This window comes from Mus caroli, unplaced genomic scaffold (genome assembly GCF_978045245.1).
Source record: "Mus caroli unplaced genomic scaffold, Mus_caroli_1 scaffold_18, whole genome shotgun sequence".
NCBI classification, from domain to species: Eukaryota; Metazoa; Chordata; class Mammalia; order Rodentia; family Muridae; genus Mus; species Mus caroli.
Genome location: NW_028227273.1, coordinates 56,894,315 through 57,182,672, shown reverse-complemented (window position 1 = coordinate 57,182,672; position 288,358 = coordinate 56,894,315). Strand labels below are relative to the sequence as shown.

At 43.3% G+C, this 288,358-nt stretch overlaps 8 protein-coding genes, 2 long non-coding RNA genes, 1 other non-coding gene and 3 pseudogenes across 28 annotated transcripts; 6 read left to right on the top strand and 8 right to left on the bottom strand.

The window, feature by feature from the left end:
- Positions 1-10,384: 10,384 nt before the first annotated feature.
- LOC110288607 (class I histocompatibility antigen, Gogo-A*0101 alpha chain-like) lies at positions 10,385-13,931 on the bottom strand. 4 transcript variants are annotated; one of them, XM_085833171.1, is made up of 6 exons: positions 13,785-13,931; positions 13,297-13,563; positions 12,890-13,036; positions 11,906-12,190; positions 11,690-11,800; positions 10,396-10,934 (listed from the first exon to the last, which is right to left on the bottom strand). In XM_085833171.1, exons 1-6 carry the CDS (start codon positions 13,855-13,857, stop codon positions 10,930-10,932), a joined length of 888 nt encoding a protein of 295 aa, XP_085689297.1. In that variant the 5' UTR covers positions 13,858-13,931; the 3' UTR covers positions 10,396-10,929. The 4 variants fall into 4 exon arrangements, with proteins under 4 accessions (XP_085689298.1, XP_085689297.1, XP_085689296.1 ...); XM_085833170.1 differs by having other exon boundaries at positions 10,402-10,934; positions 12,761-13,036; XM_085833172.1 differs by lacking the exon at positions 13,297-13,563 and having other exon boundaries at positions 10,385-10,934; positions 12,761-13,036; positions 13,785-13,904.
- An 89,127-nt stretch (positions 13,932-103,058) lies between these two features.
- LOC110287950 (armadillo repeat-containing X-linked protein 5-like) lies at positions 103,059-104,834 on the bottom strand (annotated as a pseudogene).
- Positions 104,835-108,850: 4,016 nt separating this feature from the next.
- Positions 108,851-112,155, bottom strand: LOC110287949 (xyloside xylosyltransferase 1 pseudogene; annotated as a pseudogene).
- A 9,503-nt stretch (positions 112,156-121,658) lies between these two features.
- LOC110288817 (patr class I histocompatibility antigen, A-2 alpha chain-like) lies at positions 121,659-125,085 on the top strand. 4 transcript variants are annotated; one of them, XM_021155063.2, is made up of 6 exons: positions 121,659-121,818; positions 122,059-122,328; positions 122,567-122,842; positions 123,416-123,691; positions 123,818-123,920; positions 124,695-125,085. In XM_021155063.2, the coding sequence occupies exons 1-5, from the start codon at positions 121,749-121,751 to the stop codon at positions 123,916-123,918; spliced, it is 993 nt and encodes a 330-aa protein (XP_021010722.1). In that variant the 5' UTR covers positions 121,659-121,748; the 3' UTR covers positions 123,919-123,920; positions 124,695-125,085. The 4 variants fall into 4 exon arrangements, with proteins under 4 accessions (XP_021010722.1, XP_085689293.1, XP_085689295.1 ...); XM_085833167.1 differs by having other exon boundaries at positions 123,416-123,698; XM_085833169.1 differs by lacking the exon at positions 124,695-125,085 and adding an exon at positions 124,134-124,688.
- A 2,364-nt stretch (positions 125,086-127,449) lies between these two features.
- LOC147000419 (uncharacterized) lies at positions 127,450-164,246 on the bottom strand. Of its 3 annotated transcripts, XR_015045965.1 has the most exons (4): positions 164,076-164,246; positions 163,317-163,614; positions 135,147-135,208; positions 127,450-128,726 (listed from the first exon to the last, which is right to left on the bottom strand). It is a non-coding gene; the product is annotated as an uncharacterized LOC147000419 (long non-coding RNA). The 3 variants fall into 3 exon arrangements; XR_015045963.1 differs by lacking the exon at positions 135,147-135,208; XR_015045964.1 differs by lacking the exon at positions 135,147-135,208 and having other exon boundaries at positions 163,317-163,536.
- LOC147000420 (uncharacterized) lies at positions 151,864-160,190 on the bottom strand. The gene is made up of 3 exons (XR_015045969.1): positions 160,032-160,190; positions 159,296-159,374; positions 151,864-152,351 (listed from the first exon to the last, which is right to left on the bottom strand). It is a non-coding gene; the product is annotated as an uncharacterized LOC147000420 (long non-coding RNA).
- On the top strand, positions 163,060-165,429 carry LOC110283730 (class I histocompatibility antigen, Gogo-A*0201 alpha chain-like). Of its 2 annotated transcripts, none has more exons than XM_021149185.2 (5): positions 163,060-163,129; positions 163,369-163,638; positions 163,870-164,145; positions 164,692-164,967; positions 165,091-165,429. In XM_021149185.2, exons 1-5 carry the CDS (start codon positions 163,060-163,062, stop codon positions 165,186-165,188), a joined length of 990 nt encoding a protein of 329 aa, XP_021004844.1. In that variant the 3' UTR covers positions 165,189-165,429. The 2 variants fall into 2 exon arrangements, with proteins under 2 accessions (XP_021004844.1, XP_029327092.1); XM_029471232.2 differs by having other exon boundaries at positions 163,060-163,133; positions 163,499-163,638.
- A 22,846-nt stretch (positions 165,430-188,275) lies between these two features.
- Positions 188,276-210,906, top strand: Trim26 (tripartite motif containing 26). 5 transcript variants are annotated; one of them, XM_021149165.2, is made up of 10 exons: positions 188,276-188,424; positions 188,657-188,732; positions 202,092-202,564; positions 202,663-202,758; positions 203,945-204,175; positions 205,758-205,775; positions 207,711-207,733; positions 208,165-208,280; positions 208,497-208,529; positions 208,908-210,906. In XM_021149165.2, exons 3-10 carry the CDS (start codon positions 202,127-202,129, stop codon positions 209,588-209,590), a joined length of 1,638 nt encoding a protein of 545 aa, XP_021004824.1. In that variant the 5' UTR covers positions 188,276-188,424; positions 188,657-188,732; positions 202,092-202,126; the 3' UTR covers positions 209,591-210,906. The 5 variants fall into 5 exon arrangements, with proteins under 5 accessions (XP_021004824.1, XP_021004823.1, XP_085689286.1 ...); XM_021149164.2 differs by having other exon boundaries at positions 188,289-188,424; positions 188,625-188,732; XM_085833160.1 differs by having other exon boundaries at positions 188,289-188,424; positions 188,625-188,745.
- Positions 193,882-194,011, bottom strand: LOC115029779 (small nucleolar RNA SNORA51). Its single transcript, XR_003835345.1, has one exon. It is a non-coding gene; the product is annotated as a small nucleolar RNA SNORA51 (small nucleolar RNA).
- Positions 210,907-212,255: 1,349 nt separating the features above from the next.
- Positions 212,256-219,026, bottom strand: LOC147000418 (E3 ubiquitin-protein ligase TRIM15-like). 3 transcript variants are annotated; one of them, XM_021149174.2, is made up of 7 exons: positions 218,391-219,026; positions 217,964-218,059; positions 216,558-216,788; positions 215,849-215,871; positions 214,340-214,455; positions 213,887-213,919; positions 212,256-213,145 (listed from the first exon to the last, which is right to left on the bottom strand). In XM_021149174.2, the coding sequence occupies exons 1-7, from the start codon at positions 218,754-218,756 to the stop codon at positions 213,138-213,140; spliced, it is 873 nt and encodes a 290-aa protein (XP_021004833.1). In that variant the 5' UTR covers positions 218,757-219,026; the 3' UTR covers positions 212,256-213,137. The 3 variants fall into 3 exon arrangements, with proteins under 3 accessions (XP_021004833.1, XP_085689308.1, XP_021004832.2); XM_085833182.1 differs by having other exon boundaries at positions 218,340-218,418; XM_021149173.3 differs by lacking the exons at positions 212,256-213,145; positions 213,887-213,919 and having other exon boundaries at positions 214,260-214,455.
- Positions 219,027-221,317: 2,291 nt separating this feature from the next.
- Positions 221,318-231,451, top strand: Trim10 (tripartite motif containing 10). The gene is made up of 7 exons (XM_021149175.2): positions 221,318-222,028; positions 223,426-223,521; positions 224,106-224,336; positions 225,074-225,096; positions 225,951-226,066; positions 229,100-229,132; positions 230,499-231,451. Exons 1-7 carry the CDS (start codon positions 221,600-221,602, stop codon positions 231,038-231,040), a joined length of 1,470 nt encoding a protein of 489 aa, XP_021004834.1. The 5' UTR covers positions 221,318-221,599; the 3' UTR covers positions 231,041-231,451.
- Positions 231,320-232,161, top strand: LOC110312227 (phosphatidylethanolamine-binding protein 1-like; annotated as a pseudogene).
- A 3,899-nt stretch (positions 232,162-236,060) lies between these two features.
- Trim40 (tripartite motif containing 40) lies at positions 236,061-242,798 on the bottom strand. Of its 3 annotated transcripts, none has more exons than XM_021149189.2 (5): positions 242,460-242,798; positions 237,625-237,720; positions 236,780-236,995; positions 236,307-236,329; positions 236,061-236,127 (listed from the first exon to the last, which is right to left on the bottom strand). In XM_021149189.2, exons 1-5 carry the CDS (start codon positions 242,796-242,798, stop codon positions 236,061-236,063), a joined length of 741 nt encoding a protein of 246 aa, XP_021004848.1. The 3 variants fall into 3 exon arrangements, with proteins under 3 accessions (XP_021004848.1, XP_021004850.1, XP_085689310.1); XM_021149191.2 differs by having other exon boundaries at positions 236,882-236,995; XM_085833184.1 differs by lacking the exon at positions 236,061-236,127 and having other exon boundaries at positions 236,231-236,329.
- Positions 242,799-251,463: 8,665 nt separating this feature from the next.
- Trim31 (tripartite motif containing 31) lies at positions 251,464-263,233 on the top strand. Its single transcript, XM_021149168.2, has 8 exons — positions 251,464-251,877; positions 253,066-253,161; positions 254,875-255,105; positions 258,793-258,815; positions 259,283-259,398; positions 260,850-260,924; positions 261,370-261,411; positions 262,707-263,233. The coding sequence occupies exons 1-8, from the start codon at positions 251,464-251,466 to the stop codon at positions 263,231-263,233; spliced, it is 1,524 nt and encodes a 507-aa protein (XP_021004827.1).
- Positions 263,234-288,358: the final 25,125 nt, after the last annotated feature.

Below are 288,358 nucleotides of genomic sequence, written 5' to 3'. Positions count from 1 at the left end.
GTTGTCTTCTTTTAGTTTTGTTAAAGGATTACTTTCTTGCTTTTTCTAGGGTGTAGTTTCCATCTTTGTGTTGGTGTTTTCCCTTTATTATCCTTTGAAGGGCTGGATTTGTGGAAAGATATTGTGTGAATTTGGTTTTGTCATGGAATACTTTTGTTTCTCCAGCTATAGTAATTGAGAGTTTGTCTGGGTATAGTACCCTTGGCTAGCATTTGTGTTCTCTTAGTGTCTGTGTAACATCTGCCCAGGATCCTCTGGCTTTCATAGTCTCTGGTGAGAAGTCTGATGTTATTCTAATAGGCCTGCCTTTATATGTTACTTAACCTTTTTTCCTTACTGCTTTTAATATTCTGTCTTTATTTAGTGCATTTGTTGTTCTGATTATTATGTGTCAGGAGGAATTTCTGTTCTGGTCCAGTCTATTTGGAGTTCTGTAGGCTTCTTGCATGTCCATGGGCATCTCTTTCTTTAAGTATGGGAAGTTTTCTTCTATAATTTTGTTGAAGATATTTGCTGGCCCTTTAAGTTGAAAATCTTCATTCTCATCTACTCCTATTATCCTTAGGTTTGGTTTTCTCATTGTGTCCTGGATTTCCTGGATGTTTTGAGTTAGGATCTTTTTGCATTTTGTATTTTCTTTGATTGTCGTGCCGATGTTCTCTATGGAGTCTTCTGCACCTGAGATTCTCTCTTCTATCTCTTGTATTCTGTTGCTGATGCTCACTTCTATGGTTCCTGATTTCTTTCGTAGGGTTTCTATCTCCAGAGTTGTCTCCCTTTGGGTTTCTACTTCCATTTTTAGATCTTGGATTGTTTTGTTGAATTCCATCACCTGTTTGGTTTGTGTTTTCCTGTAATTCTTTAAGGGATTTTTGTGTTTCTTCTCCCTGTTTAGCAGTGTTTGCCTGTAGTTCTTTAAGGACTTCTACCTGTTTAGCAGTGTTCTCCTGTAATCCATTGAGGGATTTTTGTGTTTCCTCTTTAAAGGCTTCTACTTGTTTAGCAGTATTCTACTATAATTCCTTGAGGGATTTTTGTGCTTCCTCTTTAAGGGCTTCTACCTCTTTAGAACTGTTCTCCTGTATTTCTTTAAGTGAATTATTAATGCCCTTCTTTAAATCTTCTACCACCATCATGAAATATGATTTTAAATCTGCATCTTGCTTTTCAGGTGTGCTGGGGTATCCAGGACTCATTGTGGTGGACGTACTGGGTTCTGATGATACCCAGTGTTTTTGGTTTCTATCAGTAAGATTCTTACATTTGCCTTTCGCCATCTGGAAATCTCTGGTGTTAATGATCCATCTGTCTCTGGTTGGAGCTTGATCGTCCTGTGATTCTGTTAGCCTCTGTCAGCACACCTGGGAGTCCAACTCTCACCTGAGTTCCAGTGGTCAGAGCACTCTCTGCAGGCAAGCTCTCCTCTTGCAGGGCAGGTGTCCAGAAGTCTGGAGCTCTGATATACCTCCTGAGTTCTGGGGTCAGAACCCTCCCTGTAGGCCGACTCTCCTCTGACAAGGAATATACTCAGGCATCTGGGTCTCAGCTCTGCCTCATGGCTGAGGATGAAGGCCAGAGGGGACCCTGACCAAGAAGCTCTGTTGCTTCTATCACCCATGTACTCTCAGGTTATAATGAGGTCCTGGATGTGCTAGGGGACCTGTGGTGTGGAGAGTCCTCTGGTACCCTAGATGCCCTCGGCTGGGTTCACACAGAAGATGGCTGGGCTGGCCCCTACCTGAATGGATCCCAGCCTCTGGTCAGGCGGGGTTCCTTTGTTGCTGTTTCTGCTGGCACAAGACCCTCTGTGATTCTTTGGAGCTGATGTTGCATTCCATTCACCCGTGATCCCAAGGTGATCTTGAGGTTCTGAGGTGTGGAGAGCACTCTGGAGCCCTTAGTGGCCTCTGCTGGGCTCAGAAGGAAGATGATGGGGGGAAGGGGTGGCGAGGGGGGGTGGCCCCGACCAGAATGGATCCCATTGTCTGCTTTTCACTGAACATTCCTGTTTAATTGTCTTTTTGTGTTGATAGATCCAATCTTATTACTAAGGTTAAATACCTGGATTTTACCCTAAAACTTCAGATGACATTTCTACCATGGAGATGTGTTGACTGGACAAGGTCCAGAGCCTTGTGGTGACAGTTAAAGACACAACCCTGTTTTTGGAAGAAAATCAGGACAACTTGAGCAAAAAGATACTAAACTCAAGTGCAGGACTGGAACCAAGTCAGATATCCTGTAGATCCAGGAAACAAAGACAGATGAAGCACACATGCTAACTTCCTGAGAATGGAGTACTACATGATTCTCAGTGAATTTTTCTAGACTGCAGAAGGGGAAACAGCCTGCAAATTCAGTAGTAGCTTTCTGAAGGGAGGAGTGATCTATGGGCCTCTCTAAGTATATTAGGAAGTAAAGTATGAAATTTAAAAACCACAAGAACAATAACAAAAAAGGTCACAGTTTAAAAAGTGGAGATTATTTTGTCTACTGGGTGCCCAACTTGTGAGAGAAAACAGAGACCTATTTAAGACAGACAGAACCAGGATATTGATATAATTCCTACAGAAAAAATTATTTGGGGGAGGCTGGAAGGTTGTCAGATGGTCCAGTTCTACAAAGCACTGACTGCTCTTCCAGGGGACCTGGGTTGAATTCTTAGCTCCTTTACAGCTACACACAGCCATCTAACTCCAAATACACATGATATGAAAACATTTTGTGATATCCACAACAACCAGGCAAAACATGGAACATAGATATACATGCAAAAAAACATGTTTTACACGTGAAAAAAACTGAAAAATATATTCATTAAATGGTGAGGAACAGAAGGGGGCAAGAGATACAAATGCTAAAACACCCACAGCAAGACAGATTATGGAAAAAGCTCTGCCCTCAAAACTCAACCAGATCAGTGGTCAGAAAATCCAATTTTCAAATACCCTCCTGAACTTGTGGATTGTTATGTACCTATTGAAACTCACCATCCCAGCTCAGCCTATAGTGGCAGAGCATATTCATGATCTCTACTGTTTCCTACAATCTATATGTCTTACACATACCCCACCACTGATTATTAACAGGGCTGCAGGAGGCCAGCCTCAGAGGAAAGGGAATAGAAATAGCATAGCTGGTAGGACCCTTCCCTCCCTGAGCACCTGTGAAAGGCACTAAGTTGGATAGTGAACAGGGCAAACAACTCTGTACCTGGATGATGCAGGAAGCCAGGCATGAACAGCCATAATGGCAATCCTGCAAGGTATCATAGGGTGGGCCAAGGAGAGGCTTTCCTTCCTGTGGTGGTGCTGCAGAGTCTTTGCAGCTACAGAATGAAGTTCTTTCTCTGAAGACCTTCACTCACTTGCCAGAGTCTGAGTCAGGAGCCACAAGGCTTCCAGCAGCAAAAAAAAAAAAAAAAAAAAAAAAAAAAAAAAAAAAAAAGAAAAGAAAAAGAAAAAGAAAAAAGAAAAAAAGAAAAAAGAAAGGCCCTTGGTCTTGGGAAGATTCTAGGCCCCAGTATAGGGGATTGCCAGGGCCAGAAAGTACGAGTGGGGAGAGTATAGGGGATTTTCGAAGGGTATAGCATTTGAAATGTAAATGAAGAAAACATATAATAAAAATATAAATCTTAAAAAAAAAAGATGTCTATAGGTAACAAAGTCTACATCCTAAATGATAGTGCAGGTTTAGTTCAGTAAGGTTCTTATTCTCTATACAAGTCAGATCTTAAGAATAAGGCTGAATGCCTTCTCTAAAAATTCACAGTAGAATGTACCAATACTTAAAGGGTCATGGCACAAGTCCTGCTTCCCACTCCAAAATATGCTCTGGTCCCTGATATCCTGAGTACAGTATCTAGGGGGAAAGTTGCTTACCCTGATGCCTCTACCTGTCCTGTTGGCAACATCCTACTGAGTCCTAGACCAGATTCCAATTTGGCTAGCAGTATCAATAAAGGGAAAGAAAGCAAAAGCCTATGTCTCTCAGTGGAGTGTCCTGCTCTAGTTCCCAATCTGGGATTTTATTTCCTCACTGTTATGTCCTGGATGTTAGTGGTGTGCTAAGACCTCCTCACTAAGCCTTTGTTTCCTGGTGATCATAGATGGCAGATTACTGTAGAGGAACCCAGAACTTTAGGATGAAGCTGTCTGTTCTGTCATGTCTAGAGAAGGTCAAGTGTAGTAGTGGCAGGAGATGAGAAAGACAATGTACTACTGACACATCTCTGATGAGCTCCAACTCAAAAATCTTCCTAGAGTCTCTGTAACCCTATTACACCAGGCTGACACGTTAAATAATCTCATGCCTCAGACAAACAGCACATGCATTCATGGGGGCCTTTCAAAAATATCAACTGCCCACATTATGGTCACTCTATTAGGGTTTTAAAGTTGTGAACAGACACCATGACCAAGGAAACTCCTATCAAGGACAACATTTTATTAGGACTGTCTTACATGTTCAGAGGTTCAATACACTATTAAAAAGGTGGGAGCATGGCAGCTGATTCCAAAACCTGTACAGTGGCTTCAATATGCTTGTCTCAGGGAGTTGTACAAACATCAAGGTTTGGCCTTGTCATAGTTGTGAGGTACTTGTTGGAGGAAGAATGTCACTGTTGAATGGGACATTCCTCCTAGCTATATAAGGGCCACCAGTCATTCAAGCTTGCTTTCAAATCCAGATGTAGAATTCATAGCTCCTCTAGCACCATGACTGCCTAGACACTGCTATGCTTCCTGCCATGGTTATAATGGACTGAATCTCTAAACGTGTAAGCCAAGCACAAGGAAAGATTGTGCGATTAAGATCTATCTTGATTGCTTTGCCCCATCTACTGCGAGAATGAAGACCTTTTTCAGCAAGCAGACTGTTGACATTGCAGAAAATGTTGACATCACTCAGGAGGATCACACAGTCATTGTGAAGGGCCACAGGGGAATGCTACGGGGGAAATTCAATCACATCATGTAGAACTGAGCTTTCTTGGAAAGAAAATAAAAGTCTCTGGGTTGACAAATGGTGTGGTAACAGATAGGAACTGGCCACTATCAGAACCATCTGCAGTCACGTTCAGAACATGATCAAGGGTGGTATACTGGGCTTCTGTTACAAGATGAGGTCTGTGTATGCTCATGTCCCGATCAATGTCGTTATTCAGGAGAACGGGTCTTTGTTTAAAATCTGAAATTTCTTGGATAAAATATACATACACAGGTTTCATATAAGGACCAATCTTGCTTGTTCTGTCTCTCAATCCCAGAAGAATGAAATAATTCTTGAAGAAACAATATTGAACTCGTTTCAAATTCAGCCACTCATATTCAGCAAACCACAACAGTTAAAAAAAAATGATGATACCAGGAAGTTTTTGGATGGCATCTATGTGTCTGAGAAGGGAGCCTTGCAACAGGCTGATATTCTTATTTTGTGTTTGTATCACAGTAAGCCCAGATTTTAAGCTCTACTGAAAACAGAACAAACAAAAAAGACTATTTATGTTCATTAAAAAACTAATAGTGATATATTATTTTAAAATATCATAAAGGTAGTATATTTGGAGTTATTTGACAGTTACATTGAAAAAAAGGTATGTATTTTCAGTATTGCTGTAGACAAAAATCTTCATAAGACTGTTCAATTGATTGTTGTTTTATATCAAACAACTTTTATAATACTCATTTTTATTGTTATAATATTTTATAAATTTTTAAAAATATGATAAAAAAACAAAAGGTATTGCAGTTTTTGAAGGGGAGACTCTCCGGGAGGAGTTGGGTGCAAAAGGGAAAGAAGAATGGGATGTAAGTCTATTTTCTCAAATATGTTTTTAAATGTTAACAAATTTAGATAAATTGAAATTAATATATCTTTTCTCATCACAATGCAATAAAACTTAAAACAAAGGAAAAAATCTCTCTTGATCATGGTTTCTTTTCACAACAATGGAAAATCTCCTAAAGTGGCCCAGGGGTCAGATGTTGTTCATATTTCATATTTTTGCCAGAGGCTTGGTTCTGTGGTAAAAGTTTATAGAGGGTCTGGGACTTGTTCATTGAATGTCTCCAGGACAGCACTGCACTGAATGTCACAATACACAATTGAGGAAGTTGATCTATATTTAATCAACAACCAGTTGCTTTTCGTAATACAAATTTGATCGGGGGGTGGAGAGGGTATGGGCTGCTTCACAGTTTTAATCCTCACTGGGTAACTGATAGTCTGTCAGGTGTAAAAATTGTTCCAGACCCTGGAATCCAGCAAAGAAATGCATGCAAAATTCATGACTCTGTGTTGGACGGATGGCCAAACTTTGAAAAGAGCAGTGAACCTGAGTTCATTTCCATGCATCATCAAAGGGCCACACACAACTGCCTTTTAGACAACCTGCAAGGGAGTAGATTGCTGTCCTCTGGCATCTCCAATTGATTGGCATGTACTACAGACTCACAAACATACACAGAAATAAAAACTAGAACTAACCATAAAACAAGTTCCCTTCTCTAAAACAAGTTTCGTGTAGTTGTGAAGTTGCCATACATGGCCAAATGTTGTTTCGTCTAGTCTACTTTGCTTTGGTTGTGACAAAAAAACAAAAACAAACAAAACAAACAAACAAAAAAACAAACTAGGACCAAAACTAATTGAGAAAGAAAGTGTTTATTTCATCTGAGAAGTCCCAGGTCACATTTCAATACTGAGTTAGGCATTCATGGGCAGAACAAGGAGACAGGAGCACCTCATGGAGGACTGCAGTTACTGGGTTGCTCTCCTGTTTTCATATATAATGCAATAGAACAATGCCCAACAGTGAGCTGGGCCCTTACATATTACCTAGAGGAAAACTGTTGAAGGTAGTTTCTCCATCGAGTGTTCTTTTCCCTGTATAAAGGAAACTTGTGTCAAATTGACAAAACCAAAACATCAACCAGGACAAGGTCTGAATAAGAATGTCCTGTACAGGCTCAGCTGTTTGTTCACTTCATTCTCAACTGCTGGAGCTTTTTGGGAAAGTATGAAACTCCCTGATTGGGTGCCTAGCTGAAGAATCCTTCATGTCTTGTCAATCTTATCTCTGAAATCACAACACATATTGAAGCCATGCTAAGACACCTAATAAAGAGTCACCTGACCTGTCCCTCACCCATACTCTAGATGAACCTGCACCTACCACTTGCATCTCTGAAATGAACACTGTCCCCTCTCACCCTACAATGACTGTTCTTTTTTTTTTTTTTTTTTTCTGGTACTACACAACTCATACTAACCAAAGTTGGTTTGCAGTTTCAGTCTGTTTGTAGTTCTCTGAGTATTTCTACATGGTACCAGTTCCTACTTTTATAGAATAGACTGCAGGAACTACCAGTTAGATTTGTTGATAACTGAAGAGCCCAGTTCCAATTGGGGAATAGGGAGAGTTCAATTGAGTTAAAGCAGAAATTAAGATTTACCTATAACGTACCTTAACCACTCTGAACCCTGGGTCCTCTGTAAGGCTCTTTCCCTCCTGAAATCATGACTCATGATTATGGTTCTGGATCAAGGACAAGGATCAGGAGAGTTCAGGATCAATGCATTCCTCTTTTGCTTAGGAGTACAGACTAAGTCATGACTTGTATCACTTCACTTTATAACCTTCATGAGCATTAGGGAATTGGAGTCTCTAGGAATTGCCAATTGGAATGAGAGACATTTTTGCTGCCTTACTATGGATCTGCTCCAGTCTCCCCAGCTGTGGGTGCAGGAGGTCCTTGCTACCTCTCCACATTCTCTGAATTCTCTTGAATGATAGACACACATGCAGCCTTCTATTTTAATATGTCTTAAACAGCTCAATGGGCCAGACCCAAACTTCCACACTGTTAATGCCTACACTCTGATGGTCCCGAATTATACTTACTATTATCTGTACTCTATCTTTGCTACCTCAGACCCAGGCCTATAACCCTCCCAGGCCCTAATTCCCGACTTTTCCATGTTGGCAGTCTCTGTGTATCTACCCTACTCTTTTCAGGGTGGGACCTTCTCCTTCTAGATATGGTACCTTCCTCCTCCAACTGCATTCTTCTCTAGGAATCCTACTAGTACCACCTCTCTCCCTGCCCAGCCATTGGCCACCAGCCACTCTATTTACCAATCACAGGCAACAGGAGGCATAGATCTTCAGTGTCTTGCATGTAGGCATGAGGATTCCAGTGTAATTTTGGAAACCGAAATAACATAATGCAAGCATTAGACCAAATCCACAATACATGCTGAGATGAGTAATGTAAGGATTAATTCCTGAAATCTAGGAACTCTAGAGTCTGCCTCCTCATTCTAACCTAAAACTTGGAACCAGTATCCAAGGAGTATTGTGCAGGGACAAGGTGCTTAACCCTGATCCATGTCCTATTGGCTTGAGTCACAATATTCTCCTGAGTCCAACCTCAGCAACCAACATGTCAGCAATTCTAGATCTTTTTATTCTAAATATGTCTAGATATGGCTATTACAGTTTCTATGTATCCCCAAGGTAAACTGCCTTCTGCCCCTATATTCATCCATACTAACTGTTGAGAACAGAAAATTAAGATCTATATTTTCTTGAAAATGGTATATAATAATTTCAAACTGAATCACAATAAGTCATAAAGAGACATGGATAGTTGTTCTAATTAGTAGGGGCTTGCATTGTTTGTGGGTATATTTGTACCGCCCCCCCCCATGATTTCCTTTTTTTTTTTAATTTTATTAATTCTTTTTTTTTTTACAATCCAGATTTAATCCCCCTCCAAGTTCACTCTCTAACTGTTCCACATTCCATACATACTCCTTTATCTCAATGAGAATGTCCACAACCTCCAAGTCCCCACCCCACAAGACCTCTCCATTCCCCAAGGCCAATAATCTCTTGAGGGTTAGGTGCATCTCCTCTGACTGAGCCCTAAAGTGGCAATCATATGCTGCATATATGTTGAGGGCCTAACCTTGAGCTGGATTCCATGTTGAGCCTGTCACTGGACCTCATATTCCTCAGGCTCTCCTCCATTTTTGTGCCTGCAGTTCTTTCTGACAGTTCTAAGAGTACTGGTCAGAGTTTTTGACTGTGGGATGGCAACCACCTCTCTCACTTGATGTCCTGTCTCAGCTGGAAGGGGGCTCTACAAGTTCCCTCTCCCCACCAATGTAGGGCATTTCATCTAAAGTATCTCCCTTCGAGCCCTGAGAGTTTCTCACCTCCCAGGTCTCTACTACATTCTAGAGGTCCACCCACCTCCTACCTCCTGAGGTTACCCCTTTCCATTCCTTCTGCTGGTTTTCAGGGCTTCAGTTCTTTTCCCCCACCCAATATCTGATCACGTTCCACTCTTCCCCTCACTATTCCCTCCCACTTCCAGGTATCTTCCTCCCTTCACCCTCCTGTGATTTCTTTCTTCTCCCTCCCACGTGGTATATGATTTTCATCTGACCAGAGATTACTCAAAGACCTGTATTTGTTTCTAATAGCACACTTTGGATCACAAGCACATAGGTAGAGTCAGGCCATAGCCCTGAGTGACTTTCTGTTAATTCTCCCATGTTCAGGACCAATCTGTCCATTCACTGAATTTGAATTTCATCCTGTGGTTCACATTCCTTTCTGAAGGGCATGAGGTCAAAAGGGCATTCCAGAGGTCATGCCTGGATATCTTGTTATGGAAATAACACATGAAGTGTCAATATGAGGACAGTGACAACAGAGGCCTGATCATAATCAAGGAGGTACTTTGGTCCTCTATGTGTGGGACACAAGGTTAGGTTAGCATGGAAATCTGAAGGAGAATCAGGATAGAGAAGGGAGCTATATAGGCTGAGCCCTTAGGTTTCTTTCTCATGGCATTATTTACATTAAACTTTCTTTCCTTAAGAAATGCAAAGATTAATTCTGATTTCTTTGAACTGATATTAGAGCAATGTCCAACTTATAACACTTAGTTTATAATTTATTTTAAAACAGGTCCTCAGTATATAGCTCAGGTTGATCTTGAACTTGCAAACATCATGTTGGCAAGTCGAGTTTTGTGCATTTGTCAGACATGTTATACTACCCAAGGCTGTCAGAAACCAGGCGTTACCTTTCACATCTGTGACAGAATAGCACAGAGATCAGCTGTGTGACTTGACAGAAAAACTTTCTAATATTGTCACTGACAGTTCACAACAGAAGACAATGACACCAAGCTTATACACAAAACTGAGAACAAGTATAATTCATCTTGAAACCATAATCCAAATTTCTCCTGGTTTAGCACCAGACTGAGTCATTCTAAGGCTGAGTGTCCATGGGAGAGAACATCACAGACCCTGGACGAGGCTGAAAAATTCCTGAGACCTTTGAATCACATGACCCAGAGGAACAGGTGCACTAGAAGATTGGTATTAGGAGATAGAAAAATTATTCAGGAGGAAAGGGACAATGTGAAAGCCCAGGTGGAACCAGCAGCAAGGGTAAACAGCCCAGGGCTCCCTTGACTCCACAATGCAACCAATGCCATATAGGCAAGGGATTTAACACAGCAAACAAATTTTATAAGCATCTGAGATTTATTTTTCCATAAAGTTTTACTCATTTTTAGGACATCAATCGGTCATACAATCTGCCAAGAAGTTGCACAAGCAAAAGCAAATAATTAAGTAAAGACAGAAGCATGGAATGCTATATTGGGAAAAGTGAAATTCCAATCAGGGATGGAGGTTTCCCAGCCCTGCCTGGGTGGGAATATGAGAGATGACTGGGGAATACACACAGTCAGAGTCAAGATAAGGCTTTTTTCTGCTGATGAACTTCTTACAGTGTGCTCAGAGTAGACAGACACATAGTCACAGGCAGGTGTGGAAAGAGAAGGCACCATGGGAGGAGAAGCCAGAAACAGTGTTTAATAGCTCTGTACCACATCTGTCTTAACCTGTAGGTAAAAAGAATAAGGAAGAAACACAGATATGTATCATTAAATGGTGACATAGACAACAGCTCCTCACTCACTCAATTGACCCCAATTCCAGGAGTCCCTACCCCTCAGGATTCTACGCTCTGTCCCTCTTTCTGGTGCATACCAGGACCTTTAGGGTGTTACTATTTAATGCTGTAACCAAAAACTGTGCATCAAAGGGATTTCACCTCCTTGTGGCAATATGTTTCCCATAGATGAGTCACAACACATATTATTGGCTAGACTGAATATAGCTGTTTCCTGTTTAAACTGGAAGCATGATCTCATATTAGAGGCCATGGAGGCAGCAGGATGAAGATGGCCTAGGGGGGGTCTCCTGGTCTTTATCTCAGATAAGTGTTCAGAACTGTGTCTCCAGATTGAGATAATCAAGATGGAAACCTATCTATGAAGTGTGATATCTAGTACCATGGAAGATTATGCTAAATAGGGAATGTCCCTCTGACATCTTAGACCTGGGAATTAGTTCTCTCCCATGAAGGGAATGGTGGGCTCAGGAGGCTATGGGAAGGAAAATTAATAATAATAATTATTATTATTATTCTCTTTATTATTTTCTTTATGCTTCACAGAGAAGGTACTCTCAGCACATCTACCCTTTATGAACTGAAGTTATGTGAATGAAATATGCTGTCATGTTTAAGGGCTTCCCACAGCTTGGGCTTGTTATTTCCATTGATACATGAATTAAGACCATGACCCTTTCTTACCTCTAGTCCTTCTCTTCCATATAAGAAAAGTCATCACTGATCCCATAAGGAGAGCTCCAAGAACCAGAGCAATAATCATAGGCATGAAGGGGATGGTGGGCTCAGGAGGCTCTGGGATGGAAATGAGTGAAAGGAGAGTGACAGTCTGAGTTCCAAATCTCTGTCTTTGTCATTCTGGACTCCTACTCCCTTTCAATGGTCTCTGTGCTCACTCACCATGCTTAGCCCATCTGATGGTGATGGGCTCAGATAGCCCCTCATGATTTACATGGCATGTGTATCTATGCTCTTCTCCAGAAGAGACCACCACAGCTGCCCACTTCTGGAAAGTTCCATTACCAGAAGGCCTGGTCTCTATCACCTCCATGTCCTGGGTCTGGTTGCTTCCATCCCTCTGCCAGGTTAAAGTGATTTCAGATGGGTAAAAGTTGAAGGCCCAGCACCTCAAGGTGATTTTCCTATCTGGTCTGATCTTATGGGTCATGTGTATTTTAGGGGCGTCTGAGGGAAACAATTGGAAATTTAAGGCATTTGTCATTCTTCCTAGACATTCATCAATGCTCGTGTATCTTTCTGTGAATGGACAGGAGAGTTAGCTTGAAGAAGAGGTGCCAACCCCACAGAGCAGTGTAAATTCAGGATATGGATGGGATAATCTATTCCTGGGAAAGTTTCAGAATCACCATCAGCCAGGACAGAACAGGAAATGCTGTATCTCCTACTAGGGTTATTGACTCCAGGTTCTGTGGGGATGGAGATGAAAGACTGAGAAAGACTGTGGTCCATCCTCAGAGGGAAAGACACTGTGCATGGACCATGAATGGATTTGAGTGCTGCCCTGGTAAACAAGTGGAAGGCACTGCTGATTAATTCACAGACTGAACTGTGCTGGGAGAAGCCTTAGGCCTCTGGAGAGTTTCTCTGTCTGGTTGAATGCAGAAAACCAGAAGCCTCTTATCCCTTTGATGCAAGACTGGGTTAGTGTTCCAGCTGCTTTCTGCTGAGGAAGAAAGCATCATCAGGGGAAAGGAGCTACAATCTCAGAGCAGATGGGGCAGTTTCTGTCCTTACCTGTTCTCAGCAAACTCTTCTTCCCAAAGGTCAGGAATCGAAGGAGTAAGTTCACACATGTAATCTGCAGGAAAGGCTTCACCTGGTTTACATAGTTTGTTTTCTCCCACATTTCCTTAAGCATCTCACCTGCCTTGCCAACTCCCCTCCATGTCCTCAGATCCTCATTCAGTGTGATGTAATCATGGAGATTGAATGCTAATTCAAAGAAGCCATGACTTAAGTACCGTCTGTGCATGACTTGGCAGCCATAAGTCTTCTGGATTGTGTGATATCCTGAAAAAGGCCTCAGTCTCAGTCAATTGTACAAGGAAGGTACTTGGTGTGAAACTTCAGTGTATTTCCACAGCCCATGTGACTTTTCTTAGTGGATTTGAACTTGGATTTGAACTACAGGGAAACCCAGGTCATTGACTGAGCTGTCTGCAGCCTAGTAACCATGGGTCACATTTTTGGGTATAAAGCATGGATGCAGCACATAGGGGCAAACCCATGAGCAGTCTGATGTTTGGAATCTCTGCATGGATTTTACTCACCAATGATGCTATAATTGTAGATATGTAGCACATTCCTCATTATTTCTTTCAAGATATGTTGTTCTTTCACAACATCATCTGTTGTCTTTGCCCAAAACGCTCCAGTCTCATACATCCATGGTTCCCGGCTCTCCACCCCCAGATTCTCTCTTATACTGTTGAATCCCATGATCTGTGTATCATCCACATAGCCGAGAAAGATTAACTGTGGCTCCAGAGGTCCAGGCCATGACAGGAGGGTATATACATATCTCAGAGTGTGTGAACCTAGGGGCAGTGGGTCTTTAAATCTCCACACTCCACCTAGGAGCCAATGCCAGTCCACAGGCCTATTCCCAAGGAAGGTAGGGAGCAAGGGGCAGGATGCAAAATGGAGAAGGGAACAGAAATTCTGGCTGGGTTAGGGAAGAGTTATGCTTTCCAGTTACTGCACCCCCAGAAATGAAGTCCCCATGTTTGGTCCTTTTCCCTCAAATTCCCACACTCACCATTTGGATGCTTCGTGATGGCTAAGGTGACCATGAGCAGCAGGAGGAGAGGCTGGGATTCAAAGTTCTTCATCTTCTTGGTGAGTGCAGTCTGAGCTTCTGTTAGTAAGTATTCATTTTATAATCTTGATAAGGAGGAGGCTGATTGGCTTCTCTAGAAATCCCAATGGTAGTGATAAACTGTGTTTGCTTTGAGGCATGGAAAGATGAACTCTTGTAAGAGCAGTCCCTAGGGCTCTGATTCACCAGCTCAGATCTAGCTCTGGGGTGTGGGATCATAAGTGCAGTGTGTGGTAAGACAAGTTGTTTACCTTGATGCTTGAACTCCTGGCCATGATCACAATGCTGTTCTGAGTCAATATGATAGGCCAGAGACTCAGTAAGACTCAACAATTTCAGTGTTAGGATTTCTACAATGACTGATAAAGAGAATGCTCCTCAGAGTGAATCATGATTGTGTGGATTATGTCAACCAATCTTCATCACATTTAAACCTCTAATTTTGTGACATTTGCTTCATCAAACATTAAGAAAGTACATAAGAAGAGAATGTTTGCAAAAAGTAACAACTATTTTCCAAAATACAATAATGAGTTGAATACAACTTCTGCCTATTTTTATTCTCACAGTTCCCATTAGATATTCTTGGGATTTTTAAAAATATGTTTATTCAATTTACATCCTGATGCTGTCCCCCAGATACCCTCACAGAGTTCCTACTGTATCCCCCACCACTTCTCCTTTGACATGGTGGCGGCCCCTCCAAAGTTTACCTCGCCCTGGCACATCAAGGCTTTGCAGTGCTTGGTACATCTTCTTCCACTGAGGCCACAAAAGGTATTCCAATTAAGGTAATGTATTCCACACACAGATAACACTTTAGGGACAGCCCTTGTTCAACTTGTTGGGGGCACCACATGAAGATGGAGTTCCATATCTGCAATATATGTATATGTTCAGCATGTTTGGGGATGTGATTGGGAGGAAATAGATCAGAGATGAAGGAATGCCTAGGTCCAAAACAATTTGCTCATTTGTTAGTGATTCAGTCTCTTAGATCCCCTGATGTCTAGGTTAGTTGACACTGTTGGACATCTTCTGGAGTTCCTGTCCCCTTCAGAGACCTCAATTCCTAACTCAACACTTCCATAAGATTCCCCAAACTCCATCCAATGTTTGGCTGTGGGTCTGTGTCTGCATCTCCTTCAGTCAGCTTCTGGATGGAGCCCCTCAGAGGACAGTTATGCTAGGATCTTGCCTTTAACTATAAAAGCATCAAAACAGTGTCATTGATTGGAACTTGTTCATGGGATCTGTCTCAAGTTAGAGCAGTTATTGGTTGGACATTCCTTCATCTATGATCTATCCCTGGTCTCCAAATTTCTTATACACAGGATAAATTGTAGGTCAAAAATATTGTGGGAGGTTTAGTGTCCCTATTGCTACAATAGTGTACCTTCCTGGTTGCAATGAGTTCATGGTCTCTAAATGTTTAATATCCTGTCTGCTGGGAGTCTCAGATAATCAATGGATGTTCATTGATTCCAAGGATCATTTCACAACCCAAGCATCTGAGATATCCTCAAGGCACCCTCCCAATCATATGCCCAAACATGCTGCACATTTTCATTCATTCTCCTGGCCCTCTGGCTTTCTCCCCTGTTTCTCCCCAAAGCTGATGTAGAAACCTGCCCTTCCCCTCACTGTCTGCTCCACCACTGCATTCCCTCCCTCCATTTGCCTGATAAGATTATTTTATTCCCCCTTTCTAGATGACATTCAAGCATCCTTGGTTGAGCCTTCTGTCCTAGGTTCTATAATTCTCCGTAATGTATGTTGTATTTTCTATACTTTATGACTAATATACACTCCTCCTTTGGGGTCAGGGTTTCCCTCATCAGGATGTGTTCTCAAGTTCCATCCATGTGTCTGCAAAATTCATGATCTCTTTCTTTTAATGGCTGAAGAGTATTACATTGCTTGGATGTACCACATATTATTAATCCATTCTTGAGATGAGTGATATCTATGTTTTTCCTAGATTCTGGCTATTATGAATAAAGTTGCTGTGAACATAGTTGAGTAAGTGTCCCTTTAGTATACTAGGATATTTTGGGGTATAGGTCCACTACTGGTATAACAGGGTCTTCTGGTAGAATTATTCATGTTTTTTCTGAAAACCACTACATTGTTTTCCAAAGTAGTTGTAGAAGTTTTGATACCCAAGAGAAATGGAGGAATGTTCCCCTTGCTCCACCTCCTTAGCAGCCTCTGCTGTCATTTCACTGTTTGATCTTAAACATTCTAATGTGTGTAAGATGGAATAACAAGGCCATTTTGATATGCATATCCCTGATGATCAAGCACAGTTAACATTTCTTTAAGTTCTTCTCAGCCATTCTAGATTCCTTTGATGAGAATTCTGTTTATGAGCCCCATTTTTAATTTGGTTATCTGATTTGTTGGTTTCTAACTTCTTGAGTTCGTTGAAATTTTGGATATTAACATGCTGTCAGATGTATGGATGGTGAAGATACTTTCCCAATCTGTAGCCTGTGGTTTTTCCTATTGACAGTGTCCTTTACTTTGCAGAACATTTTCTGTTTCAGGGGGTCCCATTAATCACTTGTTCATTTTACAGCCTGAGCCATTACTATTTTGTTCCAGAACTTCTCTCCAGTATTATTGAGTTCAAGACTCTTCCCTAATTTCTTGTCTACTAGATTTGGTTTATCTGATTTTACTGGATTCCTACAGCTTAAAATCTTCTCAATGCAATTTTTAATAATAAATGCTAAACCTCCCTTCTAGGCCACTACACACCAAAGGCAGTGGGAAAGAAAGGTTGGTATCATTACACAGGGAGAGTGGACCTATTTAGAATTTGTTCTTTGGAGCAAATCTCATCTGCATTGTCAGGAAATCAGCCATTCTATTCACAAAATAAGCAGCAGCAGTTTGATCCACTGGCAAGCAACTTCACAAATATACTAGCAGTCTAGTTCAGAAGTGTCAGGATAGCAAACATGAATCAAAAGGGATGTTACCACAAAGCAAAAAGAACTAGGCCTAAGCAAATTCAGCAGGCATCATCAGGAAGGACCAGGACCTAAAGGGATGCCAGGGGAAGTTCTTGGCCTTGTCTCTCTCAAGGATGCAGAGATCAGGGAAGACAGGAGACCCAGAAGCATTTCAAAGCAAGCTATTCAAGCAAGCTTAACCCTACATAACTGCCCTTGAGTCCTATTTATACTCGATCCACCAATCATATATCCTCCATGGGTCTTCCCCTTGCATGTGCCATGTCTCAGAAAACATACTGCCCCAGTGAGTGAGTCTGTCATAGAAAAATTCCACATAAGTCTTTATCAGCTGAAATTACTCTCTCAGTGGAAGCAGCAACAAGTATTCAGGGTACACCTAGTTTTTTGGTGGCATTTCTCTCGATGGACTCACAGCAAACCGATATCATCTACATAATGTAAGGCCAAAATTAAATGCTTGTCATAATCACAGAATCCTTCATCATGAGTTCTTTCACATATTTGCTTAGCAGAACTTCCTTACACTATAATCTCCTTTAGCAAAGCACTCCTTAACATGTCTACCAGGCAAGATACCATCCAACACAACTGCCTTTCAAAAGAGAGCAGAAGTTCCAATTCAGAGTCCTAGTATCTACACGACTGCTTACACCTGTCTGTGAATTGAGGCCCTGGAGACCCCATTCTAGATTCTAAATGAGTGGAATGGGAATATATTAGTTAAGCATATTACAAATGAGTGCAGTACGGGCATAGAGATAAGAACCAGAAGCTGTGAATGTCTGTGGATGCGGGGCCTCTATTTTGACATAATACTTGGTTTAATGACTTTCTTTTTATACAGTTTCCTAGGATACCATAGTCCCTGAGGAGAGGAGTCCAGAGCTGCTGATGTGCCTGAATGTTGGGAGGTTAGCAGAAGATGCATTCCTTCTCAATGTCCAATAAACTATTCTAAATTTTTGCCATTAATTATTTTAAATACAAGTGGAGTCCATAGTAGAGGTTAATACTGCTCAAAAAGGTGTTTCTTACTCTTTTAATTAGAAAAAAATGTACACTGTCTGTATAGTTCCACAATTCATATATTGGAAGAGAACAGGGCCCATACATGCATACACACAGCCCAGCAAAAGGCAAAGAAATACAGTTAGCTAAAGACCATCATAATAGATGTCAGATCCTATCTCAATACCATAAAAATCACATAGCAATTGTGCCGCAGACTATCCCCTTTATGGGTCTCCTATCTGCGTGGAACGGGTCTCTGGTTACAGGTGGACAAGGAATTGGCGAATGACAAACAGAAGCGACACGCGAGATTGTGTAGAATCTGAATGTAATTTGTCAAATCGAGCATCAAACTTTTTATACAGATGAAAATAGGGAAGTTGGGTGACACACCAGCAAGGTTCAAAGAGGTTACTGGATTCTTACACAAAACAGAGGAATGCAAACACGGAAGGACTGGCAGGAACCAACTGGCATAAAATTCAATGTTTAACAACTGGGATCAAAAACAGCTCCACCTAAGGTCCAGGGTCTTAGAAGCCAGGGTCAAGGGCTTCGTGCCCTTGCCATAGTTCCCATTCTAGTCTATTGTATAGTACATCTTCCCCCTAGGCCATTGGAAATACTTGTGTATGGGTGTAACTCAACAATCTATAGTTCTAAGTATCAACTCTGGTTCCTTCTTAGATCACAAACTTCCTTCTTCCTAGATAATGGTAAATTCCTGTGTAGGGCAGTGACTTAGCTATACATGCCCAAGGTTGGATCAAGGACTGCCTAGAATCTAACTTAGCTATATGTCAAAAAATCAATCCTTAGGAGCACTTGTAATAAAGCAATATTAAGGGAAAGCACACAGATCCGTTTACCAACTAAAGCAAGGACATTGGAGCATTCTTTATACAGGATGCCACGATTCCAGGAGACTAAGTTTCTGTGAACTTTTCACCTCGGGACAGCACCCAGGTTTTCGGGGCCTGTAGCGCTTGTCACTACTGGAGTGGATGTAGCACAATTAAACACTTCTGACCTGACTCTGTAACTTGCTAAATTCCTGCCATCTCTTATAGTCATTAGGAAAATCAGAAGTTTGAAAATCAGAGACCCATGGTGTTCGGAGTACACACACTCACAGTCTCCAGAGAATATACTGGGGGAAACTAGGTAACAGCTATCAGAAAAGGCAAGTGATATTCAGGAATCTCCAGTTTATAAGTAATTAAAATTTAAAAAGAACCAGAAGAGGGAAGCAGGGCCCCCCAATATCTTTGTTTCAACCTAAACACATGTCAGAATATGAATCATGAACCTGGAGAGACAGAGGGAGTCTCTGAAATGGTTTTGGCTTCTCTTCCAAATATGGTCACACTTAATAAAGGCATTCTTTTCTGCTGTTTTCTCTACTTTTCTATTTAATTGTCTTTTGTTTTGGCCGATACTAACTTATTACAGCTGTCAGAAAGCAAGCTTTGACCCTAAACGTTCTGATGTCAATAACATCATGAAGATGGGTGTGGTCACAGTCCGTGGTTTTTATGGAAATTAAAGACACAAGCCTCTTCCTGTCAGAAATTAGAGACAACCTAATGAGAAAGGCAGCATGCTCATACTCAATAATGAAGACTTGTCTCATTCCATGGAAGTACAGAAAACAAAACAGACTAGGCAGGGGTGCCTACTTCCTGAGGGTAGAGTACACCATTACACAGAGGGATGATAGTCCACAATAATGTATGAGGGAAAAGACTCTGCAAGTTCAGTAATGGCTGTCTGAAGCAAAGAGTGTTCTATGGAGAACTCAAAAATATTAGCAAACTAAAGTAGAAAATTTTACAAGCCAAAACAAAACAAAAAAAATTCCCCATTTCATAAATAGGGATTGGGGGTCTATAAAGTACTCTCCCTGTGAGATGAAGTTACCAGAGGCCTGTTTAAGATCTAGAACGCCAAATTTTGGAAACCTTTTTTACAGGAAGAATTGGAGTGGGGTTAGGGATTGGTGGCTGGGCAGATGAACCAGTGATAATGAGAACTGACTCCTCTTCTAGGACACCTGGGTTCAGTTGCTGGCATCTGCATAGAGAGAGGCAACCATCTGACTCTAGTCATAGGGAATCTGAAGACCTTTCCTGATCTCCACAGACACCAGGCTGTTGAGGTTTTTGTCAGTTACTGTCTATTATAATGGTATTTTCTGGCTCATAAGACATGGAGCCTTCATGTAGGACCTGGAGTCCTACCACAAAGTTAATTCTTATTATTAAATAACGATGACAACAGCCAATAACTAGGCAGAAGAGACCAATGGGGGTTGAGGATTTGATAGCTTTTCAGAGAGGACCATGAGGAGAAAGGAGAGGAGCAAAGTCAGTGTGGTAGAAGAAGAACATGCAGGAGGGAAAATGTGAGTTGCCATGAGCTAAGAGCCAGGAGACCATGGCCCAGAGGGCAACCCAGTTGGGTTAAGAGCAGCCCACATGGAACATAGTAAATAGTAAATGATAACTTGGGGTTATGAATAGGAAAGAAGATTCTAACAGCATGGAGGATAGGTAGCTGCCCAGCTATTATGTTGCATAAGGTATATTTTAAAATATAAAAGGTGAGTGTGTCTTTTATCCAGAAACATAAATGGTCAAAAGCAAGAAGAAGCCCTGGGCCAGAATTCTCAAGACTTAATGCTACACAAAGCACAATCAGGGTGTATGGATATATGTGCAGGACAAACAACTATACATTATAATAAAAGCGAAAAATTAGTTAAAAAGGGAGAAGTGGTGGGAAAAAAAGATACTAATGTTGAGCACAGCCATAGCAGGAGAGATAATAGAAAATGATTTCCCTCAGACTCAACCACATCAGTAGCCAAAGCTATTTTTCTAAACCTCCTGCTGAGCTGTTCCAGTGATGTCTACCTAGTGACATCCATCATACTCTGCTCAGCCTGTAGTAGAAAAGCAAGTCCAAATATCAATGGTTTCCCACAATCTGTAGGTCTTACATATAGCCTACAACAGAGTAAGAACCAGGGCTACAGGAGGCCAGCCTCATAGGAAAGGGAATGGAAATAGCACAACTGGTAGTAGCTTGAAGCCAAACACAATGGGATTCTTCTCACTTCTTGGGACCTGAAAGTGTTCACAAGGCTGGTGGTAAGCAGGGCACAGAGCTCTGGACATTAATGGTGCAGGAAAGCCAGGAAGGAGCAGATAGAATACAGAGTCTGGAGGGTCTGGAAATCTAGGTCTATGCTAGGTTTCCTTTCATGTGGTGGTGCTATACAGAGTCTGTGCAGCTTCATAAGGAGGTTCTTTTTCTGAAGACCTATATTCAATTGGGAGTATATGAGTGAAGGCCAGGAATGCTGCCAGCAGCAAGAGGATGGCCAGGAGAGACAAGTTCTTCCTAAAGGATGGTATAAATTTAGTACAGAATGGTTCTTATTCACTACACAAATGTGAGCTTCTGTATGAGGCTGGCAGGGTTCTCTGAGAATTCCTGTGGGATGGCCTGAGACCTAGAGGCTCATAGAAGGATTAAGTACTAGGAGAGAAATCTTCAGAGCCCTGCTTGCTTACTGCAAAGGCAGATCTGGTCCCTGGTATCCTGGCAGCAGAGTCTAGGAACAAGTTTCTTACCCTAATGCCTATACGTGTCCTGCTGGCATTATTCTGAATTCTAGACCAAATACCAATCTAGATAACAGAATCAATTAAGGAAAGGAAGGGAAAGGAAAGAAAAGACCAACATCATTAACTGAGGTGTCAACTTTGGTTCCTCGTCTGGGGCTTTACTTCTGCACCCTATTATCATTGACTTTAAGTGGTATGTTGAAGACACCCATGTGAACCTGTGTGCCAGAGGCTTTCCAGGGAGCTCTCTGGACAGGCCTGGTGGGAGTTTCTGGTGAAGGGAAGAGAGTGTAGCCAGGAAGAGGAAGTCATTTCTGCTGCTTCAGCTGCTGCACTTGCCTCCACCTGTCTCTCTGCCATTCCTTCCTGGTAATTCAGTTACTCTGAGCTTCCCTACACTGGGTTGGGTCAGGCTGGGCCAAGGAGAGGCCAACTAGCCAGTGAGGAGTGGAGCAGAGCTTCAGGTGGCGTTTCAGGGGAGCAGACCTCTTCCCAAGTGTTACAGCTCTTAGAACAGAAGCTCTTAGATGATTGAGTAGTTCTTGCACACCTTTACTCCTTCTGGATAGGGTTTTTATATACAGTTTTGAGGTGGGTCAGGGATTGACAACAGGTACTTCTCATTGGCTTGGTCTGAGAGCTTAGGGGAAACCTTATTTGCATGTGGGGGAGATTGGCGCTGCTCCTATTTGACTAATGGCCACACACCTATCTGTAGGGGGTAGGCTGTGGGAGGCTTTAGCTGTGACAGAAGCCAGGGTTCCAGGAGGCATGGCCAAACTCATACAGTCTAATGAAGACTGAAGTTACCACTCAGTAGGTCTCTGGGATTCAAGGTTTGTGCTCTACTGGGGACCAGGCTCTATGTGCACAATTCACTGCCTCACACACATGCACCAAGCCTTGGCTTCCTGCCATCAGAAATCACAGAAACTTTAAGGATCAAGAGATAAAGTAATTGATATTGAAAGACCCCCGGAGGGCAGACACTCACTCAAGCCTCGGGACAGCCGCGCACCCAAGAAGACACTGAGACCGAACTTAAGATGTAGAGAGTAAGATTTAATAAAGCAACAACAAGAAAGCACATAAAAAGCACATAAACCAGAGCTCTGGGGTCGAAACTCATACACCCAGCATGGTGTAGAGGAGAATCGACCCCGGCCCAAGTTTTTCTCAGGCTTTTATAGGAAACAGCCAAGGGGGGAGCAGGGCAGGGAAAGTACAAGTTTACGTCACCAAGGGGTTTTGCCAAGAGTTTTTCCAAGGGGCTTTCCATAACCTAGGGGTCGTGTCCTATATTTTGGCAATGTATTCTGAGGTTTGTTCAAACTCTTATCTCAAGAATGTTCCTGGCACAGTCTTCAGTTGGGAGGGGTTGGACTGGGTTTGTTCCAGGAGACCCTTATCTAAAAAATGTTCTTGGAACAGTTTTCATTTGGGAGGGGGTTGGGTTCTGGGGTGAAGAGTTCAGGAATGTACTCTGGGGTGAGAAGTTCAGGAGTGTTCTGGGAACAATCTCCAGATGGGAGGGGTAAGAGGACTTTGAGTTGAAGAGTTCAGGAAGAGTTCAGTAATTTTCCTCTTTCATTCCCCCCTTCTTCTAGTGAGTAGCTCTAATCTTAGAGCGAGTTTTCGGCCTCTTGGAGGACCCGATATTGTTGCCTTAGTACCATAACCTGTACTGCATTTATTCTTTCTCTAATAAAAGCTACTAACTTATTGAGAATGCAGGGGCCAAAAGTGAGCAAAAGCATAAGTGTAATTAAGGGTCCTGCTATGGTGGAGAGGAGGGTGGTGAGCCAAGGGGACTTATTAAACCAGCTTTCGAACCATCCTTGTTGGCTTTCTCTTTCTCTTTTACGTATATCTAGGCGTTCTCTAAGTTTGGCCATAGAATCTTTGATTACTCCTGAATGATCAACATAGAAACAACATTCTTCTTTCAGGGCAGCACAGAGTCCTCCTTCTTTAAGGAATAATAAGTCTAATCCTCTCCTGTTTTGCAGCACTACTTCAGACAGGTAAGTCAAAGATTCTTCTAAGTTGGTTATAGACTGTTCTATAGTTCTAAGATCAATATCCATAGCTGTACGTAATTCTTCATAGTATTGGGGGGTCTTAATTAAGGCAGCGGTCCCTGTACCTACTCCTGCTGCTACTCCTAATCCTAAAAGTACTGCCAAAGTTAAGGTAACGGGTTCTCTTTTCCAGCGGACCCGGTGATCAAATTTGTCTAAAAAGGAGCTATCATCATGATACAGGAGTCTAGGAATAAGTTGAACTAAAATGCAGAAATCTTTGGAGCTATTAAAAACAGACACAGATACACAAGGAGTGAGACCGGTATTGCAAGCCCATACTGTGTCTATGGGGGGCACTAGATACTGACCACTTTTGTTAGGCTGGATGTTCTGGGTCTGATTACAGAGGTGCCGTTTATCCTGAGGCGCCTGGCCTAAACAAAGCCCACTCCCTGAAACTGCTGCCAGAGTCAGCTTTCTGTTTTCTCCCCAAAGGCATTGAGAATGGTCTGAAGTAGTATTATAAGTCCTAATCTGAGCAATTCCTTCATAATAAGGGGGCCTAGAGGCATAGCATAACCAACATGATTGAGTCATATTAGGATTAGTCCTATTTAAAACTAAAAAAGCTCCTTGGACTAGACTGACCAGACGGCTCTCTGTGTCTAGGGGCGGTGGGGAAACTAAGGTTGGCTTTATGAGGGAAGTATTAGTCCCTAGGGAGGGTTCCACTGTGTTGAGCCGTGGAGTTGGTGGAGCTGGTACGGCCGGGACTTGTGGGGGAGCCGGTGCGACTGGGGGGCCCTGTTCTGTAAGGACTTTGTTGGGCCCTATGGGGGTTACCGCCAGGTCTCTCACTGTCAGTCTGATCGTAAAAATGAACCCAGGGTCTCTTGGTGTAATATATACTCGCCAACCCCACCTATTCCCTTTTAGCCAACTCAACCGATTTTGTTTCCCTTTTTCGGTGAATTTTATAAGTAGTGGGTTGCAGTATTTGCCTTTGCATGGTCCTGGGGGGCTGTTTTTAAAAGCGCACCCACTCTCTGGATATTTATAGGGGTTTCTTTCTCCTTGGTTTGGCTTGTCATAACCACTACCTCGTTTTACCGTGATTAAGTCCCAGTCAGAGGAAGGCTTCCAGTAGGCATCCCCTGTCGTTTCACATGTCCATTTACCACAAAAGTAATCTGATGCCCCTCCACATTCCTGTTGAAGCCTTCCGCTCAGACCCTGACCTGGGCAAACATAAAATTGTGCAGCTCTAAGATTAGCTCGGTAGAACTGCCCCGAACATCCCATCATGTTCCCTATCCCATTCGGAACACACCGCTGTTCAGGGGGTGGGTTAACAAGATCAGTATGATCGGGGATGTCCCAATTGGGAGATCCTGCTGCTAACCTACAGATGTCAGGTGTGAGATCAGGCCACCAAGTCCAATGGGGAAGGACTGCAGTGATTGCCCATACAATGTTTCCCTCCTCATTAAGCACTTCCCAAGACTGTTGAATTGGGGCATGAGGGTTGTGGTTCCCTAGGCTTAGGGTGGCACCCGCGACACAAGCGAAGTTTAAGAGGATTGTCAGTAGTTGCCACCGTCCAGTTGTCTTCATGGTTGCCTCTTTCCTGGCTAGGAGCCTTCTTGACGTGGGAGGCGTGGATCCAGGCGGCGATTCCGTCTACCTTTACTGCCGTGGGAGTTGTTAACAGTACCAGATATGGTCCTTTCCACCGAGGCTCAAGAGTGCCGGTGCGATGTCGTCTGACAAGGACCGAATCTCCAACCTGGAACCCGTGGGGCACTGCCGTAGTCCCCGGTGCATAAGCTTCTTTGATCTGGTCCCAGATCTGTGTTCTGACAACTTCCAAGGCCTTTAAATGGGTAAACAGAGTAGAGGGTGAGGAAGAGTCAACACAGGGATCCAATATCCCACTAGACTCAGTCAAGGGGGGCGGTCCCCCATGTAGAATTTCATAAGGAGTAAGACCGAAACGTCCAGGTGTGTTTCGGACTCTGAGAAGTGCAAAGGGAAGGAGGGTCACCCAGTCTTTACCGCCGGTCTCAATAGCTAATTTAGTTAGGGTCTCTTTTAGAGTCCTATTCATTCTTTCTACCTGTCCTGAGCTTTGGGGTCTATAAGCACAATGTAACTTCAAATCAGTCCCCAATTGTGAGGCCAATCCCTGACTTACCTGGGCAACAAATGCGGGCCCCGTTGTCTGAGCCAATTACCTTGGGGATCCCAAACCTGGGTAGGATTTCTTCAAGGATCTTCTTGGTCACCACCTGAGCGGTTTCAGACTTAGTGGGAAAAGCCTCTACCCATCCAGAGAAAGTGTCTATAAACACCAGCAGGTACTTGTTGCCATACATTCCTGGTTTAATTTCAGTGAAGTCCACTTCCCAGTAAACTCCGGGGCGATCTCCTCGTTGTCTCTTTCCTTGTTCTTTGTAGGGTCGGGCAGCATTGGTGAGAGCACAAGCCTGACAGGAGTCAATCACTTGTTGTACTACCGAGTTAAGTTTCAAAATATAATAATCTGAACCCTTGATCAGCTGTAGGAGTTTATCAGATCCCAGATGAGTCAGTTGATGTAATTTTTGGACATAGTCTCTTCCTTCTTTTGTAGGTAAAATAATACGCCCATCTACAGTCCACGCTAGCCCCCTAAAATTGAATTCCTGCGCCTGTTTGCGACAAACCATAGAATCTAATAGTCTAAAATCTTCATCAGAGTAAGTATAATTAGGACTGGTTGCCGGTGAGGGCTCTGGCAGGGGCCTGCCTCTTTCTACCATGATTGTTACCCTCTGAGCTGCCTGCTTTGCTGCTTCATCAGCCATCTGGTTTCCTCGGGCCACAGGATCCTGTCCTTTTTGGTGGCCCGGACAATGGATAATAGCCACTTTCTTTGGCATATGTATAGCCTCTAGGAGGGCCAGAATTTCTTCTTTGTTTTTAATGTCTTTACCTGCCGAGGTAAGTAGCCCCCTCTGTTGGTAGATAGCCCCATGGATATGGGCTGTAGCGAAAGCATAGCGGCTGTCAGTGTAAATGTTGCTCGCCTTACCTTCAGCCAACCGCAGAGCTTGGGTTAGCGCCAGGAGTTCAGCCTTCTGAGCCGAAGTTCCTTCTGGAAGACCACTCGCCCAAATTACCTGTTTTCCATCTACCACTGCCGCTCCTGCTTTCCTTTTTCCCTCCACCACAAAGCTGCTACCATCTGTGTACCAGGCAGGCACACCTGGCCAAGGCTGATCAGTCAGATCCCTCCTCGTTCCAGTTTCTTCAGCCAAGACATCAGCACATTGATGTACAGGAGTGGAGTCATCCGCCAAGGGGAGGAGGGTGGCAGGATTGAGGATGGCAGGTGGAGCAAAAGTTACTCGATCATTTAGCAGCAAACTCTGGTAATGGGTCATCCGGGCATTAGTCATCCATCGATCAGGGGGCTGTCGTACAATACTTTCCAAAGCATGGGGGGCACTTATAGTCACATGCTGACCCAGAGTAAGCTTGTCAGTGTCTTTAACAAGCAGGGCTACTGCAGCAATGGCTTTCAGGCAGGAGGGACAACTGCTGGCGACTGGGTCAAGCTTTTTAGATAGGTAGGCCACTGGCCGCTTCCAGGGCCCCAGAGTCTGAGTCAAAACCCCGCGGGCTACTCCAGCCCGCTCATCAACATATAAGGTAAAAGGCTCAGTCAAATCTGGCAAGGCCAGAGCGGGGGCTGCAAGCAGGGCTGCCTTTATGCTGTCAAAGGCTTTTTGGTGTTCCTCAGTCCAGGTGAATGGGACTTTTTCTTTAGTAAGTGGATATAGAGGGGCCGCCAGTGTTGCGAACCCCGGTATCCAGAGTCTGCAAAAGCCCGCCGTCCCCAGAAACTCACGTACTTGGCGCGGGGTGGTAGGGGTTGGGATCAGCATCAGTCTTTTTTCTGGCCTCAGTGAGCCACCGCTTTCCGTCTCGGAGGGTGTATCCTAGGTAGGTCACCTCGGTACGACATAGCTGAGCTTTCTTGGCCGATACCTGGTACCCCAACTCACCCAGTTCATTCAGGAGCTTCTTGGTTCCTTCAAGGCACAGTTCCTGGGTTGAGGCTGCCACCAGTAAGTCATCTACATACTGTAAGAGAGAAATCTGAGGGTTTTTCGCTCTAAAAGGCGCAAGGTCACGGTGGAGTGCTTCATCAAAAAGAGTAGGAGAGTTCTTGAATCCTTGAGGCAACCTCGTCCAGGTTAGCTGGCCCGTGTGTCCTCCTTCTGGGTCCCTCCACTCAAAAGCAAACAGTGGCTGGCTATTAGGGTGTAATCGAAGGCAGAAAAAGGCATCTTCTAAGTCTAGAACTGTGTACCAAGTCCGCTCTGGCGGGAGGGAACTTAGTAGGTTGTAAGGATTTGGAACGGTAGGGTGAATGTCCTGCACCCTCTTGTTAACTTCTCTCAAATCTTGCACTGGTCGATAATCATTAGTCCCAGGCTTTCGTACTGGCAGGAGAGGTGTGTTCTAAGGGGATTGGCAAGGCACTAGAATTCCTTGCTCTATCAGTCTCTGAATATGTGGCCGGATGCCTTCTTTAGCTTCCTTACTCATAGGGTATTGTCTGACCGAGACGGGGGAGGCATCGGCTTTTAACTCTACCACGACCGGTGGTACCTGTTTAGCTAATCCCATTCCTGCTTGCTCAGCCCAGACTCCGGAAAAAGCAGATAGCCATTCAGGGTCTGGCAATTGTTTGGGACCCTGCTCATGGAGGCGATACTCTTCTTCTAAATTTAAAACTAAACACGCTATAGGGGTCTCTCCCCAGATGACTTCTGGTCCCTTTGAGGTGAACTGAACTTGAGCTTTAAGTTTGGTCAATAAGTCTCGTCCCAGAAGGGGCACAGGGCACTCAGGAATCACAAGAAAAGAGTGAGTTACTTGATTTTTTCCTATTTCTAACACTCTCTTAGTAGTCCAGGGGTAAAATTTACTGCCAGTAGCTCCTATTACCATAGTCTTCTTACTTCCTAATTGTCCTAACGGTTTAGTCAAGACTGAATGTTCTGCTCCTGTGTCTATTAAAAAATTGACAGGAGTCCCCTCCACAGAAAGTGTTACCCTAGGCTCAGGGAGGGGGTCCGAGCCCCGACTCCCCTAGTCTTCCTTCATAGTCAACACCTTCTTTTCTCTTGGCTTCCTTTTGGGGCAATTTCTGGCCCAATGTCCTTTTTCTTTACAGTATGCACACTGGTCTCTTTCAAGTGGAAGTTTCTGTTCTCCTGGAGGTCTTCTTGCCCTGTTGCCCAGGTACCCTAACTGTTCTTTTTCTGCCCTTTTTGCACCTACCACTATGGCCAAAATTTTAGTCAAGTTTTTCTCTTGGCAGCGATCACGCCGATTTTCTCTCGCTTCGAGCTCTCTCTTTTCTCTCTCTTGCTTTTCTTCCTCTGTCTCCCTCTTGTGATACACTCTCTCAGCTTCTCTCACTAAATCCTGTAAGGTATAATCTTGGAGCCCCTCTAGTCTCTGTAACCTTTTCTTGATATCAGAGGCAGACTGACCAATGAAAGCCATAGCCACGGCTGCTTTTTGACCCTCTGAAGAGGGATCAAACGGTGTATATCTCCTGTAAGCCTCCATTAGTCGTTCTAAGAAAACAGAGGGCGGCTCCACTGGACCCTGAAGGACCTCTCTTACCTTGGCCAAATTAGTAGGTCGCCGTGCGGCCCCTTTGAGCCCCGCCACTAGAGTCCGGCGGTAGACCGTGAGACGTTCCCTACCTTCTGCAGTGTTGTAGTCCCAATTAGGACTAGTCAAGGGGAAGGTTTCATTTATAAGATTGGGGAGATTAGTGGGGGGTCCCATCTTGTCCCAGGACATTCTTCCTGGCTTCCAGCAGGATCCTTTCTCTCTCCTCCGTGGTGAAGAGGACCTGCAAAAGCTGCTGACAATCATCCCAAGTGGGTTGATGGGAGAACATAAGTGATTCAAGGAGCCCAATAAGCCCAGAGGGGTTTTCTGAGAAAGGAGAGTGGTTAGTTTTCCAATTATATAAATCAGAAAAGAGGAAAAAGGCCAGTACTGCAAAGGAATGAGATCATTAGGTCCTGGCGCTGGCCCTCCCACATGTGCTCTAAGTGGCAAGGCGACTGTTGAATCCGGCCCCCCTTCCTCCCCAGGGCTTCGGCCTCGGCGGCTCCTAGTCCCCCCCGCCGGTCCTTGAGCCTCTCTCGCTATTGGTCCCTGTGGCGGGGCGGCCGCAGGCGGCTGCTGGGGCAGGGGGTAAGGGGGAGGTTGGGAGTCCATCCAGAGGAGGTCGTCAACTTCTGGATAAATCTTGGGGGGTGCTGAGGGACTGGATTTTTCGGCTACATCGGACTGGACAACCGCGACCGTCAGTTTCGAAGGATTTGGAATCCAAGGCTTGACCCATGGAGGTGGGAACTGAACAAGATTCTGCCAGGTCACAATGTAGGGGATCTGATCAGGGTGACCTCCTTCTTCCTGGAAAACAATTTGCCTGACGGCGGCGATTAGTGACAAGTCAAAAGCACCCTCTGGTGGCCAGCCCACTCCAAATGTCGGCCACTCGGAGGTGCAGAAGGTCTGCCAAGGACCTTTTCTAACCTCCACCGACTGGTTGTGAGCTCTGACCCTCACCTCTCTCCAATGCTCCAGGGTTAGAGACAGGGGAGAGGAGGCAGATTGTCCCATTTCTAGAATAATAGCAGACACAACAAGAGCAGACACGAGACTGAGACAAAAAAGAAACCAAAAACAGTGGCGACTTCGCATCGCCCACAGGCAACTTACAGAATCAGATGGCCTCTCCAAGGCCGGCCGATTTAGACCTTCCACCAAAGTGATGGTCTCTTGGCCTTCAGAGGGGTCCACCAGGCGTCCCCGGTCCTCCCCTTGTCTTCCTGGGGCGTCCCCCAGGGTGAGCGGACGGTGGACACCGGACACGTCTATCCCTATCCACCCCGCGCTCTCTCCCGGAGCACGGTCTCAGGTGCTCGTACTGAGCACAGAGCGTCGCGCAAAACCGAAACTGCGATCGCACCAGATACAGATTCAGATGGCCTCTCAAAGGCCTACAGATCGAGACCCTCCTGGCCTCCAGAAACAGAACACAGACACCAGACCAAGACAGAACAGAAAATCTTACCTCTGAGTGGGTCCAGGACCTCTGGGTGGTCGCGCTGTTTCCCGGCCAATGCACCAAATGAAAGACCCCCGGAGGGCAGACACTCACTCAAGCCTCGGGACAGCCGCGCACCCAAGAAGACACTGAGACCGAACTTAAGATGTAGAGAGTAAGATTTAATAAAGCAACAACAAGAAAGCACATAAAAAGCACATAAACCAGAGCTCTGGGGTCGAAACTCATACACCCAGCATGGTGTAGAGGAGAATCGACCCCGGCCCAAGTTTTTCTCAGGCTTTTATAGGAAACAGCCAAGGGGGGAGCAGGGCAGGGAAAGTACAAGTTTACGTCACCAAGGGGTTTTGCCAAGAGTTTTTCCAAGGGGCTTTCCATAACCTAGGGGTCGTGTCCTATATTTTGGCAATGTATTCTGAGGTTTGTTCAAACTCTTATCTCAAGAATGTTCCTGGCACAGTCTTCAGTTGGGAGGGGTTGGACTGGGTTTGTTCCAGGAGACCCTTATCTAAAAAATGTTCTTGGAACAGTTTTCATTTGGGAGGGGGTTGGGTTCTGGGGTGAAGAGTTCAGGAAGAGTTCAGTAATTTTCCTCTTTCATTATCGAGACATTCCCCCACCTGGGGATCCTTCCCATATGAAACCACCAACTCAGACACTATTGTGGAAGTCAACAAGTGCTTGCTGACAGGAGCCTGATATAGCTGTCTCCTGAAAGGCTCTGCCAGTGCCTGACATATACAGAGGTGGATGTTCACAGCCATCCTTTGAATGGAGCACAGGGTCCCAAATGAAGAAGCTAGAGAAACTACCCAAGGGGCTGAAGGCAAATATGGTCCCTGGTTTCTGGCAGCAGTGCCTAGGGACAAGGTGCTTGCTCTGATGCCTATACCTGTCTTGTTGACATTCTTCTGAATCGTAGACCAGATACTGATCTGGCTGACAGAATCAATGAAGTAAAGAAAGGGAAAGGGGAAAAAAAAGACCAATATCTCTCACTGAAGTGTCAACTCTGGTTTCTCATCTGGGGTATTGCCACGCACTCTGGTCAAGTCAGCTTAACAGGCCGAGAGGCCTGGAAGCCACTCACGAGGCAGAGAGTTTCACGGAAACTCACCTCCTGGAGTCTGGCATCCTCTCTAACCCATACGTTAATATTCCATTCTCATGTTAGTCTGGTGTATGGATCCACGTGCTCTCTTTTAGTATTATCTTATTATAAGTGCCTTTTAAGATTGAATTCTGACATAGCTAAGCCTTCGCCAGTGTTCCAATGTCCTAGAAAGTCCTTGAGCTGACCATGGGCTTGGAATTCAGGAAGAATGTTGCCTATTCAGTGACATTCAGAATTGCCTCTGGTATTACACTATCACTTTGAATAAAAGCTAAGTCACTGCCCTACACAGGAATTTACCATCATCTAGGAAGAAGGAAGTTTGAGATCTAAGGAGGAACCAGACTAGATACTTAGAACTATAGATAGCTGAGTTACACCCGTACACACATATTTACAATGGCCTAGGGAGAAGGTGGACTATACAATAGACTAAAATAGAAACTATGGCAAGGGCACGAAGCCCTTGACCCTGGCTTCTAAGATTAAGTGAATCTTAGGTGGAGTTCCTTTTGATCCCAGTTGTTAACAATGAATTCTATCCCAGGTGGTTCCTGTTAGACCTTCTGTGTTTGTATTCCTCTGTTTTGTGTAAGAATCCAGTAACCGATCCGGCTGGATCAGCGCCGGGGTAGCAGGAGCGCAGGGTTGCCTGACACCCGCCAGCTACCCACGACCCCCGCTGCAGGATTTTGGGACTGCTGGTGAGTGGAACACAGCTTCTGCTCCAATCCAATTGCGCGGGACCTGAGACTGCATTAGTTAGGGAAGCAGAAACTGGCCTGAGTAGGGCCACAGGCCTCACCCGGCCGGATCAGCGCCAGGGTAGCGGGAGCGCAGGGTTGCCTGACACCCGCCAGCTACCCACGACCCCCGCCGCAGGATTTTGGGACTGCTGGTGAGTGGAACACAGCTTCTGCTCCAGTCCAATCACGCGGGACCTGAGACTGCTCTGGTTAGGGAGAGAGAAATCCGGCCTACATAGGGCCACAACCCTCTTCCGGTCAGAAAAGCACCGGGGCAGCTGGGGCACAGGGTCGGCTGACACTCACCAGCTACCCACAACACCCACCACAGGATCTTAAGACTTCTGGAGAGTGGAACACAGCTTCTGCTCCAATCCAATTGCACGCGGGACCAGAGACTGCATTAGTTAGGGAAGCAGAAAAACGGCCTGAGTAGGACCACAGGCCTCTTCCGGCTGGACCAGCACCGGGGTACCGTCAGCTACCCACGACCCCCGCCGCAGGATTTAGAGACTGCTGGTGAGTGGAACACAGCTTCTGCTCCAATCTTTAAATAGTGACAACGATAACAACTAACCCCAGAGATTACCAGATGGCGAAAGGTAAACGTAATAATCTTACTAACAGAAACCAAGACCACTCACCATCATCAGAACCCAGCACCCCCACTTCACCCAGTCCAGGGCACCCCAACACACCGGAAAAGCTAGACACGGATTTAAAAGCATATCTCCTGATGATGATAGAGGACTTCAAGAAGGACTTTAATAACACACTTAAAGAAATGGAGGAGAACACTGCTAAAAAGGCAGAAGACAATAAAGAGGAAGCACAAAAATCCCTTAAAGAATTTCAGGAGAACACTGCTAAAGAGTTACAAATCCTTAAAGAAAAACATGATAACATAATCAAACAGGTAGAAGTCCTTACATAAAAACAGGAAAACACATCCAAACAGATGATGGAAATGAACAAAACCATACTAGACCTAAAAAGGGAAGTAGACACAATAAAGAAAACCCAAAATGAGGCAACACTGGAGATAGAAACCCTAGGAAAGAAATCTGGAACCATAGATACGAGCATCAGCAACAGAATACAAGAGATGGAAGAGAGAATCTCAGGTGCAGAAGATTCCATAGAGAACATCAGCACAACAATCAAGGAAAATGTAAAATGCAAAAAGATCCTAACTCAAAACATCCAAGAAATACAGGACATAATGAGAAGACCAAACCTACGGATAATAGGAGTGGATGAGAATGAAGATTTTCAACTCAAAGGACCAGCAAACATCTTCAACAAAATTATAGAAGAAAACTTCCCAAATCTAAAGAAAGAGATGCCCATGAACATACAAGAAGCCTACAGAACTCCAAATAGACTGGACCAGAAAAGAAATACCTCCCGACACATAATAATCAGAGCAACAAATGCTCTAAATAAAGATAGAATACTAAAAGCAGTAAGAGAAAAAGGCCAAGTAACATATAAAGGCAAGCCTATCAGAATTACACCAGACTTTTCACCAGAGACTATGAAAGCCAGAAGATCCTGGACAGATGTTATACAGACACTAAAAGAACACAAATTCCAGCCCAGGCTACTATACCCAGCCAAACTCTCAATTAACATAGATGGAGAAACCAAAGTATTCCACGACAAAACCAAATTCACACATTATCTCTCCACGAATCCAGAATTCAAAGGATAATAGCAGAAAAAAACCAATACAAGGACAGGAACCACGCCCTAGAAACAACAAGAAGGTAATCCCTCAACAAACCTAAAAGAAGACAGCCACAAGAACAAAATGCCAACTTTAACATCAAAAATAACAGGAAACACCAATTACTTTTCCTTAATATCTCTTAATATCAATGGACTCAACTCCCCGATAAAAAGACATAGACTAACAAACTGGCTACACAAACAAGACCCAACATTTTGCTGCTTACAGGAAACTCATCTCAGAGAAAAGGATAGACACTACCTCAGAATGAAAGGCTGGAAAACAATTTTCCAAGCAAATGGCATGAAGAAACAAGCTGGAGTAGCCATTCTAATATCTGATAAGATTGACTTCCAACCCAAAGTCATTAAAAAAGACAGGGAGGGACACTTCATACTCATCAAAGGTAAAATCCTCCAAGAGAAACTATCAATCCTGAATATCTATGCTCCAAATACAAAGGCAGCCACATTCATTAAAGAAACTTTAGTAAAGCTCAAAGCACACATTGCACCTCATACAATAATAGTGGGAGACTTCAACACACCACTTTCACCAATGGACAGATCATGGAAACAGAAACTAAACAGGGACACAGTGAAACTAAGAGAAATTATGAATCAAATGGATCTGGCAGATATCTACAGAACATTCTATCCTAAAACAAAAGGATATACCTTCTTCTCAGCACCTCATGGTACCTTCTCCAAAATTGACCACATAATTGGTCACAAAACAGGCCTCAACAGATATAAAAATATTGAAATTGTCCCATGCATCCTATCAGATCACCATGGACTAAGACTGATCTTCAATAACAAAATAAATAATAGAAAGCCAACCTTCACGTGGAAACTGAACAACACTCTTCTCAATGATACCTTGGTCAAGGAAGGAATAAAGAAAGAAATTAAGGACTTTTTAGAGTTCAATGAAAATGAAGCCACAACATACCCAAACTTATGGGACGCAATGAAAGCATTTTTAAGAGGAAAACTCATAGCTCTGAGTGCCTCCAAAAGGAAACTAGAGAGAGCACACATTAGCAGCTTGACAACACACCTAAAAGCACTAGAACAAAAGGAAGCAAATTCACCCAAGAGGAGTAGACGGCAGGAAATAATCAAACTCAGGGGTGAAATCAACCAAGTGGAAACAAGAAAAACTATTCAAAGAATCAACCAATCAAGGAGCTGGTTCTTTGAGAAAATCAACAAGATAGATAAACCCTTAGCCAGACTCACTAGAGGGCACAGGGAAAGCATCCTAATTAACAAAATCAGAAATGAAAAAGGAGACATAACAACAGATCCTGAAGACATCCAAAACACCATCAGATCCTTCTACCAAAGGCTATACTCAACAAAACTGGAGAACCTGGATGAAATGGAGAAGTTCCTAGACAGATACCAGGTACCAAAGTTGAATCAAGATCAGGTTAATGATCTAAACAGCCCTATATCCCCCAAAGAAATAGAAGCAGTCATTAATAGTCTCCCAACTAAAAAAAGCCCAGGACCAGATGGGTTTAGTGCAGAGTTCTATCAGACCTTCAAAGAAGATCTAATCCCAGTTCTTCACAAACTATTCCACAAAATAGAAACAGAAGGTACTCTACCCAACTCATTCTATGAAGCCACAATTACTCTGATACCTAAACCACAAAAAGACCCAACAAAGATAGAAAACTTCAGACCAATATCCCTTATGAATATTGATGCAAAAATCCTAAATAAAGTTCTTGCTAACCGAATCCAAGAACACATCAAAACAATCATCCATCCTGACCAAGTAGGTTTCATCCCAGGGATGCAGGGATGGTTCAATATACGGAAATCCATCAACGTAATCCAGTATATAAACAAACTCAAAGACAAAAACCACATGGTCATCTCCTTAGATGCGGAAAAAGCATTTGACAAGATCCAACACCCATTCATGATAAAAGTCTTGGAAAGATCAGGAATTCAAGGCCCATACCTAAACATGATAAAAGCAATCTACAGCAAACCAGTAGCCAACATCAAAGTAAATGGTCAGAAGCTTGAAGCAATCCCTCTAAAATCAGGGACTAGACAAGGCTGTCCACTTTCTCCATACCTATTCAACATTGTACTTGAAGTCCTAGCCAGAGCAATTCGACAACAAAAGGAGATCAAAGGGATAAAAATTGGAAAAGATGAAGTCAAAATATCACTCTTTGCAGATGATATGATAGTATATATAAGTGACCCTAAAAATTCCACCAGAGAACTCCTAAGCCTGATAAACAGCTTCGGTGAAGTAGCTGGATATAAAATTAACTCAAACAAATCAATGGCCTTTCTCTACACAAAGAATAAACAGGCTGAGAAAGAAATTAGGGAAACAACACCCTTCTCATTAGTCACAAATAATATAAAATATCTTGGCGTGACTCTAACTAAGGAAGTGAAAGATCTGTATAATAAAAACTTCAAGTCTCTGAAGAAAGAAATTATAGAAGATCTCAGAAGATGGAAAGATCTCCCATGCTCATGGATTGGCAGGATCAACATTGTAAAAATGGCTATCTTGCCAAAAGCAATCTACAGATTCAATGCAATCCCCATCAAAATTCCAAATCAATTCTTCAACGAATTAGAAAGTGCAATCTGCAAATTCATCTGGAATAACAAAAAACCTAGGATAGCAAAAACTCTCCTCAAGGATAAAAGAACCTCTGGTGGAATCACCATGCCGGACCTAAAGCTCTACTACAGAGCAATTGTGATAAAAACTGCATGGTACTGGTATAGTGACAGACAAATAGACCAATGGAATAGAATTGAAGACCCAGAAATGAACCCACACACCTATGGTCACTTGATCTTTGACAAGGGAGCTAAAAACATCCAGTGGAAGAAAGACAGCATTTTCAACAACTGGTGCTGGCACAACTGGTTGTTAACATGTAGAAGAATGCGAGTCGATCCATTCCTATCTCCTTGTACTAAGGTCAAGTCTAAGTGGATCAAGGAACTTCACATAAAACCAGAGACACTGAAACTTATAGAGGAGAAAGTGGGGAAAAGCCTTGAAGATATGGGCACAGGGGAAAAATTCCTGAATCGAACAGTAATGGCTTGTGCTGTAAGATCGAGAATTGACAAGTGGGACCTCATGAAACTACAAAGCTTCTGCAAGGCTAAAGACACCATCAATAAGACAAAAAAAACACCAACAGATTGGGAAAGGATCTTCACCTATCCTAAATCAGATAAGGGACTAATATCCAATATATATAAAGAACTCAAGAAGGTGGACTCCAGAAAGTCAAATAACCCCATTAAAAAATGGGGCTCAGAACTGAACAAAGAATTCTCACCTGAGGAATACCGAATGGCAGAGAAGCACCTGAAAAAATGTTCAACATCCTTAATCATCAGGGAAATGCAAATCAAAACAACCCTGAGATTCCACCTCACACCAGTCAGAATGGCTAAGATCAAAAATTCAGGTGACAGCAGATGCTGGCGAGGATGTGGAGAAAGTGGAACACTCCTCCATTGTTGGTGGGATTGCAAGCTTGTACAACCACTCTGGAAATCAGTCTGGCGGTTCCTCAGAAAATTGGACATAGTACTACCGGAGGATCCAGCAATACCTCTCCTGGGCATATATCCAGAAGATGTCCCAACCGGTAAAAAGGACACATGCTCCACTATGTTCATAGCAGCCCTATTTACAATAGCCAGAAGCTGGAAAGAACCCAGATGTCCCTCAACAGAGGAATGGATACAGAAATTATGGTACATTTACACAATGGAGTACTACTCAGCTATTAAAAAGAATGAATTTATGAAATTCCTAGCCAAATGGATGGACCTGGAGGGCATCATCTTGAGTGAAGTAACACAATCACAAAAGATCTCACACAATATGTATTCATTGATAAGTGGATATTAGCCCAAAACTTAGGATACCCAAGATATAAGATACAATTTGATAAACGCATGAAACTCAAGAAGAATGAAGACCAAAGTGTGGACATTGTGCACCTTCTTAGAATTGGGAACAAAACACCCAGGGAAGGAGTTACAGAGACAAAGTTCGTAGCTGTGATGAAAGGATGGACCATTTAGAGACTGCTGTATCCAGGGATCCGTCCCATAATCAGCTTCTAAACGCTGACACCATTGCATACACTAGTAAGATCTTGCTGAAAGGACCCAAATATAGCTGTCTCTTGTGAGACGATGCCGGGGCCTAGCAAACACAGGAGTGGATGTTCACAGTCAGCTATTGGATGTATCACAGGGCTCCCAATGGAGAAGCTAGAGAAAGTACCCAAGGAGCTAAAGGGATCTGCAACCCTATTGTTGGAACAACATGATGTACTAACCAGAACCCTGGAGCTCTTGTCTCTAGCTGCATATGTATCGAAAGATGGCCTAGTCGGCCATCAATGGAAAGAGAGGCCCATTGGACTTGCAAACTTTATATGCCCCAATATAGGGGAATGCCAGGGCCAAAAGAATGGGAATGGGTGGGTAGGGAAGTGGGGGGCGCTATGGGGGACTTTTGGGATAGTATTGGAAATGTAATTGAGGAAAATATGTAATAAAAATATTAAAAAAAAAAAAGCTGGTAGACACATTTTTAACAGATAAATCAATTTTAGACAAAAAAAAAAAAAAAAAAAAAAACTTCAAGTCTCTGAAGAAAGAAATTATAGAAGATCTCAGAAGATGGAAAGATCTCCCATGCTCATGGATTGGCAGGATCAATATTGTAAAAATGGCTATCTTGCCAAAAGCAATCTACAGATTCAATGCAATCCCCATCAAAATTCCAAATCAATTCTTCAACGAATTAGAAAGTGCAATCTGCAAATTCATCTGGAATAACAAAAAACCTAGGATAGCAAAAACTCTTCTCAAGGATAAAAGAACCTCTGGTGGAATCACCATGCCGGACCTAAAGCTCTACTACAGAGCAATTGTGATAAAAACTGCATGGTACTGGTATAGTGACAGACAAATAGACCAATGGAATAGAATTGAAGACCCAGAAATGAACCCACACACCTATGGTCACTTGATCTTCGACAAGGGAGCTAAAAACATCCAGTGGAAGAAAGACAGCATTTTCAACAAATGGTGCTGGCACAACTGGTTGTTAACATGTAGAAGAATGCGAATCGATCCATTCCTATCTCCTTGTACTAAGGTCAAGTCTAAGTGGATCAAGGAACTTCACATAAAACCAGAGACACTGTAACTTATAGAGGAGAAAGTGGGGAAAAGCCTTGAAGATATGGGCACAGGGGAAAAATTCCTGAATAGAACAGTAATGGCTTGTGCTGTAAGATCGAGAATTGACAAGTGGGACCTCATGAAACTACAAAGCTTCTGCAAGGCTAAAGACACCATCAATAAGACAAAAAAAACACCAACAGATTGGGAAAGGATCTTCACCTATCCTAAATCAGATAAGGGACTAATATCCAATATATATAAAGAACTCAAGAAGGTGGACTCCAGAAAGTCAAATAACCCCATTAAAAAATGGGGCTCAGAACTGAACAAAGAATTCTCACCTGAGGAATACCGAATGGCAGAGAAGCACCTGAAAAAAATGTTCAACATCCTTAATCATCAGGGAAATGCAAATCAAAACAACCCTGAGATTCCACCTCACACCAATCAGAATGGCTAAGATCAAAAATTCAGGTGACAGCAGATGCTGGCGAGGATGTGGAGAAAGAGGAACACTCCTCCATTGTTGGTGGGATTGCAAGCTTGTACAACCACTCTGGAAATCAGTCTGGCGGTTCCTCAGAAAATTGGACATAGTACTACCGGAGGATCCAGCAATACCTCTCCTGGGCATATATCCAGAAGATGTCCCAACCGGTAAAAAGGACACATGCTCCACTATGTTCATAGCAGCCCTATTTATAATAGCCAGAAGCTGGAAAGAACCCAGATGTCCCTCAACAGAGGAATGGATACAGAAATTATGGTACATTTACACAATGGAGTACTACTCAGCTATTAAAAAAATGAATTTATGAAATTCCTAGCCAAATGGATGGACCTGGAGGGCATCATCTTGAGTGAAGTAACACAATCACAAAAGAACTCACACAATATGTATTCATTGATAAGTGGATATTAGCCCAAAACTTAGGATACCCAAGATATAAGATACAATTTGCTAAACGCATGAAACTCAAGAAGAATGAAGACCAAAGTGTGGACACTGTGCACCTTCTTAGAATTGGGAACAAAACACCCAGGGAAGGAGTTACAGAGACAAAGTTCGTAGCTGTGATGAAAGGATGGTCCATTTAGAGACTGCTGTATCCAGGGATCCGTCCCATAATCAGCTTCTAAACGCTGACACCATTGCATACACTAGCAAGATCTTGCTGAAAGGACCCAAATATAGCTGTCTCTTGTGAGATGATGCCGGGGCCTAGCAAACACAGGAGTGGATGTTCACAGTCAGCTATTGGATGTATCACAGGGCTCCCAATGGAGAAGCTAGAGAAAGTACCCAAGGAGCTAAAGGGATCTGCAACCCTATTGTTGGAACAACATGATGTACTAACCAGAACCCTGGAGCTCTTGTCTCTAGCTGCATATGTATCGAAAGATGGCCTAGTCGGCCATCAATGGAAAGAGAGGCCCATTGGACTTGCAAACTTTATATGCCCCAATATAGGGGAATGCCAGGGCCAAAAGAATGGGAATGGGTGGGTAGGGAAGTGGGGGGCGCTATGGGGGACTTTTGGGATAGTATTGGAAATGTAATTGAGGAAAATATGTAATAAAAATATTAAAAATAAATAAATAAATAAATAAATATCACGATAAAAAAAAAAAAAAAAAAAAAAAGAATCCAGTAACCTCTTTGTACCTTGCTGGTGTGTCACCCAACTTCCCTATTTTCTTCTGTATAAAAAGTTTGATGCTCAATTTGACAAATTACATTCAGATTCTACACAACCTCTCCTGTGTGCATCTGTCTGTCATTCCATCTGACGCTTTGCCCACCTGCCTCAGAGACCCATTCCATGCAGACAAAGGGGCCCAGAGGGTCTGTGGCAGGGTATCACTTCTGCATCTTAAAATCATGGACTTTAAGTGGTATGTTGAAGACACCTGTGTGAGCCTATGTACTAGAGGCTTACCAGGTAGACTTCTGTCCTGTTCTGGTGCAAGAATTCCTGCTAAGGGAAACCTTTTCCTCTGCTTCAAATGCTGCAGTTGTCTCTACCTCTGTCTCTGCATTGCCACTCTGCCTTGCCCTGCAATGAGTCTGATCATGGAGAGCAAGTGAGAGGTCTACTAATGATTAAAGAGTGCTGCTGAGCTTCAGGCAGTGTTTCAGAAGAGCAGACCTCTTCCCAAGTGTTACAGCTCTTAGAACAGAAGCTCTTAGATGATGGAGTAGTTCTTGCACACCTTAAAAACTTCTGGATAAGATTTTTATATACAGTTTTGGGGTGGGTCAGGGATTGACAACAGGTACTTCTCATTGGTTTGGTCTGAGAGCTTTGGGGAAACCTTATTTGCATGTGGGAGGGCTTGGTGCTGCTTCTATGTAACTAATGGCCACAAACCTCTCTACACAGTGTTGTGGGACAGTGGGAGGCTGTAGCTGCCACAGGAGATAGAGACATAGGAGCGGTGGTCAAACTCCTACTATCCCAAGAAGACAAAACCACCACCCACCAGGTCTCTAGGGTTAAATGCCTGTGTTCAACTGCAGACTAGGCTAGCAGTGCACAGTCCACTAGCCCACACCACGGCACCAAGCCTTGGTTTCCTGCCATCAGAAATCCCAGAAATTTGAAGGATCAAGAAATGTAGGCTGGAGTTAGTTACTCTGGCAGTAGCCTTGACCACTATGTCCCTAAAAGGCCAAGAAAAAAGTACTAGAATCTGAGAAAAATAATGTACTACTGACAGATCTCAAAAAATCTCTACAATGTTTTCCTATGACACTGGGCTAAACTTCCACATACTCTCAAGATCAAGACATGCAGTACATATCTCTGCACATTCACAGGACCTTCTAAAAATATCAACCACCCATGTTATGGCTATATTTAATAACTCTGAAATTATGGACCCAGGTATACTTTCTTTTATCTTTTTCTTGGGTCCTATGCAGAATCAGCACCCATATCACCACAAATTTCACATCAAATTTTGTAAGCAAAGGAAGATTTTAAATTTAGAGTAAGGAATTCAAATGTCCAAATTCAATTGTTCCTTTGAGGGCTTACATTTTATATTTTCTGTACCTTATTAGAGAAAATATTGTTGGGCTACTGATTGCTCCACATTCAATATTATAAGTAGATGAGAATACATTTGAAAAGCATGTTTAAAAGGAGTTCAGGATGGACGGGAAGACAAGATCCAGATAATGTGAATGCCAATTTTCAACAAGTTCTTGTTTAAGAGAGTTTCTTTGTTTCTCAGTCTCTGTGGACAGGAACTCAGAGCTGCTATTCTGCCCAAATGTGGGGAGGTTAGTATGAGTCACATTCCATGTCATTCCCAAGTAAGCAATTCTACATTTTTGCCATTGATTCTTTTCAATATGAAACATATTCAATAAATGGAAAATAATACTGCTCAAAGAAGATTACACTGTAATTTTACACTTTCTACCTGACATGTCAATTGCAAAATTCGTCCCCTTTCTTATAGACTTGGATGAGTAAACAATTTTTTTTTGTTTTTTTTTAATTAGATATTTTCTTCATTTACATTTCAAATGCTACCCCAAAAGTCCTCTATACCCCCCCGCCCTGCTCCCCTACCAACCCACTCCTGCTTCTTGGCCCTGGCTTTCCCCTGTACTGGGGCATATAAAGTTTGCAAGACCAAGGGGCCTCTCTTCCCAGTGATGGCCGACTAGGCCATCTTCTGCTACATATGCAGCTAGAGACACGAGCTCTGGGGTTACTGGTTAGTTCATATTGTTGTTCCACCTATAGGGTTGCAGAACCCTTCAGCTCTTGGGTACTTTCTCTAGCTTCTCCATTGGGGGCCCTGTGTTCCATCCTATAGATGACTGTGAGCATCCATTTCTGTATTTGCCAGGCACTGGCAAAGCCTCACAGGAAACAGCTATATCAGGGTCCTTTCAGCAAAATCTTGATGGCATATGCAATAGTGTCTGTGTTTGGTGGCTGATTATGGGATGGACCTCCAGGTGGGGCAGTCTCTGGATGGTCCATCCTTTTGGAGTAGACAAAATTTTAAACTTCTCAGAAGCCTAGATAGTCAAGCACATACCTGTAGTGTTAGCATGTGAATGGTAGGGGTGGTAATAAAATGGGGCAAATTAGGAGATTACCATCACATGAGGTGACTGATGTCCACTCATCTCTAGTTCATTAGACCTTTTAAATAAGAAAACTGAAGAGCTAAAAAATAAAATAAAATAAAATAAAATAAAATAAAATAAAATAAAATAAAATAAAGGTGAAGGGATGGAGGACTCCTAATTCCCTACCTAAAACTCATGTCAGCATCCTACTGATGAACCCAGGAAAGCAGTGGGCGTCTCTGGAACTCTTTGCCCTTCTTCAAATACAGCCACATTTAATGCACGTCCATTGTCTGCTTTTCACTGAACATTTCTGTTTAATTGTCTTTTTGTGTTGGTAGATCCAAGCGTATTACCTTGATTTTTACCCTAAAACTTCAGATGAAAATTCTACCATGGAGATGTGTTAATTGGATGAGGGCCAGAGCCTTGTGGGACAGTTAAAGATACAACCTTGTTTTTGTTTTTTTGTTTCTTTGTTTGTTTTTTGCTTTTTTGTTTTGTTTTGTTTTGTTTTTGTTTTTGTTTTGAGAAAATCAGGACAACTTGAGCAGAAAAATACTAGACTCAAACTAAGGACAGGAAACAGGTCTGAGATCCTGTAGATCCAGGAAACAAAATCAGATGAAGCACACATGCCAGCTTCCTGGGGATGGAGTACTACATTATTCTCAGTGAAATTTTTCTAGAATGTACAAAAGGAAACAGTCTGCAATTTCAGTAGTAGCTTTCTGAAGTGAGGAGTGATCTATGGTCATCTCTAAATATATTAGCAAGTAAAGTTTGATATTTTACAAACCACAACAATAACAAAAAAAGGTCACTAGGATATTGACATAATTCTTACAGAAACAATATTACAGGAGACTGGAAGCTTGTCAGATTGTCTAGTTCCAAAAAGCACTGACTGCTCTTCTAGGAGACCTGGGTTGAACTTTTAGTTCCTGCACACCTACACACAACCATCTAACTCCAAAAACAATCTGAAAACCTTTTCTGATATACACAGCAACCATGCAATATGTAGAAAATATACATACATGCAAAAAAGTCTTACACGTGATAAAAAAAAATATATACCCATTAAATGATGAGAAGCAGAAGGGAGCTAGAGATACAAATGTTAAAACACCCATAGCAAGACATATTATGGAAAAAGCTCCGTCCTCAAAACTCAACCAGATCAGTGGTCAGAAAATCCAATTTTCAAATACCCTGCTGAACTTGTGGATTGTTATATACCTAATGAAACTCACCCTCCCAGCTCAGCCTGTAGTGGCAGAGCATACCCATAATCTCTACTGTTTTCTACAATCTATATGTCTTACACATACCACACCACTGATTATTAACAGGGTTGCAGGAGGCCAGCCTCAGAGGAAAAGAATAGAAATAGCATAGCTGGTAGGACCCTTCCCTCCCTGAGCACCTGTGAAAGGCACTAAGTTGGATAGTGAACAGGGCAAACAACTCTGTACCTGGATGATGCAGGAAGCCAGGCATGGACAGCCAGAATGGCAATCCTGCAAGGCATTATAGGGTGGGCCAAGGAGAGGCTTTCCTTCCTGTGGTGGTGCTGCAGAGTCCTTGCAGCTACAGAATGAAGTTATTTCTCTGAAGACCTTCACTCACTTGCCAGAGTCTGAGTCAAGAGCAGCAAGGCTTCCAGCAGCAAGAAAAGGTCTAGAGGTAAAAATGTTAACCTCCTAAATGATGGTGCAGGTTTGGTTCAGTAAGGTTCTTATTTCTATACAAGTCAGAACAAAAGGATGAGGCTGAATGCCTTCTCTAAGAATTCACAGTTGAGGGTATCAAGAATTAAAGGGTCATGAAAAGATTAAATATTAGGAGATAAATCTCCAGAGGCCTGCTTCCCCACTCCAGAACATGCTCTGGTTGCTGATATCCTGAGTACAGTATCTAGGGGGAAAGTTGCTTACCCTGATGCCTCTACCTGTCCTGTTGACAACATCCTACTGAGTCCTAGACCAGATTCCAATTTGGCTGGCAGTATCAATAAAGGGAAAGAAAGCAAAAGCCTATGTCTCTCGCTGGAGTGTCCTGCTCTAGTTCCCAATCTGGGATTTGATTTCCTCACACTGTTATGTCATGGATGTTAGTGGTATGCTAAGGCTTCCTCACTAAGCCTTTGTTTCCTGATGCTCATAGATGGCAGATTACTGTAGAAGGACCCAGAACTTTAGGATGAAGCTGTCTGTTCTGTCAGTGGCCATGAACACACCATGTCCAGAGAAGGTCAAGTGTAGTAGTGGCAGGAGATGAGAAAGACAATGCACTACTGACACATCTCTGATGAGCTCCAGCTCAAAAATCTTCCTAGAGTCTCTGTAACCCTATTATACCAGGATGACACGCTAAATAATCTCATGCCTCAGACAAACAGCACAGTACTCTGTGTATTCATTGGGGACGTTCAAAAATATCAACTACCTACATTATGGTCACTCTTTTAGGGCTTTACAGTTGTGAACAGATACCATGACCAAGGAAGCTCTTATCAAGGACAACATTTTATTGCAACTGTCTTACATGTTCAGAAGTTCAATACATTAACAACAAGGTGGGAGCATGGCAGCTAATTCCAAAACCTGTATGGTGGCTTCAATATGCTTGGTCCAGGGAGTTGCACTTTTAGGAGGTTTGGCCTTGTTGTCATAGTTGTGAGCTACTTGATGGAGGAAGAATGTCACTGTTGAATGGGACATTCCTCCTAGCTACTTAAGGACCAACAGTCATTCCTGCTTGCTTTCAAATCATGATGTGGAAGTCACAAACCCTCAAGCACCATGACTTCCTGGACACTGTCATGCCTCATGCCATGATTATAATGGTCTGAATCTCTGAACATGTAAGCCAAGCACAAGGAAATGTGGAATTAAGATCCGTCTTGATCATGGTTTCTTTTCACAGCAATGAAAAGTCTTCTTACAAAGTCCCAGGGTTCAGATGTGATTCATATTTCACTTTTTTGCCAGAGACTTGGTGCTGTGTTCCAAGTTTAGAGGGGATTCTGGGACTTGTTGGTTGAATATCTCTAGGAATGTGCTGCACTGAATGTCTAAATACACAATTGAGAAAGAAGATCAACATCTAATCAACAACCAGGATGCTTTTTCTAATCCAAACTCCATGTTTGGGGCAGTGGTCGGAGGAGTGCTGCTTCACCATTTTAATCTTCAGTGGGTGAATGATAATCTACCAGATGCATCAAATTGATCCAGACCCTGGAATCCAGCAAAGAAATGCATGCAAAGTACATGAGTCTATGATTGGAAGGATGGCTGAGCTTTCAAAAGAGCAGTGACCCTGAGTTCATTTCCATGCATCATGAAAGGGTCACTCACAATCCTGTTAGTCAACCTGCAAGGGAATAGATGCTAACCTCTGGATGGTAACGGCATCTCCAATTTATTGGCATGTACTACAGACTCACAAACATACACAGAAATAAAAAGTAAAATTAATCATAAAACAAGTTCCCTTCTCTAAAACAAATTTTGTATAGTTGTGAAGTTTCCATACATGGTCAAATGTGGTTTGTTTGTGTCTGTTTTGCTATTTCTGTGACAAAAAAAAAATGACCAAAATAATTGAGGAAGAAAGAGTTTATTTCGTCTGAGAAGTCCAAGTTCAGATTTCAATATTGAGTTAGGCATTCAAGGGCAGAACATAGAAACAGAAGCACTCCATAGAGGACTGCTGGTACAGGGTTTCTCTTCTGCTTTCATATATAATCCAATAGAACATGCCAAACAGTGAGCTGGTCCCTTGCATACTTGCCTAGAGGAAATCTGATGAAGGTAGTTTCTCCATCGAGTGTTCTTTTCCCTGTATAAAGGAAACTTGTGTCAAATTGACAAAACCAAAACATCAACCAGGACAAGTCTGAATAAAAATGTCCAGTACAGGCTCAACTGTTTGTTCACTTTATCCTCAACTGCTGGAGCTTTTTGGGAAAGTATGAAACTCGCTGACCTGGAGCCTAGCTGAAGAATCCTTCATGTCCTGCACATCTTCTCTCAGGAATCACAGAACACATTGAGGTCATGCTAAGCCCCCTAAGAAAGAGTCACCTGACCTGTCCATCACCCATACTCCAGATGACATTTCAACTACCACTTGCAGCTCTGAAATGAACACTGTACATTTTCACGCTGAAAAAAAAAGTGTTTTTTCTTCTTGTACCACACAGCTCTTACTACCTAAAGTTGGTTAACAGTTTTAGTAGGTCTGTAGTTCTCTGAGTGTTTCTACATAGTTCCATTTCCTATTATTATTAAACAGACTTCAAGAACTACCAGTTAGATTTTGTGATCCCTGCAGAGCCACTTCCAATTAGGGAACAGGTAGACTTCAGTTGAGTTAAAGCAGAAATTCAGATTTCCAGGTGGTGCACCTAAGCCAATCTGAACCCTGAGTCTTTTGTGAGGCTCTTTCCCTCCTGAACTCAGGACTCATGAATATGGTTTTGGATCAAGGACAGGGATAAAAAAAAATCAGGATACAACGATTCCTCTTTTACTTAAAAGTACAGTCTTCATCAGAACTTCTTTCGCTTCACTTTATGACCTTCATGTGCATTAGGGAGTTGGTGTCTCTAGATATTGCCAATAAGAATGTCAGACAGGGTTGTTGCTGTAGTGTGTGTCTGCTCTAATCTCCCCAGCTGTGCCTGCAGGAGATCCTTGCTACTGCTCATATTCTCTGAATTTATGAATGAAAGACACACATGTAGCCTTCTATTTTAATATGTCTTAAACAATGGGCCACATCTAAACTTCCTCATTGCTAATGGCTCCCCTCAGATACTCCTGAGTTATTTCTTACTAAAATCCATATTCCATCTTTGCTACCCCAGACCCAGGCTTGCAGACCTCCCAGGCCCTAATTTCCAACTTTTACATGTTGTCAGTCTCACTGTGTAATGTCTTACACTTCTCATGGCTAGACCTTCTCTTTCCTGACATGGTAGCTTCCTCTTCCTGCTGCTTTCTTCCCAGGGAATCCTAGTAGTCTCATCTCTGTCTCCCTGCCCAGCCATTGGCCACCAGCAACTCTATTTACCAATCACATCCAACAGGAGGCCTAGACCTTCAGGGTATTACATGCAGACCTGAGGATTCCAGTGTAGTTTTGGAAACCCAAATAACATTGTGCAAGAAATTAACCAAATCCACAACACACGATGAGATAGGTAATGTAAGGATTAATTCCTGGAATCTAGGAATGCTAGAGTCTGCCTCCTCACTCTAACCTAAATTTGGGGCCAGTATCTTGGGTGTAGTGTGTGGGTACAAGTTACTTTACCATGATCCATGTTCTATTGGCTTGAGTCACAACTTTCTCCTGAGTCCAACCTCAGGCACCAACATAGCAGCAATTCTAGACCACTTCTAGATATATTCTAAATATGTCTGGATGTGTTTATATATATTTACAATTTCTCTGTATCTCCATGGTAAATTGCCTTCTGTCACCTATATGCATCTGTACTGGCTGGTTTTATGTGTCAACTTGACACAGGCTGGAGTTATCACCAGTAAAGGAGCTTCAGCTGGGGAAGTGCCTCCATGAGACCCAATTGCGGGGCATTTTCTCAATTAGTGACCAAGGGGGAAGGGCCCCTTGTGGGTGGCACCATCTCTGGGCTGGTAGACTTGGGTTTTATAAGAAAGCAATCCAGTAAGAAACATCCCTCCATGACCTCTGCATCAGCTCCTGCTTCATGACCTGCTTGAGTTCCATCCTGACTTTCTTGGTGATGAACAGTAGTATGGAACTGTAAGATGAATAAACCCTTTCCTCCTTAACTTACTTCTTGGTCATGATGTTTTGTCCAGGAATACAAACCCTGACTAAGACATCATCCATAATGACTATGTTGGAAACAGAAATTTAAGACCCTTATTTTATCAACATGATACATAATACTTTCAAACTGGATCAAAATAAGTCTTGACGATCCATGGATACTTGTTCCTATTAATGGGCACTTGCATGGTTTGTGATTTTTTTTTAATCCATGTGATTTTCATCTAGCCACTGGTCCCTCAAATCCCTGTATTTGATTCTAATAACATGGGTGGGATAACAAGCACAATGGTAGAGTCTGATCATAGCCCTAAGTGACCCTCTGTTACTTCTATCATGTTGAGGATACATTCATACACTGAATCTGATTTTCATCCTGTGAGTCACATTTTGCCTAGAGGCATGAGTTCTAAATGGCATTCCAGAGGCCAGCCTGAATATTTTGTTATTGAAATACCACATGGAATGTCTATCTGGGGTCAGTGAGCGGAGAGCCCTGATCATGATCAAGGTTGCCCTTTGGTCCCCTATGTCAGGAGGTTAGGTGAGAATGGATACCTAAAGAGCCTCAGGATAGAGAAGGGAGTTATGTAAGCTGAACCCTTGTGTAACTTCCACATAACTTTATTTACATTAAACCTTCTTTCTATAAGAAAAGGATATTAATTCAGATTTCACTGAATTGACATTAGCATAGTAGAGCTGTGTCCACTATATATAATTTAGTATTTAATTTATTTGACTAATGCCTTATTTTAGAACAGGTTCTGAGTATGTAGCTCAGGTTGATCTTGAGCTTGCAAACATCCTGTTGACAAATCGAATTCTGTGGATCTGTCAGACATGTTATACTACCCAGGGCTTTCAGAAACCAGGCTTTACCTTTCACATCTGTGACAGAATAGCACAGAGAACAGCTGTGTGATTTGACAGAAAAACTTTCTAATATTGTCACAAATATTTGAAAACAAAAGACAATGACACCAGACTCATATATAAAACTGAGAACAAGTATAATTCATGTTGAAATCAGAAATTAAGTAACTCCTGATTTAACCTACTGAGGCCAGTACAGACTGACTGTCCACATGAGAGAATATCACAGACCCTGGAAAAGGGCAAAAAATGCCTGAGACCTTTTGATCACATGACCCAGAGGAACAAGACTATTACAAGATTGGGATTAGCAGATAGAAAAATTATTCAGGAGGAAAGCTCAGGTGGAACCAGCAGCCAATGTACACAGGCCAGGCCTCCTGTGACTCCACACTGCAACCAATGCCATACAGGCAACGGATTTAGCACAACAAACACAAATTTCCTAAGGTTCTGAGCCTTTATTTTTTCCATCAAGTTTTACTCATTTTTAGGTTACCAATCAATCACACAATTTGCCAAGAAGTTGCACAACTATATATGAATGCTTAACTAAAGACAGAAGCAGGAAGTGGTAAGTAGGTTAGGGAAATCTAAATTCCAATCAGAGATGGAGGTTTTCCAGCCTTACCTGTGTTGGAGCATGAGGGATGACTGGGGAATATACAAAGTAAGGATGGGGATGGGGCCTGTCACTACCTGTGAACTGCCTACAATGCGCTCAGAGGAGGCAGTCACAAAGTCACAGTCAGATATAGAATGAGAAGGCACCATGGGAGGAGAACCCAGACACAGTGTTTAATGGCTAGGCATCACATTGAGACATCTGTCTTAACCTGTAGATAAAAAGAATAAGGAAGAATTACAGATATGTATCTTTAAATGGTGACATAGAGAAGATCTCACCCATTCAAATGGCCTCAATCCCTTGAATCCCCATCACTCAGGGTTCTATCCTCTGTCCCTCTCACAGATACACACCAGGCCCTATAGGATGTCACTTTTTAATGCTATAACAGAAGGCTGGGCATCCTAGGAATTTCACCTCACTGTGGCAAGCAAAGCAAAACTGGGTGTGTTCTTTTCTATATTAATATAATTTTCCCATGAAGGAGTCACAACTTTTATTACTGACTAGACTGAACATAGCTTTTTCCTGTTTAACCTGGAAACATGCTCTTATATGGGAGGTCATGGAGGCAGCAGGATGACGATGACCTAGAGAGATCTCCTGGTCTTTATCTTACATAAGTATCCAGAACTGTGACTACAGGTCCAGATAATTATGAGAGAAACCAGTGCATAAAATGTGATATCTGGAATGCTGGATATTTATTCTTAATGGGAAATTGTCTGATAGCTGAGAATAAGGTCTGTGTCATCTCTGTCATTGTAGTTGTGATTCTGTTTATTATTTTCTTTATGTTTCACAATGAAGTTAGTCTCCATTGTGTACGAACTGCAGCTGTGTGATTGAAATCTGCTGTCATGTGGCAGGGAACTCTCACAGCTTGGGCTTGATATTTTGTTTTCTTTGTTTTATTTTGTTTTTCTAAGACATGGTTTCTCTCTGTAGCCCTGGCTGTCCTGGAAAACATAGATGAGAGCTAATCGGCCTAACACATAGAAAAATGGATTAGGGGAAATTTACTCAGTAATTTTGCTATGGATGTTTTAATAGTGCATAGGACTCTGCCTCAATTATTGAGGTACTGTCAAGTCATATTAATAACTAATAGAGGTTATTAAAATCCATTTGTGGCATAGAACTCATGCCTTCAGGAAGTCAGTTCTCAGGATGAATAACACATTCAGGCATACATTGGTCCTGTACATGGAAGCAGTAACGCAACCTAGGGCTATGCCCAGAATCTATTTTTGGAGCTTCAATGTCAGCATTGATATTAGAAAAAAAAGAGAGGTCTTTGAGGAACCACTGGCCTGATAAAAATCACAAGCATTAGAACTAAAAAACCCATATGTCCTAACCAGTACCCCCCAGAGCTCGTGTCTCTAGCTGCATACGTATCAGAAGATGGCCTAGTCGGCCATCATTGGAAAGAGAGGCCCATTGGCCTTGCAAACTTTATATGCCTCAGTACAGGGGAATGCCAGGGCCAAGAAGTAGGAATGGGTGGGTAGGGGAGTGAGCGGGGAGGATATGGGGGACTATTGGAAATGTAAATGAAGACAATACCGAATTTAAAAAAAAAAGGAAAAAAATATGTCACCTCTAGTAGGAACAGCTCTTCTTGGACCCACAAGGGACATTGTGACTCCAGGTGATAGTGATTTAATACTTCCTTCAATGAAATAAGAGTCTCAAAATTCAGATCCCAACATATTCAAATACAGAGTGACTCGATAGTCCAAATAAACAAATTGACCTTGGAGACACACAGAAATTCTAAGTATGTGTAGAAGTTTTGAGAGTAAAATGATTTGTAGAATTGCAGACATATTGGCCCCTGATGTGGGACTCAAAAGGCAGTTGTGATTCAGGCTAGGAGTTCATGGATCAGGGAAAACAACTTTTCCCCAGACACTGTTTCCAGGATTCCAGGCCCAAGGTTAGAGGTAGGTTAGAGTGAGGGGGCAGGTTCTAGTGCCCGGGAGTTAATCCTTCCAGTGCCCAAGTCATTATGTCTGTACCTCCTGTTGGCAATTTCTAGAGACATTAATCACCTAATGAGGGTGAAGGTTGTAAAGTGAAAGGAGAACTGTCCTCACTAAGCCTGTACCCCTAAAGAAAACTGAGAACCCCTGAACTCTTAACCATTCTGATCTTAGCTCTACAACCATATTATGAATCCAGAGTTCAGGAGGGAATGAGCTTCTCTATAGAGAAGCCAGGGTGCAGACCAGCAGGGGTGCATCATTCAGGATACTGCATTTCTGCTTTGACTCAACTGGACTCTCTCAGTTGACCCACTTGAGAGCTGGGATCTAAAGTATCACCAAGTCTAACTAGAATTTAGTGAGGGTTCTTACATAAAAATAGGAAATGGCACCACATAAAAACTCTCAGAGAATTACAAACAGACTCAATCTGAAAACCAATCTTGGGGAGTGTTCACGCCGTGGAAGCAAGCAGTGGGTAAATATGATAGAGAGTATGGGTAAAGAACAGGTCAGGTTACTGTGGACCAAAGAATTTAGCATGGCCTCAAGTGAAGGTGAGCTCTGAGCTTTGAGCTAATATTTGTAAGACAAGTCCCAAATGCTCCTCTACACATAAATCCTAGTTCTAAGTCTTTGCAAAAACATGAAATCTGACACATCGGGACCCACAGCTCTTGGACTCAGCAGGGAGGGAAAAACACAGGTACACATGTCTTTCTAATCCTGCCTGACCATTGCCTCCTGTTTCCCACCCTAACATGCAACAGCTATAGGGTCATGGAAGCTTCCCCAGGCCACAGACTCAAACTATGGCATCAAGATAAGATCAGACTTTTAAATGGTGCCCATGGGAACACAGATGTACCAAGAGGAGAGTTGTATTTTATAAAAAAGGAACAGGATATGTTTTGTAGAGCATGATATGGTGAGGTGGGAGGAGAGCCCGGGCAGGCCCAACGCTGAGAATTCACTTCCCCCATTTGACCGAGCTACAAGCTATAAGATGGTTATTGTAGAGAGTAGAGTTTATTTGCAGACATGGGAAGAGGAGTTAAGAGGGAGTGGAGGCAGAGAAACACAGAGAGGAGAGAATGAGGGAGAGAGAGAGAAAAAAATAGAATGAGAGAGAGAGGAATGGAGGAGCCAGGCCAAAAAAGACTTGGAGACAGAGGGAAGAAAAGGAGGAGGGGAGAGGGAGAAATTGGTCAGTGTCAGAGAAAGAAAAGGCATAGAAAGTAAGATAGAGAGGAGGGGCCAAACACTCCAATTTATAGTAAGCCAGGTCTACCTGGCTGTTGCCAGGAAACTGTTGGGCAGAGTATTGGACCCAAGAAAGGAGCTGGACAAGGAAACCTGGGTCCTCTATCTCAAAGATTAAAATTTTTAAAAGATTCATGATAAATGTGCATGGTACTGTGTTGCATATCTGGGTCTTGAGGATCTGCAGATGGTCAAGATAGTGTCAAAAGAAGACACTGGAGAGAGTAACTTACCTTTCCCTCCTTCTCTCAGATCTGTACTTAGTCTCTTAAGGACATGATATGCATGTGCACTGACAGAGCAGCCAACTCCATCCTAAATTTCTTCACATCTCTATCATCTCTGATCACTAGGAAGCTAAGGCTTAGTGTAGGTGGCCTGAGCCTCCTAGGGAAGACCATGACATAAAAGTGACATGATGAAACCACAGGATCAGGCCCCAGAATGGGACACTCCAATGAGAGATATGAGCAACCTTTGCTTTCCTTTCGTACATTGATTCTGTCAGCCAGATCACCATCTAGCCTGAGACTCAGAAGGATCTTGTCAACAGGCATTTACAGGAATCAGGGTAAGCAACTTGTCCCCAGACACTGCTTCCAGGATACCAGGGCCCAGAGCAGAATTGGAGGTGGGGAAACAAAGCTCTTGAGAATTGACTCCTAGTAGTTAGTCTTTCCATAGCATTTCAGGTCTCTGTACCTCCCACTGGGAATTCTTAGAGAAGGCAGTCAACCTCATCCTGTAGCTCAGACATTTATTGTGAATAACAACCATTCTGGACTAAATCACTACCATCATTTAGGAGGAAGATGTCATCACCCCTAGCCCTTCTCTTTCTGCTGGAAGTAACCCTGGCCTTGCCTTAGAAGCGGGCAAGTGAGTGCATGTCTTCAGAGAAAGAACCTCATGCTGAAGCTGCTAGGACAATGTACAACACCATCGCAGGCAAGGAAAGCCTAACCTTGACACTAGCCTTGTCAGATCCTCAAGGCTCTCAAATTAGCCTATTCCTGCCTGGATTTCTGCGTCATCCAGGTCCAGACATCTCTGTCCTATCCACCACCCAGCCTAGGTACTTCTTTCAGGTCCCAGCAGGAGGGTGAGATACCAATACATGTTGGCTTTAGACTTCTACCACTACCTTGGGATTGGAAGTAAGGCTTAGTTCTTAAAAGATCAATGGACCTGGGTTCATTTCCAAGCATCATCAAAGAGCCACTTATAACCTCCCATTATTCCAGCTCCATGGGATTAGATGCTGTCTTCCAGATTGCAAAGTCATGTCCAATTGATTTGAATATACCACACACACACACACACACACACACACACACACACACACACACACACACACACACAAGCATACACAGAAGTTAAAGCTAAAATTAACCATAAAACAAGTGCCCTTCTTCAAAACAAGTTTCAGATAATTGTGATGATGCCATAACCGCCAATTGTTCGTGCTACCCAGCTTTTATACTGCTGCAAAAGAAAAACCAACATGTACAAAAATATCTTTAGGAAGAAAGAGTTTATTTCATCTGACAAATTCATGAGCACATTTCAACAGTGAGGTGGGCATCCAAGGGAGGAACATGGAGGCAGGCCTATTCCATGGAGGACTGGTGATTACTGGCTTGCTCATTCTGCTTTCTTATTTTTTTTTTTAATTTGAAAGAATAATTTTTTTATTACATATTTTCCTCAATTACATTTCCAATACTATCCCAAAAGTCCCCCATAGCGCCCCCCACTTCCCTACCCACCCATTCCCATTCTTTTGGCCCTGGCATTCCCCTATATTGGGGCATATAAAGTTTGCAAGTCCAATGGGCCTCTCTTTCCATTGATGGCCGACTAGGTCATCTTTCGATACATATGCAGCTAGAGACAAGAGCTCCGGGGTTCTGGTTAGTACATCATGTTGTTCCAACAATAGGGTTGCAGATCCCTTTAGATCCTTGGGTACTTTCTCTAGCTTCTCCATTGGGAGCCCTGTGATACATCCAATAGCTGACTGTGAACATCCACTCCTGTGTTTGCTAGGCCCCGGCATCATCTCACAAGAGACAGCTATATTTGGGTCCTTTCAGCAAAATCTTGCTAGTGTATGCAATGGTGTCAGCGTTTAGAAGCTGATTATGGGACGGATCCCTGGATACAGCAGTCTCTAAATGGTCCATCCTTTCATCACAGCTACGAACTTTGTCTCTGTAACTCCTTCCCTGGGTGTTTTGTTCCCAATTCTAAGAAGGTGCACAGTGTCCACACTTTGGTCTTCATTCTTCTTGAGTTTCATGCGTTTATCAAATTGTATCTTATATCTTGGGTATCCTAAGTTTTGGGCTAATATCCACTTATCAATGAATACATATTGTGTGAGTTCTTTTGTGATTGTGTTACTTCACTCAAGATGATGCCCTCCAGGTCCATCCATTTGGCTAGGAATTTCATAAATTCATTCTTTTTAATAGCTGAGTAGTACTCCATTGTGTAAATGTACCATAATTTCTGTATCCATTCCTCTGTTGAGGGACATCTGGGTTCTTTCCAGCTTCTGGCTATTATAAATAGGGCTGCTATGAACATAGTGGAGCATGTGTCCTTTTTACCGGTTGGGACATCTTCTGGATATATGCCCAGGAGAGGTATTGCTGGATCCTCCGGTAGTACTATGTCCAATTTTCTGAGGAACCGCCAGACTGATTTCCAGAGTGGTTGTACAAGCTTGCAATCCCACCAACAATGGAGGAGTGTTCCTCTTTCTCCACATCCTCGCCAGCATCTGCTGTCACCTGAATTTTTGATCTTAGCCATTCTGACTGGTGTGAGGTGGAATCTCAGGGTTGCTTTGATTTGCATTTCCCTGATGATTAAGGATGTTGAACATTTTTTCAGGTGCTTCTCTGCCATTCGGTATTCCTCAGGTGAGAATTCTTTGTTCAGTTCTGAGCCCCATTTTTTAATGGGGTTATTTGACTTTCTGGAGTCCACCTTCTTGAGTTCTTTATATATATTGGATATTAGTCCCTTATCTGATTTAGGATAGGTAAAGATCCTTTCCCAATCTGTTGGTGGTTTTTTTGTCTTATTGATGGTGTCTTTAGCCTTGCAGAAGCTTTGTAGTTTCATGAGGTCCCACATGTCAATTCTCGATCTTACAGCACAAGCCATTACTGTTCTATTCAGGAATTTTTCCCCTGTGCCCATATCTTCAAGGCTTTTCCCCACTTTCTCCTCTATAAGTTTCAGTGTCTCTGGTTTTATGTGAAGTTCCTTGATCCACTTAGACTTGACCTTAGTACAAGGAGATAGGAATGGATCGATTCGCATTCTTCTACATGTTAACAACCAGTTGTGCCAGCACCAGTTGTTGAAAATGCTGTCTTTCTTCCACTGGATGTTTTTAGCTCCCTTGTCAAAGATCAAGTGACCATAGGTGTGTGGGTTCATTTCTGGGTCTTCAATTCTATTCCATTGGTCTATTTGTCTGTCACTATACCAGTACCATGCAGTTTTTATCACAATTGCTCTGTAGTAGAGCTTTAGGTCCGGCATGGTGATTCCACCAGAGGTTCTTTTATCCTTGAGAAGAGTTTTTGCTATCCTAGGTTTTTTGTTATTCCAGATGAATTTGCAGATTGCACTTTCTAATTCGTTGAAGAATTGATTTGGAATTTTGATGGGGATTGCATTGAATCTGTAGATTGCTTTTGGCAAGATAGCCATTTTTACAATGTTGATCCTGCCAATCCATGAGCATGGGAGATCTTTCCATCTTCTGAGATCTTCTATAATTTCTTTCTTCAGAGACTTGAAGTTTTTATTATACAGATCTTTCACTTCCTTAGTTAGAGTCACGCCAAGATATTTTATATTATTTGTGACTATTGAGAAGGGTGTTGTTTCCCTAATTTCTTTCTCAGCCTGTTTATTCTTTGTGTAGAGAAAGGCCATTGATTTGTTTGAGTTAATTTTATATCCAGCTACTTCACCGAAGCTGTTTATCAGGCTTAGGAGTTCTCTGGTGGAATTTTTAGGGTCCCTTATATATACTATCATATCATCTGCAAAAAGTGATATTTTGACTTCATCTTTTCCAATTTGTATCCCTTTGATCTCCTTTTGTTGTCGAATTGCTCTGGCTAGGACTTCAAGTACAATGTTGAATAGGTATGGAGAAAGTGGACAGCCTTGTCTAGTCCCTGATTTTAGAGGGATTGCTTCAAGCTTCTCACCATTTACTTTGACGTTGGCTACTGGTTTGCTGTAGATTGCTTTTATCATGTTTAGGTATGGGCCTTGAATTCCTGATCTTTCCAAGACTTTTATCATGAATGGGTGTTGGATCTTGTCAAATGCTTTTTCCGCATCTAACGAGATGACCATGTGGTTTTTGTCTTTGAGTTTGTTTATATACTGGATTACGTTGATGGATTTCCGTATATTGAACCATCCCTGCATCCCTGGGATGAAACCTACTTGGTCAGGATGGATGATTGTTTTGATGTGTTCTTGGATTCGGTTAGCAAGAACTTTATTGAGGATTTTTGCATCAATATTCATAAGGGATATTGGTCTGAAGTTTTCTATCTTTGTTGGGTCTTTTTGTGGTTTAGGTATCAGAGTAATTGTGGCTTCATAGAATGAGTTGGGTAGAGTACCTTCTGTTTCTATTTTGTGGAATAGTTTGTGAAGAACTGGGATTAGATCTTCTTTGAAGGTCTGATAGAACTCTGCACTAAACCCATCTGGTCCTGGGCTTTTTTTAGTTGGGAGACTATTAATGACTGCTTCTATTTCTTTGGGGGATATAGGGCTGTTTGGATCATTAACCTGATCTTGATTCAACTTTGGTACCTGGTATCTGTCTAGGAACTTCTCCATTTCATCCAGGTTCTCCATTTTTGTTGAGTATAGCCTTTGGTAGAAGGATCTGATGGTGTTTTGGATGTCTTCAGGATCTGTTGTTATGTCTCCTTTTTCATTTCTGATTTTGTTAATTAGGATGCTTTCCCTGTGCCCTCTAGTGAGTCTGGCTAAGGGTTTATCTATCTTGTTGATTTTCTCAAAGAACCAGCTCCTTGATTGGTTGATTCTTTGAATAGTTTTTCTTGTTTCCACTTGGTTGATTTCACCCCTGAGTTTGATTATTTCCTGCCGTCTACTCCTCTTGGGTGAATTTGCTTCCTTTTGTTCTAGTGCTTTTAGGTGTGTTGTCAAACTGCTAATGTGTGCTCTCTCTAGTTTCCTTTTGGAGGCACTCAGAGCTATGAGTTTTCCTCTTAGAAATGCTTTCATTGCCTCCCATAAGTTTGGGTATGTTGTGGCTTCATTTTCATTGAACTCTAAAAAGTCCTTAATTCCTTTCTTTATTCCTTCCTTGACCAAGGTATCATTGAGAAGAGTGTTGTTCAGTTTCCACGTGAAGGTTGGCTTTCTATTATTTATTCTGTTATTGAAGATCAGCCTTAGTCCATGGTGATCTGATAGGATGCATGGGACAATTTCAATATTTTTATATCTGTTGAGGCCTGCTTTGTGACCAATTATGTGGTCAGTTTTGGAGAAGGTACCATGAGGTGCTGAGAAGAAGGTATATCCTTTTGTTTTAGGATAGAATGTTCTGTAGATATCTGCCAGATCCATTTGATTCATAATTTCTCTTAGTTTCACTGTGTCCCTGTTTAGTTTCTGATTCCATGATCTGTCCATTGGTGAAAGTGGTGTGTTGAAGTCTCCCACTATTATTGTATGAGGTGCAATGTGTGCTTTGAGCTTTACTAAAGTTTCTTTAATGAATGTGGCTGCCTTTGTATTTGGAGCATAGATATTCAGGATTGATAGTTCCTCTTGGAGGATTTTACCTTTGATGAGTATGAAGTGTCCCACCCTGTCTTTTTTAATGACTTTGGGTTGAAAGTCAATCTTATCAGATATTAGAATGGCTACTCCAGCTTGTTTCTTCATGCCATTTGCTTGGAAAATTGTTTTCCAGCCTTTCATTCTGAGGTAGTGTCTATCCTTTTCTCTGAGATGAGTTTCCTGTAAGCAGCAAAATGTTGGGTCTTTTTTGTGTAGCCAGTTTGTTAGTCTATGTCTTTTTATCGGGGAGTTGAGTCCATTGATATTAAGAGATATTAAGGAAAAGTAATTGTTGTTTCCTGTTATTTTTGTTGTTAAAGTTGGCATTTTGTTCTTGTGGCTGTCTTCTTTTAGGTTTGTTGAGGGATTACCTTCTTGTTGTTTCTAGGGCGTGGTTCCTGTCCTTGTATTGGTTTTTTTCTGTTATTATCCTTGGAAGGGCTGGATTTGTGGAGAGATAATGTGTGAATTTGGTTTTGTCGTGGAATACTTTGGTTTCTCCATCTATGTTAATTGAGAGTTTGGCTGGGTATAGTAGCCTGGGCTGGAATTTGTGTTCTTTTAGTGTCTGTATAACATCCGTCCAGGATCTTCTGGCTTTCATAGTCTCTGGTGAAAAATCTGGTGTAATTCTGATAGGCTTGCCTTTATATGTTACTTGGCCTTTTTCTCTTACTGCTTTTAGTATTCTATCTTTATTTAGAGCATTTGTTGCTCTGATTATAATGTGTCGGGAGGTATTTCTTTTCTGGTCCAGTCTATTTGGAGTTCTGTAGGCTTCTTGTATGTTCATGGGCATCTCTTTCTTTAGATTTGGGAAGTTTTCTTCTATAATTTTGTTGAAGATGTTTGCTGGTCCTTTGAGTTGAAAATCTTCATTCTCATCCACTCCTATTATCCGTAGGTTTGGTCTTCTCATTGCGTCCTGTATTTCTTGGATGTTTTGAGTTAGGATCTTTTTGCATTTTACATTTTCCTTGATTGTTGTGCCGATGTTCTCTATGGAATCTTCTGCATCTGAGATTCTCTCTTCCATCTCTTGTATTCTGTTGCTGATGCTCGTATCTATGGTTCCAGATTTCTTTCCTAGGGTTTCTATCTCCAGTGTTGCCTCATTTTGGGTTTTCTTTATTGTGTCTACTTCCCTTTTTAGGTCTAGTATGGTTTTGTTCATTTCCATCATCTGTTTGGATGTGTTTTCCTGTTTTTCTGTAAGGACTTCTACCTGTTTGATTATGTTATCGTGTTTTTCTTTAAGGATTTGTAACTCTTTAGCAGTGTTCTCCTGAAATTCTTTAAGGGATTTTTGTGCTTCCTCTTTATTGTCTTCTGCCTGTTTAGCAGTGTTCTCCTGCATTTCTTTAAGTGTGTTATTAACGTCCTTCTTGAAGTCCTCTATCATCATCAGGAGATATGCTTTTAAATCCGTGTCTAACTTTTCCGGTGTGTTGGGGTGCCCTGGACTGGGCGAAGTGGGGGTGCTGGGTTCTAATGATGGTGGGTGGTCTTGGTTTCTGTTAGTAAGATTATTACGTTTACCTTTTGCCATCTGGTAATCTCTGGGGTTAGTTGTTATCGTTGTCACTGTTTAAAGATTGGAGCAGAAGCTGTGTTCCACTCACCAGCAGTCTCTAAATCCTGTGGCGGGGGTCGTGGGTAGCTGACGGTACCCCGGTGCTGGTCCAGCCGGAAGAGGCCTGTGGTCCTACTCAGGCCGTTTTTCTGCTTCCCTAACTAATGCAGTCTCTGGTCCCGCGTGCAATTGGATTGGAGCAGAAGCTGTGTTCCACTCTCCAGAAGTCTTAAGATCCTGTGGTGGGTGTTGTGGGTAGCTGGTGAGTGTCAGCCGACCCTGTGCCCCAGCTGCCCCGGTGCTTTTCTGACCGGAAGAGGGTTGTGGCCCTATGTAGGCCGGATTTCTCTCTCCCCAACCAGAGCAGTCTCAGGTCCCGCGTGATTGGACTGGAGCAGAAGCTGTGTTCCACTCACCAACAGTCCCAAAATCCTGCGGCGGGGGTCGTGGGTAGCTGGCGGGTGCATTCTGCTTTCTTATATAATCCAAGAGCACCTGATTTACAGACTTGTCTAGAGGCAATCTTATGAAGGCATTCTCTCCATCGAGTTTCCTTTACTGTTTAAAGAAAGCTGGTGTCAAATCCACAAAACCGAAACAACAGGCATGACATGGTCTGAATATAATTGGCCTCTACAGGCTCAAGTGTTTGCTCACTTTGTCCCTTTCTGCTTGGGCTTGGGGGAAGTTATGAAATTTTCTGATGTGGAGCCTAGCTGAAGGAATCCTTCATGTCCTGAAAATCTGCTCTCAGAGATCACAGCTCACATTGAGGCCATGCTAAAACCCCTAATAAGGAGTCACCTAACCTGTCCCTCACCCATACTCTAGATGACCTTTCACCTACCTCTTGCATGCCTGGAATCAACACTGTCCCTTCTGACTCTGGTGTCTTTTCTTTTCTTTCCACTCAACTTATACTACCCAAAGTTGGTTTGCAGTTTTAGCCTGTTTCTAGTTTTCTGATTGTTTTTACATGGTACCATTTCCTGTTTCTATATACCAGACCTCAAGAAATATTAATTGGATTTAGTGATAACTGAAGAGCACAATTCTCCAATTGGGGAACAAGGAGAGGCCAGGTAAGTTAAAGCAGAAATGTAGTTTTCTATGTAATTCACCTTAGCCAATCTTAGCCTTGGATCCTCTGTGAGGCTCTTTCCCTCCTGAACTGAGGACTCATGCGTATGGTTCTGAATCAAGGATATGGGTCAGAAGGGTTCGGAGAGCACAGATTCCTCATTTTGCTTTAGGAGTTCAGGCTGAGTCAGGTCTTGTTTCGCTTTACTTTATAATGTTCAGGTTCATTGGGTGGTTGACGTCTCTAGCAATTACCAGTAGGAACAACAGACATGATGAGATGTGTAATGTAAGTACTAACTCCTAGAAGCTAGGAACTCTAGAGCCTGAGTCCTCACCTCTTGGGGTTAGTATCCTGGAAGTGGTGTCTGGGGACAAGTTACTTTGCCCTGACCCATCTTCCTGCCTGAGTCACAAAGTCTTCTGAGTCCAAACACAGGGACTATTAAGTCAGGAATTCCTGAACATTTTATTTTAAATATGTCCATAGATGTCTATATATACTTAAAATTTCTGTGTATAACCAAGGTAAATTTCCTTCTGTCATCTATATTCATCCATACTCACTATGTTGGGGAACTGAAATTTGAGACCCTTATGCTATTGAAAATAATATATAATAACTTGCAACTGTGTCACAATAAATTTTGTGAATCCACAGATCTTATTAATGGGGACTCAAATGGTTTGTGATTTTATTTTTAATCCCTGTGATTTTCATCTGGCCAGTGGCTCCTCAAGTACCTTTCTTTGATTCTAATGGTAGAAGTGGCTACCAGGCACATGGGTACAGTCTGGCGTGAGCCCTAGGAGACCCTATGTTACTTCTTTCATGTTCAGGCCCAATCTGTCCATTCACTGAATCTGATTTTCATCCTGTGAGTCACATTCTTCAGTGAAGTGCCTAAATCCAAATAGCATTCCAGAGATCATACCTGGCTATATCTTTATGAAAATACCACATGGAGTTTCAACCTGGGCACAGTGAGAAATGAACCCTGATCATGCACAAGGTTGGACCTTGATCTTCCATGTGGGAGCAAGGAGATTAGGTTATCAAAATACCTTTAAAAAAGCATCAGGATTGAGACAGTGGCTATATGGCTGAGTCATTATGTTTCTTAGACACAACTTTGTTTACATCAAACCTACTTTCTATAAGAAAAGCAAATACTAATTCAGATTGTTTGAATTGACATTAGCATACTAGAGCTATGTCCAACATATACCATTCAGTTCTTAAAGTATTTGTCTAATGCTTTACTTGGGAACAGGTCCTCAGCCTAGGTTGGTCTTATACTTGCATACATCCTGTGGCCAAAACCTCTTCCCTGGTGGTATTCCAGACATGTTATACTACCCTAGGCTATCAGTTTACCTCTCACATCTGTGATAGAATAGCTCAGATATCTTTTGTGGGACAATAACAGAAACACATCCTAATATTGTCACTGACAGTTGACAACAGAATACAATGACACCAGAGTAATACACAGAAATGAAAACAAGAATAATCCAAGTTGAAAACAAGATCTAAATATCTCCTGATTTAACATCAGACTGAGGCCTGACCAGACTGACTCTCAATATGAGAGAATATACCAGACACTGGACAAGGCCCTAAAAATGTCTTAGATGTTTTGATCACATAACCCAGAAAACGGGTATATTGAAAGAGTGGGATTAGGAGAAAGCAAGATGATGACACATGTGGAAAGGGACAATGGAGAAGCCCAGTTGGACCCAGCAACAACTGTGCATAGTCCAAGGCTCCCTTGACTCCACACTACAACCAATGACATACAGGCAATGGATGTAACACATCAAACACAAATTTCATACGTTTATCAGCCTTTATTTTTTTCATCAAATTTTACTCGTGTTTAGGAAATGAATCATTGAAATGATCTGCCAGCATGTTGCACAACCATATACAAATGCTTAATTAAGGACAAAACCATGAAGTGATAGGTAGGCTAGTAAAAGCTAAATTCCAATCAGGGATGGAGAATTCCCAGCCCTGCCTGTGTTGGAGTATGAAAGATGACTGGGGAATACACAAAGTAAGGATCAGGATGGGGCTTGTTGCTGCCCATGACATGCTTACATTATGCTCAGAGAAGGGAGACACACAGTCATAGTCAGATGTAGAAAGAGAAGGAAACATGGGAGGAGAAACCAGACACTGTGCTTAATGTCCAGGTACCACATTGAGACATATACATTAACCTGTAGATAAAAAAGAACAAAGAAGAAACCCAGATATATGTCTTTAAATGGTGAGATAATTAACAATGCATCACTCGATCAAATGGTCCCAATCCCAAGAGTCCCCATCTCTCAGTGTTCTATCCTCAATCCTTCTCACAGATACACACCAGGTCCTATAGGGTGTCATTTTTTAATGCTGTAACATAAAGCTGGGCATCCTAGGAAATTCACCTCACTGTGGCAAGCAAAGCAAAACTGGGTGTGCTCTTTTCTATATTAATGTAAGTTTCTCGTGGATGAGCCACGACTATTATTACTGACTAGACTGAACGTAGTTTTTTCCTGTTTAACCTGGAAACATGCTCTTATATGGGAGGTCATAGAGGCAGCAGGATGAAGACACCTAGAGGGATCTCCTGGTCTTTATCTTACATAAGTATCCAGAACTGTGACTGCAGATTCAGAGAATCATGATGGAAACCTGTACATGAAGTGTGATATCTGGAACCCTGGAAGTTTAATCTAAATAGGAAATTGTCTCGGACAGTTGAGAATGAGGTCTCTGTCACCTCTGTCAATGTAGTTATGATTCTGTTTATTATTTCTGTTATGCTCAAACAATGTAGGTACTCTCAGCACATCTGCCATGTATGAACTGCAGCTGTGTGGATGAAATCTGCTGTCATGTGGCAGGGCACTCTCACAGATTGGCCGTGTTATTTCCCTCAAGACATAAATTAAGTCCCTGCCCTTTTCTTACCTCTAGTTCTCCTATTCCTTATCAGAAAAGCAATCACTACCCCCATAAGCAGAGCTCCAAGAACCACAGCAATCACAATAGACATGATGGGTAAGGTTGGCTCAGGAGGCTCTGGGAAGGAAACAATGAAAAGCAGAGTGACAACACTGACATGCTGCTCTGTATCTTGACCATGCTGGAGCTGTCCCTGAGGACTCCCATTCTCTCAGAACCATGTCTATGTTCACTTCCAGTCCTTACCCCATCTCAGGGTGATAGGCTCAGGCAGCCCCTTGTGATTCACATGACATGTGTATCTATGCTCTTCTCTAGAAGGTACCACAACATCTGCCCACTTCTAGAAGCTTCCATCCCCTGCAGGCATGGTCTCTGACACCTCCATGTCTGAGGTTTGGTTGCTCTCATCGCTTTCCCAGGTCAGGGTGATTTTATCAGGGTAGAAGTTAAAGGCCCAGTACCTCAATGTGATTTTCGTGTCAGGTCTGACCTTACGAGTTACATGTATTTTAGGAGTGTCTTCGGGAAACAATCAGAAATTTAAGGCATTTGGCATCCTTCCTGGGGATCAATCAATGCACATGTAACTGTGTGTGAATACAGTAGATTTAGTTTGAAGGAGAGGTGCCAACCCCTCACAGCAACCTACACTCAGGATATGGATGAGGTAATCTATTCCTTGGAATGTTTCAAAATCAACATGAACCAGGATAGAGGAGGAAATGCTGTATCTCCCTGTAGGAGGATTGAATTCTAGTTCTGGGAGGAGATTAAAGACTCAAAGACACATTGGGGATAGACCTCAGAGTCATTGTATACAGACATTGACAAGCCTGAAAGAGATCATGGTTCATGAATTAAATGGAAGTAGCTGCTGCTTAATTCACAAACTGAACCCTCCTAAGAGAATGCTGAACATTAGGGAGTCTTTTTCATGCAGATACAGGAAACCCCCAAGCCCTCTTTCCCCTTTGATGCAAGACTGAGCTAGTGTTCCAGCTTCTTCCAGTTGAGGAGAAATCCTCAGGGGACAGGAGTTCAAGTGTCAGAACAGATGGGGCAGTGTGTTTTCTTACTTTTTGTCAGCAAAAATGCTTTCCCATAGATCAGCTCTCTGAAGAGTAAGTCCACACAACTCCCCAACAGGTAAGTCTGCAAACCTTGTGGAACACCTGATGAATCCCACAGCTTCTTGCGCATCTCAGCAAATTTGCCAACTGGAGTCCACGTCATCAGGTCCTCATTCAGCCTGATGAAATCATGGTCATTGAAGGCTACTTCAAAGAATTTGTGACTGAAATCACCTTGAAACAGGACATAGCGGTCATACCTCCTCTGGCTTGTGTGATATCCTGAACAATAACCCACTTTCAGCCACTTCAACAAGCCCTAGCAGGTGATAGAACCATACAGAGAAATGATCTCTTTGATATGCCCTTTCTAATTTGATCGATTTGAGCAATTCAGAACACTGTCCTGTGGCTCTCTTGAGTGATGGGTCACATTTTCTAGGGGAAATACTTGAACATGGAGACTGGGATCAACCCCATGGTGAGCTGTAAATTTGTGGTTTGTGATTGGGGCTCACTCAACAGTTGCACTGTAGTTGTAGATTTTGAGCCTTCTGCTCATTAACACTCTTAATTGCTGAAAATAGTCCAGAACAGCATATGTTCTATCCTTCCAATTCTTTGGTTTCTTTTGATCTTTCCATGGTGCACAGTGTTCCATTCACTGAACATCTTCTCTGTTGTTGAATCTCTCAAATTGTGTGTATCAACAACACTTATGAACTGGGGCTCAGGAAGCCCAGGCCAGGTGAAGAGAGCTTGGTAAAATCCAAGAAAGTGTGCACCTAGATATAGTGAGTCTTTAGATGCTAACCCTGCACTAGGAGCCCATATTGCTCCACAACACAGCCCCCAAGAATAGCTGGAATTAGAAAGCAAGGAGCAGGGGTAGGATATAAAATGGAGAAGTGAATGGAAGTTTTTGCTGGGCTAGGGAGAAGACAGAGTTTCCTGGTGCTCCACCTGTAGGGATGGAGTCCTTTGCTGATGTCCTTTCCCTATTGACAACCCCACTCACCCTCTGGTCAGGGACAGTAGAGCCAGCAGCAGCAGGAAGAGAGCCTCGGTAACACAGGTCTTCATTCTGTTTGAAGAATGGAGACAGAGACTCAGACTCTGCTATTATCTGTTCATTTCCTAATCTTGAAGGGATGAGCCTGATAAGTTTTTCTTAAGAATTCCCAAAGGTAGTGATAGAGGACATTTGGGTTTGGTGATGGAAAGATGGATGCCTGGAAGAGAACTCTCTAGGGCCTTCTCCCTTCACAGCTCAAATACAGCTGAGATGCACTGTCATGAGGGGGTTTCAGTTATGGATTCTTAGAATTCTTAGGCATCAATGGTCCCAATTATATCTCAATGAATGGAGACCTGAGGACTTGGACTACAGCTGGCAGGACAGCTGAGAGACTCAGACAACTGTGGGAGGGGTTAGATTATGCACAAGATGTGAAGACTTACCTGGAGTTTGAATGTCAGAAGTCATTCCTCTCATAGCTGGACTATGGGAAGGAAATTTTGCTTAGAAGAGGTAAAGAAAAGAAAATGTTTCATGTTCTGTGAGAATGGAGCTCCTGTACTCTGAGAATTAGACCCAAAGGGCTAAGCCTTCACTCAGGACAGTTCAATCTGTCAATTAAACAGCAGGTCCTTCCATTTCTTTGGTGAACCATGACCTCTCTCAAGCCTGCTCAATATCCATGCACAATGACTCTGTAGTCCTACTCCAGTGTTTCTGATTCCACCCCCTTCACTAGGTCAGTATAAAAAGTCCATATTCCTAGAGGGAGGTCCATCATCTCCTATTTTCTGATACATTCTGATTCTGAAACTTTCTGAATTACCCAAGCCATACTCTGAATTTAGGCTACTTTGTGATGTTGGCACTTCTCCTTCAAGACAACTCTCCTGTCCATTCATAAAAAGGTAACTTGAACACTGATGTATCCTCAGGAAGACTACAAAATGCCTTAAATTTTCAACTGTTTCCCTCAGACGGCCTAAAAGTACATGTAACCCCTAGGGTCAGACCTGTCAGAAAAATCACCCTAAGGTACTGAGTGATATGGCCCTGAACTTCTACCAAACTGAAATCAACCCTAACCTGGCAGAGGTATGGGAGCAACCATACACAGGACATGGAGGGGGTAGAGACCAGGCCTGCAAGAGATGGAACCTTCCCAATATAGGTAGTGTAGTAATGCCCTGGGGAAGAGCAGAGATACAGATGTCATGTGAATCATGAAGGGCTGCCTGAGTCCATCACATCAAGATGGGATAAGGATAGGGAGTGAGCACGAAGACCATTCAGAGAGAGAGGGAGTCCTTTGTGAGAACTAGAGCAGGGTCAAGACTGAGAGGTGGAGGTCAGAAGCCTCACAATTGCTTACTTTCCTTTCACTTTCCAGAGCTGCCAACATGCACCTTCCCATTCATGGCTATTATGAGTCCTCTGGTTCTTAGAGCCCTGCTTATGGGAACAGTAGTGACTTTTCTGATACATAAGAGAAGGACTAAAAGTAAACAAAGGGTGGAATGAATCTTAGTTCACATCTCCATGAGGATTTCAAACTTGAGCTGAGCGTGTAACCTGACACATGACAGCAGATTCCCTCCACACAGCTGCTAATTTAGCCTGGAGTTTATGTGCTGACATTAACTCCATTGTGTAGCATAAAAAGAATAGTGCACACATTCATAGCAGCAATGACAGAAGTGGCAGAGATTTGATGCTCAGCTCTCAGAAATCAGAGGGAAATTTCCTATTTAGAATAGAAACCCAGGAAGCCAGTTATCCCTCTTCATGTACATATCTTCCATCACATTTATCTGGATCTACAGTCACAGTTCTGGACACTTATCTGAGATAAGAATCAGAACATTTTTCTAGACCCTCTGGATCCTGCTACCTCCATGAGCGCTAATAAAAGGGTTTATTTCCAAGAGTAAAGTGAGAGACAGCTATGTTCAGTCTCGCCAGTAATCACAGTGGTGGCTATTCCCTACACAGCTTATAACAATACAGAAAGGAGCCCTGGGAAATCTCAGCCAGCACGTGTCTCCTCATTTAGTTGCATCTTCCCTTGCTTTTGACTTTTAATAGAAGATTAAGTATTTTTCAAAGCAAATTAGAAAGAATATGTCTTTCTTCACTGTGTACATTCTGTCAAGGACCTTTATCTTTTTCCTTCAAATAATGTTTAGCTGTGACTTTTAAAACAGTTTTTTATTTTAATTTAAGAAAATGCAATCATTGTGTTGTGCTCTGAGTCCACGGGAAGCCCAGAGGAGCCCAAGAATTCCAAAGTCCTCTACAACTCCCAAAAGTGTCTTTTATTGTTTCAAGTATGAACTCTGTTTACCCACCTAGCACTTATGGGGTGAATGCTGGCAGGTGACCCTGAGTCCAGAAAACAATGGATTTATATACAGTATAGTTAGGAGTAGTGTGAATCTTTACAGTAAAGGGGAGTAGAGGGTGGAATAGTACTGAAGCAGGAGAGTGGGTTAATAGGTGTCTGTTCGGGGACCTTTTTTTATGACCAGTCATAACTGTCTGTGATCTGACCTCTGTTTACCTTTTTTCCATGGTCTCCCTTGAGCTTGATTATTTCTGTAAGGTCTTAAGGATAGGCACTTGGAGTTCTTATCAGCAGAAGTGTTGGTTTTTGGAGACACAGAGGCAGGGAGAATATCTCCTCAGAAAGTCCTCATTATGGGTCATGCCATTCTAACACTAGGAGAGGGGGAGGGAGCCCCTGGCTGCTGCCAGGGGAAGAAGCACAGAAACCAGCTGTCTGCATATCAAGCTTGCAGTGGGGGAGGGGGGAGTGGGTTGGGGAGAGGATGAGAGCCTCTGCATGGAACACAAAGGCAAACTGTCTGTACAACAATGAAGTCTCTCTAGTATCAGTAATTCCAGAGTTACAACATTCCTCTTTCTTTTGGTGGCACTAGAGGCCAATCTTGGACTCTTTATAGGCCTAAATCGTCTGTGCTAACTGGTTGGTACTGGATCTCATCACCATCAGTTGAATAGACCATAATCTCTGCTTTATATACTGCAAAAGCTTATTGATTATGCATGGACCCAATGTGGGCAGTAACAGAAGAATCATCAGGGGCCTTGTGAATGTTGAAATGAGGGTAGTTATCAATCGGGAATTATCAAATAGTGAATGATATACCAGCTTTTGGAGTTTTCTCGTTCTCTTTCTGTGCTTTCTCTAACCTTAGCTAGTGACTCTCTGATTATTCCAGAGTGATTTACATAAAAGCAACATTCTACTCCTAGAGCAGCACACAGGCCTCCCTGCTGCAGGAACACGAAGTCTAACCCTAGTCTGTTCTGCAGAACTCCCTCAGCCAGGGAATCTACATTTCACTCAAAGCATGCAATGGATTTTTCTAAGCATTGGTTGTCTTGATCTATATCTAATTTAAAACTGTTATAGTTCTTCTCTTGCAATGTTAGGGCTGCTATCACAGTGCCTGATCCAGCTAGCCCTGCTCTCAGAATTACAGCCAAAGTTAGGAAAATAGGTTCTCTCTTCTGCCTCATGAGATCTCCCCCAACATGTCCTATTAGGTTCTTCAGCACTATTTCCTCTGAATAATAGGTTATGCCTGGCACCAACTAGACTAGAATACAGAACTCCTTCACAGTAGGGGAATTAAGGACCTCTCTGCACACACAGAGTCAACCCCATTGGACATCCCCACAAAGCCTGTTTAGGTGGAATAACCCATTTGGAATGAACTGTGGGGATTGTTTGGTTACAAAGATGCTGATATGACAAGGGAACTTTTCCCAGGTAGGTCCCCAGTCCTGATATTGTCTGCAGGGTTAGGCTGAGCCTTCTTGGGATCATCTGCATGCAGAGTCTCTCTCAGACTCTATATTTAGATATAAATCCAAGACCTTCATAAAAGGGGGATCTGGCATTATACTACAGCCAGCAGGAGGTGGTTAGATCTGGCTGGGAGCCTTTCAAAATCTGTAAGGTTTTTAGCATCATTGACCAGAGCAGATCTAAAGGCTCTGTGCAATTAAAAAAAAATCTCAAGGCTGGAGACCCCTGCTGGGTGAGCACTGGTGGGGGCAGCAGTCTCAGGTCTAAGGACCAGCTTTGGCGCAGGTTTTTTCCAGGGCAAGACCTCTTGATATAGGTTTAGGGTTTGACAGAATTCACTTTGGACTTACAGCCACCAGCAGGGAGTTCACAACTGGTTTTACCACAAGTCTGATGATGGTGAAGAGGAGGCCAGGACTAATCCCTGCAAAGATGTGGAGTTGGAGGCCCCAGGACTTCCCAGCTTCCCAAGCATTTGCCTGTTTCCCTTTGTCTGTGAACCTCAGTAAAACTTCAGACCTGCTCTCCTTTCTGCTGAGCACAATAAGGTCTTCCTTCAACACTCCCCAGGCTTTTATCCCTGTAACTGGTGTCTCACATCCCCAGGAAGCACAGTAAAATTGTTCTGAACCCCCACATGTAACAATCCTTTTTTTCTCCAGGACATATATAAAAAGCTCTCCACCAACATGGTGGGTATGAATGCCATAAAGTCGGTTGGGTGTCAGGCCATGAGTTATCAGTTATCAACTGGCACAGATCAAAGGTTAAATCTGGCAACCACGGGGCCCCAAGTGACTTTTTTGTATTAGCCAGTTGAGCCCCAGTAACCTGTTTCAGGATTCTCAATTGTCCAAGTCAAGTCATAAGGTTGGTGTGAGTTTTTGATCTCTGAATGGAGACATGGGCTGGGAACATTAGTGCATGCAACCAGTAAAAACAGTAAGCCTGGGACCTAGTTAATTATAACTTGAAGGGATGAGTGCTCCTTTGGACCCTCTGTTCCAGCATTGGCAGCTGTGAATTCTGACCATCTTCTTCTGGAAAGAATGGATCAGCAGGTCTAATGTGAGTGCAGTGTATCCAAGCAGTGATCCTGTCCACCTATACAACTGTTGGAGCTATTATCAGGATGATTTAAGGTCCCTTCCACTGAGGCTCCAACTCTTCCTGGCGAAACCCGGTCTCCAGGTTGAAACTTGTGGGACTCTGGAACCCGGCCTATTTCATAAAGGGCACCCAGTTTAGGCCACACCTGTTCGTGTACCCATTGTGTTGCTCTGACCTTAGTTATTAATAAATCATCTTCTAATTCTACAATGACTGCTGGCTGAAGGTTAGGAACAATAGGGGCTGGGACACCATACATGATTTCAAAAGGAGTTGGTCCTAACTGGTAAGAGCAAAGAGAAGGAGTGCCACCCAGTCTATGGCAGTCTACAGGGCTAATTTAGTCAAGGTCTCCTGAAGTGTCTGATTCATTCTTTCTAGCTGTCCTGAACTTTGGGGCCTGTACGCAGAATGTAATTTCCAATCCGCCCCAATATATCTTACTATATCCTGGCTTACTTTGGACACAAATGCTGGTCCATTGTCTGACCCTATCATATGCGTGAAGCCATACCTGGATAGGATATATTCTAGTAACTTCTTAGTTACTACGTTTGCAGTCTCAGTCTTCGTCGGAAAGGCTCTGACCATATGGAGAATGTATCCACGAACACTAGTAAGTACCTGTAGCCGTACTTTCCTGGTTTGATTTCTGTAAAATCAACTTCCCAGTAGGTCCCTGGTCTCTAACCTCGCAGACATGATCCAGGATGTTTGGCAGTGTTGTGGGTGTTGGTCAATTGGCAAGCTTTGCCGCTTGATACTACATCTTCGACAGTACGCTGCATGTTTCTGAAAATCACTTTAGATTGTTTCACTGCATCTGCCATCCATTTCACTCCCATGCGAGTGACTCTGGGGATTTTCTTGAGGATAGATCTTGCTAGGGAGGCAGGTAATATTAGCTAACCTTTAGTCATCTGCCACAAGCCCTCTGAACTCCAGCTCATGGGCTGACTCTTGGCCCATTTGTCCTCCTCCTCTGTGTAGGCTGGGCATTCCAGTAGGTTGGGGTTGGATGGTTCTGGTAGAGTGGCAGCTAACATGGAAGCAGCTGTTTCCTCTAAGGCTGCCACTTTGGCAGTTCTGACAGTCATTACCTCTGACAACTGCCGTGGTTCTTTTTTGGTGGCCCCAACAATGTATGATTGCCACTCTCTTTGGCATCCTGAGGGCTTCAAGTAACTGTAGGATCTCATCTTTGTTTTTGATAGTTTTTCCTTCTGCAGTTAGCAGCCCTCTCTCCTGGTATATGGATCCATGTATATGGGTGGTCGCAAATGCATACCAGCTATTGGTGTAGATGTTGACAATCAGTCCTTTTCCCATTATGAGGGCCTGAGATAGTGTTATCAGTTCAGCCTTTTGAGATGAGGTACCTGGGGAGAGAGACCAGGCCCAAATTACCTCCATTTCTGTGGTCACTGCTGTTCCTCTCTTCCTCTGTCCCTCTCAAATGAAACTGCTTCTATCCATGAACCAAGTTTGCTCTGCCCCTGGTAAAGGCAAATCTTTTAGGTCCAGTCTAGTACTGTATGCCTGTGCCAAGATTTTACTTCATTGGTGGAGCAGCTGATCTAAGTCTGGGTTAGACAGGAGGGTTTCAGGATTGAAGCAGGCTGCTAGAAAGTATCTTGGCCAGGATCGATTAGTAGGGTTTGATAGTGAGACATATGGGCATTACTGAGCCACATGTCTTGTGGCTGTTTGAGCATTCCTTTGACTGCATGGGGGTACTCATGTTTAAATTCTGTCCATAGTTAATTTATCTGCATCTTTAACCACTGATGCTGTGGCTGCAAAGATGTGCAGGCACGGTGGCCATCCTGCTGCCACTGGGTCTAATTTCTTTGACATATAGGCCACAGGCCATTTCCATGGTCCCAGAGTTTGAGTCAAGACCCCTTTGGCTATTCCGTTCCACTTGTCGATGTACAGATAAAATGGTTTTGTGATGTCTGGGAGCCCCAAAGCAGGAGCTGACAGTAGGGCTAAAATCCCTTTAAAAAAATATAAGAAAACACAATCAAACAGTCAAAGGAAATGAATAAAACCGTCGAAGAAAATGGAACTAGAAACAATAAAGAAATCACAAAGGGAGACAGCCCTGGAGTTAGAAAACCTAGGAAAGAGATCAGGAGTCATAGATGCAAGCATCACCAACAGAATACAAGAGTTAGAAAAGAGAATCTCATGTGTAGAAGGTACCATAGAAAATATTGACACAACAGTGAAAGAAAACACAAAAAGCAAAAAAACTCCTAACCCAAAACATCCAGGAAATCTAGAACACAATGTGATGTGGATGGCAACATGTGCTTGTTGACAGGAGCCTGATATACTGTCTCCTGAGAGTCTCTGCCAGTGCCTGACAAAGAAATAATTAGGTGCTCAGAGCCATCCATTAGACAGAGCACTGGGTCCCCAAAGAAGGAGCTAGAGAAAGGATCCAAAGAGCTGAAGGGGTTTTCAGCCCCATAGGAGGAACAACAATATGAACTAACCAGTACGCCCAGAGCTACTTGAGACTAAACCAGCAACCAAAGAATACACATGGTGGGACTCATGGCTCCAGCTGCATATGTAGCACAGGATGGCCTAGTCAGTCAACTATGGGAGGAGAGGCCCCCTCCCCTTCCCCCTATTCACCAACCCACCCACATTCTTCACCAAAATACCAGAAAAAAAACAGTCTTTATGCCACATTCTGAAATTCTTCTCCTTTGAAATCTCTTGGGCCAGGTCAACACAGTTCAATTACTCCCAGCAACTAAGTCTTCCATATTCCTACTAGGATGATCCATTAAGCCGCATTTAAAGCATTCCATTGCTTTCCAAATCCAAACTCCCAAAATCCACATTCTTTCAAATAAAAGCATGGTCAGGCCTATCACAGCAATACCCCAGTCCCTGGTACCAACTTCTGTCTTAATTAGGGTTTTACTGCTGTGAACAGACACCATGACCAAGGCAAGTCTTACAAAAAACAACATTTAATTGGGGCTGGCTTACAGGTTCAGAGGTTCAGTCCATTATTATCAAGGTGAGAGCATGGTAGCATCCAGGCAGGCATGTCACAGGCAGAGCTGAGAGTTCTACATCTTCATCCAGGGATGTAATTTTTCCTTGATCTACCTGTCTGTCAATGTACCAGTACCATGCAGTTTTTATCACAATTGCTCTGTAGTACAGCTAGAGATCAGGGACAGTGATTCCACAGAAGTGAATGCTCACAGCTATCCATGGGATAGAGCACAGAGTCCCCAATAAAGGAGCTAGAGAAAGTACCCAAGAGGCCCTTGGTCCTGTGAAGATATTATGCCCCAGTATAGGAGAATGCCAGGGCCAGGAAGCAGGAGTGGGTGGGTTGGGGAGCAGGGCGGGGGGGGGGGGGTGTATAGAGGACTTTCAGGATAGCATTTGAAATGTAAATGGAGAAAATATCTAATAAAAAATTAAATAAAAAAAGAAAGGTATGGTACTACTCTGGGATCTCAAACACCCTCTGTAGTAACCAACCAAATAGTATAGAATTTCCACTTCCCTTAACCCAAGTCCAAACAACCTTCTCTGGTCAATGCCTGACAGCATCATAAACTTAATTTTTTAAACCTTCAAAATATTCTTCCTGAACTGTAAATTAATTGCCAACACCTTTATTCCCAGCCCGTGAGAGGCAGAGGTAAGTAGATATTTGGGTTCAAGGCCAGTCTCCTATACATATTAAATTTCAGGGCAGGCAGACAAGCAGCTCTACAAAGAGAATCTCTGTTTCAAAAACTCAAATATGTGTATGTGTGTGTGTCTGTGTGTGTGTGTGTGTCTATGTCTGTGTGGATGTAAAATCAAATATGTATATATACACACACATATATATAATTTGTTATATGTGTAATTATATTATATAATATCATAAAACATTTCATTTAATATACTTACTATATTATATAGAAACAATATATTTTATTATATTATATATTTGTCCTGTTTATTTTGATGAAGCTGTATTTTCTACATTGTAAGTGTCTTAGTCAGGGTTTCTACTCCTACACAAACATCATGACCAAGAAGCAAGTTGGGGAGGAAAGGATTTATTCAGCTTACACTTCCATACTGATGTTCATCACCAAGGAAGTCAAGACTGGAACTCAAGCAGATCAGGAAGTAGGAGCTGATGCAGTGACCATGGAGGGATGTTCTTTACTGGCTTACTTCCCCTGGCTTGCTGCTCTCTTATAGAACCAAGACTACCAGCTCAGAGATGGTCCCACCCACAAGGAGCCTTTCCCCTTTGATCACTAATTGAGAAAATGCCTTACAGTTGGATCTCATGGAGGCATTTCCTCAACTGAAGCTCCTTTCTCTGTGATAGCTCCAGCTGTGTCAAGTTGACACAAAAGTCGCCAGTACAGTTGACCCCTTGTCAACTTGACACACAAACAAATCACTAGTAAGCCTCAACCCTTATTTCTTATTCATCCCCAAGATCGAAGTAACTTTAAAAGTCCCACAGTCTTTGCAAATTCTTAAAATTTCAATCTCTCTTAAAATCCCAACTCTTTACAATTAAAAGTCTCTTTTTTTTATTGTGATTTAAGAAAAGTTTCAACTATATATAGAATTTATATTTACATTTTTGTCATGTTTCTGTCTGTCCATGTATCCAAAGGACAGGCTAATTAACTTTAAATTTGTTTTTCTTTACTAGACCATTATATCTATGTATTTTAAAGTCAGTTGTTTTGTTTTGTCTTGGGTGTAATAATGTATCTTTTATGTAAGCAGCCCTTTGCAAAGTCAAGAAACCATGTTTTCCAACACCAGCTCCTCTACTGCAGCCTCTATAGCAATAGTATTAGATATAATAGATATTAACTTCTTGAGAAAATTTAGTTTGCCTAAATCTTGATTTGACCTTTGTGTTGACCCAAAACTTAACTAATTTCCATGATAAGCATTCTCTTTTGAACTCTCAAGACCAAGTTCTGTTTTCCTCACAGACGGATTGAAATTTATTAGAAGTATTACAAGTATTCAGTGTCTGAAAGAGTCATCAATATTCCCTCTGTAGACAGGATCGTGACTATATATGGTTGCACATTCTTCAAAGAGCATATATGCCTTTCTTTTCATTTATTTTTAAAATGGTCCTATGAAGAGAGGTAAAGATCTAGAAATATGTGATGCCTTTCCTCAGTTAGCAGCATATATTTTTTTAAGCATCCAAAGAACTACTACAAGGCCAAATAGCTCCCTACTGACCATCTGAAGTTCCACTGCACTGTGGAACTTTCCTTAGTGACTATTGCTCTATGTTTAATACCTGCAGGTTTACAGTATTATAAAGAGGCCTCTCTTCAGCATCAAATCAGAAAAATAAGATTTAAATACATGCTTTGTCTTCTGGCTCATGAAATTGGTGACAATGTTGACACTTGTTATATTAGACTTAGCATGTGCTGCTAATCAATTTAGTATGATAAAATATTTTGTCCCTAAATTTGTATCTTTGATAAACTTTCTGCTAAAATATAAAGTGAAAATTAGTATTTTCTACCTGTTTTTAAGGTGTAAATAATTGTGAACAAGTTAGAACCCTAATCTTTCTCTATTACTGACAACACCACAGATATTACTATCACCACTTCACAAAACCTTGTGAACCACAGGATGATCAGCATAATTATAGCAGGAAATAGTCATAAACATTCTTTTAATGGACTCTTACTGTCTTAGTTACTTTTCTATTACTGTGATGAAACAGCATGACCAAGATAATGTATACAATAAGATATTTGATTTAGAGCTTTAAGTTTCAGTAGGTTAAAGTTAATCATGACAGAGCAAAGATATGTTTGCAAGGAAAACTGAGAGTTTATATATTATTCTCCAAATGTGAGACACACACACACAGACACACAGACACACAGACAGACACACAAATACATTGGTGTGGGGTAGTGGCTAGAGTCTATGAAATCTCAAAGCTTCCACAGTGAAATACCTCCCCCCAATTAGGACATAAAAGTCTCTTAACTATGGGTTCCACTAAAATACTTCCTTCAAGCGGGAAAAATACCAGAGCACAGTCACAATCAAAAGCAAAAATTAAACTCCAACTGTCCAATGTCTGGGATCCAACTCATGATCTTCTGGGATCCTCTAAGGGCTTAGGTCACTTCTCCAGCCCTGTCCTTTGTAGCACACAGCTTGTCTTCTAGGCTCCAGCTGCCTGTACTCCACTGCTGCTGCTGTTCTTGGTGGTCATCTCATAGTACTGGCATCTCCAAAACACTGCTGTCTTCCACTGTAACTAGGCTTCACCAATAGCCTCTCATAGGCTCTCTTCATGGTCCCAAGCCTCAACTCCTTTGCATGACCCCTTCAGTCCTGGGCCATCAATTGCAACTGAGGCTGCACCTTCACCAATGGCCTTCCATGGCCTCTCACAGTGCCAAGCCTCAGCTGCTCTGTGTGACTCCTTCATGCCTTCAAAACCAGTCCCACCTGGGTGACTCTTACACATTACCAAATCCAGCCGCAGCACAAGGTACAACCTTGGCTATCTCTGGAACACAGCCTCTGTGCTCTCAGAAAACACTTCCCAGAAGATGTCACCTCAGTGACGCTGGTCTCTTCTTAATCACTGCTAATTTCTTAGCTCCAGCTAACCAGCATCAATAGTCCCAGTAACACCAAGTTTTCACTTTAGTCGTTCTGGTATCTTGTTAATCACAGCTGATTCTTCATCCCCAGCTAACCAGAACCAAAGAATTATCACAATCCAAAATAGCAATGGCCCTGAAAAGAGTCTTTAATTTTCCCTCTGAAATTTCACAAGCCAGGCCTCCATTTTCTGCACTGTTCTCAACGTTATCTTCCAAGCTCCTACACAATATCTCACAGAGTTCTTAACACCAAATAGATCTTCTAGCCCAAAGTTCCACAGTCCTTCCCAAAACATGTTCAGGTTGTCACAGGAATACCACACTATGCTGGTACCAATTTGTCTTAGTCAGGGTTTCCATTCCTGCACAAACATCAAGACCAAGAAGCAAGTTGGGGAGGAAAGGGTTTATTTAGCTTACACTTCCATACTGATGTTCATCATCAAGGAAGTCAGGACTGGAACTCAAGCAGATCAGGAAGCAGGACTGATGCAGAGGCCATGGAGGGATGTTACTAACTAGATTGCTCAGCCTGTTCTCTTATAGAACCAAGACTACGAGCCCAGAGATGGTCCCACTCACAAGGAGCCTTTCCCCCTTGATCACTAATTGAGAAAATGCCTTACAGTTGGATCTCATGGAGGCATTTCCTCAACTGAAGCTCCTTTCTCTGTGATAGCTCCAGCTGTGTCAAGTTGACACAAAACTAGCTAGTACAGTAAGTGAAACTAAGATATTAAGAAAATAGGATTAAAGGCCAAGAAATCTCTAATGGGGAAGATGAGCCTGTAACAAGCAGAAATGTTCATATCTATTATTTTTAACATTTCATTGTATTTTGGAAGACAGTTGTTGCTTTCTGTAAACATTCTGCTTTCATGCATACCTGCACTGTATTATTTCCATGTTCAATGCATCAAATGTCTGAAATCTTACACGTCCTCACACAGTGAACTTGGACTGATATAATGTCCATAATCATTAGTTTCTTTGATGGTCGATCAATTTCTAAAATGGTGTGGATTTCCTGACATCAAAATGCTTGAGAACTGCTGATTTATTGGCCTCTGGGTTGGGCTCAGAGGATATTATGACAAGGATGAGGGGAACAACAATCAGGGTCCCCAGACACTGTTCCTAGGATTCCAGGCCCCAGCGATGGATCTGAGCTGAGTAGGCAGGGCCCTAGAGCTTTCTCTCCCAGGAGTTCATCTTTCCATTACTCACTGCCATTGGGATTCCTTAGAGATTCAATCAGCCTCCTTCAAATCAAAATTATTATAAAGGGAATATTGGCTTCTAGAGACTCAGTCTCCACTCTTCTAGCAGGATAAAGACCTTTGTCCCTGAGGTTCTTTTCCTGATGTTCCTGGTTTTGATGACCCTGACCCATCATCTAGAGGACAAGTGTATGTGTCTGGAGAGAAAGAACCTCAACTGGAAGAGCAAAAAGAATGCATCTCCCCTGCGGCAGCATCAGGAAAACCTAGTCCCCAGCTTAGCCCAGACATCACCTTATGTTTTTTTCTCCATCCTGCATTCTGAGGATTTCCCTGTTCCACTACAAATCCAACCACACCCCATACCTGCTTGGGATTCTGGGAGAAGGGTTGGAATTTCACCTTGGGCTGCCTATAGGTTCAAACTTTCAACTCTATTTCCAAACCCTCTTGACCTGACCTGACCTGACCTGACCTCTGTAACTCCAGTTTGTCTTTGCTGTCCTTGTGGACAGCACCAGGGATACAACAGCAGAGGAAAGAGCCCAAGTTGGAGCCCTGGTTACCATGGTTAGAGCAACAAGAGACAGAATACTGGGAGAGGCAGACAGAGAGAAACACGAGACTCACAAAGAAGTTCATAGAAAAACTAAACAAACTGTTCCACCTCAACAGCCATAACGCAACTGGTGAGTAACTGCACTAGAAATCCCAACTTTCCAGATCCCCAAGGGGTTGCCCCTAGGCACCATGTCTTTACCCCAGAAAGTATTACCCATGGAGACTCTAGAATCCAGAGAGCCACTGTTCTAGTTTAAGTCCAAATGTGAAGGTTAGAAAAGCACCTGGGTGGGGTGTGTACTCATTGGGGGGTCCTACCAATAACTGAACCCGGTGAGAATGACTGAGAGAGGGGTCTTGCCTAGGCTATCACATAATCTGCAATGTGCTCTGTGGTGGGTACTGCAACCAAGGATACTGTGAATTAACCTAGAATGGCCACCTTTATATCACTCTGAAAAAGCACTTGGACGAGTCAATAAGTCAGCTGAGATCCTCAGGAGTAAGTGAGAGGGGAACAGTTCAGCAAGGGAGCTAAAGTCTTCCCTGAAGGGAACCAGAAGGAGTTGCTCCTCACACAGATGGACTATGGGGAGGAGATTTTGCTGAGAACAGGTAAGAATGAAAATGCCCCCGTCTGCTCTGAGACTTCGAGGTAGTCTGATAAGGTCTTCAGAATTGTGTGGAAAATCTTTCCTGGCATGAGCACCCCATCTGCATTGAAGCAGATGTAGGGTTCAAAGTGACTCCTGGGACCCAACTAAAATGCTGGAGTAGTCTATTCACCAGGTTCAAGTGAGGATGCTTGAATCCTACTTAGAAGGAGGAACTAAATAGTCATGGAAGGCAGAGAGAGCAAGAGATCTGGGTGAGAAAGGACAGGGAGACGAGAAGAGAGGGCAGGACCAGGCATGGGGAGAAACAGAAGAGAGGCCCAAATGTCCAGGAGAATAAATGAAAATCTGTAGTTGCTGGGGCTGGGGGATTCTCTAGGAAGTCCCAGAGACCCAAGATGAGGGAGGCTCCCAGGAGTCAAGGCAGGTGGCCTTAGCCGAAATTCTCAACAGTGGGGATATGGAAACTGAAGAGACCATGTCCAGTAGACAGACAGGACACTCAGTGGAGGAATGGGGACACCAAACTACCTACAAGTCTTATGACCCCAAATTGGTCCTGTCTAAGACAAATGCAGGGACAAAGATGGAGCAGACTCTAAAGGAATGGCCAACCAGTGACTGGTCCATTTTGAGATCTATCCCATGGGCAGGTACCACCAATCTCTCACACTATTAATGATGCTATGTTATGCTTGCAGACAGGAACCTAGAATAGTAGCCCTCTGAGAAGCTCTATCCAGCAGCTGACTGAGACAGATGCAGACACCCACATTAGACAAACATTGGACAGAGATCAGGGCCACCTAGGGAAAAATTAAGGGAAGAGTTGAAAACCTTCAAAGAGATGGCAAACCCACAGGAAGACCGAAAGCTCAACTAACCTCGACACTTGGGAGCTCCCAAAGACTGAGCCACCAACCAAAATCATACACCGGCTGGCCCAAGGCCCCCAGTACATATATGTAGCTGAGGGCTGCCTTGTCTGACCTCAGTGGGAGAGGATGCACCAGAGTGGGAGGATGCAGGGTGAAGGCTGCCTTCTCAGAAGCAAAGGGGAGGGGAGATTTGGGGAAGAACTCTTCAAGGGAGGACAGGAAGAGGAAACAGCATTTGGAATGTAAATAAGTAAGTAAATAAATAAATAACTTTTTTAAAAAGAGAAATATGGATTTCAATAGTAATTATACTTTTGTGAATATCAATCCATATTTGCCATGTTAAGAACTTAGAATTGCCGGGTAGTGGTGGCACATGCCTTTAATCCCAGCACTTGGGAGGCAAAGGCAGGTGGATTTCTGAGTTCAAGGCCAGCCTGGACTACAGAGTGAATTCCAGGACAGCCAGGGCTATATTGAGAAACCCTGTCTCGAAAAACAAAACAAAACAAAACAAAAAAAAACTCAGAATTTTGAGACATTTGCTTTATGAAGATTTTATTATGTGATTGTATGCAGACTATTTCAGGAGAAAAATAGCTCAAATTACAGTGATATGAATAAATAATAACTAGAATGTTAACTTTTGTGCATGTTCTCACCTTTTCCATTTGCATATCCTTGCTTAGCTTTCTGGCTGTTTTGAAAATCAGGAATGTACATGTTCACTGAAATATGTCAGAGGGATAATTTATACACATTCATTTTTCAGTCCCCCATCTCCACCTCGTGTTTGCTTGCCAGTATTACAGTTGCCTTTAATGGCCAGAAGAGGGCGACAGAAACCATGAAGTTTCAGCAACTTGTGATCTGGGAAGCCTGGATGATCAGAATACACAAGAGCAACCAATGCTCCTCACTTCTGAGCCCTCTCCCCAGATCAAAGAGGATTTGTTTTCATGAGCATCTTCAGAAAAGTGTAGTTCATATCCAGAAAATTTCACTTCAGTCCCACGAGGTCTTTGGAGGCCCTGGAATACAGGAGTCTCTGTAGTATTGTCATCCTAGTTGTTAAGGTCAAAGAAAGTTTGCTGTCTGACAGCCCTAAAGAAACTAGGCTTGGCTATCCATCCAAAATAAGATAACTGAAGAGACAAGAACTGGGAAAAGAAATGGGGCCTCACTGGGTATGCTGTGGGGGAAGAGTTGCGGGACACTAAATCCAGCTGGACTTCAGTAATAATGACCTAGAATGTCCCCTAAAGATGACACCAACTGGAGAACAGGTGTTCAAAAAATTAAGCCTATAGAGGGCATTTCTCATTGAAACTATCACAGAGCATATCTGTAAACTGCACAACTAGCAGAGAACTTGATTGTGGGCCCACTTTGTTTCAAGATTAATTTTTATTCTTTTTTACATGTATGTCAACATATATATGAGGATGTACACCTTAACACCTGACATACTGGATATCCCTGGAGCTGGAGCAACAGGTGTTTGTGAGCCACCTATTGGAAGTGCTTGGAACTGAAACTGGGAACAGTGCTATCTCAAGAAGCTATGGTAGCCACTAATTCAAATATCCAAACCCAGGAACACAATGTTGTTAACTTTCTTTTGCTGAATTCCAGAGCCTGGAACAGGGCCAGGCAGGTGACAGACTCCCCAACACTTACTTAGGACTAAATCTCAGGAGCAGCCTAAAGGTGGACCTGGAGCAGGAATATAGAGGGATTGTCTCTTCCATTTGTACAAGAGGGACATCCTACATGCTTCAAGACAAGAGACCTTGACCAGCAAATTCTAGAGCCCCCAGCATACTTGGGGTACAGCACCAAGTCTTTGGGCAAGGGAGGAAATCATCTGAGGCACAGACGATCTTACACTGTGAGGTAGTCAGAAAGGGAGGGGGCATCTCAGGAACAGGAAGTTCTCCTCATCCAGCATTCCTGCTGCTTCCTATCACCAAGACCTACCCAGGCCACAGCTACCGAGCCACGGGAGCTGCCCCATGCCACAACACCAAACTTGGGCACCACAATTAGGCACCAATACCACATCAGAACCAAGGAATGATGGGTGTGTGGTCATGGATGTGACAAGGTGAGTCTACATCTGCATAGGACCCAAGCTGGGGACAAGGGGCAGGATGCCTGGGTCCTCACTCTGAACTGTGGAATATGATCATTGAATTCACAGGGTAGAGAGTCTCTGTCTTTTAGGTCTACCCTGCATTTGAGGAGGTCTGTGGGTGGAGGTTAATGGAGGGATCATACTGGTGTCATGGGGGGATAGTGAGCAGATATCTGGGCTCGGGGTTATGAGAGCCCTGCCAGTATCACTTTATCAGTCTCAGTTCATGCTGCTTCTAATCTAGGCCCTCTGAACACAGTCTCTATGACCACTGACAGAGCAGCCAACTCCCATCCCCTTTATCTCCCTTAGATCCTTGTGTTCCAGGAAGCCAAGACTTTGCACAGATGGCCTGGACCAGTCAAGAAAGCAACATGACATTGTGGCACAATGAATAAGACTACAGGTACCCCAGGATCAAGGACTAGGAGTAGACATAGTCCTCACTTCCCCATGCCTATGTTGATTCTGTCTATGATACCTGCATCTGGGATTGGAGCCAGAGGATATTGTGAACAGTAGCAGAAGGCAAGGAACCAGGGAAAGCCACTCATCCCCAGACAGTGCTCCCAGGATACCAGGCCCAAGAGCTGGGTTAATTAAGGAAGCAGGGCTCTGGAAATGCTGTTCCCAGGAATTAATCTTTCTACTACTCAACCAGCTAAAGTCTCTGTCATTGTCACTGGGGACTCATACTCTGCCTATCACACAGGATGAGGACCATGACATCATGTGCCCTCAGCTCCTCAAATTGCAGGGACAATGACCCTGAAGCAAGCAGTGTGGTATCATGAGACCCTGCCGAAAGGATTGAAGATGAATCGTCAGAGAAGCTATGCCTCCATTTGTGCTACCACATCCTCCCTGCTCCACTTTTTGGGGGCACCTTCTGAGTTCTCTTCTCAGTCATGCCCAAAGCCTCCTGTTCTGGTCCAAGCCTCAACAAAGGTGTTCTGGGAAGAGATTGGGGTTTTAGCACACAATATCCCCAGGCTTACAATCACTGCAGTATGTCTATATGCTCTTGTCAAGTATTGGCCTCATGTAGATGTTATGAGGGCAGAATTCAGTTTGTGGAATTCCACAGAAACAGGACTGAGCCACTGAGGTCCTTCATGAATAAGGAGGGGCATAGTATTGGTGGGGAAAGACTCAGAGTGTCCTGAAAGTCACAAGGGGTTCCAAAGAAAAACAGAAAATTTCTCAGCTTCTATACCCTAAAGCTCTTCAAGTGAGTGATCTGAGTTCAGAAGTCAGGACCCCTCCATCTTCCCACAGACAGACCAAAGTTACCCATTTCCACTACTTAAGGGTAAGGCTCCATCAAATTGATCCATAGATACACTGGAACCTGGAGGGACTTGAGACCTCACTGGGTTTTAGCTGCAGTTAAGGGTTGGAAAGGTTTAATGGTGTGGAGGCAAGTATGACTTTGTGTGTAGCACTGGCAGGCAGCAATTCTGACCTCAATGGCAGGACTAGGATATCATACTCTGAAGAATGTGCATGGCTGTGAATTGTCCACAAAAGGGTTTTTTCCTTAAGGTGCTATGAGTGTGCCTGCCCTAGTCACAGAGAGCTCACCCTGAAGGAGAGCATAAGCCCCTACACTGAAGAAAGCAAGACTGCTCAGATGCTCAGGCACCAGAGAGACTATGGTGATTGGCATACAGCTGAAGAGTTAGTTACCAGGAGGGAAGTAGATGGAGAGTCCCACCCAAGTGCATGGAGATGCTCCACACAAGGCTGAGGACTCTGTAGGAGAGGTCTCTGCTCACAGATAAGAGGGAGCCTGTGATAACCTTGAGTGCTGATTCTGTCTTTCATTAAAGGGGGATGAGGGCTCCAGAGGTTTCAGTTTCAGTATGAGAAGGACTCACCAAAGGGCTCACCATTACACCAAGTAAATGTTTACTAGCCTGCCTGCCACCCAGCCTTTCCTTTCAATGTGCATCCCAGGGTTAACCATGACATCTCTAAGGCCTGATCTCTGACCAAACACAATTCCCTTCAAGTTCTGACTCCAGGATGACTGAGTGTCTGAATCACCAACCCAGAACCAGCCATCTTTTTTTCCTAGAGAAAGACCCGCAGTCTCCTCTTCTGTGCTGGCTCATGATAATTCAGAAATGTTTCAAGGAATAGAGTATCCAGATGGGGAGTTGAAGCTGCTCTGTAGAGTCTGTACCTTCCTCTACCCCAGAATGTAAAATGACTGAAACTTCCAGTTTTTCTCATTAGACTTGCCCTAAGACACATAGGACGCATCAGGTCAGAACTACAGGTAATGTCACCCTGAAGTGCTGGACCCTGGGATCCTTACTGATGAGCTCAGCCTCAGCTGGCAGAGGGATGGGAACATCAGCCATTGCCCCCCATCAAGGCAATTGTTCTGGCCCTTCTTCTTAAAGCTATGGTTATCCAAGATGCGGTGATGTTTGTGTCATGGAAGAGGAGGAGTAAAGGTAAGAAAGGGGCAGGCTCTGAGTTCCAGTCTCCTGGGGATTTCAAGCCTGAGCTATTTGTATGACCTGCCCCATAAAAGGAAAGTGGTTTGCACATATTGGGGCTTACTGCTGGGGCCTGTGTGTGTAGATTTACTGTACTGTAAATGAAATGGTTGATGGAGTCATTATTCTAATGATGGAGGTAATACAAGCCTGACTCCCAGCAGAGATTGTGGAGAAGTTCCCCGGTGGTAACAAACATCCAGGAGGATAGTTGGTCCTCTTAGCATACAGTCTTGCATTCTGTTTTCACATGCTTCCCTGGGTCTACACTTATACATCTGGAAACTTCTCTGAGATAAGAGCTAGGAGGGCTCCACTGGATCTCCATGAATCAGGTGCCTCGCAGTCCTGTCATAAAATGTTTTCTTTCCAAAGATGAAATATGAGGAATCTATGCTCAGGCCAACAGTAAGTACTGTGAGGCCTGATGCCCTGGGATTCTTGGTAGAACAGGCAGGAAACAACTGCTTTGGATAATCCACGGAGTCACATATGCTAGCATCAGTGGGAAAACCATTAATAAGAGACCAGAAAACAAAAGAGGTGATCACTCGGGAATTGCTCAAGCTTGTCCAAGACTCCCAAGAGGGAAAACTCAATTCCAAGCAAATCATAGGCTACAGAGTGCTGAAAGCTGATCTCTCCTATCAGTATTCCCAGCCATGGGCCAGAGCCTCAGACCAGGACTGAATTGTGATCAGCCAGGACTGAACTCAGAGTCACATCACTGCAAGTGACATGAACAGAGAATTTTGCAAAGTTCACAGAACTCTACAGCAGCCAGTCCAGACTCCCCTCATTTACAGGTAGTGGATCTCATTCCAGATAGCTGAATAAAGGACATGCCTAAGTGAAAACTATTACTCCAAAATGTTGAACCTGCATCTGCTGCCACACAGGGTTAGTAGAGCTCTTCTTCCTTCCCAGCCTGGACTCCTTTGCAATATAGTTAGAAATGTACTGTTCTTGCACAACATAAAAAAAAAAAAGTCCATTCATCAGCAACTGATCCCTGACCTAGTTGACGACAACAAAGATAATATCTAAGCTCCCAAGATAACATTGGTGATTTTGAGTACAAGAATTCATCACAATCAACGTAAGGGCTTCTTATTGCTTCCAAAGTTTTCTATGGAAAATATGTGACCATATTAATGACTGAGGTTTTGACAATTTGTACTAAAAGAACTTGGACAAAGAATGTCCTACTTCAAAATAACATTCAATAACTTAGCATTCATTCAGTGGGCAAGATTCTCCTCTGGATGTGAATGCAGCCAATAATAAGGGATTCAATGATGTTTGAACCTTGAGGAAGTACCACCTGTGCCCATTTAGTGACTTATCCATGAGAAAAATTTACAATTAGCCCAATTGGTTGGCAAATTCCTTTAATCCCAGCAATTTGGAGCCAGTAGCAGATGGATGTATGAGTGCTAGGCAAGCCTGGTTTACATTCACACTTCCTGGCCAGCCAGGTTGCATACTGAGATGTTGTTTCAAAAGAAAACTAACGTGAAGGGTCCTTGCTGCTCTTGCAGACGACCAGAGCTGATTTCCCAGCACTTGCGTCAGGCAGGTCACATACATGTTCCTTAACGCCAGATCCAGGGTTTCCTACTATCTCTTCTCAAAATCTGTGAGTACCTGTACCTTTTATACACACAGAGACACACAAAAATACATACAAATAAAATGGAGTCTTGAGATTGTTTCTCCTAAATTGTATTTGTGAAAATGAATTTTTTTCTGTGTTTCAAATATAAAAAAAAAAAAACTGCAAAAAGGATGACAAAAAAATACTATGAACTGTGGAAGGAAAGATGAAAATCAGAACTCCCTGAAATGTTGAACATACAAAAAGTTTTCTGACAGCATTGTTTCATTTTGGAAATTTGCTTTTACTCTTTTTATTCAGCTTACATGCAATTAGTTATTAGTATCTACACTGAATCAAAATACTTGAAACCTCCAGTTCCTACCATAATAGTATGAATTGTTATAATCCATACAAGTACAGTCATCATAGAAGGATAAACAAAGACTAAGCATGTGCAAAGATTCTGACATTGAAACATTTGACAATTACTGACTTACTGACCTCTGGACAATGACTCAAGGATGTTGTGACCTGGACCAGAGGACATACTTGTTCTCCGAAATGGATGCCAGGATACCAGAATGCAGAACTGGGTGCAAAATGGGTAGAAGGACTCTAGAACCCCACACACACACACCCACAAATTAATCTCTACAAGACCCACCCCATCAAGTCTACTTCAATACCTTTGGAAAATCTAAGAGAAGCCAATCAGCATCAGCCACATCAGGGTTATAGAGTCAAGAAATACCAGCCCTGATTGAGACTTCATTCATGTCACAGCATGAGGAACCCTGGATCCTGCAAACTCCTTCTCCTCTTATTGGTTGCCTTAACCATGAACCCAGTATCGTGCAGGTTGTTGCAGGGCTTGAATGGACTTGGCCTTTTGGGGAGCAGGACACAGCACCTGGAATCATCATCTCTGCATCTTCTCCCTTGCCTAACCAGACACTCTCTGATGCCCTAGCTGGATCACTAGGAGAGCTGACCCTCTCCTGCATCCCAGGCCTACAGACACGCCACCACCCCTGCTCTGTTCCATACCAACCTGCTCTGGGTCCAGGCTGAAGAGTCAGTGTTTCAATGTGGCTCACACTGGCTGCAGACTTTAAACATTGTGATTTTGGGCCTGGCATGTTGGAGGTCATCCAGGTCAGCTATGTAGACTCCATACAGTTTCAGGGAGTCAACAGCAAAGAACCAACTGCAAGGATGCAACTTCGGGCTGCATAGATGGAGCAGGAGCCACCTGAATATTGGGAGAAGGAGAAACCACAAGTCCTGTACTTCTCACAGACCAATGAGTTCTTCAGTTCGTGGTGGATTACTATGAACACAGATTGGATGGTGAGTCATCTCAAGCCTGAGGTTGATTCCTCAATGCTATCTTGGCTGCCCAATAACTCCACTCTAGTTTCCCAATTCAGAGATTCAGCAGATAGTCGAAGCAACCTTGGAAACTTTTGACCAGAGAGAACCACAAACTGTGACCTATTTAGTTTAGTTGGGGACAAAATCCTAGTAGAGGGAGAAGCCTCACAGTGATGAGAGACTTAATGGGAGTGGGGCAGGATATTACACCCTACAGGGAATGTATGGCTGCAATGTGGCCAATGATGGGAGCTTCTTTCTTGGTCACTATTGGTTCACTTACTGTGGCTATGATTACATCATCCTGAACGAGAACCTGGGCTCTTGGAATGCACAGGACAAGGTAGCTGAGGAGTTCCAGGGATGTTGAAGGCATGACAGAAAGTTGGAGGACTTACCTGCAAGGGGAGTGCATGGAAATTCTTCTTAGATGCCTGGACCTTGGAAAAGAGACCTTGCTGCACTCCAGTAAGAGAGGCTCTTGCCAACCCCTTATGCTGTCTGAGATTGGAGCTTCTGCCTCCCTGATGCCTCTACCTCAGCAGGGAGCAGCTGAAATGCTTACACTGTCTTGCATCAAAGGGAAATGAGAGCTCCTTGGTTTCCTGACTGACCATGAGAGAGGGACTCTCCAGAGGATTCACCCTTCTCCCAAGACAGTTCAGTGTGTCCATTAACAGCAGTTCCCTTTCATCTGCCCTATGTATCGTGGCATCTCTCAGGTCTCTTCATTGTCCATGCATGAAGGCATTGAATGCCTGACTCCAGGGTTACATAGTCCCTAGACCCCTCCCCAATCAAAAAGAGAAGTCTATTTGTCTAGAGGGAAACTCAGAATTTCAAGCTCTGTGTTGGCACATGGTTATTGTAAAATATTCCAAGGAATAGATCAACCAGATCCTGAGTGTAGGCTTCTTTTTTTTTCTTTATTTCTTTTTTTAATTTTTAATATATTTTATTACGTATTTTTCTCAATTACATTTCCAGTGCTATCCCAAAAGTCCGCCATATCATCCCCCCCACTTCCCTACCCACCCATTCCCATTTTTTTTTGGCCCTGTACTGGGGCATATAAAGATTGCGTGTCCAATGGGCCTCTCTTTCCAGTGATGGCCAACTAGGCCATCTTTTGATACATATTCAGCTAGAGTCAAGAGCTCCAGGGTACTGGTTAGTTCATAATGTTGTTCCACCTATAGGGTTAAAGATCCCTTTAGCTCCTTGGATACTTTCTCTAGCTCCTCCATTGAGAGCCATGTGATCCATCAAATAGCTGAATGTGAGGATACACTTCTGTGTTTGCTAGGTCCCGGCATAGTCTCACAAGAGACAGCTATATCTTGGTCCTTTCAGCAAAGTCTTGCTAGTGTATGCAATGGTGTCAGCGTTTGGAAGCTGATTATGGGATGGACCCCTGGATATGGCAGTCTCTAGATGGTCCATCCTTTCGTCACAGCTCCAAACTTTGTCTCTGTAACTCCTTCCATGGGTGTTTTGTTCCCAATTCTAAGAAGGGGCACAATGTCCACACTTTGGTCTTCATTCTTCTTGAGTTTCATGCGTTTAGCAAATTGTATCTTCTATCTTGGGTATCCTAAGTTTTGGGCTAATATCCACTTATCAGTGAATACATATTGTGTGAGTTCCTTTGTGATTGTGTTATCTCACTCAGGATGATGCCCTCCAGGTCCATCCATTTGGCTAGGAATTTCATAAATTCATTCTTTTTAATAGCTGAGTAGTACTCCATTGTGTAAATGTACTACATTTTCTGTATCCATTCCTCTGTTGAGGGGCATCTGGGTTCTTTCCAGGTTCTGGCTATTATAAATAAGGCTGCTATGAACATAGTGGAGCATGTGTCCTTCTTACCGGTTGGGACATCTTCTGGATATATGCCCAGAGAGGTATTGCTGGATCCTCCGGTAGGACTATGTCCAATTTTCTAAGGAACTGCCAAACTGATTTCCAGAGTGGTTGTACAAGCTTGCAATCCCACCAACAATAGAGGAGTGTTCCTCTTTCTCCACATCCTCACCAGCATCTGCTGTCACCTGAATTTTTGATCTTAGCCATTCTGACTGGTGTGAGGTGGAATCTCAGGGTTGTTTTGATTTGCATTTCCCTGATGATTAAGAATGTTGAACATTTTTTCAGGTGCTTTTCTGACATTCGGTATTCCTTAAGTGAGAATTCTTTGTTCAGTTCTAAGCCCCATTTTTTAAAGGGGTTATTTGATTTTCTGGAGTCCACCTTCTTGAGTTCTTTATATATATTGGATATTAGTCCCCTATCTGATTTAGGATAGGTAAAGATCCTTTCCCAATCTGGTGGTGGCCTTTTTGTCTTATTGACGGTGTCTTTTGCCTTGCAGAAGCTTTGCAGTTTCATGAGGTCCCATTTGTCAATTCTTGATCTTACAGCACAAGCCATTGCTGTTCTATTCAGGAATTTTTTCCCTGAGCCCATATCTTCATGGCTTTTCCCCACTTTCTCCTCTATAAGTTTCAGCATCTCTAGTTTTATGTGAAGTTTCTTGATCAACTTAGATTTGATCTTAGTAAAAGGAGATAGGAATGGATCGATTCACATTCCTCTACATGATAAAAACCAGTTGTGCCAGCACCATTTGTTGAAAATGCTGTCTTTCTTCCACTGGATGGTTTTAGCTCCCTTGTCAAACATCAAGTGACCATAGGTGTGTGGGTTCATTTCTGGGACTTCAATTTATTCCATCGGTCTACTTGTCTCTCACTATACCATTACCATGCAGTTTTTATCACAATTGCTCTGTAGTACAGCTTTAGGTCTGGAATGGTGATTCCACCAGAGGTTCTTTTATCCTTAAGAAGAGTTTTTGCTATCCTAGGTTTTTTGTTATTCCAGGTGAATTTGCAGATTGCTCTTTCTAATTCGTTGAAGAATTGAGTTGGAATTTTGATGGGGATTGCATTGAATCTGTAGATTGCTTTTGGCACGATAGCCATTTTTACAATGTTGATCCTGCCAATCCATGAGCATGGGAGATCTTTCCATATTCTGAGATCTTCTTTAATTTCTTTCTTCAGAGACTTGAAGTTCTTATCATAGAGATCTTTCACTTCCTTAGTTAGAGTCACGCCAAGATATTTTATATTATTTGTGACTATTGAGAAAGGTGTTGTTTCCCTAATTTCTTTCTCAGCCTGTTTATTCTTTGTGTATAGAAAGGCTATTGACTTGTTTGAGTTGATTTTATATCCAGCTACTTCCACTGAAGCTGTTTATCAGGTTTAGGAGTTCTCTGGTGGAATTTTTAGGGTCACTTATATATACTATCATATCATCTGCAAAAAGTGGTATTTTGACTTCATCTTTTCCAAATTGTATCCCCTTGATTTTCTTTTGTTGTCGAATTGCTCTGGCTAGGACTTCAAGTACTATGTTGAATAGGTATGGAGAAAGTGGGCAGCCTTGTCTACTCCCTGATTTTAGTGGGATTGCTTCAAGCTTCCCACCATTTACTTTGATGTTGGCTACTGTTTTGCTGTAGGTTGCTTTTATCATGTTTAGGTATTGGCCTTGAATTCCTGATGTTTCCAAGACTTTTATCATGAATGGGTGTTGGATCTTGTTGAATGCTTTTTCCGAATCTAACGAGATGATCATGTGGATTTTGTCTTTGAGTTTGTTTATATAATGGTTTACATTGAGGGATTTGCGTATATTAAACCATCCCTGCATCCCTGGAATAAAACCTACTTGATCAGGATGGATGATTGCTTTAATGCGTTCTTGGATTCGGTTAGCGAGAATTTTATTGAGGATTTTTGCATCAATATTCATAAGGGAAATTGGTCTGAAGTTCTATATCTTTGTTGCATCTTTCTGTAGTTTAGGTATCAGAGTAATTGTAGCTTCATAGAATGAGTTGGGTAGAGTTCCTTCTACTTCTATTTTGTGGAATATTTGCGCAGAACTGGAATTAGATCTTCTTTGAAGGTCGGGTAGAACTCTGAACTAAAACTATCTGGTCTTGGGCTTTTTTTTGGCTGGGAGACTATTAATGACTGCTTCTATTTCTTTAAAGATATGGGAATGTTTAGATCATTAATCGAATCCTGATTTAACTTTGTTACCTGGTATCTGTCTAGAAATTTGTCCATTTCATCCAGGTTTTCCAGTTTTGTTGAGTATAGCCTTTTGTAGAAGGATCTGATGGTGTTTTGGATTTCTTCAGGATCTGTTGTTATGTCTCCCTTTTCATTTCTGATTTTGTTAATTAGGATGTTGTCCCTGTGCCCTCTAGTGAGTCTAGCTAAGGGTTTATCTATCTTGTTGATTTTCTCAAAGAACAAACTCCGTGTTTGGTTAATTCTTTGAATAGTTCTTCTTGTTTCCACTTGGTTGATTCCCACCCCCCCACCGAGTTTGATTATTTCCTGCTGTCTACTCCTCTTGGGTGAATTTTCTTCCTTTTTTTCTAGAACTTTTGGTTGTGTTGTCAAGCTGCTACTGTGTGCTCTCTCCAGTTTCTTTTTGGATGCAATCCGAGCTATGAGTTTCCCTCTTAGAAATGTTTACATTGTGTCCCATAGGTTTGGGTATGTTGTGGCTTCATTTTCATTAAACTCTAAAAAGTCTTTAATTTCTTTCTTTATTCCTTCCTTGACCAAGGTACCATTGAGAAGAGTGTTGTTCAGTTTCCACGTGAATTTTGGCTTTCCATTATTTATGTTGTTATTGAAGATCAGCCTTAGTCCATGGTGGTCTGATAAGATGCATGGAACAATTTCAATATTTTTGTATCTGTTGAGGCCTGTTTTGTGACCAATTATATGGTCAATTTTGGAGAAGGTTCCATGAGGTGCTGAGAAGAAGGTATATCCCTTTGTTTTAGGATAAAATGTTCTGTAGATATCTGTTAAGTCCATTTGTTTCATAACTTCTGTTAGTTTCACTGTGTCCCTGTTTAGTTTCTGTTTACACGATCTGTCCATTGATGAAAGTGGTGTGTTGAAGGCTTCCACTATTATTGTGTGAGGTGCAATGTGTGCTTTGAGCTTTACTAAATGTCTTTAATGAATGTGGCTGCCCTTGCATTTGGAGCATAGATATTCAGAATTGAGAGTTCCTCTTGGAGGATTTTACCTTTGACGAGTATGAAGTGTCCCTCCTTGTCCTTTTTGATAACTTTGGGTTGGAAGTCGATTTTATTCGATATTAGAATGGCTACTCCAGCTTGTTTCTTCAGGCCATTTGCTTGGAAAATTGTTTTCCAGCCTTTCACTCTGAGGTAGTGTCTGTCTTTTTCCCTTAGATGGGTTTCCTCTAAGCAGCAGAGTGTTGGGTCCTGTTTGTGTAGCCAGTCTGTTAGTTTATGTCTTTTTATTGGGGAATTGAGTCCATTGATATTAAGAAATATTAAGGAAAAGTAATTGTTGCTTCCTTTTATTTTTTTTGTTAGAGTTGGCATTCTGTTCTTGTGGCTGTCTTCTTTTTGGTTTGTTGAGGGATTACTTTCTTGCTTTTTCTAGGGCATGATTTCCATCCTTGTATTGGTTTTTTTCTGTTATTATCCTTTGAAGGGGTGGATTCGTGGAAAGATAATATGTGAATTTGGTTTTGTCGTGGAATACTTTGGTTTCTCCATCTATGGTAATTGAGAGTTTTGCTGGGTATAGTAACTTGGGCTGGCATTTGTGTTCTCTTAGTGTCTGTATAATATCTGTCCAAGCTCTTCTGGCTTTCATAGTCTCTGGTGAAAAGTCTGGTGTAATTCTGATAGGCCTACCTTTATATGTTACTTGACCTTTCTCCCTTACTGCTTTTAATATTCTATCTTTATTTAGTGCATTTGTTGTTCTGATTATTATGTGTCTGGAGGAATTTCTTTTCTGGTCCAGTCTATTTGGAGTTCTGTAGGCTTCTTGTATAATCATAGGCATCTCTTTCTTTAGGTTTGGGAAGTTTTCTTCTATAATTTTGTTGAAGATATTTGCTGGCCCTTTAAGTTGAAAATCTTCATTCTCATCAACTCCTATTATCCGTAGGTTTGGTCTTCTCATTGTGTCCTGGAATTCCTGGATGTTTTGAGTTAGGATCTTTTTGCGTTTTGAATTTTCTTTGATTGTTGTGCCGATGTTCTCTATGGAATCTTCTGCACCTGAGATTCTCTCTTCCATCTCTTGTATTCTGTTGCTGATGCTCGAATCTATGGTTCCAGATTTCTTTCCTAGGGTTTCTATCTCCAGCGTTGCCTCACTTTGGGTTTTCTTTATTGTGTCTACTTCCCTTTTTAGGTCTTGGATGGTTTTATTCAATTCCATCACCTGTTTGGTCATGTTTTCCTGCAATTCTTTTAAGGGATTTTTGTGTTTCCTCTTTAAGATCTTCTACCTGTTTAGCTGTGTTCTCCTGCATTTCTTTAAGTGAGTTATTGAAGTCCTTCTTGATGTCCTCTACCATCATCATGAGATATGCTTTTAAATCCGGGTCTAGCTTTTTGGGTGCGTGGGGTGCCCAGGACTAGGTGGGGTGTGAGTGCTCTGTTCTGATGATGGTGAGTGGTCTTGATTTCTGTTAGTAGGATTCTTATGTTTGCCTTTCACCATCTGGTAACCTCTGGAGCTAGTTGTTATAGTTGTCTCTGGTTAGAGCTTGTTCCTCAGGTGATTATGTTAGCCTCTATGAGCAGACCTAGAAGACTAGCTCTCTCCTTAGTTTCAGTGGTCAGAGTACTCTCTGTAGGCAAGCTCTCCTCTTGCAGGGAAGGTGCCCAGATATCTAGTGTTAGAACCTGCCTCCTGGCAGAAGTTGTGTTCCACTCACCAGAGGTCTTAAGATCCCATGGAGGGTCCAGTGAAGACCTTGGGGGTGTCCAGAAATTCTGCGCGCAAGGAACCTCGGTGCTGGAGTGGACGGAAAGGGACTCGTGCCCTTGATAAGGCCCGGTTATCTGCTTCCTATATAATGCAGTCTCAGGTCCCACCCAATTGGATTGGAGCAGATGCTGTGTTCCACTCATCAGAGGTCTTAGGATCTGGTGGGGGATCCTGTGTGGGTCCCTGCGGGTGTCTAGAGACTCCCCGGGCCAGGAACCCTGGTGCTGGAGTGGACCGGAAGGCCTGATTGCCTTCTCTTAGAGTATCCAGTAGGAGGTACAGAGACCTGAGGTGTCGTGAAAAGATTAATTGTAGGGGACAAACCTCCATATCCTGGCTTCCTGACTGCAAATTCAGCTCTAGTCCCGTTTATCCTAGGAGCAGTGTCTCGTGACAAGTTTACCCTGATCACCATACCTAACCTGCTGACATCTATCTGAGTTCTAGCCAAGATGCTGATCTGGATGACAGAATCAAGGAAGGAAAAGAAAACAAAGGCCTACATATATCCCTGACATGTCGATCTATGCTGCTGATCTACGGTTTCTTTGCCTAGTCACGTCACAGTCTTTGACTGGTGTGCTGAGTCCAATTTCACTAATGTGCAGCTTTCTGGTTATCAGAGACCACACAGATCCTAAGAGGATCAAGAACTTTAGGATGGAGTTGGCTGCTTTGTCAGTGGCCATGTTCATAGGATTCCAAGTGTACAATGGCAAGAAGTGAAAAAGATAATGCACTACTAACAGATCTCTTATGAACTCCACTCAAAATTTCTCCTGTATCCCTCTGTGACACCACACTGACCTTCCAAAGATCCTCAAGGCACAAATATACAGCCCAAAATTCTGTACCTGGGGACCTTTTAAATTTTTCAAGCAACCACATTTATTGCCACCATTTACTATCTCAGAGATTAAGGACCCTTATCCATTTCTTGGGGCCTATGTAGTTGCAGCATCGTTTTCCCACTTCTGTGTTCACAGGGGCATCTTCTACTAGGTCTGATCTTATCTTGGTGCCACAGTTTGCATCTGTGGCATGGGATAGCTTCCTTAGCTCTGTGGCTGTTGCATGGCAGGATGTGAGATGGGAAGCAATGGTCATACAGAATGAGAAAGACTTCCTGTATATCAGTAGCTCCCTCCCTGAAGAATACAATGGCCTTGAGGCCAGCTATTGCTTAGGTTCCAATTGGTTTTTTTGCCAGAAGCGTGTTACTGAATAACAGGAATAGAGGAGGCTCTGGGACTTGCTGAGGGAATGTCTTCAGCACAGCCATGGCACCGAGCCCTCCCTTAGCAGAGGCTCCTTAGAAATCTCCATCACTGACTAAATTTCCTTTTCACTGAACTACAATATCACACTTCTTTACTGAAGGTACATATGTGTCTAGTATTTTGATATTTCTTACCATGATAGGTGGTTGATTCATGTACTAAACATGAGTAAAACCTGATACAGAAAATGAAGTGTGATGTCCTCATAGAATTGGCTTACACTGGGCTGAATGCATTGCCTGCTGTGACAAGACAGCAGCCTTGTAGAACCAATTGTATCATAAATTGAGGAGGGTTAGATGAGCTGGGGAGATGGACAGTTCTGTGGGATATAAAGACAAAATGCAGTCCCACCTACTTTCTGGTTGTAGCCTTGATTCCCATGGGAGTCCTCCCTGGATTCCCAGATGTCTACTGTGCCCCTGGGCAATCATTCACAGTTTTCACACCACAGAGGGTAGAGGTTCCAGCACTAGGCACATCCCATGAGTCAGTTCTCAGATGCTGCTGACACTCTAGACATGTCTTCTACAGTCTCATTTTGAAACATGGCCTGACCTCTATAAGGATCATCCTGTCATCTTGTGAGCACACACTTAAACTGGATGGAACCTGTGTCAATGGTCTGTGCAGACTCTGGGTCTGACAAGTTTTCTACCACACTGAATGCTGCACTGTCTGATTTAAAGCTTCTTCCTTCCTTTATATGTGAACCTGCCAGGTTTATGGATATACTCCAATTCTCTGACTGTCCTGAGAGTGTGGTTACTAGAGGGTCTGGAACTAACAAACCATGAGCTCAGTAGAGGTCTTTGAACAACTGCTCTAGTTGGGTACTGAGTGGAGAGTGTTTTCCACTATTGCTCCTGCTGTGACTGCTTGCAACATTTGTCTATCTTTCTCCCTCTTTCCTGAATTAAAATATCTGTTACTGAGTGCACAATGGAGTTTTTCAGGGGCCTTCTGTCTTTACCATAGCTATTCAGTGAGGGTGCTTGCTAGAACTACAGTCCACCCTTTATGAGTTCTGGACTTTTCCCTTCTGCTTTCTAATATTTCCTTTTCAACTTTGCTAATAAGGTACATGATTCTTGCCATCACACACTGCTTCTGATAGTTTTCATCCAAGCCACCCTCACTTATTCCTGGCAGATTTTCCCATGTGTTCCTGAGTGTCCCGGCCCCATACAGCTTTGTTTAAATCTTCTACAGAGAGTTAGACCTGTCCTCAGTGCTTCATTGAGGAAGGTTCACTCTACTGTTCTCGAAACATGGAAGAAGAAGAAAACAGAAGTCAGTGATTGCTGCCTACCCACCAAGTTCATCTGCATGAGGGTTAAGCTAAAGTACAGGACAGGAGGACTCTTCCCTGGTCTGCTCTGTTTCATTTCCTTTATTTCTTTGCAAATAAACTAGAGATTTCTAGCCTTGGCTCACCTCCTCTGACTGCTGTTGTCTAAATTTCCCCAGTTCATTCTCTGGACAGTCTATCAGAGTGACCCTGTGTTTCCCCTCTACCATGGATCTCCATGGTCTTGACTCCTAATCCTCATGCTGGTGTGCAATGCCAGCTAGTTCACCTGAGACAATCTGAAGTGTGTCTACTTATGTGTGTGGAGAAAAGATTGCAGTAACATTTCAGGTGAGATTTGTAGACAGGAAGTATTTAATTGCAACGTGTATTCTTGTCCTTGTTTTTTCTCTTTAAGAAATGAATCCCCTCTAGTTCAGGAAGGCTTGAACTCCTCTGCTTCTCAATGACTAGCATTACAGGTATGCACCACCATGTTCTCCTACATTAGAAGAATTCTGTTAGAGAGTATTTTTAGTATTAAATAATATTTTAAACTGTCTTAGGTTTCTATTGCTATGAAGAAACACCTTAATAGCCTCATGTACATGAATTATACGTCCATTTAACAGAATCAAAGAGAAATAACAACTCCATAGATTTACATAGTAAACTATAATCTAGTTCTCAACAGTGGACTAACCACATCCTTTTATATCAGTGGTTTTAAACATGTGGGTTGCAACTGCCTTGGCAAACCTCTGTATCCAAAAATACTTACATTGTACTTAAAAAACAAATGACAGTTATGAAGTAGCAAAAAAGGTAATGTGATTGTGGGGGTCATCACAACATGAGGAACTGTTTTAAAGTGTTCCAGCATGAGGAAGGTTGAGAAGCACTGCTTTGGATAATCCACTGAGTCACATATGCCAACAGCAGTGAGAAGGCTGTTAATAAGAGATCAGAAAACAAAACAGGTGATCACCAGGGAATCGCTGAACCTTGTTCCAACACTCCCAAGAGGGATATGTCACCTCCAGGCAAATCACAGGCTGTAGGGTGCTGGAAGCTGACATCTCAGAGCAGCATTTCCAACCCTGGGCCCAGAGCCTCCAACCAGGACGTGACTTGTGACCAGCGAGGATTGAACTCAGGGTCACATCACTGCAAGTGACATGAACAGAGGTGCTTGCAAACTTCACAGAACTCTACAGCAGCCAGTCTACACTCCTCTCATTTACAGGTAGTGGATCTCATTCCAAATAGCTGAATAAAGGACCTGCCTAAGGAACAACTATTTCTCCAAAATGTTGAACCTGCATCTGTTGCTACACAGGGTGGGTAGAGCTCTTCTTCATGCCCAGCCTCATCTCCAAAACAATGTAGTTAAATTTTATTGTTCTTCCCACAACATAAAATTTTTAAAAAGTCTATTCATCAGCAACTGATCCCTTACCCAGTTGTCTACAACAAATATATTATCTAAACTTCCAAGATAGCATCAGTGATTTTGATTACTTGAATTCTCATAGTCAGCTTAAGGGCTTCTTAATGCTTCCAAAGTTTTCTATGGAAAATAGGTGGCCATATTAATGACCGACTTCTTCACAATTTGTACATAAAGGACTTGGTCAATGAACATCATACTTTAAAAGAACATTTATTAACCTAGCATCCATTCAGTGTGCAAGATTCTCCTCTAGATGTGAATGCAGCCAATAATGAAAAAAATCAATGGTGTTTGACATCCTCAGTGTGGACAACCTTGAGGAAGTACTGCCTGTGCCCCTTTAGTGACTTATCAATGAGAAAAATTTACAATTAGCCCATTTCATGGGCAAATTTGTTTTATTCCAAATAGTTTGAAGCCAGTAGCATGGATGTCTGTGTTCTAGGCCAGCCTGGTCTACATAGCCACTTTCAGGCCAGCCAGGCTGCATACTGAGATGCTGTTTCAAAAGAAAACTAATATAAAGGGCCCTTGCTGCTCTTGCAGATGGCCAGAGTTGATTTCTTAGCACTAGAGTTTGGCAGTTCACATGTTCCTTAATGCCAGATCCAAGCTTTCCAACTACCTCTTATGGAATCTGAGTACCTGTACCTTACATACATACAGAGACACACAAAAATACATACAAATAAAACTGAGTCTTAAAATTGTTTCTCCATGTATATCCACATCTATCTATCTATCTATCTATCTATCTATCTATCTATCTATCTACATATATATCTGTGCAACTGCATCTTTCTGTATTTCAAATATATAAAAAAATAGATATTTAATTCATCTTATGAGATATAGAATGAGAGAAAGAGTTGTGGTATAGAAATCATATAGGTTTAAAACAGAGATAACAGGTGAGGAGATAGCTGGGATGTAGTTCAGTTAGTATAGGGCTTTGTCCAATACACAGCAAGCCCTGAATTTCATCTCCAGATAGCATAAACCAGATGTGGTATCAGGCTCCATTGACCTCATTTAACCAAAACAAAACCATTGGAGCTGGGGAGATAACTCAGTGAAAAAGAGCACTTGCTGTTCTTTGAGGTTTGAGGTTTGTTCTGACAACCAGAGAAATTCCCAAAGAGTGCTGTGTAATCCTAGATCCTATTGTGAATAATTCCTGAAAGAAAAATGTACCCTGGGAGATTAATAGTGACACTGGAAATTGGAGATCAGAAAAATAGTTGCTTTCAGAAAAATTGGTAATGTTTTCTGTTTGTGCAACATCATATATGACAAGAACAGCCTATGATAAAAGTCTTAGGGCTGGAGAGATGGCTCAGGAGTTAAGAGCACTGACTGCTCTTCCAGAGGTCCTGAGTTCAATTCCCAGCAACCACATGGTGGCTCAAAACCATCTGTAATGGGATCTCATGCCCTCTTCTGGTATGTCTGAAGAGAGCAATGGTGTACTAATACACATAAAATAAATACATAACAGGCTTATTTTGGCTCACAGTTGGAAAGAACTGTTTGTCATAGGTGGGGAGACAAGATGATTTAGTATAGGCTTAAATTTTTCTCAACCTGGCTTTTAATAATATTTCCTAAATGCTTTAACCACCTTTCTTTTTTTTCATTGTGTTTAGCATGCAACTTTATTAAAAACATGTAAATGGGATATGAAAATACACTATATTAATATAATGCACAGAAATATAGCTTATTTAGAACGAATAGGTTCAGTACTGGGTTACATTACAGAAATACCAAAATACCTTAATTTATATTATATAGCACAATAAAAACCAGCAAGTATTCAATCTTTCAAGATGGCTAGCATCCTCAACACAGAGAGCATAAGTTATCAAATTTATAATTATAATAAGCATTCGATTTATATTGAAAAGACAAAAATGTTCAAGGCTTTGTGAGAATATACAGCTACTTAGAGCTTGAGTATTAATCGGATAACTTTATCTCTCACATCAGGGTCACTGTGGTCTGTTAAGTCTTGGAGTTTCTAGTCAAACTCTTTTGCCTCCCGGAATATGGAAATAAGTTCAGATTTAGTGAACATTTCCTTAGTAAATAGTTTTGCCCTATTTTTGAATTGGAAATTTATATTCTCAAATATTTCAATGATATGAAGAATATTAGCTTTTGACTCATTCTTGTGAAACAGAGCAACCAGTGAGGATATTACTTCAGCACTGATCAGTTCTCTTGTATTCGCTTGATTTTTTTGACAAAGACAAAAGGACCCTTAAAATCTGAAACTTGATTTTGACACTTCCTTTGTTTAACAGTGAGATGAAATAGCGAACATAATAGATAACCACGTGGTGACAATCAAATTTCACACTCAAGCTCACTAACAGCTTTAGCTCCTCCACTTGCACAGAGCAGTTCAAAGGACAACAGAGTATGTCCCTACAAACTTTATTTACATGTGCTTCGGTTTCTTTCCCTTCTTCGGGGGCGTCGGGGTCGGCATTTATATTTAAAGTTCTAGGGCATTTCTTAGCATTTGGGTTACTGACAAAATTCTCAATCATAACAGTAATACCAGCATCATGAACAATATCTTGAGTAAATGGGTAAGCAGAACTGATCCCCATTATCATTGTAGCTATCTCATGAATAAACGAATCCCTAGTTAACTTAAGTAGGGCAACAGGTTTATCAAACTCAACAGGCTCTAAACTAAAGGTACAGGATTTACAGCAGCAGGTATTTGGATTGGGTCCATACTTTTCTTTGTCCAGGATTTGGTTTTTTAAGTCAGCTAAAGTCTGGAAGTAAGGTCCACCATAAGGTGGGATCTTGGTCAAAGGTCGAATACCCAGGGGAGTTTCAATTAAGGTTGCAACCAGAGTCCAGTTCCCATCTGGAGGTAAAGATGGCTGCGATTCCTCAATGGGGACCAGGACAATAAACCTGCCCCTTAACCATGCTGCAGCCTTTTTTTTTTTAAGCATAGTCGAATGTATCTGGGGGTTCCGATTCTTCCTCAACCTTTGGTGGGGGCTGATAAACTCGAAGAAGATTTTCTTCTTTACGCCAGAACCAGGACCCTACACTAGGCTCTTCTCCAGTCCAAAACCAGGAGCACACATAATCTTCATCCTCATCAGTGGTGTTGATGACAATACTAGCTTTGTCCCCAGCCCTGGATTTGACACAAACCTCTTTCTTTATCTCAGGCTTGTGCTTAATACTGCGCTTATCAGTAGCCTTGACAGAGCCCTTGACAGATGCCTCAATTCCAGTGTCAACCTTGACTTCAGACTTGGTTACAGTAATGACTACAGACGTAGGCAGAGCATCTGACTTGGTGTGAGGCACTAAAGCAGGCTCTGCCAGGAGTTCTGTCTTAGCCTGAGCCATGACTCTAGCATTAGTCTTATCTTTCTTTCTTTCTTTCTTTTTTTTTTTTTTTTTTTTTTTTTTAGTTTCCAGGTCACAGTCTTGGGCTCAGTGGAAATGGCTGGCTGTGTCCTGGTCACTGCTTCATCCCTAGCCTCAGCCTGGTTCCCCCATTCTTCTTTTGGTTCTGCCTTAACCGCTTTAGTGGTCTGATTCTTGGCTTTTCCTTTAGCATTGGCAGAGCTATTGGTTCCAGGTTTTGAGGAAGCCCCCGACTCTTCTCTAGCTTTCCTTTTAGTTTTAGAGCCAAACATAGTTCGAGAGAAAGGCAAAGCTAAATATGCCCCTGTCTCAGCCTTGCCCGAAAGTCAGCCCCAAGTAGGTGTTTTCATATAAAGTCCAGTAGTCATTCAGCCCCCTTTCCAACTACAGTTTCTGCCAATCGTATAGACAGAATGCTTAGGAAGCTCACTCAAGATAAAGGATAGCTGTGCTTTGGCACAGGCCTGTGGAGGGTGGTGGTCTTCAGCCACTCCAAGGCCATCAGATCTGTCACTGAAGTTGGACCTGCGCTCTTGCCAAGGAATTGTCTCCTCCTTTCTCTGTTTCCACTGGCGACAAGCCCTGCAGCAGATCTGGCAAACCTGTTCTGCTTGAATCCAAGGCTGTTTTCTTTTGTGCGTTCTCTCCAGCAGTGCCTTCCCACACAGAAAGGAGGCAGGCAAACACCATAGGCAGTCCACCGCAGGGAGCAGAGACAATGGCTGCGACTGTATTTAGGAGCTTGCCAGGAGCTTGGGTTGTAGGACAAGATGAAGGGCCATGACTAGCAAATTACTGTCACCTTTCCGTACCCACTCCTTTCTCCGGTCCCTCATAAAGCGACTACATAGCTACCTACATCCGCCAGGAGCCTTTAACTGCCTTTCTATCCCACCATTCACCAGAGGTAGTGTGAAAAAGGGATATTAGGATTCAGGCAAAGTGGACTGGTTAGAAATTGTTCTTTGGAGTAAATCCCATTTGCATTGTCAGATTAGCAATTCAGTTAACAAGTCAACAACAGAAGCTCAATACACTTACAAATACTTCAGCAATCTATAAACAGGTCAGTTTGGTAGGTTCCAGATACGAAACACCAATCAGCAGTGGTGGCACACCTTGCAGGAACAGCCAGGACTCAGCCAAATTGACATGAGTCAGCAGGAGAGATTTGGAAAACCAGGAACACTAGAAGCTCTCACCTGTGCCTTTCTCAACAAATCGAAGATCAAGACGTGTGGCAAAGCTAGTTCTACAGGCAAGTCTCTCTCACAGTCCACTGAATTCTATTTATACTCCCCGCAACCATCAGGGGTCTTGCTCATGAGTCTGTCTTTGCATAACTCCATGTTAGTCTTTACCAGCTGACATCACTCTGCCAATCAACTGGAGTCCGAGGATACAACAAGAAGCTGCCAGCACACCATCAGGAGTTTTTGGTGCGTGGCTCTTTATAGAGTCCTGACGGACGAAAGGAGCTCTACAACATGTGTAAGATGAATCAATATATGCCGGGAATGAGTGAAGAATCCTCCATCACGAGTCCTTTCATATGTTCACTCTAGCAAAACACCCTTTCTCCTGTGTCTGCTTTAGCAAAATGTTCCTTCACGTGTCTGCTTTAGCAAACCATATTTTTAATATTATCTGCTCCAGAAAAGCATTCCTTCATGTGTTTATCCTACCAAAGCAGCATCTGCCAACACAAGAATTTTCCAAAGAATCCCTAAGTTTCCACTTCAGTATAGCATCTTTGTGGCAGCAGGATATGAGGCTGCTGGCTCTGGTCTCAGCCAATCAGGAGACTGAGAACCAGGAATGCAGAGCTCACCTGGCTCCTCCCTCCCCTCTTGTATTTAGTCTATGGCTACAATCTAAGATTATAGTGCCACCTTCCTTTAGTTAAATCTGTCATCAAATGCCTTTGAAGGCATGCCCAAAGGTTTGTCTTTTACATGACCCTAAATCCACTCACCATGACTATGGAGATTAACCATTCCAGATAGTCTATGAGAAACAAGAGCAGCTATGGTTGATTGATTGATTGATTGATTGATATATTGATAGATAGATTGATTGATTTGTGACTTGCTCAGAAGAGGATAAAAGGGACCTAAAGGAAGGACTTCAGCTATGATAGAGTCCAACCAAAACCTGTTCACAGCAGGCCACTCCTGAGTGAATCTGCTGTTTGTTGGAGTTGCTGTGCACTGCAGACACTGGGTGCTGCAGCTGCTTCTGGTGCTAAGGGAGCAGATGCTGGAGGCTCATTTTGCAAGCACCTGGCTAGGAGCCTACAAGACACAGAAATGCCATGCTTTCCCTTCATGGTGCTCTACTGCCATCTACTGGACAAGCTTCAGAGTCAGCTGGCAAAGAACAGATCACTAAGAGCTCAGGATCATTTCTGAAGCTTAGATGCAGTATAAATAATTTCTCGCACAACAGGAGCAGTACCCGGACTTTTTTTCCTATTTATTTATTTATTTATTTATTTATTTATTTATTTATTTATTTATTGAATGTATATGAGTACACCATTGCTCTCTTCATACACACCAGAAGAGGGCATCAGATCCCATTACAGATGGTTGTGAGCCACCATGTAGCTGCTGGGAATTGAACTCATGACCTCTAAAAGAGCAGTCAGTGCTCTTAACCGTCAAGACATCTCTCCAGCCCAAGAAACACTTTAATTCTTGATGAAAAACTCATCTGTTATTGTGAGTTTAAAAAACTTCCTGTACGTTAATCCCCGCCCCCGCCCCCCATCGAGATACTGTTTTGTTAATGGGCCAAAGCACTGTCTTTGAGGAGCTGAACTAATAAAATACAGACTAGACTTGTTCTTAAATTTTTCTCTTTTCACCCATACATATGCATTTCATATATGTACCTGTTTATGCAAATATATATATAGATGCACACATATATGTAATTAAAAATAAAAGGACACAATACAATCTTATATTGTGTATTCTTTACTCACTAGCATAAGTATTTCCTGGTACATTAAATATTCCTTCAAATGATTCACAATATATTCCACCATACGGTTGCAGTATGCATTATTTATCTGTTTCTCTAGCCAACATTTTAAGCTGTTTCCAACATTTTTGCACAGTAAAAAGCTTCAGTAAACAGCACAGCAGAGGACCTGTCCATGTCTGTTTTCATCCATCAGTTTTAGAGCTGGAGTGAACTGGCTGAGGTTTTCATGAATATTATCTAGGGCACATATAAATCCTGAAGACGATGCCTGGCACACGCAGGCATCTAATAACCAGGTGCTATGAATAGGAAATCAAGTAGCAAGGAGAACAGATGAACTGGGCTCAGCAGAGAGCCATTGAAGGAGTGTGCCACCTCACCAGCATGAATGGAACTGGGAGGTCTGGGCTAAGGAGCCAGAGACATCTGGGCTTGTTCCCAGCAGCGGATGAGCCTGCCAATAGCTAGAATGAGATAGTTCTGCACTTGGAAGTAAACATGGCAGTACCACCCACTGCGCCCACGTGCAGGCCTGCCGGTTGGTCCTCTTAGGCCTTCTGCTTGATGCTGATCCTACTCCCCATCCAGAGCCCTGAACACTGGCCAGAGAACAAACACCGTGACTCAAGAGTTCTCAAAGTCTATTCATCAGCTAGTGTCTGTCGCTCATGGTACTGACAATATACAGTAAGAATCTCCCATTTCTTGCCTGAGGACATGAGCTGGACTGTGCAGACATGGCCTGTGGGGCTTCATGTGGGCAGCTGACTCACAGAGCAATGGTACTCACTTCTGGGAAGGGGTAGGGGCTGGCATGGCACAGTGGAAAATTACAAGTTTGGTTTTCTCTCTTCTCTAGAGACTACGATGAGAGCAGGAGACCACCCTTTCCCAAGCCCACCCAATTGTACTTGTGACCTGGTACTTGAGACTTGAAGTGAATTCCTTGGAGTGAATCTAGTGCATGCCTTGGCATGGCCAATCTCTGTCCTTTGATGGTAGATTTGATTCTTTAGTGGAAGTCAGGTCATCTGGAGCAGGTAGACGGACAAGAGAAGATGGGGTTCTGGGATATAGTAGAGATAAGAGCTGTGGACACTATAATAAGGGTTTTTTTGTTTGTTTGTTTTGTTTTTTAATGTGCTCAGTCTTCATCTAAAGAGGTGCTGCTCTTGAAGCCAGCACCAAGCAACATGAACATCCGGAGGAGGTACAAAGCCTCCTGGGAAAGGATGTGGGACTGTGACATTCCTTTGGAGGCTTAAGCCCTGGGTTGCTTGTTAAAACCCTGACCAGGCATTCAGTGCTCACTGGGAGCCACAGTAGCACCCACCTCTTCTCTCACCAAGCATTAGAGCATGCCGCTTGAAATGCTTAGTTGGTCTAACAAAGCCAGTTCTTTACAAGGGTTTTGATTCCATGTGGACAAGGGTGCAATTCTCCTTCCTTCCGTATCTTCAACCACCTACTGGAAGACACCTGTGTCAGTCCTTCAGGCTGCCCTGGAGGAAAACGGCTCGAGCAGCAGCAAGGCTCAGCTAAGCTTCTTTGGATGTCAGCTGGACAGGAGCCAGCCAGCTGGGAGGTCTGCAGCACCTCGCCCCTAAAGGGTGCCCTAGCAGAGTCTCACTTTCTTCCCCAGGCCTGGGAGCCCCACCAGCATCGCGGGTGAGCTGGTGCCTAGTCCTCTGGGATGGGCGTTTTGCAATTCCCATGGTAGATCTTGACGTGGCCCTCACAGTGGAAGTATGCCTGGAAGACATCGCTGTAGCCATGGTCCCTCCACCAGGTGCACAGCTGCCGGTTCCAGGTGCAGTCCAGCACATGGAAGAATTCAGGGTGCTCCATGCCAATTATGGTGAAGAAGTCCTGGTCCCCCAAGTGACCCCGGAAGTGGTACTTGTCAGCAAGCTGCTGTACCCACGCAGGCTCCAACAGATGGCTGTAGAGCAGAGACTGGCGCATGGCCTCCAGGTTCAGCAACATCACTCCACTGTTGAAGCCAGGGAGTCCTTCAGGCGGAGGGTCCCCAACTCTGGTCTTGGGGTTCTCATGGTGGAACTGCCAGAATGTGTGCCTGTACACAGGCTGCATCTCTCTGGCTATGCCTATAACAGCACCTGGCAGGAAGTTGTAGAACTCCTCAAACAGCTCTCGGATGTTGGTCTTATACTTCAGGTCAAGGTCCAGCTGGATGATCCTCGGGATCTCTTTGGGCATGATCTAGTGCATGGCAACCGAGAGGAAGAAGATGGAGTCGCTGTAGTAGGTTCCCGAGCAAGCACTGAAGTACTTCTGCATGGCCTCCACGACGGGGAAGAGCTTATCTGTCAGCACAGCAACATCATGGAAGATGACCTTGCACTTGAAGCCGGCGGCGAGCGGCAGGAGCTCCCGCAGCAGGGCTTTGGCCACCTCGCGGCTGGCCTCTTCGCTCACGAAGTGGAGATTAAGCACCTCGTGCGCCTCGAACTTGGCGAGGCGCAGCAGGGAGCTCAGCGCCACCCGAGCCTTGGCCTGCAGCAGCGCGTTGTGCTCCGTCTGCCTTGGTGAACATCATCAGCAGGTGGTAGTCCACCGGGACCACCACGCCGCCCTCCAGGCTCTTGGCCTTGACCCCGGAGGCCGGCGCCCCGGAGCCCCGGGCCAGCTCCGGTGCGGGCGGCGTGGGCGCGGCGGCCCCGGCGCGGGCCTCCTTCAGCCTCTTGGTGGCGCTGGAGAAGGTCTCCGGGCCGGAGCCCAGGTAGTAGAAAGCGCACACCGCCAGCGCCGCGGCCAGCAGCAGCGCGCAGTAGTGCGAGCGCACCGCGCCCAGGCGCGCCATGGCTCCAGCGCACGCAGCTCCGCCTCGGAGGAGGCCCAGCAGCCGAGCCCACTCAGAGCAGCACTCTAAGGCCCCAAGCCCCGCAGCCGGTGGCGGCCATGGACTTTTTAATCAAACAAAAAATCGGAGGGAGATCACAAGTCTATAAATATAGAAATATGATGGTATTGATGCACTGCAATGCTCATGAAGTACTTTGGCTCTTTTGCTTTGTAATCAGTACGTTAAAGAGACATTCACACATTTCAGAGATTGTTTAAATTCTGACATCTAGAATTATGGTGACATGAACATATGGTGACTTTAAGTGTGCAATTAAGACCTTGCTTCATGTTGCTGGAGAGAAGGCTCAGTGCTTAAGAGCACTGACTGTTCTTCCAGAGGTCCTGAGTTCAATTCCCAGCAACCACATGGTGGCTCACAACCATCTGTAATGAGATCTGATGCCTTCTTCTGGTGTGTCTGAAGACAGCTACAGTTCAACATTCTTAGCATCAGGGAAATGCAAAGCAAAACTACTTTGACATTTCACCGTACACCTGTCATAATGTCTAAGATCTATAAGACAGGTGATAGAGTATAACTTTAATTTTTTCAATGCCTGCTTTTAAAGATGATCCATAAATGTTTTAGCCTCCCTTCTAATCCATCACCCACCAGAAGTAGTGGGAAGGAAAGGATATGGGGGAAGTAAACCTGTTTTGAAATGATTCTTTGGAGTAAATCCCTTCTGCATTGTCAGAAAATCAACAGTTCGGTTCCCAGCATAGCAAAGGCAGCTGAATACACTCACAAACAATTCATGGATATACCAGAAGTCCAGTTTGGTAGAGTCAGAACAGCAAACACAATCAGCAGCAAAGACCCTACCTAGCAGAACAGGCAGGCCTCAGCCTACTTGGCACAAGTCAGCTGGACAAGAGCCAACCTGAATGACAGGAAAAGTTCTCTGCAACAAAGTGAAGACCAGCAAAGACTCAAGACCAACACAGTGCATAGCACTCTACATGCAGCCAAACTCTAGTCACAGTCCATTGAGTCCTATTTATACTCCCTCCAAGCATCACATATCCTCCATGGGGCTTCCCTCACCACCTGTCTTAACAGAGCAGTGAGACTCTCTCAGCTGACATCAATCTGCCGATTGGCCTGAGTACACAGAAGCAGCAAGAAGCCATCAACATACCAGGAAAAGGTTTTTTTTGGTACATATCTCTCTATGAAGTCCTGACAAAAGGAGCTCAACTATGCCATGTAAGGCAGATCAATGCATGCATGTCATTAGCAAAGAATCCATCACATCTTTTTTTCATGTGCTTGCTTTAGCAGAATATTCTTTCACCTGTATCTGCTTCAGTGAGATGGTCCTTCACATGATTGCCCCAGCAAAACGCCATCAGACACAACTGACTTTGCAAAGAACCTTAGAGTTTCTACTTCAATAGAATAAGGAGATAGGGGTGGGAGCAAATAGTTACTGAATGTAAAATAAATAGTTATGGATAGATGGGATGCTGGGATAAGAGGATCTAGTGGGGAGGTGGAAGGGAGAGCGGGGAATGAAGGAGGGAATACATGGAGAGACAGCTAAAATTAAGGGCTATATTGGGGTAGTATGGAAACCTAATACATAAGATTCTAAATGACCACAACTGTAAGCTCCACTGAGGACCAATCAAAATAATGGTCAGTTAGAACTGTTCTGTCTAGCTAGGGAAAATAGCTTGAGTCAGAGCCGACCACCAGGCAGCAGATCCTGCACCTGTACATGAGCTCACTGTGGCTTTTCCTTCATAAGCCGGCCCTGAGAAATGTTCATCATCATAGCTCAGCCCCCAGATACTGAGCTGTGGCTCTGATGGATCAGTATTAGGGTGCATATTCCATAAATCATCCCTATCTTACTGAGATTGGTTTCCATGTGGTTTGTGGGCAGCTGGTGAACCCACAAACCCAACAGTCACATCTTAAGCTTATTGTGCAGATATGATTGGGTCAATTGTCACCAGGAAAATTTTTACCAAATTTTGTGTTTAAATATGCCTGAAATAAACTAATTGGTGTCAGACTCTTTAAGTTTGAACCAACACTGGCCTCTTAATCTTGTTAAACCAACTACCTCCTTGCCTCCCAGAGATCATCTCTCTGCTTACCGTGGTTGTCTCAGAGACCACAACAATATTTTATTTACCATATCATTATCCCTAGGAAGCCAGTTTGTTGTCTAAAGAGAGACAAAAGGTGAGTGGATCCAGAAGGGAGGAGAGATGGGGAGGAACTCGGAGGAGTGCAGGGAGCAGAGAACCTTCTCAGGATATACTTTGGGAGAAAAAAGTCTATTTTCAATAAAAGGAAAAAACATCGAGAGATGACTGCATGTTTCCATGCTTGTCCTCAGCTCAACTTCTCCACTCTGATACAGTCAAGGATGCACCACCCACCACTCCAATCCAATACAGAGAATCTTTGGTTGAGACTCAACTTGAATGATGAGTAGAGGCTGACTGTGAACATTTCCCATTTCATTTCATACGCCTGGCATCGGGAAGACTGCTTGTCCTTCCTACACTTGTCTATGGAAGTGACAGGGAAAGGTGGGTGTGTAATGGAAAGATGAACTCCTGGGTTTTGCATCTCTAGAGTCCTGTTTTTCACCTCAGACCCACCTCTGTGGCCTGGTATCCTGGAAGCAGTGTCTGGGGACTTGATGCTTACTGTAAATCCTTTTGATGGTTCTGTTGACAACATCCTTCTGAGTCCAGCTTGGGGGAGACTAAGTCAGCAATTCTCAATCTTTCAGCACAGGATCTCTACACACTTAGAATGTGAAGGGACCTCAATGTAATTCTGCTTATGTGGATTTTATCAAACCATACTGACCATGCCTTGAACTGAGAGCTTTGAAACATTTGGCTTATTGAGGATATTGTAACTACTTGCTTATGAGTATGACGTATTAAAAGAGAATTAACTATTTTTCAATGCACAATTATGTTGCATAGAATACACATTTATTTTTTGGTGCTTACATTCTGGCAAGGACCTTTATCTTTTCCATCAATTAGTAGATTGTTTCTTCTTCTAAAACAGCTCTTTATTTAATTTAAGAAAATTCACCTTAACAGAAACATGAAGGCTATATATATATTTATGTCTTTGTTAATGTGTGTGTCTCTGTGTGTGTGTCTGTCTGTCTGTCTCTGTCTATATCTCTATCTGTGTGTGTGCATCTGGCTGTCCCTGTCTTTCAGTCTCTGTCTGTTTCTCTGTCCCTGCCTCTGTATATGTTTATTTGAGTGTCAGGGGACAGTAATTGAATATTCAGTTGCCTGTCTATGACAAAGAGAAACCATAAATACTGGAAGTGTAATTAGAGAAGGTTGTGGTTAGCAAGTCTATGCTGGAAATCCAGTTCTGATCCTTTGCAAGAACAGCAAGTGCTTTTCATTGCTGAGTCATCACAGCAGCCACAGGAGATTATATTTCTTCATATTTAATAATTATAATAAAAGTTTATTTTAAGAAAGTTAAAATACTTTATGAACTAATCAATAATTTTATTAATATCATCAGAATATTTTGGAAGATGGGATATAGTTATATAAACTACCCTGGCCTGGGACTTGTTATGAAAATCAAGGTGGTCTGGAGCACCAAGATCCCTTTGCAACTGCCTTCTCTATGCTGAGCTTAATGGCAAAAGGTCTGGGCTAGAGAAATATATCTCAGCAGGTAAGAGCACTGGCTGGTCTTCCAGGGAAACTGTGTGGGATTCCTAGTATCCACATGGCTACTCAAAACGCTCTATGACTGCAGTCTACTGGGACCCCAACCTCCTTTCTGGAGAGATTAGAGTACAGTGACCTGCATAATGACAAGATGCCCAAGCAGGATCCACTCCACTGGGCTCCTTGTAGAGTTTGTCTTTGATGCATTACTAAATTGGCACGTGTCGCACTTCTTCAAGGTTGTTTTCCTGGTGGGCTTGCAACATCATTGGATCATTTGATGTCTGCTGCATCTACATCCATGGGAGAGCATCGTACATGGCATATGTACTGTGTCCATAAATGTTATTCTTAAAGGAGGTCAAGGTTTGACCAAGACCTTAAAGGTTTTAGTATTCACACATTTAAATAAAAATGATCAAGAAAGTCAGTTGTAAATTGTAAAAAAAAAAAAAAAAAAAAAAAAAAAAATCAGTTTTATAGGCTTTCCCTTGCTCTGAATACTGACATGAAGACTTTTATAATTATTAATAACTTTAGGTACAATAGTTGGGCAAATTCTAAGCTATTCTAATCCTAGAATGCTGGCCTAGGCCCTTTCTCAGCCATGTGGCCTGATATCTGTCAACTTAGCCAAGGTCTTCCCTGCTGCTTTATCTATATCTCCATTTGACCCCTTACACCCTCATTCTTGGCCCGAAATTGTAGCCTTTTCCTCTCCTGCCCAGATTTTGGGTGTTCAGTTCTAAGATTATTGTCCATGAAGAACATGATGGAAAACATTTTATAAAATACTGAGTCAGGTGAAACTTCATAATAGTGACAATACCAAAGTCTGGGCGACAACCAGGTATCTGGGTACAGAAATCAAAATATGAATACAGAGTGCACAAAATTATCCACCAACCAGTCAATATCACCACAAATTTCCCATAAAAATTTTAAGTCTAAGAAGTTGTTAAATTTATGGTGAAGAATTCAAGTGTCCAGAATTACAAGTATTCCTTTGAGGGTTGAGTTTTTATCCCTGTTTTAGCTGAATAGAGAAGGATTGGTGGGATATGGATGGATTCATATTGTACATTAGAGGGCCTGAGAATATATTCATTAATTATATTCTAAAGGAGTCCAGGAAGAGGAGAACCAAAAGCTTTGAATGGCAATAGCAGGGTGATTCTCTATTTTAGAAAAGTCCTCATTTTAAAGATTTTCTTTGTGTAGTTTCCTGTTACATTATTCAGACCTGGTAGACAGGAGTCCAGAGCTGGTGACATACCCAAATGTTTGTAGGTTACCATAATCCTCCATTACTTTCATTCCCAATGTAGACAAATCTAATGTTTTGCCACTGATTCTGTTAGGTGGGAATGGATTCAATAATACGGAGGCTAAGGCTGTTCAAAAAACTCTTCAATGCCTTTTAATTTTTATGAAAAATGTAGTTTAAAATTGTATTTACAAAAGTCATATTTTGGAACAGCACATGGTCATTTCATGACTCTAATCCAGTACTTTGGAAAAAGATACATAGATACGAGGAGTTCAGGACCATGAGAAACTACATGAGATCCATGTATGTCAATGCAACAATAATCACAGCACAATCATAACCAAAACAAAAATGCACACTGAAAGTGGACACTTAATAACTGTCTATGCTACTTCATAAGTTCTGGCCATTTCTTATAGACATGGATGAGTTGAAATACTTTACAATTTCAAAAAAGACTTCCTTATCACTGAACATACCTGTTATGCCAGCACATGAAAGGTAGCACTAGAAATATTAGGAGTTCAAGAATCATTGACCAATGATAATGAGAGGACATACTTGCACAGTCTGAAAGAACCTCCATAAATTAACCTGGGACAAATTAGGCAAGTGGTATCACAAGAGGTGAGTGATGGCCAGAAATTTCCAGTTTATGAATGAAGGAAATTTCTTTAAAATGAAGAACTAGAGAAGGGAGCACGGGGAGACTACTAATTTCTATATTTAACCCTAAATCTCATGTTAAAATTCTAAAAATGAACCTGGAGACACTGAGGGAAATCTCATTACTGGCTTGCTTCTCCTTCAAATATGACTACATTTAATAAATTCCTTTTCCTACATTTTACTATAGGTGTCTCTTTCTTTTTTTTTTTTTTTTTTTTTTTTTTTTTGGTATTTGCAGATCTTTGGTCATTAAAATTGTCAGAGAGCAGGCTTTAGCACTAAACCTTCTGATGATAGTACCACACTTAAATTGTGCTGTTCCAGGAGACTAGCCTTCAATTCCTAACACATGCACAACAACATACAACTATCTCATTACAAACACAGTCAGGGCTTTTTTATTTTTTTAAAATCACTGGGCCATCTGTCCATCCCTGAGATCCCCCAAATAATTCTTCCTGAAAACCTATACCAGTATTCTGGAGCTCTTTCTCTTTAACAGGCCTCCAGCCACTACTTCTCACAGGATGGGGACTTTATGCACACAATCATCTCTATTTATGAAATGAGCATTAACTTTTGCTCTGGTTTGTGTAATTTCCTACTTAACTTTACCAGTATAATTAGAGATGTCTGTAGATCATTTTGAATTCAGACAGCTATTACTGAAGTTGCAGAGACTTTTCCATTGCATATTTTACTGAACTATCCTTGTGTGTTATATTGTCCACCATCCTTAGGAAGTGGGCATCTCTGCCTTCTCTGTTTTTGTTTTCTGTATCTACATGGTATGAGGCCCATCTTCAGTACTGAATAGGCATCTGTGATCTTTCTCCTCAGGATGTCTCTAGTTCCTTGCAGCAATAGGGGTGTGTCTCTGATGGTCCCCAAACCCTGGGTCTTTGAGCACACACAATTTAAGTGTGGTACTATCATCAGAAGGTTTAGTGCTAAAGCCTGCTCTCTGACAATTTTAATGACCAAAGATCTGCAAATACCAAAAAAAAAAAAAAAAAAAAAAAAAAAAAGAAAGAAAGAAAGAAAGAAAGAGACACCTATAGTATTTATTAAATGTAGTCATATTTGAAGGAGAAGCAAGCCAGTAATGAGATTTCCCTCAGTGTCTCCAGGTTCATTTTTAGAATTTTAACATGAGATTTAGGGTTAAATATAGAAATTAGGAGTCTCCTCGTGCTCCCTTCTCTAGTTCTTCATTTTAAAGAAATTTTCCTTCATTCATAAACTGAAAATTTCTGGCCATCACTCACCTCTTGTGATACCACTTGCCTAATTTGTCCCAGGTTAATTTATGGAGGTTCTTTCAGACTGTGCAAGTATGTCCTCTCATTATCATTGGTCAATGATCCTTGAACTCCTATTTTTTGTACCCTGTCTTAGGTTTTCTATTGCTATGAAGACACTCTAATAGCCTCAAGTTCATGAATTCCATGTCAATTTAACAGAATCAAAAAGAAATATGGATTCCATAGATTTACACAATTAACTATAACCTAGTTCTCAAGAATGGCCTAACCACTGCCTTTATATCAGTGGTTCTAAACCAGAGGTCGGCAACTGCCTTGGCAAACCTCTGTATCCAAAAATACTTACATTGAGATTAAAATACAAATGACAGTTGTGAAGTAGCAAAAAGGGTAATTTGATGGTCAGGGGTCACCACAACATGAGGAACTGTTTTAAAGGGATCCAGCATTAGGAATGTTGAAAACCACTGCCGATCAACAATGTAAAAATGGCTATCTTGCCAAAAGCAATCTACAGATTCAATGCAATCCCCATCAAAATTCCAAATCAATTCTTCAACGAATTAGAAAGTGCAATCTGCAAATTCATCTGGAATAACAAAAAACCTAGGATAGCAAAAACTCTTCTCAAGGGTAAAAGAACCTCTGGTGGAATCATCATGCCGGACCTAAAGCTATACTACAGAGCAATTGTGATAAAAACTGCATGGTACTGGTATAGTGACAGACAAATAGACCAATGGAATAGAATTGAAGACCCAGAAATGAACCCACACACCTACGGTCACTTGATCTTCGACAAGGGAGCTAAAAACATCCAGTGGAAGAAAGACAGCATTTTCAACAAATGGTGCTGGCACAACTGGTTGTTAACATGTAGATGAATGCGAATCGATCCATTCCTATCTCCTTGTACTAAGGTCAAGTCTAAGTGGATCAAGGAACTTCACATAAAACCAGAGACACTGAAACTTATAGAGGAGAAAGTGGGGAAAAGCCTTGAAGATGTGGGCACGGGAAAAATTCTTGAATAGAACAGTAATGGCTTGTGCTGTAAGATCGAGAATTGACAAGTGGGACCTCATGAAACTGCAAAGCTTCTGCAAGGCTAAAGACACCATCAATAAGACAAAAAAACCACCAACAGATTGGGAAAGGATCTTCACCTATCCTAAATCAGATAAGGGACTAATATCCAATATATATAAAGAACTCAAGAAGGTGGACTCCAGAAAGTCAAATAACCCCATTAAAAAAATGGGGCTCAGAACTGAACAAAGAATTCTCACCTGAGGAATACCGAATGGCAGAGAAGCATCTGAAAAAATGTTCAACATCCTTAATCATCAGGGAAATGCAAATCAAAACAACCCTGAGATTCCACCTCACACCAGTCAGAATGGCTAAGATCAAAAATTCAGGTGACAGCAGATGCTGGCGTGGATGTGGATAAAGAGGAACACTCCTCTATTGTTGGTGGGATTGCAAGCTTGTACAACCACTCTGGAAATCAGTCTGGCGGTTCCTCAGAAAATTGGACATAGTACTACCGGAGGATCCAGCAATACCTCTCCTGGGCATATATCCAGAAGATGTCCCAACCAGTAAAAAGGACACATGCTCCACTATGTTCATAGCAGCCTTATTTATAATAGCCAGAAGCTGGAAAGAACCCAGATGTCCCTCAACAGAGGAATGGATACAGAAATTATGGTACATTTACACAATGGAGTACTACTCAGCTATTAAAAAGAATGAATTTATGAAATTCCTAGCCAAATGGATGGACCTGGAGGGCATCATCTTGAGTGAAGTAACACAATCACAAAAGAACTCACACAATATGTATTCACTGATAAGTGGATATTAGCCCAAAACTTAGGATACCCAAGATATAAGATACAATTTGCTAAACGCATGAAACTCAAGAAGAATGAAGACCAAAGTGTGGACACTGTGACCCTTCTTAGAATTGGGAACAAAACACCCAGGGAAGGAGTTACAGAGACAAAGTTCGTAGCTGTGATGAAAGGATGGACCATTTAGAGACTGCCGTATCCAGGGATCCATCCCATAATCAGCTTCTAAACGCTGACACCATTGCATACACTAGCAAGATTTTGCTGAAAGGACCCAAATATAGCTGTCTCTTGTGAGACGATGCCGGGGCCTAGCAAACACAGGAGTGGATGTTCACAGTCAGCTATTGGATGTATCACAGGGCTCCCAATGGAGAAGCTAGAGAAAGTACCCAAGGAGCTAAAGGGATCTGCAACCCTATTGTTGGAACAACATGATGTACTAACCAGAACCCCGGAGCTCTTGTCTCTAGCTGCATATGTATCGAAGGATGGCCTAGTCGGCCATCACTGGAAAGAGAGGCCCATTGGACTTGCAAACTTTATATGCCCCAATATAGGGGAATGCCAGGGCCAAAAGAATGGGAATGGGTGGGTAGGGAAGTGGGGGGCGCTATGGGGGACTTTTGGGATAGCATTGGAAATGTAATTGAGGAAAATATGTAATAAAAATATTAAAAATCAAAAAAAAAAAAGAAAACCACTGCCTTGGATAATGCACTGAGTCACATATGCCAGCAGCAGTAGGAAGCTCATTAATAAGAAATCAGAAAACAAAACAGGTGATCACTAGGGAATCGCTGAACCTTGTTCCAACACTCCCAAGAGGGATACCTCACCTCCAGGCAAATCATAGGCTACAGAGTGCTGGAAGCTGACATCTCAGAGCATCATTTCCAGCCCTGAGCCCAGAGCCTCTGACCAGGACTGAATTGTTATCAGCCAGGACTGAACTCAGAGTCACATCACTGGAAGTGGCATGAACAGAGGTGCTTGCAAACTGCACAGAACTCTGCAGCAGCCAATCTAGACTCTCCTCTTTTACAGATAGTGGATCTCATTCCAGATAGCTGAATAAAGGACCTGCCTAAGGAACAACTATTTCTCCAAAATGTTGAACCTGCACATGCTGCCACACAGGATTTGTAGAGCTCTTCTTCCTTCCCAGCCTGGACTCCTTTGCAATCTAGTTAGAAATGAGGTGTTCCTCCCACAACATGAAACTTTTAAAAGTCCATTCATCAGCAACTGATCCCTGACCTAGTTGACTACAACAAAGATAATATCTAAGCTCCCAAGATAACATTGGTGATTTTGAGTACAAGAATTCATCACAGTCAACGTAAGGGCTTCTTATTGCTTCCAAAGTTTTCTATGGAAAATATGTGGCCATATTAATGACTGACATCTTCACAATTTGTATGTAAAGGACTTAGACAAAAAACATCGTATTTTGGAATAACATTCATAGACGTAGCATTCATTCAGTGTGCAAGATTCTCCTCTGGATGTGAATGCAGCCAATAATGGAGGATTCAATGATGTTTGATGACCTCAGTGTGGACAACCTTGAGGAAGTACCACCTGTGCCCATTTAGTGACTTATCATGAAAAAAAATTACAATTATCCCACTTGGTGGGCAAATTCCTTTTATTCTGAGCATTTTGGAGCCAGTAACATGGATATCTGTGTGCTAGGCCAGCCTGGTAAACATAGCCAATTTCAGAGCAGCCAGGCTACATACTGAGATGCTGTTTCAAAAAAAAGAAAAAAGTAATATGAAGGGCTCTTGTTGCTCTTGCAGAGGACCAGAGTTGACTTCCCAGCACTTGAGTCTGGCAGGCCACATGTTCCTTAACTCCAGATCCAGGGTTTCTGACTACCTCTTCTGGAATCTTTGAGTACCTGCCCCTTGAATACACACAGAGACACACAAAATTCATACAAATAAAACTGAGTCTTAAAATTGTTTCTCTGAATATATATGTGCAACTTCATTCTTCTGCGTTTCATATATATGTATATCTCAGAAGACACAAAATCGTATGATCTGTGGTAGGGAAGATGAAAATAAGGACTCCCAGAAATGTGAAATATCCAAAACAATCTTCGAGTGGCATTTACCATTTCAGAAAATTGTCCTTTCTCTTTTCATTCAGCTTACATGCAAATAGTAATCAATATCTGCATTGAATCAAAAAAATCTCAAAATGTCCAGTTCCTACCATAATAGATATGGATTGCGACAAACACAAGCACAGTCACCACAGAAGGCTACACAAAGACTAAGCGTGTACAGAGTTTCTAACATTGAAATGTTAGACAATTGTTGACTTACAGGCCTCTGAGCTAGGAACCAAGGATGTTGTAACTTGGACCAGAAGGACAGACTAGTGTTTAGACACTGATGCCAGAATACAAAGCTGTAGAACTGGTGCAAGTTGGGGAATTAGTACCCTAGAAATCCCCCAAACCCAGGAATTGATCTCTCCAACACCCACCCCATCAGGTCTACGTCACTGCCTTTGGGAAATCTAAGAGAAGCCAATCAGCATCAGCCACATCAGGTTATAAAGTGAAGACATACTAGTCCTGATTGAGACTCCACTCATCAGAGAAGATGAGGAACCCTGGATGCTGCACACTCCTCCTCCTCTTGGTGGCCATGGATTTGAACCTGTATTGTGCAGGTGGGTGTGGGACTGGAGGGAATTGGCCTTTTGGGGAGCAGGAAATAGCACCTGGAATCCTCATCTCTGCATCTTCTCCCTTGCCTAACCAGAGCCTCGCTGATCCCCTAGCTGGATCACCCCTGACCCTCTCCTGCACCTCAGGTCCATAGACACACACCACCACCCCTGCTCTGTTCCCTACCAACCTGCTCTGGGTCCACACTAAAGAGTCAGCATTTCAATGTGCATCACCCACAGGCTCACACTGGCTGCAGACTTTCAACGCTGTAATTATGGAGCCTGGCATGATTAATTCCCGGTTCATCCACATTGGCTATGTAGACACTATAGAGTATCAGAGATATGACAGCAAAGAACCAATTGCAGTTTTGCTACCTCGGGTTTCATGGATGGAGCAGGTGCCATTGTCATATTGGACCAGTGAGACAGTAGGCTGTGCGGAATTGTCACAGGTAGACAGACGAATTCTTCACTTCATGGTGAACAAAAATGAACAAAGAATGGACGGTGAGTCACCTCAGCTCTAAGGTCAGGACAAATCAATGTCCTCGTGGTCTGACCCCAATAAGCTCTATTCTAGGTCCCCAAGTCAGAGATGCATCCATAGTCGAAGGGACCCCTGGAAGCCTTTGACCAGAAAGAACCACAGATTGTGATCTAGTTAAGGTTTAAATTGGGGACAAAATCCCGAGGGTTGGTGGTAAGAAGACTCACAGTGACCAGGGGCTGAATGGGGGTTGGGCAGATTATCACACCCTGCAGGAAGTGTATGGCTGCAATGTGGCTAATGATGGGAGCTTCCTCGGTGGTCACTTCCGGCTCACCTACTATGGCTACGATGACTTATACCTGAATGAGAACCTGAGCTCCTGGATTGCATATGGAAAGGCAGCTGAATATGTGAAGAGCAGGTGGGACGGTGGAGGTGATGCAGAAAGGTGGAAGACTTACCTGCAAGGGGTGTGCGTGGAAAGGCTTCTTAGATACATGGTCCTTGGAAAGGAAGCATTGCTGCGCTCCGGTAAGAGAGGCCCTTGCCAACCCCTTCTGCTTTCTGACATTGTAGCTCCTGCCTCTCTGAGGCCTCCTCCTCAGCAGGGAGCAGCTGGAATACTTACACTGTCTTGCATCAAAGGGGAAAGAGAGCTCCTCGGGTGTCCTGACTCAACATGAGAGAGGGACTCTCCAGAGGATTCAGCCTTCTCCCAGGACAGTTCAGTGTGTCCATTAAGCAGCAGTTCTCTTCCATATGCATTGTGTATCATGGCCTCTCTCAGACCTGATCACTGTCCATGTACGATGACATTGAATGTCTGACTCGAGGGTTGCTGAGTCCCTCAGAACCCCTCCACAGTCAGAACTAGAAGGCTATTTGCCTAGAGGGAGACCCAGAGTCTGTTGTTCTGTGTTGGCGCAAGGTTATTGTAAAATATTCTAAGGAATAGATCATCCAGATCCTGAGTTTAGGCTTCTGTGTGGACTCTGTTCCCTCCCTCATCCAAGTCTCCCATCCTTTCCAGGGATGGTCCCATGAGCACTGCTCAGGCCCCTGGAGCAGTGCAAAATACCTGAATTTTCCAATTGTTCCCCTCAGATGCCCCCCGAACACATGTGACCCACCATGTAAGACCTGAAGGGAATGTCACCCTGAGGTGCTGGGCCCTGGGCTTCTACCCAGCTGACATCACCATGACTTGGAAGAGGGATGGGAACAACCACACCCAAGACATGGAGCTGCCAGACACCAGGCCTGCAGGGGATGGAACCTTCCAGAAGTGGGCAGCTGTGGTGGTTCCTTCTGGAGAAGAGCTGAGATATACATGTCATGTGCACCATAAAGGGTTATCTGAGCCTCTCAAGCTGAAATGGGGTAAGAGGTGGGTGTGAGCACACACTCTGCTGTTGGGAAAATTGTGAGCTCTTTGAAGAACCAGAGCAGAATCAGGGTTGATAGCTAGGGTCAGACTCCTTACTCTTCCTTCTTTTCCATCCTCAGTGCCTCCACACACCATCCCCATCATAGCAATTCTCATCGGCCTGGTTCTTGGAACTTTGGTGGTGGGAACTGTGGTAATTTTTCTGGTGTGGAAGAAATAAAGGTAAGAAAGGGATTGGTGTCTTAGTTCTTGTCTCCCTAGAGATTTCAAGGCCAAGGTATAAAAGTAGCCTGCCTCATTAGAGGAAAGATGTATTCACTCAGGCACTGGAGCTGGTGTGCCGACATTAACTCTATCATGAAGCATAAAGGAAATATAGAAAGATCCACTGCCTCTTGATGGAGGTGATGGAGACCTGATTCTGATTCCTCACAGACAGAGAAATGTCACAGAGAAGTTCCCTGCTGACAACAGACCTACGGAAGGCCATTAAGTCATCTTTACATACAATCTTCTATTGTGTTTTCTCCTGCATCTATGGAGGTGCAGTCACAGATCAATAAACTTACCTGGGGTTTGACCAGGAGATTCTTCTACTCCCACAACTTTATTACTTCCACAGTCTCTCACTGGCTGCCCTCTTCCCACATTAGGGAAATAGACATCTATCATTTGTCTGCCAGTAATTAAGTAGGAGAAGGTTTCTGAGCCCCTTGCAATAGAGAAGACAGGTACTCATTGTGTGTGCTCACACATTTTCTCTCTAGGCCCTATGGCTCTGGGCCCTTAACAGGTCTTATGCTGTACTGCCATAGGCATGGACAGTGCCCAGAGATCTGATGCATCTCTCCCAGTGGGATAGGAAGTCCTCGAAGAACATGTTCCTGAGCTGGGATTACTTGCTAAACTGGAATTATTGTTGGTATGGATGCCTGTTTGTTATCATGGTTTAATAGTCACCAATCAGAATTTGTTTTTCGTTATTTCCTTCCATAGTATAAGATACAATCTTCGGTGACTTCAAAAGCTCCTGACTTTTCTTTCAATGGCTGACACCTGTGTCCAGGTCTCTGTCTCCTGTCAGGAGAGGCAGGTCTGGGAGACCGACATCAGAAACCGACCTTCAGTTTCCAATGAGCTGTAAATTTATTTTTCCGTGTTTAACATGAGGATTTTGTTAATTTCTTATTGTTTGACTTCTTCCTATGGTGTATTTAATGAGTAAACCCAATGAAAGCAAGACGGATACCACAGCAACTCTGTCTTGAGAAGTTGGAATCCATTCACTGGGTCTTCTCTATCTTTTTCTGAATGCCATTCTTTCTCTTCAACCTCATATTTAAATCTGTTCCTTTCTCTTCCCAATAAACTGGAAATTTGATTCATACTGGTTGGCTTAAATTTTTTTCTTTCCAAGTGAAGAATCTTATCTTCACTTAAGTAGAGATTTCTCGTAAGTGACACTTTTATTTACTCAGATTATAATATAAAATGAAAGCTGAACATTAGCTGTGAGAATATGTGACTTGGACTGAGACCAGGGCATGTCCTTTTCTGTTCTAAATATTTCCTAGGCTTAGGCCTGAAAGCTTTCAGCCTCCTTAAAACCTAATCTTCCAAGCTGACTTATTCAATCCCGATTTTCTCAGATTATGACTGAGTTGCTTTATTGTCCTCATACTAACTTTGGCAATCTATTCTAAATATTCTGGCTCCTTCTCATTCTCTGGCTACTTCTGTCTTCACCTGTGCCTTGCATGTTCTCTCTATAATCTAACTTTGTAAAACTGTCATGATAAAACTGCAATACACACACCTCATACCACACCACACTTTTCCCCCTTCCTGCTGTTCTCATGAGAGTTGAGCATAATCCTATTTCTGACTTGTTCTTTCAAATCTTTCTCTACTTCATCATTCTGTCTGGCCCTCAAATAGATGTCACTTTCAGGTATGTTTGCTTACTTCTAAAACTAACCTTGCCTTAAATGCTGGGGATTTAAAGTGTATACTAATGGTGTGTCTGCATTTCAGCTGGATTACATCTTTGGATAGGATCCCTTGCCAGAGCAAACATGTTGCTGCATTAAAATTCCTCTACAATTTCTAAACAGAAGACTTTACACATGCACCATGGAGCTGTCTACCCTACATAAAACTGGAACTGCCCTTGTTCCTGCTGGCCCAAAGGACTCTCTGAAACAACATTGGCCAGGTTGCTTGTCTATCACTGAGCTGCTCTTTTGCTTTGCCTGTCACCTACAACCCTTCCCCTAAAACTATATGAATATCCAGAGAGTGGTTTGTTTTATTTTTGTGGTTGTTTTATCATTGGTATGCTTGTGTTTGTAACACTTGTATGTCTAGTGCCCATGAGTGTCAGAGGAGGGCCTCAGGTACCCTACAATGGGGGTTACAGGCAGCTGTAAACTGTCATGGAGACATTAGAAACCAAACACAAGTTCTCTGGCATAACAACCAGTGTTCTTACCAAATAATAAGTACCAAGAGTCCTAGCAACTAAGTACTCTTTCTGCCCTTTAATTGTGTATGTGTGTGTTTATGTGTGTGTGTTTGTTGTGTTTAAGTATCCTTCTGTTTATGTGACTATGTGTAAGGGGAAGAGAGAGAGAGAAAGAGAGAGAGAGAAGAGAGAGAGATGGGATATGAATGTTTGTGTACAGGAATACAGTGCCCTTGGATGGTAGAAGAAGGCAGTGGAGCCCCAGGAGATGGCATTTCAGACAGTTGTGAACTTCCTTATTAAGCATGCTGAGGACCAAACTCAGATTCCTAGGATATGCTCTTAACCACCGAACCATCTTTCTGACTCTTTGAGTCAGAACTGCACTACATAGTGTTCTAACACTTCCCAATAGCAGTGAGAGACACAGGTATTGTATAAGAGAAAGATTAACTTCAGAGAACTAGGAATCACTACAACATTATTTCTCACACAGACCAAATATGAGACATAGAATTCTCCCAGGAGTAGTGTTTGGCTGCTACTTTCTTTAACCAGATCCATGGCATCCTGGTCCTTTCACAAGCCCTGGGCAGTCCCAGCACAGTGTCCAATAAGTCAGTAATTCTCAATCAGTTCATGGGAAAATGCCCATACATGCTTAGGGTTTATATAGGTCTCAATAATAAATATGCTCATGTGTATTGTATCAATTTATACTGACTGCATTAGGAAGTGCAAGTCTTAAGATATTTACTTCATTAAAGACAATATCAAATAACCATAATCTGAGGAAAAAAGTGGGATTCAGTGACCCAGGGCCATCAAGTTAGTTATTCATGACTGTCAAAATTACATCAGAAATTAACTGAAACTCAAGGGACTAGGTAACCTTGGAAGGTGTGTGTCTGCCTGATTGTTTTTCTTGTTGTTCTTGTCATTCTCATTGTTGTTGTTGTTGTTGTTGTTGTTCTTCTTCTTCTTCTTCTTCTTCTTCTTCTTCATCATCATCTTCTTCTCCTCCTCCTCTCCCTCCTCCTCCTCCTCCTCCTTCTTACTGTTCCTCCTCCTCTTCCTCACTAAATCTTGAGGTGGAAAGACCCACTTTTTATATAACTTTTTACTTATTCCTTCTGAAATTCACTACATGCACCACAATCCCATTCATACCCACCCTCTTTCCATGCAAACTCTCCCTCCTAAAAGAAAAAGAGGGAAAGAAGCCCATTGTGGAAACTGTAGTGTGTCGCAATGTGTCTCACAGTATATTTGTCCATACTTTTTTATTTGCAATATTTCATTGGAACTGCTCATTAGTTTGGGTTAAAACCTCTGGCTTCTGCTATACTATCAATACTGGGTCTTCAACAGGAATCCTGTTGGTTACTGTGTTGTTGACCTGTGTCAAGAAGATCTTACAGCTTGAGATCTGTTGGTCAACCCCTTCACATGCTTCATAGATGGGATATATGTTGGGGTGGGCCAACTCAAAGCCCTGGATCTTTGCCTTGATCTTATCTGAGTTGGTAGTTTAAACTGCCAGATATTCTGCACCATCACCATTAGGACAGGTTCTCCATCACTGCCCACAGCTAGCACACCCAGAGCTATACCCAGCAAGAGACAAAGTTAGCTCTCCTGCACTCATGCCCTTGGAGCAGGTTTGCCTGCACCCATGCTGGTAGGGCTCTATTGTATTGTCCAGGCAAGGTGCAGGGCCTAGTTTGCCAAGAATTGCAGCTAGTGAGGAACAGAGCCAGCTTCATGATCTTGGGGCCAGCTCTCCTGACCTGCCACAGGTGGCAAGAGATAAAGGGAGGGCCTCTTTCCCTCAACCACAGCACTGCATGGCAGATGTGTGGCAGAGCCAGCTTTCCCATGCTCACACACTTGGGACATGCTCACCCACAATCCCTGCAAACAAACTACCAGTAACCTGTGCTTCCTGAGGGAGGTATGTGGCCTGATCTCCTGACTACTGCAACTGCTGAGGTTCAGGGCCATCTTTCCTGCTCTCAGGCATTTAGGCCAGCTCTCTCAGGATGCCCAAGTCAACATGGCCAGATCCACAGGGCCCTCAGACAACAACATGGCCCCAGGTGGCAGCCCAAACCAGGGATATCCACTAGCTATTGATGGTAATATATTCCCTCTCCTGCAGGGCCAGGAATCTGGATGTGATGCTCTACAGCAACATGGACCAGGAACTCAAAATAGCTGTTCCTCATGAATCTCAAATCTCTAGTTCTGACTCTGTTCATTGTTCACACATCCTTCTGCTAATTTTTCTCTTCCTTCTCTCCACCATGTACTTGCTTATCTTAGTCTCACCTGGGGCCTCTGGGTATCTGGGTATTTGGGGTCATATCTGGAGTACTATGCTCTGCCTCTGTTTGGCACTGAGCAGGGGTCATCTCGGACTTGCTCTGTCCACCAAGGACACAGGATGGTAGTCTGGGGATCATCTTTGGCCTGGGGGGAAGACACACTTTTAATCTGGATCTTCTGAATTGGGCAGATACACCTTTATACTGAGCCAAATCTTCTGCTGGCAGCCCCAGCCCCTAAAAAGAACACAGAAGAAGGAATATTTACTACCTCCCCTCACTCTGGCTGGAATCCATTCCTTCACTAGCATTAGAGTCTACCTCAGGATTCTGGTGTATACAGAAGACCCAATGAGACATCCAGTCTCATGACTTGAACATCTACTGGATTCTTGTACTTTCCTTTAACTAGACAGTGATTTTTGTACTAGCTGGACCACAGCCTGTAAAACACTCTAATAAATACCCTTTATATACACACATACACACATGCACATACTCATACATAGATATGCAAATATACACATACATAATATATACACACATAAAATGTACAAACATATATTTATTCTGTAAGTTCTCTTTCTATAGAGAACCTGAACTAATATTGCCTTATTTTGCAGAATGAGTGTCTGTGAGCCCTGATCCCCATGGCTTTTGTTCAGGACAGAGGATTCTAAAAGACTCTCTCTGTTTGTAATATCAGAGCTTGTATCTCAAATGCATAAGGAAAGTATGGGCAAGGTCATAGAGGGAACTTCACCAAATGATATAGCCAAAAGTAATTTGTGCACACAAACACACACACACACACATATCCTGGTTGACACACTTCAGTTAGCAAGAGCCGCTAGCAAAGAATGGAGCTACCACGGCCAAATGTAACATTAGTATAGATAGGTTCTTTCCCAGACCGATGGACTATGATGGATTTGGTTTTTGCTCTCATTTTGGCAGGTGTTGGGGGTATCCATGCTGGACTCTTAGGTCTTAATGGTGCCTCTAACATAGTATCACTTCTGCAAAGGACTTGGCAAAGTTCTGTTTCAATATGTCCTTGATGGGAGTGACCTTGTCTTAGTGTACAATATCTACACAATCTCACTGATTTGTACACATGAATAGAACAGCTATCCAGGCATGGTTGTATATGGTGGTTAAAATTAACTGGGAGTTTATAACCACCTTTGATTATTTAAATCCCAAATAAAAGATACAAAATCTTTACATTCATAATAAGCCTTAAAATCACTAGAGCTGGGAAGATATCAACCTTCTATGCTATTTTGTCTACCTCACTATCAATAACCTGTAGATATGACTGCCCGTGTTCTATCTGAGCTGCTCCTATTCCAACTGGCAGGCCCTCAAGGCCATGCTCTTATGATCTACCCACCTCAAGATGTCTTCTTCTCCCTTCTCTCTCTCCTTTTTGCCTTATCTTCTCTCCTCAGACCCAAGCTCGGCAACTGAAACAATGACTACATCTCTTCTGCACTACTACAGGCTTTCCTATGTTTATTTAATCTAGAGTTTTAAATAAGGAACAAAGTGACAGAGCATTACGTGGTGTATTGTGAATTCCTTTGTCCCTGAGGATCTATCCACCTGGGGGCAATCAATCTTGGGGCCACTGTTTAGCATTACAATCCATAGCAAACAACCTAACTTCAACAGTAGAACCTTACTCCCAACACTTGGGAGGCAGAAGTAGCAGCAGGTGAATCCCTGTGATTGTGTCCCAGCCTTGTCTATAGAGCAAGTTCCAGAACATCCAAGGGTGCCTAATGAGGCATTGATAAAATTAACAAAATAATAAAATAAATTAGAGCAGCTTTTCACATGTCAACCATACTTCAATAAAAAATGATTTAAAGGCTGGATTTTATTCTAAAAGAGTCTTAGAATTCTTGGCTATAAGAAGAGAGCCGGGTTCAAACTAAATTCTTATTTTATAAGACTTCTCCAGAAAACCATGCATAAATAAAATCTAGCCTTTTTTTAAAAAAATATTTTTGTTTATTACGTATTTTCCTCAATTTCATTTCCAATGCTATCCCAAAAGTCCCCCATACCCTCCCCCCCCCACTCCCCTACCCACCCATTCCCACTTTTTGGCCCTGGTGTTCCCCTATACTGGGGCATATAAAGTTTGCATGTCCAATGGGCCTCTCTTTCCAGTGATAGCCGACTAGGCCATCTTTTGATACAAATGCAGCTAGAGTTAAGAGCTCCGGGGTACTGGTTAGTTCATAATGTTGTTGCACCTACAGGGTTGCAAATCTCTATAGCTCCTTGGATACTTTCTCTAGCTCCTCCATTGGGGGCCCTGTGATCCATCCAATAGCTGACTGTGAGCATCCACTTCTGTGTTTGCTAGGTCCCGGCCTAGTCTCAGAAGAGACAGCTATATCAGGATCCTTTCAGCAAACTCTTGCTAGTGTATGCAATGGTGTCATTGTTTGGAGGCTGATTATGGGATGGATCCTTGGATATGGCAGTCTCTAGATGGTCCATCCTTTTGTCTCAGCTCCAAACTTTGTCTCTGTAACTCCTTCTATGGGTGATTGTTCCCAATTCTAAGAAGGGTCACAGTGTCCACACTTTGGTCTTCATTCTTCTTCAGTTTCATGTGTTTTGCAAATTGTATCTTATATCTCGGGTATACTAAGTTTCTGGGCTAATATCCACTTATCAGTGAGTACATATCATTTGAGTTCTTTTGTGATTGTGTTACCTCACTCAGGATGATGCCCTCCAGGTCCAACCATTTGCCTAGGAATTTCATAAATTCATTCTTTTTAATAGCTGAGTAGTACTCCATTGTGTAAATGTACCACATTTTTTGTATCTATTCCTCTGTTGAGGGGCATCTGGGTTCTTTCCAGATTCTGGCTATTATAAATAAGGCTGCTATGAACATAGTGGAGCATGTGTCCTTCTTACCAGTTGGTACATCTTCTGGATATATGCCCAGGAGAGGTATTGCGGGATCCTCCGGTAGTACTATGTCCAATTTTCTGAGGAATCGCCAGACTGATTTCCAGAGTGGTTGTACAAGCTTGCAATCCCACCAACAATGGAGGAGTGTTCTTCTTTCTCCACATCTTCGCCAGCATCTGCTGTCACCTGAATTTTTGATCTTAGCCATTCTGACTGGTATGAGATGGAATCTCAGGGTTGTTTTGATTTGCATTTCTCTGATGATTAAGGATGCTGAACATTTTTCCAGGTGCTTCTCAGCCATTCGGTATTCCTCAGGTGAGAATTCTTTGTTTAGCTCTGAGCCACATTTTTTAATGGGGTTATTTGATTTTCTGGAGTCCACCTTCTTGAGTTCTTTATATATATTGGATATTAGTCCCCTATCTGATTTAGGATAGGTAAAGATCCTTTCCCAATCTGTTGGTGGCCTTTTTGTCTTATGGACGGTGTCTTTTGCCTTGCAGAATCTTTGTAGTTTCCTGAGGTCCCATTTGTCAATTCTCGATCTTACAGCACAAGCCATTGCTGTTCTATTCAGGGATTTTTCCCCTGTGCCCATATCTTCGAGGCTTTTCCCCACTTTCTCTTCGATAAGTTTCAGTGTCTCTGGTTTTATGTGGAGTTCCTTGATCCACTGAAATCCAGCCTTTAAATCATTTTTTTCTTGAAATATGGTTGACATGTGAAAACCTGCTCTAATTTATTTTATTAACTTGTTAATTTTATCAATGCCTCATTATGCACCCTTGGATGTTCTGGAACTTGCTCTGTAGACAAGGCTTGGGACACAATGTTGCCTGAGATCCTGGCACGCTGTCAATATCTAGTGTGTTGCTTGGATTAGGTCACATTAATCAGGACACAGGAGATACAGAGTAACCGTGCTTTACTGAATTTTCCATCATCTTTTATAGGCAAGCAGAATAAAGATTTCCCACAGATTCCAATTCTCAGCAGCTTCTGTTTCTGAAGCCATAGTTTATCTGGGTTCAAGGTGACCCAAACCTCCTTGAAGACTGAGAAATTCGTCAGCAGTCCAAAGTTATTATGGGTTTCCTAGATTAACTAAAACGAAGTGTCTCATGAAGAAATGATTATGGAGGCCACTTCCTCGGGCATGCAGCTCACTTGGCGGACATCAGTGTTCTCTGCTAAGAAAGTATGTTTTCTCAGTGTCCCAGTTTGCTGGAATTTACAGATATCCTTAAGTCACATCACAGCTAGTAGGCTGGAGCAGTCACCTCATGCTATTTATTTCTCTATAGCACACAGTGCTCAATATCTGCTGGCCACCCTTTCAGGACTCTTAGCCAATGAGCCTTTTCTCTAGTCCCAGGCTTCCTCTTCATTTTATTGAATAAGAATACTTCTGATTAATAAAGTATTAATAATATAATAACTGAGAAATTATTGTGAAACAACTTTTTAAAATATTGAACGGCTCTAAAAACAACTTTTATTACAATGATATTTCTCAAATTTTTCCAATTCACTTTGATTGATAGTGTGATGGTTTGTATATTCTTGGGCCACGGAGTGGCACCATTTGGAGGTGTGACCTGGTTGGAGTAGGTGTGCCTCTGTGGGTGTGGGCTTAAGATCCTCACCCTAGTTGCCTAGGAGTCAGTCTTCCACTAGCAGCCTTTGGATGAAGATGTAGAACTCTCAGCTCTGCCTGGGCCATGCCTGCCTGGATACTGCCATGCTCCCACCTTGATGATAATGGACTGAACCTCTGAAACTGTAAGCCAGCCCCAATTAAATGTTGTTTTTTATAAGACTTGCCTTGGTAATGGTGTCTGTTCACAGCAATAAAACCCTAAGACAGATAGGTTAAGAGATAATATATTGTGTCTCTATGGGTGTGACACTTGTCAATAATAAATCTACTGATTTTTGGCTTAGGTAAAATATAGAAAGTGGAACATTTAGGAGGAGAGAAAATTCTGGGCTAGAGCCAGGCAGGAAATTTGCCTGGAGAAGGTGTGAAAAGTTAGATGCTTGATACCTGAGAACAGGTAACCAGCTGTGTGGCAAAAATGTAGACTAAAATAAATGGGTTACTCTAAGTTTTGATCTAGTCAGAGAAGAGCCTAGCTATATTGCCAAAGCATGTGTAAATTTATTTTGATTCTGAGTTTTATTTGTGAGAGCCTAGGGGCTGGGAGGAAGACCTGGGACCTAACTTCCACAGATAAGGGTCATGGGAACTTCCAAGTGAAAGGCTGAAACAAACAAATGGATAAACCTAAAATTAAAGTTAAACATATTCCTAATAAATATATCAGTGTTACTATGTAAATGAAACAGTCAATGAAAATAGTTGCACTCTTTGTGTGAGACTCATATTTTGTGGATAACCATAGTTACCAACCCTCATCAAAGAAGCAAACAGACCAACACAGAGAATCATGACTGCACACAGCACAGAGATCAGCATATCATGGGGAGGCCAGTCCCCACTGATATATCAATGTTAGAGCTCCTGTATCTATGCCCCTGGACAGAAGGAATGGAAAGATTATAAAAGCCAGGACAGCAGGAGGTCTGGTGGGAAACAGTCTCTCCTAGAAATAACTGCATAGACAAGGCAGGATCAAGAGCAACAAAGCATGATAAAGTGAAAGAGGGAACTTCTGTGGGGCCCAACCCCTAGACGAAGAATTGCAGGCAACAGATGGTTGCTGAGCTAGAATTAGCCTCTCCACCAATGAGCCTCTTATTGGATGGCCAGTGGAAAGCGGTCAGCCCTGAAACCATAGACACACAAACAACAAACCAGACTCAGCATTTTGCATTCATATACCTGTGTGTGGAATCACAGGCACACACATACATTGTTACCTACACAGACATAGGTAACAATGATGGAGAAAGAAAAAGAAGCTATTAAGAGGAAGAACTTGGAAGGAGTTGGAAGGAGAGTCACTGAGAAGGGATAGAGGGAGGCAAATGGTGATGATGCAATTCTACTTCAATCAAAATATATCTAAGAAATAAAATGGGATAAGTGGCCTGTCTTTAAAAAAAAAAAAAAAGCTATTCTAGTGGTGTGAAGATAAGACAGTCACTGTGTAAGGGTTATAAAGTTGTCAGGTGGGGGCTGGAGAGCTGACTCAGCTGAACAGCACTGGCTGATCCTCCAGAGAACTGTGGTCTAATTCCCAGCACCTACATTGTACCACACAGCCTCGTGGGAATCTCTGAACAAAGCACACCAACACCACAGCGCAAGAGAGGCATTGGCACCTGTGAATTTAAAAACCAGGATAGCTCCTAAAAAGGCCTATTTCTGGTTTGCATTCTCATTTTGTACTCTAAGACCACAAGGTGAGGCTGACAAGCAATTTTACAATTTGTGAGCCAGCAGGATATTAAGGGCAATGAGGCATTGTTTCAGCTATTTCTCCATGTCATTCTGTTCCAGGTGGCAAGTGAGGTTAATCTTAGAACTGAGTATCACACAGTGCTTTACATAAACTATTAAATAATTCAATGTATCAATCAGTATCTTAGTTTACCCCAACAGTCTGGAACTCCAGTTCCAGGATGTCTGTTGTCACCTTCTGGTCTCCTGTGGTACTGCATGCATGTGGTACACTGGCAAACAGGCAGGCAAAATATCCATACATGCAAAGTAAAACAAAACTTTAAAAGGTGTCAGGCACTTACTGAGGGTTTATCAGGCTTATACTGGGGTCCACAGAAGACAGGTATTTAATTCATCTTATGAACTATAGGATGAGAGAAAGAGTTGTGGTACAGAAATCATATAGTTTAAAGCAGAGACAACAGGGGAGAGGAGGGCTGGGATGTAGCTCAATTAGTATAGTGCTTTGTCCAACACACAAAAATACCTGGATTTCATCTCCAGAAAGCATAAGACAGATATGCTATCAGGATCCATGGAACTTGTCTCATTTAACCAAAACAAAACATTGGAGGTGGGGAGATGCCTCAGTGAACAAGAGCACTTGCTGTTCTTCCAAATTTGTCATGACAACCAGAGAAATTCCCAAAGAATCCTATGCCACCCTAGACCCTAATGTTCAGATCTGCAACTAATCTTTAATAATGCATGACTGAAAAATATACCTTAGGAGATTAAGATTGAATTTTGAGCTAATTTATCCTGACACTGGAAATTGGAGATCAGAAAAAATAGTTGCTTTCAGAAAAATTGGTTATGTTTCTTGTTGGTACAACAAAATACATGACAAGAACAGCCTAAGATAACAGGCTTATTTTGGCTCACAGTTGGAAAGAACACTCGGCAATGGGAGGGGAACAAGATGGTATAGTGTAGGCTTAAATTTTTCTCACCCTAACTTTTAACAATGTATCTTCAGTGCCTTAACCTCCTTTCTCCACACTGCCCACCAAAGGGGCTGGGAAAGAAAGGTTATTAGGATACAGGAAAGTGGACCTGTTTAGAAATTGTTCTTTAGAGCAAATCCCACCTGCATTGTAAGATAAGCAGTTCAGTTCACAAGTCAGCAAAATCAGCTTGCAAATATATGCAACTACTTCAGCAATCTACCAGCAGCCCAGTTCGGTAGAGTCTGGAAACAAAACAGGAATCAGCAGTGGTGGCACAATCTTGCAGGAACAGCCAGGACTCAGCCATATTGACACGAATCAGCAGGAGAGATTAGGACAACCAGGAACACTAGAAGTTCTCAAATGTGCCTTTCTCAACAAATTGAAGATCAAGACGTGTGGCAAAGCTAGTTCTACAGGCAAGTCCCTCTCACAGTCCATTGAGTCCCATTTATACTCCCCCACCCCAGCCATCAAGTGTCTTGCCTTCGCACATGAGTCTGTCTTAGCAAATCTTCACTCTAGTCTTTATCAGCTGACATCACTCTGCCAATCAGCTGGAGTCCAAGGATATAAGAAGAAGCTGCCAGCACACCACCAGGAGGTTGTGGTGTGTTTCTCTCTATAGACTCCTGATAGACGAAAGGAGCTCCACAACACATGTAAGATGAATCAATACATGCATGGAATGAGTGAAGAATCCTCCATCATTTCACATGTTTGCTCTAGCAAAACTCCCTTTCACCTGTGTCTGCTTCAGAAAAAAATGTTCCTTCACATGTCTGCTTTAGCAAACCATATTTTTCCTAATATCTGCGTCAGGAAAGCATTCATTCATATGTTTGCCCCACAAAAACAGCATCTGCCAACAACAATGACTTTCCAAAGAATCCCTAAGTTTCCACTTCAGTATAGCATCTCTGTGACAGCAGCATGGGAGGCTGCTGGCTCTGGTCTCAGCCAATCAGGACACTCAGCACCAGGAATGCAGAGCTCACCTGGCTTTTTCTTTTCCCCCCTTGTATTTAGTCTAGGGCTACAGTCTATTATTATAGTGTCACCTTCCTTTCGTTAAACCTCTCTGCAAATGCGTTTGAAGGCATGCCCAAAGGTTTGCCTCATAAATTACCCTAAATCCATTCACCATGACAAAAAAGATTAATCATTACAGTTAGTCTATGAGAAACAAGAGGGGATGTGATTTTAATTTTTTTTTTCCTTGCTAAGAAAAGGATAAAAAGGACCCCAATGGAGGACTTCTAATATAGTAGAATCCAACCAAAACCTGTTCACAGCAGGCCACTCCTGAATGAAACCCCTGGAGGGCATCTGAGGAAGCTGCTGTTTGTTGGAGTTGCTGTGTACTGCAGACACTGGGTGCTGCAGCTGCTTCTGGTGCTAAGGGAGCAGATGCTGGAGGCTCATTTTGCTGGCACCTGGCAAGGAGCCTACAAGACAAAGAAAGCTTATGCTTTCCCTTCATGGTGCTCTACTGCCATCTACTGGACAAGCTTCAGAGTCCGCTGGCAAAGAATATATCACTAAGGGCTCCGTATCGTCTGTAGCTGAGATGCAGTATAAATAGTTTCTCACACAATGAAAGCAATACCAGAACCTTCTAGCAAACAAAAATTGGAGGGAGATTACAACCTATAAATATAGTATTGATACACTGCAATGCTCATGAAGACCTTTGGGTTATTTTTACTTTGTACTCAGTATATTAAAGAGACATTAACAAATTTCACAGATTGTTTAAATTCTAGTAACCAAAATTATGGTTGACATGAACATATGGTGACATTAAATGTAAAATTATGACCATTCTTCACAATCTGCTGCCATACAAAGGTTAAATTAGGATTACTTTGGAGCCTAAGTGAAATGGTTTAAAAGAGCAACCAGCATGCATCAGGAACACCTATGCATGCAAATTACTTTTCACTTTGAGAGAGTTAGTAAATGAGGGTTTTTAAATGCTGAAGTGAATTAGAAGAACCCACCTCTCTCTAGATGTAGAGCAGGTGTTGAACATGGGTAAGGCCATGGTAAACTCTGGAATAGCTATTAATATTAATCCGTTTTAGACACTTATATTGTGAGCAGTCTTTCACACATTACTATTCCTGGAATAACCAAGACACTGGGAGTGGGGAAATCTGACTACCTATTCAGCAGAGAATGGACTCTCCTTTGCTGTTGGAATAAAGCCGTTAATCTAGTGGATGTGATAAAAGTTTAATAAAAAAAAAAGCAATTTAGACACTCCTGCATGTAAGGAAATATTATCAAACAGAGAAGGGGTGGGAAGAATGGAAGAGACAGGGAGTTTGCTGTGATAGAGCATCTCTTAGGAATATCAGTAGCTGTATCCATAAAATCTCACCAACATGTCTGCCCAAACCCTGGCTGAATGAGACAATGCCAATATTCATGACAAAGTGACCAAAGAAAAGTCCAGGAGGCCTCAGGCATCCACAAAGAGGCACCTAAGGAAATGTAGGAGTGGGAGGGATAGTCTTCCACAGAGAAAAGCATAAAGTGGTTATCCAATACCACATGGGCAGGTTGAAAACATATACAAATACTGTTATATAGGCTGAGCAGGTAATATATAGGAGTGGAGGGGTGGTATGTGTGGTATGTGGAGCACACACACACACACATGGAGCAGGTACATAATAACAGTAAATTTTTAAAAATCCATTTGGAAAAGAATAGGAGAGTTTTATGGGGTAGAGAAAAGGGAAAGGAGAAATGTAATTAATTATATGATAATCTCAAATTAAAAAAAACTAAAAAATTTTAAAAAGCAACGTAGAGGATAAAGAGGATTGTTGCAGGTTACAATTCCAGGTCTCCCTCCATCATTTCAAGGAAGGATCTTCAAATGACTAGTACATCAAGAAGAGAGAATCCAGCCTGGGAAACAGATAGGCTAACTACAGATCTTCACCTCTATCTCAGCTCCCCAAAATCCAATTCCCCAGTCTCATTATGAGTTCTAAAGTCCACCATCTGCTGTGACTCCCCCTTTTGGTCTGCCCCTTTCTCCAGTGGACTACACAGATCTTCTAGTCCAAATTTCTTTCTCTCCCACTCATGGCTTATCACAGTCCCCAAAACCAACAAGCATTCCCTGGGAATCTGCAGGCCACTTTGACCAAGAAAGAATGTAGGCTACTTTCAGATCTCCACCTCTCCTCCATTACTCCAAGTCTGACCCACCATTCTCATCTCTACCTCTGTTGCAGACCTTCTTCTCTGTGGCCTCGCCTCACTCTCTACACCCATTTCCAGGGAATAAATAGATCCTGATGAAACACCATTCTTTCCTCCCTCCTGTGGATCCCCATACACACAGCTCACCCCCTCCTAGTGCTTCCTTATTCATGTCAGCTCCCAATCCCTAGAAATACATTTTACCTAGAATCCCCAGTGGCTACATCTATCAGGATTCTAGACGTAATTCCTACCAGGTGATACACAGTCACTATAGTCTCACATGAAACAGAAATATTAACAAAAACAAAAAGCAAAATACTCATACAACAAAGACCAGATATTGGTCTAAAGATCTAAAATATGATCTTTCCAAACCCAGATACCCATATGCCAGCATAAAGATAAATCAGTAACAGCCAGGGGGATGTGACTTCAACAGAGCCAAACAACTCTATCACAGCAGACAATAAGTGTTACAACACAGCTAAAGCATGCACACTCTTATACACACACACACACACACACACACAGGATATTAAGATAGCCTTTATTAATAGGATATAGGTTTTTAAAAGGAAATTAATTTTAAAATCCCTTAGAGAAATATATGAAAACACAGACGGTGGACGGAAATGGATAAAACAGTTCCAGACCTGAAAATAGAAACAGAATCAATAAAGGAACCCCAAACTGAGGGAAATATGGAAATAAATAGTTTAGTAATTCTAACAGGAACCTGAGAGGCAAACCTCACTGACAGAATAGCAAGAATGGAAGAGAGAATCTAAGGGGTTTCAGCAAAATCATAGACAGAATAAGTCCTTCAGTAAAGAGAACATTAAATCTGAAAATATCCTGGCACAAAACACTCAGGTAATCCAGGACACCATGAAAGGACAAATCTAAGAATAATAGAAATAAAAAAAGGGGAGGAAACACAGGTCAAACTGGTTGGAAGTGGCACACACCGTTAGGTCCAGAATCATGGAGGCAGAGGCAGGCGAATCACTGAGTTCCAGACCAGCCTGGTCTACACAGTGAGTTCCAGGACAGCCAGGGATACACAGAGGAACTGTGCCTCCAAAAACCAAAAGAAAACACAGGTCAAGGTCACACACAGAAAATATTTCCAACAAAATCATAGAAGAAAAATTTTCCTAACCTAAAGAAAATAATGCCTATAAAGGTGCAAAAGGCATCCTGAACACCAAATAGACTGTGTTAGAAAAGAAAGTCCCTTTGTCACATAACGATTAAAACACTAAACATCACAGAAAAAGAAAAGTATTAAAGGAGGATGGGTAAAAAGTCCACGCTGCATACAGAGACAGACCTATTAGAATAACACCTGGATACCCAATGAAGATCCTAAAAGCGAGAAGGGCCTGGACAGATGTTCTAAAACTTGAAGACACCAGAAGTGCCAGTCTAGAGTAACATGTTAAGAACAAGTATCAATCAAGTACCAATCACAATACTTAAAAAAAAAGAAAAACATTCCTTAATAAAACCAAAGTTAAATTTGGGAGGCAGAGACAGGCGGATTTCGGGGTTCAAGGCCAGCCTAATCAGCAGAGTGAGTTCCAGGACAGCCAGAGCTATACAGAGAAACCCTGTCTCAAAAAGCAAACAAAACAAACAAACAAACAAAAACAAAAACAAAACAAGTTAAGCAATATCTAGCTACAAATCCACCTCTAAAGAAAGTAATAAAAGGGAAACTTGAGCCAAAAAAAAAAAGATTAACCACACCTAAGCAATAAATAATCCACACACAGGAAATAAATAATGACAAATCAGCAAATCAATAGAGGGGAAAAACACACACACCACCAACAACAACAACAACAACAACAATCACCACCACCACCACCAGAGTAACAGGAATCAAAAACACTGCTCATTATCTCTCAATATCAATGGTCTCAATCCCCCTCCCCCCAAAAGACGCAAACTAACAATATGGATATAAAAACTGTACCCAACCTTTTGATGCATCCAAGAAACAGAAACACATCTTGACATCAAGGATGGACATCAGGGAAAAGGGATGAAAAAGATATTCTGAGCAAATAGACCTAAGAAGAAAGCTGGTATAGCCATTTTAATATCTGACAAACTAGACTTCAACACAAAACTAATCAAAAGAGATACATACTCATCAAATGAAACGTCCACCTAGAGCACATTGCAATTTTTGATGCATATAGGCCAAATATATTTCAATTCAATTCATAAAAGAACATTAGTACCACTTAAATCATATATTGTTCCACTCACTGATAGTGAGAGACTTCACTACTTGACTCTTGCCAACAGACAGGTCATCCAGACAAAAACTAAACTAAGCAGAGAAATGCTGGAGCTAACTGGTGTTATAAACCAAATGGACCTAACATATCATTAAGAATTAAGAAGTCACCTAATTGTCTGTATAGCATCACTATAAGACAATACATCTTCGTAGATCTGCAGAAATCTGCACAAAACAGGTGAGCTAATACCTAGTGATTGATACATATGTTTAATAATAATATGAAAGCTTATTAATAGTGGGAATCGTTCCTAAAATGAATTCTCTTCCCCTCGCTACCTTTGTATGAAGATATAGAACTCTCAGCTCCTCCAGGCCTACATCTACCTGGACGCTGCCATCTTCACACTTTGATGATAATGGACTGAACCTCTAAACCTGTAAGCCAGCTCCAATTAAACGTTGTTCTTTATACTAGTTGCCTTGGTCATGGTGTCTCTCCACAGCAGGAAAACCGTAACAAAGAGAGTGAGAGAAATAAGAACTCACAAAGTAGCAAACACCAGCTACATCCTGATAAAAGAGGAAGTGAGCAATAGCCTTGAATGTACTGCTGTAGGAGATGACTTTCTAAACAGAACACCAATAATACAGGCACTAAGATCAACAATTAATAAATGGGACCTCATGAAACACAAAAGCTTCTATAAGGCAAAGGACACCATCATTCACACAAAGTGTTGGCCTACAGAATGTGAAAGATATTTACCATCTACCCATCTGATAGAGGGCTAATAGACAAAATATACAAAGAACTTAAAAAACAAGATATAAAGAAAACAACTGAATTTTAAAATGGGGTACAGAGAATTCTCAAAAGAGGAAAGACAAATGATTGTTTAAAGAAATGTTCAACATTCTTGGCCATCAGGGAAATGGAAATCAAAACTACTTTGAGATTTCATCTCACAACGATTAGAACAATCTATAAAACAAGTGATAGAGTGACGATTTAATTTTTTCTTTTATTTTCTCTCCCAAATATAATTTTTTCAATGCTTACTTTTAATGATGGTTCTTAAATGCTTTAACCTCCCTCCTAACCCAAAAACTATGTGACATAGCAGAAAACAATGGAAATGGGGGAAAGAAGACGAGTTTAGAAATGGTTCTTTGGGTAAATCCCATCTGTGTTGTCAGGAAATCATCAGTTCAGTTCACAGCTTACCAGTGGCAGCTCCATACACTCACAAACACTTCATGGAAATACCATCAATCCAATTCAGTAGTAAGGACAGCAAACACAATCAGCAAGAGTGGCACAATCTAGCAGAACAGCCAGGTCTCAGCGGAATTGTCACAAGTCAGCTGGACAAAGGCCAACAGGAATGCCAGGAAAAGTTTTCGGCAAAAAATAAAAAATAAAAAAGGATCAGTGAAGAACAAGAGTTGCACAGCACTCTACAAGCAAGCCAATCTCTTCTCACAGGCCATCAAGTCTTATTTATACTCACTCCAAAAATCACATATCCTCCATGGGTCTTCCCTCATCGACCATCTTGATTCAGCAGTGAATTACTCTCAGTTGATATTACTCTGCCAATCAGCTTGAGTGTGCTAATCGTCAAGAAGCTGTCAACATACCACCCCAAGTTTTCTTGAGCATTTCGCTCTTATGGAGTCCTGACAAAAGGAACTCAACTACACAAAGTGAGGCAGATCAATGCATGCATGTCATTAACAAAGGATCCATCATGTGTTCTTTCCCATGCTTGCTTTAGCAGAATATCCGTTCACTTGTGTCTGCTTCTGTGAAATGTTCTTCACAGGTTTGCCCCAGAAAAAACATCATCAGATACAACTGACTTTCCAAAGAACCCTAAAGATTCTACTTCAATTGAGTAAGGAACTAGGAATGGGAGCAAATGGTTAATGGAAACAGAATAAATAGTCATGGATGGATGGGGGGCTGGAACAGGAGGATATAGTGGGGAGGTGGAAGGGAGATTGTGATGAGGGAGGGACATGGAGAGACAGCTAAAATTAAGGGCTATTTTGGGGTAATATGGAAACCTAATACATACGATTCTTAAAATGTTCACATATATGAGGGAAATGAAAATGAAATTACCAAATAGTGGGGAAGACAGAGGCCCAAGTTCACATTTCTTATCATCAAATGAAGCTTCTTGTACAGGAATTTGTCTAAGTGAGTTGTTAGCCAAAAAGATCCCAAGGGAATCCCCCAAACAACCCAGACTGTTGCCAAGAATATAGATTGTTCTCCACAAACTGACTGCAAGACCCCCATTGCTGAAGACAATACCTACAAAACTATATGCAAGCTGTCACATGTAATCAATCTATAAAAACAATCTTTATGGAAGATATCATGTGTACTTTACAAGAGTTTTGATGTCAACAATGCAAGGTCAGCCCCTCTAGAATAGCTGTAGACATCTTGCTCCATGCCTGCCAGCTATTTCATATTGTTGCTGTAAGATGCCTCCCTGTCATTGATCCAGAAAAATAACTTGACACAGAGCAGGGTCTTGCTGAACACATCATAGCTTTCTATGTTATGTATATTCTGAAATTTGTTAATTTTAAGAAATTCCACAACTGTAAGCTCCACTTAGGACCAATCAAAATAATGGTCAGTTAGAACTGTTCTGTCTAGTAGGGAAAATAGCTTGAGTCAGAGCCGACCACCAGGCAGCACATCCTGCACCTGTACATGAGCTCACTGTGGCTTTTCCTTCATAAGCCGGCCCTGAGAAATGATCGTCATCATAGCTCAGCCCCCAAATACTGAGCTGTGGCTCTGATCGATCAGCATTAGGGTGCATATTCCATAAATCATCCCTGTCTTACTGAGATTGGTTTCCATGTGGTTTGTATGCAACTCCTGAATCCCATCATTCACATCTTAAGCTCATTGTGCACAGATGATTGAGTTAATTGTAACCAGGATAAATTTTCACCAAATTGTGTTGTGTTTAAATATCCTAAAATAAATTAATTGGGATCAGACTCTTTAAGTTTAAACCAACACTGGCCTCTTAAACTTGTTAAACCAAACTTCCTCCTTGCCTCCCACAAATCATCACTCTGCTGACTGTGGTTGTCTCAGAGAACACAATGATATTTTATTTACCATATCATTATCCCTAGGAAGCCAGTTTGTTTTCTAAAAAGAGACAAAAGGTGAGTGGATCCAGAAGGGAGGAGAGATGGGGAGGAACTCAGAGGAGTGGAGGGAGCAGATAACCTTCTCAGGATATACTTTGGGAGAAAAAAGTATTTTCAAGAAAAGGAAAAAACATAGAGAGATGACTGCATGTTTCCATGCTTGTCCTGAGCTCACCTTCTCCACTCTGATACAGTCAAGGATGCACCACCCACCACTCCAATCCAATACAGAGAATCTTTGGCTGAGACTCAACTTGAATGATGAGTAGAGGCTGACTGCGGACATTTCCCATTTCATTTCATACGCCTGGCATTAGGGAGGCGGCTTGCCCTTCCTAGACTTGTCTATGGAAGTGACAGGGACAGGCAGGTGTGTAATGGAAAGATGAACTCCTGGGTGCCGCATCTCTAGAGTCCTGTTTCCCACCTCAGACCCACTTCTGTGGACTATTATCCTGGAAGCAGTGTCTGGGGACCTGATGCTTATCCCAAAGCTTGTGCTAGTCCTGTTGACAACATCCTTCTGAGTCCAGCTTGAGGTAGAGTAAGTCAGCAACTCCCAATCATTTTCATGACAGGATCTCTACTCACTTACAAACTGAATGAGCCTCAAGGTAATTCTGCTTATGTGGATTTTACTAAACCACACTGACCATGCCATGAACTGAGAGTTTGAGACATTAGGCTTATTGAAGATATTGTAACTATTTGCTTGTAAGAATGATATTTTTTTAAATTAAGTATTTTTCAAGGCATAATTATGGTAGAATAGAATTTTTTGAAATTTATATTTTAGCAAGGAACTTTACCTTTTCCATTAGTTAATGGGTTGTTTATTTAAAACAACTTTTACTTAATTTCAGAAAATTAACAAAACCATACTTAACAGAAATATGTAAACTATATATATTTTAAGTGTTTTTGTGTGTCTGTCTCTATGTGTAGATGTCTGTCTATATATCTATGTGTATGTGTGTATATGTTTGTCACTGTCTCTGTCTCTGTCTCTATTTCTGTGTCCCTGTCTCTGTGTATGTTTATGAGTGTGTAATAGGACAAAGAGTCAACACAAATACTGGAAGTGTAGTTAAAGATGGTTGTGATTGGAATGTCTATGCAAGAAATTCAGTTCTGGTCCTCTGCAAAAACAGCAAGTGCTTTTCATTGCTGAGCCATATCTGCACCCACAGGAGAATATTTTTACAACTATTAAATAATTAGAATAAAAATTTATTTTAAGAAATTTAAACTATTTTGTAAACTAAGTAAATGTTTTTATTACTACCAGCAGAATACTTTTTAGAGATGGGGTATTGTTATATAAACTGCCCTGGCCTTGGACTTGCTATGAAGTTCAAGTTAGTCTAGAACATGAAGATCCCTTTGCATCTGCCTTCTTGATGCTGAGCTTAAGAGATATGGGCTAGAGAGATAGATCAGCAGGTAAGAACACTGGCTGGTCTTCCAGGGAAACTATGTTGGAATCCTAGTATCCACATGGCTGCACACAACTCTCTATGACTCCAGTCTACTGGGACCCCAACCTCCTTTCTACAGAGTTTTAGGTACAGAGACATGCATAATGACAAAATACCCATGCACGCAAAGTCATTAAAACTTAATCATAAATGGCAGGATCCACTCCACTGGGACCCTTATAGAGTTTGCCTTGGATAGATTACTGAATTTGCACATGTGGCATATCTTCAGGGTTATTTTGCTGTGGACTTCCGACATCACTGGATCATTTGATGTCTGCTGCATCTACATCCATGGGAGAGCATCGTACATGGCATATGTACTGTGTCCATAAATGTTATTCTTAAAGGAGGTATAACCAAGACCTTAAATATTTTAGTGTTCACACATTTAAATAAAAATGATCAAGAAAGCCAGTTGTAAATTGGAAAAAAATCAGTATTATAAGCCTGCATAAAGACCTTTATATTTATTAATAACTTTAGGTACAATAGCTGGGCAAATTCTGAGCTATTCTAATCCTGGAATGCTGGACTAGACACCTTCTCAGCCATGTGGCCTGATATCTGCCATCTTAGCCAAGCTCTTCCATGCTGCTTTATCTATACCCCCATTTGACACCACACACACACACACACACACACACACACACACACACACACACTCACTCTGGGCCTGAAATTGCAGCCTTTTCCTCTTCTGCCCAACTATTGGGTGTTAAGTTCTAAGATTATTGTCCATGAAGAACATAATGGAAAACATTTTGTAAAATACTGAGTCAGGTGAAACTTCATAATAGTGACAATACCACTATCTGGGCTACAACCAGGTATCTAGGTACAGAAAACAGAATTTGAAAACACAGTGCACAAAATCATCCTCCAACACCTAAATTTCCATATCACCACAAATTTCCCATAAAATTTTTTAAGTGTAAAAAGTTGCTAAATTTATGGTGAAGATTTCCAGTGTCCAGAATTACAAGTATCTCTTTGAGGGCTAAGAATTTATCCCTGTTTTAGCTGAATAGAGAAGGAAGGCTATTGATTGATTTACATTGTTCGTTAGAGGGGCCAGAGAATATATTCAATAATTATATTCCAAAGGAGTGCTAGGTGGGTAGGAGGAGGAGAACCAGAAGCTTTGAACGGTATTGCCAGTGGGGTTCTCTATTTTAGAGAAGTCCTCATTTTAATGAATTTGTTTGTGTATAGTTTCCTGCCACGTTATTCAAACCTGGTGGACAGGAGTCCAGAGCTGGTGATATACCCGAATGTTGGGAAGTTAGTAGGATGGTCCATCCCTGTCATTCCCAGTGTAAACAAATCTAATGTTTTGCCATTGATTCTTTTAAATGGGAATGGATTCTATAAAATGGAGGCTAATGCTGCTCAAAACAATCTTCAATACCTTTTCTTTTTTATGAAAAATGTTTTTAAGATTGTATTTACAAAAGTCATATTTTGGAACCGCACATGGTCATTTCATGCCTCTAAACCAGCACTTTGAAAGAAGAGGCATAAATACCAGGAGATGAAGATCATGACAAGCTACACTAGATCCTAAACCAATACAACAATAACCACAACACAGCAATAACCAAAACAAAATTGCACACTGAAAGTGTACACTGCCAGGCAGTGGTGGCACATGCTTTTAATCCTAGCACTTGGGAGGCAGAGGCAGGTGGATTTCTGAGTTCAAGGCCAGCCTGGTCTACAAAGTGAGTTCCAGGACAGCCAGAGCTATACAGAGAAACCCTGTCTTGAAAAAAACAAAAACAAAAAAGAAAGAAAGAAAGTGTATACTTACTACCAGACTACATTACTTCCTACATTCCTGCCATTCCTTATAGACATGGATAAGTGGAAATACTATAGAACTTCAAAGAAGGCTTTTATACACTGCACACACCTGTAATGCCAGCACATGAAAGGTAGGAGTAGGAAAGTTAGAAGTTCAAGAATCTGTGACCAATGATATGGGAGGACACACATGCACAGAGAGAAAGAACCTCCATAGAATAACCTGGGACTAATTAGGTAACTGCCAGCAGAAGAGGTGAGTGACGGCCAGAAATCTCCAGTTTATGAATGAAGAAAAAAAATTTTAAAATGAAGAACTCTAAAAGGGGGAAAGCAAGACTCCTAATTTCTATATGTAATCCTGAAACTCATGTCAAAATCCAAAAGATGAATCTGGATAACCTGAGGGAGTCTCAAAACTGGCTCACTTCTCTTTCAAATATCAGCATGTTTCATAAATTCTTTTCCTGAATTTTACTATATCTATCTCTTTCATTGTTTTTTGTTTGTTTGTTTGTTCGTTTGTTTTGGCAGATCTTTGCACATTACAGTTCATAGAAACCAGGCTCTGACACTAAACCTTCTGATGATAGTATCACCCTTAAGTTGTATATGCTCAAGTGTTTAGGGCTTTGGGGTCCATCAAAGACATATTCCTGTTGCTGTCAGGAACTGAGACATCCTGAGAAGAAAGACCACAGACTCACATTCAGTACTGAAGATGGGTCTCATACCATGTAGATACAGAAAACAAAAAAAGAGGAGGCAGGGATGCCCACTTCCTAAAGATGGAGGACAACATAACAGATAAGGATAGCCCAGTAAAATGTGCAATGGAAAGGTCTCTGCAACTTCAGTAATAGCTGCTTTAATTAGAAATGATCTACAAATCGGGCATGGTGGTGCATGCCTTTAATCCCAGCACTCAGGAGGCAGAGGCAGGCGGATTTCTGAGTTCGAGACCAGCCTGGTCTACAAAGTGAGTTCCAGGACAGCCAGGGCTATACAGAGAAACCCTGTCTCGGAAAACCAAAAACCAAAAACACAAACAAACAAAAAGAATGATCTACAGACATCTCTAAATATATTAGTAAAGTTAAGTAGGAAAGTACACAATCCAGAACAAAAGAAAGTGCTCTTTTCATAAATGGAGATTAGTGTGTCTATAAAGCACCCATCCTGTGAAAAGTAATGGCCAGAGGCCTTTTTAAGACAAAGAACTCCAGAATACTGCTATAGGTTTTCAGGAAGAATTATTTGGAGGATCTGGGGCCTGTACAGATGTGCCAGTGATAAAGAGCACTGACTGCTCTTCCAGGAGACTCGAATTCAATTCCTAGCACCTGCACAACAACCTACAACCATCTAATTCCAAAAAGAGGGCATTTGAAGCCATTTTCTGATATCTATAGTCACCAGATACCATCATGGTGCTTAGACATATGTACAGGGGGCAAAAGTCATACACATAATAATAATGAATCATATTTGTTAATTAATGGAGAAAGGAAGGGACAGAAGATAGAAATGTTGAAAATAACCACAACAGGATGGATTATGGAAAATATTCTCCCTTAAGGACTCAGCCAGATCAAGAGCCAAAGCCATTTTTCAGATACTCCTGTTTATCTAATCTATTGTTGTTATCTAACTAGTGACACTCACCATCTCTGCTCAGCCTCTCGCAGCAGAGCAAGTCCAAGATCGCTATTGTTTCCCATAATCTACATGTCTTACATATAACCCAAAAATGAAATGGACCCAGGACTCCAAGATGCCAGCCTCAGAAGAAAGTGCATAGAAATAACACAGCTCATAGGAGCCTGAAACTAACATGCAATGGGACCCTGCCCTCCTCCTGGTACCTGAGAAAGTTCACTAGGCTGGGGGGTCAACTGGGAGCCCAGCTCTGGACCTGGATGGTGCAGGAAGCCAGGAACAAGGAGCCTAAAGGGGAACCCTAGAGTTGCTGGAAGAGACAGGGCCAAGGCTATGCTCCCCTTGTCTGCAGTGATGCTGCACAGCATCATTGTGGCTTCAGAATGAGATTCTTTCTCTCAATTCCAATACTCACTTGTCAGTGTCAGAATCCAGGCCAGCATGGCTGCCAGCAGCAAGAGGAGGGCTGGAGGTAACAAAGTCTTCCTCCTAAATGATGGTACAGGTTTCGTCCAGAGTGATTTTCATTCACAATACATTTCTGAGCTTCTGGAATAGGCTGAATGGCTTTTTTTTTTTAGAGTACCCAGTGGGAGATACAGAGACCAGAGGGGTCATGGAAAGATTAATTGTAGGAAATAAACCTCCATAACCTGGCTTCCTGACTGCAGATTCAGCTCTAGTCCTAGATATCATAGGAGCAGTGTCTTGGGACAAGTTGTTTACCCTGATCCCTGTACATGTCCTGTTGAAAACATCCATCTGATTCCATGCCCAGATGGTTGACAGAATCAAGGAAGGAAAAAGATAACAAAATCCTACAAAACTCCCTGGTATGATCATCCTCTTGCTGATCTGGGGTTTCCTTGCCTACTCATATGTCATGGTCTTGAACTGGTAAGCTGAGGCCTCCTTCACTAATCCATAGCTTTCTGGTGATCAGAGACCAGCATGACTCCCAGGAGCTTGGACACACCCAGGATCTCAGGATCTGAGGATCCCAGAGTCACAGAACCACAGAGACAGCTTGACTTGGAGGAGTTCTGACACAACCAGGATCACAGGAAGGACAGGCTTCAATCAGACATAGCCAGTGCAAGTAGCACTAGAGAAAACCAGATGGTGGGAGGCAAACATAAAAACATAAGCAACAGAATACAAGATTGCTTGGCATTATCAGAACCCAATTCTCCCACCATAACAAGTCCTAGATACACCAACACACTGGAAATGCAAGATTCAAAACGAAAATCACTTCTCATGATGATGATAGAGGACATTAAGAAGAATGTAAATAACTCCCTTAAAGAAAAACAGGAGAACACAGGTAAACAACTAGAAGCCCTTAAAGAAAAAAACACAAAAATCCCTTAAAGAGTTACAGGAAAACACATCAAACAGGTGAAGGAAAGGAACAAAACCATCCAGGATCTAAAAATGGAATTAGAAACAATAAAGAAATCACAAAGGGAGACAACTCTGGAGTTAGAAAACCTAGGAAAGAGATCAGGAGTCATAGATGTGAGCATCACCAACAGAATACAAGAGATAGAAGAGAGAATCTCATGTGCAGAAGATACCATAGAAAATATTGACACAACAGTGAAAGAAAACACAAAAAGAAAAAAAAAAAAAAAAACAAAAACAAAACTCCTAACCCAAAACATCCAGGAAATCCAGAACACAATGAGGAGACAAAACCTAAGGACAATAGGTACATAAGAGAGTGAAGATTCCCAACTTAAAGGGCCAGTGAATATCTTCAACAAAACTATAGAAGAAAACTTCCCCAACCTAAGAAAAAAATGCCCATGAACATACAGGAAGCCTACAGAACTCCAAGTAGACGCTACCAGAAAAGAAATTCCTCCTGTCATATAATAATCAAAACACCAAATGCACTAAACAAAGAAAGAATTTTAAAAGCAGTAAGGGAAAAAGGTCAAGTAACATATAAAAGTAGACCTAACAGAATAACACCAGACTTCTCACCAGAGACTATGAAAGCTAGAAGATCCTGGGCAGATGTCATACAGACCCTAAAAGAATACAAATGCCAGCCCAGGCTACTATACCCAGGAAACTCTCAATCACCATAGATGGAGAAAGCAAGAGATTCCATGACAAAACTAAATTTACACAATATCTTTCCACAAATCCAGCCCTGCAAAGGATAATAGATGGAAAACACCAACACAAGGAGTGAAACTACACCCTAGAAGAAGCAAGAAAGTAATCTTTCAACAAACCCACACAAACATATCCCACCTCTAACAAGAAAATTAACAAGAAGTAACAATCACTTTTTATTAATATCTCTTACTATGAAAATTAATATTACCAACATATCCTAATCAATTGAAATTCAAAATTATGAGGAATTAGAAATTTGCCAGCTGTCATCTCTTGGTCTCTCTAATTTGGTAATGGGAGAAATAGGTCCAATATTGTACAATCCACAGACACTTTCTGCTTGTTTGTACATGACAAGGTTTTGCTGTGTGCCACATAATGGTCTTGAAATCATGCGTCTCCTATCTTAGCCTCTCTATTAGTAGGACTGTTTATTTAATGTCTTCACTATACTTTGGATTTCAAAACAGCTGACATATTTCAAAATTATTTATACAGTCAAGGAAATATAGACAATTAATTTGGGAGGTGGCTTGTAAGAGAACAGCAAAGATGAGACTGAAGGCTTTGCTTGATATTTGTAATTATTATATCAATTTTGAAGAAGAGGACTTAATAAGTTACTCTTATTCTGAGATTAATGCTTTCCAAAATCATCACAGTCGATGAACCATAATCTTACCCTCACCTAACGTCTGTGCTACCATCCAAACAGAACCATTGTCCATTGAAACAGTGGATGAATGACTTGAAGAGACCATCTTAATACACAAACCATTTCTTAAATGGATGTAACTTGTTCCCTGCAGGCTGAAAATGAAGACAATCACTCAAGTCGAATAGCTTTGAGTATAGCAGGAAATCTGTATCCAAATATCGTGCCTACAATTCATTCCTTGATGCAGCAGAACTGTCAATGCTTAGCTTACCTACTGTCTTAGTCAGGGTTTCTATTCCTGCACAAACATCATGACGAAGAAGCAAGTTGGGGAGGAAAGGGTTTATTCGGCTTACACTTCCATACTGCTGTTCATCACCAAAGGAAGTCAGGACTGGAACTCAAGCAGGTCAGAAAGCAGGAGCTGATGCAGAGGCCATGGAGGGATGTCCTTTACTGGCTTGCCTCCCCTGGCTTGCTCAGCCTACTCTCTTATAGAACCCAAGACTACCAGCCCAGGGATGGTCCCACCCACAAGGGGCCTTTCCCCCTTGATCACTAATTGAGAAAATGCCTTACAGTTGGATCTCATGGAGGCATTTCCTCAACTGAAGCTCCTTTCTCTGTGATAACTCCAGCTGTGTCAAGTTGACACAAAAATAGCCAGTACAATTGACCCCTTGTCAACTTGACACACAAACACATCACTAGTAAGCCTCAACCCTTACATTCTTATTCATCCCCAAGATCTAAATAACTTTAAAAGTCCCACAGTCTTTACATATTCTTAAAATTTCAATCTCTTTAAAATATCCATCTCTTTTAAAATCCAAAGTCTTTTTACAATTAAAAGTCTCTTAACTGTGGGCTCCACTAAAAGTTTCTTCCTTCAAGAGGGAAAATATCAGGGCACAGTCACAATCAAAGCAAAAATCAATCTCCAACCGTCCAACGTCTGGGATCCAACTCACGATCTTCTGGGCTCCTCCAAGGGCTTGGGTCACTTCTCCAGCCATGCCCTTTGTAGCACACACGTCGTCCTCTGGGCTCCAGATGCCTGTACTCCACTGCTGCTGCTGCTCTTGGTGGTCATCTCATGGTACTGGCATCTCCAAAACACTGCATGACCCCTTCAGTCCTGGGCCTTCAATTACAACTGAGGCTGCACTTTCACCAATGGCCTTCCATGGCCTCTCACAGTGCCGAGCCTCAGCTGCTCTGCATGACCCCTTCATGCCTTCAAAACCAGTACCACCTGGGTGACCCTTACACATTACCAAGTCCCGCTGCAGAAGGAGTACAACCTTGCCTATCTCCGGAACACAGCCTCTTTGTGCTTTCAGAAAACACTTCCCAGAAGATGTCACCTCAACGATGCTGGTCTCTTCTTAATCACCGCTAATTTCTTAGCTCCAGCTAACCAGCATCAATAGTCCCAGTAATGCAAAGTTTTTGCTTTAGTAGTTCTGGTATCTTGTTAATCAGAGCTGATTCTTCAGCCCCAGCTAACCAGAACTACAAAATCTTCACAATCAAAACAGCAACGGCCCTGAAAAGAGTCTTTAATTTTCCCTCTGAAATTTCTCAAACCAGACCTCCATCTTTTGCACTGTTCTCAACATTATCTACCAAGCTCCTATACAACATCTGACAGAGCTCTTAACAACGAATGGATCTTCAAGCCCAAAGTTCCAAAGTCCTTCCACAGTCCTCCCCAGAACATGGTCAGGTTGTCACAGGAATACCCCACTCTGCTGGTACCAATTTGTCTTAGTCAGGGTTTCTATTCCTGCACAAACATCATGACCAAGAAGCAAGTTGGGGAGGAAAGGGTTTATTCGGCTTACACTTCCATACTGCTGTTCATCACCAAAGGAAGTCAGGACTGGAACTCAAGCAGGTCAGAAAGCAGGAGCTGATGCAGAGGCCATGGAGGGATGTTCTTTACTGGCTTGCCTCCCCTGGCTTGCTCAGCCTACTCTCTTATAGAACCCAAGACTACCGGCCCAGGGATGGTCCCACTCACAAGGGGCCTTTCCCCCTTGATCACTAATTGAGAAAATGCCTTACAGTTGGATCTCATGGAGGCATTTCCTCAACTGAAGCTCCTTTCTCTGTGATAACTCCACCTGTGTCAAGTTGACACAAAAATAGCCAGTACACCTACTATGGAGGTAAATCCTTTGGTGATGTGAGGGAAATTCAAGTACAGCCTTATTACAATGAATTCCAATGTCTAAAAACTGCTCTTATTTTGTGCTTGTATCACAGTAAGCCAAGATATTTAAGCTCTACTAAAAACAAAACAAAAAAAACAAACAAACAAAAAGACTTTATCTATTTATATTCATTAAAAAAACTAATAGTGATTGTGATGGTTGTATATCCTTGGACCAGGGAGTGGCACCATTTGGAGGTGTGGCCTTGTTGGAATAGGTGTGACCTGGTCAGAATGGGTGTGTCACTGTGGGTGTGGGCATAAGATCCTCACCCTAGTTGCCTGGAAGTCAGTCTTCCACTAGCAGCGTTTGGATGCAGACGGTAGAAATCTCAGCTCTACCTGTGCCATGCCTGCCTGGATACTGCCATGCTCCCACCTTGATGATAATGTGTGGCCTCCCTTCCCCCAGCCTGGAACCTGCCTGCTCAAGGGTGGAGCTACCGGCTCATTCATCCTGCCACGCCCACTGCTGGAACCTGCCTTTGCTGCCTGGAGGCACACACGTGTTCGTCCTGCTACTGGACCCTGAGTTACTTGGCGGGATATTGGGTTCCCTCCCCCTTCCTTTATAACTGAGTGTCTGGAATTAGTAAAATTGAGCTTTGATCAGGATTTGTCTTAGCTCCGTTCTTTCTTCCGCCCCGTCTAGATTCCTCTCTTTTCAGTGAACTGCCATTCTCAGTTGAACCGTTCGTGTTGTGGACTGCGGGCAGGCCGCAACAGTTGGCGCCAGAACTGGGACCTGAAGAATGGCAGAGGGATGCTAAGAGAAACGACTGCTGTGTGGAGCTCCACAAGAAAGGAAAGGATCTTCGTATCGGAGGAGCATCGGAGCAACGGACAGGTACACATGCTAGCGCTAGCCTAAAAAATTTCAGTTTTGTAAAGTGTTGCTGAGGATGCGGTAGGATACGAATCAAGTTTGAATCAGTGCTGACCCAACACTGTTTCTGCTTGGGGTCAGCAGTTCGTTAATCGGAACTAGATACGGAGACAGGCGGTGTGCCTTTTAGAAAGCTGCTTAGGTGGAAGAAGGAAGGGTTCAAAGTCAGAAATTTTTTAGATAAGATAGATAGCTGTTGTCCATGGTTCAAAGAAGAAGAAACGATAGATTGTGGAACCTGGGAGAAAGTTGGTGAGGCCCTGAAGCGAGTTAGAGTTTGAGATTAAGCTTCAGAGGCTGAGTCTCTTAAGATATTTCTAGTTTAGATAATGATTAATGTGGTTCCTATCCTAAATAGTAAAATTTAAGATAAGATATAAAGCAATGCCTCTTTATTAAAGCGTTAAAGCTTGCTTTAATAGGTATTCATAGGTATTAATTGATATCCAAACTTCGTAATATGATAGTAATGCTTCTAATATTGATTTTAACAGTGATAAATTGTTTTAAACATAGGTTTTGCTTTCCCAAAGTTGTAGATATTATCCTAACCTTGCACAAAAACTTAAAAATTATGGTTAAAACTGCCATTGTTCCATTGACTGCAGCTTGCAGTTTGATTGCAAATTTAAGATTAATGCTCAGATTAAAAAGTATTTTACCTTTGAGTCAATACAGGGCTCTGGGCAGCCCCAGAACGGCTTGTGGCCCTTTCTTTTGTTTTGCAAACAATGCCTAAAAAAGTTTTTCCCTGTGTTCAAGAAAATTTCTTTTTAACAGTGTTACAGATCTATTCAGATGTTTAAAATAATGCTTAAATTCAAAGATTTTTGCTTCTAGTAAACTGGTAATCACTAGAAAATTTTGCCTCTACGTATGGCTAATATAGCTTTACATTATGTAAGAAAAATGTTTATTGTTTCTGCTTCTTTACAAGAAGCCAAAAGTTTTAATCTTTCAGTATATATTGTTTCCTAAGTGGAAAGTATTTTATTAACTAATGCTTCTCAAGGGAAGTTTACCTTAAATCCTTGCTTGTCATTTTTCCAGTTTAGACTAGCTTCTAGCCTTTTAACTTTATGACAATAGTACATCAGAGACTGTATATTCAGACTTAGTAAAATTAGTCATTTAATAGAGTCATAATGATTTTTCACTCTTCTTCAGTGTGACCAGCCATTCTAACTCAATCTTAGACTGGTCTAATATTCAGTTCAATTATTAGAGATTCCTATATTCTAAATTACCTAGCAAAGTTAATTCAGAGCATATCCCCCAAGGTCACCAAAGGCTCATCTTGCCTTCACCTTATTTGTCCTAAACTTTTTGCAAACTGACATTAAAGGTCAGTCTGCAGTGGAACGCCACTGGCACCCAGTTACTTCTAATTCTTATGCATTGGTAAAATGGAAGGACGCCCTGACTAATAAATGGAAGGGTCCAGATCCAGTTCTAATCTGGGGAAGAGGCTCGGTTTGTGTTTTTTCACGAGATGAAGATGAAGCACGGTGGCTACCAGAGAGATTAATTCGTCAGGTAAACACAGATTCTGTCTCTTCTCGTAAGTATCATTCTAAAGACTAAAATTCCTCTTGTGCTGGGAGTGGAAGCTCTCAGAAAAACTGTTTTCCTCTGAGCCAATTCCCCTACAAGAGGCCGGAGATTAACTTTAGTTTTACAATTTGCATCTAAATAAAGTACCTTGACTTCTCCAAACAGAAAATTTACATTGCTACACTCTCATTGTTTAGAATTCTTCCTTTTCTCAAGCAGGTCAATCTACATTCCCCTATGAGCAAACAGGTGGTACTGCTAATCTCCCTTCCAAGGACATCCCAGCATGTGGCTTTTCAGTCTAAGATAAGATTTAGATTTACCAGGAGAGCTAGGGAAGTAGAAATTTCATATATATTTACAGAGATTAGTTCTTATTTTGATAGAGATGGGCTTAGTCCCTTAGCTGGCCTCTGGCTTTCCACCCTTGCTGTTACTGCAAGGTGTCCTTAGTTCCTCAGGCTACTGGGAATAACAGGGATGAAGAGGAAAGACTTTCAGCTCCTATTTTAACCAAAATTAATGGTGTTAATACTGACATAATTCTTATCTTGGCCTTGCTAAATCTGAGGTTGACAAGTCTCATATAGAGACCTCGCAATAACTCAGAACTGCGCTACTGATTCATAATCATATGAATACAGTATGGGTACCGCTTGGCGCAGGAGATTACTGCGGAGGGAAGGTCCAGCTTGACCGTTTCTGAGTTCCCTGTGCGACACACCTGATTTGTAAGAGGTTGGTATCTGACTCCAGCTAAAAACCAAAAATACTTAAGGCTCTGCCTCCCCTCCCCAAAAGATACCAAGAGCCACAGATGTGAGTTGTTACAATGCTCACGGGAGGAATCAGGTCAATGTCCACCCAAGTCAAGGTTAAAGGCCCACTCATCTATGGATGAAAAGAATCATTTGATCACCTCTGTTAAGCATTGCCTATTTAAACTTAATTAATAGGGGGGAGAGAGGTTGGAGACCTTGCTGTTGTAAGAGCAAGCCCTTCACTGCCTCCCACCCAAATAAAAAAGCCAACTGGCCTTGTACTAAAGAGCTGGTCTTCACCCCTTCTCACTGTTGCCCCTGCCTTTCACCCAAAATTGTGGATAATTATCAGCTCAGTGTTATTCTAAAATTGTTTAGTTAAACTCAGCTAGGGTTCCAACACCCTACTTAAAATGCAAACAGGTAGCTACCTATTCAGCACTAATTAGCATTATAAAGTCAGAGCCTACAGCCCAGCGCTGCTATTCCGTCAGTGCTCTAAAGACAGTCTTAGCCAGATACAGTTTGCCATTGGAAAAGTTAGGGAATCCCATGGAAACAGGTTTTTTCTTTAGCCCTAGGAACTCAGGCAGAATTATTGAACATAGATAATTTTTCTGCCTCAGGCCACCCCCTTTTTTATTTTTGTTTTGTTATCTAATGGGGGGAAATGTGGCCTCCCTTCCCCCAGCCTGGAACCTGCCTGCTCAAGGGTGGAGCTACCGGCTCATTCATCCTGCCACGCCCACTGCTGGAACCTGCCTTTGCTGCCTGGAGGCACACACATGTTCGTCCTGCTACTGGACCCTGAGTTACTTGGCGGGATATTGGGTTCCCTCCCCCTTCCTTTATAACTGAGTGTCTGGAATTAGTAAAATTGAGCTTTGATCAGGATTTGTCTTAGCTCCGTTCTTTCTTCCGCCCCGTCTAGATTCCTCTCTTTTCAGTGAACTGCCATTCTCAGTTGAACCGTTCGTGTTGTGGACTGCGGCCCGCAACAATAATGGACTGAACCTCTGAATCTGTAAGCCAGCCCCAATTAAATGTTGTTTTATTAAGACTTGCCTTGGTCATGGTGTCTGTTCACAGCATTAAAACCCTAAGACAGTGATATATTATTTTAAAATATCATACAGTTAATATATCTGGACTTATTTAAAATTTATATTGAGAAAAAAAGTATATATTTTCAGTATTGCTGTAGACAAACATCTACATAAGACTGTTCAATTGATTGTTGTTTTATATCAAACAACTTTTATAATACTCATTTTTATTGTTACAATATTTTATAAATTTAAAGAATATGAAAAAAAGAAATGTATTGCAGGTTTTGAAGGGGGACTCTCCGGGAGGAGTTGGGGTACAAAAGGGAAAGAAGAATGTGATGTAAGTCTATTTACTCAAAATATGTTTTTAAGTGTTAACAATTCAGATAAATTGGAACTATGTATCTTTTCTCATCACAATTCAATAAAACTTAAATCAAAGGAAAAGAAAAGAAAAGAAAATGAAGTGTGATATCCTGGTAGAACCAGCCTCCCCTGGTCTGAATGCATTGCCTGCTGTGACAAGACAGCAGCTGTGTTGAACAAAATGTATCATAAATTGTGGGGGGTTAGATATGCTGGGGAGACAGACAGTCCTGTGGGATATAAAGACAGAATGCAGTCTCACCTGCTTGCTGGTTGCAGCCTTGATGCCCTTGGGAGTTCTGCCTGGGGTCCCAGATATCTACTGCACTCCTGGGCAATCCCTTACAGTGTTCACACCACAAAAAGTAGAAGTCACACCATGAGGCAGCACTCCATGAGTCAGGTCTCAAATTCTGCTCACACTCTAGACATGTCTTTGGCAGTCTCATTTTGAAACATGACCTGACCTCTATACGGATCATCCTGTCATCTTGTGAGCACACACTTGGCCATGTCAGTGGTTTGTGCAGACTCTGAGTCTGACCAGATTTCTATCACACTGGATTTTGAACGGTCTGATTTAAAGTTTCTTCCTTCCAGTATATGCAATACTGCCAGGTTTTAGCACGTATTCCAATGATCTGACTGTCCTAATAGTGTGGTTCCTGGAGGGTTTGAGGCTAACCACAAGCTCAGTAGAAACTTTCAAGAAAATTACAGTGATTGGGTACTGAGAGCTGAGGGTTTTCCATTATCTCTCCTGCTGTGGCTGCTTGCAACGTTTGTCTCCCTTTCTCCCTCTCTCCTGACTTAAAATATCTGTTCCTGAGAGCACAGAGGAATTTTTCAGGGGCTTTCTGTCTTTACCATAACTCAGGGCATTTCTATTCAGTGAGGGTGCTGGCTAGGCCCTAAGTTTCCCTGTTATGAACTCTGGACTTTTCCCTTCTGCTTTATGTGTCCTTTTATACTTTGCAAATAACATACGTAATTCTTACCATCACTCACTCCTTCTGATAGTTTTTATTCAGGTCACCCTGGCTTATTCCTGGAAGATTTTTCCATGTGTTCCTGAGTGTCCCGGCCCCAACCAGTTTTGTTTCTTGCTTCTACAGAGTGTTAGATCTGTGCTCAGTGCGGCAGATGAAGAAGGTTCACTCTCCCGTTCAAAGAACAGGGAAGAAGAAAGGAGAGGTCTGTGACTGCTGCCTACCCACCAAGTTCATCTGCAGGATCCTAATATGAGGGTTAGGCTTCAGTACAGGAGAGGAGGACTCTTCCTTCGTCTGTTCTATATCATTTCCTATATTTCTTTGCAAATAAGCTAGAGATTTCTGGACATCGCTCACCTCTTCTGACAGCTATTGAGTAACTTTCCCCACTTCATTCTCTGGGCAATCTATCAGAGTGAGCCTGTGTCTTCCTCTCCACCAGGGATCTCCGTGATCTTGAACTCCTTATCTTCCTGCCTGCACCTCCCAAATGCTGGGTTTGCCTGGGTGTGCCACGACAGGTTAGCTCACCTGAGACAATCTGAAGTGTGTCTACTTATCTGTGTGGAGAGAAGATTGCAGTAAGGTTTCAGATGAGATTTGTAGACAGGAAGTAACTACTTGCTGCCTGAATTCTTGTCATTGTTTTTTGCTCTTTGAGAACTGAATCCCCTCTAGTTCAGGAAGGTCTTAAGCTCCTCTGCTTCCCAATTACAAATGTTACAGGCATGCACTACTATGCTACATTAGAGGAATTCTGTAAGAGAATATTTTTAGTATTAGATAATATTTTACACGGTCTTGGGTTTTCTATTGCTGTAAAGACACACTGTAATAGCCTCATATTCATGAATTCCATGCCAATTTAAAAGAATCAAGAAGAAATGAAGATAACATAGGTTTACATAATTAACTAGGACCTATGTCTCAACAATGACTTAACCATAGCCTTTTAGATCAGTGGTTCTAAACATGTGGGTCGCAACCTCCTTGGTAAACCTCTGTATCCACAAATAATTACATTGTGATTAAAATACAAAATTAAAATCATGAAGTAGTAAAAAAAAGAAATAATTTGATGGTTGGGGGTCATCACAGCATGAGTATCTATATTAAATGGTTCCAGAATTAAGAAGGTTGAAAACCACTGCTTTGGATAATCCACTGAGTCACATATGTCAGCAGCAGTGGGAAGAGATCAGAAAACAAAACAGGTGATCACTAGGGAATCATTCAAGCTTGTTCCAAGACTCCCAAAAGGAAAACCTCACCTCCAGGCAAATCATAGGCTGCAGAGTGCTGCAACCTGACATCTCAGAGCAGCATTCCCAGCCCTGACCCCAGAGCCTCCGACCAGGATTGAATTGTTATCAGCCAGGACTGAACTCAGAGTCACATCACTGGAAGTGACATGAACAGAAGTTCTTACACACTTCACAGAACTCTACAGCAGCCAGTCTAGATGCTCCTCATTTACAGGTAGTGGATCTCATTCCAGATAGCTGAATAAAGGACCTGCCTAAGGAACAACTATTTCTCCAAAATGTTGAACCTGCATCTGCTGCCACACAGGGCTGATAGAGCTCTTCTTCCTGCCCAGCCTGAACTCCGTGGCAATATGGTTAGAAATGTATTGTTCCTCCCACAACATAAAAAAAAAAGTCCATTCATCACCAATTGATCCCTTCTCCAGTTGACTATAATAAAGATAATATCTTAGCTCCCAAGATAGCATTAGGGTTTTTGAGTACTGGAATTCTTCACCATCAACTTAGGGCCTGATTAATACTTTCAACATTTTCTATGGAAAATATGTGGCCATATTAACTGGGTTTTTGACAATTTGTACTGAAAGGATGTAGTCAAAGAACGTCTTACTTCAAAATGACATTCATTAACATTCAGTGTGCAAGATTCGCCTATGGATATGAATGCAGCCAATAATGAAGAATTCAGGGATGTTTGATGCCCTCAGGAAGGAAAGTGCCACCTGTGCCCATTTAGTGACTTACCAATGAGTAAAATTTACAATTACCTCAAATGGTTGGCAAATTACTTTTATTCCTAGCAATTTGGAGCCAGTAACAGATGGATGTCTGAGTGCTAGGCCAGCCTTGTCTACATAGCCACTTCCAGACCAGCCAGGGCTCCAAACTGAGATACTGTTTTCAAAGAAAACTGATATGAAGGACCTTGCTGCTTTTGCAGATGACCACAGTTGATTTCCCAGCACTTGAATCTGGCAGGTCTGTTCCTTAGCTCCAGATGCAGGGTTTCTCACTACCTTTTCTGGAACCTATGAGTACCTGTTCTTTGCATACACACAGAGACACACAAGAATACATACAAATAAAAGTGAGTATTAAAATTGTTTCTCCTAAAATACATCTGTGAAACTGAATTTTTCTGTGTTTCAAATTAAAAAAAAAAAACCTGCTAAAAAGAAGACACAAAATTCTATGATCTGTGGGAGGGAAGATGAAAATAAGGACTCTCAGAAATGGTAAATATCTAAAAGGCTCTACTGACATCTTCATTTCCTTTTGGAAAACAGTTCTTTCTCTTTTATTCAGCTTACATGCAATTAGTTATCAATATCTGAATGGAATCAAAACTCTCAAAACATCTAGTTCCTACCAATGATAGATATGGATTGATATAATCCATACAAGCACAGTCACCAGAGAAGGCTACACAATGTCTGAGCATGTACAGAGATTCTAACGTTGAAATGTTTGACAATTGCTGACTTACAGGCCTCTGGGCTAGGACTCAAGGATTTGAAACTTGGACCAGAGGACAGACTTGTTCTTAGACACTGGTGCCAGAACACAAAGCTGTATAACGGGTGCAAGGTGGGGAAGCAGTACCCTAGACATCCCCCACACCTAGGAGTTGGTCTCTCCAAGACCCACCCCATCAGGTCTAAATCACTACCATTGGGAAATCTATGAGAAGCCAACCAGCATCAGCCACAGCAGGTTATAAAGTGAAGAGATACAGGGCCTGATTGAGGCCCTACTCATCAGAAAGGATGAGGAAGCCTGGACCCTGGGACCTCCTCCTCCTGTTGGTGGCGATAGACCTGACCCAGTATTGTGCAGGTGGGTGAGAGGCCTGGAGGGAACTGGCCTTTTAGGGAACAAGACACAGCACTTGAAATCCTCACCTCTCCACTTTCTTCCTTGAATAACCAGACCCTCCTTGATCCCTAAGCTGGATCACCCCTGACCCTCTCCTGCACCTCAGGTCCACAAACACACAATCACCCCAGTTCTACTCTATACCAACCTGCTTTGGGTCCAGGCTGAAAAGTCAGAGTCTCAATGTGCACCACATACAGGCTCACACTGGCTGCAGATTTTCAACATTGTGATTTTGGAGACTGGCATGTTGGAGGCCCGGTTCATCCAGGTCGGATATGTAGACTCCATACAGTTTCAGGGATTTGACAGTAAAGAACCAAATGCAAGGATGCAACCTCGGGCTGCTTGGATGAAGCAGGAGCCACCTGAATATTGGGAGAAAGAGACAGCAAAAGCCCTGAGCTTCTCACTGTCAGGAAGACGAATACTTAAGTACATGATGTCTGCAAATAAAGACAAGAAGAATGGTAAGTGATCTCAGGGCTGAGGCCATAACTGCTCAGTGCCCTAATGGTCTGACCCAATAAGCTCCACTCTAGGTCCCCAAGTCAGAGATACACCCATAGTCAAAGGGACCTGGTGACTTTAGATCCAGAGAACTACAGACTGTTACCTGGTTAGGGGTTTAGTTGGGGACAAAAATCCTAGGATGGGAGAGAAGCCTCATAGTGACCAAAGGCTGAATGGGGGTGGGGCAGATTATCACACCCTGCAGGAAGTGTATGACTGCAATGTGGCAAATGATGGGAGCTTCATCGAAGGTCACTACCGGCTCACCTACTATGGCTATGATTCCTTAATCCTGAATGAGGACCTGAACTCTTGGACTGCAGAGGGTGAAGTAGGTGAAAAATTCAAGACATACCAGGAGCAAGGAGGCATGACAGAAAGTTGGAGGACTTACCTGCAAGGGGAGTGTGTACAAAGGCTTCTTAGATACCTGGAGCTTGGAAAGGAAGCATTGCTGCGCTCTGGTAAGAGAGGCCCTTGCCAACCCCTTCTGCTTTCTGAGATTGGAGCTCCTGCCTCCCTGAGGCCTCCTCCTCAGCAGGGAGCAGCTGGAATGCTTACACTGTCTTGCATCAAAGGGGAAAGAGAGCTCCTAGGTTTCCTGACTCAACATGAGAGAGGGACTCTCCAGAGGATTCAGCCTTCTCCCAGGACAGTTCAGTGTGTCCATTAACAGCAGTTGCCTTCCATCTCAGGCCTGATCACTGTCCATGCACAAGGACATTGAATGTCGGATTCCAGGGTTGCTGAGTCCCTAGACCCCTTCCCCAGTCAGAACCAGAAGTCTATTTGTCTAGAGGGAGACCCAGAGTTACCTGCGCTGAGTTGGCTCATGGTTATTGTAAAATATTACAAAGAATAGATCACCAGAACCTGAGTTTAGGCTTCTGTGTGGACTCTGCTCCGTCCCTCATCCATGTCTCCCATCCTTTCCAGGAATGATCCCATGAGCACTGCTCAGGCCCCTGGAGGAGTGCAAAGTACATGAATTTTCTGATTGTTCCCCTCAGATGCCCCCCGATCACATGTGACCCACCATGTAAGACCTGAAGGGAATGTCACCCTTAGGTGCTGGGCCCTGGGCTTCTACCCAGCTGACATCACCCTGACCTGGAAGAGGGATGGAAAAAACCACATCCAGGACATGGAGATGCCAGACACCAGACCTGCAGGGGATAGAACCTTCCAGAAGTGGGCAGCTGTGGTGGTTCCTCCTGGAGAAGAGCTGAGATATACATGTCATGTCAACCATGAAGGGTTACCTGGGCCACTCACTCTGAAATGGGGTAAGGAGTGGATGTGAGCACACACTCTGCTGTCAGGAAAAATGTGAGCACTTTGAAAACAAGAGCAATCAGAGTTGAGAGCTAGGGCCAGACTCCTCACTCTTCCTTCTTTTCCATTCTCAGAGCCACAAACCATCCCCATCATAGCAATCCTCATCGGCCTGGTTCTTGGAGCTTCGGTGGTGGGAACTGTGGTGATTTTTCTGGTATGGAAGAAATAAAGGTAAGAAAGGGGCAGGGTATGAATGCTTGTCTCTCTACAGATCTGCAGACCAAGCTATAAATGGACCTGGCCATTAGAGGAAATATGTATCCACTCAGGCACTGGGACTTGTGTGCTGACTTTAACTCTATCATAAAGCATAAAGGAAATATAGAAAAATCCACTGCCCTCTTGATAGAGGGGATGGAGACCTGATTGTGACTCCCCACAGACAGAGAGATGTCACAGAGAAGGTCTCTGCTGAGAACAGACCTACAGAAGGCCATTAAGTCATCTTTACATACAATCTTCCATTGTGTTTTCTCCTGCATCTATGGAGGTGCAGTCACGATTCAAGAAACTTACCTGGGGTTTGAACAGGAGATTCTTCTACTCCCACAACTTTACTCCTTCCACAGTCTCTCACTGGCTGTGTTCTTCCCACAGGTGGGAAAGAGGCACCTATATTTCAGCTGCCAGTAATTAAGTCTGAGTTGGTTCCTGAGACCCTTGCAGTAGGAAACACAAGTACCCATTGTGGGTGCTCACATTTTTTTCTCTGGGCCCTATTGCTGTGGGCTTTTAACAGGTCTTATGCTGTACTGCCATAGGCATGGACAGTGCCCAGAGATCTGATGCGTCTCTCTCAGTAAGATAGAAAGTACTCAGAGAACATATTCCTGACCTGTGTGACTTGCTAGACTGAAACTGTTGTTAGCATGGATGCCTGTTTGGTATGATGGTTTAATAATCACCAATCAGAATTTGTGATTCATTATTTCCTTCTATAGTGTGAGATACCTGCCTTGTGTGACTTCAAAAGCTCCTGACTTTTCTTTCAATGGCTAGCATCTGTGTCCAGGTCTCTGTCTCCTGTAAAGACAACACAAGGAAGTGAGTTCAGCCCAGACCTGAGCATGACTCCCCTCCACACTGACCTGTGTCTTCTCCAGTTATCTCACCTGCTCCAGGAGAGGCAGGCCTGGGAGACCTCTATCAGCGACTGACCTTTAGTTCCAGTGAGTTGTAAATTTATTCTTCCTACTTCAACATGAGGGTTTTGGTCAGTTTTTTGTGAATTCTTCTCATTGTTTATTTAGTGAGTAAACCAGATCAAAGCATGATGATAGTATAATATAGTAACTCAGTCTTGAGAAGTTGAAATCCATTATTTTGGTCTTCTCTGTATTTTCCTAGGTACCTTTCTTTCTCTTCAACTTCATATATGCATGTGTTAATTTCTCATCCTAATAAACTTGAACTTTGATCCATACTTGCTGTCTTTAATTTTTTTCTTTCAATGTCAAGACTCTCATCTTCACTTAAGTGGAGGTTTCTTGTAAATTACACTTTTATTTCCTCCGATGACAAGATAAGATGAGAGCTGGACACAAGCTGGGGTAATATATGGGTTTGGACTGAACCCAGAGCATGTCCTCTTTTCTAATGATTGCTAGGCCTAGGCCTGAAAGCTTCCAGCCTCCACACAATCTAGTCTTCCATGCCAACTGGTTAAATCTGACTTCTCTCAACTTCTGACTGAATTGCTTTGTTAGCCTCATTCTAACTTTGGCAATTTTTTTTTCTAATCTTCTGGATCCTTCTCATTTTCAGGGCAGTTCTGTCTACACTTGTGTCCTGTATGTTTTCTCTGTAATCTAACTTTGTAAACCTGTTCTGGTAAAACTGCAATACACACACCACATACCACACCACACTTTCTCTCTTGCTGATGTTCTCATGAGAGTTGGGCATATCCTATTTCTGACTTGTTCTATCAGATCTTTCTCTAATTCATCATTTTGTCTGGCCCTCAATAAGATATTGCTTTCAAACATGGTTGTTTATTTCTACAAACATTACTTCATCGTTAGATCTGCCAGGATTTTCCCTGTCCAATTTCATTAAAATATTAGTACAGTAAGAGGCTTGTGATTAAAGGAGAAAAATGGAGGTAGCAGAAAGAGTTGCATGGACAGAGAGCAACTCAAAGGAGAGGAAGAAGCCAAGATGGAAGTGGATAGACAGGAAGGAAATCCTGATCGTGCATGGTTTTAAATAGCCACAGGTAGTTATGAATATCATACAGGCATAGAATAGCCAGACGGTGGTGGTACACGCCTTAAATCCCAGCACTTGGAAGGCAGAGGCAGGGAGAATTCTGAGTTCAAGGCCAGCCTGGTCTACAAAGTGAGTTCCAGGACAGCCAAGGCTACACAGAGAAACCCTGTCCAAAAAAAAAAAGCATAAAGAGATAGAATAATTGGGATCATGTGTCTGATCTTGGTGGGCAGCTTGTATCATTATCAATTAGCTCTGAAAATATTGTGTGGGTATCTTGTGGATTGTGAATTTATTGATATATAAATCTGACTTGTAAATTATAAACTTCTAGAGGTTGTTTCTACTGGGTAGATGGGTGTCGTAGCAGCTGACTCTGGGGAGGATGGTTGTTGTATGGGTCTCCATGGCAGTGAAAGGAACTCGGGAGCCCCAGCACTGCAAGAGAGTTGGCAGGCAGACAGTAGCTGAATGGAGCACAGGAACTTGGAGGTTTTATTATATATCCCTCAACCGTTACAGACAAAAGGTATGTACTAAGGGTGTGTCTACATTCAAGCTGGATTGTATCTTTGGATATGATCCCTTGCCACAACAGCAATGGTGCTGGATTAAAATTTCTAAACAGAAGTCCCTACATATGCAGCATGAAGCTGTCTCTACCCTACACCAAACTGGGTCTGCCACTGTTCCTGCTGACCAGAAGGACTCTCTGAAACAACGTTGGCCAGGTTGCTTGTCTATCACTGAGCTGCTCTTTTGCTTTGCCTGTCACCTCCAACCCTCCTCCTTCACTATCCGAAGATCCACAGGGTGGTTTGTTTTATTTTTGTGGTTGTTTTACCTGAATATATGCTTGTCTCTGTAACACTCGTATGCCTAGTGTCCATGAGTGACAGAGGAGGGCCTCAGGTCCCCTGGAACTGGGGTTACAGACAGCTGGCTTCTATCACGGAGCCATTGGAAACAAAACACAGTTTCCCTGGAATAACAACCAGTGCTCTTAACAAATAACAAGTAACAAGTTTTCCTAACAACTGAGCTATCTTTCTTCCCTTTTATTGTGTTTGTGTGTGTTATGTGTATGTTTGAGTTGTATATATGTCTCCCTCTGTGTATGTCAGTATGTATAAGGGAAAAAGAGAGAGAGAGAAGAGAGAGAAATGGGAGATGAGTGTTTGTGCACAACAATATTGTGCCCTTGGAGGGTAGAATGCAGTGGAACCCTAGAAACTGGCATTTTATACAGTTTAAACTTCCTTATTAAGCATGTTGAGAACAAAACTCAGATTCTCAGGAACTGCTCTTCACTACTGAACCATCTCTCTGACTCTTTGACTCAGAACTAGACTACATAGTTTTCTAACACTTCCAAATTGGAGTGAGAGGCACATTGGTTTTATAAGAGAATAATTAGCTTCTAGGAACTAGAAATCACTACAACTTGCCTTCTCACCCAGACCAAACATTGGGCATAGAATCTTGGGAGTGGTGTTTGGGTACTAGTTTCCTTAACCAGATCCATGTCCTCCTTGTCCTGTTCACAAGTCCTCCTGAGTCCTGGCACAGGGGGCAATAAGTCAGTAATTCTTCATCAGTTCATGGAAAAATGCCCAAACATACTTAGGTTTAGTTAGATCTCAATAATAAATATGTTCATGTGTATAGTATCTATTTATATTAACTGTATTAGGAACTGGAAGTTTTAAGATATTTACTTCACTAAAGACATTATCAAATAACTATAACCTGAGGTTAAAAGTGGCACTCGGTGACCCAGGGCCATCATGATAGTTATTCTTGACTGTCAAAGTTACATCAGAAATTAACTGAAACCCAAGGGGACTAGGTACACTTGTGAGGTTTGTGGTGTTTGCTTGTTTCTCCTTCTTGTATTTGTTGTTCTTGTGGTGCTGGTGCTGGTGGTTCTTTTTCTTCCTCTTCTTCCTCTTCTTTCTTCTTCTTCTTCTTCTTCTTCTTCTTCTTCTTCTTCTTCTTCTTCTTCTTCTTCTTCTTCTTCTCCTCCTCCTCCTCCTCCTCCTCCTCCTCCGCTTCCTCCTCCTCCTCCCCCTCCCCCTCCTTCTCCTTCTCCTCCTCCTTCTTCTTCTTCTCTAAATCTTTAGTTGGAAAGACATAGTTTTTTTTTTTAAGATTTATTTATTTATCATATGTAAGTACACTGTAGTTGTCTTCAGACACACCAGAAGAGGGAGTCAGATCTCGTTAGGGATGGTTGTGAGCCACCATGTGGTTGCTGGGATTTGAACTCAGGACCTTTGGAAGAGCAGTCGGGTGCTCTTACCTGCTGAGCCATCTCACCATCCGAAAGACATAGTTTTTATTTAACTTTTTATTGATTCATTCTGAATTTTACATAATGAACCCTAATCTCATTCACCTCCTGTCCCTCCATACCCACCCTCTTTCCTTGCAAACTCTCCCTCCCAAAAGAAAAAGTGGGAAAGAAACTCATTGTGGAAACTGTAGTGTATCACAATGTGTCTCACAGTATATTTGTCCACACTTCCTTATTTGCAATATTTCATTGGAATGCGTCATTAGTGTGGGTCAAACCCTCTGGCTTCTGCTATACTCTCAATCCTGGATTATCTCCAGGACTCCTGTTGGATACCTTGTGATTGACATGTGTCAAGAAGATCCTGAAGCTTGAGATCTGTTGGTCAACCCCTTCATGTGCTTCATAGATGGAATACATGATGGGGTGGGCCAACTCAAAGCCCTGGACCTTGGACTGGATGTTAGCTGAGTTGGTAGTTAAGCTGCCAGATATTCTGCACCATCATCATTAGGACAGGCTCTCCATCACTGCCCCCAGTGAGCTCACCCAGGGCTATACCCAGCAAGAGACAGAGTTAGCTCTCCTGCTCTCATGCCCTTGGAGCAGGTTTACCTGCATCCATGCCAGCAGGGCTCTATTGTATTGTCCAGGCAAGGTGCACAGCCTAGTTTGCCAAGAGTTGCAGCTAGTGAGGAACAGGGCCAGCTCTCCCCACCTGCCATAGGTGGCAAAAGATAAAGGGAGGGCCTCTTTCCCTCAACTACACCACTGCATGGCAGATGTGTGGCAGAGCCAGCTTTCCCATACGTATGCCCATGGGGCATGCTCACCCATGACCCCTACAAACAAAGGGCCAGCAAACTGTGCTTCCTGGGAAAGGTATGTGGCCTGATCTCCTGAGTACTGTAGCTGGAGAGATACAGGGCCAGGTTTCCTGCTCTCAAGCATTTAGGCCAGCTCTCTCATGATGCCCAGGTATAAATGGAGAGATCCACAGGGCCCTCAGATATCAACATGGCCCCAGGTGGTAGCCCAGACCAGGAATATCCACTAGCTATTGATGTTAATATATTCCCTCTCCTGCAGGGCCACAAATCTGGACATGGCCCTTTACAGCAACATGGGCCAGGACCTCACTATGGTCATAGGTGGGCATCACCAGCTACTCACGTCAGGCGGTTCCTCACTACTCTAAGTCTCCAGTTCTGCCTCTCTTCATTTTGTACACATTGTTCTGCTTCTTTTTCTCTTCCATCTCTCCACTATGTACTTCATTATCTTAGTCACACGTGGTGCCTATGGGTATCTGTGGTCATCTCAGGAGTGCTATGCCCTGCCTCTGTGCAGCACTGAGCAGGGGTTATCTCAGGCTTGGTCTGGCACACCGGACATAGGATTGGTGGTCAGGGGGTCATCTTTGGCAAGGGGCGGGAGAAACAAACTTGTAATCTGGATCTCCTGAATTGGGCAGATACAGCTTCATATTGAGCCAAACCTTATGCTGGCTGCCCCTATAAAACACATGGAAGAAGGAATGGCTTCTGCCTCCCCTCTGCACACTGGCTGTAATCCATTACTTCATTAGCATTAGCTAGTGTCTACCTCAGTATTCTGGTGTATACAGAAGACCCACTAAGTCATCCAGTCTCATGAACTGAATGAACATCTACTGGATTCTTATACCTTCCTTAACTACACAGTGATTGTTGGACTAGTTGGACCACAGCCTGTAAGCCATTCTAATAAATCGCCTTTATGCACACACACATGCACACACTCATACATACATATGCAAAAATACACATACATACACATATACACACATAACATAGACAAACATACATTTATTCCATAAGTTCTGTTTCTATAGAGAACCTTAACTAATATAGCTTACTTTGCAGACTCAGTGTCTGGAAGCCCTGACCTCATGGCTTTTGTTCAGGACAGAGGGTTCTAAGAGATGCTCTCTGTTTGTAATATCAGAGCCTGGATCTGAGATGTATCAGGAAAATCTGCACAAGGCCATAGAGGGAACTTGCCCAAATAATATAGCCAAAGGCTTTTTTATGTGCGTGCACACACACACACACACACACACACACACACACACACCTAGTTGGCAATCTTCAATTAGCAAGAAAAGTTAGCAAATAATAGAGCTACAAAGGCCAAAATGTAACATTAGTATAGTCAGGCATTTTCCCAGACCTATGGACTATGACATATTTGGTTTTTGCTCTCATTTTGGCATTTGTTGGGATCTCCATGCTGGGCTCTTAGGACAGAATGCTGTCTCTAACATAGCATCACTTGTGCAAACGGCTTAGCCTTGATGAGGGTGACCTTGTCTTAGTGTACAATATCCACACAACTTACTGATTTGTACACATGAATAGAACAGCAAGCCAGACATCTTTGTGTATGGTGGTTTAAAATATCGGAGGTTTCTAACCACCTTTAACCAGTTAGTTCCGAATAAAGCACACAAAACTGTTTTATTCATACTAAGCCCTAACAACACTAGAGCTGGGAATTATCAACATTCTATGCTATTTTGTCTACTTCCCTATCAATAACCTCGATATATGACTTTCCATGTTCCATCCTAGTTGATCCTACTCCAGCTGCCTGGCCCTCAGGGACATGCTCTCATGATCTACTAACCTCAAGATGTCTTCTCCCTTCTTCTCTCTCTCTCTTTTTTTCCTTATCTTCTCTCCACAGACCAAAGCTCAGCAACTGAAACAATGCCTACCCCTCCTCTGCACTACAACAAGCTTTGGTATGTTTATTTAACCAATAGTTTTAAAATGAGGAACAAAGTGACAAAACATCCTGTGGTGTATGTGAGGATTCCTTTGTCCCATGGATCTATCAGGGCAGCAACCTATCTTGGGGGCCAGTATTTAGCATTACAATCCATAGCAAACAACCAAACTTCAACAGTGGTACCCTAATCCCAGCACTTGGGAGGCAGAAGTAGGGGCATGAGGATCCCTGGGATTGTGACCCCAGCCTTGACTGCAGAGCATCTAAGGTTGCCTAGTGAGGCACTGATAAAATTAACAAATTAATAAAATAAATTAGAGCAGCTTTTACATGTCAACCATACTTCAATAAAAATTATTTAAAGGCTGGATTTTATTCTAAAGGAGTCCTAGAAGTTCTTGGTTATAAGAAGAGACCCAGGTTCAAAGTAAATTCTTACTTTATAAGGTGATGCAGACTTATCCAGAAAAACCATGCCATGGAGCCTGAGCTCCAGGAACACTCTCAATATCCAGTGCATTGGTGTCCCTTGGATAATTAGGTCACATTAATCAGGACACAGGAGATACAGAGTAACTGTGCTTTATTGAATATTCCAGCATTGTTTATAGGCAAACAGAATAAAGATTGCCCACAGCTTCCAATTCTCAACATCTCTGTTTCTTAAGCAATAGTTTATCTGGGTTCAATGTGACCCAAACCTCCTTGCAGACTGAGAAATCGGTCAGCAGTCCAAAGCTATTATAGGTTTCCTAGATTAACTAAAACAAAGTGTCTCATGAGAAAATGATCATGGAGGCCGCTTCCTCAGGCATGCAGCTCACTTGGCAGATATTAGGATTCTCTGCTAAGAAAGAATGCTTTTCAGTGTCCCAGTGTGCTGGGATTTACAGACATCCTTAAGTCACCTCACAGCTAGTAGGCTGGAGCAGTCACCTCATGCTATTTCTCTCCAGCACACCATGCTCATTATCTGTTGGCCAACCTTACAGGACTCTTAACCAATGAGCTTTTTCACTAGTCCAGGCTTCCTCTTCATTTTATTGAAAAGAATACTTCTGATTAATAACCTGAAAAATTGTTGTGAAACAACTTTTTAAAATATTGAATGGCTATGAAAACAACTTTTATTACAATGCTATTTCTCAATTTTTTCTAATTCACTTTGATGATAGGTTTAGAGAGAATATCATATATCTCTAATGGTGTAGCACTTGTCAATAATAAATCTTTTGACCTTCGGCTTAGGCAGGAAGTAGGAAGTGGAACGTCTGGGAGGAGAGAAATTCTAGGGTAGAGTCAGACAGGAAATTTGCCTGGAGAAGGTGTGAGGAGACGGATGCTTGATACCTGAGTACAGGTAACCAGCCATGTGGCAGAATATAGATTAAAATAAATAGGTTACTCTAAGTTTTGATCTAGTCCGAGAAGAGCCTAGCTATATGGCCAAGGTATGTGTAAATTTATTTTGATTCTGAGTTTTATTTCTGAGAGCCTAGGGGTTGGGAGGAAGAACTGGGACCTAACTTCCACAAATAAGGGTTATGGGGCCTTCCAAGTGAAAGGCTGGAACAAACAAATTGATAAGCCTAAAATTAAAGTTAAACTTATTCCTAGATGAGTATCAGTGTTTCTGTGTAAATGACACAGTGCCCTTTGTCAACAATAGTTGCACTCTTTGTGTGAGACCCATCTTTTTGTATAACCATAGTTACCACCCCTCATCAAGAAGCAATCTGACGCCGGGCAGTGGTGGCACATGCCTTTAATCCCAGCACTTGGGAGGCAGAGGGAGGCAGATTTCTGAGTTCGAGGCCAGCTTGGTCTACAGAGTGAGTTCCAGGACAACCAGGGCTACACAGAGAAACCCTGTCCCTAAAACAAACAAACAAACAGAAGCAATCTGACACCAACACAGAGAATCAGGACTGCACACAATGCAGAGGAGATCAACAGATCTTGGTGAGGCCAATCCCCACTGATATATCAACATTACAGATCCTGCATCTATGCCTCTGGACAGAAGGAATGGAAAGATTACAAAAGCCAGAACAGCAGGAGGTCTGGTGGGAAACAGTCTCTCCTAGAAATAACTGCATAAACAAGGCAGGATCAAGAGCAACAAAACATGATAAAGTGAAAGAGGGAACTTCTGTGGGGCCCAACCCCTAGACGAAGAATTGCAGGCAACTGATGGTTGCTGAGCTAGAATTAGCCTCTCCACCAACGAGCCTCTTATTGGATGGCCAGTGGAGAGCGGTCAGCCCTGAAACCATAGACACACAAACAACAAACCAGACTCAGCATATTGCATTTATATACTTGTGTGTGTAAACACAGGCCCACATACATTGTTACCTACACAGACATAGGTAACAAGGATGATGAAAGAAAAAGAAGCTATTAAGGGGAAGAACTTGGGAGGACTTGGAAGGAGAGTAACTGAGAAGGTATAGAGTGAGGCAAATGGGGATGATGCAATTCTACTTCAATCAAAATATATCTAAGAAATAAACTGGGATAGGTGGCCTGTTTTAAAAACAAAATATGTTCTAGTGATGTGAAGGTGAGACCTGTAAAGTCACTGTGTAAGGGTTATAAAGGTGTCAGGTGGGGCTGGAGAGCTGACTCAGCTGAAGAGAACTGGCTGATCCTCCAGAGAACTGTGATCTAATTCCCAGCACCTACATTGTGACACACAGCCTAGTGGGAATCTCTGGACAAAGCACACCAACACCAGAGCGCAAGAGAGGCATGGGCACCAGTGGGTGGAAAAACCAGGAAAGCTCCTGTAAGGCCTATTTTTGGTTTGCATTCTCATTTTGTACACAAGGTGGGGCTAACAAGCAATTTTACAATTTGAGAGCCAGCAGGTTGTTAAGGGCAATGAGGCATTGTTTCAGCTACTTCTCCAGGTCATTCTGTTCCAGGTGGCAAGTAAGGTTAATCTTAGAACTGAGTATCACTCAGTCTTTACATAAACTATTAAATAATCCAATGTATCAGTCAGTATCTTAGTTTACCTCAAGTGTCTATGACTCCAGTTCCAGGATGTCTGTCGCCACCTTCTGGTCTCCAGTGGCACTTGCATGCATGTGGTACCCTGGCAAACATGAAGGCAAAATATCCATACATGCAAAGTAAAAGCAATAATTTGAAAGGTGTCAGGCACTTACTGAGGGTTTATCAGGCTTATACCTTACAGAAGGCTTATACCAGGCTTATACCACACAGAAGACAGGTATTTAACTCATCTTATGAGTTATAGAATGAGAGAAAAAGTTGTGGTAAAGATGTCATATAGGTTTAAAACAGAAGCAGCAGGGGAGAAGATGGCTGGGATGTAGTTCAGTTAGTATAGGGCTTTGTCCAAAACATAGAAAGTCCTGGATTTCATCCCCGGATAGTATAAACCAAATGTGGTATCAGGCTCCATTGACCTCATTTAACCAAAACAAAACCACTGGAGCTGGGGAGATCCTCAGTGAACAAGAGCACTTGCTGCTCTTTGAGGTTTGTCCTGACAACCAGAGAAATTCCCAAAGAATGCTACATCATCCTAGACTCTATTGTACAGGTCTGCAACTAATCTTGAATAATGTCTGAATGAAAAATGTACTCTGGAAGATTAATAGTGAATTTAGAGCTAATTTATCCTGACACTAGAAATTGGACGTCAAAAAAATAGTTGCTTTTAGAAAAATTGGTGATGTTTCTTGTTTGTACAACAAAATATTTGACAAGAACAACCTAAGATAGACGCCTTAGGGCTGGAGAGATGGCTCAGGAGTTAAGAGTACTGATTGCTCTTCCAGAGTTCCTGAGTTCAATTCCCAGCAACCACATGGTGGCTCACAACCATCTATAATGGGATCTGATGCTCTCTTCTGGTGCATCTGAACAGAGCAATGGTGTACTCATATGCATAAAATAAATAAATAAAAGGCTTATTTGGGCTCACAGTTTGAAGAAATAGTCTGTCAAGGGAGGAGAGACGAGATGATTTGGTGTAGGGTAAATTTTTCTCAACCTGACTTTTAATAATGTTTCTTAAATGCTTTAACATCCTTTCTAGCCCACCACCCACCAGAGGTAGTGGGAAAGAAAGGTTACTAGAATTCAGGCAAAGTGGACTTGTTTAGAAATTGTTCTTTGTAGCCAGGCAGTGGTGGCGCATTCATGTAATCCCAGCACTCGGGAGACAGAGGCAGGTGAATTTCTGAGTTCGAGGCCAGCCTGGTCTACAGAGTGAGTTCCAGGACAGCCAGGGCTACACAGAGAAACCCTGTCTCAAAAAACAAAAACAAAGACAAAAAAAAAAAAAAAAAAAAGAAAGAAAGAAAGAAAGAAAGAAAGAAAGAAAGAAAGAAAGAAGTTGCTCTTTGGAACAAATCTCATCTGCATTGTCAGATAAGCACTTCAGTACAGCATCTCTGTGGTAACAGCATATGAGGCTGCTGGCTCTGGTCTCAGCCAATCAGGAGACTGAGAACCAGGAATGCAGAGCTCACCTGGCTTCCCCCCACCCCAGTAGTCTAGGACTACAGTCTAGGATTATAGCGTCATCTTCCTTTAGTTAAACCTCTCTGCAAATGCCTTTGAAGGCATGCCCAAAAGTTTGTCTTTTAGATGACACTAAATCCACTCACCTTGACTATGAAGATTAACAGATAGTCTATGAGAAATAAGAAGACCTATGATCTTATTTTTATTTTTTATCTATCTATCTATCTATCTATCTATCTATCTATCTATCTATCTATCTATCTATCTATTCATCTATCTATCTATTTATTTTGCCTTGCTAAGAAGAGGATAAAAAGGACCTCAAAGGAGGACTTCTACTACGGTAGAGTCCAACCAAAACCTGTTCACAGCAGGCCACTCCTGGGTGGAACCCCTGGAGGGCATCTGAGGAAGCTGCTGTTTGTTGGAGTTGCTGTGTACTGCAGACACTGGGTGCTGCAGCTGCTTCTGGTGCTAAGGGAGCAGAAACTGGAGGCTCATTTTGCAGTCACCTGGCAAGGAGCCTACAGGACACAGAGAGCCCATGCTTTCCTTTCATGGTGCTCTACTGCCATCTACTGGACAAGCTTCAGTGTCAGCTGGCAAAGAACAGATCACTAAGGGGTCAGGACCATTTTTGTAGCTGAGATGCAGTATAAATAATTTCTCACACTATGGGAGCAATACCTGGACCTTTTATCAAACAAAAAAAGCTTGAAGATCACAACTCTATAAAGAAATATGATGGTATTGCTACACTCCAATGCTCATGAAGTACTTTGGCTCTTTTGCTTTGTAATCAGTATATTAAAGAGACATTCACACATTTTAAAGATTGTTTAAATTCTGACATCTAGACTTAACAGTGACATGAACATATGGTAACTTTAAATGTACAATTAAGACCATGCATCGTGGTGATGGAGAGATGGCTCAGTTTTTAAGAGCACTGACTGCTCTTCCAGAAGTCCAGAGTTCAATTCCCAGCAACCACATGGTGGTTCACAACCATCTGTAATGGGATCTGACGCCTTCTTCTGGTGTGTCTGAAGACAGCTACAGTATACTCATATACATAAAAAAATAAATAATTTTAAAAACTTTTTTTAAAAAAAGACCATCACAATCTGCTAGTACACATGTTAAATTATGATTATTTTGGAGCCGAAATCAAATGATTTAAAATAAGCTAGCAGCATGCATTAGGAACACCTTATACATGAAAATTACTTTTCCCTTTCTGGGAGTTGATAAACAAAGATTTTATAATGTTACAGTGAATTAGAAGAACCCACCTCTCTTTAGACATAGGGTAGGTGTTGAACGGGTAAGGCACTGCTAAACTCTGAAATCACTACTAATATTAATGAGTTCTATATGTATATATTGTGAGTACTCTTTTGCACATTATTTTTCCTGGAATAATCAAGACAGTGGGAGTGAAAAAAATCTGACTACCTAATCATCAGGAATTGGACTCTCCTTTGCTGGTGGAGGCACCTGGAGTAAAGCCACTATTCTAGTTGATGTGATAAAAGCTTAACAACAACAAAAAAAAGGAAGTTAGGCACATAACTTCCTGTACATAAGGAAGAATTTTGGAAGGAAGAAGGAGGTAGGAAGAATGTAAGAGACAGGAGGTTTACTGTGAGATTGTGTCTCTTAGGAATATCAGATGCTGTACCCATAAAGTTCCAACGTGGCTGCCCAAACGTGAGCTGAGAAGAGAACACCAATATTCACGCCATAATGAATGGAAAAAAGTCCAGGAGGCCTCAGTCCTCCCAAAAAAAAAAAAAAAAAAAAAAAAAAAACCTGCAGTCACCTAAGGAAATCTGGGAGTGGGAGGAACAGTTTTCCACAGAGAAGAGCTTTATCCAATACCACAGGGGTCAGCCTTGAAAACATATATACTCGTAAGGTTATACAGACTAAGCTTGTGCATCTGTGTACGTGTGTGTGTGTGTGCATGCGCGCGTGTGTGTGTGTGTGTGTGTGGTGCATGGTGCATGTGCAGGCACACAATAACAGTTAATAAAAAATAGATAGCCACTTGGGAAAGAATAGGAGAGGTGTATGGGGTAGAGAAAAGAGTAAGAAGTCTAATTAATTATATTATAATCTCAAAAGTAAAAAACTAAAAATTTTTAAAGAGCAACTTGGAGTAGAGAGGATTATTTCTGCTTACAATTCTAGGTCCCCATCCATCATTGCCAGGAAGTCAAGGAAGGAACAAACATCAAAGGGCTAGTAAATCACTAAGAGCGAATCCAGTCAGGGAAAGAAATAGGCTAACTACACATCTTCCTCTCTCTCTCCCTCAGCTCCGTGAAATTCAATCCTCCAGTCTCATCCCCAGCTCCACAGCCGACCATGTACTGTAACTCCCCTTCTGCTCTGCCACTTTCTCCAGATCTTCTACTTCCACGCAGATCTTCTACTCCAAACTTCTTTCTCTCCCACTCATGGCTTATCCTAGTCTCCAGTGCCAAACAGGCATTCCCTAAGAATCTGCAAGCTGCTTTGTCCAGGGAAGGAGGTAGGGTAGCTTCAGATTTCCACCTCTCCATCACTCCTCCAAGTACTATCCACCATTCTTATCTCCAACTCTGTAGAAGACCTTCCTGTGGCCTCTCCTCACTCTCTGCACCCACGCCAGGGGACTAAGTAGATCCCCATGGAAAACCCTACTTTTCACCCACTGTGGCCCCTCTCCAGCTCACACACTCTTGGTCCTTTCTCATTCCTAAGTATCAGCTCCAGTACCTAGAAATACATTTTACCTAGAACCCCTAGTGGCTATATATATGGGGATCCCAGAAGAATGTCCTACGAGCCACTGCAGTCTCCTATGTAACAGAAATATTAACAGAAACCAAGAAACAAAATACTCACACAACAAAAACCAGATTAAAATGTAATCTTTCTAAACCCAGATGGCTGGATGTCAGCATAAAAAGGCAATCAATAATAGCCATGGTTATCTGAATCCAACAGAGCCCAGTGACTCTAGCACAGCAGGCACTGAGTGTTGCAACACAGCTGGAACACACACACACACAAAAAAAAAAAAAAACTCACACACACTCACACATGTCAAGCTGGGTAGTAGTGGCTCACACCTTTTGTTTCAGTACTAGGGAGGCAGAGGCAGGTTCCAAAAGAAGAAAGGAAGGAAGGAAGGAAGGAAGGAAGGAAGGAAGGAAGGAAGGAAGGAAGGAAGGAAAGAAAGAAAGAAAAGAAAAAGAAGAAAAAGAAAAAGAAAAAGAAAACAAGTCAAAATCACAGAAAATACTTCCAACAAAATCATAGAAGAAAAATTTCCTAGCCTAAAGAAGGTGATGCCTATAAAGGTGCAAAAGGCATCCTGAACACCAAATAGACTGGGCTAGAAAAGAAAGTCCCTTTGTCACATAACGATCAAAACACTAAACATCACAGAGCAAAGAAAAATATTAAAAGGAGGATGGGTGAAAAGACCAAGTTACATACAGAGGCAGACCTATTAGAATAACACCTGACATCCCAATGGAGACCCTAAAAGCCGAAAGGGTCTGGACAGATGTTCTAAAGACTTGAAGACACCACAAATGCTAGTCTAGTCAATCACAGTACGTGAAAAAAGAAAATCATTCCATGATGAAACCAAAGTTAAGCAATATCAAGCTACAATATCCACCTCTAAAGAAATGTAACTGAAGGAAAACTTTAACCAAAAACAAAACAAAACAAAACAAAAAAAGATTAACCACACCAAAGAAATAAATAACACACACACTAAAAAAAACCACATACAATAAATAAATAATCTCAAATCCATAGAGGGGAAACACACACACCCTCCACACACAACAAAACAACAACAACAACAATCACAAGCGCCAACAACAAAATAACAGGAATCAAAAAATACTGCAGATTCCCTGGAACTGGAGTTATGGGTGGCTGGGAACTAACTACCTTAGTGGTGCTAAAATCAAACCTAAGTCTCCTGCAAGAGCAACTAGCATTCTCAACTGCTGAGCCATCTCTCCAGCCTGGGAATACAGTTCTTACCAGTTCATATACACTGCTGTTGACCAAAACTTACTTACACAGATAGCTGCTTTTCTATAAGTGGCCTGAGGGTATTTAGTGAGCATTTCTGAGTTCATCCTGGCTTGGATGTGAAACAATATCACATGTAGGCTCAAGTGTTTGAAGACTAGGTAGCCAGGGGTCAGCCTTGTTTTAAATAATTTCTAGGAAATAGAGATCTACCAGTAGAAATGAATCATCTTGGCATAGGACTTAAGGTTTCATTGTCAGGCCCATTTCCAGTCTGCTTTCTGCTACCCGACTACCAACAAATTGTGACTAGCTGCCTTATGCACCTGGTGCCATGTCTTCCTCAGCCTTGATAGACCACATCCCCTAAAACTAAAATCCAAATAAACTCTTCCTCCTTTAACTTCTTTTTCTTGAGGTACTTGTTCTCAGCATCAGGAAATGTCACCAATACAGGATATCCAGAGGTAAATAAATATCTTACAACAGTAAGTCAAAGAAAAGACACCATGAGATTTAGATTCTTGTGTAGTCCCGGGGGAAATACTCTGGTATCACACAGAAAAGACATATAGTCATTATTCTGGGTATTTATTTCTAAATTTGAGGGGGTCTTTTGTTTGTGTTTGTTTTATATTTTTCTTGATTCTATTAATTTTGTTTGGATTTAAATTCTGACAACTTGGAGGCTAGAGAGAAGGTTCAGTAGTTAAGAGAGCTTGCTGCTCTTCCAGAGGACTTAAGTTCGATACCCAACTGTAGTACAAGCAATATAAGCTTATCCCTGACTAGCTTACAAATAAATGAGACTCAGACTATGGTTATTTTATTTGGCTTTGATTATTACTGGGTGGTAATAACTAATCTATTCTTAGCTAGCCTGGCTACCTCCCCAACTGTGTACCCCAAATACTTGCTGTTTGTCCTGGCCATGTGCTCACTGTCCATCTCTCCTCGTGGTGGCTTCCTCTATCTTCCTCTTCTTCCTCCTTCTCCCCACCACCCCCACCCCTGTTTCTTCTCCTCCAACCAGGTCACTCCAAACCCACCTACCTCTAATCCCTCCAGTAACTGGCTGAAGCCAAATTTATTTAAGCAACAGTTTAAATAAAGGAACAAGGTTGTACAACAAAAGCTTGTAATCATGAGAAGTCATTTTGTAGGCCTAGACCTTTGGGCATAGAATTTAGCATTATAATACATAGCAATAGACCAAATATCAACACCCAACACCCACACCAAGTAGTTCACAACTACCTGTAACTCCAGTTCCAGGAGGCTCTGACATCCTCTTCTGACCTCCATGAGCACGCGCGTGCACACACACACACACACACACACACACACACATACATTAAAGAGAGAGAAACATAAATAGATTTATTTTATTTTATTTTGGGCAGGGGACATTGTTGGAGACAAACTCATTAGTTCTGGCTAATAGTGCTATATAGTTCTGGCTGTCCTGGAAATCACTATGTAGACTAGGCTGGCCTTGAACTCACATAATTCATCTGCTTCTGCCTTTGTCTTTCAAGTGCTGCTATTAAAAACCTGTGCCACTATTCCAAGTTAATTAGTTTTTAAAAGAATCCAGCAATAGTAACATGTGCCTTTAACCCCACACTCAGAAGGTAGGGGCTGGAAGATCTCTGTGACTTTGAGGACAGTCTAGTCTACAGAGAGAGTTCCAAGATAGCCAGGGCTACACAAAAAAGTTTACTATCAGAAAAAAAAAAACCAAACAACAACAGCAGCAACAACAATAATAATAAATTTTAAAAGAAAAAATTCTGACATTGTACCTGTAAAAACCTCTTCAATAAGGTCAGAGAATTCAAATATAAAGTTGGTATTAAATTCTGTTATGAGATTATTGAGTGATTATATGAATAATTGTGTGTGTCTTAATCATGTATTTTGTCACATAAGCTAAATCCTTATTAGAAAAGCACATGGAAAGATTTGTAGATGATGTAAAATATGCTTAGCATTCTTTTTTAGATATTCAGTTTTTCTTAGAGTATCAGAATGGAGAAGCAAACAGCAAAATCTATTGGCAAATGGAGCAGTGGTTCAAGCCAAGTGGTTCAAAATATTTATTTCTATGTAGGTTTAAGTTTTTCTACAGTAAATTTAAAATATTTTTCTTTAATTCACAATAATTCTTAAAATATTATGATTATGTTTTTTATTTAACATTCTGGGACAACTGTACCATTACTTAGTAATTTTTAGGCTAAATTGTCTTTGTATATTACATAATCCATTTTCACTGACTTTTGAACTAAAAGGACATTTCATATAAAAATTATCACATTTGGAATACAAAGTATTTAAAAGGACAAACCAAGTCACATAAGAGATTGGCTCAGCCTACACATCTTTCTGTTCCAAACCCAGCAGTTAATGACACTTGAATGCAAAATGTCCTTTTTCCTTATAAAGGGGACAGTTAAACCTGTTATTTTAAAGCCTGCTGCTCATTCTTTGCATGAAAGCTGCCAGTTCATAGTAGCTGAAAAATTGTTCATTTAAACTTCTGCTAAAAAATGGAAATACACATTTAAAACTCAAGTCAGTTCATGAAGCTTTTAGAGATACTTGTTCATACACATGTATCTTTCACAGTTTCAGGCAGAGCCTCTGCATCTTTCTCACAGGAAGCTTATAGTTTTGAACTTGGTTGTTTGGAGGGCCTCTTCTAAGCACCCCAACATTTTTAGAAGAATTGTATTTTGTTTGTTTTTTAAGTTTTTATTAATAATTTTATTCGTTTACATTTCAAATGATATTTCCCTTCTCAGTTACTCCTCTACAAACCCCCCATTCCATCCCCACCCCCCCATCCCGCCTCTGTAAGGGTGCTCCTCCACTTACTCACCCACCCCTGCCTCACCGTTCTAGCAGATCCCTATCCTGAGGCATCAAGCCTTCACAGAATGAAGGTCCTCCCCTCCCATTGAAGTCAGATACATGTGTATCTGGAGCCATGGATCCCTCCATATAAACTCTCTGGTTGGTGGTTTAGTCCCTGGGAGCTCTGGGTGGTCCAATTAATTGATATTGTTCTTCCTATGGAGTTGCAATCCCTCTCAGCTCTTTCAGCCCTTCCCCTACCTCTTCCATTGGGGTCCCCAGGCTCAGTCCGATTGTTGGCTATATTTGCATCTGTATTGGTCAGGGGTTAGTAGAACTTCTCAAGCCATACTAGGCTCTGTCAGCAAGCACTTCTTGGCATCAACAATCGTTGGTGTCTTTGTTTCTAATGTTTAGATAGGGTTTCATGTATCCCAGGTTGTTTTCTAATTCACCAAAGATGACCTTGAACTTCTAGCATTCCTTCTTCTAGATAGTTGGGAGTACACCGCCATGCTCACATTCTACAGTCGATAGAGACTGAACTTAGGCTTGGTTTATGCTACAGAAACATTCTAACAAATGAACTACATCTTCAGCTCAAAACTTTGAGATTCTCAACAACTTATTTTAACTCAATAAGTTTAAACCATGTGTAGGGAACAAAATAAATATCATTTCCTCCCCAGTCACAGGGTTCATGACTGAGTCTACTAAAACAAAAGACACACTAATAAGAGAAAAACATTAAAAAAAAATGTAAAACCCACATTTTACACTACATGGGGACCTTGTATTATGAAAAATGAAGACCAAGATGCTAGATATGATGACACATGCCTGTAATCTCAGCATTCAGATACAGATGTTAGAAGACAACCTGGGCTACATATTGAATTCAAAGCTGTCTCAACAACAAAAACAAACAAAAACCAGAAGAGACCTACAAGGTTTTATTATTTTGCCTTTGTTTTGTATTGAGTCTGGGTCTCACCATAAAAGGAAGACTTGACTAAAATATCCTCCAAAGTGCTAGGGTAACAGGTACAATATCTGTGTGACCATACAGGCAGAATATAACTGGAAGAGAAGAGGGGTGGTATACGGTCTTACTGGGGAAGGAGTATATCAAGGTCTGTTTAGTTTCTCCTTGATATGACTTTGTGATATTCTTTCCCCTTCTAGTGTAGGACTGGGCAGTGATTATGTGAGGGTCTTTCAGAGAGACAACAACCTTGTTGCAATTCCCATGAGACCTCATTAAATGGAAGGAGGACAGAAAGTGCACATGGTTACAAAGAAATGAACAAGATGGTTTGGAGGCTGGAGAGATGGTTCAGTATTAAAGGCATTTGCTCTCCTGGAGATAACCTGGGTCCAGCTCCCAGCACCCATTTCATCTTCTTACAACAGCCTGTAATTCTAGTTCCAGAGGATCTGATGCCTTCATCTGGCATCCACTGGCACTGGGCATACACATGATGCACATGCATGCATACACACACATGAAACACTTTGGTTGGTTTGTCAACACAAGGTTTGCGATGGTTTGTATATGCTTGTCCCAGTGTGTGGCACTATTAGGAGGTGTATCCTTGTTGGAGTAGGTGTGTCACTATGGGCATGGGCTTTAAGATCCCCATCCTAGCTGCCAAGAAGTCAGTCTTCCACTAGCAGCCTTCAGATGAAGATGCAGAACTCTCAGCTCCTCCTGCATCATGCCTGCCTAGGTTCTGCCATGCTCCCACCTTGATGATAATGGACTGAACCTCTGAACCTGTAAGCCAACCCCAATTAAATGTCCTTTATAAGACTTGCCTTAGTCATGGTGTCTGTTCATGGCAGCAAAACCCTCACTAAAACAATGTTTCTCAGTGCAGGCTTAGCTATTGTGATATTCAATCTGTAGACCATGCTAGCCTCAGACTCGGAGATCTACCTGCCTCTGCCTCCAGAATGTTGAGGTTAAAGCTTATGCACTGTAAAAGTAACTTTTATTGACCTGGTGTAATTGTCATCTCAGATGGAGGCTTACTGATGATGGCTGTATCTGAACTCTGGCTGGCTGGTCAACTCAACTGTTCTGGTTCAAACTCCTCTCCAAGCTGACAGATTAGTCTGGCTTCTCTCTCATCCTCTGACTTTTTGCTCTGCTTGGCCTCAAACTAACTCAGGTGATCTGTTCCGATCTTCTGGTTTCTTCTCATTCTCTGACTCATTCTGTCTTCACCTGTGTCTAGCTTATTCTCTCTTCAACCTGTCTCTGTAAAACTCTCCTGGTAAAACTACCTTCTCTCTTTCTGCACTCTCTTATGCCGTCTCTCTTTCCTTTCTGTTCTCATGAGAGATGAGCATATCCTACTCTGTCAAATCTTTCTTTGATTCGTCACTTTGTCTGTCACTCAACTAGACACCACTTTCAAACATGGTGGCTTCCTTCGACTAACTTGACCTTCATTGTTTGAGAATAAAAGCATGTACCAAGGATGAGCCACACCACAACCAGAAACAGGTTTTTCCAGTGAACAACGCAGTCTCACAGGGTTAACGGTGTGATCAAACATCCTGCAACAGTGTGCCACCATGGCTGGCTTATTTGTTTATTTTATATATGAGTAGTTCACCCGAATGCATGTATGGGCCTGACCTGACTGTATGCCTGGTGCCCAAAGAGATCAGAGAGAGTCTAGAATCCCCTGGAACTGAAATTAAAGGCAGTTGTGAATTGTCTTATGGTTGCTGGGTATGGAATCCAGGTTTTCTACAAGAATAATTGCCCTTAACTTCTGAGCCATCTCTCCACACCCACATCTAAAAAAAAAAAAAAAAAAACCAAAAAAACAAACAACAACAACAAAAAAACACTATCAGTGTATGAGACATGCATAAATAAATCAAAATAGATTAATGTATGGTGGTTACCCATTTAGACAGTGAATGAAAAAACAAGTGTTAGTCAACCAAGAGCCACCCACATTTCCAAAACCAAGCTCCCCTATTCCCTGCCCTTTAATACTCATCATTACTAAAGACCAATGGGACCTGGCTTTTTTTCACTTTCGCCACTGTCCTGCATTTTCACTATATGCATGTCCCATACCCCCTATTATAAAAACTGCACCATCACAGCCTGCCCTGCTTCTCACTCCCCTTCCAATAAATCTTTTTCATGAGCTCTGTTGTGTAATATGATTTTTTTTTTTTGGCAGCATTCCTTGGCTCTGACCATCGTTAAGGTACTCCCTGTGACTATTCCTTAAGTATGGAGAAGATTTTTATTGTAGATATAAGGGAAACGCAGGCAGACTGGGAAGAACCGGTACTGAATATGGGCAGCCTGGTTTACAGATCGAGTTCCAGGACAGCCAGAGCTACATAGGGAGACTCTGTCTCGAAACAAAACAAAACAAAACAAAGCCCCTACCCCCAATATCAACTAAAAGAGCAGGTATCTAGTGATTTTAGGGTGTGCTGAGATCAAAGTCCAGAGCACAGACATCCAGAACTCCGCCCCACCCCCTCCAACAGCTCATAGCAAACTCAAAAGCACTCCCCAAATGTTGGTGAAATGTTAGGGCTTAGGACTCGGAGCCCACCTGCAGCTTGGACTACTTCTTTGGAAGTAGCAGGAACTGTGGATTTCCTGCAAAGCAGAAAGCGGTGTGCAAATTGGGCTTTCAGCCTAGTGGGCGTGGTCGAGTCCTTGGCTGTGGAGCTGCAGGAGCCTCTCAAAGCTCCTGTAGAGGGCCTCAGAACCAGATATTGCAGGTTCTGTAGTTTTTCCTCAGTTTTCAACGAATTCCCCCTTCGTAGCCCAGGCTGGTATTGAACTCTAATGCCTCGGTTTCCATAGCGCCAGGATCTTTAAATGTTTTGCATTTATTTATTTAGTATAGGTGGAGAGTGCACGTGCTACAGTGCGCGCTTGTGGAGCTTAGAGGACAACCAGAATGGATGTTCTCGCGTCCCATCATGTGGGGGATATGGGATTCGAAGCCAGTCATCTGATTTGGAGGCAAGCGCCTTTACCCACTGAACTATCACTGTGTTGTGGGGTGGAGTGTGGGATGTGTATGTGTGTTTACTTTGTTCTGTACAGCAGGAACAGCTCCTGCCTTGTGTAAGGAAGGCTATTTGTCAAAAATGGTTCATCCTAGCCAGGAGCTTCGTAAATGATAATATTTGTAATGGATCTTGGAAATACTTGAAAGACTGATGTCTGGTCTGGTCTAGTCTGATCTTAGTTACAGGCAGGCCCTGAGGAGGAAACCCCATCTAAAACCCAGCCCTTGCAGACACCCCAGCCCACCCCTAACCGCAGGGAATCAGAAATGGGGTCTCGAAAGCTATGGGGGTTTCAGCACCCTAACCTACACGGAGGCCTCGCGCGACCTCAGCAGCTGGAAGACAACCGTGACGCACCGGCCGCTTCCGATTTCACTTTCCTTTTCTCGGGCCCGGCCGCTTCACCTCTTTGGCCGCTGCCTGGGGATTTGCCCAGTGATCAGTGACGTCAAGAATCCTGAAGTTCCCATTGGAGGACGGAGTTTGGCAAGAGCCAATCCCAGGGCTGGTCCCAGAGAAATCTCGGTGGAGGGCACTGAGCTCCGGGAGACTGCTGGGCGGGGAGGCTGTGGTGCGGGCTGCTTGCTTAGGACCTACCCTGCGGAGCAGCTCCAGGGAGAGGAGTGACCGGACCCGGAGCGCGGCGCGGGTGAGTGCGGTTTGCACTGGTGAGGAGACGCGGAAGAGCGGCCGCCGTGCGACCCGGGTGGGGACAGCGAAGGCGGCCGCGGGCCCTGGGCAGGGCTAACCAGGCCCGGGCGCGCGGGACGGCGAGCTCGCGTGAGCGCCGCGTCCCCGGCTCGCCTTTGGGCCTTTCGCCCTGAGCTCGCTGTGTTCCTTCCTCCTCAGGTCCAGCCCAGACTTACTTCAGTCTCTTCTAGTCCCCAGAGCCAGAAGTGAGCGGGACCCGGATGACGTTCCACCTGGTGGCTTGGAGCCCTGCATGACCAGAAGCAGGTCTTATATTTATGTATCTGTTTATTTATTTTTTATTTATTTATCCTCAGAGTAAACTGGTTTAGCTAGTTGTACCAAGAGCTGTGCGTAATCCCTGATGATTTTACTACCTAATTAGCTTAGGAAAAGAAAGTATAAACCTGGCTGTGGACTGGTACACGCCTTTACACCCAGTGCTTGGGAGTCAGAGGCCAGTCTGGTTTACAGACTAAATGAATTTTAGGATAACCAGGGCTACAAAGAGAACTCCTGTCTTGACCCCCACCCCCACCCCCCAGAAAAAGAAAAGAAAAAAATGTATGAATTTAACTTTGGGAAGTGAATAGGAAGAGACACTTCACAATTCCCGGTACATTCCAGATTTTGACAACACAACCATTTGTGCGTGTTTCAAAGAAGGGAAGAATGACATGCGTTCGTTCATGCATGCCTGAACCCCTTGTTAGTGAGATGGATTCATGATGCCTAGAGTATTCCTCCCAAGTTAAAACAAACAAACAAACAAACAAAACCATATTTTTCTAAAAGCAAGCTTTCATTAATGTCTTTAAAACTGCAACTTTTAAATTTGATAATGATGACAAAGGTGATGACAACAACAGGATGTCTCCATGTATCCCAAAATGGTCTGAAACTGACCATGGCAGCCCAGATTAGCCTCCTGCCTCTTGAGTGCTTGGATTACAGAGATTACAGGCATCTGCCCACAATTTTTAATACACTTAATTTTTTTTAGAACAGTTGTACATTTACAGAAAAATTGAGAAAACGGTGTGTGGAGTGTCTATAACTCCCAACTGATTTCCTTTCATTAACAAATAACACATTATTATTGGCCAAAGTCCACACACTATATTTATTCACCTTTTCCTTTTCACCCAAAATTCTTACCCCTCCATATTCTCATCCAGGTTACTGCACTGTATTGGTTTTTAGATTTGGTTTCAGAGTTTTCAGAGACACTTACGTAACGGCTACCTCAGATAATGAACACACGAAGAGAAAGGTTGATTTTGGTTCATAGGCTTAGAAGTTGCAGCATATGATCCATTGGTACCTGTTGATCTGGGCCTACCGTGAGGCAGCAGGCACAGAGAGAGCAGTGCGCAGAAGTACAAAACCACTCATGTAATAGCCAGGAAGAGGGGAGAAAGAGATGCATCAACATGCCACAGCCCCCTTCTACGATGCTATCTCAGTGTCCTAAAGAGTTCCACCTTGTAAGTTCTGTATTGGTTTTCAGTAGTACTGATGCAAGGAACAAACCTTTTTGTTTGTTTGTTTGTTTTTGAGACAGGGTTTCTCTGTATAGCCCTGGCTGTCCTGGAACTCACTTTGTAGACCAGGCTGGCCTCGAACTCAGAAATCTGCCTGCCTCCTGAGTGCTGGGATTAAAGGCGTGCACCACCACGCCCAGCAGAACAAGCCTTTTTCACGTGGACTTTTGAAGCATATTATGATATAAACACTTGGATGTGTGTTTGTATGGTACCCTTCTATTGTATATCTTACTTTTTTTTTAAATTTATTTTTCTTATTCACTTTACATCCTGTTCACTGCCCCCTTCCAGGTCATCCCCTCCCACAGTCCTTCCCCTATCCCTCCTTCCCTTCTCCTCTGGGAAGGTAGGTGATGACTCTGGGGGTCCCCTCCAACCCCCAACATTTTAAGTCTCTGAGAGGCTAGGTGCTTGCTCTTCCACTGAGACCGGACAAGGCAGCCAGCTAGAACAGATCCTGCACAACAGCTTTTGGGATAGCCCCAGCTCCAGTTGATTAGGACCACATGAAGCTGCACATCTGCTACATATGAGGGAGGAGGCCTAGGTCCAGCCCGTGTGTGTGCTCTTTGGTTGGTAGTTCATACTCTGAGAGCCACTCTTAAGGTTGGGTTTGTGTGTTAAAAGGATACAGTTAAGTTGCCATATTCAGCACACCTTAGTAAGGATTTCATGTCAAGATTTAGGTGCTGACCTCCACACCCAGCTGAGTGTTTGTTGGTTTTCAACATTGTCAAGTTTTGCATTGCAGTTTTTTCCCTTTGCATACAGTATTACTTAGAAGGAAGTCACTTTGTTCATCTAAGGAATTAGGGAGTTTTTAAAATTATTCTCTGTGGGAAATGTGTCCACTTTATTACTTTGTTCATCTGTTTATTTATATCAATATGGACTTTCAGGTATTGATGCTTGCAAGATAGGATTACAGTCCAATAGTGCTTTTTTGTTGTTGTTGCTGAAATCAGTGCAGCTTTGAATATTGAAAGCTGATTGCCTCCATGTCTCTCCTCTTTTAATGATGCCTTTTGAGTAAACACTTGTGTATACGTGACCTTCCAAACTTCAGACAACTTGGCCAAACAATTTCCTTTGTCAAGAGATAAGAAAATCTGGGTCTGGGGAGTTGGCTCCGGGGTTAACAGGATTTCTTGCTCTTTGAGAGGACCTAGGTTCAGTTTTCAGTAACACATGGCTCGTAACCATCTCTAACTCCAGGTCCAGGATATCTAACACCCTCCTCTGAACTCTGCAGGCGCTGCATGCATGTGAGAAAACACCACAAAATAAATCTACAGACTTGAGAAGGAGGGGGAGGAGGAAGAAGAGGAAAGGAAAGGGTCTTGCCAGATGAAGTGGTGATTGCTGATACTCTCAGAACCTGAAAGGCAGAGGCAGGCAGATGTTTGTGAGTTTGAGGCCCCTTTGATATACATAGTGAGTAGCAAGCCAGCCAAAGTCGCATAGTAAGACCCTGTCTCAGAGAGAAAAAAGAAGGGGGGGGGGGGGGATTGGTAAGGAAACTGAAGTACAAAGGTGCAGGATGATTTGTTAGCTGCTACAAGAGAATAGCAAGCAGGACTGAGTCTGCAGAACTCCACAAACCTCAGGTAAAACCTTTTAAGTGAAGGCTTCTGGGGGGCGGGGGATCCAGCTTCCAGGATCACAATGGAAAATACACGGGGAGACGTTGTTTATAGCAAACAAAGGCTTAGCTTAAGATTGGCATTTAAGATGGGATAGGAGAGCTGGGGGTGTGGTGGCACATGCCTTTAATCCCAGCACTTGGGAGGCAGAGGCAGGTGAATTTCTGAGTTTGGGGCCAGCGTGGTCTACAGAGTGAGTTCCAGGACAGCCAGGGCTATACAGAGAAACCCTGTCTCCAAAAACCAAAAACCAAAAAAAAAAAAAAAAAAAAAAAGATGGAATAGGATTTGGCCAGATTGATGGAAATGGGCTATTAGAATACTGACCTTCCCTGAGTGGGGGAGGGAAGGAAATCTGTGTGGGTGTGGCAGAAAAAAAACGTCTAATGCCCAGATCCTGCCATTTAGGCGGTTTGTGAAGCTGGGATCTGAGGGTGCTGTGAAAATTGGGGGCAGAGAAGCCACTAGGGCTCCGAATCCGGGAGTGGTATTTTTTTGCGTGATTCTGTGATTTGGGCCAACTGCTGGAGATAAAAAAGATCACTGAGGTATGACTCTCGTTTTAGCATTCTGAGTAGGTGAGAATACCCATCCACCACACCAGAAAATAAAGTCAATTATAAAGCAGTGTGAGAGTGTTATCATAGAAAGACAGAACTAACTGGGAAGGAGCAGAGATGGGGGGGGGGGGCAGTTTTATCCAAGGCCGAGCTGTGTCTGAGAGAACAGAGTGTACAAGAACGAGGGGAGGAGTATGTCACATGAACGGCCTCTCTCCCTAAATTCTTACTATGGAGTACTCAGGATTTGGGGCTGAATGCCCTGCCTTGTGTGTTTTGAAGCAAGAAAATAGCAGGATGAGACCCACTTTCGAAATGTGATCCCTTCAGAACTCTGTAGGAGAAAGGCCACCTGTGGTGACTATTCTTGCTTGGCAGCCTGACTGAATCTGGAATGAGCAACCATCCAGAAATGGAGGGCACACCTGTGACAGATTTTTCTGTCTGGTTTGAAGAAGGTTAATCTACTTGTAGTGCGTACCTTTGAGATAGGAAGGCACACAACTTTGATCCAGGTTTTAAGTCTGGAAGACACAGACCTTTCATTGGGATCTTGAGGCAGGAAAACGTACTTTTAATGTGGGCCATACCTTCCGCTGGAAGCTTATATAAGGACATCCAACCTTGTGGGATTGAGCAACTATGAGATTCTTGGACTTTCCATTCACAGCTAGCCATAGTTGGACTAGTTAAACTATGGCCTGTAAATCATTTCAGTAAATCCTTTGTGTGTGTATGTGTTCTGTGACACTCTAGAGAATCCTAATACACCTCCCCTCATCAAATATGTAAGCTTCAATTGCTTTATATATCCTTAGTTTATGTGCCACACAGAAGAATATTTTGCCAGTTAAATGATACATGTCACTGATTACATATCAGAGACGCTAAAGATCGAAGGTCATGGGTGTCTCAACTTTGATGAAAAGTAGAAATTCCCTATTCGCTTGCTGAGATGCCGCCACCCACTATATGAATAGTCAGAATTTCCTCACCTCATGGATGGGTGTGGAGTTCCCGGGCTCCATTTGTGGATATTTACTTATTTTTTTTTATTAGTTATTTTCCTCAATTACATTTCCAATGCTATCCAAAAAGTCCCCAATACACTCCCCCCCCAGTCCCCCACCCACCCACCCCCACCCCTTGGCCCTGGCATTCCCCTGTACTGGAGCATATAAAGTTGGCAAGTTCAATGGGCCTCTCTTTCCAGTGATGGCCGACTAGGCCATCTTTTGATACAAATGCAGCTAGAGTCAAGAGCTCTGGGGTACTGGTTAGTTCATAATAATGTTCCACCTATGGGGTTGCAGTTCCCTTTAGCTCCTTGGGTACTTTCTCTAGCTCCTCCATTGGGGGCCCTGTGATCCATCCTGCTGACTGTGAGCATCCACTTCTGTGTTTGCTAGGCCCCGGCATTGTCTCACAAGAGACAGCTATATCTGGGTCCTTTCAGCAAAATCTTGCTAGTGTATGCAATGTATTTACTTATTTTTGAGACAGACAGCCTCACTCAACCCGTCTGACCTACAACACTTAAATAGACCAAGCTGACCTAGAACTCAGACTAGACATCCACCTGCCTCTGCCCCTGCCCCCTCCCCACCCCTGCCCAGTGCTGGGATTAAAGTTGTGTGTTACTGTACCATTCGTTCTGTTGTGATCCCCACGCCCCTTTCACGTGACATACCTGGTACCGTAGCCTGGGCTGAGATGTACATGGGGTAGGTTCACTCTGCCTCCTCTTTCTGACAGACAGAATAAGAATACAACCTGTTGTTAAGCATGAGGAAGCCACTGTTGGTGATTTTGGGAATCTGGGTATGCTGACACCCACTTGGAATCCCCGCACTCAGAGAAAGAAGACTTGGAGTCTGAGTCGGCCTTGACTACATACCAAGTGTGAGGCTAGCCTGGAATAGACGATACCTCATTCTACAACAAATCCCCACTACATCTGATGAACTGCTCCTTTCCTACCTGATAGCCAGTTTGTCAAAAAATAAGTGTTACACCACCCACACCTCCACCCACGCTTCTGCTTCAACAGTTTCAGCCATCTAGATTCTGCTTTGGCTGCTGTTAATAATAGCAATGGCTCTCTACTGCCCATTAAATATGCTGGTATGTCCGCTGAACGTTACTTTTGGTGTTGTGAACAGCTCTGTGACCCACACCTTTATTTCTTCATGGTAATACAGAAGCTCAGGAAAGTCGGGACTCTAACCTCGTGCGTGCTGAACAACAGGGTAGCCGAGGCGCTGTGAAAATCCAGGTGGCTCTCTAGGTGCAGGCTTTGATTGACTGCAGAGGGTGGTAGAAGATGAGGCTTGTGTTTCCCTACTCGGAATGCTAGGAGCCACAGAAGTTGTGATGTCCCAGAACAGGTTAAAGGTCTACTGTGTCTGGAGGTTGTCCTCTGTCTGTCTGCCTGTGTTGCAAGACCTATTTCAGTCGGTTGACTGGTGTTTTTTGTTTGTTTGTTTGTTTTGTTTTGTTTGTTTTCTGTAAATACTTCATCTTGGTGTCAGTCAGGTCCCCCTCCCCTTAAAAAACAAAACAAAACAAAACAGTTGACAGACAAATCCCAACCAAGCTGATGGGGCAGAAAGAAAGTTTATTGGCTCATGGAACTGACAGGTTTAAGGTAGGGCTAGATTTGAAAAAGTGCTGACAAAATAATGCATCTCCCCTTCACCTCCCCTGATTGGCTTACTCTTAGGCCTCAGGAGATTAACCGTCTACTCACCTGGATGATTGCTCCAGGAGCTACAAGACAAATGACGTCACCTCTTGAAAGTTCCCAAGGATCCACAAGAATTTCTCCCCTTTTCCAGCTAGGTGTCCTTGTGACTGGTTGTGATGGACTTGTGTTTTTCCTTTAAGCAAAGGGCATGGGTTATTAATATACCTAAGACTGATACTTTTGCTTCACCCTGGAACTGAGGGAGAGCTCCACTGTAAGCATGGGCTCCCCAGAAACCAGAGAAAGTTAAATGAAGTCCTAGGCTCCTTAAATCACCAGTGGGTAAACTTAAGCCATTTGCTAGTGGATCAAAAAGCACAGTTATCTTCCCCATGTTTTACTGCCTTGCTCTGTGACTGGTTCTTTCTCCTGCTGTCACTTTGCCTCTTCTCGTGTTATGCACACATGCTGAGATTCTGTTTTCTATTCACCAGCTTGTCTAAGTTTGTAAAGCTAAAGGAATCAGGTGTTGGTGAGTCTGTGGAGCTGGTTGGTGGGACTGTACATTACCACGGCTGCTTTGGAAACAGCTCAGCTCATTCTAGTAAAACCAAGAGTTCACGGGCCTGTATGTGTACCTGTAGGGTCACAGGGCAGTGTTCGTAATGTCCAAACTTAACCTAGATGGCCATCAGAGGTAGGAACGGTCAATAATTACAGTCACAGAACAGCAGTGACATGAGCAAAACAAGCACAGTCACATGAGTGACACTCACTGCCATGTTAGAAAAAAAAAATCACTGCCATGTTAGTTTAAAAAGGGGGGAGGGGAATTTCATATTATGATCCCATGCTTCGAAATGAAAAAAACCAGGCAGTGCAGGTGGTGGGGGCTCTACCCATTGTTTATGGATGCATACCTAGGTCTAAAGCTAAAGAAAAGAGAGAAATCATCACATTATAATAACTAAATCCCTCCACAGCTGTCTCCTCACCTAGTTCCTGAACTTACATGGAATGAACCCTGTATACTAGGACTGGATGATGGAGACACACAGTCTGCTCTCCTGTGGTCAGGAGTTGCCAGAAGGGATGGTGTTCAGCTGAGAACTCCAGGAAGGAAAGGGGTTGTAATGCAAAGGAATGATAATGAGCAGGGTTTGGTTTGAGGCTGAGTTGAAGGTAGGAGTGGCAGGAAATGAGTTGGGAGATAGGACTTGGCCATGGTTAACAGCTGGAGGCCCTTGGGGGTGGGGAAGGGGGGAGGGGAAAAGTCTTGACTTTATTCCTGGGGTGCCAGAAAGCCATTTCTGGAGTCTTAACCAGTAACCACATTGGCACTTATACTAGTAGGCTGGGAATGTGTGAGGGACAAAAAGGAAGATAGCTGTAGTAACTGGAGCAGTGCCAGCAGGGGAGAAAAGTTCAAGAGGAGAAGCCCTTCCAGGCTTAATAGTTCCTGATGCTAAATCTGACATGTGTCAGTGTCAAATTTCAAGGAATGTTCTTTTGTTCCCCCATTTAACCTCACTTAACCTGAAACATAGTAGGTGCTCAGTAAATCATGCTTAAACCCTCAATGGTTTCCCAGGTCTGTTGGGATGAAATTCAGACTTCTTTATCTGGTTGAGCTGGGCCAGAGAAAACAGTACAAGGCCATGGGAGAACAGTGGGAGGGCAGGGAGTCATTTTTTTGTTACTGTTTTGAGACAGGGTCTTGCTGTTTAACCCCAAGTTAACCTTGAATGTGTGCCAGCCCTCTTGCCTAAGCCTCCCAAGTGCTGGGGTTATAGATGTGTGCCACCACACTTGGCTAGAATCCAAAGTGCTTGGGCTATGGGACTACAGTCACCAGTATTCCCAAGACAGTCAACTCAGCCATAGCCATAACTAGGGCTACAATATTGGGGAATACAACCTTTGGTAGCAAGCAGGAGTGTAGCCATTTTATATAGCTAGATCACTTGCTTTTTGCCCTGAAGATTTGCTAGAAGACTCTCTCTAAGTTTGTTAGTGAATCCTGGCTGAATTTTACTTCTGGAAGAATTTACTAATTTTAGATTGAGAAATAGGCCTTAATCTGCACCCTATGAACAATTAGGTGGCGGTCTCATGTTACATGGAGCCTTAAGATAAGTATTCTGGGATGGCAGAAGAAGGGACTCCTGTTGGGAGGCCCAGGGGCATGTTTGAGGAGATGCTGGGGTAACTGAAAGAGCCCTGAGGGTCAGGCTGCAAACCTACTTGTCTCTCTGGGTGTTAGAGTCCATAACTGGGGATTCATTGTCTTCTTGAATTTCTCTCTGGCTTTAGGAGTTTAAGGAAGCAGGGAGTAAAGTACTAGATATAGGGCAGAAGAAGCCACAGGAGTCAGGAGAGAATTTAGCACCTAGAGCAAAAATTGTAGCTGTTAAGAAGTGTGGGGCCAGAGCTTGGACACACAGCGGTGAGGGCAGTAGTGCAGGTGTCTGCCTCAGAGGTGTAGACCTTCATGACAACACTTCAGAGCATTTGCAGCTCACAGTGAATCTCACAGCCAAGAATCACACCCAGGATCCACGGTGTTGCAGAAATGACAGTGTCACCCTGCCCCCAACTGGTTTGTTGTAGGTTAGGTGTTTATGAGAGCCTCAGCTTTCTAAGGGAGAAGTGATTTGGAGATAAAGGGAGACTCAGTGAAGGATAGAAAGTATCCCCAATTCTAAGTGTCAGGATACTGCAGGCCTCCCTGCTCCTGTGGAATTGTAGCTAGTTTCTGGATTACTGGAGGACCTGAGATCTGCTGCCACCCCCCCCGCCCCCCCCCCCCATCCCACCCCCATGTGTGACTTCAGGTGCAACATAATTAATACTCAGTCATTTCCTGTCTATTCAAAATACTATTCAGGGTAAAGGGAGTGGTGGTAAAATGCTCTAGTTTGCTTTTCTGCTGCTGTAACATTCTGACCAAAAAGAACTTGAAGAGGAAAAAAAAAACTTATTTCAGCTTATATTTCCAGGTCACAGCCCATCACTGAGAGACGTCAGCACAGGAATGCAAGAATTTAAACAAACATAATTTACTGGCTCACCTGCTGATTTACGCTCAGCTACACAGTCCAAGACTGCCTACCTAGTGATGGTACTGCCCACGGTGGGCAGCACCCTCCTACCTCAACTAACAATTAAGACAGTGCCTCATGGAGATGCCCACGTCTTATTTAGGCAGTTCTCCCATTGAGGTTCCATCTTTCAGGTGACTCTAGGTTCTGTTAGAGTGCCAATAACAAGACCTGGACTGCTCGCTTCTGATAACTTCATGGCAGTGCCTGAGCCAGGAACAGAGGGTAGGATAATGGTTCTATTTTTTAGGAACTTGTGGAGATGATGGGGAGAACAAGGCCAGATATATATAAGAAATCTGAGATCATGGTTTGGGAAAGTACTTTTAGAATTCAGCAGAGGTACACCCCTGTGATCTCAGTACTCAGGAGGCAAAGGCAGGAGGTTAGAATATTCAAGGCCAGCCTGAGCTGCTTAGTCCTGGCTCTAGTTCTGTGGAGGGCCTGACGGAGTAGGTATGGGAAAGTGGTGTGGACTGCTTTGCCCTCTCTTCCCCTCAACCCAGCTTTTTTCCTCTTAATTCCGCAAGCTTGAGCTGCTTCCATCCATAAAAAGCCAAAAGTGCTGTCTAACAAGAGTGCTTCCTGTTATCTCTTAGTAGTGAAGGCTAGAGTGCTTTCAACCAAAGCTGAAGGATACGTTCCCCTTCTCTCTTGTCACCTCTGCTCAGTTTACCAAGCCGTCTGTGTAGAGGAGTCCATCAGGGTATTGAACAGAGGAGATGGTCTCAAGCCCCATTTTACAGTGTGGGATGGCTGGGGCGGAAGTTTGGGCACTTAGACTGCTTCCTGGCTGTGTCCTACAGCATCATGGTTAATAGGACCGTCTTAGTCAGGGTTTCTATTCCTGCACAAACATCATGACCAAGAAGCAAATTGGGGAGGAAAGGGTTTATTCAGCTTACATTTCCACATTGCTGTTCATCACTGAAAGAAGTCAGGATTGGAACTCAAGCAGGTCAGAAGCAGGAGCTGATGCAGAGGCCATGGAGGGATGTTCTTTACTGGCTTGCCTCTCCTGGCTTGCTCAGCCTGCTCTCTTATAGAACCAAGACTACAGCCCAGAGATGGTCCCACCCACAAGGGGCCCTTCCCACTTGATCACTAATTGAGAAAATGCCTTACAGTTTGATCTCATGGAGGCATTTCCTCAACTGAAGCTCCTTTCTGTGTGATAACTCCAGCTGTGTCAAGTTGACACAAAACTAGCCAGTACAAGGACCAAATCTCAGTTTCCTCGGAAGAGTGTCCCAAGTGTGAAATCACCTGATTATTGGAGTCTAGAACCTGAACTTTGAGCCTGAATTGTTCAAGCTTTTGAGTTTATACCTCTGGTCTTAAAAATAACATGTTCAAGGTGAGTCTTTGCAGCCAGGCAGTGACTGTCAAGTTACGGTGACCCAGAAACAAAAGACTCTGTACAGTTAACATTGGCTTTAGTTTTTCTAAACCCACTCATTATTTCAATAGGAGTGTTAGACAAGGTTTTAAATACTCTGGTTTCAACAACTTGACTGGTTAGAGACCCTTTTAATGTATCCGAAAACCATAACCTTTGTTTCCCCAAACTTTTCTTTTTGTACAGTTTTCTCAAACCATTTCAATGTAAATTGTAGTTATGAAGATCTAACTATGGTGGCATCTGCTGAAAAGTGGGTTTTCATGTAGTCTCAGTACGTGCCATTAAGATTATCTCCATTTAAATTTTTCTTGATAGTCCCTGAAATGTTGTTATAACTACCTTTTAAAAACAGAATCTGAGCCAGGTGGTGGTGGCGCACACCTTTAATCCCAGCACTTGGGAGGCAGAGGCAGGCGGACTTCTGAGTTTGAGGCCAGCCTGGTCTACAAAGTGAGTGTCAGGACAGCCAGAGCTACACAGAGAAACCCTGTCTCGAAAAAAAAAAAAAAAAAAAGAAAAATAAAAACAGAATCAGGATAGATTTTATGTTTTGCACCTACTTATTACTGTGATTTTTTTTTTTTTTTAGTTTTATTCTTGAGTTCATGTGCTCTCTCTGTGTGTGTGTGTGTGTGTGTGTGTGTGTGTGTGTGTGTGTGTGTGTGTGTTTTAATTGCTTATGTTTTCCATAAACTGAAAGCTAAATCTAAAGTTTTTGTGAAGTTCAATCAAGTCAAACATTTTTGGAAAATAAACTTCATAGGTGATAGTGTTTGTTTTGATTTTTTTTTTATTTCTTTGTGTGTATGAGGGGGATTATTTTAAATGCCTGCACGTTTGTCTGTGTGTCACATGTCTGAAGAGACCAGAAGAACTGGAGTTATAGCCAGTTGTGGGCTGCTGTGCGGGTGCTAGGAATATGGAACCTTGGTCCTCTGGAAGAGCAGCCAGTGCTCTTAACTTCTGGGCCATCTCTCTAGCCTCACGTGATGGTGCTTAACTCACATGGTTCCTCCTCAGGAGACCTGTGCCAGACTGGCTGGCTTGGTTACGTAGTCTAGGTGAACACTGGCTCTCTCCTTCCTCCAGGCACATTAGGAAATAATCCACTGTGGCATTGTAGGGTCTACTCCAAACCTTTCACCTAATGGCTCTGGTGTCTGTGGATGACAATTTTATTGTTACATTGGCAGTTGCAGAAGGCTTATATTTTCTCCCCACTGCCTTGATCCCTGAGGATCTCGGATGATTCTAAACAACACTGGTCAGGTGCTCTCGGAGGTATGCCTTAGAATCTAATCTGCTAACTCTGCTCCAGGTATTAGCCAGGGATCTTCTGTAAGCCCTGAAATGTTGGCTCTGATATACTGTACTGTACATAGGAGCTTTTATTCAACTTAAATCTAAAGACCCACGGGATCCAGTGTGAGCTTGTTTAATGCGGGGGGGGGGGGGGGGGTGTTGGGGGGGCGGGCTAGTGGTGAAGGCTATTTTATGAGAGAGAGGAATAGTAGCTGAGCTCTATCCTAAGAAATTATAAGTTCTGCCCTTAGAACTACTTGCTTCTCTCCAGCACGAAAACAAAAACAACAAGAAGCTGGCCTGGCTTTTAAACTTCCAGGCTATTCTGCCAGAGCTTCTGGCCCACAGGCACCCCACAGTTTCATTTCCTTTCCTATTTTCAAACTCAGCAGTGTGTTAAATTGAGAACACTGGGTTTTCCTTAAGAGCAAACCAAGAGGTTAGATCAGACACCCTTTAACACTTCTTACGACATTCTGGGGGCTTGTTACTTCTTCATTTGCCAGCTCAATTTCATTCCAAGTTGGTATATGTGCTTTTTATTATTATTATTATTATTATTATTGTTCATTACATCTTTTGAAAAGTCACACATGTCTAAACCAAGGGTGTTTTTGGTTCATATTCTCAGCAGCATAACTCCTCACCTGCAGAGCACTCTTATATATTTTCATATCAGATCTTATAAGGAATCAGCACTGTATGTCTTTTCCTTGTGGTGTATGTATAGGCTGCAGTTTTATGTCTATGTATTTACTATCACCATTAGCAGAGTCCACTAAGCTCCGCTGATGGACTCCCATGGTAAATGTCAGTGATAGTGTTACTGTTCCAGCATTACAAAATGCTGCATGGTTACCTTCCTCCGTGTCCATAGCACAGCCACCTCCCTGCCCAATGTAGGCATTGTGTACCTTACGGGGTGGGGCAGGACCCTGCATTCTTGAGACTGCTTTCAGTTTCAGCTCTTGGATCTCAACCAGTGGTTGAGGAGCCAGGGCTTTGGGTTCTCTCCTGGATCTCTTTCTATGAACCAGGCCTATGCCTAGGGTTTCTAACAGAATTCTTTTAGAAGAATTCTGTTCAGAAGCCCCTGTAGGCTTCTCTCTTTCTCCCATTTTATGGATGGATAAGCTGAGACTCAGAGTACTCAAGTGAGCTTTCTGTTGTCACAGGGGCAGGAAGAGGGCCAGAGCTGCAAAGATTGATAGGAACATCTTTTCTCAGCTAAGCTGTGTACCTAGGTATGTGTACCTACCATACCTGCATAGCCCAGGACAGCCACAGAGGAATCTTCCCTTCCTGGCTTCCCTTGTGGTCTTAGCTTGAGCAACCCACACGCGTATCACTCTTCCTCCTATTGCTGAGGCTGCTCTTGATTTCAGGTCTAAGGAACAGAGACCCCCAAGCTAAGGGTGCAATGGCAGTGTCAGCCCCCTTGAGGAGCCTGGAGGAAGAGGTGACCTGCTCCATCTGCCTGGATTACCTGAGGGACCCGGTGACCATCGACTGTGGCCATGTCTTCTGTCGCAGCTGCACAAGTGATATCCGCCCCATATCGGGGAACCGGCCTGTCTGCCCGCTCTGCAAGAAGCCCTTTAAGAAGGAGAACATCCGACCCGTGTGGCAGCTAGCAAGTCTGGTAGAGAACATTGAACGGCTGAAGGTGGACAATGGCAGACAGCCAGGAGAGCTCGCCCGAGAGCCACAGGACGTGAAGTTGTGTGAGCGGCACCAGGAGAAGCTACACTACTACTGTGAAGATGATGGTAAACTGTTGTGTGTGATGTGCAGGGAGTCCCGGGAGCACCGCCCCCACACTGCAGTCCTGGTGGAGAAAGCTGCCCTGCCTCACAGAGTAAGTCCTCCCAGGGCCTGCGAGGGAAAGTTCTGTCTGGTGTCCCTCCTGCCACAGCTCAGGACACTCATTTCTCTCCACTGCTTATCTTTCCTTAGGAGAAAATTTTGAACCACTTGAACACCCTAAGGAGAGACAGAGACAAAATTCAGGGCTTTCAAGCCAAGGGAGAAGCTGATATTCTGGCTGCACTGGTACGTGGAAATCCAAGCTGAGCGTTGCTCACGCGTTTGAGGGAGGGGCTGGCCAGGTGGGAAATGTGTCTAGGAGTACTTTGGAAGTATGGTTGGTAGGTTGGCTTTAGGCCAACTGGGGATTAATTAACCAAGGAGATGGGGTAGGTTGGCCTGCCCTGTCCTTTTGGGCCTGCTGTGTGTCTCAAACTTTGGGCCTGATTTCTCATCTGATAGGCAGGTTGTCTGGCAGCAGTGGCTATGCTCTGAGGGGACTGGGGAACCTGACTCTGGGCTCTCTGAAAGTGAGGGAAGGTGTGATTTCCTGTGTAGAGGGCAGCAGGGGGTGTTTGGGAGGGTGTGCTGGCTTCAGGGTAGAGACAAAGAAGAAAAGGACAAGGAACTGGGCCTGAGCAGCTCTGAGCAGGCTCTGTTGAGGCTGCCTAGTGAGACTCAGGCCTACTATTCGAAGTTAAGAAGATTGGTGGCACATTGTGTACTTTTGATTAGATAGGTCAGGAGGGACGGCTGATATGGGAGGTCCAGTTCTGGGGGAGTGTGTGTGTTGGGAAAATGGGCAGTGGAGAGATTCTGGGGTCACGCCTGGCAGTGTCTAGCCAGGTTGTGAAGATAAAGCTAGAGAGAGCTCAGGTCCACAAAGTACCTCTAGATCCTGGTGTACACGGGCACCCTCACTTACCGAGAGGGGTTGGGGACTCAGGCAGTTCCAGCCTACAGGACAGGATGTGTTCCCTGAGGACACACATTGCAGCCTCACCAAAGAAGCAGAGTGGAGTCCCACTTGGGTACACAATATATAAAGAGTAATGGGGGTATTGAAGAGGGGCTGACTGAGTTTGGACTTTATCCCTCAAACAGAGCTCCCTGAAAGAGACAGCTCGTATTATCATTGAGAAGGGTGACATTATGTCAGTAATGGGATACACAGGCTCCCTTTCTTTGTCCCAAGACTTACTGGTCACCTAGAACAGATAGTGACAGAGCAGTCAGGCAGAGTCAGCTTTGAGGACAGTGAAGGGAATAGACTCTTTGACAAGTCTCAAGGAGAAGCGGGTGAAGCAGGAGCATCCCAGTGACAACTCCTACCGAAGGTCTAGGATTCACAAGCCAGAGTCCCCAGAGGATTGAGCAGGTATCACAGTTCCTAGAGGTATCACAGACAAACACCCTGTCCCCTACCTTACAGACAAAGCTGCAGGAGCAGAGGCAGTACATTGTGGCGGAATTTAAGCAGGGCCACCAGTTTCTAAAGAAGCGGGAGCAGCACCTGCTAGACCAGCTGGCCACCCTGGAGCAGCTCCTCACTGAGGGCAGGGAGAAGTTCAAGACCCGGGGTGTCAGTGAGCTTGACCGGTTGACTCTGGTCATCTCCGAGCTGGAGGGCAAGGCACGACAGCCAGCTGCAGAGCTGATGCAGGTGAGAGTCGTCTTGGCCCAAGTGGGAGACAGGTACCACTGTTCTATGGCCTTTGAAGAAATTCTTCCTCTTAGGCTCTCAGTTTAACTGTGTAAAATATGGGTATGCGAGTCTTACCCAGTCTACATGAGCTTAGACATTAATGTGGCATTGCTTTAGAACAATAATCATCATCTACAGAAAGCATCTAGAGATGTTTAAAGGGCCATAGAACTGAAGGTCTTTGCTGTCCTTCCTCAGCATGAGACCTCCATTGAGCCTTCTAGGTAACAAGGCAGATATTTGTTGTTTTTGAGACAGTCTTACTGTGTCATCCCATCTGTCCTCAGATTAAAGGCATTCCTGTCTCAACCTTCTGAGTGCTGGGGTTATAGATGTGCACCCCCACGCCCAACTAAGGCAGGCGCTTATTTGATAGGTGCCTTACATGGTTCTAGAGATGGGCTGAGCTGTGGCTGTCAGGATCCAAGGTGCATGGAAGGCAAGTGAAGAAAGATAGATGAGAGGTTTCCTCTGGACCATAGAGCATCATCAACCTGGAGAACGGTGACCGAGGGGTACCTCGGGACACAAAGCGAGAGCAGGCTGTTCCGTTCCACTGACAAGCCTCTTCACCCTTAGCATTCTACCCAAAAGGGGAGGGCCGGACCTTCCCTCCGTATAAACCAGGAGAAGGGCCATATGCTGGTTTCCTCTGACCCCCCTGGTTTGACATCAGAAATGAACCTTTCTGCCATCAGAAGACACACAAAGGTCTCTAGGGTTCCAGACCAGTGGCAGGGCACAGTGATAGCCAGGAGAGAAGAGATGTCTGTGCTAGTCCCAACCACAGGCTGCATCATCAGGAGGCCTCTCTTTGCAGCAGATTGAGCCACGTGTAAGAGGCACCCTGGGGCAGATTAGGAATGAGGTCCAACTCAAAGCTGATATCTACCCCCCCCCCCCAGGCTTTGGACTCTTCTCTCTTGTCCAGTATCCCTCAGGGGCTCCCTCCTTAGCTCCAGGCATTGCCTCTTCCCTAGATTTATTTTTTTATCAGCCTCTGGGTCACTTGTCTCCTCTCCCTCACCCCGTTTCTTTCTTCCCCTTCAAGGGGCGCATCAGACTTTCCCAGCAGCCAGCCCTTCCACATGTGCATGTGAGTTGTGAGTGGAGCAGCTGAGAGTGCCAGGGTTTGTCAGCAGTGTGTCTGTCCCTGATCAACCCTGGGAGTAGCTACTCTACCGAGGCCCCTGTCTGTGCCTGAGGGCTCTGCCTCGGAAGCTGCCATGATGAGGAGTGCTGAGGAGAGAAATCCACTTAAAACCACTACCCAGAATGCTGGCGTCAGCAGATTTTGTCTATATTCAGGTTTCGCTGGAGCAAAGCTCCTGAAGCTTCTGGGACAGTCCTCAACAGCCATGGTTGGACAATTGCGTTTTGTTTTCCAAATTGCACCTCTCTACAGAGCCAGCCTGCCCTCTGCCCCAACCCCCTTCACCCTACTGACTTTTGTAGCGCCCATCACTTACTGACATGCTGTGGTGATAGTAATCATTTTCATATTGATATTTTTACTCTCTTGTCTGCTTCCCTCTGCTAGGATGTCTGCACTACACAGGTAGGGATTTTTCTTCTTTTTTATTGCTACCTCTAGCTTCTAGACCAGTCCCTGCCTGGCACAAGGAATCACTAAGCAAAGGTTTGTGGAATGAGTGAAAAGAAGCAGCAAATCGGTCAACACAGAACTGTGGAGGTTTCAGACTCTCCAAAGAATCCTCTCACAAGATGCGCCCGCCCTCTCTGACCTTGGCACTTGTCTTCCTTTCATGCAGACAGCACCACTGTCTTCCTTCTGCACAAGGGGTTTTTCCTCGGATCCTTGCTCCAAAGCAGTCATGGGATGCTCAGGTTCTCTCTTGTGCCCCCTGCTGCCATTTCCATATCCCTGGTCCACAAGCGACCTCCAGGATGACCTTCCTCCCCTGTTCCTATTGCCTCCTGCCACCATTCCCGAAGGAGCAGCCTGGTGGGTGACTGGGTTTCAGCTAGTTGCAGCTTAGAGCTTAGTAGTCCATACAGAGCAGAAGTTCCTTTCTGTCTCTGCAGCAGGTCAGAGGTGAGGATCTCGAGGTCATCTGGGAGCTGGCTTATTTCTAGCTGTCTGTCTAGTCTTGGGAAAATTGTTCTCCTCCATGCACTTTGAGTTGGGCTCATCGATGTGTTCAAACATCAGCCAATGAGAAGAAAGGAACTAGAAAGCATTTTTTTTTTTAAAGAACAAGACTGAGAAGTCTTGGGTTTGTTTGGTGGGTTTTTTTGTTTTTGTTTTTTTCCTTCCTGCATCCCATTGTAATTTGGTCACGTGACCAGACTTGTTGTAGGGTATGTGGGAACTGTGATTTCTTGACTAGTAACATGTCAGACTAGAGCGTAGATAGTTTAGTATAAAGAAGGGGAAGCTGGGCATGGTGGCGTACGCCTTTAATCCCAGCACTTGGGAGGCAGAGGCAGGCGGATTTCTGAGTTCGAGGCCAGCCTGGTCTACAGAGTGAGTTCCAGGACAGCCAGGGCTACACAGAGAAACCCTGTCTCGAAAAACCAAAAAAAAAAGAGGGGGTGGGGCGGGGGAGTTGTCCTTTGATCTCCACATACATTAAGTTATACCACACATATGCACACACAAATGTTTAAAAAGTGGGGAGTAAAGGGTGGGTACTGGGGAATACTTGCTTTTTATTCGACTGTATGTGGATTAAAAATCACTGTTACCCTGTCCTGCCTGGTATAAGTTGGCCCTGACTAAGCCCTTCCCCAGTTCTTACCCATCTATACCAGCTAGGGCTTTCTCATTCTTCAAACCTGAACTTAAGTGTTTCCTTGGACATTAAGTGTCACCTCTGGTCGTTTCTGACCTTATATTAATTGTGTTGTTTATTTTATATGTATGGATGTTTCTACCTGAATGTATGTCCGTACACCACTTGCATGCTGGTGCCTGTGGAAGCCAGAAGGTGGCACTGGGTTTCCTAGAACTGGAGTTATAGATAGATGGTAGTGAGTTGCCATGTGGGAGCCTGTAATCAAACCCAGGTCCTCTGGAAGAGCAGCCAGTGCTCTTAACCACTGAGCCATCTCTCTAGCCCGGTGTCTTTTATTTTATTTAATGTTCCACTCGACCGTCAGTTCTCTAAGGGAGGGAGCCATGAGTGCTTTGTTTGCTTTTGTGTGCCTGTCTGTTACATGGTACTAATTGTGTAGACTCAGTGTGTACCTGCCTCTTATATGGTACTGGCTGTGTAGACTGTATGTGCCTGCCTGTTATATAGTGTTGCCCATAGATGCAGTGTGTGCCTGCCTGTTAATATGGTACTAACTGTGTAGGCTGTGTGTACCTGCCTGTTAATATGGTACTAACTGTGTAGGCTGTGTGTACCTGCCTGTTAATATGGTACTAACTGTAGACACTGTGTGTGCCTGCCTGTTGCATGGTACTGACTGTGTAGATGCAGTTTTACTTAATTCACTTTGGTGCCTCTGTTTTCTTCCCTTGCAGGACACCAAGGACTTCGCCAACAAGTAAGAGTTCACTTGCTCATCTTCATCATTCTTCTTCCTTCCCACTTCTATGGCTATGGTCCACATAGTAGTAGGAGTGTAGGGTGCCAACTGCACAGCAGCCCTTGCTTCATCCCATGGCTTTTAAGAAAGAGGGCAATCTTTGATGATTAGATATTGTTGTCTCCCAACACGATCTCCAGAGTCCAACTGGGCTCACGGCCTTCACCTGAGCACAGCAAGAGAGTAAAAGCCTGACTTGGCAGAGAGTCCGCTCACTTGTGAAATCTTCTGGCAGTCTTATATCCTGGTTCACATAGTGTCTTTGCCAGTTTTTCTGTCCTTGATTAGGGATAATGAGACCTTCCCTGCTTGCCTTGTAATTGTCATGAACACTGGCAGAAAAGCAAGAAGAGCCAAGTGACAGGTGTTTGTGTCTATCACTCTCTCAGGTACCCACGGAAGAAGTTCTGGATTGGGAAAGCCATCCCTCACATGGTTAAAAGGAAGGCAGGAGAATTCTCAGATAAACTTCTTTCTCTGCAGCGAGGCCTGAGGCAGTTCCAGGGTAAGCACTGGGAAAAGCACCAGACCGGGGGTCAGGCTCGGCCACACTGGGAGGTTTCCTGGCTTCTCCCCACCATAGTCTCCCATCTCAGCCTTCCAAGGAGCTCTGGCTTCTGTATCTTTTATCCTTGGGATCTCCAGTAGAGCCTTGTTCCAAGTAAGAAATGAGTTCTCTGGGTCTGCAAGTCATTTCTATCTTTATTTTTTTTCTCCATAGGCAAGCTGCTGAGAGACTTGGAGTATAAGACAGGTAAGTGAACAGAAGGTTGTTCCCATTTTACCCTGTGGAATCCTCACTGGAATTGCCCACAGGTGGCCCCACCCCCTTACGTTATTTCAGATCAGTCTCCCGTGTAGTCTGCAGTATTGCTGAGCCTTTGAGGTCACAGGTCACATACCATAAGGTCCTTCTTATGAGACCTTATGAGAGCAAACAGCAGTGGCAGCCCGAGGCCAGAGATCATCTATGCTGTGTGTAGCAAGTACCTCAGGGACACAGTTCACAGAGACAATGATATAAAGAGTGCTCGGGAAGATATAGAACTGCTCAGTGAGGCAGATACTGTGGAGACTAGTCACTCCTTCCCAGCCCACCACTGACACTGTTACTTCCTCCCTTGTCCCATAGTAAGCGTCACCCTGGACCCACAGTCGGCCAGTGGATACCTACATCTATCAGAGGACTGGAAGTGCGTGACCTATATTGGCCAATACCAGAGTGACTGCCTGCTCCCCCAGCAGTTTGACTGTGAGCCAGGAGTGTTGGGCAGCAAGGGCTTCACGTGGGGAAAGGTATACTGGGAAGTAGAGTTGGAGAGAGAAGGCTGGTCAGAGGATGAAGAAGAGGGGGAGGAGGAAGAAGAAGGGGAAGAGGAGGAAGAAGACGAGGAGGTTGGCTATGGGGACGGATACGAAGACTGGGAAACAGATGAAGAAGACGAATCACTGGGGGAAGAGGAAGAGGAGGAAGAGGAAGAAGAAGAAGAAGTTCAGGAAAGCTGCATGGTGGGAGTGGCCAAAGACTCTGTGAAGAGGAAAGGGGACCTCTCCCTGCGACCAGAAGATGGTGTGTGGGCCCTTCGGCTCTCCCCCTCAGGTATCTGGGCCAACACGAGCCCAGAGGCCCAGCTCTTCCCGGTGCTGCGGCCCCGGAGAGTGGGCATCGCCCTGGATTATGAAGGGGGCACTGTGACATTCACCAATGCAGAGTCCCAGGAACTCATCTATACCTTCACGACCACCTTCACCCGGCGCCTGGTTCCCTTCCTGTGGCTCAAGTGGCCAGGAACACGCCTTCTGCTGAGACCCTGAACTCCAGAACCCGCCTGGGTCACCCTACAGAAACTTTACTTCTCTGAGAGTCCAGGACTCTGAGACGAAGAAAGATTACCTGGATCCCACACCCATGGAAACTTCCCTTCCCTGGGTTTCCAAAACTATAATGGAGGAAGGTTCCTGGCCAGAGCACTAGGAGGAGGAGAGGGAGGGACATCACATCCATTGCCACCCATCTCCCCACTGCCACGGCCAAAGTTTCTCTCAACACTGTCACCCTATCCATATATCTTACTCAGCTTCTCATTTCCTCTGAAGTTTCCTGCTCTGAAAACCAAATGACTCCCTCTTTCCTGAACACACCCATTTGTCTTGTCCCTGTGTTCTCTGTTGAGCAGGGCCTTGGCAGCAGCATTTTCTGGTTCACTTGTTAGCCAGTGCCCACAGGTAGACTTTCAATCACATCTGAAGCTGTTTTGCTGTCCTCAAAGTTGAGTTTCCCCGTGCCCAAAACCACCCTGTTGCCTACCTTTCCTGGTGTCTTAAAATCACTTTTCCTTACCCCACAAGAGTTAAATACACAAAGATGCAAGAATGGATATAGTCAAGACCCACAGAAGTTTCCAAGGTCGTGTAAGTTTGTGTCCTGGAGTGCTGGTAGAGTCACCTCCTAGCCTCAAACCCAGACCTGAGTAGGTAGGACTCCCCAGGGACATCTGTGTTTCAGAAAGCATCTAGGCACTATGACCCAGATAGTGACTGTGATCAATAAATTACCTCTGCAGAGTAGTCCTGTGAAAGGAGTGTTTAAAAACAACCCGAACAGCTCGCTCTTGGCCAGGAGGTCAAGACCTCGTTGCTGACACTATGGAGTGTCCAGATTCACTTTCCTAGGAAGGAGATGGACTGGGGAAGGGGAGAGAGGGCCAAGAGGAATCTAGAGAACCTCTGTCCTAGGTCTTACTATGGAGAAAGGGCCTGCAGTATCGCCCTGCTGACCCAGCTGGTGCCCGTAGTTGAACACGAGCCCCTGCTTAGCCAAAATGATGCCCCCCTTTTTATCCTTAAACATTCCAGATTTCTTCTGCCCGTGCAAGTGTTAGCTCCTCTTGGCTCTTGAACAGACTGTTCCCAGACACTGGATCTTGGTGGCCTCGGAGTCACCACAGCGTCTCGAGACTGAACACTTCGTATGCATCACATGCTGCCTGAGTCACTAGTACCTACACAGTGGCTCCCTCACCACTCTTTGTTCTAGAGTTAATCATCTTCTCTCCCTTCTCCTTCATTTCCTGTGTCTTTATTACTAAATAAACTACACATTTTTCTCAGTGGTCAGAAATTTCAAGACAGTCATCTGGTGCTGTCTTTATTTTTATCTTGATGCCTACTAGAGTGAACTTGAACCTGAGCCATTGATTGGTCTCTCTGTAGACAGCTTTTAAATCCCCCTTTTGGCATTAAACTGGGAGTTCTGGATCTTTTCCCTCTGAGGCCTGTAGCCCAGCTAGCCTAAGTCTCATGTAGCTGCAGATGACCTTAAGCTTCCTGTCTCTACCTTCTAAGGGCTGAGATTTCAGGTAGGTGCCACTATGCCTGTTTTGGTTTTTTGTTGTTTTTGTTTTGTTTTTGGGTTTTGTTTTTGTTATGTTTTGTTTTTCAAGACAGGGTTTCTCTGTGTAGCCTTGGCTGTCCTGGAACTCACTCTGTAGACCAGGCTGGCCTCGTACTCAGAAATCCGCCTGCCTCTGCCTCCCAAGTGCTGGGATTAAAGGTGTGTGCCACCACTGCCTATGCCTGGTTTATATAGTGCTGGAGACTGAACCCAGGGTTTCTCGCATCCTAGGCAAGCACTCCCCCAGGTGGCATCCCAAGCCCTGGTCCTATATCTGAACCCTGTGTCTCCTCTCCTAACTTAACTGTGGTTTTGTCACACATTTAATAACTTCTGAGGTGAGTTTGGAAGTTTTAAAGCCTTCAGTATCTGGAAATGTTTATCTCACTCATACACTTAAGGGATTCTTCAAAATTGTTTTTCTTTCAGAATGTCAGAATTGTTCTACTGCCTTAAGCTCCTGATTTTCAGAATTCCCTTGGGGCTCTCTGCCTAATGATATTTCTCAGTGGCCTGTTTCTGTTTTACAGATGGGTTTAGGAACCTTACCTGTATCCTTATTCCTTGTACTAGCACTTATGAAGCACATACATACATACATACATACATACATACATACATACATACATACAATTAAAGGACTGGACAGGATCTCACTATGTAAACATGGCCTGCCTCAGACTCACTGGGTGAGATTTAAAGACTTATACTGTCACACCTAGGAGGGGTAAAAACTTTTTAAAATACCTGGGGCAACCTAGAAAAAGGTTTGTGTAGGCTCATGGTTCTGAAGGTACAGTCCTTGATCATCGGTCTCTATGCTTTTAGCTTCTGTCATGGTAACCTATCCTGGCAGGTGTGCTTGACAGCACAGTCACACATCTCATCAGCCAGGAAACAGAACGAACCAGGCCCCCACAGTCCCCTTCCAGAGCATATGCTAGAGACCCAAAGACGCCACCTCCTAGCCATTCCACCCTTCTGACCAGTCCTTTAACACCTGATCATTCAGAGGCCTTAAACACTGAAACTAGAATCTTGCCCATCCTTATAAGTTGCCACAATAAACAGATTAGACACAAAACACAAAGGTTACATATTTTATTAAAACATCCTCTCAAAACGTAGATAAATGAGCTGAAGGGGCTTTGGGGTCCGCCCAGAGTTGTTGATGAAGCCCTGTAGCATCTCCAGCTTTGTGTCCAAAAGTCATAAATTAGTACAAGTCACAGGTTCCTGGTTACCGTACAGTGGTCATTGTGAAGCTTTTACAGCTTTTTGTTTGTTTACCTTCCAAATCCCATTGACTCAGCTTTGCTGGTGTCTAGGGCAATGCCTTCCTGTCTGCTGGCTCTCCATTCAGAGAGATCACCGTGTCCAGGAACAGGATTGAAAGGAGTTGCTACACGAGATTCCCATTTGAATGCTAGGGACAGAGCTGGGTTCCAGGGTGCTGGTGTGTCTGCCACATTTCCCTGGCTCCACCTTAGTCTGTCAAAGGCAGGCAGAGGAACTTACTTTCCAGGTGGGATAGGGTTAGAAAAAGATGGTGACTGAAGCCTTGGTGTGGGACATTTGCCAGGTCTCTCCCACACCTGGTCACATCTACACAGCTGCGCAGGACAGCTGTGTCTCCTTTTGCATGGCAGTTGGGTGCTGGCCAGTTGGAGCAAAAGTATGGTCCAGACACTGTCCTCAGTGCCCAGGTCCTGCCGTCCCCTCAGCTTGGACACTTTGGGGACCATTCTCATGATGCAGCTGCCACTCAAGTGGCGATTACAGAGAGGACTGGACTTGGGGATGTGGTCTGTGGGTCCAGAGTGACACCTCTTCCCTGCTTCAGGATGGAGCAGCATCCATCCAGGCTGCCTGCTTCCTAGGCTTCTGTTTCTGAAGGACAGGAGTGACAGCTGTGTCTGAGGATTTGTTTCTTAAAGTGAAGTGGCCAGAATAGCAGCAGCACAGTACCTAGGAGCCTGTTAAGAAACACAAAATCTTGGCCCCTGCCCTAGGCTACCCAAACAAGAGCTTGCATTTTAACCAGGTGTGTGGGTAAAGTTTCTACAGTACGTTAGAGAAGGAGGGATCAATATAAGAACAGACAAGTGCTTGTGGGAACAATTAAGCTCCACTTTGAAAGTAAATATTTTTGCTCTTTTCTCCCCTGGTCCCTGTTTTGTGGCACTAGGGCTTTATGGGGTAGGCAAGCAAGCTCTAGCAGGAAGTTATTAATACATCCTTAGAACCCAGCCCCTCCCTACATCCTGCCCCCAGAAAGGGTCTTTGTAGCCCAGGCTGACCTCAAACCTGTGGCAGTCTGATTGCCTCTATCACTCAACTGCTGGGGTTGTAACTGTATGTGCCACCATGCCCAGCAAAAGCTAGGTTTTTAATAGACAGTATTTCAAATCTACAGAGAATCTAGCATAATTCTGGACAAAGGTAGGGGCTTAATACATATTATGGATGAATGTCTACACGTAACTGAGAATATTTACCAGTCACTGTGTGTCAGGTACTGTGCAGAGGTCCTTGCATACATTCATTAAATGCTCAAATGGATTTATAGTATAGGAGCAATGGTGGGAAGAAAAGGGTTAATAGACCCAAGACCCCCAGCAGTCAGGGTTCAGGTAAGCACATCCCATTGCTGTTTGTGGCCATGGGTGGAATGGGTATCAGGGGAAACCCCGACCTCCAGAGTCCTTGCTGATTACCTGAATCTGTCTCCAAATGCTGCATCAAGTTTTCTGAAGAAAGCAGAAACAAAGATCTGTGAGACTTAATATCTCCTACAGATACTCCCAAGGGGAGGGTGTCCTGGCTAGAGCATGAGGACAGGGATACAAGAGAAGTGTGCTTCACCTTCCTGGACCTCCAGTGCCTCTATCCTTGGACAGGGAAGACCACAATCTGGGGAACTATAACCTGAGTAGAGTGAGGTCTTGTGGGAACCTATGAGGAGAAAAGATGCTTAACCCAAGCGGTTTGCTTATTTTTGTTTGGGTTTCACTATGTAGTCCAAGCTGGCCTGAAACTTAAGATCCTCCTGCCTCAGTCTCCCTGAGTTGGCATTACAGGCATGTCCTACTAGAACCAGGTATTGAAGTTGAGGAAAGATGGAGACAGGTGGAAGGTAGAACACCTAATGGGATCCTGAACCCCTTTACCTGAAAATGTCCTCATCATCATTGGGAGGCTAAGTATTTTCCTGTGGAGGTTTCGGATCTTCTTGACAAGATCAGAGGAAATGGCCTCTGGGCTCACGAAAGTCTTCATCTCGTACCTGCAGACAAGTTGGAAGTCAAACTTAAATTCCCAAAATAAAATACTTCATTTTATCTATGTGCATATATATGTGTGTATGTGTGTGTGTGTGTGTGTGTGTGTGAGTGTATGTCTTCCGTAAGAGGTCAGAGGAGTGTTTCAGATGCCTTAGAGCTGAAGTTAAGTTTATTGTGGGCAGCTTCATCTGGGAGCTAGGAATCCCAACTGCAGTCCGCTGGAAAAGCTACAATCAGTTTTTTAATTATGCTTAGCCATCCCTCCAGCCTTCAAAAGTAATACTTGGGAGACGGACACAGGGAAAAGATGGACTGAAGGATGATGATCTTAGTATCTGCTATAAAAATTAGATTCAGGATAATTGATTTACCATCTGTAGGTAAGAATGGTTTCCGAAATGATGGACTTTTCATTAGATGCAGGAGGAGCTAATTTTAACTTCCTCCTGAGCAACTGGAGCTTGAGTCTCTTCCAGCAGAAAGGGGCAGAGGCCATCACCCCTCTCTACCTCTAGAGAGAAATGGAGAAACAGCCCTGCTTCTTTCTATCTGTGTGCTGGTTTGTACAATGGGAAAATTGCTGGGCAGAGGGAGATTCTGGTCCCTTTGCGGTCCTCATTACTCTGTCTGTGTGACTTTGTATAGGCCCTTCTCTCTCAGATGCTCTATCACACAATTCCCACCACATGCTTCTTGACTTTAATCCTAACGCTCGTCGAGAAGCATGTTTGGAGACACTTTTAAATGGCTTTAGAATTTTCAGATACTAAAATACTAAGTATATTTCATGGATTAAAGATACTTCTGGGAACTGGTCATGTCAGACACCACAGTTCAGTATCCAGTATCTACATGGTGGCTCACAATCATCTGTAATTCCAGTTCCAGGGCATCTCCCTGCCTCCTCTGTTTTCCTCTGGCACCAGCCATACATACGGTGCATAAGCATATTTGTTAGCAAAACACCCATACACATAAAATACAAATAATTTTTTAAAAATTTCTGGACCATTCTAAACCCATGACTGTTATATGTAACTTTGCTTTGAGGGTCACATCTCAAAAACCAACGGAATTGGTGTTGGTCAACCAAAACCAGTAAATTTATTTTTATTAGTTATTTAGTTGTTTATTTTGAAGTAGGCTCGCACTCTGTAGCCCAGATTTGCCTCGAACATATAGTGCCTCTCTGCCTTAGTTTCCCAAGTGCTGGGACTAAAGGCATGAGCCACGATGACCAAGTTCAACTCATCATTTTACTGAGTTCGAGTTGATAGTAAGAGAGGGAGTGACCTGTGTATCCATCAGTATTTTCTGGAACCATCCACAAGGGTCCAGATGGATTGCTGTGTCATAAGATGCACATAAAGGAGGCAGAACTGGGGAGGGCCTTACCTGTTCTGATTGAGTCTGGCATCCTACAAAAGAAACACAAAAACATGTACTTAATTTCCACATGGCTTTTCCCATCAGGGACTCTAGCTCTTTCTGTCTTAATATCAGCTAAAAACTCCTACCCAGAGTGCTGGAGCCTCTTAATTACTTAGTGTGCATTTCACTGCTCTCTTCTTTTTTCCTGACTAAAGTAGGTAGGTCTCTGCAGCCAGCCAGTTCCTTTGCTCTGGTTGTTCTGCCCGCCACGCCTCCCACCCCCAAGTGATTAAGAAATGATAAAGAGCAGAGACCAGTCTGAATTCAAAGTTGGCACCGATGTGGGGCAGGATTCTGGTAACCACACAAGGCTATTGATGGTGCTCTTCCTGTTTCTCAGGGACCATGCTCAGCACCACACATGGGTTATTCCTTACATGGCTTACCTCTCCCTGAAACAATCATCCCATGCTTAGAGAAACTAAGAGAGTCACCCAAGTGACAAAGTGGGAGGAGCTGACAACACCAAACTCAAGATGGTCTGATGATGGCCATCTTTGCATAATCCTCATGCATGCCTTGGGAAGTTCTCTAGTCTTTTGAGTCATAAAAAGCAGACCCCCACACACACACACACCTTCTCAATCAATGTAATCCCCAGCACCTTCCAGCACCTGCTTCCTGTTTAACCCTCTGCAGTCGCGCTAGGTGGTAGAATTGTGGAGTCTCTTACTTGCAGAAGCTCACTTGCTGGTTGCTGACACTTCTCCTCTAGCTCCTCAACCTGGGTACTCAGCCACTCGACCTCTTGGGAGACTTTGCTGATGTACTCTTCCCTCTCCTTGCAGATCTGCCGTTCTAGTTCCTCCAGCCTGTTCAGCAGGAGGCATCTCTGGTCCACAAGCTCCCGCTTCAGCCTTTCAAAAGCAGCTTCTACCTGATGCTTTTTGCTTTCAACCTGCATCTGTAAGGATATCAGGGGTGGGGTCGGGGAGAGGGAGGCTCAGAACTGGCTCCCATAAGGATCATCTGTGTACTTACTGATTAAGAGACAAGAGTAAGCCATTTCAAGGACTCATTTCTTTAAATAATACAATGGTAGAAAGAGATAGATCCCAAGATAAACTTGCAGATGATGAGCTCTGAGCTGTTGTCTTAGCTAGAGATTGTAGCAATATCATATGGAACTCTTTAGAGTCACACTTAACTTAAAAAAAAAAATCCTTTCATAGCTATAATAGTCTACTGTTTTAGTTTTCTTCTCTGTGCTATGATAGAACATTGACAAAAACCAAGTTGAGGAAGAAAGGATTTATTTCATTTTATACTTTCACATCTCAGTGCATCATTGAGAGAACCCAGAGGAGGAACTCAAACAGGAACCTAGAGGCAGAGGCTGTGAAGAAACAGCAGGTTCTCCGTGGCATGCTCAGCCTGCTTGCTTAGATAGTCAGGACCACGGACCCAGTGTAGGCTGGATGCTCCCAAATCAATAATCACAACGTCTCACAGACTTACCACATACAGCCAATCTGAAAGAAATGTTTTTCTCGGCTGATTTTTGTTTTCAATTCCTCGTTTAGGAAGGGTTCCCTCTTCCCAGATGACCCTTGCTTGAGTCAATTAGGCAAACAAACAAAAACAACAACAAAACTAACCACACAAAACTAACTACTATATCTTCTTTAGACTCCTGAATAACTGTTCTAATTTATTTCTTTTCTTGAGATACATGTCCATGTCTTATGTGTCCTAGGCTGGCCTCAAACTCAATTCACAATGAAGTCAAAGCTGACACTGAGCTTTTGATGCTCTTAACTCCATCACCCAAGTGCTGGAATAATAGAACACTCCTATTCAGTGCTGAGTATTGAATGCAGGGCTCCATGTATTCTACGCAACCACTGTTCATACTGAGCTAGCTACCCAAAATGTTAGGATGGTGGCACATGCCTGTAATCCCAGCACCTGTGGGGGCAGAGAAAATAGAATCCACTAAGTAGTGACTTTGAGGCCAGTTTGAGCTACATGAGACTCTGTACCTAAACAAACAAACTAGAACAAAGGAACAGACAGCCATAGGTGTGTGTGTGTGTGTGTGTGTGTGTGTGTGTGTGTGTGTGTGTGTGTGATCTTTACCAGAACCTCCTGGAGCTTCTGGTCTTCTTGACATTTCCTATCTTCTATCTTGTCCCTCTCTATTCGTAGAGCTTCTAACCGACTCCTGAGACGATCCTGTCAGAAAGAAGAAAGCAGAGGGTTGGTGAATAATCCCACTGGCAAATACTGTGTGCTATGTTGTGGACACACCACTGAGGCTGAGAGATTCAAACTGACAAGAGTCCTAATCCTTGACCTTCATTGTATCACCATCTAGGGCAAGAATTGGGTTGGGTGGCACTATGGAGATAGAAAGTGTGTGGTAAGGTGTATGTGCCCGCAGGGAAACCTGGAGCAAAGAGGAGGACTGAGAGGATTTTAGATAGCAAATCTCTATTCCTTTTCCTTCACTCACCCACATCAGGTCACCATCCTGCCCCCACGAAGCAGCGCCTCAGATCCTTACCCTGTAGGGCTGGATGGCTTCATCCAGGAACCCCACAGCGTGTGCCTGGTGGGCGGGGCCCTCCCTGCAGAACACGCAGAGTAGCTCCGCGTCTGTCTTACAGAAGAAATAGATCTTCTCTCCGTGCTCTTCACAGTAGGTCTCGCTCAGGGGACCTAGGGACACCGGGGCTACTGCGGCCTGGATTTTCTCCTCTTCTGCCCCCTGACAGAGAGGGCACAGAAGCTGGGCTCCCATTGGGGTGCGCGGGAGGCAGAGTAGGCAGACAGTGTGTCCGCAGGCTGTGGTCACCGCATCCTGCAAAGGCCGGGTGCAGACAGGACAGGCTACTTGGTGAAGTCCCCGCAGGGACCGGGTTGAGGGCATCACCGTGCCTTCCCCTGCCTGTCCACAGTCTTTTGACTCGGTCCACTCCAATTTCCTTTCCCTGAAACTGAGTCACTTTTAAGTGCGTCACTGTCACAGAAGCAAAGGAATCGGAGGCTGAAAGAAAGGCAGGAATGTCAGCTCAGCGAGGTCACCTGGCTGCGCCTCAGCCACGCCCAGAACCCAGCAGCTAAGCAGGTCCAAACTCCAGGGCGTCTTGACTACCCAGCGTTTCCCAGGGGCAGGCGGGTGACCTAGCTCGCCACTCTTGTCGCCTTCGGTCCCTTGGGTGGGGAGCAGCGTATTGCATCATAAGGTCACTTGGAAATGGGGTTTCCTGGAATCTCTTGGCTACAGAGGGGTGAGGCCGTTGGGGAGGAGCCGCTTACTGTCACGCTGAGCAGGTGAGAGCCAGAGTTCAGGCTAGGAGGCTGGCAGTAGCATCAAAGTCTAGCCTGTGATGTTGAGACTGACCTCAAATTTCGAGCCCAAATGCACGTTCCTCTCCATCTGGCAATATGCACTCACCACCACCACCACCCCAAGAAATTACTCCAGAACAACCAATTTAATAACAACTCATTGGGACAAATGTGGAGAAAGAGATACAAATTGAAAGGCAAAGAGGATTTCTAAGGATCAGAGAGTTTGACAGCCACAAGGCAGAAGGCATTGAGGTGTTTGGATTCCAGCTCTTCCCAAAAACTGAGTCAGAGATCAAGCTGCCAGGGTCCCTGGGCATTCTCCTGCCCTGTGGACAAGCTGCCAGGGTCCCTAGACATTCATCTGCTCTGTGGACAAGCTGATAGAATCCCTAGACATTCACCTGCCCTGTGGACAAGCTGACAGGGTCCCTAGGCATTCCCCTGTCCTGTGGACAAAGCCAGACCCTCCTGCTCACCAGGCCTTTTTATTCCACCTATTTTCATGTTTCACACACCCCTTCTTCCTGCCCTACCTTCCCACTTGACAATGCATCCTTAGAACAGCTGTCTAATTATTTGTGGTCAGCCCTGGCTGAGATGTGCTGTTTGTATAAAAGATTTCACATCACTACAGAGACATGTGATATGTTGCTAGTATTTCATGTTGACTTTGTGCTCAAAAATATTTTGGAAACATTGGACTAACTTAAATATACTACTAATATTTACTTTCTCTCTTTTTGTCTTGTAATATTTTTCTCACTCTTATTATGAGAAACATTCAAATTTATTGATACTGTGAAGAAATATTGGCATGAATGCCTTTGTGCATTTTTGACTTTTGTAAGTATTGGGCCATCTGCTCTCTCTTCCATAAATACAACATATATCTCCTCAGAGTGAGAAAGTCATCCACACAACCACAGTGTCATTAAAAAATTTAACATGGGCCGGTGTGATGCCGCATCAGGTAAAAGCTACTGCTGCCAAGCCAAAGACCTGAGTTCTAGCCCCGGGACCAACATGGTTGAAGGCAAGAACTCACTCCACAAAGTTGTCCTTTGATTTCTACATTTATGCCAGGATACGAGTGCCCACACACACACACACACATACACACATACACAAACACAAATATACACCCACACACAAACACATGCACATACACACATGCACACACACATACCACATACACATGCACACACACATACACATGCACACATATACACAATAATAATAAAAACTATATAATTTAAAGAACTTTCACAATCTATTAGTGAGTTTACTGTCAGTATTCAAAATACCCTGTTTCCCAATAATGTCCCTTTATAATTCTGTTCCATTGGGGCCCAGCTCACATTGGCAACCAGAAACATTCACATTGCATATCTGTGACTTTCACTGATTGTTTTTTTCCTCAAGACACATTTCACGTAGCTCAGGCTGGCCTCCAAGCTGCTACGCAAGCAGAGGCTGGTCTTGAGAACTCCTGATTCTCCCATCTCTGGATAACAGGTCCTGCGATCACAGACATGTGCCACCATGTCTGTTTGCCCTTTGGGTTTCTGGTAGACTGCATCTCCTGGAAGACACATAGCTTTGACTTGCAGAGAGATCACAGTCACCTGCACTCTGTTGGTTCCCCTTGGATGACTGGAGGGAACCTGGAGGAGCTTGCAAAATGGAGGTCCAAACAGCAGGATGTGATAAAGCCAAGGTGGAATAAATAAACTGTTTAAAGCGCTTCCGTCTATCAGTGGGAGATAATGTAGTCATGGAAATAAATAAATAAATAAATAAATAAATAAATAAATAAATAATGCTGGCTCTATTTTTCCTCCCTCATACGTTTTTTTTTTTTTTTCTCTCAGCCCTCTTTTAAAGCCTGTTATAGGACCATGGAGGCATCGCCACAGTTCCTTGTGCTGTGCACACCCCAGCTCAAGAGCCTTATCTGAGTCCCCACACTCCCCTGCCCACTAGCCTTGTACTGGCTGATACCTCCAATCTCCCTGGAGACAGGTGGCTATGTTTAAGAGCTGGGGTGGCAGTAGCAGTGAGTCAGGCTCCTCCCTGCCCCTGAAGGAAAGATCTCTTTCAACAGTGGTCTGCTGAGAGACTGTGAGCAGCTTCGGGTGGACAGAAAGTTGCAGTGAGCTCCAGGCCATGGGAACTGGTCCAGAGAGTTAACTTATGGTGCTTTGAGCCCCTGGGCCTTCCTCCTCTATTTCTTCACCTATGCTGTTGGCAGGAGTGTGTCTGCTCCTGGGAGAGCAGGACAAGGGGCTCTGGTGCCAGAGATGTAACTGGGCCCCTTGTCCCAGTGTGTGTGACTATGTTGGTGTTCAGGCCTGATGTGGGTGTGGAGGGTGAGCAGAGACGGTGACTTCCAGAGTCAGAAGGCCTGGTAGGATTGACATGGCCTCAGCTCCTTCTGTGACTAGCCTGGCAGATGAGGTCAACTGCCCCATCTGCCAAGGCACCCTGAGGGAGCCAGTCACCATTGACTGTGGCCACAACTTCTGTCGTGGCTGCCTCACTCGCTACTGCGAGATCCCAGGTCCAGAATCGGAGGAGTCCCTCAGCTGCCCGCTCTGCAAAGAGCCCTTCCGCCCAGGGAGCTTCCGGCCTAACTGGCAGCTGGCCAATGTGGTGGAGAACATCGAGCGCCTTCAGCTGGCGTCCACGCGAGGCCTGGAGGTGGAGGATGCCTGTCCGGAACACGGGGAGAAAATCTACTTCTTTTGCGAGGAGGATGAGGCACAGTTGTGTGTGGTATGCCGTGAAACTGGACAGCATGGGTCTCACACTGTGCGCTTCCTGGAGGACGCAGCAGGTCCCTACAGGGTAGGAGAGGATCCCTACAGGGTAGGAAGGGGCTCTGGGGCACCCTTGAGAGAGCTGGATTGGACTAAGGAAAGTAGAAAGGTGGTGTGGATTCTGGGCTGGAAGGAGTATCCGGACTCCAAATTTTTTTACCTTATTTGATCACCCAGGCACGTACTGAAGCACAGAGAAGCACGGAGTTATAATTAAGAGTTCTATGTTGTTTCCTTGTAGACCATAGTAAATCCTTTCTGAACGGATGAACCATCAAACCTGTGTGTGTCCCGTATCAGTTAAGTGTGCTTGAAGTTTGGATTTTAGGGAATGACAGTGCTTGTTTATGTACAAGAGTGAACGCCTGGTTTGTGGAGGGATGGTCTGAGTGTGTTCTGTTTGAAGCGTGTAACTCAATGTTCCTGTTGTGAATGGGCTGTTTGGGTGAATATTTGTGGCATATACTTTTTTATTTTTCATTAAGTGAGTGCATTACTGGTCTTAGTTGCTTTTATATCATATTTTGTTATGAGCAGGCATTTGTATGTATGATGTAGCAATTTATTAGTGATCTTTTCATAGTGAGACCAGCTTGCCTCAGACTAATTATATAGCCTAGGATGACCTTGAATTTCTGATTCTTCTAGTTCTACCCCCTGGATGAAGGGATTATAGGCATATGCTGCCCCACTCGTTTGATGCAGGGTTAGCAGTCCAGGGCTTCTTACATGCTAAGCAAGCGCTCTAATAACTGAGCTACATCCCCAGCTTGTCTGTATGTATTTCTAAACACACACACACACACACACACACATAGATATTTATGTGTTTGCTTGTTCCTAACTCTATTCTAGAACAATTTATAAAACTGGGCATCAATTATTTTTGTATCTAAATTTCTTCTCACTTTGTGTATCATTTGTAGATTATTGGTTCTAGTAAAAAGGGAGACGTTTGCATGTATTTCCTCTGGGTGACATAATTTCAGTTCCAGCTAAGAACATGTGGAGCTCAGATCATAGGTAATACTTGGCAGATGCAAAAGCAGGTAGCTGTTTAACCCAGAGAAGGGCTCAAAGGAGAAGCAAAGTCCTGACCTTTGACGGTAGATGAGAATGGGGGAAACCCTGCTCAAAATCTCTAGGACACAAAGCAAGAGTAATAAGACTCAAGGCCAGGTCTGGTGGTGCTCATCTATGGTCCTACTGTTTGCAAAACTGAGGCAAGAAGATCCTGAGTTTGAGGTAAGCCTGCACTACATGAGATCCAGCCTCAAAATGAGAACAAGAACGAAGACCCTGAGTCTCTCAAGGTGCTGGGGTTCACACTCATCCCCAGGGCACTTTGCTTCCACACATAGAAGGGAGGGACATCCCTTTACAGTTACTTTCTGCATCTTAATAGTTCATGCTCCTTCTACCCAGGAACAAATACAGAAGTGTCTCGTGTGTCTAAGGAAAGAGAGAGAAGAGATTCAAGAAACCCAGTCAAGAGAAAACAAAAGAATACAGGTGCTCCTGGTACGTCTCCACCCTCCCCAGGCCCAGCTCCTTCTCCCAGAGTCTAAGGCCCACAGAGCAGAGACGTGAAGGTCTCTGAATCTGAATCTTGTCTTTGATATTATTTCTTCCATCGATTCTTAACTTTGACTTCCTCACCTGTAAAAATGGAGATTAAGGTTCATTTCCTTATCAAATCAGTGCAGGAATTAGTGTGATCCTGCCTCTAACAGCCTGGTGGTATGTACAGTGTGCAGGGCAAGAGGCCAGGCATCTCTGGGGTCTTCTCTGAGCCCCTTTTAGAAGCTACAGTGGTGATAGGGAGGCAATGGTGGGCTGTGTCGCTCCCAGAAATGGAGTGACGAGCAGAAAGAACATAGCTTCACATCCTTATGGGGGCTGAGGAGCAGGCAGGAGTAGGGGGTTCTGATTTTACTGCCTAACCTTGGGAGGTGTGGGTATAGATCAAGAGGGAAGTGGGAATTTATAAGGAAAGGGCAGAAAGGATGGATGAGATGCCACAGGAAGAGGAGGAAAAGATGGGAGAAGATCTCGATGTGGGGGAGAGTAAAATGTTCTCCTTGGCTCTCATCTTCCCTTCTCAGACTCAGGTGGCCACCAAGAGGCAACAGGTGATCTCACAGTTTGCGCATCTGAGCCAGTTCCTGCAGCAACAGCAGACTGCCCTCTTAGCACAACTGGAGGGGTTAGATGGGGACATCTTGAAGCAGCAGGAAGAGTTTGATTCCCTGGCCACTGGGGAGATCTGCCGGTTCAGCACCCTGATTGAGGAGCTGGAGGAGAAGAACAAGCGGCCAGCCAGGGGGCTCCTGACGGTGAGGCCTGGCCTCTCGGGTCTCTGGAATTATTGCCTAATTGGTACCTCCTTGACATACACGGTTAGGCACTGCAGCTGGAGGTGGGGCATGGGGACAGGGGGTTGGATTGTAATCTGTGCTTCCCCAAGAGCTGCCTGGTCACTGTGCTCTCTAGTCTTGGTCTCTCCTTCCTGCCCTCCATAGAATGGAGAGGAAATGAGGATATGACAGTAAAAGGAGGTGGAGGTTGCTCCTGAGAAGTATCACACACTGTGCAAACAACTGCCAGGTGCTGCCTCCAAAGCAAAACTTTCCCCTCCGTTGGCCAGGAAGTTCTTCCTAGACTGTAGCACTTCCTTCAACTGGAGGAGAGTTATTGGGGGTCCGGGAGCATGATTTAGGGAGATGCACTGGGTACTGGGAAATAAGAGACTTTCGTGTAGAACTTGCTCACTTTTGCCTATAGCTGGGAGAAGTAGGTCGTATCATCAACTCTGCCCATGAAACAAAGGTCTGGGTTCTGGTCCTAATGTCCAAGGCTGGGAATATGGCAGTATTTTGGGTTTTATGGTCATAACAAAAGTGGGAGAGAAAAACTAGAACCTAATTCTCTCTCTCTCACTCTCTCTCTCTCTCTCTCTCTCTCTCTCTCTCTGTGTGTGTGTGTGTGTGTGTGTGTGTATGTGTGTGTGTGTCTGTCTGTTCCTCCCTCTCTCCCTCTCTCCTTTCTTTCCTTTCTTCCTTTCCCCTCCCAGGATATCAGAAGCACTCTAATAAGGTTAGTGATAAAGTATCTACTTCTTTCTTCCCCGTAGACATTCATCCATGCACCACGTACCTCGTTATTGAAGTGAAAATAAACCACATTCTCAGTTTAAGGTCCAGTCATATATAAATGTACAAATGCTCAAATGTGTTCTCAGATAGTGCTGTAGTATCTACCCACTTGTGCAGCAGTGGGGTCCATCTGAGCGGATCCAAGTCTCTATGTGGGAAGTCACTCCTCCAGGCCTTGTTAGAAAAAGATGGCTGTCTGGGGACATCATTAGAAGACAATAATTCTGGGGCTGGAGAGGTAGCTCAGTGGTTAAAAGCACTTGTTGCTCTTGCAGAGGACACAGGGCTCAGTTCCCAGAATCCATACAATAGCTCATACCTAGTAGATCCTATACCTTATTCTGTTCTCCATGAACAATTGCATGTATATGATATATGTATACATACATGCAGGCTAAATACCCTTACACATAAAATTAAGTACCTTTTAAAGATTTAATTTTTTAATTTAAGATTTTTTTTTTTAGTTTTTAGTGTTTGGGTTTTTGTTTTGTTTTGTTTTGTTTTTGTGTTTATTTTTGTGTTTTTGTTTTTGTTTTTGTTTTTGTTTTTGACAGGGTTTGTCTGTATAGCCCTGGCTGTCCTGGAACTCACTCTGTAGACCAGGCTGGCCTCAAATTCAGAAATCTGCCTGGCTCTGCCTCCCAAGTGCTGGGATTAAAGGCATGCACCACCACCACCTGGCTTGTTTTTAGTATTTTTTAAATTACTTAATTTAAAAAGTTAAATATATTTTTTAAATATTTTAAGAAAAAAATTTTTAATTCCCAGACTCTGCCATTTCTGTGCCCCTAGATGTGAAACCAGAAAGTGCCGGAAACCCGAGGCTATATCTCCAGAGCTGGGCCAAAGGATCCGGGACTTCCCCCAACAGGCCATCCCTCTGCGGCAGGAGATGAAGACATTTCTGGGTAAGGAGACCCCCAGCTTAGGAATGGCCTCCTGTCTCCACTGCCAAGTGGCGGCACTATGTATTTTAGCACATCTAATTTCCTCCAATACCTTGATTTTCTTATTTGCCACATCCGGTAAAATCTAACTCTTGGGACTATGTGGCCTCAAAGAGACATGATAAAAGTGAGGATTTGGGAGTTGGGGATTAACCTATTAAACATATCTGGCCAGTTGTGACATAATGTAGTAGAAAAATAGTGATTAACAACATCCATGACTGCATCACCGAGGATTCTCAGAGGCAAGTGTGATGCATTGTGTGTTTTGATGGTTAACTCTAGTCGGTGGCAGTATCTGCCTCACTGTGGAAGCTGATCCTTCCTTCCTCCTTTGCTTTCTGTCACTGGTTTTTTGCACTCCTGAAAGCTGAACTCAGGGCTTAAACAAGTGCCCTACACTGACCTATGTGCCCAGCCTTTCCCCCTACTTCTTTTTATTGTAATGGCTGTCTAAACTGAGACACCATTATAGGGACTGAGCTGCACTCCTTTCCCAGAAGAGGAAGTCATATGGCAGCCAGCCAAGAAGGTTTGAAATATAAGTTATGACTTTCTGCTCCCCAACCAACGGTGAAGTCATGAACAATGTCACATATTTCTATATGTCACACCCATGAAAAACATTCCCCTGGGAGGACATTTCTGGAAACCTACTTCCTGCAATGGGCTAGACAGTAGACAAAGTTTTACTCTAATCAAAACTGACTATTGACCGGTGTCTTAGTCAGGGTTTCTATTCCTGCACAAACATCATGACCAAGAAGCAAGTTGGGGAGGAAAGGGTTTATTCGGCTTACACTTCCATGCTGCTGTTCATCACCAAAGGAAGTCAGGACTGGAACTCAAACAGGTCAGGGAGCAGGAGCTGATGCAGAGGCCATGGAGGGATGTTCTTTACTGGCTTGCCTCCCCTGGCTTGCTCAGCCTGCTCTCTTATAGAACCCAAGACTACCAGCCCAGGGATGGTCCCACCCACAAGGGGCCTTTCCCCCTTGATCACTAATTGAGAAAATGCCTTACAGTTGGATCTCATGGAGGCATTTCCTCAACTGAAGCTCCTTTCTCTGTGATAACTCCAGCTGTGTCAAGTTGACACAAAAATAGCCAGTACAATTGACCCCTTGTCAACTTGACACACAAACACATCACTAGTAAGCCTCAACCCTTACATTCTTACTCATCCCCAAGATCTAAATAACTTTAAAAGTCCCACAGTCTTTACATATTCTTAAAATTTCAATCTCTTTAAAATATACATCTCTTTTAAAATCCAAAGTCTTTTTACAATTAAAAGTCTCTTAACTGTGGGTTCCACTAAAACAGTTTCTTCCTTCAAGGGGGAAAATATCAGGGCACAGTCACAATCAAAGCAAAAATCAATCTCTAACCGTCCAACGTCTGGGATCCAACTCACGATCTTCTGGGCTCCTCCAAGGGCTTGGGTCACTTCTCCAGCCATGCCCTTTGTAGCACACACGTCATCCTCTGGGCTCCAGATGCCTGTACTCCACTGCTGCTGCTGCTCTTGGTGGTCATCTCGTGGTACTGGCATCTCCAAAACACTGCATGACCCCTTCAGTCCTGGGCCTTCAATTGCAACTGAGGCTGCACCTTCACCAATGGCCTTCCATGGCCTCTCACAGTGCCGAGCCTCAGCTCCTCTGCATGGCCCCTTCATGCCTTCAAAACCAGTACCACCTGGGTGACCCTTACACATTACCAAGTCCCACCGCAGAAGGAGTACAACCTTGCCTATCTCTGGAACACAGCCTCTTTGTGCTTTCAGAAAACACTTCCCAGAAGATGTCACCTCAACGATGCTGGTCTCTTCTTAATCACCGCTAATTTCTTAGCTCCAGCTAACCAGCATCAATAGTCCCAGTAATGCAAAGTTTTTGCTTTAGTAGTTCTGGTATCTTGTTAATCACAGCTGATTCTTCAGCCCCAGCTAACCAGAACTACAAAATCTTCACAATAAAAACAGCAATGGCCCTGAAGAGAGTCTTTAATTTTCCCTCTGAAATTTCACAAACCAGGCCTCCATCTTCTGCACTGTTCTCAGCATTATCTTCCAAGCTCCTACACAACATCTGACAGAGCTCTTAACAACGAATGGATCTTCAAGCCCAAAGTTCCAAAGTCCTTCCACAGTCCTCCCCAAAACATGGTCAGGTTGTCACAGGAATACCCCACTCTGCTGGTACCAATTTGTCTTAGTCAGGGTTTCTATTCCTGCACAAACATCATGACCAAGAAGCAAGTTGGGGAGGAAAGGGTTTATTCGGCTTACACTTCCATGCTGCTGTTCATCACCAAAGGAAGTCAGGACTGGAACTCAAACAGGTCAGGGAGCAGGAGCTGATGCAGAGGCCATGGAGGGATGTTCTTTACTGGCTTGCCTCCCCTGGCTTGCTCAGCCTGCTCTCTTATAGAACCCAAGACTACCAGCCCAGGGATGGTCCCACCCACAAGGGGCCTTTCCCCCTTGATCACTAATTGAGAAAATGCCTTACAGTTGGATCTCATGGAGGCATTTCCTCAACTGAAGCTCCTTTCTCTGTGATAACTCCAGCTGTGTCAAGTTGACACAAAAATAGCCAGTACAACCGGCCTAAACATTATTTCCAAGTGGAAAAAAATAAACCTAGTTATCTATTCCCTAAGTACATGTGTGTCTTAAGATAGAGAAGGCAAGGTATCCATAGTCCCTATCTGCTCAGAGGTGGGGTAGCAGGTTTCTCTCTGAGTTCTAGGCCAGGAGCATCAGTAACCCATGTGAGATACCTGCATATCTGCAGCCCTGCCCCAGGGTGTCTGGATTTGAAATCACAGTAAGTGCTCTAAGATGTTTGGATGCAAACAAACTTAGAAGCGCTGGTCTACAGGATTCCACCTCCATTCTTCTCTCTGTTCCTTCCATCCTCATCGCTGATGTGTTCTGCGGTTTTGAGACCAATGAAATCTCATCTTGTCATTATTTCCTCCTCACAGAAAAACTCTGCTTTGAGTTGGACTATGAGCCAGGTAAGCCACCCTGCATTAGGATGTGGGGAATTTTTTAAAGTCCTGAGTACGGAAAACCATGTTTCTGAGTTCTGCAGAGTATGTTAAACATTCACACACATATTACATACATCCACATGACATGTAGCATACATACTTGTGTATATAAGCATATATACATACCTATATCAATAAATTCCACATTCAACCCCTGATAGAAAAACAGTGGTTTGTAGTGATATGGTAAGATTCTGCCCTTTTCATTACTTCCTAATAATGTAAATATTTGCACAGCATTTACGTTGTATTATACAATATAAGCAACCTAGAGATGATTTAGAGGGGAGACTGTGTGGTTGTGTGTGAAGGTGGCTGTGGTTGAAGGGGCTGTGTATGAGGAAGCTGTGTGGGAGGAGAGGTTATGTGAGGAGGCCATGTATGAGAGTTGCTGTGTATGATGGTAGTTGTATGTGAGGGATGCTCATTTAAAGGGATGCTGTATGTGGGAGAGGCTGTGTGTAAGGAAGGCTATGTGTGGAAGAAGGCGTGTGCAATGGCAGTTGTATGGAGGAAGGCTGTGTACAAGAGAGATTATGTAGGAGGGTATCAGAAGGGTTATGTGTGAGGTAGGCTGTTGTGAAGGGAGGCTGTTGGGGAGGGGATCATGTATGAAGAGGATGTAATGGGAAGCTGTGTGGGAGGGTAGCCATTTTCGATGTAGTGTGTGAAAGGGCGTTGTGTGCAGAGGCTGCATGAGGCTGACTTTGTGTGAGACAGAATATGTATGAGGACGCTGTGCTAAGAGGGGAGACTGTGTGTACAGATGTATGATTGGCTATGTAAGGAAGGCCTGTAAGAGGCTGATCATGGGTGAGGTTGGCTGGGACTTGGGGAAGAAAGTGTGAGAGTGTTTATGATGACACACAGATGTGAAAGTGGCTGTGTGTCGATATCAGTGTGCCCCTGTACAAAGACGCTGTACTTGAGGGGAAGCAACAGAGGTGGGAGGCCATGGGTAAGGCTATGTATGAAGAGGCAGTTTGTGAGGGTGCCCATGTGGGAGGCAGGTTGTGTGTTCACCAACAGGAGGCTTGAATGCTAGTCATGAGCTGTACAGTTTTCCAGAGGATGGTAGACCACGCAAGGGCAGCATACTCTTTGCAACTGGCTTTTCTGGCTTTAAAATGCACATGCATCCCCATGACATTCTTTTAGGATGCAGATTTTTAGTCTGCATGTCTAACCAGTTCCTTAGTGATACCCAATGCTCTGGAACACACAGCTGATTCAACACTAGCATCCAGGTATGGAAGTAAGATTTTTAGGCCATCCTAGTAGGTTGTAGCATTGACCTATTGACATATATGTTCCTTGTTTTATTTTATAGCTCATATCTCTCTAGACCCCCAGACTTCCCACCCCAAGCTCCTCCTCTCTGAAGACCACCGACGGGCTCGGTTCTCCTACAAATGGCAGAATTCACCAGATACCCCACAACGCTTTGATCGAGTCACCTGTGTCCTGGCCCAATGTGGTTTTACAGGGGGGAGACACACTTGGGTGGTGAATGTTGACTTGGCCCATGGAGGCAGCTGCACTGTAGGTGTGGTCAGAGAAGATGTACGACGGAAGGGAGAATTGAGGCTGAGACCAGAGGAGGGAATATGGGCAGTGAGGCTGGCTTGGGGCTTTGTCTCAGCTCTGGGTTCCTTCCCCACAAGGTTGGCCCTGGAGGAGCAACCCCGGAAGGTGCAGGTGTCTCTTGACTATGAGGTAGGCTGGATAACCTTCGTCAATGCTGTCACTCAGGAGCATATCTATACCTTCACTGCCTCCTTTACACAGAAGATCTTTCCCTTGTTTGGACTCTGGGGCAGAGGGTCCAGTTTTTCCCTGACCTGTCAGGAAGGTGCAGTTTCCCTCCTCTGAGTATGAGACTGGAATCAAGCACCCTTGGGAGCAGACCCTCGGCTGGGTCACCAAGCACAAAAGTGAATTTTTTAGACATTGTTTGGCATGTGTCAGTAAGGGACAAAGTGGTAGGACCTTTAGTTTCTTCATTGTTCAAGCCTTTTCCCCAGTGCCCATCAGATACTCGGGTATCTGGGACCTTGGCTGCTGCTGGCTGTTCTCACCATTGCCATCAATGGGCACAGACATAGATATACAAACAGTGCTGGATTTTAAGCCTCGAGACCTGGATTCCAGATGAAGCCCTGTAATCAACCAGCTGTGTGATTTCAAACAAAACTTTGCCTCTTCATTTTGTTTTCTTCCAAAGATATTAGCTAGTTTTTTCATATCTTCAAGAAACACTTTGGAGAAGTAGATATGATCAAAGTACACTATATACATTAATTAAATTCCAGAAGGATAAATAAAAATATTATTTGAAAAGGAAGCATCTTCTTTGTTCTACCATCATGTGCCATGCCTCTGACATGGCTTCTCAACACATCTTCTCACAAGACTTTCAGGGACACTGTGGGATCTCCCATGGGCTCTAGTCACCTCTGTGCCTGCTGATATCAGCCAATGTGCTGAGCTGCTGAGCCTACAGGGGGTACATGAGTGGCCAAAGCACCAGGTGGAGGTGGATGAGCTGGGCAAAGTGTCCACCCACCCAAGTTAAGAATAGGCCCATCATATTTCAAGGGTTGACCCAGGAAAACTCTATACCTTAGTCTTCAAAAACTCACATGGTCCCTGCAGGAAGGACTCCAAATATAAGAAGTTGGCACAAATTTCTGGTGGCTATCATGAAAGGCAGTGACAGTAACAGCAGCAGGGTCCTCTTGGATTATGTGAGGTCTGGGCCTCCCAGTGGCACCAACCTCCATTGCTACTTCTGGCTGTTGTACCAAATGGGACAAACCACTGAAGTGTGATAAACCCATTCTTACCAAGAGGTCTAATGATCACCATGGCAAGTTCAATGGCAGCCTTATATAAGAAATACCACCTGGGAGAACCCTGTTGGCTGGCACGGGTTACCAAGCAGAATGGATGACTACATGCACAAGTTGTACTAGCATCTTTCTGGGAAGTAGCAGTGTTGTGGACCCCATATTGTCAAGTTGTGCAAAACATGCCATTTTTCTTCCTCATGGGGAGGGCAAAGGGCTAGTATCATCTATAAGTGGTTTAACAAGGAGACACTCTGAGTCCAGAACTAGGCACAGTGCATCTTCAGAGATATGTTTTTAGAGTACTGTCCCCACTGAAACCAGGGTGAGCAAGACCCAGTGGTGTTGCTTGGTATGTTAGTGCTGTCTTTTCAGCGTCAAACAAAAAATAAAAGGCATTGGATACAGTAAAAAGGGGGCGGGGGAACTTTCAGAATCAAAAGTTCCTGGCAAGAAACAAAAGCAAAAATGTCTATCTTAGTAGTTACTTTTCTGTTGCAATAAGACACTAGGCCAGGACAGCTTATAAAGAAAGTTTATTTGGGGCTTACAGTTTCAGAGGCATAGAGTCTATAGCCATCATGGTAGAGAGCCTAGAGCAGGCAGGCAGGCGTGGTGTTGGAGCAACACCTGAGAGAATACATCTTGACCCACAAGCATGGGGTAGGAGGGGAGCTAACTGGTGTGAGCTCTTTGAAACCTCAAAACCAACCCTCAGTGACACACATCCTCGAACAAAGACACACCTAATCCTTTCCAAACAGTCTCACCAGCTGGGACCCAAGCACACATGAGCCTATGGGGGCCATTCTCATTGAAACCACCACATCATCCTATTCTGCAGTGGATTTGGATAAAAACTGGTAACTCCTTGAGAAGACACTGTAGGACTGCCAAGACGGCTCTGTTAGGATCCACATACATCGGCATGACTCACTATTTATGTTGAATTATGGTCAGCCATCAAACCTACCCAATAGAATGGAAAGTTTTTATTTTAACTTCTAAAGTGTGGTCATGTTTAAATTAGGAATCTTATTTGCTTTTATCTGTAACACAATGGCTAGCTAGTTGGTTGGGTAATACAATATATAGAACCTTTCAGTAAAAGAAAGAAACATTTTCCCCCTGTGCTAGCTATGTACAAACCGTGGTAGCTGTTGGTAATCTGATTCAGAAAAGGAGCACTGGGAAGACAATGAAGTAAAATGTGGTGGCTGCTGTGGGAGGAACTTGCTTGGCCATAATGGCTGCTCAGAGGAGGGGGTGCTGCAGAGGAGGGACTGTCTCCAGAGTGTTCAATATTTCCTACAAAATATATATCTAAAACATAATGGCATGTACAAGGGTCTATATAATGCCAAAATATACTCACAGCCCCCAAGCCCCATGTTCCACTAAAATGGACTGTATTTTCCTGTTTCTTTGTACTGGTTTTACTTGAGTGTTTAAAATGACTGTGAACCTCTAAAGTATGTATATATGAAGTTCTCTTCCTGTTATAAAAATTCATGCCCTTTATTGTCCTTACAGAGAGTAGATCTCTGTGCGATCTATTATCATCTTCCACTTTTGCTTTTTTTTATGTGTGTGTGCTTTGTGTATGTGTATGCATGGTTATATGCATGGCTACACATGTGCATATGGGGGAGGGGGGCTGAGGTCGATGTCAGATATCTCCTTCAATCACTCTCCACTAAGTGTCTCTTCCCAAACCTCGAGCTCACCCTTGCTGGACCTGGAGCTCACAACCAGTTCTGGTTAGTCTAGATAGCTAGTTGGTTTGGGGGTTCTCCTGACTTTTCCCTGCAAGTGCTGAGATTACAAGCAGCTGCTTAGCTTTTACTTATATTCTGGGGATCCAAACTCCAGTCTTCATGCTTACCCAGCAAGCATCTTACTTATGGAGTCATCTCCCTAATCTTCAGTATGCCCTGTTTAACATGAAGGAAACAGCTGTGTGTGTTACATGTATGCACTGTCTGTAGGTCAAAGCAGGAAGAGTGGGAATTCAAGGTCAACCTCTGTTACACAGTGAAACAGCAAATTTGATGCTAGTCTGAGCTACATCAATCCCTGTTGAAAAGGAGAGGAAAGAGAAAGTGTGTGTGTGTGTGTGTCACACAGTCATGCACACATACATGGTGGGATGAATGAGGAAGAGGAAGAAGAGGAGGACAGAACTGAGGCTTGGTGAAATTAGGTTATTTGCATGTCCAAAATCATACTGCCAGACTTTATAATCCATGCCTGACATCTGAGCTCTTAAACACTATTGTAAACTGTCTTGTTTGGAACCTGGTGGTTGAGTGACCCTGGTGAGCATGGTGACTATGCTCACTACAAGTGACAGCAATTTTGAAAGACAATTTGTATTTTTTTCCTTTCCTTTCTTTCTTTCTTTCTTTCTTTCTTTCTTTCTTTCTTTCTTTCTTTCTTTCTTTCTCTCTCTCTCTCTCTCTCTCTCTCCCTTCCTTCCTTCCTTCCTTCCTTCCTTCCTTCCTTCCTTCCTTCCTTCCTTCCTTCCTTCTTTCTTTCTTTCTTTCTTTCTTTCTTTCTTTCTTTCTTTCTTTCTTTCTTTCTTTTGTTCTTTCCATCTTTTTTTTTTCCTTTTGGTTTTTCAAGATAAGAGTTTCTCTGTGTAACCCTGACAGCCCTGGAACTCACTATGTAGACCAGGCTGGCCTAGAAGATGGAGATCTGCTTGCCTCTACCTCTCGAATTAAAAGATTTGTTGACTTTTATTTTATGTGCATGTGATGCGCATGCCTACTGGTATCTATCTGTGGAGACCCAAAGAAGGTGTTATCTCTTGGAATTGGAGTTTCAGACAAGTGTGAGCCACTATGAGGGTGCTGGCAATTGAACCCTGGGCTTCTGGAAGGGCAACCGGTGCTCTGAAACGGCCAAGCTGTCTCTCTATTCCCTAAGTTGTATTTCTTAAATTGAGAAGTAGAACTGCCAGAGCGGGAAGATACTCTTCCAATCTGTCAGTGTATGTTCCTCCCTAGATAGCCTGAAGCTTACTCCCTTTTGAAAGATTTGATGACTTCCCAGTAAGGTGACTGATACACCTCCAGACTCCATTTGCTTCCCCGGGAAGAGCTACGGTCTGTCTAAAGGCTCCAGGCTTAGGCTCCCAATTGCTTTCTACCAGACCCCAGAGAAGTGTTACACACTTTGCCTGACATCCACAGGTTAACTCCTGATTTTTCTCTACTTACCTTGTAAAAGGTAATTCTGCCACAAAGAAAAGAGGCCCATCCCAGTTGGTTTAAATAATAGGGAAGTTTATTATAAAAACAGATGCAGAAGTAAGAGAAAATAGTTTTTACAATTTTCCAGGCCTTATGGAAACTATGGGCAGGGACAGGGTGGTTAGTGGGGGCATTTTCAGCTCCCAGAAGTATCTGTTTCCAACTTTGTGGTGTTGGAAGGGTTTACTGCAACTGTAAAGCCCAGGTTCCCTGATTCTTGTCACTCAGAAGATGGAGGCTGCTCTAGGAAACTAGGAGCTGCCCACATATCTTTCCCCTCAGCGTCCCCAACTTTAGCAAAAAGAGTCTCTTGAATGCGTCTATTAGCAAGAACGAGTCTATGGCCACTACAGTTGACCTTCGTCACTTCTGCTATATTCCTTTGATGACAAGCAAGTCACCGATGGCACTCATTCTCCAGAGAACAAAGTGAGAACTGTGGAAATCACCCTCAAGTCTGCATGCCACAGTCATAATGAATGGACAATGTGGGCTGTACAAACAGGAGGTTCTATCAGAGTCAGAAGAACCTATTACCCAATAAACCTGCCAAGCTCCATAAGCTGAGGCGGGCTCACTCTGCTGTATCATCCAGATGTTTTGATGCCCACGAGACCATGGGCAGTAGGTGCAATCATCAGCACACAGTTATATGAAGATCTGAAATGTCTGGCCACAACAGTGGGAGCCACAAGCTCAAGTCTGGCTTAGGAAGGAGACTATGTCCCAGCATCAGAAGCTAGATCATCAGATGGGAGCTGTGAGGATGAGAATATACCAGGAGGACTAACTGAGCTTTGGACCAGCTGGAGTAACACGAGAGAGAAGTCCTTCTAATTTCTGTGGTGCGCTCCTAAAGACAAAGAAATCATTCATTAATTCATACGTATTCTACTGAATCTTCCCCTGGCCATGTAGTATGATGGTATCAAGTATATCTCCTTGACTTTTTAAATTTAGCCCATATACATATCTATGTTATGTGGTCTGCATGTGTCTTCATATGTGGGACAGAGGGGAAGGGGCTTATACCTGTCCAGTAAGTCACTGGCATCCTGGGAAAGAAAAGGTGACAGTCAGTTTCTATGTTCTTGCCACTGAATACCCTCCCTGGTTCATGCTTGAGGGCCGCTTTGCATGCTGCCATGAGAGCCAAAGCACAGCACTCCACCTCACTCTGTTGTGTCATGGTGTAGCCCTGTACAATATACCCACCCCACACTCAACACACAAACACACACACACATGCACACACACTTGTGCTCAAGAGAGCATGCATGTGCATGTACACACAGACTACATGCACACACACATTTTTGCACACTCACTCGTGTGCTCTCATGTACACACACACACACACCACATACACATGCATGCACACACACTGAAACCACCACACATACCAGGAGTACCTCCCCTTACACCTCCCAGAAGGGACCTGCAGGAAGCCTGTTTACTATTCAAAGAATCCCTCTCTGAATTTGGGGGTGTCTTAGGAAGTACACCTTCAGGGTGCTGGCATCCAGATCCTTGGCCATCCTTTCCAGGCCAGAAACCAGGATGCTGAGCTGTGTTACTGCCTCAGAGAAGCTAAAGATCTTGGCCACCTCTTCTGGTAAGTCCTCTTGGTCCAGCCAATGCCAAGGGAGAGCCTTCAGTTGTTCCTTGCTTTGGTCTTGGTTCTGCAGGTCAGTTCTTAGGCTGTGACACTCACAATCCACCTGAAAGCACAGAAGAGGAGCTACCCTGAGATTCAATAATAGAGGGCTCTCTCCTGTCTCTCTAAGCACTGAATAGCTAGGTGGGAATATTGTTCTCCCCTCCTCTTCCTACACAGCCTTGCCTCACCAGCCATTGTATTTCAGGAGCTCTTCATAAAGCTCCTCCCACTTCCCACTCACAGTTCTGAGCACATCTGCAGATATTGGGTCCTGCCACAGTGGAACACACACACACACACACACACACACACACACACACACACACACCACTCAGCTATGCTCTTTTGATGTCTGCCTTCAGCCCTGTAAGTAAGGAAAGAGCTCACCCAAGTGAGCGAGGGGGATAGAAGAGTGATTGCCAAAGACAGATTGGAGTTTCGTGACTTTTGTAAAATTTTGAACTATCTATTTTGATTCTCACTGAGTACCAGGGAGAATAGGTGTTTTTCTTTAAGAAAAAAATTAATGCATGGAGGTCAGAAGGCTTCGCATTCTGTTCACTAATCAATCTCAAAACCAAGCCCCAAACCAAGGTTTTCAGCCTGCATGATCACAATTCCACAACTGTGGCTGCTCTGAAGACAGTTGTCCACAACAAGGGAGAGGCCCTTCAGAACTCAGACACCCACCTGCAGAGCCTGCAGCATCTTCTTTTCCTGAGCCTTAAGCTGTTGAAGGTCCCCAAGGTCCTTCCTGAGCTTCCTGCTTCTCCGATTGAGTCTTTCCTAGAGACAGACACAGGTGGAGGATGAGGCAGTATCCACAGGGGAATCCTCCACAGAGCACAATGGGCCCTTGGGTGAAAGTGTGAATTAATACCAAAACCAGGTCTGGTGCTATTCACCTTTAATTCCAGCACTTGGGAAGCAGAGGCAGCTATACTGAGTTTGAGACCAGCCTGGCTTTCACAGCCAGTTCCAGGTCAGCCAGGTTTATGTAGAGAGACCCTGTTTCAAAAAAACAAAACCAAGCCATTTCTGGGGATTGGCTCAGCACTTAAGAGCGCTTACTGGTCTTCAGGAGACCTGAGTTCAGTTCCCAATACCCACACTGGACAGCTCACAACTGCCTGTAACTTCAGTTTTAGGGAACTTCCAAGGACACATACACATCATACACATGTACACACAAACAATATTTTTTTTAGAGAAAGCAAATATAAATAATGTCAATAACTCTAAATGCATGAAACAAGATGGGGGCATCATTTACCATGTTTAAAATAAGTAAGAGAGTTCCAGTTTTATAAACATATTTAAAGATGTTTTAATTTTTAATTATGTGTATGAGTATGTGTCTGTATGTGAATATGTGCATGTGTATGGGTACCCAAGGAGCCTAGAAAAGCACTAGCACAAGATCTCATGAAGATAGAATTACATACAGGTGGTTCTGAGCCACCTGGTGTGGGTGCTGGGAACCAAACTTAGGTCTTCTGAGAGAGCAACACTCCCTCTTAACTACTTAGCCTCTAACTCCTGCAAATGCACCCTCTCTGTGTGTCTCTGTCTCTCTCTCTGTTCTGTCTGTCTCTGTGTCTCTCTGTCTCTGTCTCTGTCTCTCTGTTCTGTCTGTCTCTGTGTCTCTGTGTCTCTCTCTGTGTCTCTGTGTGTGTGTGTGTGTGTATGTTGTTGTTGTAGAGACAGGGTTTCACTGTGTAGCTCAATTTGGTTTGGGATTCGGATATCAGCCTGCCTCTGCCTCCAAGTGCTGGGGCTTAAAGGTTTGCACCACCACACCTGGCTCCAGACCATGACTTTGTATGCTAATGTGGAAAAAAAGTAATTAAAGAAATTTTAAACAAACCCTGATTAATAAATTCTCCAAGTGAAACAGGATTTCTCTGGACTTGGATTCTGCATCTGCTCCCCCACACCCCATCTTTGTCCTGGTGCATGTCTCAGCTGTAATGTCACTTCCGGACAGGCCTTGGTTGATCACTCTAGGAAGGGCCACCCATTATTCTCCTTCTTAGATCGCAAACACTTGTAGTTCTGTTTCTTGCCTGCCTTTCTGATAAGTGCAGTTGGCCTTGTTTACGTACGTGCAGCAGACACTCACTGTCTTCCTTATAAGAACAAATGTTCATATTTATTTTTCTACACTTCCTGTTACTACTTAAGTACGGACTTGAAGTCCTGAATCACCTTTGCATTTCCTCCCAATGCCTGGCGTGACATCTTACAGACAGCACAGACCCGAGTTAATCATTCAAGGATGGAAGAGCCCTGTCTTTGCACACCTGACTCATGGGTAGCCCTACCCCTCTACTGTAGACTTAGTAGACACAGTAGAACATGGTTCTTTCAGCTTTCTGAATCATCCTGTACATTCGGTTTCGATTTAGACTGCCCCGTCTGTTGTTCCACATGGTGACGACTTTCTTTAAAAGCCAACTATCTGAGAGATTTTGGAAATTTACCCTTCAGGGCTGAGGAAGAAGTTCAGTGATAGAACATTTATCTGGCATGTGTGGGGCCCTGGGTTCAAACCACAACTCCACAAAGAAAAAGGGCAAAAAAGATAAAAGAATATCTAGCCTTCACTATTGGGTAGAAAGACCTGACAGGGAAGTATGCACAGGGCAGACAAGGAAGGGTCAGCTTTGGCTTCCACCATGACGCCCCTGAAGCTTCAGGTTGGGTATCTGCTTGACAACAGCCCTTCTTATTCTCAGGAATTGATATGCCGATCAGGTGAGAACAGAAGTTAAATGGAAGCCAAATATTGATAGCCGCTTGCTCAGAACTTCTGAAGCAGAGGGAGTTAGAGAGTGGGCCCTAGAGGTGAGGATGCAACCACAATGTGTAGACAGCAGGATGATGGGATGGGTGAGGCCACTCCACGGGAGACGCTGAATGACTAGAACCCATTTTAAGGATATGACATCATAAGGAAATGTCAGAACCATTCACCTTTAACATCCCCAGATGACGCAGGTTTCTCTAGCAGATTAGCAGGTGTACAACGTATACCTTTGACTCATTGATCTTCTGAGTCAAGAGAAATACCAGTGCTGAGGAAGAGGTATAGCATGTGTGAGGAGGCCTTGTGTTCAAACCCTAGAACTATTTTTGTTTTTTTTTACAATTAGTTTTGAAAAGAGTAGAAGCAAAAAGAGAGAACTAAGGTTTGGAAAGAAAAAGACGAAGTCTAGCAAGAAGCTCTGGGCAGAGCCAAATGGTAGAAAAAGAAAAGCTGTGGTAACATCTGTAATTCCAAACCCAGCAGACTAACGCAGGAGGATTGCCATCAGTTATAGATGAACTGGGACTACAGATTAAGGTTCTGTCCTGAGGAATGCAAACAAACAATGGGTCTGGAGAGATGACTCAGTAGTTAAGAGCACTGACTGCTCCTGGAGAGAACCTGGAACCCAGATAGCAGCCTATAACTTCCTGTAACTCTAGTTCCAAGGGATCTGATGATCTTTTCTGGCTTCCTCATATACCAGGTATGCATGTGGTGCACATGCAGGCAAAACACATGTGTACATATAATAAAAATAAATTAAATTGTACAAAGTGAAAAAAAACCTGTCTATATTACAAATGCGCAGTTCTTCGAACTGTTTGACATGGTGAATCTGCTGACATATGCCTGTAATCTAGCTACTCTGGAGGCTATAGCACAGAGATACAAAGTAAGATTCTGTCTCAAAATAAAAATTAAAAAAGAAGACTGTATATTTAGCTTACCTTGCATGTATGTACAAGGCCCTAGGTTCAATCTTTACCCTTAGTACTGTGAGAGGAACAGGAGGAGGAGGAGGAAGGGGGAAGGGAATGAAGAAAGGAAGGAGGAGGAAGATGAAAAGGAGGAAGAGGAAGGGGGTTGGCATACAGGCAGGATACAAAGAACAATGGGACAGGGCAAGAGCTACATGGGACATTCAATAAATGGTGGTGGGACAGTTTGCTATAATTTGGAAAAGGTAAAGTTAGATTTCTAGCTTATACTTCCACCAAAATATCATAGCTATTTTAACGTCTCCAAAAAACACGCTAAAATGTATTCATCATGTCATCCTGTGTAACCTAAAAACCATAGACTGTGAATAACTAGTTTTCTAACTTTTGATCTATTCATAGGGTTGGACAGAGACATTCAGGAGCTCTGGATGCATTAATGGGAAAAATGGGGAAATGTCCAAAACATCAAAAAGATAGAGGAAAAGACAGAGGGCGCTGGAAAGATGGCTCAGTGGGTAAGGGCACTTGCCACCAAGTCTCATAATCTGAGCCCAGTCTTCACAACCCACATAGTAAAAGGAGAGAACTGACTTCACAAAGTTATCCTCTGGCCTCCACATGCAAGCCACAGCACATCCTTACCAACACAGCATGTAGACACACAATAATTCATTGTTGTTTTATCTTTTGAAGTACCGAGGATTGAACCCACAGCTTCATCTATGTCAAGCAGGCGCTCTACCTCTGAGCTACATCCCTAGTGTATGTCTTTCTGATTCTGTCCCTCTCTCTTGTGAATGAGTGCGTGAGTGTGAGTGTGTGTATGTGTGTGTGTACGCGCGCGCGAGTGTATTTTTAAAAAGACTATTCAAACACACTGATATATTTTAGAAGAACAGATCAAAAGAAATCTAATGCTGATTATCTCTGAAGACTGTGAATGGGTAAAGACAAGGGAAAAGATTCATTATTATTTTCTTACATTTATTTACTTGGAAGTGGGCACACATGGTGGAACTTATGTGGAAGTTAGTGGCAGTTAATACGAACCATTTCTATCCTTCTACCATATGAGTCCCAGAGATCAAACTCAGGGAAGAAAGCTTGGTGACACACTCCTTTACCCTCAGTGCTCTCATATCTCACAGGTAAGAGTTTTAGTTTTGATAGTTTATCATTTGGTATCAACTGGATTTACTACCAAAAGCGTGAATCGTTTTTTTTAGAAAAAATAAATAAATAAAACAAGAAACAACAGTAGTGTTCAGGAAAGGAAGGAAAGGGGGGGGAATAGGGCATCGTGTACAAGTTTTCAGATTTCAAATCTTTACAAGATAACAGCACAGATAAAACTTGATGACATGTCTAGACTAGCTTCTAGGACCATCCACCAGGGAACCCATATAATCTTAGTCAAGAAGTGGTTCTCATTTCTAGTACAACATCTCATTAACTAGTACATTATGTAATGCACAGCATCTCATTAGCTAGTACATATCCAGCACAGCACCTCATGAACTAATACATTATCTAGTACAGCAAGAGTAAACACAGTGGCCCATACTTCCTGGGTCTTCACCGTCATAGTAGCAGGATCACCTACATGGATACATGGAGACCTGGAAACCCTGATAGTAGCAGAGAGGCACACAGAAAAGCAAAGACCAAGGCCCCAAGTTGGATGACCAGAAAAGTCAAAGGAGAGTGTCAGTTACCAAGCCTCTGTGAGGATCTGAACTTAGGAAGAGTCCAATGGGGTGACACAACCTTACCTTGTAGTGGCTGATGGCATTTTCAATGGAGAGTTCAGTATGGGACTGGTGTTCAGGGGATTGGAGGCATTCCTCACACAAGAGATGTCCGCTAGCCTCACAGAACCTGCACACCCTCTTCTGGTGGGTGTGGCAGATGTAATTGTCTCCAAGGACCCCCTCGGAACATGGCTTCCTGCAGACTGGGCAGCTGAGAATCCCAGAGACTGAAGCCTTATCCATGTGCTGGGTCAGGCACATGCGGCAGAAGAGATGTCTGCAGTCGGTGCTCACAGCCTCCTTCAGGGGATCCAGGCAGATAGGACAAATGTCCTGGTTGTCCTTGTTAAGAGAGCCCATGGTCCCACCTCACTAGTATCCCCACTGGGTCTTTTGAAGGCCAGAGAGTCCCATGTGAAAGGGCTCGGTAGAAGTTGATCTGAAGCAAGATAAAGTGGACTGGGGCCTGGACTTAAGGCCACTGTCCACTATCAGAGAGTCCAGAGTCTGGACTATAAGAGACACAATCCTGCAGGGATTAAAAAAAAAAAAAAAAACTCAGTATTTGCTAAACTTGAAACTATTTCTTATACAATTCTTCCACACACCTGGAGGAAGCAGGAGTTCCAAACCCCAATTCTGTTTTGAGAGTTTTCTGTGCAATCGTTTTACAGTTTAAAGCTAAATTTTAGGCCACCTTGTTATGGTCATGGCCAGAAGTAAACTATCAACGACAAGCTGACAGTCTCTACTGTGTGGCTGGCAGGGAGAATTCAGCCAGAACTTTATGTGTCCCCTCTGGGGCTGGTTCCCTACAGGGCTCACTGCTACTGTTTGATACCACCAACCTCTTAAGGTGGAACCTTGTCAGTGACCCTTTATTAACCATCAAGTTATCCAAGAGTGCAATGATGTCATGTTGAAAGAGAAAGAGAACAGGAGAGAGGGGGGAGGGAGGGAGAAAGAGAGAGGGAGGGAGAAAGAGAGAGAGAGAGAGAGAGAAAGAGAGAGAGAATGACTACTTTGTCCTTTCCTTTCAAACAACTTCCAAGGATGACCTAAAGAAGGAAGTTCCTCCTCCTCCCCCTCTTCCTCTTCCTCTTCCTCCTCCTCCTCTTCCTTACCCCACTTCTTGTTTGAGCACCCTCCCCAAAATAACTCTCTTACTACCCTACCTCAAATCTCTCCTTTTCAATTTCATTTTCTTGGTCTCCAGACCTAGGGAGAAGACCAGCAGGTGAGCCGGTTCTTCTTGAATTATGCCAGTTATATGCACTCACATGCCTGTGAAACTAGGGAGAAGGTGAAGAGATTCTTCCTGCTTCAGCAGTGAATTATCAGGGAAATGAAAATACTCATGAGCTGCACTCACTGAACAGTGAGATAAACTTTGTGGCAGGGTGTGGCATATTTTCTTACGGGGAAGAGGAAAGTCTCAGGGCCTTTAATGCAAATCTCACAGAACTTGAATGCAAATATCACCAACTGAGAATGAGCCCCAAGAACTTCACACATGTGGAACCACAAATTCTAGATGTGTCACATGACTGTGACACCTGGGTGATGCGGAGGACGGTCCACATAATTGTCCTTAATAGTCCCAGCTTCAACAGTGGCAGTACCTGGAGGATACCACAAGGTATATGTTACTCTTTTGGTGGTTGTGACGAAATACCTGTCAAGAAGTAAACCAAGGGAGGAAGGGTTTATCTGGGCTTATGTTTGAGGCTACTGTTCATCATGGTAGAGAAAGTGTGGAGATAGGAGTGACTGAAAGACCATAAGGGTGGTTGTCCACATCTGAGTGGATCATGAATCTAAAAGAGATACCTGCTGGTGCTCAGCTGGCTTTCTCCCACTTCCCCCTTTAGATCCCAGCTCATGGAACAATACCACCCATTTGAAGGCAGGCCTTCCCTCCTCACTTAAGTCTGTCTGGAAATACCCTTATTGACATACCCAAAGGTGTTCTTCCCTGATGCCCTAGGTAGTTTTACTGCTCCTCTTATAAAGACTGCTGCCCATGCTGCATTGGGGGAGGCAGAGTTATATCTTCCCATCATTTTATGCCCTGTAAACTTAGTCTAGTTTGGGTACTTCAAGCCTTTCTTTCAGAATCTGCAGTCCTGTGTGAGAAATGTCTAAGTTGTCTGAATACATCTCGCGCGCTATTGTCTTGCCAGCAAGAACACACACGCAAACAACCGGATCCTTCAGCAGCAATTCTTTATTACGCTAGCTTCAGCATGAAGAGGAAGATACAGTTCTTGAGCCCCCAAAAGGCGCTGCTTATATACACCTCAGTGCAGCGTGTCCACACCTGATTGGCTGCTCTCTCAGCACACCCCGGGATGGGCAGTGACTTGGCGCGGAACACACTCTTGCACATGCGCACACTGCTTGTCTACCAATTAGGCCATGCAGGCACAGCGGAAACCGCTTCCCACAAATACAAACAAAATAGATCTATGTTAACCTAACTATGACTACAACAAGAAGCATTTCTTTCTCTTTTGGGGGGCGGGTATGGTATGTGGTCACAGTTGAGACAGGGTCTCATGTAGCCCAGGATAGCCTTGAGCTCTCTATGTAACTGAGGATGACTTTTGATTTCTGATCCTCCTGCCTCCGCCTCTCAAGTTTCGTAATTACAGGCGTGAGCCACTAGTGCTGGGGGTTGAACCCAGGGTTTCATGTATGCCAGACAAGTACCCCACTTCTGAGCAACATCCTCAGCCTTATCACTCAGATTTTTTTGAATTTGTATTGACAATTCTAAACTAATCCTCGTGATATTTTATCAGTTTTCATGTGCAGTGATGATTGACACTTGGGGTCATTACTGGCCCACCTTGGATTCTCTCTGATGGCTGTTGGTCCTTCCTCATCTCTGATTATGTTGGAATTTTCATTCTGGTGGGAGACCAGATGCTCTAAGGAGAGTCAGGGTATCCCTCCCTTTGGCTACCAGACTAACGGACACTGTACTGGCTGGTTTTGTGTGTCAACCTGACACAAACTGGAGTTATCACAGAGAAAGGAGCCTCCCTTGAGAAAATGCCTCCATGAGATCCAGCCGTAAGGCATTTTCTCAGTTTGTGTTCAAGGGTGGGAGGGCCCATTGTAGGTGGTGCCACCCCTAGGCTGATAGTCTTGGGATCTATAAGAAAGCAAGAAGGGGAAGCAAGCTAGTAAGTGACATCCCTCCATAGCCTCTGCATCAGTTCCTGCTTCCTGGCCTACTTGAGTTCCAGTCCTTTGGTGATGAACAGCAATGTGGAAATATAAACTGAATAAACCCTTTCCTCCCCAACTTGCTTCTTGGTCATGATGTTTTATGCAGGAATAGCAACCCTGACTGAGACAGTCCCTAAAGAATTTCTAGGAGCCTCCCATGGGAGGAGGGAAAGGAGAAACCTCGTGCCAGTCGGAAAAGGAGGTCCCCACAGCTAGACTCACTTCCTATTAAAGTAACATATGCGTATTCCCTGACCTTGCTTCTTTCAGCTATAGAATTATAAGAGTGCTCCAGAAGAGGAGGGAGTAAGAGTATTTCTTTCTCTTTTGGCCAAACTAAACAAAGCCACTCTTCTTTAAGAATTTTTGTTTCCTGGTTCCTTTTCTGATACAGGGAAACTATGTGGCTAGAGGATTTAATTAACCTCGGGACTTAATCACATTCTTTCCTCGTACAGTGAGGTGAACACAATAAAGCCAGGCTCAGAATTCACTCTCCTTCTTGTAGTTAACACCCATTAATTAACTACTAGTTAATGGAGCCTTGAATCCACCACCACCCCAGCCCTAGCCCCACTTGATTCCTGTTTTAATCTCCTTATCAACTTTTTATATGAGCGTCCTTATATGTCATCTCATGAGCTCAAGTTCAGTGTTCCTTCTAAATTGTTCTAGTCAGAATTACTCTAAACTGTGCCCAAAATAGAGCCATGGCTCCTTCAGTCAAATGTTTTAGCATTGTGTCTTCACAGACAGTAGGTGGTGCTGCCTCCCAAGTTAGGACTTGGTTTCAGAATCTCTCCTTTAAGGGAATGGAAGCTGGGGCCACTGCCCTGTTCTCTCTCTCTGTCTCTGTCTCTGTCTCTGTCTCTGTCTCTGTCTCTGTCTCTGTCTCTCTCTCTCTCTCTCTCCCTCTCTCTCTTTTTCTGTATATGTACTTTGTGCATAATGTCCATGGATATCAGAAAAGTCTCAGATCCTATGTAACTGGAGTTATAGGCAATTGTGAGTCATGTTGGTGCTGGGAACCAAACCTGATTCCTCTGCAAGAGCAACGAGTGCTTCTAGGTTGAGCTATTCACCAGGTTCCCAAGCTATTTCTTTTAGAAATTATGGCTGAGACTGGAGAGATGGCTCAATAAACAAAAATGCTTGTCACACAAGTTTGATGACCTAGATGGATATGTTTCCATCCCTAGAACACATTTAAAAAGCTGGTTGTGGTGGTGTGGTGCATACATGCAATTCCAGAACTCCCAAGGCAAGATGGGAGACAGAAACTTTCAGGAGCTAGCCTGGAGCACTCTGCACAGCAAAGAAAGACAAGACAGGCCCTGGCTCAACCAGATGGAAAGTGAAAACAGACTCTTGAAGTTTGTCCTCTGTTTTCTACATGTCCCTGTCCCATACAGGATATGACAAGGTCATTATACACACACACACACACACACATGCACACCCACATGCACGTACACACAGCAGAGCAGAACAAATCTGGCTGTGAGGTCTGTGCTGTATTCAGTTGGTAGAGTATCTGCCTGGAAGACATGAGGTTTGATCTCCAGCAGAACATAAAGCTGAGCATGATGGATGAATACTTTTAATCCCACCACTTAGGAGGTGGATGTCAGAGAATCAAAAGTTCAAGGTCATCCTCAACTATATATTGAGCTGGAGGCCAACCTGAGGCTGTACCAAAGAGGAGAGTGTATCTGTGAGAAAACCTATGTGCTCTGCAATTGTGTCCTTTGATAAGCCCCATCCTCTGTCCAAAATGTAAACACCAGCTCCAGGGGACTGCCAGCCACCATGTTGAATACAGAGCTACACAATCCAGAGAGCACTTAGGAAAACCACAGAAAGATATGAGGCTCTAAATTTGAGCATACAGATCTCCGAAAAAGGAGGTAGCTCTTGGGACTCAGGAGACATGGAGTGCTCTTGGCAGGAGCCCCTGAATTCTACCTGATGGTCTGGAGGGACAACTTCAAACATTCAATAGAGGTCTCAAGTAGGGCAAAGCATGAGAAACTGAACTCAGGCTGAGGTGGCTCGTGCCGGTGATCGGGGTTCAAGATCATTCTAAGTTGTACCGTGAGTTGGAAGCCAGCCAGCCTGAGCTACACAGGTTGATCTCCAAAACTACCAACAACAATAATATTAAACCCAAATGAATCAGTGGATAGTAGAACATGCCTGTGATCTCATCATCTGGGAGACAGTCAGGAAGCTGTGGTACAAAGCTGTGGTAGCCAGTCTTTTTAAAAGTGCATGAGAATAGATTATAAGTGTTATCACTATAACAAAAACAAACAAAAATCTAATTAGCCCAAAGTATATTGAGGTAATTAGTCATTCACTAGATAAATAATCCTTATTTACAGTCTTAGGAGACATCCAGAAAACACAGCAGATGGAGCAGTGTGGACATCTGGGCCTATAGCTGTAAAGAGGTATGTCGCCACCTCTTGAGTGGAATGGGTAGGATCATCTGACTTGTTAGACACACCTGTGTCAACAAAAGCATAAGGCTATGCTATTATACACTTCCTTGAAATAGAGCAATATATGAGCTTTCAAACTCACTGGGTCCAGAGAAGAAGTGAAAGGAGTTGGCAAGTGCAGAGAGTAAGTTAGGGGAGGAGTTAGAGAGAAGCAGGAGCTCGGCAAGAGCTGAGGTATGTCGTGGCTGTGTGTGGCATCCACAGCCAAGGTGCTCACTTTTGCACTGTGTTTTCCAAGGCCCTAGATGGGCCTTCACTGTGTGTTCACACAGTTATCTGATTTTTGTAAAATTTGTTATACACACACACACACACACACACGTATGTATGTGACATTTATTTTATGTATGTGAGTTCACTTCAGACACACCAGAAGACAGCCAGTGCTCTTTTTGTTTGTTTGTTTTCGAGACAAGGTTTCTCTGTGTAGCCCTGGCTGTCCTGGAACTCACTTTGTAGACCAGGAGGGCCTTGAACTCAGAAATCTGCCTGCCTCTGCCTCCCAAGTGCTGGGATTAAAGGCGTGTGCCAGCACTGCCCAGCTCAGCTAGTGCTCTTGATCGTTAAACCATCTCCAGTCCTGTGAAATGTATTCATAGTTACCTTTGCTGGTTCATTCCAACGCTTTTCCTTGTAATGATTGGCGTCTGGGGTTCCGAGTACGAACGATTAAAGAGGGCCTGTGTGGTTTGCATTTACTGAGGTATCTGGTGAGTGTGTATTGAGTTAGTGCCAACTGTGGCTCCATGGAGAAATGGCTTTTCCAGAATGTCTGCTGAAAACTCACCTGACACCAGTGACTACAGGGTAAAGTCAGAAGACCTGTGATATGAAACACCATAAATCTGTGGATAAACCAGTCTCATCTGTGTCTAGTCAAAAAGGTTCTTTCTCAGGAGTGCAATGTATAAATCATGAGATACAACTACTTCTTACATTCCTCAATAAATTCAGTGGAGATTGTTATGACATCAAACATTATAAGGAAATTGATAGATTATTATATTATAACAAAATGTCTTGAACTGGAGACATGGCTCACCAGTTCAGAACACTTGCTGGTCTTCCAGAGAACTAAAGTTCAGTTCCCAGTACCCTTACCAGCTGGCTCACAACCGCAGATTAGGCCAGTTGAAGGCATCAGACTCATCTTTCTGAGCTCCACAGGCACTAACACATGTGACATACATACACAGACGCACACACATATGCACTCATTCACATACATGCACAGACACAAGACACACACACAAATAAACGTGTTTTTTTTTTAAAGAAAATAAAGTTTTTCAGTTCCTAACAAAATAGTAACCTATTGAACTAAAGCAGTGGTTCTCAACTTTCCTATACAGTTCTTCATACAGTTTACTTTAATACAGTTCTTCATAGTATGGTGACCCTCCAGCCACAAAATTATTTTGTTGCGATAATTGTAATTTTATGGAGGAGCAGTGTCTCACTTCCCAAGGCCATCGGGAATGTGTGTTTTCTGATGGGCAAGACCCACAGGTTGAGAAACACTGAATTAAAGTTTGAATTCAAATGAAAAAAAAACACATTCTAGATTTTTTAAAAATGTATGACTGAGTTGCTGTCTTCAGACACACCAAAACAGGGCATTAGACCCTTGAGGAACCAGGTTATAATCCCAGTAACCAAGGGGCAGCTCACAACCCTCTGTAACTCCAACTCCAGGAGATCCAGATGCCCTCTTCTGGCTTCCATGAGTATTGCATGTGGTTCACAGACAACATCCAGGCAAAATACCTATACACATAAAAAAATTACTAATAGCAATACTAAAGATAATTTTTTTAAATCAAAGAAATGATTTAATTTAAAATAAATTAAATTTTACCTCTAGATCTGACAGCTGAGTATGAATGCAAGTTATAAAACCTTACAAAAAATATTTGCTTTAATTCAACCTTAAAGCAAATGAAATAGACAGGCCTGAGGTCTGGTATTTCTACACTTGATCTTAGCCAAAAGGTTGAGAAGCATAGGTGTGGTATTTCTGAAAGTGTTCAGCTTTCAGTAGTGGCTGTAATCAAAGTGACCTCTATAATATGAGTGGATACTTTTGAGAATGAAAGGAAGGGCTGTTGACATTTATGAGGGGACAAAGGTAAAGCCAAGACTGTCCCTGGCAAATGACAAGGAACTATTGTTGGGGCTATAGCCATAAAATCCTCCACACCCTGTGTGACCTGCCAATGGCCTTGCCCTATGAACACATTGGTTGCCTGTACAAGACCAGGCCAGTCAACTTTCTAACCTAAATAGGAAAGGGTTCATATGACCTCACCTCACACTGAGGAGCTATTGGCAATTGATAGTTTCTGGGGTTGTGGCACTGTAGTGGCCTATGCTCCAGTGGGTAGTCCCATACCATTTGCATACAATTAATACTAACTCTGTGTGTGTGTGTGTGTTTATGCAGGCAAAACTTTCATGTGAGTAAAATTAAAATACATAAATCTAAAACATTTTTATTTTAAAATTAACAGTTTGGGTTTTAATGACAGAACAGAAGAGAGGAGAGGTTAGTGGGGATGGAGAGGGAGGGAGGGAGGAGGGAGCACCGTCTTCCTGGGCACAAAAGAGCAAGAGGAAGGGCTTAGAAGTGTTGAGCTACTAATGGGAATGTGGGCGACCCTGGCTGATACTTTCCTTGTCAAGCTAAAGTCCACAGGTCAGGCAAGCTGATGTGTGTGGGGGGGGGGGAGGGGGAATCTGAGAAGTACAGAGACAGAGGAAGTAACAGACAGGCCAAACAGAACAAAGGATGGCTCAAAGATGCTGGGGTACCAGAGACCGGAAGGAATACCCAACAGAAGGCAGGGTCGGGGAGTGAGAGATCTGCTGGGGTGGTAACAAGCCTTCCTGGGGCTGCCAGCGATCAGTTCCACTCCCCAATTGCGCCTGAGTGGACTTTGTCACTTCGTCTTTCTGTTCTCTGAATCTGCTTCAGAAAGATATGTTTAATTAGTTCAAGGTCCAGGAAGTCTTGCTCTACTTTATAGGCAGCAGGCACTCTCAGTATCTGTTCTTGAGAGACAGGGAGAGAGGACTGACCATCTGTTTTCTTCTCTTTAGAATATTCCCCATTTATGGCTGACTCTTTTCTATCATTATTTATTTAACCCCCTCTTCCCTCATCCTCCTCTAATCCTCTCCCTGAGATACTCTTCAACCTCTGCCTCCTGCATCCTTCTCCCTTACAAGCACCAGGCCTTGGATTTCTGTACTTTCACATCTCAGATTAGCCCTGCTGTTCCATCATGGCAGGCCAGCGGCTGGCCTGCCAACTGCAGGAGGAGGTGACCTGCCCCATCTGCATGGAAATTCTACAAGATCCTGTCACCATTGACTGTGGGCACAACTTCTGCCTGCAGTGTATCAGTCAGGTTGGAAAAACGTCAGAAAAGATCCAATGTCCTCTCTGCAAACTCTCTGTGAATAAGAATACGTTCAGGCCCAATAAGCTGCTGGCTAGTCTCGCAGAGAAGATCCAGAGTATGGATCCTGCTGACATCCAAGCAGAACAGGAAGACTCAAGATGTCAGAGGCACAAGGAAAAGCTACATTACTTCTGCGAGCAGGATGGGGCGTTCCTCTGTGTGGTGTGTCGTGACTCCAAGGACCACAAGTCACACAATGTCACCTTGATAGATGAGGCTGCCCAGAACTACAAGGTAGGCACCTGGGCCCTTCTCTGTCCCCAGCCCAGCAGAGTAGAGTTCACTGGGGAGGCCCCAGTTGATTGACACCCATTGCTGTACTCTTTGTACTTGAGTTGGCCATTTATAGCCAGGTCCAGTGGGCTCAAAGAATTGAGCTCTAGAAAATGCCAGTCTGTAACCAAAGCAAGATGAAGAATCAGAATAGTATTCTAGGGGCAGGCGAAATGACCCAGAGGGTAAAGGTGCCTGTCTTGACCATTAGGACCCACATAGTAGAAAGAGAAAATTGGTTTGATCCCTGGGACATGCAAAATAAAAGGAGAGAACTCGCCCGTGAAAGTTGTCTTCACACACACACAAATACACACACACACATACACACATACACACACACACACATACACACACACACACCATGGCACTCTGCTGAACTTGCACACACAATTACTAATGTACTAATTTTTAAACATAATTTTCTTATTAATTATTTTATTTACTTACATTTCAAACATTACCCTTTCTGGTCCCCCTCCATGATCTTTCCACCCTATTCCCCCTTTCGTTTTGCCTTTAAGAGGGTAATCCCCTCTACCCATTCCCACCTCACCCCTCTAGCATCCCCTATCTCTGGGGCCTCAAGCCTCCACAGGACCAAACGCATCCCCTTCCACTGAGGCCAGACAAGGCGGTTCTTTGATACATATGTAGTGGGGACTATGGGCCAGCCCATGTGTGCTCTTTGTTAAGTGCAAATTTTAACTCAGAAGGTCTCATTCAAGTCCAGACTCCTCAGGCTATTTATAACCTTCAAGGAATCATTTTTTTCTCTCCCAACCAGTCACTACTAACTTACAAAGCAGAGCCTGAGACATCCAGATAAGCCAGTGCTCTTCTACCACAGAGCTCCATCCCCTGGTTGGTCCTGGCCTTGCCTCTCTGTGAGGCAGATGAAACCGATCTCTTAAAGAATGTGCTAGGACAGATGAGGAGAAGTCTTCCCCTGACAATACCAAAGCGCCATCCAAATGATCATTAGTAGTATTTTCTCAAGTCACTAAAGTTCCATTTCTTTCCATCACCTCCTTGTTCCTATCGAGAGATAGGGGCCAGGGAGGACTGCTAATAATGACATCGGTACCCTGGGACATGTTCCCTGTCTCTCAAGAGTCAGAGCCTGGCTGAAGCACCCTCTCCTTACAGGTGCAGATTGAGTCACAGGCCCAAGATTTGGGGCAAAAGGACAAGAAGATAATTGAAGAGAAAAAACAAGGTGAAGGGGCAATCTGGGCGTTCAGGGTAAGAAATGCTCATTCCAAACACTTCTGGGGAAACTGAGGCATTGCTGATGAAGCTCCTAGCCTTCCTTTATACAGCAAGCAGGAATAAAATCCTGCTGACGTGGTGGTGAGGGGCAGGGCAGAGGGTGCATTTTGCCTGAGCCGTGTTCCCGAGCCAAGCTCCCTAGCTGTGCTAACTATTGCCTGAATGCTGTGCCAGTTCTTCTGCTCCTCCACCCACAGCAGGCTGTGTAAAGAACGCCCACACACTCGCTCACCCAAGCCCTTTCTAACTAGAGACTCACACAGTAAGAAATGACAGAGACTATGACGCCATTGAACATCTCCACCTCATTTTGTTTGCATGTTTTTAAAAAGTTTTATTTTTATTATTTTTATATGTGTGTATATGTATGTGTCTGCATATGAGTAAAAGCCATTCGTGTGAATACTGGAAAAGACTAGAAGAACTGGAATTACAGGCATTTGTGAGCTGCCCTACGGAGGTGCTAGGAACGGAATTCTGGAAGAGTTGAAAGCATTGTTTTATTCGTTTGTTGGTTGGTTTACATCCCAAATGCTGACCCTGCCCCCTGATAATGCCATCACCATCTCCCCAGATGTTGTTGACTTGGCTGGCTGGTTTTTGGTACATCCACGGAAAATTCAGTTATGAAGGCAGTTAAGCTGAAAAGCCTGCCTTCTTTCTTTCTTTCTTTCTTTCTTTCTTTCTTTCTTTCTTTCTTTCTTTCTTTCATTCATTTGTTTGTGGTTTTTTCCCATTGACATTTAAGACAATCTTTTATTTATTTATTTATTTATTTATTTATTTATTTATAGATCTATTGTTTATGAATGAATGCTTTGCTAACATATAATATGTATACCAGATAAATGCCTGGTACCTACCGGTAGAGATCAGAAGAGGGCATAAGATAACCTGGAATAGGAGTTAAGATGGCAGTGAGTTAGTTACCTTGTGGGTTATGGGAATTGAATCTGAGTCTTTTGCAAGAGCAGCAAGTGGTCTAAACAATGCAGACTCTCCAGCTCCTAGACAGAATCTGATCTAGCCCAAGCTAGAAATTGTTATGTAGAGAAAAATAGCCTTGAATTTCCAAGCCTCTGTCTTTCTCCCAGTGCTGGATTACAGGGCTATAATAGCATGCCCAGTTTATACAGTGCTGAGGATTGAACCCAGGGCTTCACCCATGCCAAGCAACCACTCCATCAACTGAACTCCACCCTTACCCTGGATTTTCAATGGTCATATTGTCTGTCTTTTGTGGAGATGGTGGCTCAAGTAGTTGAGCCTGGTCTTGACCTCCTGAAGTGCTGAGATTGCATAGTTGTGCACCAGCACATCTGGCTGGTGGCCTTAAGGCAAATGAAAGCATGCCATCTGGCCTAAATCTGTAAATACTTTGCCTCCCCTTTCCAACAGGTATGCCCAGAAGCTCTTTTGAATTGATCTCAGTGTAATCTTTAAATACTCTTAAAGCATGAGTGGTGCCAGGTGGTGGTGCACGCCCTTAATTCCAGCACTTAGGAGGCAAAGGCAGGTGGAAATCAGGGCTATCCTGTTGTACTTAGTGAGTTCTGGGCTATCTAAGGCTTTATAGTGAGACTCTGCCTAGAAAGAAAAAGAAGGATGGGAATTATGAATTTAAAGGAGGCTTGGAGGACCCTTCTCATGGTCATCTCATATCTGCATCCTCTCCTTCGTCCCCAGGCCCAGGTGGATCTAGAGAAACTAAAGATCCATGAGGAATTCAAGCTTCTGCGCCAGAGACTAGATGAGGAAGAGAGTTTCCTCCTGTCCAGGCTGGACTGGCTGGAGCAGCAGGGAGCCAAGCAGTTGAGACAATATGTCACTGTGACAGAGAAGCAGCTGAGCTCACTAAGGAAGCTCACTAAATCCTTGAAAATAAGGCTGCAATCATCATCCATGGAGCTACTAAAGGTGAGGCCTATGTGAATAAATAGATTCTCTCCTCTCTTTCTCTCTATCTCTATTTCTCTCTCCCTCTCTCTCTCTCTCTCTCTCTCTCTCTCTCTCTCTCTCTCACACACACACACACACACACACACACACACACACACACACACACACACCAGTTTTCTAAAAGACAGTTAAGAATCTGAGTTACATTATGGTCTAACAGCTCCAAATACCTGGCTCCTCCATGCCTTTTGTTACATAAATCTAAATTTTGAAAAAGCCTATGGGGCTTCCTGAAATGATATAATAGTCAGATACTTTCCTTTGTTTAGAGAAATTTCCCTGACACTCCCTTCAGCGACATCATCCCAACCATGACCCTTATCTTTCTTACTTTAAGGTATCACATTTGATAAAGCTTCTCACCAGGTTTCAGAGAGTAGCCTCTCCTTCCCCATAAGGCTCCATTCTGTCGTCTCCGACATATTGCAGTATTTCTTTCTATAGCTCTTCCACCCAAGGCCCTTTCTCCTAATAAGCCTCATTAAAAAAAAAAAAAAAAACTTTATTTATTTATTTATTTTATGTATACGAGTACACTGTAGCTGTCTTCAGACACACCAGAAAAGGGCATCAGATCCCATTACAGATGGTTGTGAGCCATGATGTGGTTGCTGGGAATTGAACTCAGGACCTCTGCAAGAGCAGTCAGTGCTCTTAACCTCTGAGCCATCTTTCCAGCCCCTTAAGCCTCATTTTTAAAGCATGTTTGGTTTTTTTTTTTTTTAATCACATACTTTCCTGAAATAATCCACCAACTGCTGTTCTTCTTCACCTAACCCAGAGGTCCTCAACCTGTGGGTCATGACCCCTTTTGGGGGTTGAACAACCCTTTAACAGGAGTCACAAAAGACCATCAGAAATATCAAATATTTATTTTACAATTCATAACAGTAGCAAATCTACAGTTATGAACTAGCAATGAAAATAATTTATGATATGGGGGGTCACAATAACATGAGAACTGTATTAAAGGGTTACAGCATTAGGAAGGTTGAGAACCAAAGCCCCTCCTATAACTCAGGTTGCTGAGGTAAGAAGATTGTTGCTAGTCCAAAGCTAGCATGAGCAAAGATCTAGACTGTCTCAAAGAGCTGGGCATGTTATCTGTGGAGGTTTGAATATGTTTGGATCAGGGAGTGGTGCTACTAGGAGGTGTGGCTTTGTTGGAGTAGGTGTGGCCTTGTTGGAGTAGGTGTGTCACTGTAGGTATGTTCTTAGAGACCATCCTCCTAGCTGCCTTAGTCAGTCTTCTCCTAGTAGCCTTCAGATCAAGATGTAGAACTCTCAACTCCTCCCTTGCCAGGCTTGCCTGGATACTGCCATACCCCTGCCTTGATGATAATGGATGGAACCCCTGAACCTGCAAGTCAGCCCCAATTAAATGTTGTTCTTTATAAAAGTTGTCGTGGTTATGGTGTCTCTTTACAACAATGGAAACCCTAACTAAGATAATATCTCACACCTGTAATTCTAGCACATCAGAGTTGGGAGGACTTCCCAGATCACTAGAGTTTAAGGCTAGCCTGGACACACACACACCACCACCACCCCTACCACCACCACCCCACACACACACATGAAAGAAAGAAGAAAAAGAAAGAGAGTCACCAGGTAGTGGTGGCGCATGTCTTTAATCCTAGCACTTGGGAGGCAGAGGCAGGTGGATTTCTGAGTTCCAGGCCAGTTCCAGGATAGAAGACTCGATGCCCCGATGTAGGGGAATGTCAGGACAGGGAAGCAGGAGTGGGTGGGTTGGTTAACAGGGGAGATGGGGAGGGGGAACCAGGGAATTCAGGTTACATTTGAAATGTAAATAAATGTAAATAAATAATGTAAATAAATAAAATATCTAATAAAAATGAAAAAAACTTAAAAAAAAAAGAAGAAAGAGAGTCACACAAAATTTAGAACTTTTTCTTGTTTTTGAGACAGGATCCCCTGCAGCCCATGTGGCCTGGAATGGGTTATTGTTATGTAATCAAGGATAACATCATCGAATCTTCCTGCTCCCTGTTCATGGGCTAGATTTCAACATGTGCCATTACACCCAGCTCACAGTGTAGAACTATAACCTAGGACACATTTGTTACTTAGAAGTATACCTCAAGGCCAGAGAAATGTCTCATTGTGCAAAGGGACAAACCATCAAATCTGAGGACCCAAGTTCCATGCCCAAGATCCACATGGTGGAGGAACAGGGCCAAATCTCCCAAGGTTTCCTCTGACCTCTACCTGTAACTCCAGCTCCAGCAGGTCCAGATATCTCTGGCCTGGTAGGGTACCTGCACTCACACACACAAACCCACACATAGACACACATATAAACACAACTTAAAAATAAAAAAAATAAAATATTTTAAAATAATTATTCTTAAAAAATAATAAATCTTAAAATATAAAATACAATAAAAATATATTTCCATCTGTATTTCTAGTAGTTACATTAAAAGGGAAGGGAAAAGACTCATGCATAGTGGCACATCTTTAATGCCAGAACTTGGGAGCCAGAGATAGGCAGTTCTCTGTGAGTTCAAAGTCAGCCTGGTCTACATGTGGAATTCCAGGCCAAGTAGAGCTACTCTGTTTCAAAAGAAAAATCAGATAAAAGTACATGTAATAAAAACATTTTAAACATTTTATTTAACCAAGTATTTCAAATATAATCATTTCAGCCTGCTTAAACATATTAATGAGCTATTTCATATCCTTGAGTGTTTTTTTGGTTCTAAGTCTTTGAACACTAGTTTGTCTTTTGTACATTTCAATTTAGATGCCAAAGCACGAATTGTGAAGGTAAAATGTAATTAGTTCTACTAAACCAGTAAAGTGGCATTTAACTGAAAGTGTATTTGCAATGCTTTGGTTTTTAAATTTAGGTTTAAAATAGTAAAAATTAATTTTGGGGAGTGATCTGATACACTCTTGTCCTCTCAACACTTAGGAATCAGACACAGAGGGATCATTAGTTCAAGACTATCATCCAGGGCTGGTGAGATGGCTCAGCGGTTAAGAGCGCTGACTGCTCTTCCAGAGGTCATCAGTTCAAATCCCAGCAACCACATAAACAAATAAAAAAACCTATGGGCTGGAGCAGGGGCCAGAGTGAACAGGGCCAGAGCTAGAGGGAAAAGAGAAGGGGGGAAGCCATGGAGAGCCACTCCATCTTTTATTCTGACACTGCCAAGCTGAGCTCCCTGTTTCTGTACCAGAGGCAAAAAAAAAAAAAAAAAAAAAAAAAAAAAATCTGTGTCTGTTGATGCTGTTGATGTTTAAACACTGTCCTGTCTATATCAGGAGTTTGGGGCGGGGGGGGGGGGGGCGTTCAGAATGGGATGGAGGAAGAGGAGGAGGAGGAGGAGGAGGAGGAGAGAAAGAGAGACAGAGGTCCAGAATAGAGTGAAGGAGAAGGGGGAGGAGGGGAAGGAGAGAGAGGAGAAGGAGGAAAAGGAGGAGTAGAAGAAGGAGGAGGAGAAAGGAAGGAGGGAAGGAGGGAGGAAGAGAGAGAGAGACAGACAGAGAGAGATGGAGACAGGCAGTAACAAAGAGAGACACACAGAGAGATAAAGACAGATGAGTGGGAACCTCCTCTTGCTTCCTGTGACTCAGGTGAGCTCTGATGTGGTTCTTTCTTTCTTTCTCTTCCAGGACATTAAAGACGCCTTGAGCAGGTATGATGGGCATCCCCAGTGCACTGTGGTTTCTGCTTCACTCACACATACAACACTCAACATAGATCCAAGTGTGTTCACATTCCCCAATAACTTGGCTATAAACTATGAAGGCTGAGATGGGGAAGACCAAGCTATCCACAGTAGCATGTGATCTCTTGGGTAAAGGCACAGGTTTTTCCACCCAGCTTTACAGAAGTCTCCTTCCCAGTTCCTTCTTCATATCAAACCTGTGAGTCCTGGGTTTCCTACTCTACCTCCCTCCCCTTTGCCTTCTCTCTTCTCTGCATCCATCTCCCATCTTCATTTCCATATCTCCTCAAGTCTGATCTCACTCAGTCCCATATTCTAAAAGCTCATTGACTCTATAGTTTTCACTCTGCCTCCACTTCAGGAACCCATCTCCGGCCCTTCCTGCCCACCTTCTACCCCCTGAACATAACACTCAGATAAACTTATCTTCACAGGGGTAAGGAGTTTCAGTTTCTCAACCCAAACCCAATTCCTGAGGACCTGGAGAAAAAACACAGTGAAGCAAAAGCAAGGCATGAGTCCATCATAAAAGCCCTGACAGAACTCAAAGGTGAGGGATCGCTGTCAGCCCCTATGCTCACTGGCCTCGGGATTCTCTCCATCATCACAGACACTGCCTGGGCCTCCCAGAAGCCAAGCTGAATGCTGGGTATCAAAAGCATCAATATCCAGAAATCTCTCGTGCTGCATTGTAACAAGGAATCTCTCAGGTTTAATGCTGTCTGAGGGTGGAGCCCAGGACAAGAACTCTGAGCTATATCCCCAGAGCCAAAGTACCCATAATTTTGGAATTTTTGTTTTATCAGGTGGTGAACATGGAGCTAGATGAATGTTCCCAATTTGGTTCCTGCTAACCACATGTACCCCTGGGCACCAGAATATAGCATTCTCATGTAATGTAGATAAAGAATACACACCGACTCTGAAAGACAATATTAAAATAGAACATCAAATACAGCAACATAAACAAAAGCAAACAGAAATACAGCAATACAAAGTTCTGAGACAGGATCTCATCATGTCGACCAGGGTAGTCTCTTACTAAAGAATTCTCCCTCAGAGGCCCTTGGTCCTGTGAAGGCTTAATGCCCTACCATAGGGAAATGTAGAGAGGTGGGAGTGGGAACACCCTCATAGATGCAGGGGGAGGAGGTGGGATTGGGAGTTTGCCAGAGGGGCAACCAGGAAGGGGGATAAATTTGAAATGTAAATAAATAAAATAACCAATCAAAAATTAAAAAAAAAAAAAAAGAATTCTCCCTCAGCCTTCTGAGTAGTAGGGACTCTAGCACCCAGCACTGTACCCAGGCAGCATGCGCCTTTTATTCTACATGCTGAAATGATATTTTTTAAAATTCTGAACTAAAGAAAGTATATTATTTAAATCCATTGTATTTATTTCTTTTTTAAAAAAATATTTAGTTTATCTGAATGGCTGTTTTGTGTGCATGTATCATATGCATTCCTGGTGCCCTCAGAGGTCAGAAGGAGTGGGAGTGTCAGATCCCCTGGGACTGGAGTTTCAGTGGGTGCTGAGAATTTACTCTGGGTCCACTGATGAAAAGCACTAACTTTTCACCTCCGAGTCATCTCTGCAGCCCCCTTTTTAGTCTCTTTTGAGACACTGTCTGAATAGCCCAGACTCTGGAACTCACTATGTACTGTGGACTGGCCTAAAAGTTGTCATTTTCCTGTCTCAGCTTCCTAAATATCAGCGTGCTCTAGTCTTTTACGTTTTCAAAAATGGCCTTTAGAAAATTCGAAACTCAGTGGTTGATGTTCGTGACTCCTAACGTGTCTGTTCTGCACAGAGCTGTGCTGGAGAGCCACTGTGGGGAGGCCCTAGGGCAGCTATTCCTCTTTGGTGCCTTCTTGGTCCACTGAGACAATGTGAGGAATCCCAGACCCACCTCTCCCAGAAATCAGTGCCTCGAGCTGTGTGGTTCTAGTTCCCTGGTTAACCTCTGTGGACTCTGCATTTCCTTTACTCTCTCCTCACAGACGATATGAATGCCGAAGGGAAGAGAGATAAAAGCGCATTCATGAACAGCCTGAATAAAGAGGAAAAGGAGAGCTGTAAGTCTGGGCTGGTTCTGCTGTTTGGGTAAAATGAGAAATACAAAAGGGGAGATTATCTCCTTATTGGTAGGTTGAGGAAGGTCTAGTGTGTGTGAACACCAATGAAGAACAAGTTTATAGAACAGTTTTATCCTTTTAAATCTAGAGATAATCATAAGATAGTGACACCTTTTCACTAATTAAAAAATATTCAAGAGGAATGGAAATGTATACATTCATTTTTCAGTTCCATAAAGCTTAGCTGGAGGCAGCTCAATCTGTAGTTGGAACTGACCTATGGTCCTGGCTGAGGAGCTGTGACCACGATGAAGTCATCTGAGGTGATTCAGTTATGAGGGTCGCTAGGGTAAAAGCCAGGTTCAGCGGTCAATCCTCCATATGGCTTTTAATTTGTACCTTCTTGTTATCAACCTAAAATTTTCTTTCTATCTTCAATTTCTAGGGAGCCTGTTACAGAAGAATAAGTCAGTGTTGCCCACCCCAGGTAGGATTCCTTCCTAGCACATTGGTCTTCCTGAGGGGGAAGCAAGGGACCTCCAGGTCTGCAAGTCAAAATGTTCTGTCCATTACACAGCTCTGATAGAGCAGGGGAAAGGTAGAGACCAGACCCCAAGAAGAGGTACTTAACATACAGAACACCCTGCATGAATGACTGCTCTCAGCTCCCCTGAGAGATGCAGGGATAAGAAGAGAACAGAGAGAAGAATAAAGGGCTCACCACAGGAGAGAAGGGGTGGGGGGAGAGGACTGTGTAACCGTGAAGACTTCAGGTCCTAGAAATAGATAAACATAGAGTGAGGGGGCAAGCTTCTCACCCACCTCTTCTGCTTCCTAAACTCCACCTTCCCTGGGGAAGTCCTAGCCTCCAGCAGGGGGCCCCTAATGTGGTCCCCCTACTTGGTCCATGTCCCTCCCCCTGTCTCAGGGGCTCAGCAGTGCCTATTGTCCTACTGACCTCTCTTTTCTCCTTTCCTGTCCCCCAAATGTCAGTGAATCAATAAAACTGAGCCCATCTAATGCCCCATTCCATCCTCTTTCGCATTGAGACATCCTTTGTAAGGCAACAGCTCCTTCAACATAACTCTGGAACAAGCCAGAGCCCCTCATGCTAGGTTCCTGGAGGAGGAGCTGGCTGTGAGCCTGAGCTCTGGCCAGCCTCTAGATGCCCCTGAGTCAGCAGATTCCTTACAGAGGAGAGCTGGGGAGAGGTGTAGGCTGCTCTCCTCTGGATGCTGCCCATTTTATTTTCTTGGTTATTTGTGTGTGTGTGTATTTGCACACAAAGAAGGTAAGAGCCACAGAGTGGAGATCAGAAGTCTCTCAATGTGTGTATACATTTATTTCAGTGTGTATGTGTGTGTGTGTGTGCATTTCCCTCAATGCGTGTGTTTGTGTGTATATATATATATATATACACACACATATATATTGCATATATATAATGCATATATATATAGTGTGTGTGTATGTGTTTCTCTTAGTGTGTGTGTATAGTGTGTGTACACTTCTCTCAGTGTGTGTAGTGTGTGTGTGTAGACTCCTCTCAGTGTGGTGTGTGTATGTGTCTGTGTATGCATTTCTCTTGATGCGTGTATATGTGTAGTGTGTGTGTGTATGCACTTCTGTGTGTGTGTGTGTGTGTGTAGTCCTGGAGACTAAATTTGGGATTTGAAAGGGAAATTTTTCCTTCCAGCTATATACCATGAGAAGCTCAAAAGCAGGGGACTGGACAACTTGACTTGAGGCTATACCTCTTTCCTCTTCTTTATCTTCCCACAGTCCCTGTGACCCTGGACAAGTCCTCAGCTGACCCAGACCTCACCTTTTCTCAGGATCTAAAGAAAGTGACCTTGTATATTGTAGCTGGAAAAGCTTCCAATCGGCAGGCAAAACCTCGACCATTCTACCCTTTCCACTGTGTGAGGGGTTCCCCAGGCCTCTCCTCAGGCCGCCAGGTGTGGGAGGCAGAAATCCGGGGGCCCTCAGGTGGGGCATGCATTGTGGGCGTGGCTACAGAGTTGGCGCGAGGGTCCCAGAGTCAAAACGTGAGCACGCAGAGCTACATATGGGCACTGAGGATCTCGCCCTCTGGATGCCAGCCATTCACCAATTGTAAAGCCCAGGAGTACCTCCAGGTCTGTCTTAAGAAAGTGGGTGTCTATGTGAATCATGACTGTGGAGAGGTCGTCTTCTATGATGCCATCACTAGCAAACACATCTATACTTTCCAAACTTCCTTTGACGGGAAGGTCTTCCCCCTTTTCGGGCTCCAAGTTGCCTGCAGCCATATCACCCTGAGCCCTTAGGGCTGCTCGCTTGTGTGTTCCTCAGTCGCTTCCCACCTATCACTCAGGACGGGATGAGACAAAGTGGTAGAAGTGAAGTGTGGCCCTACTCTGACACGCTACACGCCACACAATCACCTGATGTTTCCTCTCCCTGTCTCCCCCAAGTAGAGGAGACAGTGGAATACCCACAAAGACTATACACAAGGTTTTTCAGTGCTGCACTTGGTAGCAGGACCTCAGAAAAGCTTCTGGCTGCACCCTGCTGACACAGGGGTGCAAGGCGCTGTCCAACACACTGGCTGCTGCTTTCTCTACTGTACTACCTGAAACTCTTGTGACTCATCCTTTCCTGAGATCTGAGAACCAGAGGTTGTGCAGAGTCAGCCAGTTCTGTGCCAATGCCCCATTTGTAGATTTGGACAATCTACAATCAAGGATGAAACCTTTTGACATTTCAAAGCAACTTTGTCATCCTGTCTTCTAATTAAAAGCAAAATTGTAAACCACCCTCCATGTTGATTTAAATTTCTAATTTTGTGTTAGGTATATCTATATTCTTAGCCTCATCTGTCCCTCTAGCCTAAGGCTGGTTACCACTGGAATAGGTTAAATGATTGTCAAGGGAACCACACATATAGCATACTACATTTTACAATTAAAATTTTTAATGTACTTTACATTTCTGTAGTGGGGGAGTGTTGCAGGATTTTCCCTGTCCAATTACATTAGTGCAGGCGAGGCATGTGATTGGACAGGGAAAAGGGAGGCAGAGCGAGGAGTTGCAGAGACAGAGAGGTCTCAGGAGGACGGAGAAGGAGAATGGAAGCTGATGTGGTGTTATCAAAAGGTCAGAATTTTTAGGTTAAAGCTTTATTATTATCAATTGGCTCTGAAATTATTTATTGGCATTTTATAAGTTGTGATTTTATTCATACATAAATCTAATTGGTTAACTATAAAAAATGGTTAATTAAGCTTTAAAAGTCTGATTTTACTGGGTTACTGAGTATTGTATTATCAAACCTAGAGGATGGTGGATCTATTTGGTTACTGCCAGTTACAGAGAATTATAGTGGAGAGGGAACTAGAGGCTCACTGGACAAGCAAGCCAGATGCTTCAGGGGCTAGCTCCAGGGAGTTGGCAGTGGCGGCGGCAGGAGCATGGGAGCATGGTCCAACCCCTTGGAGAGTTGGCAGGTTCCATTTTTAATATTTCCAGCAACATTATCATTTATACGAGTTGACTTGGTCATGATGTCTGTTCATAGCAATGAAATCCTAGCTAATACACAGAGCTACACAGAGAGACTCTGACTCAAAATGGGGAGGCAGGTGTACACTCTGTAAATTTCTCATTGGCAGGTATGTTATCATTATATCCTTTGTGTTATGTACAAACCAAATGCTCCTCTACAACCATAACCTACACTGTATACATTGCATTTTCTGCTCTGGCTGCATTTTCTGATTTGTTTAAATACAACAACCTAAGAATGTTTTCTTTCTTACAGTGTTGTAGGCTCCAAGTTGAGAGTAACTGTTCAGGTGTCAGACTGGGTCAAAATAGTTACTTTCAGCTACTTGGAAGCTGCCTGCCAGTTTTCCAGAAAATTGTCTCTTTTGACTGCTGTACTTTAAATATCTTAAAGACATTTTCTTGGGATCATAAACAGTCATCCTGGAACTCACTCTGTCAATAAGGCTGGCCTTGAATCAAGAGATCTACCTGCCTCTGCCTCCCAAGTGCTGGGATTAAAGGCGTGCGCCACCACTGCCTGGCTGATTCTGACTATTCTTTATTATTTTTATTGAAAATTGTTTTTAATCACTGTGAGTCTTCTTACCCACTTTGAAGCCAACTGAAATGAAAGCTGTATTTTTTTTCTATAACTACATGCTATAAATATATGTGTAGAAATGATCTGCCATATAGGATACTGTTTTTCTCTAAGATACTATTTATTTAATATGTTGAATATGTGTTATTTCCAGAGTAGACAGAGTTATGTAGTCATTATTTCTAACGTAAGAAAAGCACAAAGTGAATATATGATATCTCTATTTCTTAATTAGATCTCTTAAGTAGAGTTAGCTCTCCTGGAACCCACAAAGTGGATCAGGCTTGACCTCAAATTCCCAGAGACACTCCTACCGCTGCCTCCAGAGTTCTCTGACTAAAGGCATCCACAAGGCAAACAAATGATTGAGGTCTTCAGGGTAAGAGACACTTCATCACTGCTCCTAGGAAGCAAAATCTTCAGGCCACTAGAGCTCCCTGCCACGCTGAAACTGGAATTTGGAACAGGACAAAGTCCTGGTGACATGGTGGCCAGGCAACCATCTGAAAAGGGGGCAGGAGGAGCTAGACTGGGCTGAGCTTATTCTGAGCTCCAGCTGCTCTGTCACTGGAGCATGGGTGCTATTCGGCTCCTCCACCCACCACAGAATTGTAAGGAAATTCACACTGTCTGAGAACCCAAAGCACAAGCCTGTAAATTATGTTTTACCCTTTCCAGGTATTAAAAGACACTCCTGAGTAGAAATAATAAAAATAAATCTAATGCAAAGATGATATGCATTGTAACACTAGCCAACACCTTCCCAGCATCTGGGGGCAGGTGACTGGGGAGTCGTTGGTTTTCATCGTCGTTTTGGCATGTCCAAGAGGCTGGATGTAAGGGCAGATTTTAAGTTGAGAAGGCTTCTGGAAATAATCATACTGTATTAAATGTTCCAATATAGCCCAAGTTTCATGGAAATTAGTATGTAGCTAAAGATGACTGTAGGGGCAGCTCTGATGTTAAGGTCCTGTTCCCCAATTGGTCTGTCATTAAAGAAAGTCATGGGCCAATTGCTAGGCAGAAGGTACAGGTGGGACTTCCAGGAGGCCCCTGGAGGAAAAGGGAGACCCAAGAAAGGAGAAACAGTTTCACATTGCTTCTGATGGAGTGGGGTTGAAGAGCCATGTGAGATCTCAAAGATGAGCGGCCACATACATAAGCTTCTCTTACAGGCAGTGGTCGGGGTCGTTTAGCAGAGAATAGATATGACTACCCACTAAAATTTAGGACAGGCGGGAGGTACAGAGCTAAGAGTAATGATAAGAGCATGTTTTCCAGGCGGGAGATAGTAGTGTCCCCGACAATTGTGCCAAGAAGGCAAGTTGAAAATAAACAACTGTGTGTATGTATGTCTTTTACCCATGGATTCAAGGGAAGCTGGGTGGGGCTGGTAGCCACAGCCCATTCCTGAAGCATAACATGGCATACACAAAACAGATGACCTTGAACTTCAGATCCTCCTGCCTCTGCCTGTGAACTCCTGGAACTACAGGCTTGTGACATAAGTCCAGTTTTATATAGAGCTGGGGCTCAAACTGAGCTGTTCACTAATGGTGAGCAAGAGTTCTACCAACTGAGCTGTTTTCAGACTTGTTTTATTTTTTAAAAAAAATTATTTTACTTTATGTACATGAGTGTGTTGCTTGATATATGTATGTGCACACACCATGTACATACCTATAGATGGTTGTGGGCCACATATGGAAACTGGAAACTAGTCCATGATCCTCTATAAGAACAGCAAATATTCCTAGCCACTGAAATATTCTTTTGCGTGTGTGCACGTGCGGACACACATACACACACATGCACGCACACACTTGAGTTAGTGACCTCTCTGACACTTGCATAAAATCAGGGATTAAATATTTAATCTGTTTTTTAATCAGAAAGCCAGCAATCTTGGAAGATATTGACTTAGCATCCTAAAGATCTCATCTTAGAAAGGACAAACAAAGCCAGTCATCCATTTTACATTTAGTCTTGACCCTCTAGTCAGGTGGTCTCTCTTGCCTCTGAGATTTGGGGTGTTGGTGCTTTCCTCCTGATGGTCTCCTCTCTTGTGGCAAGAAGACAGAGGAGTGCTCAAACACTAAGACCCCCGAGTCTTCCATTCCTCCTGAGACGGTCCCAACAAGGCACGCTCAGCTACCTCCAATATGCCAATCAGAGGGACAGTCACAACTTAAAGCACCGGAAAGAGGAACAAGGAACACAGTCACTTCACAGTCCATCCTTGGGGTCCTGACTTGAGCTTTAAGTTTAAATAGTGGACAAGTGGTATTCACAGCTAAGCCCATCTCTGAGCGAAAGAAACTTCCTCTGCTCTGTGCTGCCAGGTGGTTTGATGAACTGTCAGAACCAAGTGAAATCTCTTCCAGGGAAGCAAGAACCAGGGCTTTGGCCTCTCCTCAGCTTGGGATTCCTGAGGAAATTTTAATTCTCAAAGGTCTCATAAGAGGTCTTTGAGACCAATAGACTGATGACCAAAGTGAGAGGCACAAGTGTTTGTCTTTAGTATACCTCCATTCTGCTAGAGCAGTCACAGTGCTGCCACCTGGTGGTAACACCAGAGTGCTATTTTCTATGGAGCTGAGCATCCCACACCCAATATCAAAACCCCACAACTAGCTTTCAATGTAGAGATTGCCATCAGCTGTTCATAGTGACACCCCCCCCCGTAATTTCAGGTAGGAGAGGGACATCTCTCCGGTTGTAGGATGTTTAGACACCACCAGAACTTATGAATGTAAGTCTGGTTATCAGGTTTGCTTTTTTTTTTTTTTAAACTGCTGAGCCACCTGACCCCCCTCCCTCCATTTTTTGTTTGTTTGTTTATTTCTAACAGGGTCTCAGTATGTAGCCCTACCTGGACTTCATTATGTATACCGAGATGTTCTTGAACTCAGAGAAATACACCTGTCTCTGCCTCCCTAGTGCTGGAATTAAGGTGTGAGCCACCACACCCCTCCCTCCTTTTTGAGATAGGTTTTCTTTTAACCCAGGCTGGACTTTCAAGTTCCTGAAGAAAAGAGTAAGATACATATAAATTTAACCCTAGCCTATCCTGTAAACCTGATCATGGGCTCCGCCACCTCTTCCTAACACCGCCCCCCCCACCCCCAACCATCACCATCCTGAGAGAACTAGCATTGCAGCCAAGATGGAAATGAAACAACAAATGAGGAGCTAAAATGAACCCACATTTCTAAACCTTAGCAAAGCCAGGAGCACTGCTGCTCAAGCCCTTGTAAGTGACAGATGGAGCCCTGTGTAACCTTGGTGCACTTTCATTCAATGTCTGGACCCTTAACACAGGGTGGGGCCGGGCCGAGGAATATCTGGATATTCTTCTGTGTTTTCCACCCCTGCCCCCATCATCCTTAGGTTAGAGAAACTCTGTTTTAGAAAATTAGACCAAGCCTCCATTCTTGTTCATGACCAGAGATGAGAGGCGATGGGTGAGGAAGGCAGCACCCATCTTGAGCCACTGCCACTAGAGGGAGCTGTCGTCTACTCGAAGAACAGTGAGTGGTAAAGTCACGGGTTAATTTTAAGGTGGCAGGGTGGGTAGATCATGGTGGTCCACTTCTATAATCCCAGCACTTTTGTGGTTCCAACAGAAGAACAAGAGTCCAAAGTCATCATTAGCTATGCATCAGGTTCAGTCCATATTGGCCTGACAAGGACCCGATCTCAGGAAACAAAACTTTAAGACTGGGGGGTGGGGTGGGGGGGCAATACTTCCATGGGATTTGGGTTGTGACTTGAAACAAACAGACAAACAAAAAGAAAACACCCAAACAACAACAACGATGACAAAAACCAAACCGCCCTCTCACATGCCCAGCTACAACACAGAACGGGAGAACACTAACAACTTGGGGGTGGAGGGTTGGGGTTGGTGAAGATCCAGCCAGCCTGCCTCTATCTTAGGCATAAAGACATTTTATGGTAAAGACAAACTAGGTTCATTCCTGTTTTTGATTAAACCTTGGCTTCTCAAGGATTGGGCCATGTCTCACCTGTAACCTTAACTGAAAATGGTTTTGTGCTGCCTGTTCTAGGACGCCAATCCTGTGTTTGTTTTAAAAAGTTATTTACAACCATCTTGCAACCATAGCTTTGTTCCAGAAAGTTATGTAACCACCTATGACGTCTGCCTGTGGTCACGACTACCTTGCTGTGCCCACCCTGAAATCGTGTCTTTGTTTTGGGAGGAGAGGGGAACCAACTTGTGTTGGTGTCCTGCTCCTATAACCCAACCTACTGTAAATCCCCTATCTCTGAGCCTTGTCTTCCTCATATCCACTGCTGAGCACTAAAACCCTGCCTAAAGGGCAGGCAGCTCATGTACACGAACAAAACAGCTTGCTTTAATTAATTCCTTGCTTTAATTAACTCGGCTATGATAATTTGGGTAGTGGTCTTTCTCCTCCCCATCTTTGGGATTCACACCGTCCCTTTTCTTTATATTCCTACAGTCCCTGTTAGCCCTGGATGTAGCCTCTGCCCTTCCAGACTTTATCTTTTCTCACAACCTAAAGACTCCAGTCCATCAGGGGGATTCCAGGAAATATTTAGACTCCGGGTTCTTGCTCTTGCTCCACCTGCTGGGCTTTCCTGGCAGCTCCTTTGGTCACAGGGTTTGGGAGTCGGAGCTCTGGGGGTCTTAGGGAAGAGGAGTAAGCAGGACCTACGTGGTAGGCGTGGTCTCAGATGTAGCCATCTGAAAGTGAAGCCTATGAAAGGCTTCTGGGCTCAGGTCTCTGGCTCCAAATGACAGCCACTCACAGACAGCTATCCCTGGGAAAATCTACCAGTCAGTCATAGAAAAGTTGACATCTAAGTAGCTCATGACTGTGGGAAGGTTCATGATGCCACCATGAACAAATGCACCTTTCACTCCTCTTTAATCAGGCCGTTTCCCCCTTTTTCCAGTACCCAGTACCCAGATCACCCTGAGCCCACAGAGTTGGTTCCTTGCCACTCCCTCCATCCTTTCCTTATGATGGGATGTGCTGCCGGTGGTGAAGTTTGGTCCTAGGATTGACCTAACAAAGGTCTGATGTTTTCTCTTCACTTGAGGCCAGAAGAAAACTAATACCTGAATGCCCCAAAGGCTAAACACCAAGTTTGTCTCCGTCTCCATCTCCATCTCCGTCTTCTTCTTTTCTTTTCTTTTTTTCTTTGTTTCCTTTTTTAAGACAGAGTGTGTCTCTATTAAATAATTTTGGCTGTCCTGGTACTGGATATGTAGACCAGACTGGCCTTGAAGTCAAAGGTATTTCACCTGCCTCTGCCTCCTGAGGCCTGGGCTTGCACCACGATGTCTATTGCTTCTTTTAAAAAACAATAAAAAAAAAAAACAAACCCAAGAATCAGAGGTTAAGGCAGCAGTTCTCAACCTGTGAGTTGAAACCCCTTTGGAAGTCAAATGTCAGATATCCTGAGTATCAGATATTTATATTATGATTCATAACAGTAGCAAAATTATAGTTATTAAGAGGCCATGAAATAATTTTATGCTTGGGGTCATCACAACATGAGGAACTATATTAATGGGACACAGCATTAGGAAAGTTGAGAAACACTACAAGTAGTCGTGGCTGATCTGGAGCTTGCTATGTAGACCAGGATGGCCTCAAATTTACAGAGATTCCCCCTGCCTCTGCCTTCCAAGATCTCAGGTTAAAGTCATGCACCAGGACACCCAACTCTAAACACAGGTTCTCAACCCCAGTGCTTCAGAATTCTTTGGACATGACTGGAAGCAGTCAAACTTCTATAGACGATGGGTGAAGAAGTCATGAATGTCATTAGACATCTGACTGCACCTCAGCTGTCTTTTCCCTTTCTTTTCTGCCCTGTTTCCCAGCAGCCCCCATGACTCTGGGTATGTGGTATTGGTCAATCTGGACCTTGTCTTTTCTTGAGTCCTGAAAACCTTCAAGGCTGTGTGACAACCTGGTAGATGCTAAAGCTAATTTGCAGATGAGCCAAGGTTACAATGTAGCAACAAATAGCTCTGGGTGTGCTGACATCCTCAGGGATGTGCAACTTCTTAACATCGAAAAGTACTGTTATCACCTACGTTTACCCTGGAGAAACAGAAAATTGAGTTGAAAATCCCCTCTCCTCAAATCCCATAATGTGCTTAGTTAAGTTTATTATTACTGTCGTTGTTGTTGTTGGATGTCAGATTAGATACACCTAAGAGGCAACTCTAAAGATAATTTTAAAAGGAGGCACGGAAACAGACAAGCATTTTACACCTTTCACACAAGAAGAGCAGTATACATAGGCATGCCATTTGTGTCTCTTGTAGTTTAGGTTGGCCTTGCACTTAGTTCATGGCTACAGTCAATCTTTCTGGATGGCTGGAATTACAGATGTGCAGAATCCAAACCCAGGGTTTTGTGCATACTACAAAATCACTCTACAAGCAGAGGTACATCCCTCCCATCCTTACTTTAAGTAGAAGCCTCTTTTGTAAGTAAAAGCATACACCAAAACCTAGTAAGTTACCTATAGGGAATATTAAACTACATAGAAAGGATAGAAATTCATCGTTTCTCTATGTATCTTCTTTGGTGTTTTAAACTTTGATTTCTTGTAAATATTTTTAAGTGTATACTGTGTCTTATTTTTAATCATTGCATGTGTGTGTGCCAGTGTGGTTATGTGCACATGAGTGCTGGTTCTTAGCAAACACCAGGAACATTGAATCCCATGGAGTTGGAGTTACAGGTGATCCTGAGACCCCAACTAGAATGATGGAAACTGAACCCAGATCTTCTGGAAAAGCAGTATGCACTCTTAACTGCTGAACCATCTTTCCAGCCCTGATTTAATGTAAAAATTTTACATAATTTTATAAAAATAATTAAATAAGACAAAGAGGGGGCTGTCTCATGGGTAGATACATGAGACAAAATTAGCCTATCTGGGTGATTGACCACTTACATACCAGAAGGAAGTTATTTTAAAATTACTTTAGGTAGGTCTTTGAGAATCCGCATTCCCAGCTACACAAATAGATTGAGAGGGGAATATAATTAAACCTACATGTTCAAGACTGGCCTTGCAGCAAAGTGAGACTCCATCTCATAGCAACAACAAAAACAACAACAAAAACACCAAATAACAAAAAACTCACTTAAAAAGGTAGAGATCGGGCTGGTGAGATGGCTCAGTGAGTAAGAGCACCCGACTGCTCTTCTGAAGGTCCTGAGTTCAAATCCCAGCAACCACATGGTGGCTCACAACCATCTGTAACGAGATCTGACTCCCTCTTCTGGAGTGTCTGAAGACAGCTACAGTGTACTTACATATAATAAATAAATAAATCTTTTTAAAAAAGTAGGAAAACACTAATACATAAAACAAAATAACTTTCTTTAAAAAAAAAAGGTAGAGATCTGATGCTATATACTTAATGGGATATGAATAAAAGCAATTACAGTTTTTAACTTTTCAATCACAATAGTAATGTTAGTATGGTTCTTTTAAAAAATATTATTGTGTGTATATGTGTGAGCCATGGCACAGGTGTAGAGGTCAGAGTACCAGGGATTGAACTCAGAGTGTTAGGTTTGATGGCAGGTGTCTTTACCTGCTGTACCACCTTGCTGGCTCTTAGAACTGTTCTTACAGATCATTATCCTGATGCACATACATATGGTAGGACAAAACAAATAATGATTTTTTTAATGTGTGTATGAGTTTCTCCATGAATATATGTGCATTGCAAGGTACCTTCAGAGACCAGAAGAGGATGTCAGCTCTCCTGTGACTGCTGGGAATGGAACCAGGATCCTTTTCAAGAGCACCAAGTATCTTTAACTTCTGAACCATGTCTTCAAGCCACATAATGAGTTTTTACTGTCACTAAGAACCAGGATTCTCCAGGCCATGGTGGTACATGCCTTTAATCCCAGCACTTGAGAAGCAGAGGCAGGTGAATCTCTGAGTTTGAGGCCACCCTGGTCTATAGAGCTAGTCCCAGAACAGCCAGGGCTACAGAGAGAAACTCCGTTTCAACAAAACAAAACAACAAGAACAAAAACAAAAATTAAGCAAGACAAAAACCAGGATTCTCAAGCTAAAAGATTAGAGATTTTTTCCTAACAAATATTACATGAAAGAAGAGAAATTATGCATAATATAATAACCCTAAACTTAAGTAGGAAAATCAACCTAAACATATACTACATTTTCCCCTTGAAAATAGAAAATTATTTCTATTATGCAATCCATTTTGGAGAAGATCCCATGTGTTGTTGAGGAAAATATCTGTCTACGTGTATAGAGAAGCTTTGAAATTTTCCATAATAGAAATTCATGCACATGTGCATATGTGCGTGTACACACACACAGACACACACACACAGTCTCCCAGAGCCAATATATGAAATTGAACTTGAGCCAGAACCCAGACATCTTTTCAGAGATGCTGGTACAATTTTGGCTATCAGCAAAGCTTGATTTTCATGTGTAATATCTTGGACTAATTGGTTCATTTTTAAATGCAAAACCCACCTGCCTACCCTTCTCATATTAGAACCCAATGACTCTCCCAAAACTGTGTGCTTTCTCCCCTGAAATCTCACAGTCACCTCAAAAGCCTGCATTATTTCTAGCTTGTCATGTGGATCTGGGAACTAAATTTTTTTTAAATATTTATTTATTTTTTATATGTAAGTACACTGTAGCTGTCCTCAGATACACCAGAAGAGGGCATCAGATTTTGTTACAGATGGTTGTGAGCCACCATGTGGTTGCTGGGATTTGAACTCGGGACCTTCGGAAGAGCAACCGGCGCTCTTAACCACTGAGCCATCTCGCCAGCCCGGGAACTAAATTTAAAACTGCCCTGATTTCTAGGTGACACCCTCCCCCCAAAAAAGAGTAAAATGGCATGATTCTACCACTGACCTTTAACCACCTGCAAATCAAGGTGACTGGGGAGGGACTCCAAAAGCACAGGATGCAAAGCTTCCTTCTGCATAGATTCCCTTAGGCTGGCTGTAAGGGGCGGGCTAATGGCAGGCAGGTTAGGTCGGTGCTGGGCTGTACGGGGTGTGGCTGGCGGACCTCACGCAGCTGCCAGGCGCGTGTCTGTGCCGAGGCCCTCTCTGTATCCGCCCACGGATTCCAGGAGGTTCAGTCAGCCCAGGCCGGGCTCCTCTGTCCAGTTCCCCAAGTTACCCGCAAGGCGTGGCGATTACATAAGTGGCCCTGACTTGCCTGTTGAAGGGACAACCTTGGGTTGGGGATATGTAGGCCCAGACAGGCAAACAACTCTTCCAGCATCACCCCCTGGACTGTCTGAAAGTCCAGGCAAATCATTAGGGCTGCAGTGGTGAGCTTCAGCCTCCTTGCTGGTAACAGGAACTTGGTCTGCCAGTACCCTGAGCTCTCAGTCTTTACCCATCTTGATCAAGCTCAGGTAGTCAGGATTGGTGGCCTTTAACCACTAAGCCATCTTGATAGCCTGGTTGTTTTCAAGGTAGGGTCTCTAGACCAGGCTAACCTTCAACCCCCTGAGTAGCTGAGGAAGACTTTGAAGTTCCAACTTTCCTGTCTTTATCTCTTGGGTGCTGGGATGTCAGGCCTGCAACCCATACCCTGCTTATACAGTACTGGGGAGTCTGCTCGAGACTTTATGCGTTCTAGGCTAACACTATCCACCTAGCTACGTTTCTGGCTCTGCGTTGTCTACTCTTATTATCTCCATGATCAAAATAGAAGCAGAGGCCAAAATGCTGATTTGGTTCAGGGCTTCATAAGTTTCTGTTCATCATAGTGGTGAAATGGAACGGCTCATATCACCGCAGGCCAGGAAACAGAGGGAGGGGTATGTTGACTGCCTGGTTCACTTGGTCCAAGCTACCCCTTATCAGTCCTGAGCCCTACATAATAGGAAGGTGCCACTCATACTTGGCAAAGGTCAAATCCATCTCAATTCCTTGTCTTTGGCAAATGTCCTCACAGACATAGCCATGGGTCTCTCAGTAATCTCCCAGGTGACTCTAAATCCAGTCCAAGTTGAATAGAGATGAACCATGGTGGTTCATCTTCCCTCTGGTGGGGAGGAAGTCCCTCCTTCAAAGCCCCATTTCCCTGAAGAGTAGTATCCCAGCCATTCATCAGGTTCTGACTGAGAATTAAAACGGGGGATCTCCCTCTCCTCTGCATGGCTCTTTGTTTATAGAACTTAGCAGTTTAGTATATGTTTTAGGGACATTATTCTATTTCTCCTTACCACTCCTTACCACCTCTGGAAGATGTAGGTATCACTACACCCTCACACTCCATATATGGCAAATAACCCCAGACTTGCCAGAAGCTTATATGTGAAACCCATCTTGAAACTGTCCATCATGACACACCTCTGTGACCCAACACTCAAGGAGGTGAGTGCTGTAGAACAAAACAGCAGTCTTCTTTATCAGATCTGCTGCACCTGATATCAGGATGGGGCTTGAATGCTGTTAATATTCATTCCATCATAGAAAAAGGGATGTGATGCTACTTAACTTGGGGGTCACAGACTGTGCCCCATCAAACCAGGTTCAACGTCCCTACTTCAATAAGCCAATTAAAAGAACCAAATTAAGACCAGAAAATAGAAAAAGTAGATTTATTCACTTTGGCTATCTTGGAAAGAGAGGCAGAGATCCAGTCACCTCCTTAAGCCCATCCACCTCCAGGTTCCTGACATGGTGTTTAATCAGAAAGCAAGAGATCTGTGTAACTAAGCTACCCATTCAGAATGTGGTCCCCAGACCACTGCTGTCTCAGCTCCAAGTCTCCCAGGCAAGGTCATCTGTCAGTAATTTGTAGGAGACAACTTACTCTTCTTCCCCATGACTTCAGACTTCTTTTTCTCCAGTAAGAGATTCTTGGGGGTCCATCCTTTTCATAATCTGAAAGCTTAAGAGTGTCTCTCTGGGGCTGGTGAGATGGCTCAGTGGGTAAGAGCACCCGACTGCTCTTCCAAAGGTCCAGAGTTCAAATCCCAGCAACCACATGGTGGCTCACAACCATCTGTAATGAGATCTGACTCCGTCTTCTGGAGTGTCTGAAGACAACTACAGTGTACTTACATATAATAAATAAATAAATCTTTAAAAAAAAAAAAAAGAGTGTCTCTCTGAAGTATACCCATCCCTGTTGGATAGGCAGTTACACTTGAAGGGGAACCAGTATGGTGGAGATTAAGCAGACAAGCTCCAAAGGGGATAAGAGTGAGAGAACAGGAGCCCTCCTGCTCTCGAGGAAGCCCAGAAAAAAACCGGTATCACCATCAAGAGAAGAGGGTCAAGTGCTGGGCTCCTTGAGGAACACAATGCCCAAAATTCCCACAGACATTGTAAGACCTGAAGGCACCTAGTTCCCCTGCCCAGGTCTGTTCTTGATTCCCTGTTCCCAATTCATTTTGTCAAGGGCCTCCCTGTATAACCTGTACCCTGTGGAGATCCCCTCTTAAGGGCCTTCGTGAATGTGAAGCTGGGATCTTGATCACACCACAAAAAAAGAATTTGATGATGAGCCAGCATGAAGCAGGGCTGGGATTTATTAAGAAAGAGTAATGCTTTAGATTTTAAGTGCAGCCATTAAGAGACACGCCTAGCTGTCTGAACAATGGCTATATGCATGATGTTGTGGCTTTTGAAGTTACATTGCTCAAAGGATATAATTTTCAACCAGGTCCAAAGGTCAAGCAAAGTTTTAAAATTAAGTTTTAAAAATGATGTAATTCACTCATTTCCCTTTTACTAGTTTTTACAGGTATTTATTTACTTAGGTATGTGGCAGTTCAATTGCATACCACTGTGCTTGCACAGGGGTCAGAGGACACCTCTGAGGAGTCGGTTTCCTCCTTCCACCATGTGGATTCTGGGAATCAGACTCAGGCCATCCGGTTCCAAATGCCTATACTCCAGCAAACCATTTCAATGACCCCTTTACTCATTTCTCTTAAGCAATTCTGTAAACGAAACCATGAGCTGCATTACGAAGTACATTGTTTATCCCAACAAGTTTTATTTTTAAGGTTTGTTTTCAATTATGTGTCTGTATATGTCTGTGTGGGCATGTAATCGTGAGTACAGGTGCCTGCAGAGGCCAAAAAGCATCAAAATCCATGGCACAGCTATGGGTGGTTATAAACTGCCTGATGTGGATGCTTGGGAACCAAACAGAAGTTCTCTGCAAGAGCAGTATGCTCTCTTCACCACAGAGCCATCTCTCTCTAGCTGGTTTATTTTATTTTATTTTATTTTATTTTATTTTATTTTATTTTAGTCTGGTTCTCATGTAGCTCAGGGTGCCCTGGAACTCCTGATTTTCCCTGTCTCTGACTTCCAAGTGCTGTGATTACAGTGTGTGCCAACACTTTTAAGTGTTATTGCTCTGAGGGAAAAGATGGAGATGTTGTACCTCTAGAGGGAGAGCTACCACATTGGAAGTGTTGCAGCTCTGAGGGGGAGGTTCTCCCCTCCCCCATGTACATGTTGCAGCTCTAAAGGGAAAGGCAGTCAGGAGCCAAGATACACCACACAACAAACCTCACAGAGATTTATTAAGAGCTACAAGAGGGTGGTTATCACTGCCAGGGTAGGGAACGGAGCAGGAGCCCGACTTCCTGTGGGGAGAAATTCAGGGTGGAAATTGGTGAGATTTCAAGCCAAGCCTAGGGATTGGTGGGATTTTGAGCTCAGGGATTGGTGGGTTTGGTAAGTTTTCAAACCTGGAAGTGGGGTCGGTCCCTTTAGACTACCACCATGCTGGGCCAGCTAGTTCCAGGTATAAAGAAAAGTGATGATAAAGTTAAGCTGAAGGTCATTTTTGGCTTTAATCGGGAGTATTAGATGTCTTTAACATGCTTGTTCAAGACGTCAGAAAAAAGAATACTGGTTCTATAGGTGTAGTAACGGCAGCCTGGTTCTATAGGTGTAGTAACGGCAGCCTGATTTTATCAGATGGGCTCTGATTCTTGACTATCGGACAGAGAAATACAAATATGAGACACTTCCTTTCCTCCCCATGTTCCCTCAGTTCTGTTCCGACCTCCCAACTTTGACCTTTTCTTTTTTTCTTTTCTTTTCTTTTTCTCTTTTTTCTTTTTTCTTTTTTTCCTGTTGTAATTGCTTTTGAGAGAGAGAGAGTCTTGTGTAGCCTTGGCTGGCATGCACTTACTATATAGATCAGACTGGCCTCCAGCTTGTGGCAATCTTTCTGTATTCTGGGTGCAAAACTTTCAGGTGTGTGTATTTTGAAACAAGATCTTTCTATGTAGCCCTGACTGTCTTGGAGCTCATTACGTAGACCAGGCTGGCCTCCAGTTCACAGAAATGTGTCTGCCTCTGCTTCCTGATTACTGGGATTAAAGGCATGTGTTACTATGCCTTTCTTTCCTCCTCCTCCTCCTCCTCCTCTTCCTCCTCACCCTCCTCCTCTTCCTTCTTAAAGTTATGTTTAAATGAATGACTGTATGCCATACAAACCTGAGGACCTGAGTATGGAGCTCTAGAATTTATGTGAGCAGCTGAGAAAGCTATCTGAACTTGTAATCCCAGTACAGGGAGATACTGTCAGGAGAATCCTGGGGACTTCCTGGCTATCCTGTCAGGCTGATCAGTAAGCGCGAGATTCAGTGATAGACACCATTTCAAAAAACAATGTTGAGAGCAACTGAGGACAGTATGGGACTTCTACCTCTGACTTCCACTCACATATACACTTACATATATGGATACAGGTATAGGTATGTACACACACACAGTAATTATTTTTTATTAAAATAGAAATGAAGAGTTAAAACAGTTAAAAGCATGTTCTGCTTTTCCAGGAGACCCCAGTTAAGTTCCTAGTAACCATGTCAGGAAGCTCACAATTGCCCATAATACCAGCTCCAGAGAACTCACCATCTTCTGGACCCCTCGGGCACTAACATACATATGTCATCTACTCACACAGACACAGATACATAGATAAAAATAAATCTTTAAAAGACTAAAGTAAGTTACATTGAAGAAAAAAAATCCACACTTACAGTGGGTGGTGGTCCTGGGTTGAATAAAAAGGATTAAAGAAGAAAGCCAGCTGAGCAAAAGTGTTCCGCCTTCTCCGCTTTCCAGTCGGCCAAGAGGAGTCCCAGCCATATATATTCCTTCCACTATGAACTCCTAGGCAGGGCTTTCTCTACCATGGTGGACTCCATTCTCTCAAATCATTAGTCAAAGTGAGCCTGACTTCTCCTGAGTTTGTTTTGACAGGTATTGTTCACAGTGATGAGAACAGTAAAGGCTGAAGCTTTTCGGAAGCAGAAGAGGACGACAGAGTCTTAGGACAGAGCATCCCCGTTCTGTCCTGGAGGTCCTCAGGATGAGCCTGTTTCTTCCTTTCATGAGACGTGGTTAATTCAATCCTCTACTCCGAGTGTGTGAACTGGAGCTCAGGAAGGTTCAAAGGCCCAGAAAAGCAGCAATAAGTTAACTATATGTGTAAAGAGATTATAAAAAATAAAATATTTCTTATAATCTAATGTGATCCTGCCGGGATTCTCTGGGCTTGTGATAACATCTCCTTTCTCTAAAAAAATAAGTTCTAGTTACCTATTAAGGTTTTTAAGTGTCTCCAACCTAATCACTCATTCTGCACCAAACGCTCCTTCTCTACACCACTAAAGATCTAATATCCCTTGACCTGCTTGTGTTCCTTCTACTACTGTTTTGTTGTTTGTGTCTGAGGCAGAATTTTATAAAGCCAGGCCTCCGCTTTACAGTGTAGCTGAGGCTAGTCTTGAACTCCTCATTCTCCAGCCTCCAACTCCTGAATGATGAGAGTAGGAGTGTGCTTTATCACACCTGACATCCTATTTCTTCTTCCTCAGAGAGCTCTTCCTGGGTCCCACCTCCTTTCCCACAGGTCTTTAGATGAGCCTCCTGGATGAGAAGAGAGAGCGTCCAGGCACAGTAACACATATGCCCACAAACAACAATGATCTGTTTATATATCTCTTCCTGACATCACAACTGAGTGCATCCCTAAAAGCTGGAAATCTTGCCATAGTTACTGTTGTCTTTGGCACTTTGAATGTCTATGGCACACACCAGAACTCTGTAAATATGAGCTGAGTGACATCATGGCTTCTCTGTCTCTTCTGACACCACCTCCTGCTTAGTACCATCTTCTCCTACCAGTGTGGTCTTCTCTGTGCATCCCAGAAAATTAAAAAAACAAAAAACAAAAAAACATTGGGTATGATAGATGTCCTCAGCCAAAGAATCCCCAGGCTGGTTTTAGTGTTTCTTGCAGGTTTCTAAGCATGAGAAGATTAATCATAAAACAACATAGATTGTTTGGCTGAATATCTCAAGCAATCTTATCTATACATACAGAAGATTATAATGAAGATAGGCTATAATTGGTTTAGAAATGAAGTTGTTGGTCATTTTAAAAATTGGTTACAATATTATTTTCCTTTGGTTTGAGAGAAGAGGTGTTTGGTATTTAGTGTGTAGATCACTAGTCATGTGATCATGACCTTGCTATGACTGTATCATGATCTCTGAGTAAGCTTGTCTAAGACTGGCATTATATAGGAGAGTTTATATATAAGAGGGCAGAGCTTGGTGTGATTGTCATCCCTCTTTTTATATATCAAACAAATTGTTTTATATATTAGTAGTAGTAGTAGTTAAGGGCGTTTGATGATTGAACTGAAGTCCTCACATTTGTGCAACAAGCGTCTTTATCTACTGAGCCACCTCACAATTCCTTAGCCAAATTCTGAAGAGCAGAGTCTTCAGTGGGGAGTTGAGGAAATGAATTAATGTGTTTAGGATGTATGTGTTTATACTTGTAGAATCAACTCAGTTGTAAAAACTCTTCAAATAGCCCATGTGTTGGGTTCATCCATGAAAATCTTAGGTCAGGGGACAGACATTTTCTTTACTTATATATTTTTTTAATGGATGGAATCAGGGCACCTTATTTATTTACTTATTTACCTATCTATCTATCTATCTATCTATCTATCTATCTATCTATCTATCTATCTATCTATCTACCTACCTATCTATCTATGTATCTATCTATGTATCTATCTATCTATCTATCTATCTATCTATCTATCTATCTATCTATCTATCTATGTATCTATCTATCTATCTATGTATCTATCTATCTGCCTATCTATCTATCTATCTATCTATCTATCTATCTATCTATCTATCTACCTAGCTATCTACCTACCTACCTATCTATCTATCTATCTATCTATCTATCTATCTATCTATCTATCTATCTAGTGCATATGAGTCTGGAGTTACTGATAGCTTATGAACCACCATGCCAATTCTGAGAATCGAACCTGGGTCCTCTGGATAATCAGACAGTGCTCCCAACCACCAACTGTCTCTCCAGCCCAAAGACAGACACTTTTAATCTCCAAAGTCACCACTTCTATGTCCATGAAAGGTTTCATGTGATGTTGTTGAAACTAGGTTATGATTGTAACAGCTGCCTCTGTGGCCTGGCTGAGGCTCGTGGCCACTTCTCCTGCCTAATACGCCTGTTCTCCCAGGGCAGACGGTACCTTATCTTTTTGGCAAAGTTGTTTGTCACAGCTCCCAGTGATTACCAGACCTACTTATTCATTTGAGCCCCAAGGAAAACCTGTCAGATACGAATTCTTTGTTGGTTTTGGGATCGTGGCCTCTGACCAGACAGGTTCATCTCCTCAGTCCGCAAGGGCCTTCTTGTTTCTGCCTCTTGTCTTGTGGGGTGGTGACCTCACCCTGGCTGTCAGTTTCAGGGATCCAGTGACTCACTGTAGGGTAAATCAACAGCCGGCACATGCCTGACTCCTAAGCTCCCTAAGGATGTGAGGCCGTGACCTGTCACCCTTCGGTGCAGTGCTTTTGAGTGTTGATGAACCTTTCCTTAGTATTAACCCTCAAGTGTCCTTCAACATTTAAACCAAACAGCTATGCCATTGCTGTTCTGTCCTCGTTATTCCTTTCTAGCCAAAGGGTGGCTCTCTAGATCTTTCTCTCTTTCTATCCATCCTTCCTCCCTCCCTTACTTCCATCCTTCTTTTTTGTTCTTTCTTTCTTTCTTTCTTTCTTTCTTTCTTTCTTTCTTTCTTTCTTTCTTTCTTTCTTTCTTTCTTTCTTTCTTTCTGACTGCATTCAAACTCACAATCCTCCTATCTCATTCTCCTGAATTCTGGGATTAGAGAGGTACTTGACCATACCTGGTCCTCCAAACACACCTCCTTACTTTCTCTCTCTCTCTCTCTCTCTCTCTCTCTCTCTCTCTCTCTCTCTCTCTCTCTCTCTCCCTTTCCCTCTCCCTCTCCCCCTCCCCCTCCCTCTCCCTCCCCCCCCTCTCTCTCTGCTTCCTTTTTCAGGTCCTCTTGCCCAGGCTTTTCTTCCTTTAGGGCCACACCTAAAACTGTTTAATCAGGTATGTTTGCTTGTTGTAAAACCTTAAATAAATTATTCACATCTGTAAACCATGTGAAATAATTACTTTTTAGTATTGCTGTGTGGATTCTTTTTAACTATGAGAGTAATTAATGTATATATTCACTGATAAGGAATTTGAATAGGAAGAATGAAAGTCTCCTTTAACTACTGTCTTCCTGAATAACAATTGGATGAGGTCTCAAGGGATCTTTTTTCTGTTTCTTTTCATGTGTTTATGTGCATTAATCAGCATAGATATAGATGCTTTTGAAATAGCTATAAGTAAGATAATGTGGATGGGAAAATGTCTGTTGATTAAGTAAGACAATTTTCTCTTAATTTAGTGGCTATATTTTTCCTAAAAGTAAATCCACCAATAGTGAAAATTGAAAGGACCAATGGTAAAATATAACTCTGATAGTTACAGGCTGAGAATTAAATTCCAAAAAACAAAACAAAACAAACAAACAAACAAAAAAATAAAACACCCCAAATCAGATAAAAGAGTTGAAAGTACTAGAGACAACTAATATAATTCTTATAGGTACAGACTGAGAATTAAATGCAAAATAAATAAAATAACCACCACCACCACCCCAAAAACCCATCCCATCAGATAAAAGAGTTGAAAGAATTGCTAGGCTTTTCTAGTTCCTTCTTCCCATCTATTTGACATTTATTTCCACATATTACTTCTATTTAAATTCTAAAAATAATCAATTGTGCTATGTAGTCCTTATGCCCCCAGCCAGGAGGGATCCACCGCTCACCCACCCCTTCAGATGAGATTCACACACTTCCTTCCTCCCTCTTTGCTTTCCCACGGTCCAGCCTCGTGCACCCTTCTGCTCTCTCACACCCCCACCCATCTGCTCTCTACCTGGAGCCAGAATCATTGTAACGTGTTTAGTCAGACTGCATTTCAGCCACACTTTGAAACCGTCTGGGCTGTACCTGTAGTATACACCTACAGTCCCAGCACTCAGGAGGCTTAGAAAGGAGGATCACTCAATTCCAATTTTTTTTTTAATTACATTAAAAACTAAGACTTGCCGGGCGTGGTGGCGCACGCCTTTAATCCCAGCACTCGGGAGGCAGAGGCAGGCGGATTTCTGAGTTCGAGGCCAGCCTGGTCTACAAAGTGAGTTCCAGGACAACCAGGGCTACACAGAGAAACCCTGTCTCGAAAAACCAAAAAAAAAAAAAAAAAAAAAACTAAGACTTGTCCAGGGTAAAGGAACAAGAGGCACCCAGCCCCAACCAAGCGCCTCTCGGTGCCAGGCCCAGACATGAAGTGCCACCGTCAACACACACTAATCCTTTCCCATCCACCTCCAGATGTACCTTCTGTCACAGACGTCTGGGCTTTAGACTCCCTTTTGCCTCAAACCAAAGTCATCGCCTGTGTGAGCTTCTGTAGGCTGTAACTCATGGCACATAGTTCTTTTAACCATGTGCTTTGTTCTTTTATCAGTGCGTCCCAGGACTCTTCTCATGTCAACCCACAGGAGTTTTCCTCAGTCTCTTTTATTGGTTTGTTTGCTTAGCTTTGGTGCTGGGGATGAAATCCAGGGCTTCATACAGGTTAAGTGCCTGTTCTACCACACAGATACGTTCTAAGCTCCTCCTCATTACTTTTAACTGCAGCATAGATTAAATTTGAGTAATGTTCCTGAAAGCTCTTTACGTGTTGCCTGGCATATGGGGAATGGTCACGGAATGTTCTTTATTTCACCACCAAGGTTCTTAGCATCTCCAGCATAATAAAGTATCCCATAAAACTGTGGTTGTAAGCCCCCCTCCACACATACACACACCAGCTTTCGATGATTTTGAATAGATCATAAATTTAATGTTACTGTCTGCGAATTACTTTTGTAGATTCTCTTTCCAGCTCCCTTCACACCCTCTTTTGTTTTCTTTGTTCTCCCACACACTCTGCTTCCTGGCTTTTGCCTGACAGGCTCTCTCCTGTCTCCTCCCACTGTCCTCTGGTGCGTTTCCCTTTCCCAGACTTCCTCTGTGAAGCTTTTCTAAACTGCCCTCCCCCAAAGGAGCCCTCTAGCCCTGGGCCACACCCCTATCTGTTTTGCTCGCTTATATCACATCATTTCTTGACAAGTAGCTCAGTCTTTGGAAGGCAACATGTCTTAGACTGCTTGGTGGGGGAGGAACCGGGTATGGTAGCACAGACCTATAATGCCAGCACTTGAGGAACGAAGGTAACAGAATCAATAGTTCAAGGCCAGCCTTGGTTATAATGAGACCAGGCCCTTAAAGTGGGTGGTGGTGGTGGGACAGGATGATGTCTATTCTCAGCCTTTAACAGACGCTGCTATAATGGGGGGTTGAGTGGGGAGGATAGAGATAAATCTCTCTTTTTTAAAATTTGTTTTGTGATACAAGATTTCTCTATGTAGCCCTGGCTGGCCTGCCTCTCTTTCAAGTGCTGACATTAAAAGTATGGGTCATCAGGTCCAGCTTTTTTCTGTGTGTGTGTGTGTGTGTGTGTGTGTGTGCCACCTTACCTATCATTTCTCAGGAGCTTGTCTTTCAAACAAAGTCATCTTGTTTTTTGAAACAAAGTCTCTTATTGGGCTAGAGCTTGACAAGAAAGTTAGTTGGTCAGCCAGTCAACCCCAGATCTACCAGTCTCCTCTGCTCCAGAAAGAATGAATTCTCATTCTTACTAGCCACATGATTCATGTCAACTTTTTCAGCTTGGATTCCTCCATCTGTGATCTCTAAAATGGGAGTGATGATATCTATGACGAATGTGGAATGAAGACTGAAGGTGCTATAGCAATATGAAACACTGTTGCCTCTTCTCCAACTGGAACAATTCCCTAGCAGATTCAACCACTCTGCCAGACTCTCCTCTGCTAGTGCTGGATTTGTTTCTGGTGTGGTTGTTTCTCGCCTTCTGCTCTCCATCTGCCTTGGTGGGCACTGTCTTCCCAAAGTCCCTTCTCAGTGTCCACCTCACCTTTCTCCTCCCAGAAACAGCTCTTCACAGCTTTGTTGGAAGTACCTCACAAGCTTTTGTAAGCACCATTTCCCCTGCTTCTCTGAAGTCCCTCCTACTCTTCATGCCTTGCATGTCCCCCTGGGACAGGGAGCAGCATGGGTGTGGACACAGCTACCAAACCCAGGTTTCAAAGAGGCTCACAAAAGTGTTCTGAGATTGTAGATAAAAGAGTGCCAGATGCCATCTCCCTGCCAGGAGGGGATTCAGGAGGGGAGCTGAGAGGCCTAGGTAGGTCCTGAGGCCAATGCTTACTTCCAGAAATGCAACATAGAATTGGGCAAGGCTGGAGGGGTGAGTTGGGGGATCTCTGGAGGCTTGACTCTAGAGGAAGTCAAAGGGAGAGGCTCCTGAACTAATTGCCAGGCTGGCTGCCAACAGCATACCTGTGATACTTTGGTGACAAGTCATCAGGGAAGAGGAAGGAAAGAGGGAGGGAGAGTTGGTTCTTTGGACCAAGACCCAGAAGCACATAGATAGACTGACTCTCAGCTCAAGAGGCTTTCCTAGGTCACTCTCTGTGTTGTCTCTTTCGCCAGCCAGCCTTCTCTGCTTCACGTTTCTTTCATGTTTCTGACTCACAGCCCATGTCCCTGTTGTTTGAGTCATTATATCCCTGGGAGTCAGGAGTCAAGGTTTAACATTATGGGGAGCAGGAGCACTACTGTCTGCTGTGTCCCTGAGGCTGACATTGACTCTGATCGTGTGCAAATGAACTTCCTATTCTGCCAGCCCTCCAGGTTCCTTACAATAAAGGAGATGCGTAGACTCTTGTGAACCAGGTAAGAGAGCAGGAAAGAAATACGTGAAAATTACAAATGGCTAATGTTAATAGGGATTATTTTAGTTTCACCACCACCCATAATGCCATAGGCTTATCCAGGGCTGCACAGTTCATGAGAGACAAACCCGGATTCACACACCCAGCCTTTAACTCTCTGTTGTATAGTCACTGTGCACGTTGATGGATTCCATAGATGTCATCACACAGCTGTATTGGGTACCCTTATGCTATCTCATTTCCCTCCCCCTCCTCCTTCCAGGGTCTTGCTATGTAATCCGAGTGGGCCTCTAACTCTCAGGAATGGTTCCTGTCTCACCTTCCAGAGTGCTGTAATGACAAGGTGTACTACCATGCCTAGTTTAATCTTTAACTTTAAAAAAAAAAATTGATTGTTAAAGAATTTTATGTGTGTGCCTGCTAGTCTGTATGTGTACCATGTCAGTTAAGATGCCCATAGAGCTGTTGAAACTTCTGGAACTTGGGTTACAGGTAGTTGTGAGCCACCCAGTGTGGGTTCTGGGAACCGAGCCCCATTCTCTCAGCCCCTTAACATTTGACTCTTCATCTTCATTCACGGTCTTCCTCATCAATGCTGCTTGCTAATAGCCACATTGGTCCTGGGCCAATCCACGTCTTCTCAACTCCTCATCTGCTCTCACACCACATCCAATCCAACTGGCAATGGTGCTGCTGCCACCAGTGCAGTCAGCCCCATCCCATCACCCCACCCCCACTAAAGAAAGTCCTTAAAGTGATGCCAAGGCCATGCCTCAGGTTACCGATTTAACATCCCCTTTGCTACAGCCACATGATCTGTGTGGTGAATCTCAATGCCTCAGCAGCTTCTGCTTCAGAGCTGTTACCTGTCTTTCCCTCCATCCTGACAAGCTCCCTGCAGATGAGCAATTAACTCCTCCTCTTGCCCTCTCCCAAGCTTTGTTTATTACCTACTGAAATTGTAATTAAGGTGCCATGCCCAGAATTCCTTGTCCTCCTTCCCAGGAAGGAAGATACAGATTGGTCATTACCGTTCCTAATCCAAAAAAAAAAAAAATCTAAAATTGCAAACGCCCTCAAATTTGAAATTTTCTGAGTGCTGACATAACTTGTCAAGTAAAAAAATTTATGTGACGGGTTTGTAAAGTAGATACTCAGGAAATGGAAGAGCAGAGCAGGTGAGGCCACAGTAAAGAATGTTCCATATGAAGGACAGAGTCCTTACACACAGTTGTCTGACAGAAACAGGAATTCTTACTACTTATCTCCTCTCCTCTCGACTCCATCCTGATAGCTGAAGTTCCGTCCTAAGTGTTTCCATCATAGCACTGGTATGGATGCAGAATTAAGAACTCATCTCTTTGGGGTATGCCTTTAATTCCAGTACTCAGGAGGCAGAGACAGATCGAGCTCTGCGAGTTTGAGGCCATTCTGGTCTACATAGTGAGTTCAAAGACAGCCAGGATATGTAAAGAAAACATATCTCAAAGAAATAAAGAAACAAAGAAAAGAAAACCTAACAGGAAAGAAAAAATAACATCCTTAATTTTTCTTGCCCTCTGAAACTTACTCCAACACATTGTCAGTTCTATCTATAAATTATGCTTCAGATGAACCTGCTTATTCCAGCTTCGTCGGCTCCCACTCCTTCAAGCCAACATCTCCCACCTAAACTACTAGAATGTTTTCTTTCTTCAGGATGGACCATCCCACGTTACTCTGAGGGGTGCTATCAGCAAGTAAAGGTTGGTCTCTCCCATCCTTCTCTCCCTTGACTCCTCAGAACCTAATATCAACCCTTTGCCTAAGTCCTCATTATTATTCAAACCATCTTTATGTTCTGCTCCCTGTGTACCGGCTCCACCCACACTAGCCCAGTCTTCTTGCCTCTGGGTCTATACAGTGTTGTTCTCTCTCCCTTGAAATCCCCTGCTTCCTCTTTGCATAGGATGGACTATTTATCTCCAAGACCTCCACTTGGTGTCCCCTCCTTAGAAAACCATCTCTTCTATA

Bases quoted from the DNA above. Each gene is read 5' to 3' on its own strand.
- LOC110288607 (XM_021154907.2), bottom strand. From the start codon at position 13,857: ATGAAGAACTTTGAATCCCAGCCTCTCCTCCTGCTGCTCATGGTCACC. The intron at 13,564-13,784 runs GTGAGTGTGGGA...CACTGCCCCTAG, and splicing joins CATCACGAAGCATCCAAATG to GTTCACACACTCTGAGATAT. The intron at 11,801-11,905 runs GTGAGTGAGCAC...TTTCCATCCCAG, and splicing joins CATCAGATGGGCTAAGCATG to AGCCTCCTGAGCCCACCATC.
- LOC110288817 (XM_085833167.1), top strand. From the start codon at position 121,749: ATGAGGAACCCTGGATGCTGCACACTCCTCCTCCTCTTGGTGGCCATG. The intron at 121,819-122,058 runs GTGGGTGTGGGA...CATCACCCACAG, and splicing joins TTTGAACCTGTATTGTGCAG to GCTCACACTGGCTGCAGACT. The intron at 123,699-123,817 runs GTGGGTGTGAGC...TTCCATCCTCAG, and splicing joins AAGCTGAAATGGGGTAAGAG to TGCCTCCACACACCATCCCC.
- LOC110283730 (XM_021149185.2), top strand. From the start codon at position 163,060: ATGAGGAAGCCTGGACCCTGGGACCTCCTCCTCCTGTTGGTGGCGATA. The intron at 163,639-163,869 runs GTAAGTGATCTC...GGGGTGGGGCAG, and splicing joins AAATAAAGACAAGAAGAATG to ATTATCACACCCTGCAGGAA. The intron at 164,146-164,691 runs GTAAGAGAGGCC...TGTTCCCCTCAG, and splicing joins GGAAGCATTGCTGCGCTCTG to ATGCCCCCCGATCACATGTG.
- Trim26 (XM_021149165.2), top strand. From the start codon at position 202,127: ATGGCAGTGTCAGCCCCCTTGAGGAGCCTGGAGGAAGAGGTGACCTGC. The intron at 202,759-203,944 runs GTACGTGGAAAT...CCTACCTTACAG, and splicing joins CTGATATTCTGGCTGCACTG to ACAAAGCTGCAGGAGCAGAG. The intron at 207,734-208,164 runs GTAAGAGTTCAC...TCACTCTCTCAG, and splicing joins ACCAAGGACTTCGCCAACAA to GTACCCACGGAAGAAGTTCT.
- LOC147000418 (XM_021149173.3), bottom strand. From the start codon at position 218,756: ATGCCCTCAACCCGGTCCCTGCGGGGACTTCACCAAGTAGCCTGTCCT. The intron at 216,789-217,963 runs GTAAAGATCACA...ATATCCTTACAG, and splicing joins AGAAGCTCCAGGAGGTTCTG to ATGCAGGTTGAAAGCAAAAA. The intron at 214,456-215,848 runs GTAAGGCCCTCC...ACTTGTCTGCAG, and splicing joins GCCAGACTCAATCAGAACAG to GTACGAGATGAAGACTTTCG.
- Trim10 (XM_021149175.2), top strand. From the start codon at position 221,600: ATGGCCTCAGCTCCTTCTGTGACTAGCCTGGCAGATGAGGTCAACTGC. The intron at 226,067-229,099 runs GTAAGGAGACCC...TCCTCCTCACAG, and splicing joins GGAGATGAAGACATTTCTGG to AAAAACTCTGCTTTGAGTTG. The intron at 229,133-230,498 runs GTAAGCCACCCT...TTTATTTTATAG, and splicing joins TGAGTTGGACTATGAGCCAG to CTCATATCTCTCTAGACCCC.
- Trim40 (XM_085833184.1), bottom strand. From the start codon at position 242,798: ATGGGCTCTCTTAACAAGGACAACCAGGACATTTGTCCTATCTGCCTG. The intron at 237,721-242,459 runs GTAAGGTTGTGT...GTCTGTCTCTAG, and splicing joins ATGCCATCAGCCACTACAAG to GAAAGACTCAATCGGAGAAG. The intron at 236,330-236,779 runs GTGTACTTCCTA...TTTCTTTCCCAG, and splicing joins TGGATGCCAGCACCCTGAAG to GATGCCAGTGACTTACTGGA.
- Trim31 (XM_021149168.2), top strand. From the start codon at position 251,464: ATGGCAGGCCAGCGGCTGGCCTGCCAACTGCAGGAGGAGGTGACCTGC. The intron at 255,106-258,792 runs GTGAGGCCTATG...TTTCTCTTCCAG, and splicing joins CATCCATGGAGCTACTAAAG to GACATTAAAGACGCCTTGAG. The intron at 261,412-262,706 runs GTAGGATTCCTT...ATCTTCCCACAG, and splicing joins GTCAGTGTTGCCCACCCCAG to TCCCTGTGACCCTGGACAAG.